The 264,594-nt window shown below is 37.0% G+C and overlaps 1 protein-coding gene across 11 annotated transcripts; it reads left to right on the top strand.

The window, feature by feature from the left end:
- The first annotated feature begins 21,011 nt into the window (after positions 1–21,011).
- KIF21A (kinesin family member 21A) lies at positions 21,012–184,147 on the top strand. Of its 11 annotated transcripts, XM_044385552.3 has the most exons (38): positions 21,012–21,491; positions 110,606–110,828; positions 110,954–111,136; positions 112,521–112,670; positions 113,380–113,514; positions 114,287–114,454; positions 116,261–116,376; positions 120,871–121,066; positions 121,465–121,654; positions 122,011–122,074; positions 127,197–127,400; positions 133,059–133,097; positions 137,099–137,189; positions 137,612–137,729; positions 138,125–138,313; positions 138,739–138,938; positions 140,004–140,111; positions 143,798–143,866; positions 143,965–144,179; positions 144,332–144,485; positions 145,082–145,276; positions 145,722–145,823; positions 146,602–146,767; positions 147,233–147,253; positions 151,566–151,626; positions 151,964–152,018; positions 154,693–154,907; positions 157,291–157,398; positions 158,777–158,905; positions 161,144–161,182; positions 161,870–161,884; positions 165,555–165,691; positions 166,441–166,621; positions 174,573–174,737; positions 176,670–176,787; positions 178,195–178,365; positions 179,188–179,387; positions 182,883–184,147. In XM_044385552.3, the coding sequence occupies exons 1-38, from the start codon at positions 21,448–21,450 to the stop codon at positions 182,974–182,976; spliced, it is 5,028 nt and encodes a 1,675-aa protein (XP_044241487.2). In that variant the 5' UTR covers positions 21,012–21,447; the 3' UTR covers positions 182,977–184,147. The 11 variants fall into 11 exon arrangements, with proteins under 11 accessions (XP_044241487.2, XP_026357886.2, XP_057174951.1 ...); XM_026502101.4 differs by lacking the exon at positions 133,059–133,097; XM_057318968.1 differs by lacking the exon at positions 147,233–147,253.
- Positions 184,148–264,594: the final 80,447 nt, after the last annotated feature.

Below are 264,594 nucleotides of genomic sequence, written 5' to 3'. Positions count from 1 at the left end.
AACACTTGTTCAGCAGGTTTCTGTAGCTCATACGTATCTAGGTAGGCAGGTGGGGAGGAAAGGGAAAAAGACTATTGCATGTAAGCCCTTCTCCTGGCAGACACCCCTATTCTCAATAAATACATTTCTTGATGCACTTCTTCTTTTTTTTTTTTTTTTAAAGATTTTATTTATTTATTTGACAGAGAGAGACAGCCAGCGAGAGAGGGAACACAGGCAGGGGGAGTGGGAGAGGAAGAAGCAGGCTCCCATTGGAGGAGCCTGATGTGGGGCTCGATTCCAGAACGCTGGGATCACGCCCTGAGCCAAAGGCAGACGCTTGATGACTGAGCCACCCAAGCGCCCCTCTTGATGCACTTCTTATTTGGCTTGCTACAAGAGACAAGTATGCACAATAATAATGCTCTTAAAAGAAATCCTCACTTTCCAATTTCTCTAGACTTCTCATATCCAGGCTGGAAATAGGAGATGGCTATGGAACTACCTAAGCATTATTTACATAGCACATCTCTTTTGAACACATATTTTTCAACTGTGATTCTCAGCTTTCAGGACTTAGTAAAAACCAGGAAAAGACCTTTTTAGAGGTAAAATATATATGAAATTACACAGTAGTATGAGTATAGATGCATAGCACATTTCTGAAAGGCCAAACAGAAAACAGATAATTGTGGCTATCTCTAGGAAATGGGAATAATGAGTTGGTAAGGAAGGGCTATTGTTTTCCATTATATCATTTTACATTGTTTAAAATTTTTCTTTTTTTTTTTTACCATGAATATCTTTGAAGTTTATTATTTAAAATGTCTAGAAAAATACTTGGTTTTGGTGGGGGGGGGCACCTGGGTGGCTCAGTTGGTTGTGTCCCGCTCTCTCTCTCTTTCTCAAATAAATAAGTAAATCTTAAAAAAAAAAAAAAAAAAAAAAAAAAAGCAACTTTATGGAAAAGGCAAAGCTATGGAGACAGTTTAAACAGATCAGTAGTTGCCAGGGGTCGGGGGGAAGAAAAGGGGATAAATAAATGAAGTAGGGATTTTTAGACCAGTTAAACTATTCTGAATGATACTGTCATGTGGATACATGTCATTATACGTTTATCAGAACCAAGAATGTACAATCCAAAAAGTGATCCCTAATGTGAACTCTGGACTTTAGTTAGTAATAATGTATCAATATTGGCTCATTGATTGTAACAAATGCACCACACTAATGCAAGATATTAACAATAAGGGAAACTGAGGAGGGTGGAGGAGGTATATGGGAACTCTATACTTTCCACTCATTTTTTCTGTAACATAAAACTGTGCAAAAAATAAAATCAATTAATTAAAAAAAATAAAAGGCAACTTCTAATTTAAGTTGCCCTTGAGGTGTTGCTTATTGCTTCACCTTTAGATACAAATGCTTCAATTTAATAACAGAAAGCATCAATGTTGCCTTTTTCTGTGTAAAACCTGATTTTTTTAACCAGAAAGACTGCCGATCTCTTTTGAAAGTGACAAAGTTTATAATAACTTTTGCATTGGTATCTAGATGTAAATGGACAACTGGAACAGTACAATTTAGTTTTCATATATTCAGCCTCAAGAGTCCTATTCTCACATTTAACTTTTGAGTGCTAGTGCAATCACCACACTCAGATTCATTTGTTCCATCATGTAAAAATTCCCATTCTAAAAGAGTATTTTGGAAGATGTCATTTCTACTTTTTCTCTCATAAAGCCTGTTTAGAACACATTTCTTCTGAAAAATCTTTTCTGACACTACACTAGTACTCACTCTTCTCTTATTTCTGACTTCTCTTTGCAGCTAGAAATAACAGCACAAAGCACTTATAGGGATACTTGCTTCATTGTGCTTCACAGATTTTTACAAATTAAAGCTTTGTGGCAATCCTGCATCAACCAAGACTAATGGAGCCATTTTCCCAACAGCATTTGCTCACTTCACATCTCTGTGTCACATTTTGGTAATTCTAACCATATTTCAAACTTTTATATTATTACACTTGTTATGGTGATCTATGATCAGTGGTCTCTGATGTTACTATTGTAATTATTTTCGGATGCCAAAAAACTGTACCCATATAATAGCAAACTTAATAAATGTGTGTGTTCTGACTGTCCCATATTCCCTGATACACAACAATTGAAATTAGGACAATTATAATGGCCTTTCCATGTTCAACTGAAAGAAAGAATCACACATCTCTCACTTTAAATAAACAGCTAGAAATGATTAAGCTCAGTGAAGAAGGCATGTGGAAAACCAAGACAGGCTAAAAGCCAGGCCTCTTGTGCTGAACAGTTAGCCAAGTTGTGAATGCAATGGAAAAGTTCTTGAAGAAAATTAAAAGTGCTCCTCCAGTGAACACTGGAATGATAAGAAGTGAAACAGTCTTATTGCTGATACGGAGAAAGTTTGAGTGATCTGGATAAAAGATCAAACCAGCCACAACATTTCCTTCAGCCAAAGCCTAATCCACAGCAAGACCTTGACTGTTCAGTTCTATGAAGGCTGAGAGAGTTAAGAAGCTGCAGAAGAGGGGCACCTGGGTGGCTCAGTTGGTTAAGTCACCGACTCTTGATTTCGGCTCAGGTAATGATCTCAGGGTCATGGGACAGTGCAGAGTCTGCTTCTCCCTCACCCTTTGCTCCTCCCCCTGCTGTTTCTCTCTTTCAAAAATGAATGAATAAATAAAATCTTTTTTGAAAAGCTGCAGAAGAAAAGTTGGAAGCTAGCAGAGGTTGGTTCATGAAGTTTAAGGAAAGAAGCCATGTCTAACATAAAAATGCAAGGTAAAGCAGCAAGTGCTGATGTAAAAGCTGCAGCAACACCTCCTCCACCAGCAAGAGGATTATGTGTGACTGACTCACTGAAAGCTCGGATGATGGTTAGCATTTTTTAGCAATAAAGTATTTTAAAATTAAGGTATGTACATTGTTTTTTGAGGCATAATGCTATTGCATGGTTAACAGAGTACAGCATAGTGTAAACACAACTTTTATATGTACTGGGAAACAAAAAACTTCATTTCATTTGCTTTATTGCAGTATTTGCTTTATTGCAGTATTTACTTTATTGCAGTGGTCAGGAGATGAATGTGCTGAAACTCCAAGGTATGCCTGTACTTTGTGCCAAATACTCTGTGTGCTAAGCATTTTACTTATATTAATTTCATCTACAAGATAACCCTTCCTGATAGATAGAATGATTTCTATTTTACTAAAACTGAAGGAAGCCAGGATTATGAATTAGGTCTCCTCTGACATCATCAGCTTTCTGCTTTTAAGGACTTTACCATAATTTTGTGTTTGGTTTGTACTGTTTCAGTGTGAACCCCCTTATATGCTGCTGCACTATTTAATACATTTAAATTCTTGCCCACATGAATGTTGTGAAGTCCAAGGAAATGGTAAACTCTGAAGGGAAAGCATTGTGAATCCTTTTTCTCTCTTAGCTGAAGCTTCATTTCTCCAGTGAATTCTTAGTTTTGTATTTTAGTCCTCAACAAACATTGATGACCAGCTCTAAAACCAATTTTTTTTAAACTGCAGGGCTTATCAAATTCAGAAAGACTACTAATTTTCCACTGAAATATTTTTATTCAATAAATGCAAAAACTCAAGCACCAGGAAGAGGTGCTTCCTTGAAGTACAGAAATTCAGTAAAATGATGAGAATATCTTATAGTGTTTTCTGTTTGCAAAGTGTTTTTAATATATATGATCTCTTAATTTTCACAACATGCCTACATAACATAGGAAAAGTTATACAGACATTTTAAAGATGAAAATTCCGGGACTCAGGGGTGCCTGGGTGGCTCAGTCATTAAGCGTCTGTGTTCAGCTCGGGTCATGATCCCAGGGACCTGGGATCAAGCCCCATGTCAGGCTCCCTACTCAGCGGGGAGCCTGCTTCTCCCTCTCCTGCTTCCTCTGTTAGTGTTCTCTCTCTCACTGTCTCTCTCTGTCAAATAAATCAATAAAATCTTAAAAAAAAAAAAAGAAAAAAGAAAATTCTGGGACTCAGATAAATGAAGAGACCTGTTTATACTTAGATGGTAGTAATTAGTGGATTCAGATTCCAGCCTAAGTGTTCTTAGATTCCAGATCCCAGACTTCTCAAGACTCGACAGTTTGTGTGTCTGTGTGCTCATTTAAAAATTTTCATTACTGCCCAAATTGCCATCCAGGGAGGTTGCTACCAATTTTTAGCTAATATAGTGTAATTTTTAAAACTGTTAACTTGGGAATCACTAACTGTGGGACCTTGGTATAAATCACCAGACTATACTGTCCCTCAGTTCAACTGTAAAATGTAAATGACAATATAGCAGCCGCCCACAGGGTTATTGTGAGGATTAAGTGAGTTAACAAGAGTGAAGGACTGAAAAGAGTACTTGGCACATTGCAAGACCTATGTAAGAGCACCAAACTGTTGTTGGCACTTGAGCTTCTAACAGAATGTCATTATTATTATTATTAACAGCCTGATGGGTATAAAATGCTGTTGACTTACTGTTCTTGAAATTATTATTCAACTTACTTCAACAAAAAAATCTAGTATTGTTTTATTTTCCATTTTCCTAATTACCAGTAAGTTTGAGCCTCTTTTTGTGTTTTTTTCGTTTTGTTTCTTTGTATTATCTGTTCTGTGAATGATCAGATTGTCTAAAATCTATTTTATGTTTTCATATTGATTTGTGTTTTATAATACATTCTGTATACTAATCCTTTGTGATACATATAGCAGTATTTTTATTTAGTTGTTACTTATCTTTTTGCTTTGTTCAAGGTGTCTTTTTGGTTGCAGTTCTAAAATTTTATGTGCTTAAGTTTGTTAAACTTTTCCTTCACGGTTTTCAATTCATGTCATATATTTTACATTTTCTTCAATGTTTATACAGTTTTGTTTTTTATATGTGGGTATTTAATACCCTAGGAATTAATTGTGAATGGGGTGAGGAGTGTTCCCCTCCCATCCCCCTAAATGGGTAGGAATCTCCACATGAATGACCTGGAATTTGATCATCTACCTAGGCTTGAGCACTTGCACTCCCCATCTCTCCAAATCTAATCTCTTGCTTTTAATTCTTTAAAAAATTAGGGTAGATAATCTCATCAACTCTTTCTTGGCTTTAGTATTCCACCTTACATATGGAAGCTGACTTTGAGAAGGGTTGTGGACATACAGTTGAGTACCGTTGAAAGGCAGCTGGAGATGGGAGTCTGGTGATTAAGTAAGCAAGCAGATCTTAAAGGTCATTGTCTTGGCTTTGCTGCCATAATGAAATACCATGGACTAGGAGATTTAAACAACAGAAGTTTATTTCTCAGGGTTCTAGAGGCTTCAAAGTCCAAGATCAAGGTGCTGGCCAATTTGAGTGCCTGATGAGAACTCTCTTTCTGACTTGTAGTTGACTGCCTTCTTGCTTCTTGCCTATGACTTCTTTATGCACACTGGGAGAGAGGGAGCAAGCTTGCTGGGGTCTTGTTCTTTTTTTTCTCTTCTCTCTCTTTTCTTTCTTTTTTAAAGTAGGCTCCACATGTAGAGCCTAAAGTGGGGTTTGAACTCATGACCCTGAGATCAAGACCCGAGTTGAGATCAAGACCCGAGCTGAGATCAAGAGTAGGATGCTTAACTGACTGAGCCACCCAGGCACCCCTGGTGTCTTTTCTTATAAGGACACTAATACCATCATGAGGGGCCCACCCTCATGACATCATCTAAGCCTAATTATTTTCCAAAGTCCCCATCTCTAAATGCTATCACACCAAGGGGGCTAGAATTTCAACATATGAATTTGGTGGTGGTGTGGGGGGGGGGGGTGGGTTATAAACTTTCACTCCATAATAGTCATTCTTTTCTTTCTTTCTTTCTTTCTTTCTTTCTTTCTTTCTTTCTTTCTTTCTTTCTTTCTAGATTTTATTTATTTATTTGACAGAGAGAGAGAGGCAGCGAGAGAGGGAACACAAGCAGGGAGAGTGGGAGAGGGAAAAGCAGGCCTCCCACTAAGCAGGGAGCCTGATGCAGGACTCGATCCCAGAATGCTGGGATCATGACCTGAGCCAAAGGCAGATGCTTAACGACTGAGCCACCCAAGCACCCCACTGAGCCCCCCAGGCTCCCCTCCATAATAGTCATTCTTACAGGGCAGTAGGTCACCTGTTGGTCATACCTATCTATCTCAGACAGACTTCAGGGCTGGGTTGATTTCAAAGAGGGGAATGAATGGCCTCTTGACACTTCAGAGCAACTTCATGCAGGCTGGAGATGCTGCTATCATCTGCACCCTGAGGTTAGCCCATAGGAAAGTAGAGCCGTGCTATTTCAGTGTGCCTACAGTAGTTGGTCCAGTGTAGAGAGCATCACCTTAGCGACTGCCTTAGTGATTTGGGACTGCCACTTGGTTCCACTTTCTAGCAGGAATGGTATAGAGCATAGTGCCCATTATGGCTGGGATATTAAGAAGCTTCATAGTCATTATTATTCAAAGTTACTAACTGGATTCCCCTCTCAATGTCAATCTCCTCTAGCATCTGATTCATGCTGAATACTGCACTCTGGTGACACAGGAGGGGCCTCATGCACAGAATCTGGGCCCTGCCATCCTGGCCTTGCCTCCACCTCAGGCATGGAGTCCCACAGGGAGGTGAGGGGCCCCAGCCTATAAAGATATTACATTTTAGGGGCGCCTGGGTGGCTCAGTCGTTAAGTGTCTGCCTTTGGCTCAGGGCGTGATCCCAGGACCCTGGGATCGAGCCCCACATCAGGCTCCCTGCTGGGAGCCTGCTTCTTCCTCTCCCACTTCCCCTGCTCTTGTTCCCTCTCTCGCTGGCTGTCTCTCTCTCTGTCAAATAAATAAATAAAATCTTAAAAAAAAAAATTACTCTACCCACCAGTAAAAACAAAACAAACTAATTTGGTATTTAGATTCATTAAGAAATTAAAATAATTAGAAAATATTATTATTGATGTATGATGTTGCCAAATGAAAGCATCACTTATGCATTAATGAGGAGTACAGGGAACTGTAAGGAGCAACAAGAAAACAGTAATGCATTATGGTTCACATGTTGGCACTCTTTTTTGCGTAAATTCATAAAATTTTATTTATGTTTAGCATTTGCCTCTAAGTCTAAACTCTCAGGTCAGAATATGATAGGTATTTGGTGTGGTGAAACTTTCTAACTCCTTTTTGTATGTTATGCTGAATTGTTTCCCAAATTTAAACATAGCAGGATCAAAATAAAACCCCTGGGCGCATCTACATATCCTGCACATGCAGTAAAAGCTAGTGCAACTTAACTGATAAAGTTATGTTCCATGAACAGCAGCTAGTGTTTCCTTAACTGAAGTTCATGTTCGATAACATCTGAAAGTACCATCCATTGATACTTTTGCTCAGTGAATATTTACTGAGCATCTACTTTGTGCCATTGCACATAATAGGCATTGGGCACAAAGTAGTGCGCAAGATACATGATCCATGACTTAGGAGGTTAGTCGAATATGTGGAATTTTCAGCCAAACAGAAAAGAAAGAACAGGATATGTCAAGAAGACATGGGTTTTTACTATATGATTTCATTCATATGTCGTATTTAAGAAACAAAACAAATGAACAAATTAAAAAAGAAGACAAACCAAAAAACAGACTCCTAACTATAGAGAATAAACTGATTGCTACCAGAGGGGAGGTGGGTGGGGGGATGGGGGAAATAGGGGTTGGGGATTAAGAGTGCGTTTATCGTGATGAGCACTGAGTAATGTAAACAATTGTTGAATCACTATACTGTACACCTGAAACTGATACAATGCTCAATTAATTAGGCTGTAATTAAAATTAAAAATTTTTGTTTTAATAAAAAATGAAGACATGGACTTGATAAAGAACAAGGATTATGAATGTGATCTAGGCGAAAGTAAATTTGTACAGAAGATTTAAACTGTTATGAGGGTAAAGAACTACTGAAAAGGACACAGAAATTTCACGTATGGAGATGGCAAATACGGTGTCTTAGAAACACAGATATCAGGGGCGCCTGGGTGGCTCAGTTGTTAAGCGTCGGCCTTTGGCTCAGGGCGTGATCCCAGGGTCTTGGGATCGAGCCCTGCCTCCAGCCCTGCATTAGGCTCTCCTGCTCTTCCTCCCACTCCCCCTGCTTGTGTTCCCTCTCTCACTGGCTGTCTCTCTCTCTGTCAAATAAATAAATAAATAAAATCTTAAAAAAAAAAAAAAAAGAAACAGATATCAAACTATTTTTTGATTTTAACTCAGAAACCACACTATTCTGTGGAATTTCTTACAGGTTAATACAAGTAGTAAAAAATAGATTGTTTTGGAAGTATTTTTTTAGAAAAATGCATGTATATATAGCTCATGACACTATTAATATTTTGATTTTATACATTCATTAAAGTTTTTTTAACCACTCAGATAAATATTTCCAAAATCTTAATGATATAAAAAGAATTAATAGATAATTTGGTAGGTGTTCTGGTGCTTAGACACTGATGCTGGGATGAATTTAAGAAAGGCAGACTGGAGTCCGAGATACCATTTGGGAAGGAAATACAACAGTTTTGATAATCGTTTGATGTTTGAGTTCATAATTTTCTTTGATTTATGTCTTATATAGTTATATTTTATATCATTATATTTTCATATTTAGTGACTAAAATATGTGGGCACTTCAAAAATTTTACTGAAGTTTTATGTTCCTTCAAAAAATCGTAACATTTTTAGGGGAACCTGGCTGGCTGAGTCAGTAGAACATGTGACTCTTGATCTTGGCATTGTGAGTTTGAGCCCCAAGTTGGGTATAAAGATTATTTAAAAAAATTTTTAAACTACAAGTTATAATTTTATTTTTTTTTTAGAGAGAGAGAACAGGGGAGTAAAAAGAGAGGGAGGGGCTAAGGGAAGGGAAGAGAGACTCATAAGTAGGCTCCACACCCAGCGCAGAGCCTAACGTGGGGCTCAACCTCAGGACTCTGAGATCATGACCTGAGCCTAAATCAAGAGTCAGATGCTTAACTACCTGAGTCACCCAGGTGCCCTGCAACTTATTTTTAATAGAATACTTCTAATATGTAATTTTCAATGGTTTATATCAGGTATTAGTAACACAGTAACTTTTGCCCTGTCAGGAATATACTGAGGAAAAACAAGCATTGTCTTTCTTCCCTCCCTTCTTTCCTCCCTTTTCTTTCTTCTTTTTCTAATGGCTTATAATCCATAGAATCCATGAGTTCATGGATATTTATTATAAACAATGGAAAAAATAAATACACGGGGGAAAGAGGACAGCTGTTCCTTCTAGTAGAATTCCAATTAATAAAAATAGAAAGAAATAGAAAATCACCCTTAGGCAAATTTCCTAGTAATTATTGTAGATAAGAATCATTGACAGATGCTAAAATTACTGGATGAAAGTATAAGAAAAAAGATGATCACGTTGTCAACACATACCCCCCCATATTTATTAATTACGAAGACAAAATAATAATTTTACAGTGAAGAAATCCTGCAGACACCACCTCAACCGCATGATCGAAGTTAACAGTCACTGGTGCTGTGGACTGAATTGTGCCCTCCACAAATTCATATGTTGAACCTAAACCACAATGTGACTATATTTGTAGACAGAATCTTTACTGAAGTAATTAAGATTAAATGAAGTTCTAAAATAGGGCCTGGTCTGATAGAATTAGTGTCCTTATAAGAAGAGACACCAGAGAACTTACTCTCTACATAGCACAAAGACAGCTATCTATGAGCCAGAAAGAGAGTCCTTACCAGAAATGAACATGTCAGACCTTGATCTGGGACTTCTAACCTCCAGAACCATACAAATAAAATAAAATAAAATAAAAAAATAAAATAAAATAAAATAAAATAAAAAGTCTGCTCTTTAAGCTACCAGGTCTATGGCACCTCCTGATAGGATGCACCGCAAAGGCCACAACATCACTTCTCTTGGTATTATTAAGGAAAAAATGCATAAAATCAATCAAATCTTGAGAAAACATCACACATACCCAAAATGAGGAACATTCTACAAAAGAAATGGCCAGCACTCTTCCATGGTGTCAAGGTCCTGAAAGACAAAGAAATAATCACAGATTGAAGAAAACTAAGAGGACATGGCAGCTAAATGCAATGTGAATCCCGGATTGGACCCCCTGAAATAGAACAAGGACCTTATGAGAACTAATGGTAATGTTCTGGTTGGATAATTTTAGTATATTTATATAGGTTGTTATATTAGGGGAGCTGAGCACATAGGAACTCTTTATTCTATTTTTGCCATGTTTTGTAAATCTAAAATTATTCCAAAATAAAAAAAAATTAGATATAAATTGTGTGTGTATGTGTGTGTGTGTGTGTGTGTGTGTGTGTGTGTGTGTCTTCAGAACTTGACCACTTCTCACTACCTTTATTGCTGAGCCTGGCCCAAGTCAGATCATCTCCTGCCTAGATTATGGCAATAGCCACCCAACCACCTCATTCCATCTCTAGCTTCCCTAAGTTTATTTCCAACCCAGTGGTCAGAAGGATCCCATTAAAATATAGTTAGCTGTCACTACTTGGCTCAATATGATCCAGTGGCATCCTATCCCACTCCCCAGTTTGATGGCTTGGAAGGTCGTCCTGTATGATAATCTGATAATCATCCGGCCTTTTCTTTGTACTACCCGCCCCTCCCTTCAACCTCTCTAACATCATCTGTCACTGTTTCCTTCCTTACTTTGCTCCAGCCATGTTGCCCACTTTTGCTGTTCCTTAAACAGGGTCGGGCATATTTGGACCTGAGGGTTTTTGCATTTGCTCTTCCCTCTGCCAGGGATGCTTTCCCTCCAGTTTTCCCATGGCTCATTCCTTCACTTCTTTCAGGTCTTTCTGGGGGATGCCTATTCATTCAGACTTTTTCTGATTGTTTTCTTTAAAATATGAAACATTCCTACCATCCAAGCATTGTGTATACTCCTTTTTTTTTTCTATAGCATTTCTATACCATCAAGCATATATTACATTTTACTTATAGTTATCTTTCTCTCTCCTGAAAAATGTAAGCTCCATGGGGGGCAAAAGTTTTTTTGTTTTCTGCTATATCTCCAATGCCCCAAACCATGTTTGCACATAGTTATTGAATAAATTGTTGCATGAATGGGTAGTAATTGCCATCTAGACTGAATTTAAGCCATGGGGGAAAGTGTAAAAAGGCAAGGAAAGAGGACCTGGCACCATGACTTAGAAGTTTCAAGATTTAGGGGTGCCTGGGTAGCTCAGTCGTTGAGTGTCTGCCTTCAGCTCAGGGTGTGATCCCGGCGTTATGGGATCGAGCCCCGCATCAGGCTCCTCTGCTGGGAGCCTGCTTCTTCCTCTCCCACTCCACCTGCTTGTGTTCCCTCTCTCTCTGGCTGTTTCTCTGTCAAATAAATAAATAAGATCTAAAAAAAAAAAAAAAAAAAAAAAAGAAGAAGTTTCAAGATTTAGAGACCAGGAAGTGAAGGCCTGTAAAGAAGTCTAAAATACAGCCATCTGAATTAGTGGCCTAGAATTAGACAGTATCTCAGGAAAAAACAAACAAACAAACAAACAAACCAGTACAGTTAACTCTTAATTGCTATTTGGAATTCAAGGGCAATGTTGCCAGAAGGGAGATTTTTGGTCATCCATAAACATTTATAGACTATCAAATGATATGCATTGTTTGGAGATGTAAAAGTAGTGAATAAGATATGGTATCTACATTTTCTTTTTTTTAAGATTTTACTTATTTATTTGAGAGAAAGGAGAGACAGACAACAGGAGCTGGGGGCAGGGGCAGAGGGAGAAGGAGAAGCAGACTCCCTGCTGAGCAGGGAGCCTGACATGGGACTCCATCCGAGGACCCCAGGATTATGACCTGAGCCGAAGGCAGATGCTTAAGTGACTGAGCCACCCAGGTGCCAGGGTATCTACTTTATAAAAGCTTACAATTTAGTGGGAAAGACATCTTTAAAACAGATAAAGTCAAAGTAAATTACTAGCCTTAATTATGCCTATGTACAATGCGAGTGTATCAAAGGGGTCCTTAGTCTAACTTAAGTGTGAGGGCATAACGAAAAGAGTCTAGGGGTGCCTGGCTGGCTCAATTGGTAGAGCATGTGACCCTTGATCTCAGGCTTGTGAGTCTGAGCCCCACGTTGGATGTAGAGATTACTTAAAAATAAAATCTTAAAAAAAAAAAAAAAAAGGGAAAAGCAAAGCGTCTAAGAACACTTCCAAGATTGGGTAGAATTTCTTTCAAATAAACAAGGGGTAGAATGGAGATAAGGTGATGAAAATAGCTTAAATATGGTGTCATTTAGGCACTAAAACATTTGTTGAACTGATGTAATGATTTACAAGTGGAAATGGGATCTAGGTTGAATTCTTTTGCATCATCATTATGAACTTCTCAAAGGAGTAAACTGTTCCTTTGCCTTCCCACCACCAATTCTTAGTTCCCTGGACACCTAGCTTTTCTTTGCCCTGTCCTACCACAACTACTCTCTGTGGATACATTAGTTGTGTTGATCTGATAGATCCATTGATTCTTCTTTTGTCTTCGTTCCCTTGGTTTCTCCAGTGCCTTGATGCTCATGTTCTACCCACCCTTTGAGAAACTCTACTTTTATTTTATTACATTGCTTCAACCCAAGTTCTCCTTCGCCTATGTCTTTCTTCTACCAAATTAACTCTCCTTTCCTTCTACCAAACTTGCCTGTTTCAGTTAATAACACTATTCTCTCAATTGCTGGATTTAGGGATATTTTTGAAAACCACTTTATAAATTTATAATCTCTGATTGGAAGGACCCTCTAAGAACACTTATTTTATTTTTTTTATTTTTAAAAAGATTTTGTTTATTTGCCAGAGAGAGAGAGAGAGAAAGACAGCAAGCCTCCAAGACCTTTAAGATCATATTGCCCCTGTGTTCTCTCCAGTTGATGCTTGAATCTTTCTCATGGTGTCCTCATCAAGTGGTTTTCTAGCTATGCCTGAACGTTTTCGATGACAGGAAGTTTAATATCTTAATCCCCTATCATTCTTCTCCCACAATGCTAACTCCTGCTAATTCTCCTAAAGAATGTCTTTTATTTGTAAGTCCTACTTCTTCATTTTCACCATGGTCTATTAAGATGCCTCGTTTAGGCCCTTACCAATGTTATAACTAAATTAGTATGACACGACTGCCCCACTGTATCTCCAGTTCATCTCACAAATCTGAACCAGACTCAATCCTTTTTTAAATGCTATTTTACTTCACGTATTTTTAAATAATGCCTTTTTCCTATTACTCTTTCACTCGCAAAGTTTAAATGGTTTCCTATATTTTATTTTTTCAATCTAATACCCTCTGCTTTCAAGATTCTACCCACCTTATTTCTCATTGGTGTTGAAACACATCTTCTTTGTGGTATATACATAAGCAAGTGTGTTTAGCTGCTGCCACTATCTTTTTGCTAATTTACTGCCCACTGACAGCTTAGTGCGTCCCTATCTCTGTTTTTATCTTTATTATCGATGTCAGAAGTAGAAAGAAGTCCTTTAAATAGTCATTTGGAGATTATTTGGACTAAAAAATGAGTTTAACAACTATTTTCCTAGCAGAAATAGTTCCTAATAACTATTTTCCTATTTCCGTTGGGCTTCTGCAAAAATTGGAGGAGTAGCTTGGGGTCATAAAACAAATACAAATGTAACCAATTCCTTTTGTCTGGGGGGGCTTTCTTGGTGGTCACTGTGAAATCACTGTTCTAGGTCAGATCAGGTAAATGAGAGCCAAGTTATATACTGATCTAAGTAAAGCATCATAAAAAAGAACCTGTATGTTTTCACTTAAAAAGCACTGATACTACCAAATGGATATCCGTATAAGGAAAATTGAGAGATCTAGATGTAAATGCTTTGTATTTTCTTTTTTAATGTGGCTATTGTGTTGTTGTTTTGAGGGGAGATAAATCTAAGCACATGTTCATTGCAGAAGTTGGTGAAATATTTATCATATAATTATAGACTATAATTAACTTTAACTTCATATTTTGCTATAGGTTTTCTAAAATAGAATAAGAATGAAAAATCTAGAGCTTCCTTAATCTTTTGGTTTCAGGGTATCCAGAGCCATGAGAATTTGAAAAATACCCATGTGGAGGTAACAAGAAAAGAAAATCATGAGAAGAGAGAATATGCAGGCAGGAAATTCAGTTTGCAGGGCACCTGGGTGGCTCAGTTGGTTAGGCATCTGTCTTCTGCTCAGGTCATGATCCCAGGACTCTGGGATCAAGCCTCAAGTTGGGCTCCCTGCTCCGTGTGGAATCTGCTTTTCCCTCTCCCTCGGCCACCTCCCCAACCCTCCCCACCCCCCCCCACCATGCTCTCTCTCTCTCTCTCAAATAAATAAAATAAAATAACATAAAATGAAATTCAGTTAATAGATATGAAAAAAAGAGTGGTCTTATTGATGAATAAATAGAAGAGGGGTAGTAAATGGTGAAATGTTCTCAATTAAAAATAACTAATAAAATTATCTTTCAGTGATTCAGTTCTATAATATTCCCAAATAAAAAAACACAAAGAATGAATAACTATCCCAAAAGGCTTATCAAGTTCAGTCCTGCACAGTTAGAAAAAAAAACACACTCTTCTTAACAAACTTGGCTCAAAACTTTGGCTCAGGACCAGCATGACTTAATAGCTGTAATTTGCATTTGAATGCAATTAACTGGGCCAGTACTTTGGGGTAATCAAGCTGTGTGCAACACGCAGAAGCTGCGAACTCAACAAAAGTTCGAAGCACTGGAGAGAAATCTTTAATCTGTGAGTTCCCCTTAAATTTGGAATCCAGGTCCAAGCCCTTAAATTCAATTTTAGATTTCAAAATTATAATTTTAAGTGTGAACACTGAAATTTAACTTTTATCTAATTGTTTATTCTTAATGAAGAGAAGTTTAGATACTTGCCATTATTTTTCCATAGAAGAATAATTTCACTGTTTTTATAAAAGCGATTGATGTTATTTTAAGAATTTCAAGCAATATGAAAAGATACAAAAGAAGAAAACAAAAAAATTCCTTAAACCCTTACTTTCCACACAGAAATGACTCGCACCAATATTCAAAATAAACACAAATGAGAAAAATGTGAAGAAAATGTGTATTTAGTTAAAAGTTTGATTTTTCTAGTAACGTTACGAGTCATTAAAAAATAAATTTACAAAATGTTAACAAACTGCTTTTATCATGAGGTAAACCACTACTATAAGTATTTAAGCTCACCTTGTGTTTGTTTGCAGTATACATTCTTCATCTGCAAATACTTTTAATGTAGGCTGAGATTTTCCAAGCCTAAAGAATAAAACGTATAGTGAAATTAATGGTGAAGAACAAAGAACACAGAACAAGGGAGTGGAGATATATAGATTTTAACTGAGCTCTGCCAACTGGGTAGTATGTGTGTGTATTGGGGCAGAGTGGGTGGGTGGGGGTGGGGAGAAAGAGAGTAGGGGCCGCAGGGAGGGAGCTGGTGGTGGTGATCAATTCTCCTCTCAGAGACTACTTACCTATCTGTAAAATGAAAGGGGTGGACTAGAATTTAAAATGTTTTCCATCTCCAAAATTATAGGAGCCTAGCTTACCTTTGCTGGTTTACAGAATCTCAGGTGCTCTGGTTTCCTTCCTGATTGTTTGAATGCCACCTTTAATAGACACTATGGTCTGGAAATAGTCTCTTTGCGAACTATAACTGGTAAGCAGCAATCTACAATGAAAACTTGTTCTGTGTTGAAATCAAAGCATAGCATGCCCTTCTCTGGGAATCACTTATTTGCTCAACAAATAAGTGCTGTCTGCACTCTTGACTTTTCTACAAATTCTGCCCTTTAGTAATTTACAGTCTGGTTGAGGAGTTAAAAAAGTGATCATTATAATAATAACAGAGACATTAATGAAATGCGATGAAGATTTGAAAGAAGAAAAAAAAATCATACATCTGGTCCAGGGGCAGAGTGAAATCAGGAATAGGTTGAAGAAAGGGTGATTTCTGAGTGAGGCCTGAAATAAAGATAAGATTTTGACAGATAGATGTTGTTGGGAAGGCTTCTGTTTCCTCATATGTTATATGGAAATAATAACTGTACCCACCTTCTAGAGATGAGAGAATTACATGAAGTAATGCATGTTAGTCACTTTGCACATTACACCGGCATGGTAGAAGAGTCCCACAAATGCTTTCCATTGTTATTAATGAGGAAAATGTATAAAACAAAAAGAATCACTGAAAGAAAATGGATATTTCTGATTGTGGTATTGAGGGTTAGTTTCCTAGAGACTTCTTCAAAAAAAGATTTCTGAGGGGATAGCTGTCTAGGCATGCTCTTCCAAAGCCAGTTGTTTGCACATAAAGTTGTAATCAGAACTTTTTCTTTTAATCTTTTGTGCTAGCAGCAAAAAGGAAGAGGAGAATAACTTTTAATAACTGATTAGAATGTGGAAACCAGAAAAACACTGGGTAGAGGGCCTCAAGGGAAAAAACTGGTGAGATAGTTGCCCTAATGCATGTTGTAGCTTTTTTTTGGCTGCCTGTTTAGAGTGTGCTAGAATCGATCTTTCTTCCAAGTATACTTTAGACAGGTGCAGCTGTAGCATCTGCTTTTTAAAACACTTTGTATTACTGAGATATTTACAATAAAATTAGCTAGTTTTATGGGGTACTTATTATGAGTTAGTGCTGGGATTAACAAATGATAAGCAAAGCCCTTTCAATTTCCAAAACAACTCTATAAGGTGAAAAATACATTACCTACATATAAGAAGCTGAGACTTAGAAAGGTCCCATCTCTTGCCCAAAGTCACTTAGTCATTTGGCTCATCTTTAATGATCTATGTTATGTGCCAGACACTGTTTTAGGAGCTACAAATACATTAGTAAATAAAACAGAAAATATCTCTGCTACCTTGAAGCTCATAGTCAAATAGAGGGAGGCAGACTATAATCAAAAAAATATTAACAAGAAAATATCACCTAGTGAAAAGGGCTATGAAGAAATAAAACAGTGGTGTGATAGTGAATAACTGGGGGTTCACGGTGCTGGCTTCATGGGCGAAGGTTAGTGCAGTCACACAGGGCCCTAGGCTTACAGGGGCTCTGCTCTTAGTTTGATGCTCTACTATCACTGTCTTGAAATGCTTAATAATTTTATCTTTGGATTTGTGTTTGGTAAGGGAGGTCTGATAAAACAATGATACATGTGGGTAAATAGAGGACATAGGGCAATATCCATGTCCTCCATTCCTTGTCACAACATTGTCATATATCTTTTGTGAGGCCCTGTGAACATAGACTTCTGGTTGACCCACAATGTGTGGGAGTTCCGTGAGATTCAAAGCCAGTGGCAGTACGAAGTAAATGTGTTATGTGTGACTAAGCAGGGATGCTGACACCTGGAGAGGCTATGCTTCCCTCAAACCAGAACTTGCTTCAAATAAAAAAAGAAAGCAATGGCATTCTAAGAAAACACTACCAAAGAACTCTATCTTACCCTTTCTTAGTCATCACTTCCCTGTAGCTAACCACTAATGATGATGTAAAAGGAAAGGCAAAGACAGGGAAAGGTAGTTCCTCTTCCTTTCAGTTCTTCCTTACTCATCTGTAAGCCAAAGGTAGAAAGTGTTAGTAGAATGTAGATGAATCAAGAAGTGAAATAAAAAAAATGTTGACTTAGTTTTGTGCAATGTTTTCAGAGTTCAATTAAGAATGAAATTCACATGCATATATGTACTACACAGTAGGAATTGTATCATTTTGATAATTCCATATGAGTTAATTGCTCTTCTATTCATACTTAAGACTGGCATTGTACAATTTAAAGATGAATGGTAAAATTAATGCTAAAAATTAAAAATTTTAATTTTTCTTTATGGAAAATAACATTAAATAGCAAATAAAAAACACCATGACAAGTCGAGTGAGAGAGTTCAGAATCTGAAAAGCTTTATATTTCAGCATCTTTAACAGGATTTTTATATGGCTTTTCTTTCTTTCTTTCTTTCTTTCTTTCTTTCTTTCTTTCTTTCTTTCTTTCTTTTCTTCTTTCTTTTATATTGCTTTTCTAACAAGACACCCTGCATTTTCATTTTGCATAGGACATGCAAATCATGTAGCTGGCCCCTTGAGGGAGTGCTACCTCAGACTGAATGATCAGGAGAGGTCTCTCTGAGGAGAGGAGAGGAATTTAAGTTGATACCTAAAAGCCCAAGAGGAGCCCACCATGGAAAAATCTAGGGAAAGAGCATTCCAGGCAGAGAAAATAGCTAGTGCAAAGTCCCTAAGGCAGGAAAGAACTTTCATGTGTTTAAGAAATAGAATGAAGGCCAGTATCACCACAAAGTAGTGGTTAAGACTTGGAGTGGCAAAAGACAAGGTTAGGAGGGCCTAGCAGCCTCAGTCAGTAGAGCATGAGACTCTTGATCTCAGGGGTTGGGAGTTCAGAGCCCCATGTTGGCCATAGAGATAACTTAAAAAACAAAACAAAACAAACAAAAAACAACCACCACTGAATTAAAAAAATAAAGAAAAAAAGTAAGGTTAGAATCTGGAGAAGCTGGAGTGTGAAGTGTCCTAAAGTCTAGAAGAATTTACTCTATTTCTGTTAGGTAGCTATTGGAAGGTTTCAGTCAGGGGAATGATATAAATGACTTAGGTTTTAAAAGATCACTTTGTGCAGTGTGGAGGCAAGAGTGGACTCAAGGAGACCATCCTGAGTGGTCTATACCTGAAGAATTCCTCACCCTTCCAGACAGAATTCATCATACTCTTGTTTCAATTTCCATTATTGCACTAATGGATTTCCAAATTTGTCATCTTGAACTATACTGTAAGCTCCTTGTAGTTAATTCTCTCCGTATCACTAGTGTCCAGCATTGCTGGCATATAGCAGTCATTTATTAATATTTATTGAGTAAATAATTGGAGTAGGATTTAAACTACTCTTATGGTAAAAAGCTCTTCCCTTGGAGTTTTCTTTAACTTAAGATAATTAGGTGAGCTGTAAGGAAAGGGGTTATAGAAACTATAAAAGAATCCAAAGTAAATACAAAATAGATAATTAATTTACAAACTTAGAGACTTGGCAGAAAATTGCTTAGTCATCAAAGAAAATCTGAATTTTTATACTACTTTCCTCTGAAACCATGTACGAAGCCACAGCTGTTATTGGTCCTAATGTTTTGGTCAGAACTTCCAACCTGATGGCTTGGAACTGAAGCTGGGTTGATAGACATTTTGATTGGTTTGCATGCTATGTAAATGTGGTGCTGAATTAGTTGTTGATGCTGTGAACTAAGGAGTTTTCACATAAAGGTCTGATTTTTCTCTATCTCTTGAGAAATAACAAACATGAAAACAAAAAGCTTGGCAGTAATGGGTCTGCATTCCAGCGAGCCAAAGCTGAGGATGGCCACTGCCTTTATAAGGGACTCTGTGTTCTCCATTTTATCTCTCCTCACTCTGCCTGCTCAGACTCACTTAAGTTCCCTGCCTGGCTGTTGTCTGGTAGCATTTGTATTTGGGAGATCTCCTACTGAGACATATATGTACTGGTGCTATTTTAAATTAGATTTTTTTTAAAAAAGGTCTTAAATTATACATATTTCTTTTTAGTTTTCTTGATAAATTTGCTTGGCTTTACTTGTCTTCCTTGCAGCTTTTATCAATCCAAGAAGGAAGGAGGCCCATCCAGAGCCACCCAGATAGAGACTGCCAGGGCTGGAGGAAGTGGTGCTGACTTGTTAATAGATAAATACTGAGGGGAGAGAGGGCAGGCTCTCTAGAGGGCAGCCAGAGGTGAGCTTTGTCACTAATTTGGTCTACAGAAGGATACCCACCATCTCTGCTCTCTTTATCTCCTAGCCACATGTCTGTTAAGACTCAGGGGCATGGGGTTCAGGGACAAAATACCTTTAAAACTAATATAATTATATATCACACCGGCCTTCATCTAAGATCGTTAAACACTTCTTGTTTGTCCCAGAGTGTGCCGCCTCCTCCACCCACGGGGCTGGATCGCTGCTGTTCAGAGTGCTTAGGTGTGCAAATTTAGGATGTCAGTACTTGGGGCTGTGCGTGTCTTTATTTGGATGGTGACATTTAATCTATTATACTGTTTTGTATGAACCCACATGTTTATTTAGAGAAATGTATGGGGCATTCCACAAAAGATACTCTGTGGCGAAGCTAATAAAGGCTGTTGCCACAGAGCTATCTAAAGGCATGTGGAAGCACAATAGTCACAAGCAGAAACCACAATGGTTCAATGTTGATAGAATCCCGGGATTGAGAGGTGCCTTTTGAAGGCCAGGAAGGAAAAAAATCCGTTTGTGAGGATTTACTACAGAGCAGGTCTTGGTGGATATTCAGTTCTGGGAACACTTGGCAGTACCAGGGTGCAGTTCATTTACCAGTGTACAGATGACTTAACAGAAACGCATTCAGGAGTCTCGGAGTAAATCGTTTCCATATTCTATGTGGGCTGGTAAACGGGCGATGGACAGCACAACAGCCCCGCTGCCCAGACAGTGGCCAAACCCGGGAGCCGGTTTAGCACGACTGACTGACTCCTGCGAGGGAGGGCGACAGGCGGGGGGCTGGGGAAGGGGGTCAAAGTCCAAGCTGGAGAGAGGACAATAAGCCCAAGAGTGGGAACAAAGCCGAACCAGAGTGGCAGCTGACTGATCCCTGGCGCTGCGCTCGTGAACCAAGCTCCGATTTTAGAAAGGACGCAGGCGGCAGGGCGAGCACCCGCTGCCTCGTTCTCACAGAAGAACCTGGAAGGGCACACGGGCTCGCCGCCCTCGGGCGTGGGCAGCCCGCGGCCGGCATCCCTCCCCCTCGCGCCTCCCTGCCCAGCAGCGCCAGGCAGTGCCCGCCGAGGGCAGGGCGGGGCGCAGGCCGGGGGAGGGCGAGCTGGGGCCGGGCTGTGCGGCCGCCGCTGACGCAGTGCGGGGCCGGCAGCCCTGAGCGCCCAGGCGGGCGTGGAGTGTTTAGCCCGGCCGCCGGCAGGCCGCGTCCCCACCGGAGGGGGCAGGGCGCACTTACCGGCCGTGAGGAAGCCGCGGGCGGCCTGCTGGCTCCGCCACCGCCGCGCTTGCCATTCAAGCGCGCCTCGTCCCCGCCCCAGATCCTGGGGGGTGAGCGGGGGAAAAGGGGCGGGCGTCCGCCAGTCGTGAATCACCTCCTCCTTCTGCCTCAGCGCCGCCGCCACCTTTCCATTCAGTCGCCCAACATGGCTGGAGCGTGGCGGAGGTGAGCCGGCCGCCCCCTGCCGCTCCAGTCTGCTGCGCCCGAGCGCCGCGCCTCCGGCGGTGCCTCAGCTCTGCGGTGCAGAGGCCCAGGGGCCCTGCCGTCGCCAGCCGCCAGCATGTGGGGTGCCCCGGACGAGAGCTCGGTGCGGGTGGCTGTCAGGTGAGGAGCGACGCGGCGGCGGGCGGGCTGCGGGCTGAGGGCGCGGAAAGGACGCGCTCGAGTCGGGAGCAGCGACTGCTGCGGTGCGGAGATCTGAGGGGGCGGGCGGGCGGGAGGCTGGCGGCTGGGTAAACTGAGGCTGCGGATCCCTGCCGGCGGGCGTGCGCGGCCGGGTGCTGCCGGGGAGAACCTGCCGCCCGCAGCCGGGTGGCGTTTGCAGGTAGCGGGCGGCTGCGCGACGCCGGGTCCCCGGGGTGTCCAGACTCCTCAGGGGTGCAAGCCGTCGGCCCCCGCCCCCGCCTGGTCTCGCACCCGAGGAACAATCGCCTCAGGTGGGGCTGCCTTGGGCGATGGCCCGGCCGGCTTGGCCCGGAGGAGCTGCCTCCGTACTGGGCTGTGGTGTTCTTTTTATTATTTAGAGAGTGTCTGTCATATGTGCATGTGCGACTCAGGCCTTCTGAGGCAGGAGACAAAGCATCAGACAGCGCTTCCAAACGCGGGGTTCTAGATGCCTGTGCAAATGGAAGTCTCGTGAAGCATCACCAGGACAATCGTAGCACAAGCGTACGGGTGTAGGAGACATATCTGGCCTGTTAGGCATTGGAATGGGAATTCTCCTCAAGAATTATATTCCCTGGTGATAGGTCTGTAGAAGGAAGACAGTCTTCAGCAAGTGGAAGGGTTAAATGGGTGACTGGGTGAAACATTCTGAGGTTAGGCAGGGTGGGTACAATATAAAATTATACATGCCTGGGTGTGAGTTTTGAAATACCAGATACATCAAAATTGTATTTTGGTCAACGCCAGGTAGACGAGTATTGAATGTAACTTAGACTGTTTTGATACATATCAAAAAGCAGAGCTCTGACAGTCGCTTACGGAAAATTGCAACATCATCACTGAAATATTAATGAAGCATTCATGATAGAATAAGTGCGTTGCTTTCACGGCTCTCTGATGGTCTACTGTGAATCCGCTTCTCTTTATACTTTAATGATCATGAAAACAGTGTCCTTGGTGAATTGAGAAATTTTTGAAAAAAAAATCCTCCACTCATGTAGCCTTTCTGGAAAGGTATTTTAAAAACCCTATTATGTCAGCATTATTATTTTAGTGGCAAATCTTGATTAGGCATAGAAATGGCAGTTTTATACACTTTGTATCTATAATCACTTTAAAGAATAACATGAATTTTAGTTTTTTTTTTTAAAGTTCATTTATTTAAGTAATGTCTACACCCAAAATTGGGCTCCAACGCAGGATCCCCCGCCCCCCAATCAAGAGTCATGCTTTTCCGACTGAGCTATCCAGGACCCCCAGAATGACATGAATTTTTTTTTTTTTTTTGTAATGGATCAGGAAATGATCACCCATGGATGTGACAGTTTTATGACTGTTTAGAATCACCTGTTACAAAGCTTTTGAAGTTTTAATTAGGTTAAATTTTTGTTTTTTGGGGGGGCTACTCATCTAGTTGTTGGATTAGTTTGTTTCTCCTAAATACTGCTACTACCTCTCTCTTGGCCTTTTATTACTCATTAATGACTGTACCATGGGACAAACACAGTTAAGAGGTAGTTTTGTTAGCAGATCCAGTCAAAGAAGGTGAAGAAGGAGCATAAAGTAGTAATGAAAACTGAAAATTAGGCTGTGAGAGAAATCATTTTTAAAGATTTAAGATTTCTATCTGTGAATTCTCTAGAATATCACAGGGCAGTTTATTTGCTATGCTGTTAAATCTGATATGCTTGCAATGAAGGTGAGCAGAGTCATGGATGACCATAAAGTGATGTTGACAGATAAATAATTTCTATTTGATTTATAAATAAAATATATTTATAAACGATTTATATTTGACTTTGTTTACACTTCTTAAGTCATGAGGGTGGGTCTGTTTGTGTGGAAAAGGTTTATAAAAATGTTAACAGAACTTGGTAAGCTGCACTGTAAAGGTCCTTTTTTCTTTTTTCCATTAAATACACTGAATAGATCCACTGTCTAAACTTATTTTACATAGGGTAATAATAGCTTATGTTTTTATAGCACTTTGGTATTTAGAAAGTGCTTGGAGACATATATTTTCATTTACAACAAATATTTATTGAACATTTGTCCTTATCTCTGATTATTCTGATTCTGAGCGGTCATTGTTGGATACAAGTCATGTGCTAGGGTCAGTGCTATTAAGATGTTTTAAATCATGTAAAATCTCATTTATCCCCCATAATGGTCTTTGATTTAGGTTCTGTTATTATGACCATTTTACAGATGAGACATTGAAAGATTAAGTAACCTGCTTAAAGTTAAACTAGTAGCTGGTGATGGAACCAGTGTTCCAACCCAGACAAATTCTTAACCATTAAACCTACATAGGTGAAAGTCAATAACATTCACAAAGCTTTATTTAGCTTAAGGTCAGTTGCCTTTTCCTGTTTCTGTACTAGTTCAGTTACAAATGAGTGGCTTTGACCAGTTTTTAAACCTTGATATTGCTAGAAAAGATAAAACTCAGAGAGGACCTGAACTTAGTTAAAATATTTCCTCAGATTCTCTTTAATCTTTACAGTGTCCTCCAATCCTACCCTAGTTTGTGACAGGCTTCAGCAGCAGGATAAGTAAATGGACACATTGAAACACATCAACAGAGGCATTTGGCCTGCTTTTCCTCTTCAGTGAATAATATAATAACAGGTATAGGGGATTGACTCTACTCTGAAATGCAGAAAGTGTCCTAAAGGTTCTTGGGTTTTGTTAGATGTGGAGACTGTTAAGGCTGATGACTCTATTTTGAGATTTCTCAAAGTAAGTCCATGGTTCATATACAACTTTGGGGAAAAGAAGTTCAAAGGCAATTTCTTGTTTAGGGAGAATATTTTTTATTCAATTTCTGAAAATGCCTTTTGGCAGGGTGTATTTTAGATATTTTGCAGGATATCTTTCATTGGGTTGGGTATGGATTCAGATAACAGCCCTACTATTCAACCCATGTGGCTATGGAGCATCTGAATTATGATTAATGCTACTGAGGAACTGAATTTGTTATTTTATTTAATTTTAATTAATTTTAAACTTAAAAACTGGTCCTTGATTTAGTTTTTGGATAACTTTTTTTTTTTTTTAAAGATTTATTCATTTATTAGAGAGAAAGAGAGAGAAAAGTGGGAAGGCAGAGGGAAAGGAAGGTGAGAGAATCCCTAGTAGACTTCCCACTGAGCGAGGAGCCCGATGAGGGGCTTGATCCCATGATGCTAAGATCATGACCCTAGCCAAAATCAAGAGTCTGATGCCTAACTGACTGAACCATCCAGGCACCCCGTTCTTGGATAACTTTTGAATATTCTTGAAACAAGTTGGTTAATGGATCTACTTTTTCAACTGTAAAGCTTATATAATCTGAATACTGATAGAAATGATAAAAACTTAGTGCCATAATTGACATGCTGTAAGTGTAATATATACATCAAATTTGAAAGATTAAGAAAAATGAATGTAAATATATCAATAATCTTTGTATTGATTACACATTAAAGTGATATTTTGATACATTGAGTTAAATAAAATACTAAAATTAATTACACCTATTTTTCCTTTTTTAAAATGTGGCTACTAGAAAATTTAAAAATAAAATATAATATTGCTCACATTACGTTTCTATTGGTTAGTACTGCTCTATAATTTAAATATAGAATAAAACTACACTATTTATCAATAGGATAAGTCAATACATAGAAACAAATCACAGCCACCCCATCATAGATGAACCACACCCTTAGATCAAGAAAATGCCAAAATACTAGGTGTCTTTTTTAGAATGGTTATACACACACACACACACACACACACACACGACTGGATTTAAAAGCATCATTTTTTCCCCCTCAAGGTACATAGGTGCAGAAAGATAGTGATTATGGACTCAATATGGTAGCTGAATTCTTAGAAAATGTGGTAAGTTAAATGGATGGCTTAGATAGATGTCATGAACAAAAATGAACAGTGAAGTATAATATATATTCTATTCTTAATATCTAAGTATACTGAATTGAACTGTTCAGTTAACTCAAAATGATAAGATCAATTAAACATTTTGAATTCTAATTTAAGACATTATGAGACGATGTGCCTTTTCCCCCTTCCCTGTCTATAAATGCTGACTTAACAAATTTGAAACATTTTTCCTTTTTAAAAAATTTATTCATTTATTTTTAAAATATTTTATTTATTTATTTGAGAGAGAGAGAGAGAATAAGCTGGGGAGAGGGGCAGAGGGGGAGGGAGAAGCAGACTCCCCACCAAGCAGGGAGACTGCTGTGGGGCTTGATCCTGGGACCCTGGGATCATGACCTGGACCAAAGGCAGACACTTAACTGACTGAGCCACCCAGGCACCCCAAAACTTTCTTCCTTTTCAAAAACTTTAGCTTGCAGAATATGTCAAGAGCTGGACAAAAATGGAGATACAGAGAGGACCACAGTGTTTTTGTGTCATTGTCTATGTGGTTGTGAGCTAAAATGTCTTTGCTTGGCTTTGACAGAAGACTAGACATATCCTTGACAATCGGTTTGGATTAATGTGTAATGTAGTCTAATTGGGTTTCAATTTGCTGTGTTTTTACCTTACTAAAGCAATTTTAAAGAGTGGCATTGCTCAGCAGGCTTATGACTGGTTAGACAGTCGAAAGCTCTGTTTTAGGTCTGTCACTGGCACTGATTTCCAGTGTGACCTTTCTGGACATTTCTTTTCCCTCATGCTGATGTGGCAGTGTAAAGGTATTATGAGTTATAAGAACTTTGCACATGCAGTCTATTAAGTATGTGATTTTGTTGTTAAACTGTTGGCTCTATATCGACAGGAAGGAAGTATTTTAACATTTCAAGCTTGACTTTCCCAACAATGTGTTTACTTTGGGTACTCTTGTTACTGAACAGGAAACATTTAGTCTTTTGTGGTCGCTTTTTCCCATTCTGGTTATAATACACATGTACAATATTTTATATAATCTACAGTAAAACCCTATGAGGTAGGCTGGACAGATATTCTTATTCCTGTTTTACAGATGAAAAAATGAGTCATAAAGGCCCTAGGTGACCTGTTCAAGGTTTCTCAGCTACTAAGTACCAGAATTGGAACTTAAACTCAGGCTTATCATACCTATTTCTGTGTATTTTGTTTTTGTTTTTTGTTCATTTGTTTTAATTGAGGTATAGTTGACATATAACATTATATTAGCTTCAGGTGTACAACATAATGATTTGATATTTGTATACATTGCAAAATGATCAGCACTATAACTCTAGTTAACATTTCTTATTTCTGTTCTTAAGCATATTTCCAAATGTTTTCAAAACATTTCATGTACTAATTTCAATGTAATAAGGATCTTTCAAATTGAAATGCTTATATACATGTGATGAATTATTTGAAACAATTTAATGTTTAGAAAATATAGAAGTAGGTAAGTGAGGTTTTTAGAAATATTTATTTTATGGAAATAGATGGTTTCCTGGTGTTTGGTCATTTGTTTATTGCTTTTTTCATGCAACAAATATCTACTAAGTGTCTACTTAGTGTTGGACACTTTTTTTCTTAAAGATTTTATTTATTTATTTATTAAAGATTTTATTTGAGATAGAGGAGCGCACAGCTGGGGGAGGGGCAGAAGAAGTGGGAGACAGAGAAGCAGACTCTCTGCTGAGCGTGGAGCTTGACGTGGGGCTCTGTCCCAGGACCCCAAGATCAGACTGATTGAGCCACCCAGGCACCACTTAAAGATTTTATTTTTAAGTGATCTCTACACCCAAAGTAGACCTTCAACTTACAACCCCGAGGGAGATCTGCTCTACAGACTAAGCCTGCCAGGCGCCTCACGCACATATGACATGACATACGTAGTCCCTGCTTTTATATCCCTAGCAGTACGAGTCTCTTTAAATGAACAAAATATGTTGGAACTAACACAAAATGTCATCAGTGGCATGAACTAGAAATGAAAGATACTTGTTGCAGTTTAGTTTTTATTTCTCCTTTATTTTTTTAATAGCATTTTTTAGTTACTACATTCATTAAGACCAGTGATTTAAAAAACAAAAGGTGTATTCTGACTCCAAAAGTATTTCATATAAAAAGTGAACTTCAAAGCTTATGCATTAGGGGGATATTATTTATATCCTGTCCTACTTGATAAAATATACATGCCCACTTTTATGTCTTTGTAGTTGGATTAGGAAGTAAGGGAAATGAAAGAAGAGCTAGTAGATCATGTGAGTTGAAAGTCAGTGAAATTATTTTATTTACCAAATATGAGTTGATATATTTTCCTCAGATATGGTTTATTGAATTTGTGAAGTGTGGTAGACCTATTTGTTGTTTGGAACGCCATGAAAGTTCAAGTTTCATGTCTAATTATTACTACCCTTTGAGCTTTTACCATCTTACCTGCTAATTGGTTAATATTTTGATGCATAATTATGGGGTAGAGAATGATGCACTAGAAATTCCAGTTTTGTGAAACCATAAAAGCAGAAATTATCTTGGCAGTTAATACCATAATCTGCCCAATCTTCCAATTCTCTCAATTTATCTTCAAAGACATGAATTTGGAATATGCATTATTATGGATGTTTTCCCCCAAGATATGTTACAACCCACTTGAGTGACTGACTTACAAATCGTTGTTCTCTGCCAATGTTAGACATGACCTTCATCTCAGCTTCAGATTAGGAAGGAAAACACAAAAATGAAAATGGATGCCAGATAATAGAAAGTATTTGTATACAGTGTATCATTAGAATAATTTTATTCAAAATAAAATAAATTTGTTTGTTATTTTCAATTCTCTCTGGGAAGCGGATTTGTGAATTCTGTCTTTCAGCTTGGTTTCCCAGTGGATTAACTATTTAATCTTCTCAGAGTGCTAAAATAGTTTTCCTGTGGCTCAGGCTTTATTTGAAGCAAATGACAGCCAAGCCAAAGGGACAATTTTCATGACACCCTACAATTATTATGAGATCTTTCTGAATTTCAGTTTTGGAATTATATATGAGGTTTCTTTGTCCTTTGTTTTTTGAAATTATCAGACATTTATATATTGAAGATGATTTTTAGTACCTCTGTAATTATTGAAAAAATAGATTTTAAAATTGAAAATACCTGAAGAAACTGGCTGGTTAAAGCCCGTTCTTTATGACAATTTAGACAATAGAGGCCCAGAGAAGTTGAGGAAATTGCTTGAGGTCTCACAGCTGGCAGCTCAAGTTTTCTGTTGATTAGTATTGTGGATTTTCTAGGTCTTCATGTTTTTCTGGCAGACATCCTAGAAATAGAATAAATTTACATTTTAAAAACTATAGTTTTAATCTTAAGTACTCCTTATAAAAGTTAACTTGACATTTAGTTGAGTTCCCCCACTCTTCAGTGCCCATTATTTTTGTTTCATGATGGCCTCAATCTAGAAACCAGGACAGTAATTCTAAAAAGGACCTCTCAGAGACACAGAGTGAAGGAACCCTGGAATAGAAATACAGGTCTATATTTTAGAGTTCCTGGTATATTCAAATGAAGAAATGCCAGAACTGGGTGATAAAAATAATATGGACTGCTTTCAACATTCACAGGTAGCACAGTAATGCTTTAATGACAACCACTAAAGTATTGTGTGTGTGTGTGTGTGTGTGTGTGTGTGTGTGTGTGTGTATAGTCTAATTTGGAAATCATGTTCAACATGGAAATGGGAGGATTTTGTGAACGCTAGGTATATAGCCTTTCCCCCCCATCCCTCCCTTTGGTTCTTAAATTTGTTTTTCTTTTTACTCCAACATACTTAAGGATTATAGCACATTCCAGTAATAATGGCAGACTCGCTGTGAGCAGACGGCTGAAGGGTGGGGTAGGGTAGAGGTAGGATGGAGTCACATGGGGGGTGAGATATACTTATTGGGACCTGGAATTGGTGATAGAAGTAGAAATCTGAGTGGTTTAAAAAGACCCTCTTTTGAGTAATACTTCACTTGATAGGTGGTTCTTAAACTTTTAAATAATATCTTAGCCCTTCCCCTCCTTATTTTAAAAGGAAATAAATACAACACATTTTGACCATAATGGAGGCCTATCATTCAACAAATGTCCTAAATCTCACCTGTACATGAAGCCTTTCTAAACTGCTGCCATGCATAGAAATTTCTGCCTTTTGGGACCATAGATCTTCCTTATATGAGTCTTCTCTCTCTCCCTCTAAAATTGCGATGAGAGAGATATATACAATGTGATTTTTCACTGTTCAGCTTGAAATGTTCCCAAAACTCAGGGAATATTTAATGCTTTTTAAAAGAAGGTGCTGAGGTGCCTGGGTGGCCTAGTCGGTTAAGCACCCGACTCCTGGTTTGGCTCCAGTCATGACTTTTAGGGCTGGAGCTGAGCGTAGAGTCGGCTTAGATTCTTTCCCCCTTCTCCTCCCTACTCCTTTCGTCCTCCTTTGCAGGTGCCCCCACACACACACACACACACACACACACACACACACACTCTCTCTCTCTCAAATAAATAAACAATACCTTTAAAGAAATAAAAGAAGGTGCTAACGTATTGATAGCATTATTATAAGAGAACATTTGAAGGACATTGTGGTTTTGGTATTTAAACAAGCAGATATCTACCTGTCTAGATTGGAGTGAAGGTCTTTCAGGATTTAGCCCCAAGGTCAGTCTACTTGGGTGACTATTCACCCCTATCAGCATCTTCAGTAAGAGCAAGGAACTAAGAAAATTGTTCAGATTTGGTTTTGCCCCATCATGAGCCCAAGCAGTGGCTAAATCAAGGACAGCTCTTTGGATCTCTTACAGTGTAGTAAAATATTAGTTTTTGAAATTGGATTTGACATTATTCTCAACTTTGGGGAGCTGTGTCTGTCACTTAGGTATGATGATATTGTGGTTCTCTGAATATGATGAAGGACATATTTTTTTCAGAGTAAATATTCTTATTCTTTGACACAGTTATATAGTCATTTTGGAGTTATTCTAAATGAAAATCTCTTCTTTCTTTCTTTCTTTCTTTCTTTCTTTCTTTCTTTCTTTTCTCTCTTTCTCTCTTTTTTTCTTTTTCAAGATTTTATCTGAGAGAGAGAGAGACAGAGAGCACAAGCAGGGCAGAGGGAGAGGGACAAGCAGACTCCTGGCAGAGCAGGGAGCCCAACTCAGGGCTCACTCCCAGGATCCTGGGATCATGACCTGAGCTGAAGGCAGACATTTAACCAACTGAGCCACCCAGGGGCCCTGAGAGAACCTTTTTCTGTCAGCAAGCAAGAACATGAAACTTTGGAGAGGGTCAAGCTGTAGTTAATTAATTATTATGTGGTGTGTTGATCACATGGTGTAATGAGACATAGGCCATCTCTACCCTCATTTGTATTCTTTCTAATCTTATTTATTTTTTAGATCAAAATTCATTCATTTATTATATAAATAAAAATATCCACTGTGTACTGGAATCACATAAATTGGAGGCAATGTGATATAATAGAATGAACATGGGATGGTTAGAAAGTTGTTTTGGTTTGGATTCTTACCACTGATAAACTTGGTTTTCAGTAAGTAGTTATCTACCATTTTGGTGGACTTGAAAAAGGATCAAAAGAGCCAGCCATGTGAAAGCATTTGGAAAATGGTTTTCACACAACACAGGCAGTAATATTATTCAACAAGAGTTTGATATAACCAGCAATGAACATGTTGGTTATATTTCAAACACTAGCAATTGGATTAGTCATTCTTTAATGTGTAACCCATAACTTGAGTTAGTAAAGTGTTCTATAGGTGTTTGTGTCTGTTCTTTTGCTTTTTGAGTGTGTCTATACTTGCACCTCTATGAATGATACAAATTTATATAAATACTTCTAAAAACCTTACCTTACCTAATCTTCTAGTTTTTATTTTGTTTTCAATATGTGTCTTGCATACTATTCTGCTCTATCTTACCAAATTCCTTCTTTTATAGTTTAGTAAAATCCACCATTTTAATTTTTTCCTTTCTCTTCCCACACAGACTTTCAGTTTGTATGGTTTTTAGTATTTTGTAAAGTTACTATCATATACTTTGTGAGATTAACAATAGTATCGAGTTACGTTTTCCACTAGTTGTTTAATGTAATATAAGAGGATGGTGACTAAATTGCTTAATAAAAATGTGAATATTTGAACTGGCTTGCACTAGATTTTTGAAGATGTTATTAATGCTTTCCTTGCTTCCTTCTGTCATTCTTGGCAACAACACACAAAACCAGGCTATGGATGAAAGAGTGTAATAAGGAGGAAACTGAGGAAAAAGACCAGAAGTACTAAGAACACAGAATTTTTAAAATTTACATTTCCTATAAAAATTTTTCTTGCACCTAGAGCTGATGGGCCAATGTGCTTGCAATATTCATTGACAGAGCTATGTCAAGACTTAGCTGAAAGCATTTTAAAGAAGACTGATAATTAGGAGCAGCAGGAAATAGATCTTGCAAGCCTAGTCTAATAATCTCAAAATCAGCTTTTCATTTCATAAGTAACTTTTCTTTGACTTATTATTGTTTTCTTCTTTCTTTTTAAAGTTTATTTATTTATTTATTTTGGTAATCTCTACATGTAATGTGGGGCTCAAATTCGCAACCAAGAGATCAAGAGTCTGATGATCCTCTGACTGAGCCAGCCAGGCGCCCAATTTTTTTTCTATGATTGAAATGATATAATCACATAAGAAAAAGTATCCAGGAAAAGATGAGAAAAACAATCAATCACAGTTCATCACCCTGATCTAGTTACTATTAGCATTTTGGTATCTTTCTTTTTATTCTGTTTCATAAACTAAAAATTATTGTAATGTGGATATACTTTTATAACCTGATGTTTACCATTTTAGAATATGGCATAAGAAGTTTTCCATGTCTTTATATCAAAGGAGGGCATTTTGAGTAACTTGCTACATATTATACATCATCTACTTTATTTCAGTATTCAATTCAATATATATTAAAGTCCATATGTCAAGCAGTAATTTAATTGACAGACTTTTATTGTCTAATAAGGATCTTAATTTCATTTTTTCTAAGAGTTTACTGTGCTTTATGATTCCTGTAATGTTTTCATTTCCACTGATAAGCAGACTCCACAAATGACCATTTCCTGGAATTGACGGGGGAGGGTAGTGCTGCCCACCCACAATATATGGTTAAATGTTATGACATTGAGGTTGCTTTTTAGAAAAAGCGATATTGATTTATAATTTTAAATTTTCAGCTCTATCTACAACAAGATATAATGTATTAGGATAATACAGATATTCGCTCAACACATTGGTCTAAGCTACTAATGGTTAACCAAACACAGGTCCATAACCATTCCATGTTCCTTGAAAATTAGTGCATTTCTAAAGTGCTTATTTTGCTTTTGTTCACCTCAGTTCAACACAAAACACTTGTTTGAACAGCCTGTTGGCCAACTAGTCTGTATCTATCTTGCCCTAAAATGGAAGTTGTCAACTGCTGATTAAACATGAGATTACATATTTCATTCCTGGTTATTTGGCCTGCCATTTAAGGTTCCTTAATCCAAATGTGACATCTGTGACATTGTCAACACTCAATTTAGGCAATACAATATGATACTTTTGAATTTTAGTTTGCCAACTTGGCCTTAGATTGGCAACAGATTCCATCTGTCCTTGATTATATTCTTATCTATTTTGTTACATAAGTGTAATTGGACCTTCTGTTACCTTTGTAGCAGATGCAATTCTTGTCTCTGAGTATAGGGTTTCTTTACTTATCTTTGGTTCTTAATTTTGTATTAATTTGATATAACCGGTCATAATTTTATTTATCTTGTGTATATGTTCTATGACTGCAGCTTTCAACATAGAGTAACTCAAAGACTTCTGATGATTTCACACTTTTAAATTTGCCCATGTTTTGACATCAATTTTGTTGTCGCATTTTATATATTTCAATAATAGGATTCTACCTCATTCTATTTAAAAATAGGCATAAAGAAATTCTGTGTTACTGAGTGCTGTGGGTATTGGTAGTCTGTAAGTTCAGTTGATTTCAGTGTGATGCTTATAAGGCCAAGATTATGAGTTTTATCCCTGGCTGGGCTTATTAGCTTTGCTGCTCTTTAATATAAGCTTTACAATTACAACAAATACAGAACAGCAAGTGGATATTAGTAAAGATGAGTTGGTACAAATCAGTTAACACTGATGAAAATGATCTCTAACCATGTTCCAGAATTTTCATCTTTTTTGGACCATTATGAATGAAAATATCTTTATATTCAATATGTATAAAAGCTCAATAAATATTGTTATATTCAAAGGGAATTAATAAGAGAAAATAACACCTGGCTTATATTTTTGTTATAAAAATTAAATAAGAAAATGTATATAGGGGTGCCTGGGTGGCACAGTCGTTAAGCGTCTGCCTTCGGCTCAGGGCGTGATCCCGGCGTTTTGGCATCAAGCCCCACATCAGGCTCCTCCACTATGAGCCTGCTTCTTCCTCTCCCACTTGTGTTCCCTCTCTCTCTGGCTGTCTCTATCTCTGTCAAATAAATAAAATAAAATCTTAAAAAAAAAGTTTAAGAAAATGTATATAAAACCCTTATACTGTTGGCACTTAGTGAATATTTTGTGAATAGTAGACAGTACTGTATTTTTTTATTATTATTTTCTCTGCTTAGGACCTCTGAGTTTCTGGGTCAGTCCTAAATAAAGCCACAAGTACATCAAAACAACACTGTTTGCTCCACCAGCTGATTAGTTTGAACTTTGTTTTTCAGCTCCAATCTTATGTGCCTGTGCTTTTAGAGTCCTATAGCTTTCCCTGTAACCTCTTATTTTATTTGTCTAGATCTCAGTTTCCTCATTTGTATCCCTTTCCCCATCTCTTGAGTCCAAATTAAGTGAAATTATTAAAAGTTTTCTTTCTGTAGAGGGGGAGACTTGTCCCCTTTTTTATTCAAGTGAGGTTTCCTTCAACTCATGTGGGGCTACTTGAATCCACTTGTGTACGTGTGCTGGCGCTGATCAAGCCTGTGTTACTTCTGGACCTCACTTCACTTTCATGTCATCTAGGACTTTGGCCAGGCTAGTTGTCCGATTTTCTCCCTTACCTCATGCCAGCTGGGTGATTTCACTTGAGATCAAGAAGCTGTGATTTTGTTATGGAATTGACATGAAACACACACAAACACACAGACACACACTTATTAAAACATAAAATCCATAAGGAGTTGATGAATCTGGCTAATATGTATAAAATACATTAATTTTATTAGACAAATTGTTATTTGTTTTTTAATATCAGTTGATGAAAGGATTGTCAACTTGTCCGTATGACATTTTGGTTAAAAAGGATGTATGAGTTTGTCAAGAAACTGAAGTTTCGAGTCCTCATCTGTGGCTTTCTTGATTGTCATTTTGAAATGGAAAATTTGGTGACTCCTGAACTATGTCTACCTATGCATTAATATGAAAATGGTTCTCTTCTGTTGGCTTCTGCTGTGGTCCTGTAATGTATGCACAATGACAGCATAGCATCTCAATTTTGATGAAGCAGTCCATAGACTGTGTGTTGGGCTAGGCCAAATCATTGGTGTACACTGTAATCACTCAGTGTGGGACTGGCACATCTATGTGAATTGGCAAGTGCTATTTCTCACAGCAGCTTCATTGACAATGAGATGGGATGGGAAGAAGAAGAATATGTGAGGGGATCAAGGTAAATCAAATAGGCATTGTGCTTCCTAGCAGCCCTGCACTCTCAGTTAAAAGAATTATGGTTCTATGGCAATAGTGCCCCATCTTATCCCGGCATCTGTCCAGGAACTTCTAAACATAGTTGATCTCTCTTTCTCTAGCTTCACATTCCTTATTAATTTTGTCTTTTATGTTTTTTTTAAGATTTTATTTATTCATTTGACAGAGAGAGAGGCAGTGAGAGAGGGAACACAAGGAGGAGAAGTGGGAGAGGGAGAAGCAGGCCTCCCGCTGAGCAGGGAGCCCGATGCTGGACTTGATCCTAGAACGCTGGGATCGTGACCTGAGCCGAAGGCAGATGCCTAACGACTGAGCCACCCAGGTGCCCCTGATTTTGTCTTTTCCCTTCCCCCCAAAGCTGCCTTAATTTTATTTTCCTTTGCAGCGTGGCTTATTGAAAAGAGCATGGACTTTAGTGTCACAAAGTTTTGAGTTCCAGATTTTAGGACAGCCACTTAAACTTTATGAACCTTGGTTTTGTCATCTGTAAAATGGAGTTAATACCCATCTTATAGGGTTGTTAAGATTATATGAATGTTGTAAATGCCTTGCCTTTAGAATTGTTTGGGAGATGTTAGATTCTTTTTTCTTTTTTAGTTTTCCCTTTCTCCTTCCCCTTCCTTTTCCTACCACCTCTTTTTTTCTGTCTCTCCATCTTTCTGTATCTCTATAAATCTCTTGTTTTTCCTCTTTTAGATAAAACTTACAGTGACTACCACAATTTCTTTTCTAATCACCTCAAGACAGGAATACTTTCATTGGTGGGCCCCTGTTTATAAAACTCTACCTTCGGGGCAGCTGGGTAGCCCAATTGGTTAAGCATCAGACTTTTGGTTTTCAGGGTCATGGGATTGAGGCCTGAGTCAAGCTGGGCACCAGGCTCCATGCTGAGCCGGGAGTCTGCTTGAGATTCTCTCTCTCCCTCTCCCGCATCCCCATCTCCTACTCTTTCTTGTGCTCTCTCTCTTTCTCTCTCATAAATAATTAAATAAATCTTTAAAAAACAAAAGCAAAAAAACCCCTCTGCCACCATCTTGATTTCTCTATGAAATAGAGATAATAAGAGTACTAATCTCATTGGATTGTTATAGGACTTAATTGGCATATTTAAAAAGGACTCAGAATAATGCTTGGCATATAGAAGGCCTCAATAAAGGTTAGTTGTATTCATTAACTTGCAAAAATTTATTTCTTGAACGGAGAGATATAGGGAGAGGTTGGTAACTTTCAGTCATAAAATGAATAAGGTCTGGGCATCTAATGTATTTCATGGTGACTATAGTTGATAATACTATTGTGTAATTAAAATTTGCAAAGGGAGTAGAACTCGAAAGTTCTCATCAAGGGAAAAAAGGGCAAATGTGTGGAGATGAATGTGTCAATTAACTTGATGGGGGAATCCTTTGGAAGTGTGCACATAGATCATCACAATGTACACTTTACATATCTTACAATTTTACTTGTCAGTTGTATCTCAGTAAAGATGAATAAACAGGAAAATAATCGTGCATTTATATTAGATGATATTGACCTTGATATTACCAGTTGAAGTTATCAACATTCTATTTATATGATAGAATGGATGTCTTAGTTTGTCTCTATGAATACAATGAGTTATGAAAGTCAAGGTTGAGATAATTATGCTTTCTTGACTAGGTTGAATAAAATTTTTTTTTAATCTTTGTCCTCTGTTGGTATGTATACTAATAGAATGACATTCCTTTGCTGTTTTTCTTTAAGAACATGAGAATACTTATTGATTTCCAGCTGCTTACCTGGCAAGGTGAGCTGACTGACTTGCTAATCCTTAAACCTCTTAAATATATTTCTTGGTCTATCATTAACCCAAACACAATTCTACCAATACTAACAGAGTATTTAGTAAGACCCCAAAAGTGATTGAACATACACACACACTCACACACATATAAGCTCTAAGAAAACATCTCACTATTTCCATGTCTAACATGAAGTAATTAATAGATTTGATTGAGGTGACAGAGTTCCTTTGCTAAATTAAAAAAAATTTTTTTGATTAATTTGTCCTTCCTTTTTGGAGTTCATATTATGAGACAAATCATTTGACATATTTTTTAGTTCAATTACCATGATTAAATAAAAAATTAATTTGTGGCTTTTTTAAGACCTTACTTAATAATTAGGTTTTTCTGATTTATACAATATTAGCTGCTGAAACCTTTGTTGTTTTGTTTGTATTGAAAAACCAGTGTCTGTGTGCTAATGGTATCAACAGAGTCTGAAACTTAAACAATCCTGAAAATAACTTCACTTTTTAAAAACAAACCTGTTTAGAAAACAAACTCGATTGAAGTGGTAAAATAAACACCTTTTTGTGTCTTTCATAAGTTGGTTTACTGTGAAATGGAACAGTGTGGTGACAGATGAACTTAGAAAATATGTGGTAGAAAGTGAGGTGGGATATTGAAGATGGCTAAGACAGCCCTAGTTACTGTCTTTGACAAGCAGAATCCTCCAAATATTAGCTATTAAAATAACAATCACAGAGGTAGAAATAGAGTAGTATAACTGAGGATGAATATCCTTCAAAAACAGATACCTATATATTTGAGTTAATTTCTGTACATTCTGATGAGAACCATGCTATTTACCTGAAAAAAAGAATGCAATAAAAGGAATTACTGTTTCCAAAAGCAGTCATCTTTGTCCTTTTTTTTTTTTTTTTGGTACTACCAAGTAGGTTTATTTGCACATTGCGTAATTTCCCTTTTATAATTGAATCTTTTAAAATGAACTTTGGTGATGAAAGTAATACTTTTGGACTTTGAGTTCAGCTCTTTTCTATTCCATTGACTCACTGTGAGGTGGCCGTGGGGTAAAAGTAACCCTGTGGAAAACTAACGTGGCACCTCTCCATGACTCAGTCCCTTTATGTGTAAAGTGAATTACGCTTCTGCTGAGTACATTACATCTTCTTTATAAAGCACCACTGAAAGTGTAAAACAAAAGCATTTCTCCCAGCTTGTTGTAAATACAGCAGAAGTTACTTATCTTTTGATATCTAAAATGGAGGCATGAAAATGAATTTGTGAAGATAGTAAGTAGCTCCTATCACTGATCATTCCAATTCATTTTGGCTCAGATCAGTTCAGTATATTTCAATTCAGTTTAGTCCCAATTATTAGTTATTGAATCCCACTAAAATCAAGGGCAGTGCAAATACTTTGCTAGGTACTAGGAAATCCAAGATGAATCAGATAATGGGTTTTGCCCTTGAGGAATTCAGTCCAATGGAGAGCCTTGCAGATCTGATGGCTCTCTGAAACATGCCAAAAATGAACACCTCTTTAGCCATTGTAATCACAATAACTCAATTTCTAAGACAGAAAAATGACTCCTTATTTCCCAAAATGGTAATATAAGCTCTTTCTAATAATTTAAGTCCCATGACATCTGAACTTTTAAATTTCCTAATCTTTAACATAGCCCTATGTTTATTTGTTTTTTCTTATCCTCTGTACTTTCTCTAATCTTTTCTAATTTTCATACTCATTCCACTAAAAAAATCCTTCCCATAGATTTCATCCTATTTTCATCAGATATTAATTGCACAGATTTATTGACATCTGCTTTTCCACACATCTAAGGACATGAGTATGCACACATGCCTACATGTACACACAAATACACATATCTTTTCCCATACAGTTAGTTAATAACTAATTCATTCAGAGAGACCAGCTTGGATCTAAGTGAGGCAGAAGGCTTCTGTGGAAAGTGCCCTAAAATATTCCATTTCTGAGAATATAGTTTGGATAAAATTTTAAATCCCTTAGTTAACTGCCTATCTTTTCCTTGTGTATCCACTGCATTGATCCTGATGTTCTGTGGGGAGTAGGCTGTGTTTTTTCTTAGGAGACTGAGGATATGTTTTATCTTTCAAGATCCAAAACCCAAGGCACTTTGAGCATTTAATGTTAGTGGAATTATAGACTTCTAGGTGTCCTTGACTTCTCCATTTGTTATTATCCAATCATACTTCTATTAGACTTACTTTTCATAGTAGCTAGCTCTTGTTATAAGGAAGTGGCAGACCCGATTTCCTCCGAGAAGGGGCTGTGACATTAAGAGACTTGATTGAAACGGACTCCTTTCCTAGTTTTTAACCTTGAGTGAATTGTTTAAGCTGACTATGCCTCAATTTCCTCATCTGTAAAGGATACTGATAATATATATCTCATAGAATTCTTCTCTCCTAAGGGTGCCTTTACTGACTAACGCTACTGTATTTATATATGTAAGTATAATTTACAGTGTATAATAGATTGCTTTGTAAATAGTGGTCTTTCTTTTTTATTTATTTATTTTTAGAAGGTTTTATTTATTTATTTGAGAGAGAGAGAGTACAAGCTGGGGAGAGAGGCAGAGGGAGAGGGAGTGGCAGACTCCCTGTTGAGCAGGGAGCCCGACGCAGGGCTCGATCCCAGGACTCTGGGATGATCTGAGCCGAAGGCAGATGTTTAACCGACTCAGCCACCCAGGCACCCCAATAGTGGTCTTTAGTGTCTTTGGTTTATGTTGGTTTTTCCTTCCTCCTCAAATGGATTTTGAATTACTTAAGAGAAAAATAGACTTTATCTCTTTTTTGTCCTCTGTGAAGTGCTTAATATATCAGTAGGCATGTCAAATGTGGTTCTCAACACCAGAAGAGAAAACATAGTATACTCTTGATTATTGTTATGGAAACTTTAGTCAGTCTGTCAAAAAAATACTTGATTGCCATTGATGTCACAGGAGGGGTGTTCTGGGAGTGGAGGATATATAGATCTTCCTCGAATTATGATGGGGTTACCTCCTGAAAAGCCCATCATAAGTTGAAAATATCATTAAGTTGAAAATGCATTTAAGACACCTAACTTACTGAGCATCATAGCTTAGCCTAGACTACCTTAAACATGTGCAGAAGACTTATATTAGCCTATAGTTGGGCAAAATCATCTAACACAAAGCCTGTTTTGTAATTAAGTGTTGAATATTGAAAGTGAAAAACAGAATGGTTTGAAGTGTGTTGGTTATTTACCTTTGTTGTGGTTAGGTGGCTGACTGGGAGTTGCAGCTCTCTCTACAGCTGCCCAGCATCATGAGAGAATATCATGCTGTTTAATACTAACCTGGGAAAAGATCAAAATTCAAAATTCAGAGTACAGTTTCTACCGAATGTGCATGGCTTTTACAGCAATGAAAAATTGAAAAACTGTGTCAAACCATGGTAAGTTGGGTACCCTTTGTAGATGTAAGCAATGCTTATGCCTGATGGGAATCATCCAGGAGAGGGGAAAATTGATGGTAAAAGAAAGAGAGGAGATATTTGTAGGAGAAGGAGACTGGAGATGAAATTGAAAAGAGAAAGTGGAAAAGAGTGGCTTTAGATAGAAGCAGGGACGCTTTTACCTTAGTTGGCCTTTAGCAAGAGAAAAACAGAATTTGTGGATATAGACACATGTAGTTTGGATCTGGGAATATGAAGATGAAGTAGTTCTCTTCTGACTTCATTTTGTTTTTCTTTTCACAAAAATGAGCATGGTTTTAAGGAGGCCAAAGAACTGTGGGATAATGGTGCTAGGTATATCACTTAAGGAATTTGAGGTTGCCAAGAATGCTGGTAGAAGTAGTGGTGAAGGGGATTCTGTAGACTGTGAGTGAGATCAGTGGATGGGGCAGTGTGACAAGGACAGCAATAAAGGACGTTGAGGGGTAGTAAGGTCTGATATGTGCTTCAAAGAAGATGGGATCTTTGGAAGAGGAATGAGGAGAGACAGGTTGGAAACTGCACTACGAAGCAAGAAGAAAACTCACCTGCAGGCAATGACTTACTTGTGTGGATGGAAAAAATAGCCTTACTTGGAGGCATTTCAGTAAAAACCATGTCCTCAGGGGATGGGCAGGTGAGGTTTTAGGTTGAGGGTGTAGGTGAGTTTTCAAGTCAAAATAGATGAACTATTAAGCATTCCCTATGTAGCAGAAGCAGATGTTCTAACCTCTAAACACATATTAACTGACATGATACAATAATCCTATAGTATAGGCACAATTATTAGTTGTTCTTTATGAATAAGGAAAACGAGATATTAAGCAATTTGCTTAGACTCACAGCTCTAAGTGACAGGGCTGGATATGAATTCCGGCAAACTTGGTTTTAGCTGGTGTTCCAGATATAAAACTTGCCTGTACTGCTGCTGCTGGACCGTGATTTCCAACATACAGTTGAGGTGTTTAGGTAGGAAGTGAGAGACATGGTGGGGCCAAATTAGAGGTGTTATACAGAGTATTGAATTAAAATTTTTATATTGAAGGATAATCTGGGAAATTTGACTTCTGATGGTTACTTTAGGGTTTGATGAGCTTTGTCTATATTTTAGAGCAAAGAGCAACTTGAAGATTTTAGATGGCTGATTTTGCTGTGGTTTGATGTTTTGCTGAGAGACAGTGGGTAAGGAAAATTTTGAGGTATCTGGTGACCCCACTGAGAGGAGATGTTGAACTATATTCTGGTAGCATTGGCCTGCCATGTTACTGTCTCGTAGAGAGCTTGTTTGACGTTTTTAAACAAACATTATATCTACCAGTTTGTTTCCAGCCCTGAAATTCAAGCATTTTTGTAGTTCTCATCATTTGATATTGTTAAGGCAACTGCTTTTGGCTACTAAATTTGGAATAATACTAGTAACACGAGAAAAATGATAGAAGTTGATTTTGATTATAATAGTAAAAAATTTCATATTTTTTTCACAAGGGTACTTGCAAAATTTTGAGCAGTATATTTTTTTCTGATGATATTCATTTTTGAATATTTATAAGAATTTCACTATCCTGAGAAATAAAAACATTTTATTTCTCTTATTCCTATTATATTTTAATATGATCTCATTCTTTATGTAATATAACAAAAAGTGAATCCTATTGCATATACGGTTTTCCATCATGTTTTTTTTCCACTTCACATTTTCCATTTCATGAATGTTTTCCTAGGTCATTAAGTCTTCCTCTCAAATCTGATCCCTAAAGACAGTGTATAACTGGTTTGTTGAGTGGATTGAATTTGGTAGTGCCCAGCTAGGAAACTTTGCTTTATGCTTCAAACTTTAATTTTTCTTTCCAACCTCTTGGGTAGGTCCCGTTACTTTAAGATTATTTTCATTTGTAGGAATGGTCTCATTTTCAGAAATTAAAGTACTTCCTAGTCTAAACCAAAAACATCCATTTCCTGTTCTCTTTCCATCTAGCTTAGTCTTGACCATAGACTTAATAACCTACAGTGGGGAAGGGGAACTCCCCTTTGCTCACCTTATTCTGCCTCAGTTTGCTCTTCCATTTCTTCTTCCGTGCTCACTCTGCCTCTTCTGAGTCTTCCAAAGAGGGAGTTGGGAGACATTTAAAAAAGAAAAGTAAAATTTCTTTTCACTTAGTGTTCTGTGTACTTCTTTGCTTGAGGCTTTCTGTAGAGCTCTCTTGGCTTTCACTAGCTGGCTATTATGTCCTCAAGTTCACTGTAGAGCCTCCTGAGGGCGGTCTTCTTGCCACATCTGTAATGGGAACTGACTCTGTGTATAACGTTTTGGGAATGCTCTAGCTCTTTCCCCTCCTTACTCTCGTATCTTGTATATCTATAGCCTGTGACAGTGAATGTCCATTTACCCTGGTGGTAGTCAACATTCCTTGGAAAAATTCCTATGATTGTCTGGCCACTCTCTTTTTTGTCTCCTTGGGCAATGAGAAATATCACGTATATGTGACTTGTCAACAGCAAAAGTGCCACTTGCTCAGTAACTGTCCTCTAACATTTTTTTTTTTTTTTACTTCCTATCATCAGACTTTATATATTTACACCTGGAAACCAGAGACATGCATGAGATTTTCCCAGAGACTCCCTCACTTCTCCTCTCTGGGTGGACACTCTGAGATGGGACTGTCCTCTATAACATAGACATTTTGAGATGGGACCGTCTGCACTCTGCAGAAATTCAATGCCACAGTCCCCTTCTTATAACTCTTATAACTCTTATAACTCTTCAGTCTCTGTAAGTAAAGAAAACCTTGGACCACCCTCTCACTTGACTTGATAGAAGAGGGGCATTTTACTTTCCTATACTTTGGAGAAGAAATGAGAAAACAGTGTTCTCTATACTTATGAATTCTTTTTAAAGTATTTCGACCATGAATCTTTAGCCTTATCATATATAGCCTAAAGATGAGTGGTAAGGACTGCTAGTTGAAGGACCAGTTTGGGCACCTTTTGGTAAATGCTTCGGGAATGTGTCTAGAAACTTTTCTTGGGGTTTTATAGCTGAAATTATGAGATAACAAGAAAAGCCACATTCCTTATCTTGTTATAATTGCTAGTATTATATCAATTAGTAGTTCAAGCAACTTCATAGTAAATATTGCTGGACAGTATGGCTCCTTCACAGAGGAGTTCCAATCAATCTCCAAGGGAGTGGCAAAAAGGAGGAACTGTTTATCCTATAGGAATGGAATTTGAAGACCTGGGGCTCAGCCCTGCTTCCATTAGTAACTAGGTGAGTTATGTCAGGCAGATCACATATTTTCTCATAGCCTTATCTTTAAAATGAGAGAGTTAGACCAAAGGGTCTCCAAGATTCCTTCTCACTCTAAAATTGATGAATCAGTTTCCAAGGCATTCATTCTTTCTTTTTAAAGATTTTCTTTATCTGAGAGAGACAGAGAGAGTGAGAGAGAGCATAAGCAGGGGGAGGGGCAGAGAAAGAGTGAGCAGGGAGACTGACATGGGTCTCCATCCCAGGACCCTGGGATCATGACCTGAGCCGAAGGCAGATGCTTAACCGACTGAGCCACCTAGGCACCCCTAAGGTGTTCTTTCTGTTAGAACTACACCATTCTAGGACTTGTTAACAGATTACCCATGGAATTGGTAACTTTTGAATAGAGCCAGCACCATATCATCCCATCCCTTCCCATCCCATCCATTTATTTTTTTCATCAGCTCATTCATTTAACAAATACTACAGTATATACATGAATCTAGTCATTGCACCAATTTCACATACAAGATAGATAATGTAAGTTTTTCATTAAGGAGGGGAAAACAATCATAGTTTGAGAAACTGTAGTTAAGTAGATAGCAAATAAAATTATGGATGTAGATTCTAAATATAGTTCCTGGTACATAGTAGTTGCTCAACAAATATTAAGGGCAATTAAACCAGTTGAACATATCCTGGGGGCTCCACTAATTGTGTCATATTATTGCTAAATTCTTGGTGATTTGTGGGTACTATTAGTGCTTTATTAATATAACTTAATTATGTAATATCATCATCATCATCCATTTAGCTACTTGCTCTTGTTGCAAAACTAGACCTTTTACTTATTAATGGATAATTCTCACTGATTCTACTATAGATGCATTTACTCATTGAAGAACATTCTGAATTAAATGACTTTGGTTCATAACTTCTGTTGCTTTTGTAGTTTTCTAGTATATCCCGAATACCCAGTGTTTGTATGTTCAGGTGACGAATCAGAGGAAAATATTGGGATCCACAGACAATGAATTCATAGAAAGCTCCAGGAAACTCTATATTGTTTTCATATATCAAATATCCAAGTTAAATGAAGAAGCATTTGTATTATTGGAGGAGACTGATCAACAATGTTTTTCGTCACTCAACATGTCGCTTCATGTATGTGGGTCATTCCTACTGAATTACTAACTAGGCAGGCCTCAAAAGTTACGAATCCTCTTTGTCCAGATACAGATTAGACCTTACAAAACTAATGTTTTATGGTTGCTATTCTGTCTACAGCTAACCTTTTGCTCATTAAAATGATAGAATTAGATGTTGCTCAGAAGAGGGGTCAAATTGGATTCCCACTGGGAGGTGGGAGAGTCCTTGCCATTTCATATTCATGTATAGATGTGTTGTTGTTGCTGTCTTTTATATCTACCCCATCTTTTCTCATTTCCTTTGCCACAACCTGAGTTCAGGTTTTTTTTTTTTTTTTTTTAAAGATTTTATTTATTTATTTGACAGAGACAGCCAGAGAGAGGGGGAACACAAGCAGGGGGAGTGGGAAAGGAAGAAGCAGGCTCATAGCAGAGGAGCCTGATGTGGGGCTCGATCCCAGAACACCAGGATCATGCCCTGAGCCGAAGGCAGACGCTTAACGACTGCACCACCCAGGCGCCCCTGAGTTCAGGTTTTAAGTTATTTAAAGCTGGAATGATTACAATTGTGTTTTAATTAATGATGTAGACCAGTATCACCTTTTCAGAGAATAAACCTTCCTTCCAAGATGTTCTTTTTTTTTTAAAGATTTTATTTATTTATTCGACAGAGACAGCCAGCGAGAGAGGGAACACAAGCAGGGGGAGTGGGAGAGGAAGAAGCAGGCTCATAGCGGAGGAGCCTGATATGGGGCTCGATCCCAGAACGCCGATCCCAGAACGCCGGGATCATGCCCTGAGCTGAAGGCAGACGCTTAACCACTGTGCCACCCAGGCGCCCCTTTCCAAGATGTTCTGACCATCAAATCTAGAGTGATTAAAGATTGTTTTTTGGCTGTGGCCTTTATGGAACTCAGCAGGTGACAAGATGTAGGAAACAATACCTTTTACTTGTCCACTACATTTGCAAGGTAATACAAAGGAGCGCCACAGCTTTTCTCCCTTACAAGTTAAAAAAATAGCTAGCTGTTACATTTTTCATTCTTTGTTTCAAAATATAAATAGAGGTAAATTTAGTAAAATCTGTAAAGCTGTGATTGTTGATATTAACAAGTATAATCATAACTGAACAAAATTATATCCACTTGAGAATTTTATGCCATCTTTACATGGTTTTGGCATTTTTTAATTGCTTTTTTTAAAATTAGTTTCAGAGGTAGAATTCAGTAATTCATTAATTGCATATAACACCCAGTGCTCATTACATCAAGTGCCCTGCTTAATGCCCATCACCCAATTATCCCTTCCCCTCACCTACCTCCCCTTCAGCAACCCTCAGTTTGTTTCCTAGAGTTTAGCATCTCTTATGGTTTGTCTTTTTCAATTTTCATCTTATTTTATTTTTCCTTCCCTTCTCCTATGTTCATCTGTTTTGTTTTTTAAATTTCCACATATGAGTTAAATCATATGGTGTTTGTCTTTCTCTGACTGACTTATTTTGCTTAACATAATACCCTCTAGTTCTATTTTTTTTTTTTTTTTTTTTTTTAAGTAGGCAGTGTGGAGCTTGAACTCACAACCCTGAGATCAAGACCTGAGCTCAGGGGTGTCTGGGTGGCTTGGTCAGTTAAGTGGCTGCCTTCGGCTCAGGTCATGATCCTAGTGTCCTGGGATCAAGCCCGGTCTTGGGCTCCCTGCTGCTACTCCCCCTGCCTGTGCTCTCTCTTGTGCATACGTGCGTCTGCTCTCTCTCTCTCTCTCTCTCTCTCTCTCTCTCTGTTAAATAAATAAATAAAATCTTAAAAAAGAAAAGTTAAAAAAAAAAAGACCTGAGCTAAGTGTCGGATGCTTAACCTACTGACCCATCGCAGGTGTCCCTATATGGTTTTAGTATTATTAAATATTCATGCTTAATTTTTTTCACAATTTAATTCTTTAGTAATTTTTCATCACTCTCCCTCTTAACAATGTATCTCCTGGTAATTAGGTTTTTAACATTCTCTCCTTTTCATTTATCCTACTCATTTGACCAAATCCTACTGTGTCTTTCTTATTAATGCCTCATATTGCACTTTTCTCCTTACCCTGCCTAGCAATTCACATTGCCTTCACTCTAGTTTTGGTCTTTACTATTTAATTTACTTTGCTTCGGTCTCTTCACTAGTGATGGTAATAAGTAAAATTTGTATGGTTCCTTGTAGATTAGAGAGTGAGTGAATCCTCAGGTTTTCTTACGTGAGCCTTCTAATCAGTTTGTTATTTCTATTTTAAAGATGACAAGACATAGACCCTGAAAGTATCAGAGAATAATAAGTAAAAGAGCAGGGACTAGAACCAGGTCTTCTGGTTTCCAGTTACATGCTCTTTTTATTATGTCCTATACCTTATCTTATATCCCTCTCCAATCTATTTCGTTGCTATCAGATTGTTCTTTCCTAAACCATTGCTTTGAACACATCCGTACAGGTCTCTTTGTCCTCTTGCCCTTGTGTATCTTTATCTTAATTGTCTTTTTGCACCTATGTATCTTTATCATTAGTTTGACTACTTAACACTTGCAGATTTATCATTTTCCCAGATGCTAGGACAGATCCTATTCTTAAATACTGGGCCATCCTGAAACTCCAGAGGCTTAGAAGTTCAGTTTGGCTTGTCTTTTTTATGTTTTCATTTCTCATACTCAGTACAGGCATAAACTTTTATTTTGCTGAATGAAGTAAACCCTTTATTACTAGAACTTCCATAGCTTGGTTCCAGGAATTAAACTTTTGGCCATGCCTTGTATCACTATTCCAATAATTTGTACTCCGTCTTGTTGCTCCATGTGCCTTGGTTACCGCCTTTGTTTACTGCTGAGTTCATCATTGAACTTTCCCTTGAACTAACATTAACAACAGAAACAACACTTGTATTCACAGATGTTTAGCACAGAACCTTGTATACAGTTAAGTGGTCTTCTTTATTTTATTCATAACCGGATTACCAGTATCTGGAACAGTGATTAATTCAGAAGAGACCTTCAACAAGTATTTGTTGATTAACTCTATTTTTTGTAATAAAATAAATCTTTGTGATTGAGTCTCTGATACCTGCCAGTATATTTTCCTTGATGCTGAGTGTATCTGTTTAGATTTCTATTTGCTGCTTGACCTCATACTGTTGTTCTCTGCCTACTGCTGGGCTACTTAATCTCACCTGCCTTTTTCACAGATTTCTTCCTATTTCATGGCGCTGCTGACACTCCCTGATTGTCAAGACCCTGTGAATCTATTTGGTCTCCAGGTCCTGTGTTGAACAGGATCAGATGTTTACCAAGCCTGTGTAAAATTCTTTAATAGATACTTAGAATTGATTTTTTAAAAATAATTTTCTATGTTTGCAGTACCTAGTTGTCAACCAAATATCAGCTATAGATCTCTTAACAATAAAGTACTAGAGATAGTGATGTAATAGCAGTTAATGGTCTCATAGTGATCATTTTCCTTCTGCTTTCTGCACAAATGTACTTTTGTAATCGAATAAACTGTGGGGGAAGAGAGAATAAAAGGACAATTTGGTGAAACATAATCTTTATATTACTGTCCCTAGCAACAGGAAGAATAATTATGTTTAAATCTTCAAAGTAGAACATTTTAACTGTATAAAATGATTTAGAATGTTTCTGTTAAGACATAAAGAAAAAGAAAATGTCAAGTCAGCTATCTATGCTTTTTTTTTAAAAGGAGATAGAGCTATGTAAACCAGGCCCTGGAAACAATGCCAAATTTTTATTTAAGATGGTACAAAATGATAACCTTATATCTTTTAGTCAATTTGTTATATATATCTGTTAGTTTTCTTTTAAGGTTCTTAAAGAGTAGAGGTTTAATTAAACCCTTTGTGAAATCAAAACATATAGTATGTTTATGCCCGTTTTGTGGGTGTTGGTGTAACACTTTTATTAGCTTCAACAAATAGGTTTATTATATTTGTTTTATGGCATTTTGTTGATCTTAACCAGGACTGTCAAATATTACATCTTCCTATGGGAAAATACTTTTATGAGTCATTTACATTTTAATATAGCTTTAATTCCATATATCACATTTAATGGTCTTGTTTATCATTATGGCAAAAAAAGGGACATGGCTTGAATATATATTTTTTAAAGATTTTATTTATTTATTTGACAGAATGACAGCCAGCGAGAGAGAGGGAACACAAGGAGGGGGAGTGGGACCGGAAGAAGCAGGCTTCCCATGGAGGAGCCTGATGCGGGGCTTGGTCCCAGAACTCTGGGATCACGCCCTGAGCCGAAGGCAGATGCTTAATGACTGAGCCACCCAGGTGCCCCAGCTTGAATATATTTTTATATCCTATGTTATGTATGTGATTTTTTTAGTTTCTATTTCATGATTAGTTTTGAAGTAATTTGAATTAGTGATTTTTTGTAGGACTTCAAAATTATTATCTGTCAGAACTGATTTTATTCTCTAAGAACAAGAAGTGAAGTATGACACTGGGCATCTGTCTGGACTGCACTTTCTTCTTGTTCCTGAGGAACCTCTTTTAGCATTCGGTGTGGTCAAAAGGACCCAAGGATTAGATGTTGATGTTTTGATTATGTGAATAGTATTGAATAGGTAGGAGCAGGAGGGAAGAATTGAGTAATTGTTTCCAAAATGGGAGTAAGAAGCTGGGCTTGCAGTTTATCTGTTTCAACTAGAAACACAATTTTTTTTTTAATTTTTAAAATTTAAAAATTTTTAAAAAAGAGTTTATTAATTTGCCAGAGAGAGAGAGAGAGTGAGCACAAGCAGGGGGAGCAGCAGGCAGAGGGAGAAGCAGGCTCCCCGCTGAGCAGGGATCCTGATGTGGGACTTGATCTGAGGACCCTGGGATAATGACCTGAGTCGAAGGCAAATGCTTAACGACTGAGCCACTCAAAACAGAGATTTTTAGATACTATATGGTCAAGATAAAATTTTGCTTATTTTTTTGATACCTTCCCAAATGCCGTATATATTTTTAAAAGAAGTTTAGATAGGTCAAGATTGATGTTTGGCCTCAAAATTGGAGAAGCATTCCTAAAAGATTTGCCATATTAATGGTCTCAAAACAAACAAAGGAATACATTTTATAAATACTTTCAAATTCAAATTTCAAAACCATTATATAGCCTCCAAAATGATGGAAGGGTGAATTCATGTTTATTTAAATGTATTAATTTTCCTCATTTTGTACATTTATGGGTATTTTTCAGCACTCTGATAAACTGTGTAACACTTATTAAAATCCACAAGTAGTTTTAAGGTAGCATTTTATTTTATTTATTTTATTAAAGATTTTATTTTTAAGTAATTTTCATGCCCAGCGTGGGGCTTGAATCCACAACCCCACTATCAAGAGTTGCATGCTCCAGCAACTGAGCCAGCCAGGCTCCCCTAAGGTAGCAGTTTTGAAGATTTATGTGTTTATTACCTGAGAGAGAGAGAGAACAAGAACACGGAGTGGGAAGAGGGGCAGAGGGATAGGGAGAATTCCAAGCAGACTCCCTGCTGAGCACAGAGCCTAATGTGGGGCTCAGTCTCACGAGACTGAGATCATGACCTGAGCCAAAATCCAGAGCCACCCACCAGCCCCTTAGGTAGCATTTTAGAGCAAAATTAAACCTCATGTCCTTGAGGGCTTTCAGTGAAACCGAGGTAGTTTAGACGTATTTGTAAAGTGGTATCTGAGTTATTGCTCTAATTATGACAGATGCGGTAGTTATAATAGGTTTATCTTCAATTAATTTTCAACGAATTTTTTTTCATCCAATTGATAGTTGAATAAGTTTTCTCTTTTCATCATGATTTTCTTTGTCATCATGGGTTATTATTCTTAGTAACTAGTCAAACATTTAAATATCCTCTGCAGAACGTGTAGACAATAGGAGAAACATAAATCTTGATTTTTATAGGCATTTTATGTTTCAGTATCCCTAGATTTTATATGTATCTACCAACATACCGTTAAGCATTTCCTCCCTGAAATATTTTTCCCCTGTCCTTAAATGTATTGTATACTTCTTAGATACTAAAAACATAACAGCCATGCATATATATTTAGATCAGTCTGAATGGTATTTATTGGATTGCTTCCATATAAAACTATTGTGGTGGATTAAAAAGAATCATTGTGGGATGCTTGGGTGGCTTGGTGGGTTAGGCGTCTGCTTTTGGCTCAGGTCATGATCCCAGGAACCTGGGATCGAGCCCCATATCAGGCTCCCTTCTCGGCAGTGAGCCTTCTTCTCCTCTCCCTCTGCTGCTCTCCCTGCTTGTACTCTCTCTCTGTCAAATAAGTAGATAAAATCTTTAAAAAAAATAAAAAGAATCACTGTAAGTCAGAGCATTTCAAACTTCAGTGTGCATTCCAGTCATTTGAGGATCATGTTAAACTATGGATTTTAATTTAGTGCATTTCAGTTGGGGTCTGAAACTCTGCACTTCCATGAGCTCCCCAGTTGATGGTCACGTTGCTGGTCTATGAGCAGCAAGTCATAAGGTATGGGTGAAATAGTTGACATTCTTATTGAAGAATTAGTATTTAACACTTGAAATATTTAAACAATACTTCAAGATAAGATGTGATTGAGAGCTAAAATAGACATGGACAATATATGGCCTAAAAGTGGAGGGGAAGTTGAGATCTTTAGGGATTCCTTCATGGCAAAGGCAAGTTTAAGCTGCTCCTTGAAAGGAGGTAGGAATTGGTGGAAAGGCAAAAGGAAAGGTTTACAGAGAAAGGGAGCAATGTCAAAGACAAAGTTGAGTATGAATGAGGGCAGTAGCATTTCAGAGCAGGGAGAAGCATTCTCTCTTTCATGCTCTGCCCCCAAATTTCTAAGGTATGAGAATTTTGTGGGGAGAGTGGAGATGTAATTTGCTTAATTTTCCAATATTTAGGAGTTTTAAGTTATTTCTGTTATCTTTTCCTAGTTTAATTCCACTGTAGTCAAAGAATATACTTAGTATGACTTCAGTTTTCTGAAATTTGTAGAGACTTGCTTTACGGCCCAGCATAAGGTCTGTTTCAGTAAATGTTCACGTGTGTGTAAAGAAAATCTAGTCTGCAATGGTTGCATTTAGTGTTTTAGAACTATCGACTAGGTCAAGATAGCTAGTTGCATTGCATAAATCTTCCATATCTCTACTGACTTTTTAAAAATATCTGTTAGTTACTAAAAGATGTGAGTTAACATTCTCTTACTCTGAGAATAAATTTCTTGATTTTGCTTTTGTTGTATCAATTTTTGCTTTTTATAGACATTAGGATTGTTATATTTTCTTGTTTTATTGATCCTTGTATTAGTTTTCCAGTACAAGGTGTTAGAGACAATACTGCATGAGGTATTGCTGTAACTAGTTGTCACGAACTTAGTAGCTTAAAACAACACAGATTTATCAACTTAACTATTCTGGAGGCCAAATGTCTGAAATGGGTTTCGCTGGGCCAAAAAACAAGGTGCTCCAGAGGCTGTAGGGGAGAATCCCTTTTCTTGCCCTTTCTAGTTTCTGCTGCTGTGGTCCTTCTATTCCTAGGTTCATGACCCTTCCTCCATCTTCATTGCCAGAGTAGCATCTTCAGTCTCTGTTTTCATCTTCACATTGTCTTTTCTCTTACAAGGATTCTTGTGATTAGCTCATAATGCAGGATACCCGATACCCGATAGTGTAGGATAATCTGCCATCTCAAGATCCTTAATTTATTCACATCTGCAAAGTCCCTTTTGCTATATAAGTCACATTTTCATGGGTTCCAGGGGTTCCAGGGATTAGGACATGGACATTTTGGGGTTGGCATTATTCTGTCTATCACAATCCTGTAATCATTATGAAATATTCCTCTCTAGCTTTAGTAATATTTCTTGCCTTAAATTCTACTCTATTTGCTTAAGATTCATTGAGTTTTAAAATCTCTAAGCTTATGTCTTTTAAAAGTTTTGGATGTTTCTTGGCCATTATGTTTTCCAGTGTTACTTCTGTCTCATTTTCTTGCCCTGCTCCTTCTGGGACTCCAATTACATGTATATATGTTGAGAATGTCCCACATCTCCCCTATGTTCTGTTCTCTTTTCATTCTTTTTTCTTTCTGTGCTGTAGATTGGATATTTTCTAATGATCTGTTTTGATCTACCCAAACATGTCTTCTTTGTATAAGCTGTTATGAAACCTACTTAATTAGTTCTTGATTTCATTTATTATATTTTTCAGTGTCAGAATATCCATCCATTTTTCTTTTAAAAAAATTTGAAGATTTTATTTATTTGAGAGAGAGAGAGAGAATGAGTGGAGGGGAAAGGCAGAGGGAGATGGGGAAGCAGGCTCCCTGCTGATCAGGGAGCCTAATGCAGGGTTCAGTCCTGGGGTCCCTGAGATCATGACCTAAGCTGAAGGCAGATGCTTAACTAACTGAGCCACCTAGGTGGCCCCATACATTTTTCTAGATTCAAATTCTCTCTTGAAATTCTTTCTTTTCATCCATTTTGTTCATCTTTTCTTCTGTTTTCTTTAATATAGTTGTAATAGTTTTTTAAAGTAATTATTAGCTAACTATAACCTCTTGATCATCTGTATATTATCTGTATTATCTGTTTTATTCTCTTCATTATTGGTCACATTCATATGTCTTGAATTTTATGCCATGTGTAATATGTAAAAGACCAGTAGAAGAAGATGTTTGTTTTTTGGAATGGAACATGGGTTAGGAAAGGTTGAGAGTCACTGTGAAAAGTGTAGTAGGGATGTAAGGACACCAACTTGTTGCTTGTAAAGGAATTGGGTGGGGAATGTTTGTTGAAATAGTTGGTAGAATAGAACTAAATTGTGGAGTTTTCTCTAGAACTTGCTGAGACATTGAGTAAGCTGTGTGACTTAGAGTAATTTACTCAAATTCTTGGTGTCTCAATTTTCTCTTTAAAATGAGATAATTATAGTATCTATCCCACAGAGTTATTGTGAGGATTAAATGAGTATGTCTGACAGCAAAGTAAGTGTTCAATATGTGTTAACTATTATTTGAGGACTGAGAATAGACTTTTGGATTTGGTTACATGGGTCATTAGTGTGTTTGTCAAGTGGTTTTTTAGGGATTGGTGATGAAAAACACTTGAGTGGAGGAGGTTCCAGAGAGAATAAGGAATTAAAAACAGCAAGAATGGGCAACTGTTTTGAGATTGCTGTAAAGGGGATTTAAAAAATCTGGTAGCCAGAGGGGGACATGAGCTTAAGTGATAGATTTAAGACATGATAATAATAATAATTATAATTCTAGTAATCTTCACAGCAACTCTATAAAGTAGGTACTATTTTTACCCCCATTGTAAAAATGAGGAATCTGAGGCATAAAGAGAGGAATGCAGTTATAAAATGTGCACCGAGAATAATCTAGTAGGGAGAGAAGAATTTAGGAGCTGAAGGGATAATTCCAGGAATAAAGTTTTTAAGTATGATAGTCCCCCCTTATCCATGGTTTTCCTTTCTACGGTTTCAGTTGCCTGTGGTCAACTGTCATCCAGAAGCAGAGATGATCTTTCTGTTGTGTTGTCAGAAGGTCAGTAGTAGCCTAATACTATGTCACAATGCGTACATCCTTCACCACACTTCATCTTATCACGTTGGCAATTTATCATCTCACATCACAAGAAGGGTGAGACAATAAGATATTTTGAGATCGACACTATATTCACATATCTTTAATTAAAGTATATTGTTTTTGTTTTAAGATTTTATTTTAAGTAATCTCCACACCCAAAGTGGGGCTTGAACTCACAACCCCAAGATTAAGAGTTTCATGCTCTGCCAACTGAGCCACCCAGGCACCTCTGAAATATATTGTTATAATCGTTCTATTTCATTATCCCTGTTAATCACTTACTGTACCTAATTGATAAATTAAACTTTATTATAGGTAGGTATGTACAGGAAAATCAGTGTACATAGGGTTCAGTACTATCCATGGTTTCAGGTACCCATTGGGCATCTTGGAACTCATCCCTTGGAGAAGGAAGTCTCCTGTAGGCGAGAAATGATGGAATACAACCTACAAGAGGAGAGATTGACTTTTGATAGGAACAGGAATGTGTATTCGTTTTAACAGTATTGAAAGGAAAGTATGAATAGATTTGGGAGTGGAAAGAGACTTAAGTTCTATTTTCAGAGCTTGTATTTTCTCACTGACGTAAGAAACAAAGGGATTCGCTGAGAGTGGGGCTGGAAAGGGAGGAGAAGCAGTGAAATTGTTGTTTTGGAGAGTGGATGAGTGAACTAATAAGGGATGTGGGTGAACATTTTGGTAGTACTTAGGGCTCATTTGAAGATTGTGATCATAAATTTAAAGTGTGGATTGTGGAGGCAAGAGAGAAAAGGGAGGTAGAGAATTCAACATGTTTGAGAAGGAATAAAAGGTGAATTAACATGGTGATGGCAGAAAGGAATAAAGCAGTCTTTTCCCTTGAAAATCTCAAAGTTTACCTACTTAGTTAAGTGATACACATCTAAAAGCGTATACAAGTAAGCAAATGATAAATGTCAGATGGATCACTTAGACAACAGGCCTTGTTCTTCAAAGGAGGGAGCGAACACTTGGGGGCAACATGGGTGGCTTTAGTGGGAGGTGAGCATGACTGGGCGTCAAAGTGTGTAGATGCCCAAAGGCTAATCATTTAGCATCTCTTTGGTTTCAGTACTGTGCTTTTTAAAAAATCCCAGAATATTTGAATTCCTTGCCTATGGGTTCTCCTTCCTGTGCACTTGAGTGGATAGAGATATGACTTTGTCCACTTTCTTCTAATGATACTACAGCTTTACAGTCATCCTTAAATGAAGTATAGTCACATTGTAATGACCTTGAATTATCTTCATTTTCATTTTATGTACCAAATATATTGCTTGGAAACTTGTTGAAACTTAGAAATATTTATTTGTAGTTTTTTTTGAGGGAGAGTTGCTGTTAGGGAGTGAAGTAATAGTTTTTTTTTTTTTTTTTTTTTTTTTTTTTAGTAGACTATTTTCTATAACCTCAAATTTCTGTTAGAATTTACAGAAGTGGGGACACCTGGGTGGCTCAGTAAGTTTGGCATCTGCCTTCGACTCGGATCATGATCCTGGGGTCCTGGAATCAAGCCCTATGTGGGGCTATTTGCTCAGCGGGGAGTCTGCTTCTCCCCTCTCCCTCTGCTCCCCTCTACCCCGCCCTCCACGCCCCCCCCCCCCCCCCCCGCTCATGTTCTCTCTGTCTCTCTAATAAATAAATAAAATCTTTTTTAAAAAGTTAAAAAAAAAAGAATTTACAGAAGGGGTTTTTGAGTATTAAGCTTTCTTTGACTTGAACTTGAAGAGTGACTAGGAAGGACCTAGGTAAAAACATGCTTTACATATGAACTGAAGGGGGGAGACTTTTTATATGCAAAATGAAATGTTAATTAGTGACATATTTGATATAATGATGGGTTTGCAACTGTCCTGTTACTATTTTGTCTACTATTGAGTGAATTTATTATTTTTCTGATTGCATATTTTTTTCTTAGGGCCTAGTTAAGAATGATCAACTCCGTGTTTTCAGTCATTTCAGTGAACAGGCGGCCTTCTGTTTCAAACAGAGAAACGTCTGTTAGTAAGAAACATGCGACAATAATGTGGGGCTTTTCTCAGTAGTTTGTTTTGGAACTTTACATACACTTTTATTAAGCAGCTGCAAGGAAAAGTGTGTGTAGGTTTTTGTTTCTTAAATGTTAATGTAAGGAATATTTAAAGAACTCTGTGCAGCTTTTCAACAGTGCTTTATTTGGCTATTACTATTTAAATGTTTTCTGCTTTTCAGTTTTATTAGATGGCAACCATTTTACATAAGATTCTCCATTTTTTTACATAAACAAATATATATATATTTTACATAGACATTATTAAAAATGTTGCAGTTATTTTGGTTAAGATATTTTTGGACAAATATATACTTTTCTAATTAATCTTTTACTTTTTAAAATAACATTTAATATTAAAGACAATTTAAAAAGTAAATTCTCAAATATAATTTTATCACAAATAGCTTTAAATGTTTTAATAGCATCCATTAAATATTTCTTTAATTAAAAAAAAGGCCTCATGAAAATTTAATTTACATTGGCAGAATTTGTTTAACAGTGCGTTTGAAATTTGTGTCTTCTCATAGGGAATATAGAATATTTGGAATAGTATAGGTACTGTTAAAATAGTATGTAGGTATTGCTAATTTTATATTTAATTTGCCAAGAAGAACTCTTAAAATTCCACTATTTTCTTTATATCAGATTTATATAAAATTCAGTTTAGGAACATGTAAGAAGTCTCATTTATTATTGAATTTATAGAAAAAATACTTGTATACTATTGACTCCATAATTTTATATTGTTATCTATATCATGAAACATGATGGTAGTATTACATCACAAGGGGTTGGTGGGATTTATGCTAAGTTGTGTTATCTCAAGAGAAAGGAGAATTTTTATGTTAATGGCCCCAAATGCTTATTGCATATTTCCCAACTGCTTTTGGATATATTTTTTAGTTATGAAAAAGAGTAACAACTCAGATTATTTTTTAGCACTACACAGGGTAATGAAACTAATACCTAGAATGTGTTATACTTTCTTAATTAAAAAATATTTTTAAAGGAGCTGGAAATGCAGTCATTATTCTATGTGATGTTTTATTTTCTAATTAAGACACTATTTTTTTCTTTACTTATTTGCTAATAAGGTCAGAACAATAAGGTGGTCTTTCACTATAGTTAAGTAGCTTTTACGTTTTAATGTAAGAATCTCGTGGGTGCTTGATAAATTTGTGGATTCCCAAACTCAGCCCCCTAGAAATTCAAATTTACAAGTCAGGATGTTTAACAGGCTCCTAGATGGTTAGGATGTATCTGGTCCTTTCAGAAACTTTGGCCAGCTGTCTATTCTTCAACATTAACTCCATTGCCATTAATGTTAACTCAACATTAATTTCTTTTTCATTAAATCTTCAACCCTGGTCTTAAAAGGGACTTTGCTATAAAGCTGAGATTGTTTTAAAAACTTATATGAAAGTATTTTAGCTATTTTAATAGGTTTGGAAGTTAAAATAATAAGTTTTCATGTTTTAGGTTATAACATTGTACATTTGTGTAGAGTTCTATAATTTAATAAGCACTCTTACATCTTTTGCCATTTTATTTTCATAACAAGCCTGTGAAGTAGGTAAAACAGGTATTATTATCTTCATTTTATGTATTGGGAAACAGGCTAATGCAAGTTAGGTGACCTGTCCTAGGTCACGTAGCTAATAAGTAGCTGAGCTTGACTAGAATGTAAGTTGACTCCTAGACCAGTGCTCTTTCCATATCACACCATATAAGCTATCTAAAATGGAAAATTAAAAAAAAAATGTGTGTGTTTACACTTATTACATATACATCATCAGACATTGTTTAAGTTCTCTAATTAGAAAAGTTAGCATACTGCTTAAATTTTAGCATATTCTTAGACAGTAAATATGTTTTATCTTACAAACTCTACACTGTGAGTTGGGTAGGGACATGGATTGTGTGTTATATATCTTTTTATTCTAATTGCCTAGCTTACTCAGTTGCCCTCAGTACCTAGGAGTCTAAGTGATGAATGAATGGATAAATGAATGACCTTTAGGCTTTTGTGTCAAGAGGGAATGTTTGAAGGTTTTTGATGTGTATTTTTGTCTTACAATGGGAAAGGTTCATAATTGGGCTCTTGATTTTTAAATGGGGGTGGCATACATTCTTGAATCATGAATACCTATGAAGTGCCAGTTCTCACAAGCAGCTGTCAAATAGTGCTTCACGAAGAAGCACAACAATCATTAGGTGGTAGTATATGTATTTTTTGTGATGTATTGTGGGATATTTTATAGTTTTTAGGTCATGTATGTACTTTTCTCCAGTAACATATGTTAGCAGGGCAGAACTAAATTTTCGGTAGAGATAAAAGGGATTCCTTTTATTTTAGAAATATGTCTCAAAACCCCTTAGAGAATATCTAAAGAAAATGTTTCCAAATCAAATGAACCTTTAAACTGCCATTATAACTTTTCCCTTGCCTTTCTTTCTAGAATAAAAGTGACCCACTTCTTCTCAAGTAGTTTTGATAGTTCAGGAAGCTTTCCAGCATTCTGGTACATGTCTAATAGAGATCTTTTTGTGTTACATAAAATGTCTTTAGTGTCTCTTCCAAAGTGTATAAAATCTCTTAAAAGATACTGTCACCTTTCTTTTTCTAGAACCAGATTATTCCTTATGCCTGTTATTCAGAATGTCCAAGTACAGTTGTGGGCTGCTAGTTTTGTTTGATTTTGCTTTTGTTTTATCTATACATCTGTAATTTTCTGTATATAGGAGTAGTAGGAAGAATGAATGAATCAAATATACTTAGTCTGTTTCTCTGCATATTGGCAAAGAAGTATATTGGAGTAGTTCAAAAGACATTTTGGGTAAACTGTAGTTTTCATGTACTTGTACAGTTCTCCTTTTTCATATTACATATAGTTGATATTTGCATTCATTACTAATCCTGAAATCCCATTTCCAAAAGGTGTCTACCAAAATACCTTTTCTTGAAAAATATGTAAGAATTTAGGACTAGAGAACAGTTTAAACACTCCTCAAGAATACATACTTTTGATTGATATTCTGGATACTGGTTTTCATTCAGCATTTGGCACTTCGCCAAGTGTTCCTCCCATGCACTCTCAAGTTCTTTGAGTTGCTTCAGTATTTGTGGAATCATGGGAACTTGTCTTTACTGTTGTTGATAACATTGGGAACACCCTTTAATCCTTGGTGTACTAAACTTTCATCTGAAGCCTTTGTTTTTCAGTGTAAGAAATGTTTGGAAATTGTCTTTATGAATAGGGTAATTGAGCAAAGAATTTATTCTGAAAATTTTGTTTGTCTACTATTTATTATTTTTGTTTCTTTTGACCCTGAAACAAGTTAATTTTCCTATATCATTCTCTAATCTTCTAGTTCTGAGAATTATAGCTTTCTGCTGTTGCAACTATTCCTTATAAATGTTGGTTTTTTCCATTCATACTATACTTTCTGACCTTTTCCTGATTTCCTTTTGACAGTGGTTCCCTTTGGGTTCCTAGAGCATGTTTTTGATTCCCTTTTGCCGTACTTATCATTTTATCTAGCATTTTAAAATAACATCTGAATTCTTTGAAATGCAGGCTCAGTGTGGGTAAACTCTGGTCTTATTCATCTTTGTTTCTCACCAGTACCAAACATAGGGCTTTTCAAAAAGTGGGTGCTGAATATTTATGCTTTTGAATTAAATTAATCTTTTAGCCTGATTTCCATGAGTATAATTCTATAAAAACCACTTGTTTCCAGGAACCTCTATAAAATCTGGACAGAAGATGGTCTTCTCTTTTGGTATCATCAACCATTTTCTGCTTTAGATTTTTTGGTCCTGATTTCTTCCCTTCCCCTTCCTTCCTTTCTTTCTTCTTCTTTTTACAAATTTTTAAATTTGAGGTAACACATGATGTTACATTAATTTCAGGTGTACAATGTAGTGTTTCAACTTCTGTACACATTATGTAATGTTTACCACAAGTGTAGCTACCATCTATCAACATACAATGCTATTTCAGTACCATTGCCTATATTTCCTACGTTGTACATTTTATTTATTTATTTATTTAGATTTTATTTATTTATCAGAGAGAGAGAGAGCAGGGGGAGCAGCAGGCAGGGGAGAAGTAGGCTGCCGGCTGAGCCAGGAGCCCGATATGGAACTCGATTCCAGGACCCTGAGGTCATGACCTGAGCCGAAGGCAGACACTCAACTGACTGAGGTACCCAGGCGTCCCATGTTGTACCTTTTATTTCTGTGACTTATTCACTCCATAACTGGAAGCCTGTATCTTCCACTGTCCTCATCCATTTTGCCTATCCCTCCACCTCTTCCTCTGTAGCAACCACCAGTTTGTTCTCTGTATTTGCAGGTCTGATTCTGCTTTTTGTTTGTTTATTCATTTGTTTTGTTTTTTAGACTCCACATACAAGTGAAATCATATGGTATTTGTCTTTCTCAGTCTGACTTATTTTACTTGGCATAATACCCTATGGGTCCACCCATGTTGTTGCAAATGTTTTTGACCCTGATTTCTGATGCACCATCAAAACTACGTATCTTTGGTACTAATTTTTTCCTCTCTTATTTTCTTTTAGGGATATGATAGCATTCAGAGCTTTATTCCAAATCACCCTTTCTCTATTTGTGTACCTAGTGATAGTATTTGACACTATTAGCAAACCACTGTGCAAGAAAGTAGCAGCAGTTGAAGACCCTCTCCTTCTAGCATTTAAAGAATGCTGGACTCTCCTTTCTCCGTCACCTCAAATAGAAGCTGAACATCCAGCCATGGGGTAAAGAAAGTTGTGAATGATGGAGAACAGTTTTAAGGTCTTGGGGGTGCAGGTTTTTACTATAACCAGGAAGAATACTTTGTTGTATCACATTAAATCTGTTTTGTTTCTGTATTACTGTTGTCACTTACTAGCAAACGAGCTTTATGTCATTACTGCACACAGGAAGCACAAATGGTAAATGCAATAAATACAGAAGTGATAAATGATGCCATTTTCATCCCTGTTCTTTGCTTTTGATTCCTTAAGATTTAGAAAAATTAATTGAGGTGGAGTCACTTGAGAATATGTTTAAATTCCTTTAACTTCCGTTAAATGCTTTTTACCTTTAGTTGTCAGAAATGAGAAATCTACCTTTCAGAAGGACCAGTTAATTTTTTATAGGTGATTTAAAGAAAAACAGTATGATTCTCTTTGCCTTTTTTATACCAGTCATCTTAACCTGTCTTACTAGTAAATTTGACTTTTTATTGCTGAAGTTATTGCAATTAGAAAAAAAGATTTTATTTATTTATTTGAGATAGAGAGAGGGAGCACAAGTAGGGGGAGTGGCAGAGGGAGAGGAAGAAGCAAGCCCCCACTGAGCAGGGAGCCTGATGATCCCAGAATCATGGGATCATGACCTGAGCCAAAGGCAGATGCCCAACTGACTGAGCCATTTGATGCCCCAGAGTTATTGCAGTTTTTATGAAGGATATTTCTACATCACAGATGAAGCTTTGCTGGTCATGTGACTTGAGATACTACTTCATCTCTCTGAGTTTCTGTATCCTTAGTAGTAAATTGGAGGCACCCAGCTCAGGCTCTTTATAGGGCCTGTCTTCTTTTCCTACCCTGGATTAATTTTCCTGTTTGTTGGCTCCAGTGATGCCTCCAAGTTTTCTATTTCTATATCGTCTCATTCCCCTCTTGTCCAGAGCAGGTGACAGGTAAGTCATCCTATGACTTCTCAGTTCCCCTAGGGCCCTCCTATGGAGCCTTTTCTCTTTATCAGACCTAGAATTAGGACAGAGTCTGGCTGCCTATGCAGTGGAAGGACTCAGCATTCCTTATTTCCCTCTCCTGCTTTGTATGTTGCCTTAGGCTGTTCTTGATCCAGGGCCCTGAATCCAAGCCTGTTTAATGGTGAATATGCATATGTAATTAGTCCCCTTGACAACCAACCACTGGAGGTGTAGGTACCTTTATTCTTAGAGACAAGGAAACTGAGGTACAGGGAGATTCAAGTGCTTGCCCAGGTGCAGTGAACTGTGGAGTGGCAGAACCAGGATTCAATTTTGATTATTTAATCTGACACCAGGGGCCATGTTCTTCACTACCTCACTGTGCTGATACTGCCTGTACAAAACTCATGTCTTCTTTTCGTGCACACATCTAGACTCTGTCTAGATTTTCTGTGGCTTTTCCTTACCTACTGAATAGATAATTTAGTGCAGGTCAACATGTAATTTTGATAGGCTGTTTCTTAAGAGAGTCTCCTAAGGTAATTAAAGACCTAATTACCCTTTTAGAGAGCAGTCTCCATGATTGTAGGGTTTCCTCCTGCCCTGTCTTTCAAGTACTTATCTTTGTTGGCCCCATGTAATTGAGGTACCTCACCTGGAGCTTATGAAGCCAAGATTCCCACCAATTTTTTGTTCTAAGGAACATAGATTATATACAGAAAATGTATAATCTAAAATGTAGAATCTTATGAAAATACAAGAAATTAAAAGGGAAGATTAGAAAGTATCCATATTCCAGCTCAGAGAATACTACTTTCTGATAAGTATTTTAGACAAACACACATATGTATGTACCGTTTACATAATTTCCATTTTCATATTTTTTACTCAGGATAATTAAGTAGATACACTGTTTTATCCTGTTGTTTTTAAAAGAAAGTTATTTCCATTTATGTAGATGGTGTGTTAAATGGATTTGGTAGTTTCTTATTTGGTAGTGTCATGACTAAGACCAAATTTTCCTATTTTAATCTTTATGAGTGTCTTTCCATTCCGTATATTCACTAGTTCCTCAGGACAATAATCTTGGATTTTCCTTTGTCACATTTCATCTCTAATCCATCAGGTAATTCTTTTGGCTCTACCTTCTAAAATATACTGTATTCAAATAATTTCTCATCACCTCCACTATTGCTACTCTGGTCCATGTCACTGCCATCTCTTGCCTAAATTATCATAGTACCTTTTTAGTTTATCTCCCTGCTTCCTACCCTTTATAGTTTTCTATACAGTGAAACTTTTTTTTTAAATGTTTTTTTTTTTTAAAGATTTTGTTTATTTATTTGATGGAGAGAGACACAGCCAGAGAGAGAGGGAAGTGGGGGAGTGGGAGAGGAAGAAGCAGGCTCCCAGCAGAGGAGCCTGATGTGGGGCTAGATCCCAGGACTCTGGGATCACGCCCTGAGCCGAAGGCAGGTGCTTAACAACTGAGCCACCCAGGCGCCCCTATACAGTGAAACTTTTAAAATAGAGTTGGGTCATGCCACTCTTCTGCTCAAAACCCTGCTAGAGCTTCCTGTCTTACTGAGGATAAAGGCCAAAATCTCTATGATAGCTTACAAGGTTCTGCATGATGTAGTCTCTACACATTTATTGAACTCCTACTCTCTCCTTTCTCTCTCTTACTCTGTCCCTGCCCCATTGGCTTCCAGACTGTTTTTCTTACCTGCCAGGAACGCTCAGCTTGAGGGCCTGTTGTTCAGGAAAGTGGTAGTCTCCAAGAGCAACACCAGGCCATCTATCACAGGAGTAATGAAACAGAAAGGCTCACAGGGCCAATTAAGATGATCAAACACATGGTTTATTAAATCCATTTTATTTATTTATTTATTTATTTTTTAGAGAGAGAGAGAAAGGGGTGGGGGAGGGGCAGAGGGAGATGGATAGAGAGAATCTTAAGCAGGCTCCATGCCCAGCGTAGAACCTGACATGGGCTTGATCTCACAACCCTGAGATCATGACCTGAGCCGAAATCAAGAGTCGGATGCTTAACTGACTGAGCCACCCAGGCACCACGCATTTATTAAATCAATTTAAAACACACTGAGAAGGGAGGGAGAAAAATGGGGTAAAGTTAATATACTTATGATAGGGCACAAGTGAGTGAAGGACCCCATTCTCTGAATCTTGTGGTGCACAGTTCTCATGTCTTTTCTCTGTCTACCTTAACAGGAGAGAGGACCAGAATTGAGATGAGTGAGAGGCCCAATCAGATAGAAGATTCTCTGGTAATGCCAGTGACACAAACTTGCTCTATCAAAGAGGCACTGGGGCAAGCATGTCTGGACTTAGCCGTAGCTGGTCACTTATCCTGCTGACCAACTGTGGGTTTTATTTGTGTTTCTTGGGGAGACAACATGTAGGATAACTGAATTAAGACCTCATATATATGTAGTGTCCCTCATATGTCTCATGTTTATTTGGTGTTCATGAATATTTAATGCATCAGGTAACATTATATTTTGAGCCTCTCGAATATTAGAGCCTGTTGCATGTTTAGTGCCTCATAAATTTAGATGTCTTGGTCCTTCCCTTCCTGTCTCTGTTTAGGGACATATGCTCTACTTACTAACTACTTCTGTCTATGTGTTTAACATGTCTTATGCTTTTTGTTTATGTCTCACAAGCCACTTACTACTATTCTATGCTTAATACATCTTAACACATTTATTTAACTTCTTTTTTTAAAGAATGATTTATTTATTTATTTAGAGAGAGTGAGCAAGTGGAGGAGGGGGAGAGAGAGAAGGAGAGAGAATCTCAAGCAGACTCCACGCCAAGCATGGAGCCTAATGTGGGGCTTGATCCCACGACCTTGAGATCACTTCCTGAGCCGAAACAGGAGTCGGATGCTTAACCGACTACACCACCCAAGCACCCCCATTTATTCAGCTTCTGTAGCAAAATAAATATTCTCAAAAGCAAATGCATATTATAGGACCTGTATGCTTGCTGTTCCCTCTTTTGTCTATAAGACTGTTCCTGCAGATACATGCATGACTTCCTCTCTTTCTTCAAGCCTTTGCTTAAATATTATCTCAAAGATCATCTTACCGATAGGCCTCTCTGACCACCCTATATAAAATAGCAGCCTGCTTGCTCCCTCAACCCTGACCTTCTGTTCCATTTTCTGCTTTAATTTTCTCTGTTGCCTTTACCACCATTACATATACTATATACTGATTTCTTCCTCACTAGAATACGAGCTACTTGAAGTGAGGCACTTCGTCTGTTATATTCAGTGCTCTTTCTCTAGTGCTTGGTAATCTAGCAGTTGTTCAGTAGGTATCTGTTTAATGAACAAATGAATGAGGAGCCAAATGAATCCTTGGGGAGTCACTTAAAATAGTGGTCTCTTTTTCTTCATTAAAAAATAGTATAGGCATAAGTAAAGATTTTATAAAGTCCATGAAGCTACTAGCCTGGTTATAAAGGAACGTTTTATAATATGAGTTAAAGAATATATATTAAATACCCTTTCTTAAAGTTTACTTGAGAGTAGAAGAATGGTTGACTGTAGTCACTATTTTGAAACTGTGGTTCCACGATAAATCAAATAATAATTTTTACAGTAGTTACTATGTATTTTGACAGGTATTTATGGAATTTGTGCTGAGTGATGTGGGGATTAAAGATTTCCTATATGGGAAAAAGATTCATTCAAGAAACCAGAAAGGGTAATGTATGATAAGAGACAATTTTGCATAAAATGGATCACAGAGTCAATAAATGCTGTAAGAGTTTAGAGAAGGAAAAGGTCAGTGTGGGCTAGAGTGCTGGGGAGATCACTGAATGGACTTGGGAGAATGGATTGGATTTGTAGAAAGGGGATTTGTATATCTGATGGAGGTAAGGAAAAAGGGTGCTGAAGTCTTGTATAACATGAATTTACGGAGTTTGACTTTTATTAATCCTATTAATGGTGAATCATTGGAGGTTTTGAAGTAAGGGAATAACATGATTTGATAAATGTTAGAGAAATTAAGTAATGGGTGTTATATGGAGAATGCATAGGGGGAGAGGTGATGGCTCCAGCAAGGATAGAATTAAGGAAAATAGAGAAGACTATTGTAGGAATTCAAGAGAGTTGATAGTTTTCTGAACTCAAGAAGAATCAAGTGGGATTTTTTTTGGTTACCCTTTGTTAATAGTGTTTATGAAATTTATTCCTTTGTTCTTTTGGCCATTAATAACCTTCATACAGGTCTCTAGTGTTGCATGTATCACACAGTATTGTAATTATTTGTTTTTGTGCCCCTATCCTCTACTAGTTTATAAAATTATCTTGTGCCCCAGGCATCTAGCTAGTGCTCAGAAAATATAGGACAAATACATGAGTTTAATGAACTTTTAAGTTGTTTGGTTAGCATAGGATGCATTTAAACTGGTTTCCTTCTTAAATTAGCTCTCAGAATGTTTTGAAGATTCCAGTCTCAAATTGGGGGATAGTCAGTGGCTATTCACATAAGTACATTAAAGTAGTTTTGGGTGATTTGGCACAAAAAAAATTTTTTTGCAGCTTGATAATATCTGTAAAGGCATATTTGCCCACATTTCAGCTCTGTCAAATATGTCTTTTTTGCTTTCTTTCTCATAGTTCATTTGTGTATGATTCCACTTTTGTCTTGGTTGTGATAATGAGATGAAAGGCTTTACAGAGAAAGTGCTAAAATAAGCAAAACATGAACCTTGATGTTTAAATACAATGGAATAAGGGTAGGCATTCTGCATAGAGGAAATAATTTTTTAGTGTTTTGTCTTGGAATCCCTATTCTGTCAAAAAATTTTCTTTGATGGTTCTTGTATCGTGGGCACACTATAACTTGAGTAGATAGGCAGACTAGTTACTGTTTGTTTCTGTTTGACAGGTGAGCACACATGGTATTGTCTCCCATCAGGAGTCTATTTTTCCTTTTTTTTTTTTTTTTTAAATATCTCTGTGCGTGATCTCTTTTAAAGAACTACTCTGTGAACTATCCATTTGATACTAAAGATGACCACTTTAAACTGAGATTCAGTGACCTTTTTTTTTATGATGGTTTTTAAAATGTAGGGTTTAAATTTCCCAGAACACTCTAAAGTACATATTTTGAATAGTGTGCACAATATTGTTGGCACCATAGATAATAAGAATCTGTCAGTTACTCTGAGTTTACAGCTAAAATTTCAGTTAGAAGAATCCTTTTTAGTTGTTAATTTGACTTGTGGTTACATAAAAGCCTTTTGGGATACAATTTAAAAGCCTGGCTAAGAGTATTGTGTTAGATTTGTGTGGGTGGCGGTGGTTGAGGCAAAATTTTATGTCATACTCCCAGACTGAGGAATTTGTTCCTCACTTCATATAACATTATGTTAAGTCTGTAAGCTCAGTACTCAGCTATTTATATCTTTGTGGACAGTCCTTGCCATTAGATTATTTTTGCCACTAGTCAAGTTGCTGTGGCCATGTGTGAAGGGCTGGGCTCCCTGTAGACCAGTAGATCCCATGTGTTAATTTGTCATTGTTTGGGAGAACTGATAAAGATACAGATTCTAGGGCCCCACTCTAAGGGTCTGTTTAGTAGATCTGCAGTGAGGTCCAGGAACATAAATTTCACTCATTTAGCAAATATTTAAGTACCTGCAGTATGTGCCAGGAACTGTTCTAGGTGATAGGGACATGTCTTTCTTTCTTTCTTTCTTTCTTTCTTTCTTTCTTTCTTTCTTTCTTTCTTTCTTTCTTTCTTTCTTTTCTTTTTTTAGATGAATTTATTTGAGAGAAAGCGAGAGAAAGAGAGAGAGCGAGTGCGCATGTGTAAACGCACATACATGTGATGGGGGAGGGGAGAAGGGAGAGAATCTTCAGGCAGACTCCCTGCTGAGCGCTGAGTGCAGAGCCTGATGTGGGGCTCAATTCCATGATCCATGAGATCACCATCTGAGCGGGAACCAAGAGTCAGGTGCTCAACCAACAAAGCCAGCCAGGTGCCCCCAGTATTTTCTTTCTTGAAACCTTCTTGCCAGTTTGTGTATGCATGTGAGTGTGGGGATTACTGATAGGAAAAAGGAAATAACATAAAAAATACGGTAATTACGTGGTATATTAGAGAGTGTTAAGTACTCTGGAAAAAAACAGAGTTGGTTAAATGGATTAGCAATGTCCAGAGTGGTATGTGTGGTTAGGGATGGGAGATGGAGGTGGGAGTGCGATTTTATTAGTTCTCAATGTTATTCTGATGTGTGTTTGACCACATTTTGCAAAACACTGTCTTAGACATTATAATTTAAAATGGTAATTTAATATGATTTTCTGTGGATTATGGTTCTTCAAATTAAAAAAATAATATTATTAAGCACAAATTGTGAATTACAAAGAACTAAAGCCTAAGTTTTTAACAGTTTTGGCCATAAAATTCACCCAACTGAGTGTATATAGTTCAATAAACTTCAGTAAATTTGTGCAGTTGTGCAACCATTATCACAATCCAGTTAGTTTTAAAACACTTCCATCACCCCAATTTGTGCCTGTTTATAATCATTTCTTCCTCCTGCCTCTACTGCTTTCTGTCTTTGTAGTTTTGCCTTTTCTAGAAAAAATTTTTAAAGATTTTATTAATTTATTTGAGAGAGAAGAGAGTGAGGAGGGGAGAAGCAGAGGGAGAGGAATAAACAAATTCTATGCCGAGTGCAGAGCCCGATGCGGGGCTTGATCTCACGACCCTGAGATCATGACCTGAGCTGAAACCAAGAGTATTTGCTTAACTAGCTGAGTCACCCAGGTGCCCCTAGAAGTTTTTTTTTATAAAGAGAATCATATTTGTCTTTTTTTAAAAAAGATTATTTATTTTGAGAGAGAGAGTGTGTGGTTATGGGAGGAGGAGCAGAGGGAGAAAGAGTCTTAAGCAGACACCATGCTGAGTGCAGAGCCCAATGCCGGGCTTGATCTCACAACCCTGAGATCATGACTTGAGCTGAAACCAAGAGTCGGATGCTTAATGGACTGTGCCACCCAGGTGCCCCAATATTTGTCTTTTGAGAATGATGTCTTCACTTAGTATTCTATTTTTAAGGTTCATTCACTTGTTGCATGTATTATTAATTCATTCCTTTTTATTGCAGAATAGTATTGCTCTGTATGGTTATACTGCATTTTAATCACCAGTTGGTAGGTATTTGGATTGTTCTTAGTTTTTGGCTATTTTGAATACTGCTGCTGTGATATTTGCATATGTTTTTATGTGGACATATGCTTTCATATCTATTGGGTAGATAACAAAGGGGTGGAATTACTGGATCTATGGTGAATATATGTTTAACTTTTTAAGATATTGTCAGTTTTCCAGAGTAGCTGTACCATTAAATGGTCTCACCAGCAGTATATGATGATTCCCGTTTCTCCACATCCTTGCCAGTACTTGGTCTTGTTAATCTTTTTAATCATAGCCCATCCTGTTGGATATGTAATTGTATCTGTTTGCAGTTTGGTTTTAATTTGTGTTTCCCTAATACCAAGGATGTCACACATCTTTTCTTGTACTTATTGACCATGTGTATTTCTTCTTTGGAGAAATATTTAATCAGATTCATTGCCCATTTTTATTTTATTCATTTATTTATTCATTCATTCATTCATTTTTAAGAAATATTTTATTCATTTATTTGAGAGAAGAGAGAATGAGTGGGGGGCGGGGGAGTAGAGGGGCAGAGGGAGAGGGAGAAGCAGACTCTGCTGAGTAGGAAGGCTGATGATGTGGGGTCTGAGATCATGACTTGAGCCTAAGGCAGAGGCTTAACTGACTGAGCCACGCAGGTGCCCTTCTTTGTCCATTTTTAAATTGGGTTGTTTATCTGTCTATTACTGAGTTGTAAGAGTTCTTTTTATATTCTGGATGTTAGATCCTTATCTAATATATGATGTACGAATATTTTCTCCTCTCCGTAGGTTCTCCTTTTTACCTTCTTGATAATGTCCTTTGATGTACAAAATTTTAAAATTTTGTTCAAGTCCGATCTATTGATTTTTTCTTTTGTTGCTTGTGCTATATCTAAGAATCCATTGCCAAATCTGAGTTCATGAAGATTTACCCCTATACACATAGGGTATATTATCTATTCATATATCTTCGCAAAGGATACATTTTTAGAAAAGGAAAAAAAAACAAACCCAGGTATGATTAGGCAATATGGACAGTAGTTCCTACTTTCAATTATGGTGACACTAAACTATGATCTCTTTCTCCTTGGCTTTGGACCCCTCCATGATCCTGAACTTGGATTGAAAATTTTTCTCAGGACTCCCCCCAAATTTATTTCTTGCAATTAACCAACTCTTAGGATAATTTCAATAGTCAAAATAGATTGGCATTAAATACTTCTTAGGCAGCATAATCTCAGTGTTTCAGCTCTAATGACTTTCTCTTTTGAAGAAGCAAGTAACTTCCTATATAGGCTGATTTATCTACATGAGGAGAGGTCTTAAAATGTTCCCTGGTTCCTCTGTGCCAGACTTTCCTGTTTATATTTGCTAGTAAAATAGAACGTTATTTCTGTCGGCCGAAACTACTTAATTTTTTTCTTTGATATTCTGTTTTCTATCATTAGAAGTTTATTTGATGTGGAGGAAAAATATCATATCATATCGTATCATATCATATTGTGTCATATTACCCCTCCCCATGGTAGGCAGAATAATATCTTCCCCAAATATCCAAGTCCTAATCCTCAGAACATGTGAATAAGTTGCATAACATGGCAAAGGATAATTAAGGCAGCAGATGGAATATTAAGATTACTAATCAGCTGATCTTAAAATGGGGAGGTGAACCTGTATTATCTGAGTGGGCCCAATGTAATCACAAGGGTCCTTAAATGGAGAAGAGGGAGGCAGAAGTGGAGGTCAGAGTGATGTGATGTGAAAACAGTTGTTGGTGACTTCGAAGATGGAGGAAGAGAGCACTGAGTCAAGAAATATGGGTGGCCTTCAGAAACTAAAAAGGGCAAGGAAACTGATTTTCCCCTAGAGCTTCCAGAAAGGAATTCAGCTCTGCCAGTGCTTAGATTTTAGCTCAGCGAGACATATTTTGGATTTCTGACCTACAAAACTATAAGACTATAAACTTGTGTTGCTTTAAGTCACAGACTTGTGGTAATTTGTTACGTCAGCAATAAGAACAAATACACCCCCTATTAATTGTCTCCAGGTTAATGACTTTGCAGCTATATGGCAAATATATATCACCTTTCCAGGAGTCTTATTTATAATTTTTAAGTTGTTTTATTTTAAGATTATTTTATGTTTTTATCATATCAACCCTTGCTTATTGTGTTTATTAATTGGAAATGAAAATGGACTTATTATCTTTCTTTCCTTTTTTTTAAATTTTAATGTTTTTTTATTATATTATGTTAGTCACCATACAGTACATCCCTGGTTTCTGATGTAAAGTTCAATAATTCATTAGTTGCGTATAACACCCAGTGCACCATGCAATACGTGCCCTCCTTACTACCCATCACCGGTCTATCCCATTCCCCCACCCCCCTCCCCTCTGAGGCCCTCAGTTTGTTTCTCATAGTCCATAGTCTCTCATGCTTCATTGCCCCTTCTGATTACCCCCCTTTCTTTATCCCTTTCTTCCCCTACCGATCTTCCTAGTTCTTATGTTCCATAGATGAGAGAAATCATATGATAATTGTCTTTCTTTGCTTGACTTATTTCACTTAGCATTATCTCCTCCAGTGCCGTCCATGTTGCAGCAAATGTTGAGAACTCGTTCTTTCTGATAGCTGAGTAATATTCCATTGTATATATGGACCACAGCTTCTTAATCCATTCATCTGTTGAAGGGCATCTCGGTTCCTTCCACGCTTTGGCTATTGTGGACAATGCTGCTATGAACATTGGGGTGCATATGGCCCTTCTCTTCACTACGTCTGTATCTTTGGGGTAAATACCCAGTAGTGCAATGGCTGGGTCATAGGGTAGCTCAATTTTTAACTTTTTAAGGGACCTCCACACTGTTTTCCAGAGTGGCTGTACCAACTTGCATTCCCACCAACAATGTAATAGGGATCCCCTTTCTCCACATCCTCTCCAACAATTGTTGTTTCTTGCCTTGTCAATTTTTGCCATTCTAACTGGCGTAAAGTGGTATCTTAGTGTGGTTTTGATTTGAATTTCCCTGATGGCTAATGATTTTGAACATTTTTTCATGTGTCTGTTAGCCATTTGTATGTCTTCATTGGAAAAGTGTCTGTTCATATCTTCTGCCCATTTTATGATTTGTTTATTTGTTTCTTGCGTATTGAGTTTGAGAAATTCTTTGTAGATCTTGGATACCAGTCTTTTATCTGTAGTGTCATTTGCAAATATATTCTCCCATTCTGTGGGCTGCCTCTTAGTTTTTTGACTGTTTCCTTGGCAGTGCAGAAGCTTTTTTTTTTTTTTTTTTTTAAGATTTTATTTATTTATTTGACAGAGAGACAGCCAGAGAGAGAGGGAACACAAGCAGGGGGAGTGGGAGAGGAAGAAGCAGGCTCATAGCGGAGGAGCCTGATGTGGGGCTCGATCCCATAACGCCAGGATCACGCCCTGAGCCAAAGGCAGACGCTTAACGACTGAGCCACCCAGGCGCCCCTACAGTGCAGAAGCTTTTTATCTTGATGAAGTCCCACAAGTTCATTTTATCTTTTGTTTCTCTTGCCTTTGGAGATGTGTCATGAAAAATGTTGCTTTGACCGATGTCGTAGAGGTTGCTGCCTATGTTCTCCTCTAGGATTTTGATTGATTCCTGTCTCACATCAAGGTCTTTCATCCATTTGGAGTTTATCTTTGTGTATGGTGTGAGAGAGTGGTCAAGTTTCATTCTTTTGCATATAGCTGTCCAATTTTCCCAGCACCATTTATTGAAGAGACTGTCTTTTTTCCACTGGATGTTTTTTTCCTGTTTTATCAAAGATTAGTTGCCCAAAGAGCCGAGGGTCCATTTCTGGGTTCTGTATTCTGTTCCATTGGTCTATGCGTCTGTTTTTGTGCCAGTACCATGCTGTCTTTATTATCACAGCTTTGTAGTACAGCTCGAAATCCGGCATTGTGATGCCCCCAGCTTTGTTTTTCCTTTTCAACAGTTCCTTGGCGATTCGGGGCCTTTTCTAGTTCCATACAAATCTAAGGGCTGTTTGTTCCAGTTCTTTTAAAAATGTCCTTGGTATTTTGATCGGGATAGCATTGAAAGTGTAGATTGCTCTGGGTAGCATGGACATTTTAACAATGTTAGTTCTTCCGATCCATGAGCATGGAATATTTTTCCATCTTTTTGTGTCTTCCTCAATGTCTTTCAAGAGTGATTTGTAGTTTCTAGAATATAGGTCCTTTACATCTCTGGTTAAGTTAATTCCAAGGTAACGTATGGTTTTTGGTGCTATTGTAAATGGGATGGATTCCCTAATTTCTCTTTCTTCAGTCTCATTATTTGTGTGTAGAAATGCAACTGATTTCTGAGCACTGATTTTTGTATCCTGCCACGTTACTGAATTGCTCTATAACTTCTAATAGTTTGGGAGTGGATTCTTTTGGGTTTTCCATATAGAGTATCACGTCATCTGCGAAGAGAGACTTTTTGACTTCTTCTTTGCCGATTTGGATAACTTTTATCCCTTTTTGTTGTCTGATTGCTGTTGCAAGGACTTCTAGTACTATGTTGAATAATAGTGGCGGCAGTGGGCATCCTTGTCGTGTTCCTGATCTTAGGGAAAGGCTTCCAGCTTTTCCCCATTGAGAATAATATTTGCTGTAGGCTTTTCATAGATGGCTTTTATGAGATTGAGAAATGTACCCTCTATTCCTACACTCTGAAGGGTTTTAATCAGGAAAGGATGCCGTATTTTGTCAAATGCTTTTTCTGCATCAATTGAGAGAATCATATGGTTCCTGAATCTTTTCTTGTTGATATGATGTATCACGCTGATCGATTTGCGAATGTTGAACCACGCTTGCATCCCAGGTATGAATCCCACTTGGTCATGATGGATAATCCTTTTTTTTTTTTTTTTAATGATTTTTTATTATATTATGTTAGTCACCGTACAGTACATCCCCGGTTTCCGATGTAAGGCTCATGATTCATTAGTTGTGTATAACACCCAGTGCACCATGCAATACGTGCCCTCTTTACTACCCATCACCGGTCTATCCCATTCCCCCGCCCCCCTCCCCTCTGAAGTCCTCAGTTTGTTTCTCATAGTCCATAGTCTCTCATGTTTCATTCCCCCTTCTGATTACCCCCCCTTTCTTTATCCCTTTCTTCCCCTACTGATCATCCTAGTTCTTATGTTCCATAGATGAGAGAAATCATATGATAGTTGTCTTTCTCTGCTTGACTTATTTCACTTAGCATTATCTCCTCCAGTGCTGTCCATGTTGTAGCAAATGTTGAGAACTCGTTCTTTCTGATAGCTGAGTAATATTCCATCGTATATATGGACCACAACTTCTTAATCCAGTCATCTGTTGAAGGGCATCTCGGCTCCTTCCACGATTTAGCTATTGTGAACATTGCTGCTATGAACATTGGGGCGCATATGGCCCTTCTCTTCACTACGTCTGTATCTTTGGGGTAAATACCCAGTAGTGCAATGGCTGGATCATAGGGTAGCTCAATTTTTAACTTTTTAAGGGACCTCCACACTGTTTTCCAGAGTGGCTGTACCAACTTGCATTCCCACCAACAATGTAGGAGGGATCCCCTTTCTCCACATCCTCTCCAACAATTGTTGTTTCTTGCCTTGTCTATTTTTGCCATTCTAACTGGCGTAAGGTGGTATCTCAGTGTGGTTTTGATTTGAATTTCCTTGATGGCTAATGATTTTGAACATTTTTTCATGTGTCTGTTAGCCATTTGTATGTCTTCATTGGAAAAGTGTCTGTTCATTTCTTCTGCCCATTTTTTGATTTGTTTATTTGTTTCTCGTGTATTGAGTTTGAGAAGTTCTTTGTAGATCTTGGATACCAGTCCTTTATCTGTAGTGTCATTTGCAAATATATTCTCCCATTCCGTGGGCTGCCTCTTAGTTTTTCTGACTGTTTCCTTGGCTGTGCAGAAACTTTTAATCTTGATGAAGTCCCATAAATTCATTTTATCTTTTGTTTCTCTTGCCTTTGGGGATGTGTCATGAAAAAGGTTGCTTTGGCCGATGTCGTAGAGGTTGTTGCCTATGTTCTCCTCTAGAATTTTGATGGATTCCTGTCTCACATCGAGGTCTTTCATCCATTTGGAGTTTATTTTTGTGTATGGTGTGAGATAGTGGTCAAGTTTCATTCTCTTGCATGTAGCTGTCCAATTTTCCCAGCACCATTTATTGAAGAGACTGTCTTTTTCCCACCGGATGTTTTTTCCTGCTTTATCAAATATTAGTTGCCCAAAGAGCCGAGGGTCCATTTCTGGGCTCTCTATTCTGTTCCATTGGTCTATGTGTCTGTTTTTGTGCCAGTACCATGCTGTCTTTGTGATCACAGCTTTGTAGTACAGCTCGAAATCCGGCATTGTGATGCCCCCAGCTTTGTTTTTCCTTTTCAACAGTTCCTTGGAGATTCAGGGCCTTTTCTGTTTCCATACAAATTTAAGGACTGTTTGTTCCAGTTCTTTGAAAAATGTCCTTGGTATTTTGATCGGGATAGCATTGAAAGTGTAGATTGCTCTGGGTAGCATGGACATTTTAACTATGTTAATTCTTCCGATCCATGAGCATGGAATATCTTTCCATCTTTTTATGTCTTCCTCAATGTCTTTCAAGAGTGATTTATAGTTTCTAGAATATAGGTCCTTTACGTCTCTGGTTAAGTTAATTCCAAGGTAACGTATGGTTTTTGGTGCTATTGTAAATGGGATGGATTCCCTAATTTCTCTTTCTTCGGTCTCGTTATTCGTGTATAGAAATGCAACTGATTTCTGAGCATTTATTTTGTATCCTGCCACGTTACTGAATTGCTCTATAACTTCTAATAGTTTGGGAGTGGCTTCTTTTGGGTTTTCCATATAGAGTATCATGTCATCTGCGAAGAGAGACATTTTGATTTCTTCTTTGCCAATTTGAATACCTTTGATCCCTTTTTGTCGTCTGATTGCTGTTGCAAGGACTTCTAGTACTATGTTGAATAATAGTGGCGAGAGTGGGCATCCTTGTCGAGTTCCTGATCTTAAGGGAAAGGCTTCCAGCTTTTCCCCATTGAGAATAATATTTGCAGTAGGCTTTTCATAGATGGCTTTTATGAGTTTGAGAAATGTACCTTCTATTCCTACACTCTGAAGGGTTTTAATCAGGAAAGGATGCTGTATTTTGTCAAATGCTTTTTCGGCATCGATTGAGAGGATCATATGGTTCCTGAGTCTTTTCTTGTTGATATGATGTATCACGCTGATTGATTTGCGAATATTGAACCACGCTTGCATCCCAGGTATGAATCCCACTTGATCGTGATGGATAATCCTTTTAATGTATTGCTGGATTCTATTAGCAAGTATCTTGTTGAGGATTTTGGCGTCCATATTCATTAGGGAGATCGGTCTGTAATTCTCCTTTTTGATGGGGTCTTTGCCTGGTTTGGGGATCAAGGTAATATTGGCCTCATAGAATGAGTTTGGTAGCTTTCCTTCTGTTTCTATTTTTTGAAATAGCTTTAGGAGAATAGGTATTATTTCTTCTTTGAATGTTTGGTAGAATTCCCCAGGAAAACCGTCTGGGCCTGGAGTTTTGTTATTTGGAAGGTTGTTTATCACTGACTCAATTTCTTCATAATTAATTGGCCTGTTTAAGGAATCAATTTCTTCCGGTTTCAATCTTGGTAGTTTATAGGTTTCCAGGAAGGATTCCATCTCTTCCAGATTGCTTAGTTTATTGGCATATAGCTGTTGATAAAAATTTCTAATAATCCTTCCAATTTCAATGGTGCTCGTCGTGACCTCTCCTTTTTCATTCATAATTTTAATAATCTGGGTCCTTTCTCTTTTCTTTTGGATAAGTCTTGCCAGTGGTCTGTCAATTTTATTGATTCTCTCAAAGAACCAGCTTCTAGTCCTGTTGATCTGCTCTACTGTACTTCTGGTTTCTGCTTGATTGATTTCAGCTCTAATTTTGGTCAACTGCTTCCTCGTGAGTGGATTAGGCCTGTCCCTCTGTTGCTGTTCCAGCTTCTTGAGGTGAGAATATAAAAACTGCATTTTAGATTTTTCTATTCTTTTGAGTGAGGCTTGGATGGCTATGTATTTCCCCCTTAGGACTGCCTTTGCAGTATCCCATAGGTTTTGGACTGTTGTATTTTCATTCTCATTGGTCTCCATAAATTGTTTAATTTGATTTTTGATTTCCTGGTTTATCGAGTCATTCCTGAGCAGGATGGTTCTTAGTCTCCAAGTGTTTGAGTTTCTTCCAAATTTTTCCTTGTGGTTGAGTTCCAATTTCAGAGCGTTGTGGTCTGAGAATATGCAGGGGATAATTTCAATCTTTTGGTATCGGTTGAGACCTGTTTTGTGTCCCAGAACATGGTCTATTCTTGAGAATGTTCCATGGGCATTAGAATAGAATGCGTATTCTTTGGTTCTGGGGTGTAGTGTTCTATATATATCTATGAGGTCCAACTCGTCGAGTATGGCATTCAAAGCCTTTGATTCTTTGCTTAGTTTTTGCCAGGGTGTTCTGTCTATTTCTGATAGTGGAGTGTTGAGGTCCCCTACTATTAATGTATTTTTATCTATGTGTCTCTTTATTCTGGTTAAGAGTTGGCTTGTGTATCTTGCTGCTCCCCTGTTGGGGGCATATATATTTATAATTGTCATATCCACTTGTTGAATACTTCCCTTAAGAATAATATAGTGCCCTTCTGCATCTCTAACTATAGTCTGTAGTTTAAAATCCAATTTATCTGATATGAGAATTGCTACCCCAGCTTTCTTTTGAGGTCCATTTGCGTGAAAGATGGTACTCCATCCCCTTACTCTCAGTCTGAATGCATCTTTGGGTTTGAAATGAGTCTCTTGTAGACAGCAAATGGATGGGTCATTTCTTTTTATCCAATCTGCAACCCTGTGGCGTTTTATGGGATGGTTCAAACCATTTACATTAAGACTGATTACTGAGAGATATGATTTTAATGTTGCCATGTTGCCAGTAAAGTCTTTGTATTGGCTGTGACTTTCTGTTCTGTATCACTCTTGGGGCCTTTTTACTTTTATAGAACCCCCCGTAATATCTCCTGTAGGGCTGGTTTCGTGGTTACAAAATTGGTTAGTGACTGGCGATTCTGAAATGTCTTTATTTCTCCATCAATTCTGAATGACAGCCTTGCTGGATAAAGGATCCTTGGCTGCATGTTTTTCTCTGAAAGAGCTTTAAATATGCTCCCCCAACCCTTTCACTCATTCCAGGTCTGTGTAGACAGGTCTGACGTAATTCTGATGCTTTTGCCTTGGTACGTGAGAAATTTCTTTGCCCTGGCCGCTTTCAATACTGTATCCTTGCATCTAATATTTGTGAATTGCACTATGACGTGACGTGGCGTAGGTTTGTCATGGTTGAGCTTGGGAGGGGTCCTCTCTGCCTCTTGGACACGAATTTTTGTTTCCCTTGCTAGATTAGGGAAGTTTTCAGCTACAATTTGTTCAAATATCTCTTCTAGACCTCTGTTTTTCTCCACCCCCTCGGGGATGCCGATGATTCTAACATTGGATCGTTTCATTGAGTCAGTAATCTCCCGTAACCTACATTCGTGGGCGTGGATTTTTTTTAAGACCATCTTCTATTTTCATTTTTTCCTCTATTAACCCATCCTCCAATTCATTAACCCGTTCCTCTGCTTCTGCGACCCTGGCCGTCAGAGCCTCTAGTTTTGCCTGCATTTGGCTCATAGAATTTTTAATTTCTGTCAGATTCGCTCTCATTTCTGTCCTTAAGGATTCTATATTCTCAGTAACCTTTTCGTTAATAGATTTTTCAATTCTACTCATCATTTTGACCATCGTTACTCTGAATTCCATTTCTGATAATTTGGTTACATCCATATCCATTATTTCTGTGGCAGAGGCCACAGACTCACTGTCTTTTCTTTGCTGGGGGGGGCTTCTCCTTCTTGTCATTCTGATGAAGAGAGGTTGCGGGGTTTCCAGAGCCCAAATTATTGACTGGGTCCCAGGCCGTGCCCCTTGTTTTATAGGGATCTTAGGGATGTGGGCTTCTTCTTTAAAGATTTTATTTATTTATTTATGTGGCAGCCAACCAGCGAGAGAGGGAACAGAAGCAGGGGAGTGGGAGAGGAAGAAGCAGGCTCCCAGCGGAGGAGCCCGATGAGGGACTCCTTTCCGGAACGCCGGGATCACGCCCTAAGCCGAAGGCAGGCGCTCAATGACTGCGCCACCCAGGCACCCGGGTTGTGGGCTTCTTGATTTTTCAGCCTGCCTTCTGTGTTCTGGGGGAGGGGCCTGCCGCGCCGATACTCAGGCAACCCTGTTTGGGTAGAGTCTCCTTGTCCCCTGCGAGGGGGGATGGGGATGGGCACTCCCTGAGCCGGTATTTCCAGGCTTTTGTTCTCTGGCGGCTTTCCCTGGCGGTTTGCTGTGCCTCTTCTGAGAGTCAGAGCAGCAGCGGCCGAATTTCAGCCTCTGTCACAGAACAGAGGGATTGCGGCCCGTTCTCTACTAATGTTCTGGCCACTTTAACTCTGTTTCTGTTGGTGCTGCTCAACCCTGCAGCGTCCCGGGATGTGCGCCCCACACCCGGCGTCCCAGCCCTCACTTCCAGGGCCGGCGTCTCTGTCCTTTGTGTTTCTAACGCCGCCAGCCGCCCCTCGCGCGTTCCCGGATCTCCCGGTCTCAGTCTGGATCCAGTGAGCGCACCGGGATTCCGGTGATCCGCGAGATGCCTGGTGGCGCGTGCACCCGGCTCACGGTCTCAGTCTGCTGTTTTGCGGGTGCCGACCTCGAGCCCGCCCGCTCCCCCGTGCAAGTGGCTGCCGCTTCCCGGCGCCCGAACGCGGCGGCTCCCTCCCCCTTCCGTTTATCTTCCGATATCTGTGCACAGTTTCATGGCTCCCCGCTTCGTACCTCAATACTCAGCGCTGGAGATGTTCATTTGTAGAGATCCAGATGCGTCTTCCTGCGTCTCAGGCTGGTTCCGTGGTTGTTTAGGCTGGTCTGGTACCGATCCAGCTCGACTCGGAGGACCGGCTGAAAACGGTGTCTCCTACTGCTCCGCCATCTTAACTCTCCTCCTCCTGAGATGGTTCTTATTTGCAGAGATAGCTTCTCTTATTGGCAAGCATTCAACAACACACAGCCACCTTCACGGTAAAGGAACAGTAAGTAAGGAGCACAAGTACCCAACTGAAGGTTAATGTTGTCACTTAGGAGATCCATGACCCACTCTGCTGCAAAAGATGGGGAAACACAGAGCTGTGCTAAGAGGAACTATAGAGGAGAATTAGGTCGAGTTGCCTTGTCAGAAACAAAAATCTACTCAGCTCCTTCAGTATTTTAAAAGGAGATTGCCATCATTTTAAAAAACATACACAAATGTACTAGTGTTACTACTGGAGGTACTCCAATACGAACAGCTTGGTAATAGCAGCATGTCAAACACTAGGCTTTGAAGTTCCTCATCTTGCTTCTTTGCTCGACATAAGACAGCCTACTTATTCCTGATGGATAATCCTTTTAATGAACTGTTGGATTCTATTAGCAAGTATCTTGTTGAGGATTTTGGCCTCCATATTCATTAGGGAAATCAGTCTGTAATTCTTTTTGATGGGGTCTTTGCCTGGATTGGGGATCAAGGTAATATGGCCTCATAGAATGAGTTTGGTAGCTTTCCTTCTGTTTCTATTTTTTGAAATAGCTTTAGGAGAATAGGTATTATTTCTTCTTTGAATGTTTGGTAGAATTCCCAGGAAAACCGTCCGGGCCTGGAGTTTTGTTATTTGGAAGGTTGCTTATCACTGATTCAATCTCTTCATAATTAATTGGCCTGTTTAAAATATCAATTTCTTCCTGTTTCAGTCTTGGTAGTTTAAAGGTTTCCAGGAAGGCCTCCATCTCTTCCAGATTGCTTAATTTATTGGCATATAGCTGTTGATAAAAGTTTCTAATAATCCTTCCAATTTCATTGGTGTTGGTCGTGACCGCTCCTTTTTCATACATAATTTTATTAATTTGGGTCCTTTCTCTATTCTTTTGGATAAGTCTTGCCAGCGGTTTGTCAATTTTATTGATTCTCTCAAAGAACCAGCCTCTAGTCCTGTTGATCTGCTCTACTGTACTTCTGGTTTCTAATTCATTGATTTCTGCTCTAATCTTGGTCAACTGCTTCCTCGTGAGTGGATTAGGCCTGTCCCTCTGTTGCTGTTCCAGCTTCTTGAGGTGAGAATATACAAACTGCATTTTAGATTTTTCTATTCTTTTGAGTGAGGCTTGGATGGCTATTTTTCCCCCTTAGGACTGCCTTTGCAGTATCCCATAGGTTTTGGACCATTGTGTTTTCATTCTCGTTGGTCTCCATAAATTGTTTAAATTGGTTTTTGATTTCCTGGTTTATCGAATCATTCCTGAGCAGGATGGTTCTTAGTCTCCAAGTGTTTGAGTTTCTTCCAAATTTTTCCTTGTAGTTGAGTTCCAATTTCAGAGCGTTGTGGTCTGAGAATATGCAGGGGATAATTTCAGTCTTTTGGTATCGTTTGAGACCTGTTTTGTGTCCCAGAACATGGTCTATTCTTGAGAATGTTCCATGGGCATTAGAATAGAATGCGTATTCTTTGGTTCTGGGGTGTAGTGTTCTATATATATCTATGAAGTCCAACTCGTCGGGTATGGCATTCAAAGCTCTTGTTTCTATGTTGGTTTTCTGCTCTAGTGCTCTGTCTATTGCTGATAGTGGAGTGTTGAGGTCCCCTACTATTAACGTATTTTTGTCTATATGTCTCTTTATTCTGGTTAAGAGTTGGCTTGTGTATCTTGCTGCTCCCCTGGTGGGGGCATATATATTTATAATTGTCATATCCACTTGTTGGATACATCCTTTAAGAATAATATATTGCCCTTCTGTGTCTCTAACTATAGTCTTTAGTTTAAAATCCAATCTGACTGATATGAGGATTGCTACCCCAGCTTTCTTTTGAGGTCCATTGGCATGAAAGATGGTATTCCATCCCTTTACTTTCAGTCTGAATGTATCTTTGGGTTCAAAATGAGTCTCTTGTAGACAGCAAATGGATGGGTCATGTCTTTTTATGCAATCTGCAACCCTGTGGCGTTTTATGGGAGCATTTAGGCCATTTACATTGAGACTGATTATTGAGAGATATGATTTTAATGATGTCATGTTGCCAGTAAAGTCTTTGTTTCTATGGATTGTGACTTTCTGTTCTGTATCACTCTTGGGGCCTTTTTACTTTTATAGAACCCTCTTAATATCTCCTGTAGGGCTGGTTTCATGGTTACGAAATTGGTCAATGACTGACGATTCTGGAAGGTCTTTATTTCTCCATCCTTTCTGAATGACAGCCTTACTGGATAGAGGATCCTTGGCTGCATGTTTTTCTCTGGAAGAGCTTTAAAAATGCCCCCCCCAACCCTTTCTCTCATTCCAGGTCTGTGTAGACAGGTCTGACATAATCCTGATACCTTTGCCTTGGTACGTGAGAAATTTCTTTGCCCTGGCTGCTGTCAATACTGTATCCTTGGATCTAATATTTGTGAAATGCACTATGACGTGACGTGGCATAGGTTTGTTGTGGTTGAGCTTGGGAGGGGTCCTCTCTGCCTCTTGGACACGAATGCTTGTCTCCTTTGCTAGATTAGGGAAGTTTTCAGCTACAATTTGTTCAAATATCTCTTCTAGACCTCTGTTTTTCTCCACCCCTCGGGGATGGCGATAACTCTGATATTGGAACGTTTCATTGAGTCAGTAATCTCCCGTAACCTACATTCCTGTGTGTGGATTTTTTTTAGTCCAGATTCTATTTTAGATTTTTCTTCTACTAACCCATCCTCCAATTCGCCGATTTGTTCTTCTGCCTCATTCACCCTGGCCGTCAGAGCCTCTAGTTTTGACTGCATTTGGCTCATAGAATTTTTAATTTCTGCCAGATTCGCTCTCATTTCCGCCCTTAGAGATTCTATATTCTCATTAACATTTTCGTTAATATTTTTTCAAGTCTACACATCATCTTGACCATTGTTACTCTGAATTCCATTTCTGATAATTTGGTTATATTCATATCCATTAGTTCTGTGGCAGAGGCCACAGACTCATTGTCTTTTCTTTGCTGGGGGGCACTTCTCCTTCTCGTCATTCTGATGAGGAGAGGTTGCGGCATTGTCCAGAGCGAGCCCACATTATTGACCGGGACCCAGGCCGTGCGCCCTTGTTTTATAGAGATCTTAGGGATGTGGGCTTCTTGATTTTTCAGACTGCCTTCTGGGGGAGGGGCCTGCTGCTCTGATACTCAGGCAACCCTGTTTGGGTAGAGTCTTCGTGTCCCCTGCAACGGGGGATGGGGATGGGCACACTGTGAGCTGGCATTTCCAGGCTTTTGTTCTCTGGCGGCTTTCCCTGGCGGTTTGCTGTGCCTCTTCTGAGAGTCAGAGCAGCAGCGGCCTAATCCCAGCTTGTCTCAGAACAGAGGGATCGCGGACCGTTCTCCACTGATGTTCTGGCCATTTTAACTCTGTTTCTGTTGGTGCTGCTCAACCCTGCAGCATCCTGGGATGTGCGCCCCACACCCGGTGTCCCAGCCCTCACTTCCAGGGCCGGTGCGTCTCTGTCCTTTGTGTTTCTAATACCGCCAGCCGCCAGCCACCCCCCCGCGCGCTTCCGGAGCTCCGGGTCTCAGTCTGTTTCCAGTGAGCACACTGGAGCTCCGTTTCAGTCTGGTGGCGTGCACTCCCCGGTCACAGTCTCAGTCTGTTCTCTCGCGGGTGCCGTCTGCCAGTCCGCCCGCTCCCCCGTGCAGGTGGCTACTGCTTTCTGGGACCTGAACGTGGCGGCTCCCTCCCCCTTCCATTTATCTTCCGATATCTGTGCGCGGTTTCACGGCTCCCCGCTTCGTACCTCAATACTCAGCGCTGGAGATGTTCATTTGTAGAGATCCAGATGTATCTTCCTGCGTCTCAGGCTGATTCCGTGGATGTTCAGGCTAGTCTGGTACCTATTCAGCTCGACTCAGGGGACCGGCTGAAAAAGGGGTCGCCTACTCCTCTGCCATCTTAACTCCCCCGAAAATGTACTTATTATCTTACTCATACTTAACTAGGAGGCCCTCAGTGACATTCTAAATGTAAAGAGAACAGATCCCCCAAACAAGGAGCAAATTACAGAAGTAACCTGTTTCAGAACTAGGATAAGTTTCCAATTTTGAGATCTTAGGCAAGTCTCTTAGACTCTCCCAGCTTGAATTTTCTTCTCTGTAAAATGAAGGAGTTAGAATAAACAATCTTTCAGGTCCTCTGAAATTCTGTGATATGATAATTTAGTGCACATGTGCATGTATGTGTATATCTATACAATTGCTCTATTCTTTTACCATTTTAATTCATGATTTGTGGGAAGTATTATCTCCCCCTTAGAGATATAAATATGTAAAGTATTGTTTAGTAAGATGTTATTGAATTGTTCATTTGTTAAATTCTGTTTTTATTGAATTTTGACTGTTGCTTTGTACTGAAGATAAAAGATGAAGACCCTTTCTGCTCTTGGGAATCTCATAGTATCATGGAGAAAAGTTACAGCTAGATAGTTAGCTCTGCTTGAAATGCTGTGGAAACACAGAGAAAGGGACCTTAAGCCTCAGGAGGTCTGGACTGACCTAGAGGAAATGATGCTGGTCAAGAAGGGAGTGGGTAGGATAGGTGCCTGAGGATGGGTATTTCAAGCAGAGGATAGAATATCTCAAAAGCGATGGAGAAAGAGCCTGAAGCTTTGGAGAGTGGAAATAAATGGGTTGGGGATGCTATTTTTTTTTAATTGAAGTATAGTTGACATATAATTTTATAGTAGTATCAGGTGTACCACATGGTAATTCAACAACTGTATACATTATGCAGTGCTCACCATAAGTGTAGTTACTGTCTGTCACTATACAAAGTTATTACAATATTATTGACTATATTGCTGTAGTTTTCATCCCCATGAATTATTTATTTTATAACTGGAAGTTTGTACCTGTTAATCCTCTTCACCTATTTTGCCCATCCCTCACACCCCTCCCTCAGTGGTGCTATTATGATATTTTAAATAGGAAAATTTAACATTTTGCACTGAGGATTTTAAGAGGTAGGCATGTGGAAGACAGTTTAAAGTGTGTAAAAGGCATAGGCCAGGGAGGTGGACAGACCCGAGGTAGTGAGAACAGTGAGAAGATTGTTGCTATCATCGTGGTGAGAAATGACATTCACCTGAACAAGACAGGTACAGTTAAAATGGAGATGATGGTTTCAAAGGCTTTATGCAGACAAAATGAACAGATGTTCATAATGGATTAGATGTGAAGTGGGTGTGAGAGAGAAGGACTCTGGGGTGACCCTGGGATTTCTTATTAACAGTGGTAGAGATTGGTGTCAGAAGAGCAAAGGTGTGATGAAGACAGTATCAATAGTATTGGTCATGTTGAGTTTGAGGTGCCTGTAGGACATCTGGGTAACTTGATGGGCCTAGAACTCAGGAAAGAAATTGAGATGGAGGTAAAGATTTAGGAGCTATAACTGCATGTAAGGTCATTGTAAGTATCAAAGGAAATGACACCCAAAAGTGCCATACAAATCAATTTACCTAATCAATTATCTGATGAATAAGTGGTAGACTAGGGTCTCCTGATTCCAATGTATGAGCTCTTCTGGTCAACAAAGTATATTCCCATGACAAAATCATGGAGGAGATTTAAGTAGTAGTTATGGGTTGAGCTTACATGTCTTTAAGGTCTTTTCAAGTCCCGAGGTTGAATGAGTTAACAAATGCAAAGCATGTAAAACAGTGCCTGGCACATAATGTGCCATGTAAGTGTTTGTGATTATTCTGTAAATCTCTAGAATCTTTGTATTTCTGTTGATTTGGATACCAGTACTTTTTGGGGTATCAATACTATTTGATTGTAAAATGCATACAGAAAAAGCACAGTTAGCAAATATGCAAACCAATATCTTATTTATGTCTAATTGTAAATAGGCTTACTATACAGGAAGACGGCTTGGATAGAATTCTTGCAATTTCTTTAAAGATCTGGTTAAAGAAAATGAAGTTTGAATTTAGTTGAACTTCAACAGGTTTTTTGCTTAAAAAAAGACAAATAGATGGTGACATTTGACATGGAGATGACATCCTTATTGCAGGCTGTGCCACATTTACAGAAAAATTGGCTTAGGAAAAGTGCTCTTTGGCTGCCCCTGCGCTTTGATTAGCATCTGAATGGTGAAATGAAAAAAGATGAAGCCAAGCATTCACAATGGGGAGGCAAGGAGGACTAACGGATTTCCTGCAGATTGGTTACATATTGTAGCTAGTCCAGTGCTAGAATACTCCGGAATGGATCTGGCTGACTACTATACTGAATCCAACCTGTGATGCTTGTACTGCTGTGCTGGGTTCAGTGTTAACACATTAAAAGCTCAGCCACTTCTGTATTTCCTTGTTTTTCATTGATAAAGTTGAATGGCATATTGGGAGGATTAAATGAGATTATATGAAATAACATGAAAACTCAGTACAGTGCCAGGCACATTGTAGATGCCCCACCTGTATTAGTTCCCTTTCTCTTTATTCCACTGCAAGCACAGTGATAGTTAAAATGCTGTATGTCTTCTCTCATTCCTTTGGGAAAAGTATCAAAAGATGCCTGGTTTGTTTAATGCTGCCGATCTTAGCCTGTGTTTCCTAGACAACACAGCCTGAGGCAAAGTCTAGGAGTTAATGCTCTACCAGGAGTACAGTCCCAGGATAGCAAATGCGAGGAGAAAAGAAAATGAAGCAAGGAGGAGAAAACGGGATAGCAAATAAAAAGTGCACATCATTCAGTTGTAAATACAATCATGTCACCAGGTTGGTTTGTTTCTGGATAAGCCATATGGAAACACTCATTTCAGAACAGTCTTTTGGAGACAGGAACAGAGAATAATTTATCTGTTTCTTCTTGTCTCTTGTCTTTCATTGGTCAGCATTTGCCCCCTGCCCTACTGGGTTTTGGTTTTTCAACCCTCTGGGCAGCTGCTGGGAAGCCAGATACATGAAAAGCGTCACATGAACTATAAAACATTAAATGCATATACGTTACTATTTTAACTATTTTTCCTCTTGGGTGTTCAGGAGACGTCAATATGCATATAAGTACTTACTGGTCAGTATTTAGTAACTAAATATTGAGTAAAATTAATATTAATCTGTATGATAGATTTTTTCATTTGAAGTTATTTTAAAAATTGAAGAAAACGAATGAAGTTTTAATTCTAACCAACTCTAAAACACATATGTAGTAATGCAAAATTTACATATTAAGAAATGCCATCTTAATGAATTAGTTTAAAAATTCCCAAATGTTACAAATTCAGTGCATTCTTAGTGTTTACAAATTTCCATTAGAGAATGCATTTCATTTCAGTGAGGTTTCAGTATGTTTAGAGTTTTCCTAATTTTTAAAAAGTAAGTGGTAATTTAGCATTGTATTTTAACTATTATTACCTTGGTTTTACAAAACACAGAATTACCATAGTGAATCACAATCAAAATTAGTCAGCAGTTTACTTGGAATAGGGTTTTAAAGCTATTCTCTGTGTCTCTACACATTAAATTGAAAAGTTCTTTGTTATGGTTTTATAAGCGTGTGTAAGTTATATGCATGTGACTGCTATAACAGAGGTTCAAAACATCAGTTGTTGAGATAAGATAGGAATTATTATGCTGGTTCAGGGTTAACAAGGACTCTGCACAGTGTTGGGGACCTTGGCTTCTTCTATCTTTTCACTTTGTTGTCTTGAGGATATTGATCTCACGCCTATGAATGGAAACCACCATGTTTATATCCCAGGAAGAAGCAGAAGAGGGAGGACATACTTCTTTCTTTTAAGGGACTGACCTGGAAGTAGCACTTCCCAGGACTTTTTTTTTTTTTGCATTTTTTAGAACTCAGTCATATCACCTTATGTAGTAGGAAAGGACACTAAGAAATGTAGGATGCCATGTACTCCAGCTAAAATTCCTATTGTTATGGGAAAAGGAAAGCGTGGATTTTTGGGAGATTAGCTAACAGTTTATGTCACATGCTCTCTCTCTCCCAACCATGAAAAATGTCCACTTCCTCTCCAAGTGTCATCCATCTCATAGTTCATTATACCTGGGTGATGTGAAGTCAGTCTTTTCTCTCAAGCTTTCATGTTATTTTTTGTGGTTGGCTCATGTGATCCGAAAACTAGTTTATCTACCATCTGCTCACTGCCCAAATGCACATCTAGCATACAATGGTAAAGTCAAGAGAGGGTAATGCATCCAAAAGATAGCAGTAGAAGAGAAGCAGGATAAGACTCTCCATTTGGAAAAGAGGAAGATTGGAAACCCAATCCCAATAGTCACTCAGCAACAGTCAAATCCTGTGTGTAGGAATCATGAAGATTTTTATCCTGGTAGTAGAAAAAGTTCTTTGTTAGCCCTCCTGGCAGGCTTGTCTCCCTGCCCTTGGGGAGGAAATCACTTATTCTCCAAGGTTTCTGGCTTTATCCTTTGACAGATTCTTTATTGTCTGTTATTCTTCGTGGCTAGATCTAAAGCGGGCATTGAAAAGTATATCCTTTACTTGGGGACGGAGAGCTTTCCAAACTGGCTTCCTGCTGGTGCAGGTAAAGGAGCCCAAAGTGTTGTCTTTGGGTTGAGCAATTATAGGCTTTTACAGTCCAGGTGTTTATGTGTGTGTAATACACACCCTCAAAAACGTATTGGATTTTCTGCCTATTTGCACTGATTAGTTCCAAGTGGAAGTAACCATAGCCAAACATTAATCAAGACATAATTGTGTACATTTGGTTTGTTTGTTTGTTTCCTAGCTAAGAATACTGGATTTTAATTGTTGGCTTTTGTGTTCTGTAAATCCTGCAGTTTCTAAATCAAAGACAGTTACCTTGAGGCTTAGTAAGAAGGTAGTATTCTTAATATCTTCTTGATTCCTATGCTGGCTCCCATTGTCTGGCTGTAAACTCTTGAGTCCTAGGTTTATATCAGCTTAGGCTGTACCTTCTAAAACTCATGTTTTACCTGACTTTGTTTGGAATATAAAAGAATTCGGCTCTTAAACCTTAGGAAGCCCCACTTTACTAGACACTCAGTCAATTTAGATTTCAAACTACAGGTGGTATGAACTTTCTTCTGGAGAGCTGAATTGCCTTCCACATATGCTTCATACTGTTGATACTGTGTTGTTTAGGCTAAGCTTACATCTCTGGAAGGATTTTGTTGAAAGCAGCGAGAAATAGTACTTATTAATGTTCTTACATTTTCTAGTCACTTCATTCAAGCTAGGGACTTGGTTAGTATTTTTTTCTTATAGATTTATTTATTTATTATTTAGAGAGAGAGAGAGAGAGTGGGAGGAGGGGCAAAGGGGAAAGAGAGAGAGAATCTCAAGCATACTCCCCACTGAATGCAGAGCCCGATGTGGGGCTGACCTTGAGATCATGACCTGAGCCAAAACCAAGAGTCAGACACTCATCCGACTGAGCCATCCAGGCACCCCTTGGTTAGTACTTTTAAGGTACTAACCTTGAAGGTGGCAGTTTGACTAAATGTTTTGCTCTGGCATAGCAAGAGTTAGCTCTTTTTTTTCTTGCTGTTTCCTTACCATCTGCTGTTTAGCCTCCAAGTCAATACTATATACCACAGGCTCTGCTAGAGTGGCCATCAAATTCTACATTAGTTAGGACATGGTTTCAGGTGCTCTAACAAAGACCCTGGATTATAAGGGGTTAATCAAAATAGAGATTACTTCTCATCCACATTACAGCCTGGGCATAAGCAGATCAAAGCTAAGTTCTGTTGTGTTGGGAATCCAGGATTCTTCTATTTTGTTCTCCACCATCCTTTGATGGTGGCCCCTGTCCACATGATCCAAGATGGTACACCACCACCATTTCTGCATTCTAGCCAGTGAGAAGGGAAGAAAAAAAGGGAAGGCCCATCTCTTCCATTTAAGACTCTATTGTTCACATTAACCAGAATTTACAGCCACATCTAGCTGCAAGGATGCTTAAAATGTGCGGAGTATCCAGATAAAAGTTTTATTAATAGTAAAACAGTTCACTAATATGGAAAAGGGGGAGAATAAATTTTGGATTGCTGTTAGTAATTTATGCCACAAACCTAGACTATACATTTGGATCTTAAAGAACAAGTAGAAGAACAAAACCCAAACCAAACAAAAGCCAAAAACTTTTATCACTGTATCAAAAATTAATAGTTGGATAGGCTAATTACAAAGTATAGTAACCTATGCATCAATACCTGACTGTATGATATATAAATTTAACTGCCTTTGTAACAATTTAGTCTGCAGTTTGCCTTCCAGAGGCTACAATGGATATGCTCATGTGCATTACATTTGAGACTCTGTGTTTAAAAATTTATTTCTTCACCTGGGAGGTTTTTTTTTTTCTTTCCCCCTCATTAATATTTGATGAGGTATGAAGCACAGAGTAGACCTAAAGGAGCATTGAGCGTCTAGCATTTCCACCAAGTTTCGCTTAACTGCTGAGAGAGAAAATCTGTCATACACTTTAAAATGGGAGATTTCTTTGAGGGAGGCCTCAAGTTTTATGTACAAAATTAATATAAATATTATATTTTATTCCATTTCAAATGCACGTTCTAGAAATACACTTGTTTTTCATATAAAAATGTATAAATAAAAAAATAAGTATAAACTTATTAGGTTTGCCGAAGATAAAGTTGACACTTCAGGAAGATTGCACAGTATTTTTTCTGTGTCTTTTATATTGATGCATACCTCTGGAGTGTGTATGAAATAGTTGAGGACTTGGGTAGTTGGATTATAAAACTCATATTAAATACTTTATTTACATTCATTAGCAACTAGTGATGAAATTTAAAAAAATAAGGCTACTGGTACCAGTCATTTTCATGGCTACCTCCTTCCTTGTGCCATCTTCCCTTCCCTGTATTCCCAGTGGTTGTGTCTCAACCCTCTGCTCTCACATAACCGATTCCTCATGCTTCAGCTCTCTAAACCAAATGTCACGTTTTCTGAGCAGGAACTTTCTTGACCATGGTAGAGAGACTCTAAGGTGATACCCAGTGATCCTTGCCTCCTGATGTTCATGTCTTTTTGTAATCCCTTCTGCTTTAGTTCAGGCAGCGCCTTTGACTTGCTTCTGAGCAGTAGAATTTGGCAAGAGCAACGGGATGTCACTCCCATGACTGCTTTATATTATATGAGACTTGGTTTTAGCAGACTGGGGTGAGAAATTCTCTTGGTGGTTTTGAAGCATTAAGCTGTCATGTTGTGAGAAGACCACTTGGCTAGGAACTAAGGGCGGAATGTAGGAGCTGAGAGCTGGTCATCTGTTAGCAAGAAAATAAGAACCTCAGTCCTCCAGTTGCAAGTAACTGAATTCTGCCAAAAACTTGAAGGAGCTTGGAAGAGGGCCCTGAATTCCAGCTGAGAACATTGCCCAGCTGATGGCTTGATTTTAGCTTGGTGAGACTTTGAGCAGAGGCCCCTGCTTGGACTTCTGACTGACAGAAACTGTGAGATAATAAATGTGTATCATCGTAGGTCCCTAAATTTATAGTAATAGCAATAGAAAATGAAATCTAGATGTTCAAAGTCCTGTGTTGCTTGAGGGAAAAAAAAATCCACATTCCATATCCTACCTCCTGTCCTGATGGGCATGACTATCAGTGTTTGGGGCAGACTTGTCAGGAATAGTGGAGTGGGGAATGCAATCCAGAATCAAATTTATAATCTTTGACTTCTGTGAGCCGAAAGCTGTCTGAGATCATCCCATGAACCACTGATTGTGGTACTGTAGTGTGAAGCTGCTTGACTTTGCAATGTCTAGAAACCTAAGTTACTAGGAATGGCACTTTAATAGAATTGTGCTATATCTCTACAGGTAATTTGAGATGCTCCCTGGAAATAGTAGATCTAATAATCATTATTAGGCTTTATTTTAAGTGAGAAACACTCTATTAGTAGAAAAGCACGTTTCTTTGGTTCATTCATTTTACATTTCTTTTTCATCAAAATCCTACCTACTCAGGACACTCCTTAAATATTGTATTCTCCCTCCCTGTCACGACTATCCTTTCTTCCCTTTTCTAATTTGGGGTGATGTCTTCTACCTATTTTACTGTAAGGCTTTGAAACTCAAGAGTCCTGCATCAGCATCACTTATAGCTTATTAGAAATACAGTCTTATCTCTCACCCACACTCTCAAAATCAAAGTCTGTATTTTTTAAATTCCCCATGTAATTCATGTATAAAAGTTTGAGAAGTTATGCTGTAAGTCTTTTATGGTATTTAATAGTATATCATGTTAAATTACATTTATTTTTGTATTTGCCTCTTTCTTGCATTTGGTGATAAAATTCTAGATGTCAGAAACCAAGTTTACTCATCTTTATTTCTCCTGCAGTGCCTAGCATGTATCTTACACATAGAGATATACAAAATAATTTACACAATAAATTATGTTAAATTGAATCAACTCTAGGAGGCTTTCTGTTTTCTGGAAATGTTTAATTCTTACAGTCAGCTTCACATGTCTGTAGTTTAGGACACCATTTTGTTGATAAAATGGGAGTCTTCCTAATCCACTTATAGATATTAGACCTTTGCAGAGAGGGGAAAGCTAATAGTTTAGAGAGCTCATTGTGGTCAAAAATCTCTAATGAGGTTTTTATTCAATTCCTAACATTCAGATTGTTCAAAAATCTCTAATGATGTTTTTATTCAATTTCTAACATTCAGATTGTTTCCTCAGAATGCACAAATGTAGTTCCCAGCTCTTTTAGTATCCATGCTAATGGATGAGATTTAGCTATTTTCTCTGACCTTCAATTCGGGAAGAGGATTAAGTGCATTCCGTGCATTCATCAAAGATACTTTGTTCTTGAATGTATCTCTATTATATTCATGGGCTAAAATGTCTGAGAGAAAATCACCTTTCCTGGATACCTGCTCTTGCCCACTTGCCAGAGATCTTTTCACTTTCCTCTGATTTCTTCTATGCTGGCTCAATTTTTTCCCATAAAAAAAAAAAGGGTAATAGATAAACTGGTGAAAATTATATGGGGAATGCTGTTTGCATGCTTCATTGCTGATACTTCTTGAAAAAATATAAAGCTCTATGAATGGTATTCAGCTGACTTTCTAAAAGACAATCTGAGAAAGTGAAGCAAATGTATAGAATTTAACTATTAGAAAGATAATTTCATTGACAGGTAATTTCATTCCACATGCTAATGTATGGTGTGTGTGTGTGTGTGTGTGTGTGTGTGTGTGTGTGTGTTTAGAAAACTATGGTTTGTTAACTGTTTATTTTGGGGGGCTGCTAACATTATTTTTTTAATTTAAATTTTAAAAATTTAAGAATTAAATCTTATAATTTTTACTTTATTTTAGAATTTTTATTTATTTTTTAAAATTAATTAATTACTTTTACTTAAAAAGTGTCTATTTATATCCCGAGTCCCAGTGAGACTCTTTCATGGTCAGTCCTGCCTCATAGGACTTAGCAAACATGGTAGTTGAAGATACTAGAGTTATTTCATAGAGTGAATCTGGTATTTTAGTTAGGTTAGGCTGCTAGAACTAGATACTGCAGACTGGGTGGCTTAAACAACAGATGTTTATTTCCCACAGTTCTGGAAGCTGGAAAGCCCAAGACCAAGGTGCTGGTGGAAGTCCCATTTCCTGGCTTTCAGATAGCCATCTTCTCTGTATCTTCACATGGTCAGTAAGGAGAAAGAAAAAGAGAGCTTTGTTCTCTCTTCCTCTTCTTATTAAGGACACTAATCCCATTGTGGGAGCTCCACCTTCATATTTCATTTAAACTTAATTACCTCCCAAGGGCCCCACTTCCAAATACCCTCACACTAGAGGGTAGGGCTTTGACATACGAATTTTGGAGAGGACACCATTCAGTCCATAGGTACAGTATCAAAATAATTTTAAAAATCCGAGGCTGCTGAATCTGGTAAAAATTTCTCTTTGGAGTGTAATCTTTTTTTCTTAAATACAAGGTGATTGGAAGTTTAGAGACATTGGTAGACTTGCCATCTCGAGTATGACTCATGTTTTTATTTTATTGGCAATCAGATTACCTGTAATTGTTCTTTGAATCATCACAATATGACGTTTTTAGAATTTTAGAGCTGGTACTTAAGGGACCTTTAGGATTATACAGTTTATCTCTCACTATATGCAGGAATTTCCTCTATAACAATGGTTTCAAACTTTTTTGAACCCCCAATTACCTCTTTCTTTATAAAATAAAATCTTATAAATAAGGAGCTGAATATGCTGTGTTTTAAAGAGGGTGATGTTAGGTTCTTTACCTTACATCCACACACCAACCTGAAGTACCCTCAGGCAGAGGAACTGAAACTGAGAAAGGCAATTTATTACAAAGTTGGATGACAAAACCAAACTTCATATATTAGAGACCAACTCCAAATACATAATTTTAAAAGACAGTTGCTTCTGAGTAGTTATAACAAACGATGACACCTTGAAACTGCTTACTTCCAATGACGTGGGGGCTTTGCTTTCATAGGCCTATTCTCAAAGGAGCCCCAGAGTTCATGGAGGAGCCTTAGTGGCTCCTGTGGATGGGGAGCCTAGAGGTGAGGAATCCCTGGGGTACCTCTAGTAGGAGTGACTTCATTTTTATATGTTTTTCATATTGGGCTTTAAGACTAAGATTGTGTTTGGGAGAAAAGTATGTGGTAGAAGGAATGGCATTATGATGTGTGTGTGTATGAGAACCCTAGGGTGAGAAGGTCTACTACCAAATAAAATATAAATATCGCTGCTCATCATTGCTCCCAAAGTTTGGTGCTAGGTTAGCATTGTGTTAGAATCACTTGGAAATTTAATTAAAAATATAGGTTCTGGGCTCCCCACCTTTGGAAATTCTGATTCAACACATCTTGGGTGGGACTTACAATATGAATGAAAAACATAACAGAATAAACACACTGAAACATACCAGGTGATTCTTCCATGTACAGGTTTGAGAACCTGTACTATCTTGTCTATTGTCAGTAGACATTGTGGGTACCTCCCTACCTCCTAAGGCAATCCATCTGTTTTTTTGATGAATTAGTGGTTAAAAAGATTTTCCTCGTTTTAAGGCAAAGTGTACACCTCTAAAATTTGACTGAATTCCCTGCTATGAGTGAACCATGACTAGGCTGATCATAAATGTCAGTTTTCCTAGTACAGTCCTAATTTATGACTGTTGTCCTAGTATGATTATTAGTAGTGCTCCTTTCACTTTCAAAAGTATCCTGGTTTGGACACTAAAATTTTATGGTCTCCTTAACTATGACTCATGTTAGGACTAGACTGTTTATATGAAGCTAAAGGCCACATACTAGTTTCATGTTGCTGCTGTAACAAACTACCACAAATTCAGTGGCTGAAAAAAACACAAATGGGGTGCCTGGCTGGCTCAGTTGGTGAAGCATGAAACTCTTGATCTCAGGGTTGTGAGTTTGAGCCCCATGTTGGGTGTAGAGATTACTTAAAAAATAAAATCTTAAAAAAACCCCACAAATATATTATCTTCTAGTTCTGGAGATCAGAAGTCCTAAAATGGTTTGGTAGGACTGCAGTCCTTCTGAGGGCTCAAGAGGAGAATCTCTGCTTTTTCTAGTGTCTACAAGTTGCTTAAATTCTTTGGCTTTTCACCCCTTACTTCTCGTTCAGCCTGCCATAGGGCATAACCTATTCTCTTTCCATGTTGTAGTTTGTGCTCATAGGCAATAATGGCCACTACTGGGAGAAAAGTATCCCAATTTTGTAGTAGAAAACATAAACAGAAAGAGAACTGTGGAAACTCAGGTTAACCATCATCTAAGAAGCATAGAGAGGGGAGGTGGGTGGGGGATGGGATAATTGGCTGATGGGCATTAAGGAGGGCACTTGATGGAATGAGTGCTGGGTGTTATATGCGACTGACAAATCACTAAATTCTACCTTTGAAGCTATTAATATAAATATGATAATTAAATAGAATTTAAAGAAAAAAGAAAAAAAAGAAGCATAGAGAGTATAAAGTCCTTATTGTAACTATTGTCTTATAATTGTTTCTGAATTGAAGGTCAGAGAATATTATACTTGGAGGGAAACCATGTTTCTATTTGGAGTTATTTTTCCTTATACTTAGCAGCACTTATTTTTATTTTAAGACTTAGAGGAAATACAGGATATTGTCAAACATTTGATTCAGAGATTCTGAAGTAAAAAAATTAAGCTTAAAGAAACACAGAGAATTGTAACTTAGAAATGGGATGAGTTCTTTTTTTTCTCCAAAAGGGCAGATATATTAATGGTATCATGAATGAGACTTCTTTGACTTATTTATAATTATCATTGTAATATGCCGGATGTCACCCATCTGACTATTCCGAACCTTAAAAATAGCATAAGCAGTAGTTTTAATGATTACAATCCTAAAGCAATAGAATTTAGTGTAGGAAAGAGTATAAGGTATCCTTCTATATTAGTGTTCTGTTGCTATCTAACAAATTATTACAGATTTAGCAACTTAAAATAACATGTTTATTATACCTCAGTTTCTATGGATCCAGATTCTAATCACAGCTTAGCTGGATTCTCTGCTCAGGTCTAATAAGGCTGTAATGAAGGTGTCAGTCAGGGGTGCAGTCCTCTTTTGGGGCTCATGTCTTCTTCTAAGCTTATTCAGGCTGGGGCAGAATTCAGTTCTTTGTGGTTGTACAATTGAGGTCCCATTTTCTTGCTAATGGTAGTCTGGTTTCTCACCTCCTAAAAGCATCACCTCCTAAAAGCGTTCTCCGTAGACAGTTGATGACATGATTATTTGTGTTCCTTCCTGTGTTCCAGCAGGAGCCTGTCTCTTTGATGTTTCACCTTCTGATTAGATTAGGCCCACCCACGATGATTTCTCTTTGATTAACTCCGTATCAGTTAGCTAGTAAATGAATTGGAAGTGATATCCCTTCATATTCATAGTTTCCATCACACTGAAGGGGCAGGAATTATATATGGATGTGGTTCATTGGGATCATATTAAAATTCTACCTACCACACTTTCCTTACAAAAATATATGTGTTCCTTGTCTTGGCTTTGACCTGTCACTTTGGATTTCTTGGGAGATGATAGAATTATGGCTTATTTTTGTGTTCGTGATAGGACTTTTTCTTGATAGTAAAAATTGGTATCAACCACTTATGTTCATTAGTTTAGAACCAGAATCTTTTTTTTAAGTAAACTATGCCCAACATGGGGCTTGAACTCATGACCCTGAGATCAAGAGTTGCATGCTCTACCAACTAAGCCAGTCAGGTGCCCCGAGAACCAGAATCTTAATTTGTACATCATTTACACTTGATAAAATATTATTTCTGTTTGTAAGAAGCAGAGCTGAAGTGACAAGTCTTTTTCCCTTCCACAGAATGATTGTAAACACAAATAATATACACCTTGGATTGAGGATGTATTGCTGTCATTATAGTCATAATACAGTTTTTCTCATGATGAAATAGTTTCATACACATACAGTTATTAAAGCATAGAAGGAGATTCTCTTTTTTTCCCCAGAAACATGTATGGTTTCATTTAGAAAGAACTTTTTAGTAAGATTCTTGAAAATTCTGTATATAATTGGGTGGAATACAATGAGAGAGATAGAAACTTAATGATCTCAGAATGAGAGTTGAAATATTATCTGGTTATCACAACCCTGATTCTGAGATTGCCTTTTCTCTTCAGTCTTACCTTTTGAGTCATCTTCCACCTTTTCTTCAAGTTTTAAAAACAAAACTGAAGTGTTAATTAAATCTTTTAAATTGTAAGATTAAATTTAAAAAACTAAGTCTGAGGATGCCTGGGTGGCTCAGTCAGTTGAGTGCCTGCCTTCAGCTCAGGTCATGATCTCGGGATCAGGGTCTTGGGATCAAGTCCTGAATCAGGCTCCTTGCTCAGCAGGGAGCCTGCTTTTCCCTCTGCCTGTTTATCTGTCTGTCTGCTGCTCCCCCTGCTTGTGCTCTCTCTCTGTCTCTCTCTGACAAATAAATAATAAATAAATTAATTAATTAATGAATAAAATCTTCAAAAAATAAAATAAAAAATAAAAAACTGATTCTGTAAGATAACGTTCAAAGGTAATTCAAAGATAATGCTTTTTAAACTTTGTGTTATTACATGTTACATATTTAAAATCCGTTACATATATCTCAACCCCCAGTTCTTCCGAGGAAAGAGATTGGGTGAGTGACTTGCTTGTGAAGGGCTGGAGAATTGTAGGGACCTTGGCAGCTCTATATTCTAGGTCAATATTTGTATCAGGACTGGGAGTGTAGGGGATGGTTTCACAGTAGTAGTACTTAAAAAGGGTTGTTGCCATTTTCAGAGACTAATCCTGATTGGTCAGGATCTTGGCAGGAAACAGATGATATCTTCAGGCAAAATGATTGGGGAAAGTATGGTAGAGGATGGACTACATTAAGGAGACTCTCAGGGATAAAGCAGTACTCTGCTATGAGTAACGGTGGGGGGAAACCTACTGATGTAGATGTCCTGATAGGAGTTGTGGCCTTTGGTAAAGGTACATGGCCCACCCATAGGACCTGGCAGGGAAGGAATCAGGAGGAAATACCTTGACCTCATTCCTACTGTACAATGTCTTACTGGCAGCTCCCCTTGCAAATCCCTACTGGAAGCCTAAGGGAAGGGAGCCCATTGTTGTAGCTCATGAAGTTCAGTCTCCTAAGGCCCAGGGTATGGTGAAAATGGGTGAAGAATCAATCTGCAGGAGAAAAATGAAAAGAATTTTGCAGAGATCCAATATGGCTTTTGTGTGGTATCTTTCATCTTGCAGAGACTACAGTGTTCATTTTAGAGAATAATGTTTTGACTGGGATGCCTGCTTACACGGTGTCATAACATTCATAATACATTCCTAAATTCTAGCAACTTTTATTATCTTAGTGCTTGTCCTTAAAGAACTGTGTTACAACCAGGAACAAATGCACTTCATTTATCTTTGCCTGAACTGACCTTTACTCTCTTCTCTGCCTGGAAGATTCTAATCACCTTTCAAAATCTAGGTCAAATATAATTTCCTGCTGAAGCTTTTCCTGTAACTATCCTATTCTCCTTGACTAATCTTTATTCCATTTCTCCTTTATACATAATATTCCATACTGAACACATACTTAATTTTCTTCTGGCTCTTCGTTTTGTTTTGTGTTTTTTTTTCTGTCTCCCATGGCTACCTTTCTCAAGGTCTTTGTTTTTAAAGTCCTTGCTTTACACATTGACATTTAGTAAGGATTTATTGACTCAGTGAGGTTTTCTGATGGTCTTGGGTTATAGACATGCCACCATGTACAGCCACCAGCAACAACAGAAATTTGATGACCACTTCAGACAGTAGGTGAATGGGTCATGTCATCACTTAACATACCCCTTTTCCTTATTCTCTCAGTTTTTTGGAGTAGAAGTTTTCCTATTTTTGGGGAGAGAGGCTAAAGAAGAAAACCCAGGGTTTCTAAAAGTATTAATTACAGTGATGTAGAGGATACCCCCTATGAAAGGTAGTAGTTTCCTCACTTAAGAGAGTATTTCTTTCAATGTACTGAATCCTTAGTTGAATTATGGGGATGAGAAAGTATGAGACATGGGAGTGGAAGTCAGAGGAAGCCGGTGTCCCATCATTCTTTTCCCCCTACTTTCCTTTCCCTAATTAGCCAGTGGGGAACTGTACTTGAGGGAAATAAATCTTTGTTTTCCTAAGTGGTGTTACAAGCCAAAGACCGAGTAGGTTAGTCTAGGAATCGCAGCACAAACATCAATGCATATCTTTTGGTGTTCCTGAGTGAGAATAAACTTGAGTCAGGTGGACCACACAGAGATGAAGGCTGTAGGATAGAAAGCTAATTATACAGATTAGGATGGGATTTCTGAGTAATTTTTAAAAGTGGTTCGTCATTAATGGATTAAAAAGTGAACTTCTCTCCATCTCTTCCCTTCATAAAAGTGTGTACTTCCTGGTCCCAGGTACGCACTGCTGCATTTTATTGTTCTTAATTTTTACATAATTAATCTCTTTAATGGAATTACCGAGGTGTGTTTCTTTCTTGAGTGTCTTGGAGAAATACCTTTCTTCCCATCAATCATCACTGTAATTAAAGATCCATTTCAGGAAGGGGAATTTCTTTTTGTAGACCTATGTTACTTATTATTTATGCCATGCCTGAGTTCTTAAGAAAACAATTCAGCAAGGCCACAAATGGTCTACGAGTTCCTATGATGTGTCAGAAACTCTCTTCTAGAACAAAAGATAGAGGGTTAAAGTAGGGTAGATCCTTCCTTAATGTGTGTCTGCTAACTGGAATGAACTAGGGGAGGATCAAAAAAGGGACCAGAAACTCTGGTGGCTCATTTGTGGTGGCAATGTGATAGCTGTCCTACTTTTTAAGAAATGGAAGGGAAGAAATTAGTAAGATAAAATTAACAGTAAGATATCAAATTGAACGCTAGTAAGTAGCATCCAATATAATGATCATCCAAAACACTGACAAATGAGAAAAAAAAAGGGCAAAGGATCTGACAAGGGAAAAGATTTATTGGTGTATAAGAAGAACAAAGGTGTTAACAAGGTGCCAAGTGGGCTAGTTACAGATAGCTGTAAGTAACAGAACTACACAAAGTGGGAATCAGGTCAGATTATTGAGTAAACTGGAGAACTACCACAATCTCGTGGGGGATGAGATCAGAATAACTCAAGCAAAAAAAAGAAGAGACCTTTTACAAAGACATTTAGGTAATGGAAAGATTTGTCACATTTTTAAAACTGTAGGTTAGGGACAACAGTGTATTCTAACAGAATAAGAGATTAACAATGGCCAAATGCAAAAAGGAAGACATTTGTTTGTTATTTCCTTTCTGTTTATGGGGAAAAATAAAAATATCTGGATCAATTAGGAAAAGAAAGGTTTCTTTCTCATGTTGCCTTGAATAAAACAGAGACAGGGATAGGAGAAGTGAGGGTGTAAGAGAAAGTCTGGAAGGTACTTAAAAACTACATGTGTTTAAAAATACGGGTTTGGATGGGACTAGAGGATATTATGCTAACCAAAATCAGTCAGTCAGAGAAAGACAAATACCATATGATTTCACTCATATGTGGAATTTAAGAAACAAAACAGATGAACATAGGAGAGGGCTGCCTGGGTGGCTCAGTCAGTTAAGCATCTGCCTTCAGCTCAGGTCATGATCCCAGGGTCCTGGGATTGTGCCCCGCATCAGGCTCCCTGCTTGGCGGGGAGCTTGCTTCTCCCTCTCCCTCTGTTGCTCCCCCTGCTTGTATACTCTCTGTCAATTAAATAAATAAAATCTTAAAAAAGAAAAAGATGAACAGAGGGAAAGAAAGGAAAAATAAAATAAGATAAAAACAGAGGAAGGCAAACCATAAGAGACTCTTAACTATAGGGAACAAACTGAGGGTTGTTGGAGGGGTGGTGGGTGGGTGGATAACTTAAATGGGTAATAAGCATTGAGGGGGGGCACTTGTTGTGATGAGTACTGGGTGTCATAGGTAAGTGATGAATCACGAAATTCTACCCCTGAAACTAATACTATACTATATGTTAACTAACTTGAATTTTTTAAAATTAACTTGAATTTAAATAAAATATTGAAAGAAAAAAATAAAAATATAGGTTTGATTCCAGCATGTTTGGACTTAGGTTAATGAGTGATGTTAGTGTTACTCTTATAATTTAGGGGGAAAAGAAAAACAACTGGTGACTGCACAAGTCCTAGGAGGGTATAAATTATAATGGCATGTGTTTATTTACTTAAATCAGCATCCCTTTAGTAACTATAAATCATTGATTAGTTATTTGTCAACATTCTTGTCACTAGCATTTAATCAAATTTAAATCAGAATAAGGACAATGTTTATCATAATGATTTATTTCCCCTTTTTAAAAGAACCTGTTACTTAGGAACTTCATTCTCTTCCTTTCTGAGTGAAATTTCTTTATTGGTTATATGGAGATAGTAAAAATGATGGTAATACTGAAAGGGATAAAACTTCCCATTTTGGTTGCTGTTGTACTCTGTTTTAGTATGAATAGAGGGATAATGAGGCTTGGTTATTTATTGCTATGAAAAGGTTAACTTTAGGGTTATGACTTGTCATTGCAAATGGAGGTGTAACATTATTCAGCTTGATGATCTTTGCATGGCAATATATATTTGTATATTTATATGTATATGTACACTTACATATCTATGTAGTGTTCATTGTTATATTATACTTCTATTCCTCATTAATAGTTCTACATTTAGTTGTTCTAAAGACTCAGGGCATCTGAAGTGTGTTTTGAAAAATGTGGCAATAGTCTGGGGAGCCTACGAATAAATCATACATACCATGTTGGGAGGCTCAAGTGGAGTTAAGATGATAAAAGTGCCTTATAAAGGAACTGACTTAGAGAATTTTCAAGTGGTGCTGTAGCAACAATAACACTTTATACCTACATAGACTTTTATTGCCACATACTATCTCCTTTGTTCAACATTCTGTGATGTGGATATTGCAGTCATAATATTACCATTTTATAGATAAGGAAACTGAGGCTAAGAGAGTGACTTGCCAAACTTCATAGTTAGTATGTTAAGACCTAGGAAAAGTCTGAGATTTTACCCACTTTACAAGTTAATAAGCTAGTCTGTTACTCTTTTCATGTATAGTGGCAGAAGCCACAAGTTTCTTGAGTTAGAGACAAAGCATTGTAAGCTTCATGATGATTTGAACTGCTTCCCAATTCCTCTCTTCCTCCAATCCATGGAGGCAATGCAGGTGGGCCAATTCTATGGGTGCTGTGCAAGTAGTAGGGCATTGAAAAACACTGAACTGGGGATTCACTGATTTTATAGTAGACAGAAGCAAGCTAGCTCTTTGTCAGGTAGAAGACATTATCCCTAAAGGTTGCTTGCAGCAAATGCAACTTTGAGAAATGATCCTTAAAAAGAGCAGTCAGGGTCTTGTGTTCTTGGCATATCCAGCAAGAATGTGCAGGGATGCTCAGGTCTCAAGGTGGATTGCCTCTTCCAACAGCATGTGGCAGAATTAAACTTTAAAAACTCATTTTTTTTTAGTTTGATGACTAAAACTCAATTATTTTGAGTTTGATGACTAAAACTCTAGCTGAACAGGTAGTAGCTATAAGCCCCCCAGTTCTACCCCCATATATTTGTCTTCTTATTTTTTGGTCCTATCCAGGACATCTTGGAACACTCTTGGCTTATTTGATATACTCATTTACTAAAACCAGTTATTGTTATTATGAAGGCAGAGAACAGAAAACAGGGCCCAACTTAAGAAAGTTACTGGTCTCAGTCTCCAAATCTCCTCTCATCTTCACTAGCTACTGCCACTGCAAGGAGCTGTGGTTATGTTTTTATAAATGAAGTTCCTTGTTCCTATGGCACAGTTACATTTGCTATAAAAATTGAAGGGAATGATAGGAACCATGAAAAAATAAGGAACAAGTCATGTAACTAATGGTGGGTATAGGAAAAAAAAAGATTGTTTATTGATAATTCTTTTAAGTAAGGAGTTTGCTTTCTTAAAGGAATAATTAAAATATAATTTGAAATTAGAAAGGATCTTAGGAATATTAAATCTTAAATCCAGGCTCCCCATCTTATAGGTTAAAAACTTGAGACACAGGATGGTCAAATAATTATTCAAAGTCAGGTTTCTAGTAACAGAGTAAAATGATGGAGCAAAGTTAGATTATTGTGATAATCACATGCCCAGTATTGGACTGTTACCCCCCTTAACTCGAGCAGTTTATAGGATTCAGTTAGTAAATGTTGAATTACTTTGTTTTATGATTGGATAAGATCTGTTCCCTGTTCTCAAAGAATTCATTTGCTAGTAGAGCAATAAGAATTCAATTTGTTAGCTACCATTCTAACACCATGTACAAATTGCATAGATTAATTCAAGCTTGGGGTAGTCAGGGAAAGCTTTATAAAGGTACAGATGTTTGGGTTAGGTCTTGAAAAATTACAAAGAGGTTTTTATGCAAGGATGGAGGCTTGGCATTCCAAGTAGAGGGAAAACCACATGCATTTGCATGGTGAATGAAACGATACAAAGTGATCAAGAAATGATCAGTGGTTTGGCGTAGCTGGATATAACTAGATTTGAAAATGGAATGACAGGTAGAATACAGATTAGGAAAATGTTAGATACCATGTTAAATAATTAGGACATTTTGGGGAGAAAACACTGACATTTTAAGGCAAGTTGGCATATGAGGTTTAAAGGAAAAGATTGGTTCAGAAATCAGAATCAATTAAAAAAAGTGATGTCACAAAAGCCAACTGCAGATAAGAATTGAGAAATATGGTGTATGAAGGGTAGCAGAATATGCCTCCCCCAAATATGCCATTTTGATATAAGGATTATTTGAGTGGAAGGCATTTTTTTTTTAAATAAAAACAGATATAAAGATCTCTGCCTCTTCCTATTTGTCTAAAAGCAGGACGTAAATTTGTAAAGGTGTTTCCCCTCCCTTCTGGACTGGGAAGTACAGAAGTTAGTCTCTAGAATGAAAATGGAGGAACCTACATAACAAACTTTACTAACTAGCACTTATCTTCCTTTAGTTTCTCCTTATGTTTACCTTCCCACTGTTTGCTGTTCTAGAAACTAAGTCCTTTTTCCTTTTGTTAATATGCTATGTAAGTCCAGGTTCTAACCAATCTTTGAGTTACTCATCACTGAGTATTCCCATGTGTATGCATGATGTACATGTGAACAAACTTCTGTTTGTTTTTCCTTTGTTAGTCTGTCTTTCATCAGTCTAATTTACAGGACCACAGCCAGGAGAACCTAAGAGGATAGAGGAAAAAGGTTTTTTCCTCCCCTACAGGTTATAAATACGGTCAAATGCTTTTGAAAAGAGGTCAGATAGGATGAAGACTAAAAAAGGTCCACTTAGTTGGAAATGAAAAGTGCTTCTTTGGTGCCTCTTTCTGAGCAGTTTCAGTAGTGTGTGAGAGCAGAAACTAACTAGCTATATGTCAAGGGAAAGATTTAGACATGAGAAAATGGAGATATTTGTTCATGTATTTTTATCTTAAAACTGAATAACGAACAGCTTCAATCATATTCTGTTTCAAGCCTTCAGTCTTTGCAAACTAGATACAACAGATTTCTTTTCTTTTCTTTTCTTTTCTTTTCTTTTCTTTTCTTTTCTTTTCTTTTCTTTTCTTTCTTCCCTTTCTCCTTCTTCTTCTTCTTCTTCTTCTTCTTCTTCTTCTTCTTCTTCTTCTTCTTCTTCTTCTTCTTTTCTTCTTGGTACGGCTCTCCATGGGTTTTCCTGTTCAGACCCACCCATTGGTCAATGGTCCACAAAGGGATAAAAAGCTGTACCTCATGCTGAGAAAAAAAGCACATTCTCTAGCACAACTGTCACTCTTTTCCATAATGGCCTCACCCAGCCTACATTCATTTTCAATGTAACATTTTTTTATTTTTATTTTTTTTTAAAGATTTTATTTATTTATTCGACAGAGATAGAGACAGCCAGCGAGAGAGGGAACACAAGCAGGGGGAGTGGGAGAGGAAGAAGCAGGCTCATAGCAGAGGAGCCTGATGTGGGGCTCGATCCCATAACGCCGGGATCACGCCCTGAGCCGAAGGCAGACGCTTAACCGCTGTGCCACCCAGGCGCCCCTCAATGTAACATTTAAAAAAAAAAAAAAACCCTAAATAGAGATAATCTGTATTAGCAAATTAGTATTATAGACAGAATCCATGTGATTGTTGGCCTTTATCATAATATTGCTAGGAAATATTGGAATATCTTATCCTAAATATTTATGACATAAGTTTTATGCATAAATGTTTTTCTTTAAGAAGCAATTTATATATCTACTTAAATGATGACACAGTTTGAAAAACCTGGAAGGTCTTATTATTTCTTAGTGTTAATGTTAACTGAAATGTTAACACTGATTCTTTCTTAGTGTTGGGATTAGATGAATATGTTTAATGTTCTTATTTTTACATAAAAATACTAAGAAAGAAGGTATTTCAAAATATTTAGAGTCATAAATGTCAGATTCTATTTTTATTTTTATTATTTTTTTGAGATTCTATTTTTAGTCTGTTATTTCCCAGTAGGACTGATATAGTTTGTCTATATATAATTTTAAATTATAGTTTTGAAATTGAGGTTTGTAGCTGGGTAAATTTCAAATTCTTCACATTATTAAAGCAGTTGAATGGCTTGGGTTAGAACTTCCATGTGAGAATTCTTGGGTATAAATTTAGGGAATTATAGAGTTTAAAATACTAATTTTTGAAGGGGAATTATAAAGGTGAATGAATATATCTCTAGCCTTTGAAATATAGTCAATCTCCAGTTATCTGCATGTACAGGAGACCATCCTCTTCTAGGTGGGAGTTTCTCTGACCTGTTGGGAAGCTACCACTGCCTGGATCCAGTTGAAATGGGTTCCGCCCATCCTGCTGGTTTTTAAAGCCTCTCTCTCTCCCCGCCCATGCAAACGGGTGGAATTGCTCATCATCATGCTTCAAACACAATCCTCCTTGCCATCAGCAAGGATAATAATCAGATGAATAGAGGTTGGGAGATTAAATTCTGAATGACATTGGCATTCTAAAATTGGCTGTCATATCTGCAATTCAAATAGCATCTACTTTTTCTTTGTTATGTTAAAATGAAATTAGAAATAATCTTAATAGCCAAATAAGTTAGCCTATGGTTATAATAATTTCCTTAAAATTAATGAGACACTGATTTCAAACAGTAGACCGGTGCTCATTTTCATTTAGACAGTTTGAGTTTATTTTTATCTGTTTAATTATATGGGATTTGTTAAGCTTCACGGTGCAGCTCTAAAGAAGGGAGAGAGCAGAATCCTGGGGGCATGAAGTAGAGAGAGAAAAGATATGATTTTATGTTGGAATGCAAAGAGTTAGCTAGAGCATTCTGAAGAAGTGAAATCTAAATAGAGACTGAAAACATGAGATGTTCAGGCTGGAAAAGGAATTAGGAATTGAGAGGGTGGGGAAGAGTGTCCAGGGAAAGAGGGCAGTATATTTGAAGGTATAGAGGCTAGAGAGAGCATAGCTAATTAGTGAAACTGTTTAAAAATAATCCATCACAACTGCCACCATGAACAACCAAAATTCTTTATTTCAAAGATGAAGGAAGCATGGCCAGAGGAGAGACTGCAGAGGGATTTAGAGATGTACTGAAGGATTTTAAGCAAGGTAGTGACCTGATCAACTTCATATTTTATGAATATCACTGATATTGCAGTGTATGGAACAGATTGGTGGGGACAAGAATTGGCACAGACAGGCTAGTGAGGAGACTTGGAATAATCCAAGTAAGAAATAATGGTGGTGTTAAAGGGGAAGGAAAGAGATTGGTGGGCTCTTGAACTATTTCAGAGATAATAATAGCTCTTGGAGATCAATTAAGTAGATGGAATAGGGAAAAGGGAGTAATTGAGGTTGACTCTCCTGTTTCTAGCTTGGCAGCAGTCGGGACGGTGACTCTCCCGAGGAGGATGGGAATTTTGTTATGGTTTCCACCCCATGATTGGATGAAGTGAGATAGGAAAAAAGGAGTTTGGAAGGAAGAGAATATTCATTTTGAGAAAGACCACTTACTCCTCAAGAAAACGTGGAGCGAGAAAGCCAAAGCTACTACTGCCATTAGCTCTTTCTATAGTCCATGGTTGTGGCTTCTTATAAGAAACCCTTTATTTTATTTGTTATATCATTTTATTTTTATAACAGTATATAAATATTATTTTCCTTTCCCCCTTTTTAAAATACAGTATCCTGCAGTCAAATAGTGTTAGATCTAAAAGGACCTTGGAAATTATGGTTTCTGTCCACAGGTGAGGAAATTGGAGCTCTGAGAGAAGACTGTATGGTACCTGTGGAGTGACAGAAGTAGTGAAACCCAGGTCTCCTAATGGCCACTTTATTGCTCTTTCCACAGTACCTAGCCAGCTCCACATTGATTATTGTGTTTCATTAAAACAAACAAGTGAAATTGAAGACTTGATAAAAGAAAAATATCATTATCACAGAGGAAAGAAAAAATTGCATAAATAAATATATTGTTTACCTAACACATTTTTTTGGTAGTATAGAATTCAATTTTAGATAACCAGGGTTGCAGAAATTCAGTCCCTTCTCAGTATTATCTTTCCTATCCTTCCATTGACCTTCCATCCTGATGAACCTGGAAGGGTTAAAAGTCAGGCAATCTGGTCTTAGGTTTGGTTTTATCTCTAATAAATTGATGAACTCATTCCACTTCTATTGACCCCATTAAAAAAAAAAGAAAAACTCAGATCTTGAAAAATAAGAATTTGGGACCAGATTCTTTTAAAATCCTTTCTTTGGTCTGTCTTTATCATTTATGTTTTCTGTCACTGGTTGTCTTACTTTCTTCCTTAGACTGCTTCTCCTTCTTCATGGCAAATAGGAATTATTTATTTATTTATTTATTTTTAAAGATTTTATTTATTTGAGAGAGAGAGAGAGAGACAGAGAGCACAAGCAAGGGGGGAGGCCAGACGGAGAGGGAGAAGTGGACTCCCCCCCTGAGCTGGAAGCCAAACATGGGGCTTGATCCCAGGACCCTGAGAGATCATGACCTGAGCCCCAGGCAGATGCTTAACCATCTGAGCCACCCAGGCGTCCCCAAAATAGGAACCTTTTAAAAAACCTAGGTACAGTAAGTCAGTGAGGTGTATGTCTAGCATAGCCCTTTTTTTTCTTAAATATTTTATTTATTTATTTGAGAGAGAGGGAGCTCACGTGTGATGCACAAGTGCAAGGGGGTGCTGCGAGGAGGGGCAGAGGGAAAGAATCCAAGCAGACTCCTTGCCAAGTGTGGAGCCCTCTGGGGCCACAGGGCTTGGTGTAAAGTGGGACTAGATGCAGGGCTTGATCTAACGACACCAAGATCATGACCTGAGCCGAAATCAAGAGTCAGATGCTTAACCGACTGAGCCAACCAGGTGCCCCAGCATAGTCTTTTTATAGATTAAATAGAATAGGACCAGATTTTGGTTCGTTCTGTTAGCAACATATCACCATATTTACTTTCCTTCTTTAAAAATAGGCCTTGATCAGGAAGAGAAGCAGAAGAGGAAAGTATGAGAATCTGGAGTAGATGGGGGTTGGATGTAGGGTGGGTATAATGCTGTGGTTTTCCAAGTAGAGAGAGGACACCCTAGGAGGTATGCATGTTGATTTACTGGGTTTTGGAGGGAAAATATTGGAACTTCTCTTTGTATATATTTTTAATTTCTTTCTTTACAAAATTCTGCTTTTGTGTATATCATAATACATGACACATCAATAGAGTATGTGCATATCATTTATAATGAATACATATACATATATATTATGAGAGTGTGCTTCAAGATGTTAAGCTGACAGAAGGATATGCTTAAACAAGTTTGGAAACCATTGGTGAGGAATTTGCAAAAAAGGCAAGTCAGGGGCATCAAGATAAATATTATGTCCTTAATTTCTCACTTTTGGTTATTGTCTTCCCTGGAAATAAAGAGAAGAAACTTAAAACAAAAATAACAACAAACAGCATTTTGATGGCAGAATTAATTTTAACTGACTCTTTAACTTGTTAGAGTTGTAGAAAAGCATTCACCCACAAAAGTATTCAAGATTAATTTTATTCTTGTTCATGATTTTTGGGATTGTCAAATTGACTCAGTATAATTTAATTTATTTAAACTTTACAACTGAAGAGGCAGTAGTAGATTACGTAGTGTTTTAAAAAGATTTGGTGAGGAATTTTTAAGTTTTGTGTTTTTCAGTTTTTTCCATTCATTTTATTTTATTTTTTCCAATTATTTCTCACAGAATAAGACCACAGCTTGCCAAAGAGAAGATTGAAGGATGCCATATTTGTACATCTGTCACACCAGGAGAACCTCAGGTCTTCCTAGGGAAAGATAAAGCTTTTACTTTTGATTATGTGTTTGACATTGAATCTCAGCAAGAGCAGATCTACACTCAATGTATAGAAAAACTGATAGAAGGTTGTTTTGAAGGATACAATGCTACGGTTTTTGCCTATGGACAAGTAAGTACCAAATTATTTTCATAGAAGCTGTAACTTTTCAGAAGTGTCAGTTCACTTGCACTTTTATTTTTGTTTCTTGAACTTATTAATATCAAGCATGCATTTTTCTTTGTTCTTTTATTCAGACTGGAGCTGGCAAAACATATACAATGGGAACAGGATTTGATGTTAACATCATTGAGGAAGAACAGGGTATTATCTCTCGTGCTGTTAAACACCTTTTCAAGAGTATTGAAGAAAAAAAACACACTGCAATTAAAAATGGGCTTCCTCCTCCAGATTTTAAAGTGAACGCCCAATTCTTAGAGGTAATAGTATAATTGTATCATTAGTTTCCTTTATATCTTATCCTTAAAACCGTAACCCTTATGATTTTATACTGCCAGTTTCTAGTATAGTATTTGGCACTTAGTGCTTAATAAGTAACATTTGAGTAAATTAATTTTAGGTAATAGGTCATGGTAACAATAGATAATAAGTAATAAATACTCTTTCTTGTTGGTATTAAAAATTATAAACACTTGACCAGAGTCCATAGAGTAAAATAATTAATGTTTATTTCAGACTCCATCTTATAATTACTGTTGTAATGTAGTCAGGCTTACAAAGATCTGGGAACTCAGCAGCTAAGGAGGGAAGATGTGCGGAATAATAGGATTGAGGCTGTAGTAGCACTAACTGGGCTGCAGAAGCTGGTATTGCTACAAGGATAGGCCTATGTTTTATGCAATGTCCAAAGGTTGGGGCAGGTTTGGATTAATTTAGGGCAGTCTGGTCTGGTGGGAGGAACATGACAGTAAGGGGACATCTGGGATTTGAGCAATATTGCAGTTAGGTGGATGGCAGCGTTATAATTCTGGGTGCTTGGTCCAAAGAGTGTTCTAGTCTAGTTCTAGCTTGGATTGCCTGAACTAATCATTTTAATCATTGATGAAATAGTTTGTTTGGCATTATATAGCACAAAATAGAAAACTTAATTCAAATTAACATCAGTTATCTTACTGCTGATTTTAAGGGACATCCCAATTTAGTAAAAACTAAGAATAATGTAGCTATGTACTTCTTACCAAAAGAAAGTTAATTAGTGGTGAAAAAAGAAAAGAAACAGTGTTCTTCTGCCTTCCCTTTCACCATCCAAACGTTGTTAGGCATTGTGACTTCAAGCTATTGATAGAAAAATAGGTGTCTGCATTCTCTTCTAAGGTGTAATCTTCTTTGCCAGTATTGATACAGAAACACTAATATCATTGCTGACCTTGGAAAAATACTAAGTATTAATTTTTAGATGCATTAAGAAAGGTTGTGGGACAATAGGAAATATTTTTTGCTGAAGTAGTAAAATTTCTTAAAATCTTCCCTAAGCTTTGGATTTGTCTGCATTTGGTATTTCTGAGTTTACTTATATTTGTAAATATTTGTTTATCTCTTATAAATGATTAACAGATCATTTTAGCTAGTTTCCAGCACATTAGTCATGATTAAGTCATTTACTGTTCTTACTCTTACAAAGAAATCTGGCATTTATTTGTATTTGTAATAATAATTGTATCATTCATTTTTATGTGTTATTTTAAAGAAATATGTTATTTTGAAGATGTTTTAAGATATGTTTGAAAGATAATATGCAATTTTTGTTAATAGCCATGAGGCAGTTTCTGCTAAAATTAAGCTTATAATAATTCTTTTTGATAGCTATATAATGAAGAGGTCCTTGACTTATTTGATACCACTCGTGATATTGATGCAAAAAATAAAAAATCAAATATAAGAATTCATGAAGATTCAGCTGGAGGAATTTATACTGTGGGAGTCACAACACGTACTGTGAATACAGAATCAGAGGTGACATTTATGTTAAAGTTAAAATAGAGCATATTTGGCTTTATTTAATAATCAGCTTTACTGATAGTTTGCTTAAGATCAAGAATGAGATTTGTATTCTCATATGTAATATGGAGTTAAAATCTTGTCTTCTTTCCCCATTTTTTTTATATCAGGATTTTATTATCTACAATGTCAGGGCTATGATAAAGTCAGTACATTTATCATAGCATGAAAAGAATCTAAGGCAATGTATGTATAGTTTTCTTTCACAGCTAGAGAAAGAGAGATCATTGAAGGTGAAGGATGAGACCCCAATCCTTTTGTTCCTTTTGCTGTCACATATGTAGGATAATACCATGGTTCCTAAAGGGAAACTATTAAGAAAACTTATAGAAAAGTATTTCAAGAGAAGATATACAGAAGGGCCCCAGCAATTCAAGTTGCTCAGTTTGTTCCCAAGTGTTCTACTGTTAACAGTTTTGGAATGGAAGCTGCAAATGTCAGCAAATGACAAACAATGGAATCTCAGTGTTTTCTCCTATTAAAAAAATAATACACTATTATACTGAGAAGTTCAGCTCAGAAAGTGCCTGTAACAAATAATATGAAAATCCACATCTTTTATATCTCCCTAATATGGTAGGTTTTGACCATTAGCTTAGATTTCTGATTGTATGGTGTCTTGTTTAAATATTGCTCAAGTAAAATCTTTCTTTTCCTTTTCCAGATGATGCAGTGTTTGAAGCTGGGTGCTTTATCCCGGACCACAGCTAGTACCCAGATGAATGTTCAGAGCTCTCGTTCACATGCCATTTTTACCATTCATTTGTGTCAAACCAGAATGTGTCCACAAATAGATGCTGTGAGTTTTTAGTTCTAATTTCTTTCTTTCCTTCCTTCCTTCCTTCCTTCCTTCCTTCCTTCCTTCCTTCCTTCCTTCTTTCTTTTCTTTTCTTTTCTTTTCTTTTCTTTTCTTTTCTTTTCCTTCTTTTCAAGATTTTATTTATTTATGTAGCTGAGCAGGGAGCCCGATGCAGGACTCTGGGATCATGACCTGAGCTGAAGCAGACACTTAGCCGATTGAGCCACCCAGTTCTAATTTCTTACACTTGTCAGCTTCATTTTCCTAAGAATCCACATAAATCCCAGGACAGTACATTTAAGCCAAATTTAGTTTGGCTAATCATTCCTTTTCCTAATGAGATGCTTCTGATTATATTTAAACTGAAGCTGGCCAACTATGTAAGATTTTGAAATTAAAAAATGGATATGTGTCTGCAGCAGCCAGAAAGCAAGCTGTGGCTTGATGGTGACGGATATAGTTACCCGAGACCCTTTGCTTTGAAGACTCTGTGCCTTACAGGTTTCTTTTCATCAACGTAAGCAAAGCCTCAGTTGATGACAGCTGGTTTCTGACTGGCAAGCTTCTTTCTACCTTTGTCTAATAAGCTTATTGCCAGTAGACTTTTTTACATTTACATTTATTTGGCTACTTGCCTATTTTTGAATATTATATGTATTAAAATATATTTATATTTAATTATTTAATATATGTATAATGAGGGCAAGTTGGGGTTTGAGGATATTTAGTGTCACATTAATAAAATATTTTTGGTTATTTCCTTCAACTGCAGGAAAATGCGATTGATAATAAGGTGATTTCTGAATCATCACAGCTGAATGAATTTGAAACCTTGACTGCAAAGTTTCATTTTGTTGATCTGGCAGGATCAGAAAGACTGAAGCGTACTGGAGCTACAGGCGAGAGGGCGAAAGAAGGCATTTCCATCAACTGTGGGCTTGTATGTCCTTTTCCCTTTTGTAATACATAATACCCAAGTGGAAATCCTTCATGTGCTGAGCTGAGAAATGAAAGTTATAGTAAACTTATAAACTTAGGAGTAATGCACATTATAGGCTTTCTTTCTTTAAAACATTGCAAATTTTTACATGTGTATAAATTTAGTTGGATTAAATTTTATGATATATGCATAAAATAATATATATAGTAGAAATGATTTTAAGAATTCTGCCCACCTTTAAAAATAAATTGTCAAAATCAGCATTTAATATTAAATATTTCATGAGACAACTTTCAAATTAGGTTATTTTGATAACATTTTATGACAATCATTTTATTTTGGGAATTACAGCCAATTTTTAAAAAAGTAATGATTGTTTTAAAATGAGAATTTTCATGTATTATATTAAGAGTTAATTTTAATACCATGCCACCTAGTGGTGTTTTTGATTGCAAAACACCTTGCGTTTGCTAGTATAATTAATGCTTTCATTATATGGAAGAGAAAGTTTTAGGGCAAGTTTTTGTATAATAAACCTTTTCCTATTGACTTCATTATAAAATTGGACATTTGTTCCTGCATAAAAGTAATGGCATCCTTAAATTTCTGTGATGCAAATAGCATCAGGGTTGTGTTTTCTGCGTTGCTTTCCACCCTCCCTTCCTAGAGCTGGGGACTCTAATCAGATGGTCCTATTTTACTATTGCCCAGTATCTGCTCCTAGATGATTGTAACTTTTTTGGTGTGGAAATTAACAACCAAGGCTGAGTAGAGAGAGCCAGACTTCCCAACTCCAACACCCATCTTGATGCTTATGCTATGGTTCAATATTGTGTTAAAGGGAGTGACCTGGATCCTAGACATTGCGTATTGATCTGAATTTCTTAGAAGATAAAATCACAGTGGAATTTCCATTTGTGCTGTCAGGAAAAAACAAAAGCCATTGATCTGTTTTCTTGTTGAAGCCACTGAAACATGTTCAGGTCCATTTGGTAAAGTTTCAGTGTGGCCAGTGATTAAAACTGAAGCTTCTCTGGAGAAGGACAACTAAGACACAATGTGATGCTGATGTCGGTCTCTGCAGGATCCGTTGGTCCTGACAAAGACATGGTTTTAGCTGTTTGCATTACTGACCAAGGTCTAGGTTAGTGCTTATGCTGTAGGTGCCAGTTCAGTGTGGTAGGAAAAACCGTAGGAGTGTCAGGAGGACTGACTAGAGACTTCTGTAATTTGACCTACTTTTTAAATACTGGATGAATAGCACATATTCATTGTATTTCTAAAGATATACTTGTGTTAGGAACACCTTGTTCAGAGAAATCATACTGGTATTTTTATTATGGTTAAAGAAGGTTTTGTTTTTCCATAAGGAAGCTATATTGCTATAAGAAAGTTTCATGACTTTGTTAAACTGCCTACAGATTTTATTTCTTCATTGAGTTGAGAAGAATTTGAAACCTCAGTTGACAATTTTCTGAGGATACAACCTGATGCTCTGATAATTCTAGGGATGGTTAGATGGTGCCTATTTTATCACATTTCTATTTTTAAAGAAAATCTCTGAATAGAAGTTTAGATACTTGTGAGTTATGGGTGTATTATGGTACTAAATTTTGAGTAGTGTCAGTTTTTAGTAGTTAAAAAGACTTTGAAGTATACTTCATATTTCAAAATACAAATGTGAAACAAAACCAAACGTTCTCAATTCTATCATGTCTCCAATTTATTCTTTATAAGCCTTTTTATTTAAGAGTATTATAATTACTAAAACTTTATTACTTCCTTCTCTTTCTCTCTCTCTATCAGTTGGCACTTGGCAATGTAATAAGTGCGTTGGGAGATAAGAGCAAGAGGGCCACCCATGTTCCCTATAGAGATTCTAAGCTGACGAGACTGCTACAGGATTCCCTTGGGGGTAATAGGTATGCATAAGTGATTATCCTCCATATTCCTGAATTTCACGTACTCATTAATTTTAAAGTAAATTTGTGAAGTGATTTATAAGAACTTTTTTATTATAAAGCAAATTAATAAATGAGGGACTAATAATTTTTAAGTACCTAAAATGTGTGAGTCCTTTTGTATGTGATTATTTCACAAAATCCTTAATACATCCCTGTTGTAGGTGGTGTTGTTTCTATTTTACAGATAAGGAAATTGAAATCCAGAGAGGTTAAGTAATGTATTCAGAGTCACTTAGCTTATAAGTGAATTTCATAGCATGTACTTTTTCTACTATATCACAATTTCTGCTGTAAGTGCTTGGCACATAGCAGATGCCTAATAAAATTTTGTTGAAAAATACATGCTGTCTTCTAAGTAATTACAGGGTAATGAAATATTGATGCTTTTTACAAAGTCTCCTAAATTTTTTTTTTAAGATTTTATTTATTTATTTGAGACAGAAAGAGAGAGAGAGCATGCATTAGCATGGCGGGGGTGGGGTGGGGGGGAGCAGACTCTCTGCTGAGCAAGGAGCGGACATGGGGCTCCATCCCAGGACCCTGAAATCACAACCTGAGCTGAAGGCAGACGTAACGGACTGAGCCACCCAGGCACCCCAAAGTCTCCTAAAATGTAACAGTTTTTTACATATGGAAAAACTTTCTTTTTAATATCAATTGAATGAAATATAGGATGTTTGCTGTTTATTAACTTTGCCAATATCACTGATATTCTTTTTTCCATACTTCAGATAATTCTGATCTATTTCATCAGCTAAACTCATTCTTTTGGTAATGCATTCCTTTTTGTAAACATCAACATGAATTCCTTTTTTGAACAACTATTCAAAGAATTTTGATAATATAAAATATATTTAGATTTAGGAGTAAAGTTTTGTTTTACAGAATTCAACTGTAACTCAATTATTTTTATATTTCTTCCTTTTATGTAAAGTTTGCATTGTCTTCACTCATTCTTTAAGCACATTCTGTGTATAGGTACAATATTGCTTGCATTGTTGCATATTTCTTCTCCTCTATATTTTCATGCTGACCTTTAGTATCAATCTGGGTCTTCCTATAATGAGACCAATTTTTGTTTTTTAAGCCAAATATAAATTTTTCAAGTTTGCTAAATTGTAGATCTTTCCTATATTTATTTCTTAACTATAAAACAAAGCAGAGATGATAAATGTCCTCCCCTTACAAGTTTTAATACTTTTGAGTACTTTAATGGTTCTGAAAGTTTGCTTGCCCTATAAGCAGTCTAAGATATTTGCACTGTGGGTCTTGAATTCCTCTGGAGTTTCAGATTGGCTATAGCTAAATTGAGATTGGCTACAGTCTCAGATGTTCCTTATTCATTTCCTTACTGAGTGGTAACTCTTCAGCAAAAAAAAAACCTCTTCTAATCCCATCCTTAGTGAGTCTCAATTCCTGCTTAAAATTTTGAAATTGAACTTCTACTTCAAAAGCATTATACTTTGTATAACCCTTAGAGAACAGAATACCTTTGTATTGTAAAGTCTGTACAAATTACTATTAAAAGAAAAATTAGGGGGTGCCTGCATGGCTCAGTCGTTGGGTGTCTGCCTTAGGCTCAGGTTGTGATCTCAGGGTCCTGGGATGGAGACCCTGCTCAGTGGGGAGTCTGCTTCTCCCTCTGCTGCTCCCCCTGCTCGTGCTCTCTCACTCTGTCAAATAAATAAATAAAATCTTAAAAAAAAAGTTAGATAAAAGATATTATCGGAAATAAACTGTATCTATTATGTGCATAACTTAGTGACTTTTATTTTCTTAACCAAACTGGCTTTCATAAATTTGTAATGTTTAATATAACATTACAACAAATTTATAGCAAAAATTCTGAAAAAGACAGAAAAATGTAAAGCACAGGTAAAAATCAATTATATTTCTGTTTCCTACAAGTAATTACTGTTAACATTGTGATGTATTTCCTCCCTAATGTATGATATAATATGATACATGATATAACATAATAAATAATATATAAGATATATACTATAATAACCTATTACGTGATATGGTTTCCTTTAAAACAGAATTGTGGTCTTATATAAACTTTAAAAGTAAACAGCTTTAATGTTTTCTTTGAAGTTTTCATAAATACAGCCATTCTTGAAATTCGTATCTTTGGGATTTTATTTAATACGTGATCTTTTCCCTATACAATAAATCTTAGCTCCTCTCATTCCTGACTTTCACCATCTCCTTAAGCACTTGATCCCAATGCTTCTCAAAATATTGTGAAGGGCAGGTTCTTCTACCCCACTCCCCAATTTGTGGTGGGTTAATACTGTGCATGACTATACTCAGCTTGACCATTTGTGACTTCCCAGGTAAGTTTGAAAACACTTGAACTGCTCTGTACTACATTCAATGAGATGAGATCATTGATTACAGCAAGTTCAAATGTTGTAAAGTGTAAAATGCTTACTCTCAATTTCTGTACTTATTGTGAACGTGTAACAAATATTAGACTCTCACCAAAATGGGGGCTACACTTTGAGTAGTCCCGTTCTTGAATCAGTGTCCGTAACCATCACTCTTAACTTGATTACTTTATTTTCTTCATCAAAAGAGAGAGCTAGAGATGCATGAATTATTTTTTTTTTAAGATTTTATTTATTTGAGAGAGAGACAGCACAAGCAGGGGACAGGGGCAGAGGCAGAAGGAGAGGGACGAGCAAATTCCCTGTTGAGCAGAGAGCCCTTTTATGCGGGGCTTGATCCCAGGATCCTGAGATCGTAACCTGAGCTGAAGTACTGACTGAGCTACCCAGGTGCCTCTTCATGAATTATTTTAACTTTCTCATCTCTAATAAGTAAATATTATGTATACGTGACACACAGCACAATTACTAATGACCTACTAGATCCCAATATTGTGTTATACAAAGTATATTAATGAATGAACCTTGATGATCCTTATCCTCTAGGAGTTCAGGGTCTAAGAGTTGGGGGTCTATACAATTTTAATATAATAATAATAATATCAACAAAGAAGAGATACATAAAGGATATGAGGAAAAGAAAGAGAGTAGGCAAATCGATGGCTGAATTCTTGGACTAGATGGTACCTGTGTTGAGTCTTGGATAATACTAAGAGTAAATACAGATGGACAAGCATTGTTAAGGGTTAAAGATGGGTGGAATGGGACCCCTTTTAAAAGGGTTACTATGAGTGCTGTGTTGAGATTTTTGGGGGAAGGTGGCACGGACTATCATGCCACCTGGAGGCTACACGTTAGGAGGCCAGGAGGCTACAGGTTAGAATTGATGGGTATGAAATTCCTACCAGGGTGGGTAAATTAGCTCTTTAATTGCAGTTCCCGTACATTTTCTAACTAGTGTGTAAGTGCTGATTATAATCTCCATGTCTGTTTCATTGACAGACAGAATAGCTGGGGCATACTAAGCATTTCACTATCCTATTCTTTGGTTGTCAAAGCAATTCATCTTGACCATAAAGTACTGTTTTCCTTTTTTTTTTTTTTTTAAAGATTTTATTTATTTGACAGAGAGAGAGACAGCCAGTGAGAAAAGGAACACAGGCAGGGGGAGCAGGAGAAGAAGAAGCAGGCTCCCAGTGGATGAGCCTGATGTGGGGCTCAATCCCAGGACTCTGGGATCACGCCCTGAGCCAAAGGCAGACGCTTAACGACTGAGCCACCCAGGCGCCCCTGTTTCCCATTTTTATCTGTGTAATCTGGCCCAAAACTCAGGAAATTTGACCACTCAGTCACAGATGAGGTTTTTATTATAAAACATGTGGATTTACTAAATAATTCTTCTTGTTCTGATAGAATTTTTTGTAAATTTCTTTGCTGACATAAAAAATCAGGATACAGGTAGGGCACCTGGGTGGCTCAGTCGGTTAAGCATCTGCCTTCGGCTCAGGTCATGATTTCAGGGTCCTGGGATTGAGCCCTACGTCAGGCTCCCTGCCTAGCTTGTGCTGTCTCTCTCGCTGTCTCGCTCTCTCTGTCAAATAAATAAAGTCTTAAAAAAATCAGGTTACAAGTAATTAAAAAGAAGAAAAATGTAAAATCCTGAAATATTAAGTAGGTAATGAAAGAAGTGATTTTTGAATAGTTGGTCATTCTTATGGATAGATTAAATTCTAGAATTATTTGTTTGCATTGCTTCAGAAATATTTTGTAAAGAGGTGAGAAATAAATATATGCACTTGTACTTTCTCTAAGTATTAGGGGTAAAAGAAGGATAATATAATTTGATTTTCCCCAATTTCACCTAAGTAAAAATCTTTTTCCTAAAGATAGTCTTAAAGCATGGGGACTTTTAAATTTGCTTTTATTTTTAAATTGGTAGTATCAGTCTTTTAGTATCTTGAAGATAAAATACTCTTCAAAAGGCAGGATATTAAAAATGCTTATTTCAGTGTTTTACTTGCTTTTTTCTGTAAACCTAATTATGCTTTTTAACTTTCAGCCAAACAATCATGATAGCATGTGTTAGCCCTTCAGACAGAGATTTTATGGAAACCTTAAATACCTTGAAATATGCCAATCGAGCTAGAAATATCAAGAACAAGGTGATGGTCAATCAGGACAGAGCTAGTCAGCAAATCAATGCACTTCGTGGTGAGATCACACGGCTTCAGATGGAGCTCATGGAGTACAAAACCGTGAGTGAATGGGTTTGACTTTGCATTTTGTGGTGCGTCTTGTGAAGACAGTGATGTCTTTGTGATGGCTTATACGTACATGTGTCCAGAGTCTCTTGTCTGTCCAAACAGCGGCTTCCTTCCTTTTGAAGATAGAATTCTCTAGTTTTCCTTGTGGGTAACCTTTAATATTGTTCAGTCTATCAACCTGACCACCTCTTGTTTCAAAAGGGCTTCCTTAGTCACTTTCTTCAGTGACACATACACCACAGAGGGATGTAGTAGAGGGAAAAAGATCTCTTTTGCTTTGAGGCTACGAAAACAGAAGGGTTTTTTGTTGTAGAGGTGTAGTATCCTTAAACAAAACTCCTGTATATTTAAGACCCTTTAGCAAACAGGGAACTATTTTCCTTTCCTAGGGTAAAAGAATAATTGACGAGGAGGGTGTGGAAAGCATCAATGACATGTTTCATGAGAATGCTATGCTGCAGACTGAAAATAATAACCTGCGTGTAAGAATTAAAGCCATGCAAGAGACAGTTGATGCACTGAGGACCAGAATCACACAGCTTGTTAGTGATCAAGCCAACCAGGTTCTTGCCAGAGCAGGTATGTGTGTAAGGTGGGATGAGTGAGGGATTAACACTTGGAGGACAGAGAACATTCTTCGTGTTCATGAATTACCTGGAATATTTGAAGTAGAAATAATCAATCTGTGTATATATACAGTCTGTGATTTTAAGTTAAGTAATTTATAAATAATACATTCTTGAAGAAACAAAATGTGGCCTTTGCATTTGTAATATTATTTTATTGTCTGCTTATATAGCTAAGGGTAGGAAATCTGCTGTATGAATTGTGTTTCAAAGCATTATTGTTTTGTTTCTATAACTTTTTTTCTCTGATTCTGTTTTGTTGAAGTTTTAATTTAAAGAAAATGCTTAATTTCATATTCTATCTTGCAGGTGAAGGGAATGAGGAGATCAGTAATATGATTCACAGTTATATCAAAGAAATTGAAGATCTCAGGTGCAGTTCATGTTCTTTCATACGTAATGCACGTGTTTTGGGTTTTGTAGTATAGTTATATTGTTATTTGTTGAGCTTGTTGTTTAGTAACTGTTCACGGTGATATTTTAGTCCTTTGGTGAGGTTAACTCTAGGGGAATAGGTACTTGCCTTTCCCATAATATCACATTCCAAACTACTTTTCTCCCTTCTCTTCCCATATTATCTTCCTATATTATCCTCCTACTCTAGTTACTATACCTCTGATTGGGAGTTTACCTAACCTGATGTACAGGGCCGGCATAACTAATATCTATGAGGTTACTTTTGGTGCCTTCCCTCCCTGTGCCTCTTTCTTCACCATTTGGGAATGGTCAACATCAATAACTCATTTCTAATTTTTTAAAAGATTTATTTGTTTATTTTGGAATGAGGAGGGCAGAGAGAGAATGGGAGGGAGAGAGAGAATCTCAAGCAGACCTTCCCACTGAGCATATAGCCTGATGAGGGGCTTGATCTCATGACCCTATTATGATGACCTGAGCCGAAACCAAGAGTTGGACACTTAACCAACTGAGCCATCCAGCCCACCCCCGCCGAGTCATTTCTAATTTTTTAAATGTCCCATTACTGCTGCTCTTTTCTACTTCTCCAGCTGTTTTTTATGTGTGACTCATTGCATCCCTACCAATTTCCTTGCCTCTCTGGTACATAGAGAGCCTCCTTCAACACTCATTTCATACAACATACTACAAATGCTTACTGTGTGCCAAACACCATGCTGTGGACTCAGCAAGTGTGACATAAACAAGGAGTTCCCAGTCTAGGTGGGGTGACTTACGTAGATAGTCACATGTAGTAAATGGAATGACAGAAAATAGTTCTAAGAACACCCACGCCTGGTGTGGGAAGGTGGAGGAGACCACTGAGCCCAGACTGGGGTAATACAGATTAGAAAGCAGTTCAGGGACAAAATTCATTTCTATATTTTCAGGTTCCATGGTCTGCTCTGATGGCTGAGCTACTTTCTCTTAAAGTAAAACTACAGTGAGCTCTGTGGGGGAGCATATAAGTAGCTCAGATCTCATTTTTGCTACCCATTTGCAGAAGATAACCAAGTGGGAGATCATCTTTCATAGACACCCTAACACTTCTCCATCTTGTATTTGTGTGCTCTTCCTCTCCCCTTTGAGCTGTTTTAGAGACAGAGATGAGTATTGTTTCCATTGTTTCTGCCTCCACAAGGCACACTGGATCCCTTAAATGTTTCAAGAAGTGAAAACATATAAGACATTTGATGTGGTTGAAGATAAAGTTACTCAAGTAACTGTTACCCTTATTTGGTATATGTATCTTTAAGCTTTACCTTTTTGATGGAGGCTTTGGGGACATTAGGTCCTGGTTCTGGTCAGCAGCCAATCTGGACTTAACAGTTTTATCCTGTGTTGGCAGTGCTCTTTCCTGCCTACTACCAAAAACTTATTCTCTGACCTCACTCTGTAGACCCTATTTACCATTTCTTGAGACATAACTGACATTTCTATCTTTGAATTCTTTTTTTTTTTTTAAAGATTTTATTTATTTATTCGACAGAGATAGAGACAGCAGGCGAGAGAGGGAACACAAGCAGGGGGAGTGGGAGAGGAAGAAGCAGGCTCATAGCAGAGGAGCCTGATGTGGGGCTCGATCCCATAACGCCGGGATCACGCCCTGAGCCGAAGGCAGACGCTTAACCGCTGTGCCACCCAGGCGCCCCTCTATCTTTGAATTCTTAAAGATCCTCTTCCTCCTCTTAGGCTGCTTCCCTTTATATCTTATTTCTTTGACACTGGTCAATTTTTTAGGCTCATTCTAAGCTCTGGTTCTTGTGCTTTATTTCTTTTCTTCTAAGGCCATATCTAAGCCTGATCTCATTATAGGACAAATGGCTTGACTAGTGTCATTATTTCCTACAAAACAGAATCATTTCTACTCCTCATGTGGCTAAACACAACATCTAATATCTCTCTTTTTCAAGTTCTTGATATAAGACTATTCTTTAAGCCATTTAGAAAACAGAGATGACTCTTAGGCCCTGCGTTCATTATTTGTGTCAGTTAATGGCTTGTTCCACTTGTCCACAACTTCTTTGATGGTTCTTTAATTAGGTGTGTCCCACTCCTGAGGGTAGTCTTCTAGAATGCCAAGCTATAATTTACAATATAAAAAATAATGTACATATGGAATAAGCATAAATGAGCTTTGAATATAAATTGGATTACCTGGATTGAAATTAAATTTTCTACTTATTAATAAGTTTGTGACCTTGGGCAAGTTCCCTAACATCTCTGAGCTTTAGTTTGTTTATGTCTAAGAATGAGGTAATATCTGCTAGTCTCAAGGAGTTATTATGGGGCTCAAATGAAAGAACAAGATATCACAGCCTAACGTGGTATTATTTAGGTCCAAGTTCTCATATCATTTTTTTCTCTACTAAATCCTACTCCAATCCATATTTCTACCAAAACTTCATCTTTGGAAGGCATTTATTCATAGCTCCTTTAACATAATCCACATTTATGTTGATTATTGCCACTTGGGAATGTTCATATTTTAAGTTTTGTTCTAATTGTTAAATAGTACTAGTTTCCTTTTAATAAATTTACATGTCCCATTAGTTGTTGTGAAATAATAATGGACACTAATTAATTAATTAGTTCTTGTTTTTTGGACAGGGGCTTAAAATTTTTGTAGAAATTTTTGAGAAGATGGGAAAGTATAAAAAAATTAAAGTCAACCATATGGCTACCATTACTAGAACTGCTGTTAACATTTTGGTATATCTTTTTAATGGTTTTTCAATGCATACTTTAGCAAAATTGACATAAGGGTATATATATTGCTTTCCTATCTTTTCTTTAAAATGTGACAAGATATTATGAGCATTTTTAAATGCTATTAAATATTTTTCTAACATAATTTTTGCTTGATTACATGTGGTACTATCTTGTGGTTGTAATTGATTTGTTTAATTAATCGCCCACTGCTTGATAATTATATCCTTTCCAACTTTCTGGTAAGATTAGTTATTATTCATTAAATACATTAGCAATCTGGTGAGTTTTAAATTCATTATATCATTGATCCTCATAACAATGATAGGGAAATGTGTATTTTCATCTCATTTTACTGAGGAAAGAGTAGAGGCTTTTAAAGACTAACAGCCCAAGATCAAGTGAGTGACGGAGCTAAGATGCAACCTGCTCCTTCCTAAGGAAGTTTGTGTCCTTCCCCTCATGACTCACTGCTTGGTCTCCTGTTAAATGAAATGCAGGTAGCAGGGTCGGTTGGTGAGTGGGAAGAGAGAGTGTTGTTATCAAAAAAGCCCAAAAAGCAACTTATGTTAATGTATCTTGAGCTTTGTGGAGTTGATCCCTAAAGGTTTCAGCCTTTATCAGCACCAGCATTGAAGAAGCATTGAATATACCCCTATGAAATGCAAACCTAAAGCTGGTAATAAAAGAATTTGTCTGGTTATTATATAAATGAACCAGTACAAAACTGATCATTATTGATAGCTAATTTATTATATTTTTGTTTATTATTTTTTGTGGGGTTTTTTGTTATTATATTTAGTTTATTATCTCATTCATTATTATGTACCCAGGCTATTGAAAATACAGAAAAATGTAAATTTTGGCTTTGAGTTTTTAGAGTTAAGCTGAGTTTTTATACTTATGTTATGCTCTTGATTAACAAAATGACAGCATTATATTCAGAAGCTTCTTTAAAGTAATTTTGAAATCATTTAACCTGGACGTTTGTACACAGCTGCTTAACCATTTCAAAATAATGTAATTGTTATTCTGCTCACATAAGACACCAGACATAATAAAACAATTTCATTAAAGAATGTATAAGACACTGACTTAAAACATATGTTCACTGACTTATGTACACTCTGTTTCTAGCTGATTCCAGCAGTGTCATGAATAATTTTGGTAGTAAAAAAACACAGAGGTGATTGTGTCTTCTAGAGCTTATAAATTGCAAATTAATCTAGCATCTTTCTCTGAAATACTTGGACGTATGGCAGAAGTGCTGTACAATATAGTTTTGAGACTGATCTAGTAAGATAGTACTTTCTCCTTATAGCCCTGTCTCAATCACCGTTCTGCCAAATTGACCTTGGAAATCTATTATATTGAAGTAGGTAATTGTGTTCTTGGTGGTTTAAATCAAGTAGAAATAAAGGACTAGCCTAGTGGACTCTGAATCCCTTTTTGTTTCAAGAGTCCCCTCTTTTAGAATCTCGTCATTCTGTGTTTTTTGCATATTACTGACAGTACATACGTTATTCTCCTGTCATTATTAGGACTGCTTGAGCAAACAAAAGAATGTTTTCAATTATCAAACTCAGGTTTCCTTGGTGATACCATCTTTTCCCACGCCATGCTTTGGAGCCAGATGTCTTTCAGCCAGTTAGGGGCAAGTTTGACTAACTATTCCTTACAAAGATTTGGAAATGCTATTATAGCATGATGAATGAAGAACTGAAAGAAAGGGTACCATGCTGCTTGTAGATTTTAAGTTTAAATGATGGGTTTACAAAGCAACATCACTAATGCCTACTGGCCAGAATGCAACTAATCTAATTACCATTGGCACTTTTGAGCACTAAAAATGTGATTTCAAATTTGTAATTATTTAATCAGGGAATTTCAAAAACTCCTAAACATTAATGTTTCTGAGCACATTTATTTAAAAAAAAAAAAAACAACCAACCAACCAACAACAACCCTACCTTGTAGCAACATTGAAATACATTTTGAATAACCTTTTAGCATACAAAACAATATATTTGAAAATGTTCCCTATTTATAGCTACAGTAGTCAGATTTGTAGAGACAGAAAGTAACATGGTGTTGCTAGGGGCTGGGAGCAGAGGGAAATGGGGAGTTAACGTTTACTGGGTGCAGAGTTTTAGTTGGAGAAAATGAACAAGTTCTGGAGGTGGATGGCGGCCGTGGTTGCACAATAGTTTGGATGCACTTTGTGCTGCTGAGCTATATGCTTAAAAATGGTTAGGGTGGTAAATTGTACGCTATGAATTGTGTACTACAATAAAAAACGTTTCCCATTTAAATATATTTTTATTCACTAGGGCGAAATTATTAGAAAGTGAAGCTGTGAATGAGAACCTTCGAAAAAACTTGACAAGAGCCACAGCAAGATCACCGTATTTCAGTGGATCATCAACTTTCTCTCCTACTATCCTGTCCTCAGACAAAGAGACCATTGAAATTATAGATCTAGCTAAGAAAGATTTAGAGAAGCTGAAAAGGAAAGAAAAGAAGAAGAAAAAAAGGTAGTGTTATAAAGTCACTGCTATATGAATCCTGTTTTTCTTTCTTTTCAGGATATCTTAATTTGCAATTACAGTGAGTATACAGAGTCTCACAGTATGTTAATAAGGGAAATGTCATTTAAATTAGCTGAAAATTATAATGATATACATTTACTGGTTTATCTCTACTTGTATGTAAGAAAAATAAGTTAATTATAATAATATGGTAGATTTTATTTAGACTTTGACAAGGTAAAATTACTATTAGAAATTATTTTATTATTTTTCAAATAGCTGCTTTTGCATTCCATTCATCTTCTCTGCAAAGCTTGCTCTACCATCACAACTCACTGTTTCCATTTCTTTCCCATTTTCTAATGCAATTTAGTAGTCTCATGGATATAATCTGATTCCTGTCTCGATTAGTTTAACTAAAGGCTAAACTAATCCATCAGACTGTCATTTAATTTCATTTGGTCTCTTCAGTATTTCTGCAGGGCTTCTAATTTGATTATGTCAAAGTTATTTATGTTGTTTTAGGCCTTTTGAAAGAACAAGGAGTTACTCAGCTTTTCACCACTGTTTTAGGCTTTCTTTTCCTTGCATCCTAATAATATCTTCCTCTGAAATCAACTGGGTGCAAAGAAGAGGAAAATAAAAATTTGACCACTTGTAATGTGTGAGTGGTTAAATATTCACAAATTCTTTACATGTCTACATACTGATTCTGTGGTGCAGTCACATTACTTACTAAATGTAGTTTGAACATGCCAGCCAAATTAATTTTAAGCATTTTTGGCTAGATATTCAAAAGGGGACACAGCTATCAAATGGTTTATCACAAGAGTCTTGCTTTGTAGAATTATTGACATTTAGTCTACCTGCTGCTTTGCTCAGTTTATTTAGAAATTTATTTAGGCAACCAGGCATTTCTTCCTTGAACAGTCCAGTTAACTAAAGTAAATGGGGGTTTAAATTTTTCAAGTTAATTCTGCTGTGTGTCCTTGAGTTAAAAAGGAATGATTAGAATAATTAAAACAAGGAGTTACACATTTATGGTTAGGAGGCATTGCAACTGAAATTGCATTCTTAAGATACTAATGTCTTAATAGGTGTTTTTCATGGATGACTGATTATGGCAGCAGTAAGATATCTAATGATTAGCTTTTATGCAGGGTAGTTAAAACTGAAACAGTGATCACAGAATTATATGTGATCTCACATACCGCTTGAATGAAAATGAGATTTTTGCACATGACTTACTATTTTCTTGTAAAATTCAGTTTGGTAGGTGGTCAAAATATCAAATAGTATGACTTGTTTTTAAAGGTCTTGGTTTTGTTCATGAATAATAAGTATGAGGAAGGGTATCTTTTTCAAGGTCATGAACTGATTCTGTTGTTTCATTTTGAGGTAAATTTAGAGATGTTACCATAATACCTGTTAGGTATGAATAAAAAACAGGGATCCCAATAGAAACCTAAGCTGTTTTGACATTTTTATAGTGAGCACAGTACCTAAAATAATACCTCTGGTGAAGGTTATTTTTGTGACAATGCAGGGAGATAAGCATTTTGACTGGTAAATAGTACTAAAGGAAAAATATATTATTATTAACATTTGTCCCTGGTGCTTTTAAGGTAAAAAAATTAAATAGCTGTTATTTCAAAGTGAAGAATTGACTATTTCAGTGATTATGGTGGCTGTAGTAATTGTTATGGTAAAAATAATAGCAGATGTTAATGCTAAAAAGACCTTACCAACAACTATGTTTAAACATAAGAACCCAACTGAAAAACGTTGTTATTTTTAACAAAAAGTGATACAAAATAAAAAAAAAAAATTGGTGAGGAAAAAACCAAACTAGATAAGGTAAATTCAGAGATATATCTTAATCATCTTGAAAAAAGTGAATGATGGCTTAAAATGAGAAATATTAATGCTTCCTAAAATTAATAATCATATATGATATTTAAAAAATGCTTTATAAGGCATTTTCACATACATGTTATAGCGTGTCTTTGTAGAACTGAAACCTATATAATGTAGTGTGAACCTAGAAAAAAATTTCTTACGTACCATAAACTGCCTGACAGCCTTTAGAACCAGTTTATGAATCTATATAATTCCATATATAAATTTGTAGAATTTAATACAATTTTTCTTACCACACTCTATTCAAACCTTCTTGTGGATTTAAACATGAAAACCAATACTGTTTTACTCAGCTTGATTAAAGCATTTCATTTATCATTGTTTCCTTTTTGCTGTAGATCCTAATAACTTTTAGGCTGCACGTAATGTAAATTCCTATTTTACAAATGTAGGTAAGCTGTCATTTTAGCTAAAGGGTTTGCTACAGGTTGAAACAAACAAATCATGAACAAAGAGTTCCAGAAGCATGTAGAGTGACTGCAGTTTGTCTAGGTTTCCATGGGAACTCTTTGGAGGCACTAGCTCCTGTTTAGGTATATTGATTCTGGTTGAGTTGTTTTATATCCCTCGTATTTATGTATTTTATTCATCAGAGAGGGCATTGTAAAATTTGGATTCTGCCTCAACCTTACATACGCAGTAAGTTCATTTAAAAATTCTTTGGAAAAAAATAGTAAAAAACATTCTTTGGAATTTGGGACTAATTTTTCTCTAGAAAATGTTATAAATACATATTGTCCAGGTTTCCCAACTGACTCACATACAGTGATTTTTTTACCCATTTTGTAGTGTGGTAAGAGCAATTCAGAAGGGAAGGGGGAAAGGAAAAAAGGTAAAAGAAACTTTCTTTCCTTTCATGGATGTAGCCAACCTTTAGGGAGAAAGTGTTAATTTCTGCCTTAGCCATCCTTTTTTTTCCATCTTCTGACCCCCTGTGTCCTTAAGCTGCCTGTCATGGTCCATTCCTCCCTTATGTGGTAGTTCTGATGTAATTCACTCTACTCTAAAGTATTCCTGATTCCAAAATCATCTACTTCCTTCTCTCCTCTCCTTAAATTCAAATTTGGGAGCAAAACCATCTATGGCTAAAGGAATCCACACTATATATATCCACGTTATGACTTATAACCAATAAGCCTCCTTCCTAAGGATGTTCGTAATTTTGAAAGAGGAAGCATTAATTCAAATACTGAGTGACAGCAGCCTCATGAAGAAAAAAAGAAATCAAGTTATGTAGGGAAGATTTTTACCTTCTTTTAGCTGAGAGTTTCCAAGATTTATCTGGGGCTTCACTTTTGGGTACAGATGTCCTAAGCTGTCCTCATTCTCATAGCTGTGTTCTTTCCTCCCCACTAAAGCCACAAATTATTTAGAAGCTCCATTTTTTTAAATTTCCTTCATTTTGTGTTTGTTAGTTTTTGGTTGTAGTGGCTACGGGGCCCCTGACAAAGTAAGTGTTGGTAGGAAGAGTAGCAAGTGGATCATTTTTATGTCAGAAACTGCTTATGTTCAACGAAGGCATCATAAGTCCTGTTTTACATGGAAGTTAAACCTTTTTCTGCATCAAAGTCTTTATCATAGTTACAAAAATTAGCTAATATGTGGAGGTTTAAGATTTATTCTTCTACCTGTCTGTGCTTATTTACTATTGAGCTGTAAAATCACCCATAGTTGTAGATAGGAAAATAAGGGAGTGTAACAAAATAAGGTGGAATAATTGAAGAGACTGTATTACCTCTTTTTCAGTAACAGAAATGTTAAAATTATTGGCAAGATTTGTCATTCTCTCTCCTCTTAATAGGAGAAGCATTCTTTCTCCATGTAATGGAACTAAATGGAATAAAAACTGAACTCCTTTATTTATTTATTTATTTTTTAAAGATTTTATTTATTTATTCGACAGAGATAGAGACAGCCAGTGAGAGAGGGAACACAAGCAGGGGGAGTGGGAGAGGAAGAAGCAGGCTCCCAGCGGAGGAGCCTGATGTGGGGCTCGATTCCATAACACCGAGATCACACCCTGAGCCGAAGGCAGACGCTTAACCGCTCTGCCACCCAGGCGCCCCCTGAACTCCTTTAAATTATGGAGAAGTATCAGATTGTTAGTTTATTTTTCTGCCCCCCCCCCACTGTCTTTTTGAACTACTTGTTGCAATGTTGTTTAAAGAAACAATAGAAAAGGCATCTAACATTTATCTACTTACTAGCTCATATCATCCATACATTTTTTTTTCATCCATACATTTTAATAGAGCTCTGTTGTGTTAGATAAACAGCATATTGGACGTAGAAAATTTGGGCTCTTTGCCAGGGAGTCATAGCCTTTGAGCTATTGTAGGTCATTTTCATTAGTATAAGTCTAGACTAGGCATTAATCCCTATGTTTTTTGGATATCTAGCTTTAAATGACTTGAAGTATAAAAAGCTTCACTAATTCATTGGACTGCGTTATACTTGTGTTTAGTGGTGTCAGGTTGAAACTCTAGAAACACATAGATTTCTTAGGTGATAGCTTTATTTTCCTTTTCTTAGCCATTATACTGGACCTTTTGATCCCTGGTGAATATCACTCTAGAATTTTTTTCCCAAAAAGATTGCTAGTCTCTTCTTGTGATAGCAATATATAAGTTGATTATGAAAAACCATCACAGGCCAACAAAGAGAAATCACATGCAAGCACATGAAAATAACTGGCTTGAAATAATTTATACTTAAGACCCAATCTCTTCATTTAAAAATATTGATGATTCTGAAAAATATTTTTGGAATTCTGGTCACAAGTGTGCTATATCAAGATTGCTATATGCTTAATCAGAGCCTAGCACATCTGTCTTTTTGTTCATATGACAAATATTGGTATTCAGTACATTCCATTGAGTAAAGATCCCCAAGTGTGTGTATTGAATATTGTTTAAATTATATTTCAAAGTCTTTAAGTACATATTTTTAGTTTTTCTTATATTTTTCTGATTGAAGAACAATCTTACTAATGGAAAGTACTGCATTTCCCATTTTATTGCCACCTTTGCCGTAGTCCTTTTAGTAGTTTCTAATTATTAGTACAGTGATATTATGAGATTTTATTTTCAATTAATAAAATTACCATTTTTCACTGATATCATAACAACCATACTCATTTGACTGTAATACCATTTCATGTATGATTCTGAGATAGAACTTTTTTTTTAGATTTAGTGATGTTCACATGTAGTATATTAAAAATAGAAAACAAGTTTCAAAAAAGTAGCATTCTAGTATGTAGTATTAATGGTATTTTCATATTATGGTATAAAGGCATTACTTTTTGAAGTTCTTTTAATGATGCCATAAAAAGGTCTTTTGGGAAGGCTTAAAAGGAAGAGGGTATCACTGAATGTGGGCTTTTTTGGGGAAGCTGAGAAAATTGAAACATTTCAGATTAAAAAAAGCAATGGCATCCAAATACTCTTACTACTGATCAAGTTATATAAACGGAGACTCTACATTTTACTGCTGAATAATTTCAACTGATAATCTATATACTCTTCTTAGATATAATGCTGCTTGTTTTTCTACTTACTTTTTATTCATACAAAATGTATTGCCTTTTTACTGTGTATTGTCCTTTGATGATATCTTTTAAAATTTATTTTAAAGTCTTCAAGCTCATGTATCATTTTTACCTTCTTATCACTTTCGCTTTTTACTGTCTGGTTTGTCCTTCATTGGCTTGGCCTTCCAATACTGTGCCTCGTGATTTTGAAGGCTACAGAAACTTGAGGAAAGCAATCGAGAAGAAAGAAGGTTGGAATATTTCCCAGGTTTTTTATTAAAATGTCATTTAAATACTTAGTTGCCATTCACAAGGAAATGTGTTATAGAATTATAGATTGTTTCAGACTAGATTAGCTTGGTGCTCCTAAAATTAATGATGATTTTATAAAATTGACAAATACATCAAGTGTATTTCCAGAAACTATTTTTTGAGAATAAAACCCTCCCTAGTTACCTGGATTAAAATTCATGTGATTTCTGAATAAACTATCATAATTACGATGGTGACTTACCTTTTTTAGGCAAAAAATGACCCCTCCAAAACCCACCATTGACTTTCAGAATGTATCTTTCAAAAACTTGTGAACAGATTGGGAATTTTTAATTGGGTGGGAATTGAGATTTTGTTGCAGCCCATGCTAAGTCACAGGTGGGTTTTTCTCCCCTCTTTCTTATTTGGTGTAATATTTGGAATATTATATCTGCAATTCAAATGTATTTGCATATACAAATATCTATAATAGTTGGAAAACAGCATTAAGTGGCAACAAAGCAACAGGAAACTGTGGCCTTATTATAGATAAGATTTACAAGGCATTTTTAAGGTTGAGTTAGAAAAATAAGTGTTGCTTTTAAAATGTATTTGAGGTGAGTGTCAGAAATAGGATATTTTCTTTTTTTCACTTAAAATATGAGCAAAATTTAAAGGCACATTTCTGAACTCTCCAAACAATAGATATTTGCATTTTAGTCATGCAGAATTATAGTTATTTAAACCAGGATCAAGTAGGATTTTACTTCTTATCAGAACTTCTCTTCATAGCTTTTTCTAAATAACCCCCCAGATTATATGATCAAAATGATTAAGAAAATAATATTTAAATATTTTAGAAGCACCACTTCAGAAATTTCAAATCTTACTTAAAATAAGCCTTTTGAGAACTTTCACTCTGCAGTAATTAGCTACCATAATATCTTATTTTAAATATGAAAGCTTAAAAATTATATTTTCTTCAAATTATTTAATAATTTACATTCCATAATTATATTCCACACATTACATAGTATTCTATAGTATCTATAATTTTATTCTATAATTCTATAACTTATTTAAAGTATCCTATAGTGAGAATGTAATTCTAATTGTCTGTAAGTTGGACTAGAACTCACCTAACTAGTATGTATTTAGGATGTTCTGTTTATCATAAGAATTAAATTATGGCATTAAAAATGTGAGATTTCCTCTATTTTAGAAGGTCAAAATAAAATACACAGTTAAAGTAGTGTATGAAAGCACCCTTCCACCTTAAAATTTTCAAGTCCTTTAAGTGTCTTTAGTGAGTAAAGTTTGCTTCTGGTTTTTATATCATCCCCTAAAGGATAGCAAAAGCAGAGCAGTTTTGTGTTCTAGGATAGGACTTTTCAAACATGAATATGCACACAAATCACCTGAGTAGTTTGATAAAATGAAGATTCTGATTCAGTAAAACTGAGGTGGAGTCTGAGATTTTGCTTATCTAACTAGCTTCTGGATGATGCTGATGTTCCATGTCTGTGAACTTGAACTTTAAGCATAAGATTCTAGAATACTGGCCTGGGAGTCAAGACACTTTGTTCTGTCTAGTCCCCTTGAGCAGGCTAACTACCCTAGGCCACAGTTTCTTTTTAGGTTGTCAACAAAAACGTTGATATTGGTTGTTAAGTGTCAAAGGGGTTAAACCACGTGATCACTAGTGTTCCTTCCGACTCCACGACTCTGTGTAACATGCAAACTTAAATATTTTTCATTGCTGCTTAGATAGTTATTTTAGATATCAGTTTGTCTCAGTTTATTGAGGAAAACTTGAATATCTGAGGTACAACAATTATAAAGTAGCAACTTACATTTGGCATGAACAGCTTATAATATATGAGTTAGCTTTTTATATATAAGTGAAAAGTAACATTTGCTGGGTACTGGTGACTTGGAGAAAGTAAGAGGATTAGAATAAAGTGGTTATCTAGCTATAAACTGGAGTAAAAGAGAATTTGGGTTGGAGCTTAAATAATGAAACAATCAACAATAACAAAAATTGTGTGTTGCAACAATTTACAGGTGAGGAAGGAAAACTGCATAGGGGAGAGATTGGGGAATGCTGATGGGAAATATCTTTCCAAACATATTCACCTGTCCTAGTGTTAACCTTAGTCCTAAACCTCAAGTATAGTCTGTTTGAGTGCCCGGTACTGTCCTTTGAGTGGGATGATGGGCGAAGGGGAGTTTCTTTCTAGAGTTTCAGTTGGAACTGCATGGTAGGAAATCAACAGCCCTAATATAATCCAAGTGATGTAAGAGAGGCATTCAGTATAATCAACTTTTTTTGTTAACAAAATGATTTAACAACACTCATGGAACCCTGTTATAATTTACTTGATTTCTTTCCAGTTAAGATTGTTTTATTGATACTGCTACTGGTTGTTCCTTCTCACTGTACAGATATGCTGTCTTCTGGGCATCTTTATGCATCTTTCAGCCTGTGCCATTAGCTTCCAACATGATTAGTGCACGAGACACATAGAGGTGTTCATGCACAGTCGTAGAGATTAATGTATTTAATAAACACTTACTGCACATTTATTATGTACATCCCCTGGGTACTGGGGACATAATGTAGAGTCAAATGGGCATGATCCCTGCCCTCACAAGGCTTACAGTTTAGTAGGGAAGACAGAAATTATAGAAATAATCACATAAATAAACATGAATTAAGAACTCTGAAAAGTGCTTACAAGGGACAAGTATTTATCTTGTTCCAAGTACAAAAGTATCTGTGAGAATTGGGACATAGGGTTAAACATTATAGTTTAATAATAACAGAGCTTAAATAAGATTAAATTTTTATCCTAGAAACTAAGAACAAGTCTAGGTTTGGGGGCAGTTTTTTAATGTAGCAGAATATCTGAAAGAAATGGTAGCTGTTATAAAGGTATTTTGATAAGGTTTTTAAGCTCTTTCTAGGGGAATTTTATTTGGAGAATATTTTTTTTTTTTTTAATTCTTGGTGATTTCAAAATGTTACAGTAGCACAAGAAGAAATCTTTCACATATAGATTTATTTGAAGTTCACTTTCCTAGTATTATTTAGTTTGATTACATGTATGAATCTAGTGAACAGATGTATAACTTCTGTGCATAATTGATCATGGTTGCTGGACCCTAAAAGAGTCATAGTGAATTAAGTGTGAAAAGCTTTGCTCACTGTAGTGTGCATTGTCTTCTTCTCAAGGCCACTGGGGCTGAGTTAGGTTAACTATAAGCATTACCTGACATCAATGTGTAGTTAGAGCTGTTAGTACCAGATGACTGAACAGGAGGCTTCTATTTGGTATGGCCAGTCTTGCAGCAGATCCTGCAATTTCCCATTCAGTCAAAGGTCAGGCTGAACCTCAGACAGTTATGGTGTGCAAAGACCCATTTGTGTGAGAACATTTTAAGAAAAGTCCTTATGGCCAAGAAATAACTCCTGTGCTAGAGAATTACTAGGAAGACCTAACCACTCTAATGATACAGCCAGTGAAGACAGACTTACTGTGAGCAGATTTATTCTGGGTCTTTAAATTTATTTTTAAATGTATTAGGACATCAATACAAATTCAGCTTCTGTATCTTCGTATTTAGATAGGAAAAGTCATATATTTAGGTGAGAAAAGAAAAATATTTGTTTTGATTTCCTTTGAATTTAAATCACCTATGTTCTAGTTAATTGGCTAGTTATTGTGACTAGTTCATAGCTGTCTCATCAGATCTCATGCCTTAGGGTATAATCTATTCCTCAGTGTTTCTAGAAAATAAACTTTCCTCCAGTGATATAATTCACTATTGTTTGGCAGTTTCTGTTTTCTTCTGAAGCATCAGACATAACTTTGCTCAGTCAAATGATAAACTCTGCTAGTTTGTTTTCACAAATGATGATTTTTAAGATCTGGGAGACAAAAGTGAACAATTTTCCTCTCTATTTTAATACTGTACCCTTTTGTTCCTTTTTTTAAAGTGTGGCTGGTAAAGAGGATAATACAGATACTGACCAAGAGAAGAAAGAGGAAAAGGGTATTACAGAAAGAGAAAGCAGTGAATTAGAAGTGGTAAGTATGAAAGAACGAACCTGGACATTTCAGTGCCTGGATTTAGCTTGTTTATGTTTGGTGATAATTATACTAACTTATATGTAGAAAAGAGAAATGGTTATCATGCATCCATTTTAAACTATTTGCTTGAGGACTTCTTTTCTTCAGAAATGTGAGCCATAAAATACTGGTAACTCTCAATCTTGTGCAACATGAAGCATTGTATGTGTGTGGGGGGGAGTAGAACACTAGGAGAGATGAAGTACTATTTTATTAAGACAAAATTATGTAATAACCCTAAAATTATGGAATGATTTTTGCACTGATGAAAGGTGAAATTTGTGTACTTCTGTATTTTATACTTCAGCAATCTCTCTTAATGAGGTAACCAGTTTGTTTTGTTGATATTATGCTATTAATAGTCATAAATCACATTTTAGGAAGAGAGTCAAGAAGTGAGTGATCATGAGGAAGAAGAGGAGGAGGAGGAGGAAGAAGAAGATGATATTGAAGGGGGTGAAAGCTCCGATGAATCAGATTCTGAATCAGATGAGAAAGGTACTTGCTATTTAGTACAAGGACAAAAATTAATTTGGGGAATTTATTTAAAATAGTGGCAGAAAGCATTCTTCATTTCATTCTTGATGAAGGCAGCTTTTATAACTGCTGACTTGTGTTTCCCCTCCCAGCCTCATGTTTCTGCCCCTCCTGGATTTAGTCATTGTGTGATTTCCATTCATACTTAGCACAAATAGTATCTGTTGTCACTGATGAATGTGAACAATCTCTCTTGTTCACCTCTTTTTTCGTTTTTGGTTTATCCAGGACATTTTCCTTACAGCTGTTAAGTGAATACCTGAATATAGATGATGGTTTTCATGCTCTTACTTGAAAGTTAGAAGTATGATATTGTGGCCTATTACAGTATGTTTATTTTCTTCTTTTGTAAATAGCCAATTATCAAGCAGACTTAGCAAACATTACTTGTGAAATTGCAATCAAGCAAAAGCTGATTGATGAACTAGAAAACAGCCAGAAAAGACTGCAGACACTGAAAAAGCAGTATGAAGAGAAGCTAATGATGCTGCAGCATAAAATTCGGGACACTCAGCTTGAGAGAGACCAGGTGCTCCAGAACTTAGGTAAGAATTACATTTAATTCTAATTAAAGTTCCAACTAAATTGCCAAAATGGGTTTTTAATCATTTCTGCCTTTAGAGAAAGAAATTGCATTAGAAGCCACATTATATGCGAGTTTGTCTTATTATGTTGAATATTGCTTATTTTTTTCATATCTAGGCTATTTAATTATTTTGTCCAAAATTGTGGCTAATTGCTTTACTGTCTTGATTTATGCTGGCAATATTTTTTTAAATTAAAAAAAAAACTTAAATAATTGTTAAACAAGCTGAGGGTAGATAATAAAAGAGAGAGTGATTCACAGATGCCCTGGGCTCCTAAGGTTTGTGTTTGGAAGGTAGTTTTCTCTGAGCTCATGAGTTGTAAATCTGCAAAATGAAAATCTTTATTTCATAGAAATAAATACAAATACCCTTTGATCGTTTAGGTTCAGTGGAATCTTACTCAGAAGAAAAAGCAAAAAAAGTCAGGTCTGAATATGAAAAGAAACTCCAAGCCATGAATAAGGAACTACAAAGACTTCAGACAGCCCAAAAAGAGCATGCAAGGTTGCTTAAAAACCAGTCTCAATATGAAAAGCAATTGAAGAAATTGCAGCAGGATGTGATGGAAATGAAAAAAACAAAGGTATTGATTATATTTTGCATTAAAGTCTGATGTTGAGGATACTTATGTCATTTGGGACAAAAAAATTATGTGGTTCTTTCCATATTCAATAAAAGGTAATCCAGTCTTAAAAATGATACACTTCCTTTTGGCAATTAGAAGTTGTTTCCTATAGTCATCCATTATCAAAGCCTTTCTTCAGAATAGCTGAAAATCATGTGGTCAAAAACAGGGCTTCTTTGACTGATGGATATAGCTCTCCTCCTGAAACACATAAAGTATTTTGAACATGCAAAAAATTGCTGATAATTACATAATGAACACTATATTCACTGTTTAGATATTAAACATTACAGTATATACAAAACCTCCTATATATTCCTTTCTGATCATATTCCCTTTTCCCCCAGAAGTAACAACTATCTTGAATTTAGTGTTTATCCTTCCCATGCATAGAAAAATATAAATTGTCTTCTCTTGACTAAAGAGGGTATGCGAATCCTGATCTGTTCTGTGTTTTTGTTGTGGGATTAATTATTCTTATTAACATTTGACATGACAATCAATATCAGATAGCAAATGTGAAAATGATTTAGGAAGTTTTAATCTATAATGTGTCTTTGATGATGACAGCAATAGCTAAAATTATTAGGTGCTTACTATATGCAAGGCATTGTTATAAGCACTCTACAGGTATTACTCAATAAATTCTCATAATAGTCCAATGCTATAGAGCTGTTATCTCTATTTTATTTTTGAGAAATGTAAACCTAGAGAGGTTAAGTAATTTGCTCAAGGTCACACAGCTAGTGGTAATAAGTACCAAAAATTCATTCAAGTTATAGAATACACTGAATATAAAATGCATAAAGCACTAAGCAATTTGATAGAAACATACTAGAAAACTATTAGAAATAGAAATGTATTAATCCCACAAAATAAGAATTGACCATCTAAAATGTGCAGCAAAGCTCCATTATTTCCATGTTAAGTATTCAGAATTCTGTTTACTTCCATACGTGTGATTAATTTAATGAATGTTGTGATAGGAAAACTCCAATAGATGTGTTTACCTAATTTTTTTAGGTTCGACTAATGAAACAAATGAAAGAAGAACAAGAAAAAGCCAGATTGACAGAGTCTCGGAGAAACAGAGAGATTGCTCAATTGAAAAAAGATCAACGTAAAAGAGATGTGAGCGGACTTTAACTTTCAGTTATATACAAATATTGTACCTTGAACAAGCTTGTTTAATAAATGGAAGAAAATTTTCTGATAACTGTAACTATTAAGTGCAGGTTAAGGACCGTAAGTAAGCATTAATTTTATAATATGGCATTTATTATAATATATGGATTATAGTAACTTAATATACAAGATTATAAAAACACTGTAATATTATTATAAGTTTTAGTAGAGGCTTATTTCCTAGATGATGAGATGAGAGAAAATGGCAAAGAATAATTGATTATCTCTAGGGAGATCACGGAACTACTTACAGTATTATGTAAGATAGTGATTTTAGGATGGTTCCAGACAGTTTCACCACTAGAGATTCTTAGCAATGTTCCTGGAATAATAACCCACTTTCATTAGAGGAGGCTTTACTAAGAGCTATAAAAGTTTTCATATTCTTTCACTTAAGAATCCTGCTTCTCCCATGAACTTAGGCTAAGAAAATAATCTAAAATCAGAAAAATTGTTATGTGTTAAAATCTTTACTTTAGGGTTATTTGTAATAGTGAAAAATGTAAAACAACCAAGATGCTTGACAATAAGGGGAATGGCTAAATTACTGTCCATCTCAGTTAATAGGTTATTATTTATCCATTGAAGATTAATATTTGAAATTGCATAGGAAGATGAGAAATGACCGTGATTTAACATTAAGTGTAGAGTAGCATTTTTAAAAAGAGTTTATTTCTTTATTTGAGACAGAGAGTCGGGGGGGGGGGGGGCAGGGGAGAAGCAGACTCCCTGCTGACTGGAAGCCTGATGCAGGGCTTGATCCTAGGACATTGAGATCATGACCTGAGCCAAAGGCAGATGCTTAACTGACTGAGTCATCCAGGTGCCCCATAAAGTAGCATTTCATGTATGCATGCTTAATTAAAATGAGGGAAAAAATTTTAAGGCTATATACCAGCATGCTAACTGTAATTGTGTTAAGATTTTAGGTTATAGTCAGTTTGTTTTTTTCTTCTTTCCAAATTTCTGGCAAAATGGTTATTTCATTTATGATTTTTTTTTCCTCGGAAGAAGAGGCCATCGTTGTCTTTTCCCCATTGTTGGTTAGGTTTCAGCCTCTGTTCTTTTTTCTTGCTCAACTTGTTCTAAATCCTCCCTGGAGAAAATGTGAGCAAACAACATATTTTAGAAAGTAGACATCTACTTTGGGAAGTAAAGAGAAAGTTTAAGGAGATAGAGGGAGTAATGAGAAAAGTAGATATTCATGAGATGACTGCTGTGTTAAGACTGTACTTCTTTCTTTCTTTCTATTTACAAAAATTGGCATATATTCACGAGCTGTAAAATTCACTCCTTTAAACTGTACAATTCAAGGATTTAGTATATTCACAGAATTGTGCAACAATCACTGTTTTATTCCAGAATATTTTTCATCACTCCAAAAAGAAACTCCGTACCCATTAGCAGTCACTCCCATTCTCCCGTCTCCCTGGCCCCTGACAGCCACTCTAGTATACTTTCTGTCTCCATGGATTTGCCCACTGTGTATGTTACATATGAATGAAATATGCAATATATAGCCTTTTTTATCTGGCTTTTTAAATTAGCATGATGTTTTCAAGGTTCATCTGTGTTATTGCATGTACTGGTAGTCCATCCCTTTTTACGACTGTATGCATAGAGCACATTTTGTTTATCCATTCCTTAATTGGTAGACATTTGGGTTATATCCACTTTTTGGCTATTTATGTATTTATTTAGAAGTTTCTATTCAAACTCCAGTTAACATACAGTGTAATATTAGTTTCAGGTGTACAATATAGTGATTCAGCACTTCCATGTAACACCTGGCGCTCATCACAACAAATGCCCTCTTTAATCCCATCCCCTATTTCACCCACCTCCCCACCCACCTCCCCTCTAGTAGCTATTTGTTCTCTATAGTTAAGAGTCTGTTTTTTGATTTGCGCCTCTCTTTTTTTCCCTTTGCTCATTTGTTTTGTTTCTTAAATTCTGCACTTTACTCAGCCATAAAAAAAATGAAATCTTGCCATTTGCAATGATCTGGATGAAGCTGGAGAGTATTATGGTAAATGAAATAAGTCAGAGAAAGACAAATACTATATTTATTTTGTTTTTAATCCAAATTTTTGGATGACAGGAATAATTTCCTTACAATATTCACTACTTATTTCTTTGTAACTAATTCATATGAGACATAGAGGTCAATACTGAACAGTTGACTCCTGGGATGGAACTTTTGAATCTTATTCCACAACATAGGATCATACATGATACAATATTCTGTTATAAAGATGTGAAGCTGGCTAATCACATACAAAGCTAAAATTCAGACTCCTTCACACTTTTACTTGTTGCCTTGTGTGCATATTGAACCCCTTTCTAAATTGTTTCTTGTCATATTCATCTTTTAACCCTTTGTATATTGTACACCATACAAAGAATAAGAATGAACTTGAGATTTGACTTAGAATAGGAGAATACTTAATGTAGTAGTAACAAGTATCAAACTATATGTTAATTTTTTTTTTTAAAGATTTTTATTTATTTATTTGATGGAAAGAGAGACGGCCAGCGAGAGAGGGAACACAGGCAGGGGGAGTGGGAGAGGAAGAAGCAGGCTCCCAGCAGAGGAGCCTGGTGTGGGGCTCGATCCCAGGACCCTGGGATCACGCCCTGAGCCGAAGGCAGACGCTTGATGACTGAGCCACCCAGGCACCCCTATATGTTAATTTTGGTACTTCATTCACTTAAAAAGATTTGTTAACTTTGCCTCTATGTCAATCATTGCTGTAGGCAATGAAGATATGGCAGTGATAAGAGTCTGGTTCTCCAAGAATTCTCATCTGATGACATAGGAATATGCATAAACATGAGATGAATGATTTGTTTGAATTAGTGATACAAAAATGAAGGGTTATTTGGTATATCACAGAATTTAAGTCCCACAAGGGATATTTGTGAGTAAGCCCAATTCCTAAGCTTTGCCCAAGGTCACAGAGTTGAATAAATGACAGAACTAGAACTAGGATCTCTGTTCTTTTTCAGCCCAAAATTCTTTCCTAAATTTTAGCTTTATAAAATGGCTTAAAGTAATTTATAATGAATTGTCTTTATCATATAGAGTACCTAGAAACAAGTTGGTAGCCAATACTGACATGTTTTATTGTTAATTTACTTTACCCAACATATTTTCAAAGTTACTATAAAGTGTTAGTATAATGAATATATTTTCCCTATATTTAAAACAGAGTTAATAATTGCTGTATATATTGTAAAGTGACTATTGAAAATATTCTAAGTTGTGTTTCTTCCTGTTCTTGCCTCAGCTAGCAAAACAAATGTCTAGCAAAAATGAAACATAACTTATAATATTTATAAAGCATTTAGAAAAGTACTTGTATATAGTAAGCATTATATAGTGTTTCTTAAATAAAAGTATATCACAGAGATAACTTCATTTTTTAGAAAAGGTGGCTGCATCAGTTGCATTTTTGTTTATTGGAATAAAATATCCTTATCTGTAGCAATGGATGCAAGGTTGTTGTTAGCTCAGATTCTGCTAAGAACTATTACAGTTCCCAATGGGACGGGGGAATATGTTAATGCAGGAGTAGGAAGCGTTGTATCTTTCAGTTCACCGTTTTAACTTATTCATTATTATTTTATAGCATCAACTTAGACTTCTAGAAGCCCAAAAAAGAAACCAAGAAGTGGTTCTTCGTCGCAAAACTGAAGAGGCAAGTTGATCAGTTGGAGGAAACATTCTGGCTTCGTCGAGGTAAATAATGTACTTCTGTAGACTAAGAGAATGAGTCAATCTCTCTTGCTCTTTCAGGTTACAGCTCTTCGCAGGCAAGTGAGGCCCATGTCAGATAGAGTGGCTGGGAAAGTCACTCGGAAGCTGAGCTCATCTGATAGCCCTGTTCAGGACGCGGGTTCCAGTGCAGCTGCCGTAGAAGCAGATGTATCAAGGGCAGGAGCCCAGCAGAAAATGAGAATTCCTGTGGCAAGAGTCCAGGCCTTACCAACGTCCACAACAAATGGAACCAGGTCAGTACAATCCTTCTATTCCTTCTGACATAATCTTTGTGGCATTATTACTAAATGTTGGACTTAAATGAAAAACAGCTCATTATTTGGCAGTGCACAATCAAATCAGCACATCAGTAATTATGTTTTTGTCTGTTTTTATATGATTATAGAAAAAAATATCAGAGGAAAGGATTGACTGGCCGAGTGTTTACTTCCAAGACGGCTCGCATGAAGTGGCAGCTTCTTGAGCGCAGGGTCACAGACATCATTATGCAGAAAATGACTATTTCCAATATGGAGGCGGATATGAATAGACTCCTCAAGGTGTGGAAAATAGAACGTAGATCTGCTTTTCCTTAGCTCGCTGTTCATTTTAGTTTTCCAAATTTGATCTCTGGGTAAATTAATACTTTACCAATTTTCCTTTCTTTTTTTTTCTTTTCTTTTCTTTTTTCTTTTCTTTTCTTTCTTTCTTTCTTTCTTTCTTTCTTTCTTTCTTTCTTTCTTTCTTTTGGTGAGTTTTGATTGCATTGTGTGTGGATAGATGAACATCATTTCTTTTTTTGTTTTGCTTTGTTTCAGTTGTGATAAGAACAGACAGCATGAGATCGACCCTCTTAACACATTTTTAAGTGTACAGCACAGTGTTGTTAACCATAGGCACAGTGTTGTGCAGCGGATCTCTAGAACTTACTCATCTTGCATAACTGAAAGTTCATACCCATTGAACAGTTACCCCCTCCCCTAGCCCCTGGCAACCACCATTTTACTTAGTGCGTCTATGAGTTTGACTAGATACCTCATATAAATGGAATCGTGCAGTATTTGTCCTTCTGTGACTCACTTATTTCACTTAGCATAATGTTCTTAAGGTCCTGGATCAATATTATTTCTTAAAATCTGATCTGTTTTCTCAATAGCAACGGGAAGAACTCACAAAAAGACGAGAAAAACTTTCAAAAAGACGGGAAAAGATAGTCAAGGAGAGTGGAGAGGGAGATAAAAATGTGGTTAACATCAATGAGGAGATGGAGTCATTAACTGCTAATATAGATTACATCAATGACAGTATCTCTGATTGTCAAGCCAACATTATGCAGATGGAAGAAGCAAAGGTTTGTAATTGTAAAAAAGTGGTTAATGGCTTAAGGAAGGTATTTTCATATTTATTATTAAAAGCACTTTGAATTTTTATATCAAGGAGTTTTTTATTTATTGATTTAATATGATTTTTAGGTTTTACATGAATATCACTCCCTGCCTGCTCTCCAGATTTCTTTGTTGATTTTGTGATATTATTTATTGTTTGTAAAATCAAAAATGTTTAAAAATGTATGTCATTTATTAATCCACCTTGAATTCTTAACTGCTCAAGTATGTTTTTTTTCTTTTCATCTAGCTCATATGTTTCTTGGGGGTAGAAATCATATTTTACATTTCTCTCAGGAGTCTTATTAACTAGCCCGATACTACCAAATAAGTGAATGAAATAATAGGCTTTGCCTCTGTTTGGATACATTCAGCTCAAAATAATGTTCATCATATGCTGGTTTGATGTAGGAAGAAGGAGAAACATTGGATGTCACTGCAGTCATTAATGCTTGCACACTTACAGAAGCCCGATACCTGCTAGATCACTTCTTGTCAATGGGTATCAATAAGGTATGATCCAACTATACCGTTATTGAAAACCTAAGTTTTGATTCATTCATTTTGTTTATCTTTCTCCAGTGACCCTTTCTTTTGTAAAGTAAGAAGTTTATTTTTTAAAATGAAAATCATTCTTTTATCTTTCTTTAGAGTTAAGAAAAGTCAGCACTATTTAGATAGATTGCATTAGCTTGTCATCCATTGTACTTGTGTATTAGAACAGATAACCAACTTAAACAAGAAATAATTCATCTTTTGCTTTAACAAAGGAAAAATAAAAATCTCTTGGGATGCAAACAAATTTGGTCTCATAACTTTGGTTTAATATTGATTCTTTACAGCTCAAAAGAAAATCAGAAAGGAAAAAAAGACAGTGGAATTTCCCTCCTCTTTGAATGTAAATGCATTAACCTGTCACCTGTAAGAAATTTATGCCTAAATGTTGAAGGTGATAATGATTTCTAAGTCACTTTTTTATTACCACTTTGGGACTGTGCTAGACCCTTTATTTTATGTTCTCCCACTTAATTTTTACAATGTGCTAGGAAATTAGGTATTATTCATATCATTTTGCATATGAGGAAACTGAATCAGGAAGATAAGGTAATTAGCTCAAGGTCAGCAGGCTAGTAAGCAGAGGAGCTTCGATGAATCAAGGTCTATCTGATGTCAAAGTCCATGTATTATATACATTTGCTATTTCATATAGATCTTTGTGTAGTAGATTCTGTTTTGTATGACCTAAGATTGTTGTTTTTGTTGTTGTTGCTATGTTTTGGTGTCATTACAGGGTCTTCAGGCTGCCCAGAAAGAGGCTCAAATTAAAGTACTTGAAGGTCGGCTTAAACAAACTGAAATAACCAGTGCTACACAAAACCAGCTCCTATTCCATATGTTGAAAGAGAAAGCAGAATTAAATCCTGAGCTAGATGCTTTACTAGGCCATGCTTTACAAGGTAATTTGGACTAAATTTCAGTTAAATGAATTGCATGGTAGCTTTGCTCTTTGAGAATGCTATACTATACCTCTTTCCCCTATGGCTTGACTGAATAGATGCTATATTTACTTATGCTTTCAATAATTATCCCTTTTTTAATTTGCATGTATAAATTTGGGGGATGTAATTATTGTCATTCCAAGAAATGATTACCAACTTAAAAAGGCTTATTTAACCTTCTTAAGCAATTAGTTTTTGTGGATCAACAGAGTTTCTGATTTGGTTATTTAAAATATTAACCAAGTTTCATTACTTTACTCTGCATATCTAACTGCCTTGAAAAATAATAAGTGTTTTCTATGGCATCTATTCTACATATCTTATAAATGGTGCATAATCTTGATTTATGTGGGAGTTCTTAACATTGGATCTGTTTTGATTGGAGTATTGCTTTTTGTTTCCTTTTTGCTGTTATTTACACAGATCTAGGTAGCGTACCTTTAGGTAAGTATGTTTAGCTTTCTGTGTACCCTACAGCTGCATGAATTACTAATTGTTCATGTACACTAATTGTGGTACATCTTATGTTTAAAAGTTTTATTGGCAGCCAACTGGTTTTTGCATGATCTTTTTTGAAATGTATCCATGACCACAAACATACTAAGTCTTTTGTCTTTCCTATACATTCCTGATTTAAAAACTATTAGATATTTAAAGAAGTAGGCTTTAGTTAATTATCTCTTTTGTTTTTTGACCTCCAGTTGTGGCTCCAGTTTTATAAGCCCTTCTTTCTCTTTCTTGGGGGAAAAATGGAGTACACATTTCTTTTTAATTTTTAAATATATCTGTTAACTTGCATCTATTGTTTTAACCTCATAATTAACTTTCCTTAGCATATATCTTTGGTATATATTTGATAGATTCTCAGCAATTCTTAATTTTTGTAAAATTCAACACATACATTTTAACATTATAAATTGAATAATACTGTCCAACGCCTTTTGTACGAACAGGTTGAAATGATATTTATAATTACAATATTTTCAGATTAGAATGGGATTTAGAGATTATCAAGTATAGAAATTTTCAACCTCTTTCTCTTTCCATTACAACATTCACATCAACTACACCCAGTCCTCTTAGTGATTATACACATGAAGGACTGGGAGTATCAGGGCAATTTTATTATTTGTGATTTTTCTGAATGATTATTCTGGAGCAGTTTTTATTTAATTAAAATTACTTCAAAATCTGATTTGAACTTTTCTTTTTCTAAGTACACAGCTGCCAAAAGTTTTTATACTTAAAAGAAAGGAACGTAACTGAAAGAGTAAATGTACTTACCTGTCTGTGTCATTAGAATAAACATAATCTATACATCTGAATTTGTTTTAAATAAGATGTTACACAAATAAAATACATGAGCTATTTGATTTTTCAGATGTTTATACTGCATGTTAATCTCCGTGTAGTATTTCCTTGAGATCAACTGCATAATTTAAGTATGGGGAAGCTACCACTTTTAATCTGCTCAAGCTATAACAAGTACGGTAGAAAAAGTAGGATTGGTTATCTCCTAACCAAGACTGCCCAACTTCCTGGATTATAACTAGAATTTTATGACATTCCATGTGTTATGAGGCTCGTTTCTTCTCTTCCTGTTCTTCCTCCTCCCTCTCCTGTGCCTTGTCTTTGTTCTTTGTGGCCCAACCTATGGTGATAAGTAAATTCTTAGTTAAGTCCATCGCCTCTATTAATTTGGAAGAAAATGCACATGTCCTTCTTGATGTCCTTTTGTGCAGAAGATATTAAACTGTAGATTTGATGGGCAGTGCTACTTTTTCACAACTTTCAAACAACTTTCATTTCTCTGTGGCTGAAAAAGGGTCAGAAGCAGAGAGTGGAAACCCATTCAGCTCATGTAACCTGTGTCTCTATGACTGAAATCTGTGCTAGAGATGGGGGCCATAATCTAGCCTAGAGGTGCTTGGAGGAAAAGCATGGAAGGAGAAAAAAATGGAAATTAGGTCCACAGAAACTAGAGAATTATAATAAACTCCAAATTTACCTCAAGCCTTGGACTGAGTGCTGGGATTCAAATAAAACATGAAATCTTGCCCTCATCGACTTGATGCCTTGCTGAGGGTAACAGACCATGAACAGAGTATGATCCATTCAGTGAGGGCAATGATTGAGATACACACAGGGAGTTATAGGAACACAGAGTGGAGGCCACCCAATAGAAAGGGAGGAGTTGATAAAAGCTTTTTGGAGGAGGTGACATTTGAGCTCAAACACAAAAGAAGAAAAAGAGTTAACTAGGCAAAAGACAAGGTGGAAGGGGGACAGAGAAGAGTCACTCCAGACAACGACTAAACTAAAATGCAGAGACTCAGCCACAGTATTGTGTGCATGGGGCCTCCAGGCAGGTTGGTGCCCTGAGCAACAAGTACATGGCATAGAATAATGGAACGTAAGGCTAGAGGGTAGGCCTTGCTAATATGTGTGTACTTTAGTAGCCTTTGAAAGCATCTTTATTATCCCCTTCTTTTTTCCCTAATTATGTTAGGGTCCCTAAGATCATCCCTGTCTTTGGAGACTTGCTATGAAGACTCGTGGGGCTCAGCATATGGTTGTATTCGTGGCAAAGATTCATGAGAGCAGTGTAGGAAGGATACACAGCTGGATCACAAGGGTAAAAAAAAAAAACTCAGATGTAGTCGGAGGGATCTATGTCCAGTTTTCCTTATGCTCTCTCCCTCCTGTGGAAGATATCACAGAATGTTCCTTTTCCTCTGGAATGAAAATGCAGCAGCATGTGCTCAATGTTTATGCCCAGGGAAGTCCATTAGACACTTATAATGTGACGTTTTCTGTGGCGACTGGTCACATACATACCATCTATGTAGTATGTACCAGGATTCAAGACTCCCAGAAGGAAAGCAGGAGTTTAGCATAGACCATAATGTTTGCACAAACATTCTAAGTACCTTCAAGTACCTTCAGTAGTTAACTAGTGACTGGGAACACTCCGAGAGTCCAACTTTGCAAGCAGGTCTTTCTGAGGATAGTGGTCTTTGGGCTGCTATGTTAACCCTTTTCTATATACTATTTTTATGACTTTTTTTTTTAAATAAAAGACTTAAAAATACTTGGTTAACCTCCACTGAAGTGAGACCGTACAACTTCAACTGATAAAGATGAACTTTAAGGCATTCGGGAGTTGTAAGTCTCTGCCTTTAGCTTTAATTCTGTGATGATGAGAAAAGAAGCTGGTAGTGGGTTGGATGTGTGTTCTCAGAGTTAAGAGTACAATAGTGAGGTGATGGTGTGTCCGGTTGCCCAGATGACTGTAGTGCTCAGATAAGCTCAGTCCTGAAGAGGAGTTTGATTTGATGACTTTCTACGTGGGGGCCTCTATCCTTTAGCCAGGTTGGTTATGTCAAACCATAATTATCTCTAATTATGCATCCATGCATCAGCAGGAGTTAAGTTTTTACTAAGCACTCACATGATGTTTAACATACTAACTGGTTTTTACAAGAAAAATACTAGCCTATCTGAGCCCGCTTTTATACATGGGAAAATAAAGACTAGTTTGTCATTTCTGTAACCTCATGTTCTATATTATCAACTAATGTAGTCACTTTGAACCTTAGTTATCCTGTCCGTGAAGCAAGTCCTTGAGCCTCCCTCTAGTGGTGGGCTTTCAGACACACATTGGCTTCAAGACTACTTTTCTTCACTTCAGAAAATAAATTCCCTTTGTATGGGTCCTAGATGGGCTTCATTTTAGTAGTACTATCTCTTATCAAGTATTACTGAATTTCTAACAAAGCATCTGCTAAACAGTGAAGAAGAAAGGGAGCATTAGAGAAAGGAATTAGTTGTCCACAATCCACATGTATAAAATTAAAAGTTAAAAGGGCATGAATCATACATAGTTTTCATTAATGTGTGTAATGTATAATATCATTACTTTTGTGGATTTTATTATAATAAAATGTGTATGTTTTAAAAACTTGCACCTATGTTAGGGGCTCACTGACATTTTAAATAGTTTACTTTCAGTGGCTGTTTGATTTATTGACTTCCTACTGGTTTCCCTGTTTGCTTTTTCTCCTCTCTTTTACTAGTCCGTTACAGTTGTTCTGAAATAGTGGTGATTTACTCGTATTCCGTTACAAAACCGTTGCATGCAAACCTATTGTTTTTGTCTTTTATGTACGTGTGAATGAACTGCATGCTGATGTGTAACTTCTGAATACCTTCACACACGCACTCACACTCTTACTCTCTACTTGAAATCAAAAATAAAAATAAAGGGAAATATCTAAGTAAGTTGGCATACTGATTAAAATATAGCAAGTATGTTTATACTTATATAGTTTTTGACGTTGGCTTAGTATATTAAAGAGAGCTCATGCAACATTTACTTTAATCATATATTTTACTTAGTGGTTTTTCATGTTTGGATGGCATGGGATAAATACATACTCTGAAAAATATATACAAATACACAGACTCTGATAAATACATGATCTCATTTCCATCCTATGAATGTCATTCTTCCATGTTTTATGATTCAAACTTGTGATTTTTCTTATTTTGAACACTTTTTCTCATTTTAGGACACATAATCAGAGGGGTTCCTTAGAAATATTTTTCTACATTTCTGTTCGGATTCAGTAACTAAAACCAAACTGCCTGTGTTGAGATGTTGGGCTGATGTTTATTATGGCATGGGGATTTCAATCATGCAGATTATGACATGTGGATAATACTTAGGTTTTGGACATTTTTTTTTTTTTTTTAGAAAATGTAGAGGATAGTACTGATGAAGATGCACCTTTAAACAGCCCAGGATCAGAAGGAAGGTAAGAGAGCTTTTAGAAACTTAATATATTTTACTTGTTTCTACAATATTTTATATACCTTTATCTTGTTGCTTCAAATTTTATGGCTAAGTGAATAGCAATAGAAACAGTATTATGGAAACCAAGCTAAGCCATACTTAACCACCACAAATTTTATAAAATAAAATTTACTGGGATTTTTAAGGAAAGAAAATGAATTATTTTTTATTTGATTTTAAATATTGTCTTTTCTTCCCCATAGATGTGTAAGATGTTTTCTGTAGTTATAAACATAGAAGACATACAATTTTCTATAAGTTCCTCTTTAATCTGTGGTTAATTATTTATTTGTGTATAGCACATTGTCTTCGGACCTTATGAAACTTTGTGGTGAAGTGAAACCTAAAAGCAAGGTAAGGAGAATTGAAAATAGCAGGTAAACATCCTTTCCCACTGTTTTTTGTTATCACTGTTAAATACATAGGTTTCGGGGGTGCTTGGGTGGCTCAGTGGGTTAAGCGCCCAACTCTTGATTTTGGCTCAGGTCGTGATCTCAGGGTCGTGAGATCAAGCCCCATGTCTGGCTCTGTGCTGGGCGTGGAGTGGAGCCTGCTTAACATTCTCTCCTTCTGGCCCTGCATCTCCCCTTCCTACTCCCCATGCTTGCACGCTCTCTTTCTCTCAAAAGTAAACAAACAAACAAACACACGTAGGCTTCAGACCCTTAATAGGTTAGCAAATTGGCATATTTTTACCAGAGCTCTCACCTGTAAGAAATTTAGTTCTATAATTACCATATTCTCCTTTGAAAAAAAATTATATTGAAACATTTCTGCTTCGTGGAACTTGTGCTTTACTGCCTTATTGCACTTTTTCTACTAGAAAAGATATGATTGTGGAGACCAGTTCTTTTTTTCTTCCAGGTTTTCCTAAAAGTTTTATTACCCACTAGGGAAGTAATGTGCTAATTTATTAAAGTCACCTAAATTTCCTAATAATATAGGAGATTGTAGACCCTGTAGGGGCATACAGCATGAATTTGCAAAATTTGTAAATTGGCAGGAAATTTTTGAAATTTTAACATTCTAGTATGTTCTTAAGTGTTTCATATTTATTTTGTTAAACTAGTATCCTGAGGTGGTTTGAATAATAAGCCAACTCTTAATCATCATGTTGTATTAAAATGTAATGAGGCTATAATGCATATTTTAAGGTTTAAAACAATATCAGTGACACATGCTGTTAAATGTGTAAGATACACATGGTACGTTTCAGATTGAGAGTTGGTAGCATTTGATAGTAGATGAATTACCTAACCATGTTAAGATGTTTAAAAACAAAGAATTCTCGTAGTGCTTAGTAAATATTTGTTAATAGAATGGAGAGAATCAGAACCTGAAAGAATAACACTGTGTAAATGAATTAGGACAGTTTGAGGGCCCATAGTGAACAGTCAGGTAATGTAAATGAGTCATTTGGCTGGCTGCAAAATAATGAGTAGGGGTCATTGTGATTACCTGAAGAGGACATGCCTCATCTGAGCAAATAACCACCACTTAACTCTTGCTCTTTTTTATCATGAGGAATATAGGCCTGAGACTACTGTTTTTTCCAAAGAAGCCTTAAATATAGATTTTTATATAGGATTTCCTGATCTTTAAAACACTGGTCAAGCCAATTAAAAAAAAAAAACAAGCAAACGTCTCCAGGCTCTACATTCGATCCTTGGCAACATGTTGTTTGTGTTTTATTATTCTAAGCGACTAAGCAGAAGTTACCCAAACTCAAAGAAAACATCCTAGTATGGTTTGGATCCCGTCTTAAGTAGAGGAGAGAGTCTCTTAACGCCCTGAATGTCTTTCAGGCCCTGTGAAAGCGTAGTTATTCATGCCCTCCTGGGATGCCAGAAGGGTGTGAAGTGGGGCCCTAAATGTCGTCAGCTGAAGGAACCGCTGTGGTTAGGGATTCCTAAGAACATGGTTCCTCTCTGCCTTGGGCTATTGGCAGTGAGGAGAACTGACCAGGTAAAAAACGCCCTGGTTGGAGGGCGTTACTTTCCCCAGAAATTTTCTGAGGTGCTACCTATGCTCCTTTAGAACTGCAAAGATACCTGAAAGGATCTCGTATCATACATTTTTCATCACTGAAAAAGTAAAGTTGACTGTATATGTTAAATAGGTATGTACCAGCACTATGCTAAGTACAGGCAATATAAAGTTGAATAAAACAGGATAAGCCTCTTCAGAGGCTTATCATCTGGCAAACACCTTGCTTATCCTTTAATTCCTTAGTGATAGTAACAATTAAACAACAACAGGGTAGTCACTTAGTTTTCAAAAGTAAGGAAAAGGAATGTGTATAGTGAGTTTGGATTCAAGGAAACTAACCTTCCCCTGCCTCACCCTGCTGCCAAGAGCTGGTGCAGGCTGGTGTTGAATTACCTAGCAGGCAGGTTAAAAACACAGCTAAGGCATCAGGAGGACAAGGTCGCAAAAACTGAGAAGCAGATTTAAAAAGCAATATTAAAATAAAACTTAAGACTCAAAGTGATGTTAAAAAAAGCATTTAAACATAGGAAAAATCAGAATTTAGTTGAGCTTCCCTGCAGTTAACTTTTGGTTTAATTTCTCCCTTCTTTCTTTTTTAAAAAAATTATATGTTGAGGGAGATGGCCGTGAGTGGCAGGGTAGCACAGTCATACTGGTGGCAAGTTGCTTGTTTTTGAATCTGGCTTTGCCACTTACTAGTTGTGTGACTTTGGGTCCATTACTTAGCTTCTCTGTGCCTTAGTTTCCTCATTTGTGAATTGGGATAATGATAGTACATGCTAATATAATAAGGTGTTTGAACAATGCCTGGCATACAAAAAGGACAGTATAAAGGTTGGCTATTATTATGGCCTCTAAAAAGGTCTTATCTGGCCATAGCTCTGGCTTGTCACCAGCTTACATGCTATGTTTGACACACTTGCTAGGAAATGACATGCTCAATGTTTTTACCTATTTCAAACTAATATTAAATCTCTGTTCCCTAATCATCTCTGCAAAAGTTTGCTCCTGATTGCTTTTCCTTCCATTCTCTGACTAGGCCCGAAGGAGAACCACCACTCAAATGGAGTTGCTGTATGCAGATAGCAGTGAACTAGCTTCAGACACTAGTACAGGAGATGCCTCCTTGCCTGGCCCTCTTACACCTGTTGCAGAAGGGCAAGAGATTGGAATGAATACAGAGACAAGTGGTCCTTCTGCTAGGGAAAAAGAGCTCCCTCCCCCATCTGGCTTCCCTTCTAAGATAGGCAGCATGTAAGTCTGGCCCAGCTACACTAACTTCCTTTCTTTTGGCTTTTCTTTTTCATTTTCTTTCTTTTTAAATTTTTTATATGCATGTTGCTAATTTCTTATTTCTATTTTTAAAAATTATGTAAATAAGATCTCTGGTTTTCACAGGAATCTCTGTTAGGTATTATCTCCTCTAATTTTTTTGACATTTGAAGTCATTTAAGATGAGATATTCTCTGTTCAATTACGTTGCTTGTTTCTAAGTTTGAAGGTCATTCTTAAGGGTAATATTTTTGCAAAGGCTGAGTTATGAATTACAGACAAAATTTATTTAGGAACACCTTAATCAGGTAGTTATATCTATAAAACCATTATCTAAAACAGAAGATTTAAAGTCTCGAATTTGCTCTAAATTAATGTATGTCCTCATTCTAAGAGTCTGGTCAGTATAGCAAACCTTTGCTAACCCTATAAAGAAAAAGGAATATCAATTGCAAGTGTAATCATTTTAAGCTTTCCTAATTTTTTGCCTTGAAGCACCTTGCATTGCATGTCTGGGATGATGTATGCACAAGATATTTTTATTGTGCACAAGATATTTATTTAAAGATTTGAAGGAGGGAATATTCTCTCTCCCATTTATGATAATATGAACAAAAGACATTCTGTCCAAAACAAAACTTATTCAGAATTTTCACTACTGTCCTGAGGACAAAGATTTCTCTACCCAAGCTAGTATGTGTGTGTACGCTATGTGTGTTTGTGTGTTTTGATAATTATATTAAAATTAGATCAGTCATTCACTGGTAAAGATTTTTAATGACATTTTTTCAAAGTAACCCTCACATATGTTATAGCAAGTGATTTAGGGAATGAATACATTACTGCGTTGGGGAATATTGCCCCCAAAATGGCACATATTACATGACTCTGCAAATAATAAAATATAACAAACTTTCCCCTTTGAGTATCTGTTTCCCATAACTTCCTTCTTTTTTTTTAAACTTTTTAAAAATTTCCTTCATTTTATGAAGATATTTCTGTTGTCTTCCATTCAGTAAGCCCATCTGCTACCTCTCGATGCAAATTTAATTTTAATGATGACAGCTTTCTTGCATGTGCTTGATGTGGCCAATGTAATTAACTAAATTAACTATTGGATTTGCTGATAGAGATTGCTAACCAGTATACCTAATGGCTTCAGTGCTTTTTTGATAAGATGACTGTTGAGGAAATGCTTTTGGTGAAGGTAGTGATATAAATAGAATAGATTTTAGAAATAGATTTGAGTAGAGACTTTTGGAATTTCAAGACTAAATCTATGGCCTGGAAACCACATTCAGGTAATACCTCTTTTTGCCCTCCCCCCTCTTTTTCATTTTTAAAGTGTATCCTTTTTAACAGTTTGTAGAATATATGTTTTGGACTCTGTCACTTCACATGATCTGTTTTCAGGTTTTCATAAATTCAGATGCTTATGTCATCCTGTAAAAATTTAAGAGTTGGACATGGTTGGTGTGGTAACTCTTAGTAATTCGTTACTGTATGATGTAAAATAATTTACTCAGGTGGCCCCTATGAGTTAACCTGATGAAGGATTTTTGAAATGTGATTTCTTTTGATTAGAAAAGTCAGGTACAGGAAGTATAAATATTTAGTTTTCACTTTCAAGTAGAAATCATATAAGCCCATTCTGTTATTATTGCTTTCTAATTCCTTAGTGTGTTTTCTTATTAATATAACTAGCCAACGATAGCAAAAATTCTCTTTTTAATCAAAATTCATTAGCACCATACACAAAAATAATAGTTTAAATTGTCAATTACATAGCCACTATTCAACATTTAAAGTTTATAATAAGAATGTTTTTATTACTAAAATTTATATAGCTGCTAATATCTAAATACTAGTTAGGTAAAATTATTGTGTTGTTTGTGTGTCTGTTTTTGACTATGTCTTCATATTAATTCATTAAATATCATTTTTTTCATATTCCGATATCCTAATATTTTTGTTCTTGTAAGACTATAAAGACAACTTTTTTTCAACTGAAACAATTCTAATCAACATAATCATTTATGTTTCAAGTAAACTATTGATTTGATAAAGGATAGTAAACTATCCTATTTCGCAGTATAGGATTGCTATTTATATTCAAAGATAATAGGTTCGCATATATTTAATAAGATTGCTAATTTACAAGTTAAGTATATAGGTGTCAGGCTTCCATCATCTAATTACTCATATAATGTATTCCTCTCCTAGTTTTTTTTGTTGTTGTTGTTCCCAAGTAATACTTTCTCAAATTCCAATTATCAATCTATTAAAAATTTTAGGTTGACTATCTGCCAAAACAGTTGTATGCATATTTAAAATTTGATGATTAAAAAGTCTTATTCTATTTTAGTTCCAGACAGTCATCTCTATCAGAAAAAAAACTACCAGAGCCTTCCCCTATAACCAGAAGGAAAGCATATGACAAAGCAGAAAAATCAAAGTCCAAGGAACAAAAACAGTAAGTTACCCATACTTTTTATCAACTAGATTGCATTAGATGTCTGTTGCACTTAAATGCTAAAGGACAATAGTGGAGTTATTTTCCGTATGTAGGCTGGCTCTACGGTTATGACTGATTTGACTAATCAAGACAATCACATCAGCTGTTGGCTTGGCTAAATGTTTCGTGGTCACATACACACCTGTAAAAATATTTGAATACTTTCCCCGAATCACGTACTCTGTTTTATTTTTCAATTATTTGTGCATATCATTGTAAAAGTTCATATACACTGGAGATGAAGGTTAGTGAATTTGTATTTCAGATAGTCTTCTAGAAAAATTTGAAATTGATTTTGACTGAGAAAACTGCCACTGACTTTACCTCTTTAAAGTAGTTGAAAAAACTAGTGTTAGTCATAGGGTGTGTTAGTTCCATTTTTGTGCTGTTCTTTTACGTTTAAATTTTTTTTCCTGAAATCTTTTAAAAACTACTTGTGTGTCTTTGTGAAGGTTATTTACTTAACAGTACATAGTATAACCTGATGATCCACTTAACTGGGCATTTGTAAATTGTAATATCGCAACGTGTGGAAAGTTGAATGAAGGGGTGAGAGCCCCTTTCAGCCCCTGTCACCTCTCTACCCTGTGGCACACCCAGTCCTCCCTCAGGTCACCTGAGGTGCTTCATGTCACAGGTAGATCTCTGACATGGCATTGAGGGAGAGTATCGGTGCCAGTCTACATTTAAATATTAGTAAAGCAAAAATTTTTTAACATAAAAATAAACATAAAAAGTGTTCATGTATTTTCTATACCCAAGGACAATCTTATACTACCCCTGCCCTGTGCCAACACACTCTACTTTGATCACGGGTTTGGCTGACTTGAATGTCATGGAAATTATCCTTCTAATCGACCTTGCTTCCTGTATTTAAAGATGTAATTTGCCTGTTTGTACTGGATCGAATGTCTCAAGGATAATTGGGAGATGGGGGATGGAGCAAATAAGTAATATAAAAATAAAAGTGAGTGAATTGTTGAAAAACCAAATCACTCTTAAGAACTCTGGCTCTTTTTTCCCATCTGTGAAGTGAGTAGCTTGGTTTTAACTCTAAAATGAATTTGGCTTGCTTTATTTGTAATGACTTTAGATTTCAGCAGACCGAACTTTTTAGTGCCATCTTGTGGACAATGTGACAAAATCCAGTGGAAAAGGGTTGTTTTTTTTTTTTAGTTAAATCGTTCAGGGTGTATTTTATCTTACAAAAAAGTTAGGAAGGATGGAAGGAATTCTCTAATGAAAAGCTTTTTTAAAAAAGCATGTTTCTTATAACATTCCTAACAAATCATAACCAATTAAAGCCACCTATTTTAATGTTCTTTTTTTCTTGTAGCTCAGATTCTGGAACCTCAGAGGCTAGTCTTTCACCTCCTTCTTCCCCACCAAGCCGGCCCCGTAATGAACTGAATGTTTTTAACCGTCTTACTGTTTCTCAGGGAAACACATCCGTTCAGCAGGATAAGTAAGTCTTTATGGAAAAGAGCCCCTCTGTTTATTACAGTATTCTGAACCTTTCAATACAGTCTGTAGAAAACATTTCGCCATCTCTTTGCGTGGGAGATGAAGTCTGACTTGTGAACTCTTGCCATATTTGATATGTTTTTCCAATGGGAAATGAACCATACAGAAAAGATGAGAGAAAATTATTTTCCTGCTGAACATTATTCCCTGTTGTAGATTGGCATTGCTATACTTTCAGCACTTGTCTTGACTTTTCTAATTAAGTTAGAATTGAATTATCTTTGAGGCCACTTGAAATTTAAATTTCTTGGGATTCTTCAGCTTCTCTGAGCCCACAAAAGCCTCTAATCCAGATAGTCTGAGTTGAAAAGAGGCAAATTATTTTACCTTCCATGCATATAACAACTTATAAAGACCATTGTCATATGTGGTACGTGTTGTTACCATTTGATTGTTCAACACAAATCCATCACAAAACTTCAGTAATAAAATAAAATAAAATAATAAAAGACAGTTCCTTTATAGGTGGAGGACGTTAGGACTGAAGGTGGGTTGTGGAGGAAGAGAAGTTGGAGGGGCGTGAGAAATACAATTTGTATTAAATTTGAAGTGAAAAAGCGTTCCCACATTGAGCCAGAATCTCTCTTGCAAGAATTTGATACTAACAATGCTGCCAAGATATTCATTAACTCTGACTTATCTGCTTTGATTTTGAATGGTAACATTGTGGATGTATGTACTTCGTATCTAGCCTGGCGCCCCTGCTATTTGTTTTCTATGCTACAATCTCCCTGTGTAGATCAATAACTTCTGAGATTTATAGGATGCTATTTAAGATCTGTCTGGAATGTTTAGATCATGCTACATGGCTCTGTAGACTTAGAGAAGCACACATTTTGAAAGAATTTTTAATCTCTTAATTTATGGATAAAGTTCTTGATTAGATTCTATTTTATTTTTTTATTTTTATTTTTTTAAGGGATGAGGAGGTTTTATTTAGTTTTTTTTAAAATTTTTGTTATGTTATGTTAGTCACCATACAGTACATCATTATTGATTAGATTTTAATATAGTTTAATCAATAGATGACATGTCCTTTAAAATGATCTCGATAGCTATGTACTGTGTGCTACCGAAAGAAACTCTAACATTGTTAAGTCATAGCTCCCATTTAATTGAGAAAAGAGTAGAAGAACATTAAGAGTGTCTTTGGGAAGTCTGTGTTCACTAGAGAAATGAAGAATTACTAAGTTTTATCTGCCTTACATTCACAGGCATAACATTTTCTGTCAGTCTTTTGATAATCTTGACAATCTAGTCATAGTTTTATATTTTCTACAGACATATTTTATAAGCTACCGATAATTTGACTCTGTTGTTATCTCTATATGCTAAAACTCAGAATAACTGATTACACTTTCAAAGACTCACCTACCTTTTGAATCATTTTCTTTCGGACTCTTTTTTGAGACTAGCATATCTCAGCTAGAAGCAGATCCCACACATTGTTTCTGGTTATATTCCATGTCAGCTTTCACTCTGTCCTCCTTCTTCACAAGCCTGCTATACAAACTGGATAGATTTTCATAATAACTTGACTTATTGCCATTCTTGGAGGTTTCAGGGTAGGACTGACAGGAGTGGCTCACCTATTTTTAAAATCCTACTAAAGTCCTGTGTTACTGAGGGATTCCCTCGTCAGGAGAACTCCATATTTTTGAGATAAGTCAGAATCAAAGGTTATTGCATTTTGAGTGATTTGCTTTGCGTGCAAACATAAAATGTATTTGTGTAACTTCCACATTAGAATCTAAGTCCAAAGTAATTATCAAGATGGATAAAATTCATTAATAGCTGTTTAAATGAGAAAAATTTTCTAGTACTAATCAAATTAAATAGGAAGAATCTTGAGGTGATATATTTTACTTGCTTGATATTGTTGCTCTTCAGGGCCTAAATTTTAGAAGTGAGGATTGATAGGTTTTCTCTGGATCAGTAATAGAAAGTTTCTGTCCTCAAAGTCTTAGTAGAAAACATAAGAATCAAATATTTTACCAGATATAGCTGTACTTTGAATTTGCAGATATCCAGTGCAAATAGAAAAGCAGGGCATTCTCTATAAAGGAAATATTTGCTATATTTCTGTTATTCATACTGTTGGTTTTCAGTTCAATCTCAGTATCTTTACCTATTGACCTCTGTGTTCTTTCTCCTCATAATTCTAACTCTTTCACTGTAGGTCTGATGAAAGTGATTCCTCTCTGTCGGAGGTACACAGGTACTTTCTTGCTATCTTTCCTACATTCTGGCATTTCACTGATGTTCTAAGATGCCTTCCTAGAAACTATAGGCATATCTCACTTCTGTATGCATAACTTGTTGTAAGCCATATAAACACACTAATATTTTTAAACATATTAATTTTAATATGTTTAATATGTCATACCTTTTAGACAAAGCAGTGGCAAACTTTTTTTTGGTATAATAGCACAGAAAGTTGTGATGTTTGTTTTCTGTCTATATTCTAAATCTTTTATTGGAAAGAAATTAAGTTCTATGAATATTGATTTCATTGTTCCTCAGTGATTAAATGTTTTCGATCCTTCAAAGTGTGGGAGGTAAATAGGTATTTTTTTGGTTGGTTTAGTGATTATAAGTAAAAAGTTTATGGAAGGTTTTGTGAAAACCTGAAAAAAAGATATGCTGGGGTGGGGGGAAGATACTATGATACCTAAAATATAAGAAGAAATCAAAAGTAAAGGAGTTTTTCTAAAATAATAAATATTTTTTGCTGATTCTGTTTTAAAAATAACAAATGTTGAATTTTTTGTGTTATGGGTTTTTTTTTTTTTTTTTGGGATCCTTAATTTCTCTCTTTCTGTCATTTCCGCTTTCCATTTATCATTTTGTCTCCTCTCTTTTTGCACTTGTTTCCCCTGTTTATGGCCATTTTGCTGACCATCAGTAGATCCTCCAGAAGGTAGGCAGAGGAAATTAATCTCATTTTAGTAATACAAGACTTTACTGATTTGCATGGAACAAAAATAAGCATTTTTTTCCTTCAGACCAGTTTGTTATACAACTTTGCAATATTTAACCTTAACTTAAACTATTTTAAAGTTGATTTCTGTATTTCAGAATGTGAATAGATTAATTTTAATATTGAAAGAAATACCGTGGATGTATGTTTTCCATTTCTGTATTTTTAAAAATTTTCTTTGGTGTAAGGTAATCTCTATAAAATATTAGTGCTAATATTGTGAATACTGGAGAGCATTTTTCAGTGTCGTAGTAAAATGCTATATTTAAGGTTGAGATGATTTTCCTTCAGAAGTCTGAATAATCAATGATATTAAAACATGTAAAAATGAAAAAGAGCAATCTCACAGTGGCAGTGCCATACATAAGTCACTGGTGGCAAATAGTCACTTTTGTAATATTTCATCGTTTGACATGATGGACTGTTATGTCTTAGACTGTTAACATGAATTTTTTTCTGTATGATCAGCTCGTTGGAATATACATGCGTATTTTCTGTTTGAGAGGTAACAGTAGCAGTTGACTGTGCATGAGATCACTCTCTTGAACATTTGAAGCTATAGTTCTAATTCTGTGGCTTCAGTTCATAGATGTGACCTCACATCAACAGGATTTCAAAATGGAGATTCAGACTTTTGGGGAGGCTTGGCTTCCATTTCCGTTTTAATTTGGTTAACTTCTTAGATTACAAACAAGTTACTGAGCATGAATTTCAAGAATCTCACATTGACACATGTATGCAAATAATACTTTGGGCTTTGTACTTATATATCCAGTGATAATAATTCCTGGTGTCATTTCTAATGATGATGAACAACTTTCACTTTTTGAAATCATTATAACTAGACCCTAAAAATAATGTTTGTTTGTTTTTTTAGTCCTGAGCTTAAATTTACATTTCTATTCATCGGCCCTCTTGAGCTCTGCCAGAATTAATTCTTCTGGAATTAATTAATTGAATTAATCCCCACACTTCTTTCTGTGTGTATGACAGCTCTTTTAATATTCAGCCCTTAACCTGCTCTTGTATCTTCTGTCCAATGAATATATTCTTATCAGTTCAGTAGGTCTAGTTTCATCATCTGCTCCTTACATGACATAGTCTATAGATCCTTCGTTCTGCTTCCTCTGCTTTGGGAAGTCTCCAATTTCTCAATGTTCCTGAAATCTGGCATCTAGAACTCAACTTCCTTTCAGATGTGGCCTTAGCAGAATATAGTAGCTCTATTACATTCTTTCTCCTGAAATATTTACTTCTTTTGAGCAAGTTATTGAAAGTGTTGATAGAGGAACCATAAATTGTTGATTCATTGATCTTGTATTCAATTAAAAAATCTCTTTAGCTATGTATGTATTTATTTATTTCAATTTATTTAAACTAAAATAAACCCAGAAAACAATACAGTCATTTCTCCTATCCCCTACCCCCCACATCTGGCAATTAGCCAGTTTGTTCTATCTATAAGTTTTTTTTTTTTAATACATATTTTTTAGATTGCATGTATAAGGGAGATCATATGGCATTTATCTTTCTCTGTCTTATTTCACTTAACATAATGACCTCGTTAGCTTTTTAAATCTAGCCTACAATTTTTTTTAAAAGATTTTATTTGTTTACTTGAGAGAGAGAGAGAGAGTGAGAGCACATAAGTAGTGGGGAGCAGCTGAGGGAGAGGGACAAGCAGACTCTGGGCTGAGCACAGAGCCTAATGTAGGGCTTGATCCAAAGACCTTGGGATCATGACCTGAGCCGAAGGTAGAGGTTTAACCAACTGAGCCACCCAAGCACCCCTAAATCTAAGCTACTATTAAGTCTTTTCTATCTTCTACTTTAATTTTATCTTTAAATTGTATCCAGTGATTATTTTAGTGTTAAGTAGGTACTTAAAGTAAATAAATTTTTTTGTCATTTTCCTAGACAATACAATACAGTATCCAGCTCTTTAATATATCAGTTTAATAAATATGCCATCTCTGTCTTCAGTGCTAAGGAAACATTGACTAGATATTGAAGATGTCCTTCCAAATTGATAGGAACATTGAGTCCTTAGGTGTGCCTCTTTGGCCACTGATGGAACTACCCTACTACAACAGTTCTGTACTTACCTACCATATCCACAAGGATATCATTTGAAAGGCTTATTGTATGGACCTTTTTGGAGTCAACATGTATTGTGAATATGACATTCCCCTAACTTGCTATTAAGCCTACAGAGAACTTCCCCCATGAGATTAGTGTTATCTCTTACTGATGAGCATGTATTTTTAAGTGTTTATAATGATTTGTTTAATATTTTCTTTTGTGAGACTCAACAAGAAGTTTTACCCATCTGTAATTTCTGAAATCCACTATTTCCCCTCTGCTTTTTGGAAATTTGAGTCTACGTGTTTTGTCCCCTTTATCAGTACCAACTATGATTTTTGCCTCCATAATGGTGTATCCTTTTAAAATGGATATAATGACTTAAAAAACAGAAATACTTGAATTCATTGGATAACTCTATTGTCAGTTCTAACTTATCTTGGGCTTATATTTCTTCTTAATCATTTCTGCCCATTGCATCTTGAAAATTGTTCTTTTTTGTTAAGAAGATAGAAGGGCCCATGGGTTAGTCGGTTAAGTGTCCAACTCTTGATTTCGGCTCAGGTCATGATCTCAGGGTTGTGAGATTGAGCCCTGCATTGGGCTCTGCACTGGGCATGGAGCCTGGTTACGATTCTCCCTCTCCCTCTGCCCCCCCCCCCCCCATCAAAAGAAGATGTAAACATCTTTTATTTTATCTTTATTATTTGTTTTGATATTATTGCCAGCTGTCTTATATAATGAACGTATTTCAACATAATAACTTTTCTTCCTTCTGTGAGCAAAGACACATTGACTTAGTCTTCTCAACACAACTATTTCAGTTCAGGTCCTGTCTTAAACTCCTTTATATTTCCATAGTATGTAGTCTACTGGCATAAAGCAGAATCTCTAGAAATATTAAACTTATGAGAAAGCTCCCTAAGGAGCCTCACTGTACTTTTAAAGTCTCATTCTTTTTTTTAAATCGTCTTTGAGACTGTTAAGAGTTTTTTCTTTAATTTTTTGATAGTTTGGGGCTATTCTCCCTTTAGAATTCCTGTGTATGCAATCATTCCTATCTTTTTTCAAATTCATTTGAAATCTATTTTTTCAGTATTTTAAGTGATATGTGTTATACTTTCCCCAGAATGTTCTTTTTGACCTAGAATCAAAAAGCATGACAGAGAATCACACCTTCCAGTTGTCCATCATTTTTCCTTTCTTATTTGTCAGAATTCACTACAATCAAACAGCTCCCAATATTGCTTCATTTAACTTTGAAGAGAAGAACTTATTAGTAAGAAGGTCCAATGTACTGTAGGCTTTGCTCTTTGTAGAATGCACCTGCTGGCTAATGCCTAATTAGTTGATGCATCCATTACTATTTCACATTTTGTCTCTGTGTCCTTTTCCTTTAAAAAGAGATAAGGGAGCAGTCTGAATTTTATTATTAATTACTTAGAGAGACTTCATAAAGTCAGGGGGAAATAAAATTAGTCCCATGATGTAGCTACTGAAGTAAATCTTGTTTTTTCCCCCATCTCAGGGGCATAATCAACCCATTCCCTGCTTCAAAAGGAATCAGGACTTCTCCACTGCAGTGCATTCACATAGCTGAAGGGCACACAAAAGCTGTGCTCTGTGTGGATTCTACTGATGATCTCCTCTTCACTGGATCAAAAGGTGCTGGTAGTTGTTTCATGTGGATAGTTAACAGAGTTTTTAAAAAAATGATTACATTTTTAACAGGCTTTAAAAAAACAGTTGAACTGCTTAAGACCCATAAGAATCTGAGAGATAATCTGGTTCAACTCCTGAATTATACAAAATCATTGCACAGTTGGGAAGAAAGTCAGACCTCTGTTGATATTATATGAATAGAATGTTGAGAGGGTATTTCCCCCTTCAGTAACTGAGCACTTAATGCATACAAGGCCCTGCACTTAGCAATGCAGGTTATATAAAAATTGACCAAAGGTCATTACGATGTACATTGTGGTAAAGAGAATAAGACATAGCAACCACCATTACTTGTGCACTTAACTATATGTCAGAGACTATGCTAAACACTATCCAAATTACATCTCATTTAATTCTCATGGTAACCCCAGTGAGATACATGTTGCATCCTAATTTTACAGATGAAGAAACTAAGAATTTAAGAAATGAAATAATTTTCCCAGATAAACTTAGTAGTAAGTGGAAGAACCACGGTTGGAAACCCATGTCTACTCATCTCCAAACTGCACTCTTAACCCCTTTGGTATAATTGCAGGCAACTAGAAATCAACTATAAATGCTTTGAAGAGTTAAGGACTAAGAGTTTTGGGGTTTCAGAGAAGGGAGAGGTTATGCCAACCTGTGATTTTTATTGTTAAGTGAACCTAATGTAGTTCATATTAACAGTATTTTCCTTTTCTTGTTTGTTATAGATCGTACTTGTAAAGTATGGAATCTGGTGACTGGGCAGGAGATAATGTCATTGGGGAGTCATCCCAACAATGTCGTATCTGTAAAATACTGTAATTACACAAGTTTGGTCTTCACTGTGTCCACATCTTATATTAAGGTGTGGGATATCAGAGATTCAGCAAAGTGCATTCGAACACTGACGTAAGTAATTTAAAGACAAATAGCATAAGGGGCAAATAGTTCTTATTGTACAACATATATGAAATTTTTATTTATTTTTACCTGTCTGCTTCTGAAAGGATGTTAAAGTAAGAATGTAGATAATATAAGGGGGAAAACTACTGAGAAAATGTAATTCAAGAGCCTAGTAGAAATGTGAGGAGGAAAGATGGTGGAAGTGCAGGGAACCTCATTTCATCTGGTCCCTTGAATTCAGCTAGATATCTATCAAATCATTCTGAATACGTATGAGTTCAACCTGAGATCTAAGAAAAGAATTACTGGACTTCTACAAATAGAAAAGAGACCACTTTTTGCAAGGTAGGAGGTGTGGAGAAGTAAATCTGAGGGGATATATCAGAAGATAAAACCACAGTGGGAGAGAGCCTCCATAAGCTGGCTACAGAGCACACAAAGTTGGAATGTTTAGAAGTCTGCTCCCGTGAGGGTTCTCAGGTGGTGAACTGGGGCAGAATCCTAGGTAGGACAGTGTGGTCTCAGGATCCCTGGGGTCACAGAAAGAGTGGGGGTGCCCAAGTCGGCAGAGTTCCCAAGCATTAGAGCAGAGAAGCTGGCAAGGTGCGCGAGCCTGGGAAGTGGGATCTCTGCTCAGTTTGCCATAAACTGCAAACCACTGCACAACTGGGTGACTGCTCTCCTAGCTGGGGCCCTGCAAGTGGCAGAACCTGGGTGACCCTCCTTTTTCCCCGGGAGGATCTGAGAGGGTGTGCACGGCAGAAGTCTGCAGAGCTTGATGCACACAAAAGTGATTGACTGCTTTTCCCTGAGGGTTCACTGAAGAGTGGGGGTCGTGATCTTTCAGCTCCAGGGCTGGAGATCAGGGTGCTGCCATTTTTATTTTCTTCCTCTAAAGCTGTGTGGAAAGCTTTCAGGGAACAAAGGCCACATAGAGCAGCCCAGAGCAGCTTACACTGAGCCTGGAGCTCTGGCCAGGGTGTTACAACTCCTCCCAGGCAAAGACACCTGAGAATCAGTGCAGCACGCCCCTCCCTCAGAAGACCAGCAGGAACAACAGGCTGAAAACAAGTTTATGGATCACACAGAACTGAAAAACTCCAGCATGGGGGGGAAAGTAGTATATAGAATTAGAGGTCTTTTTTCATGATTCTTTAGTCTCTCAGTCTAAAAATTTCTTTTTGTCTTTTTTTTTCCTTTTCAACTAGTTTCTTATTTTATCAACTTTTTTTAAGTCTTTTAATTTTCATCTTTACATTTACATTTTATAAATATATTCTTCATTTTTGGCTTCCTTTCACTGTATTCAATTTTATCTTTGTATATATATGTTTTTCTTTCTTTACAAGTTTGGGATCAAGTGTCTTCTAACAAACAGACCAAAATACCCCCAGGCCAAGTGTGTCACCCTGTTCTGTGTACCTGTTTGATTATATTCTTTTTTCCCTTTATTTTTCTTTTTTTGCTGTCTGATCTCTTCTGATTTGTCTAGTGTATATTTCACTGGGGTTGTGGTTGATATTTTTATTTTTTGTCTCTTTTTTGTTTTCTCATTTATCTATTCTTCTCTGGACAAAATGACCAGAAGGAAAAATTCCCAGAAAAAAGAACAAGAGACAGTACTTAATGCTAGAGACTTAATAAGTATGGATATTAATGAAATCTCAGAGCTAGAAATCAGAACAACAATTTTAAGGATACTAGCTGGGCTTGAAAAAAACATATAAGACACTAGAGAATCCCTTTCTGAAGAAATAAAAGAACTAAGATCTAACCAGGTTGAAATCAAAAAGGGTATTGCTGAGACGCAATCAACAATGCAGGCTCTTACTTCTAGGATAAATGAGGCAAAAGAGAGAATAAGTGTTATAGAAGATAAAATTATGGAGAATAAGGAAACTGAGCAAAAGAGAGATAAACAATTACTGGACCATGAAGGGAGGATTCGAGAGATCAGCGATACCATGAAGCAAAACAGGATTATTAGAGTCCCAGAGGAAGAGGAAGGGGGGGGTCAGAAGCTATATTTGAGCAAATTATGGCTGAGAACTTCCCTAATCTGGGTAAGAAAACAGGCATTCAAGTCCAGGAGGCACAGAGAACCCCCCTCAAAATCGATAAAAATAGATCAACACCCCAACATATAATAGTGAAGCTTGCAAATTTCAGGGACAAAGAGAAAATCCTGAAAGCAGCTTGAGACAAGAAGTCTTTAACCTACAAGAGTAGGAACATTAGACCTACAAGAGTAGAAGACCTATTCACAGACACCTGGCAGGACAGAAAGGGCTGGCATGATATATTCAGGGTACTAAATGAGAAAAACATGAAGCCAAGAATACTATATCCAGCAAGGCTGTCATTCAGAATGGAAGGAGAGATAAAGAGCTTCCAGGACATACAGAAACTAAAAGAATTTGTGGTCACTAAACCAGCTCTGCAGGAAATATTAAAGGGGATCCTGTAGATAAAGAGAGATCCCAAAAGTAACACAGACCTGAAAAGAACAGAGACAACACACAGAAACAGTGATTTTATAGGTAATACAATGGCACTAAATTCATATCTTTCTGTAGTTACTCTGAATGTAAATGGACTAAAGGCTCCAATCAAAAGACACAGGGTCTCAGACTGAATAAAAAAGCAAGACCTAGCAATATGCTGTCTACAAGAGACACATTTTAGACCCAAAGACACTTCCAGACTGAAAGTGAGGGGGTGGAGAACCATCTATCATGTTAATGGACATCAAAAGAAAGCTGGGGTAGCAATCCTTATATCAGACAAATTAGATTTTAAACCAAAGACTAGTTAAGAGATGAAGAGGACATTATATCATACTTAAAGGGTCTGTCCAATAAGAAAATCTAACAATTATAAATATTTATGCTCCTAACTTGGGAGCAGACAATTATATAAACCAATTAATAACAAAATTAAAGAAACACATGAGTAATAATAGAATAATAGTAGGGGACTTTAACAGCTCACTCACAACAATAGACAGATATCTAAATAGGAGATCAACAAGGAAACAAGGCTTTGAATGACACGCTAGACCAGATGGACTTCACAGATATATTTAGAGCATTCCATCCTAAAGCAACAGAATGCACATTCTTTTCGAGTGCACATGGAACATTCTCCAGAATAGATCACATACTGGGTCACAGATCATGTCTCCACAGGTACCAAAAGATTGGGATCATTCCCTGCATATTTTCAGACCACAATACTTTGAAACTTGAACTTAATCACAAGAGGAAGTTTGGAAGGAACTTAAATACTTGGAGGTTAAAGAACATCCTACTAAGAAATGAATGGGTCAACCAGGAAATTAAAGAAGAATTTTTAAAAATCATGGAAACAAATGAAAATGAAAACACAACTGTTCAAAACCTTTGGGATGCAGCAAAAGCAGTCCTAAGAGGGAAGTGTACAGCAATTCAAGCCTTTCTCAAGAAACTAGAAAAGTCTCAAATACACAACCTAACCTTACACCTAAAGGAACTGGAGAAAGAACAGCAAATAGAGCCTAAACCAAGCAGGAGATAAGAAATAATAAAGATTAGAGCAGAAATCAATGAAATAGAAACCAAGAACAGTAGAACAGATCAGTAAAACTAGGAGATGGTTCTTTGAAAGAATTAATAAGATCAATAAACACCTAGCCAGACTTATCAAAAAGAAAAGAGAAAGGACCCAAAATAATAAAATCATTAATGAAAAGGGAAAGATAATGACCAACACCAATGAAATACAAACAATTTTAAGAACATATTATGAGCAACTATATGCCAACAAATTAGGCAATCTGGAAGAAATGGATGCATTCCTAGAAACTTATACTACCAAAACTGTGGCAGGAAGAAGTAAAAAACCTGAACAGACCCATAATCAGCAAAGAAATTGAAACAGTAATCAAAAATCTCCCAAGAAGCAAAATAAGAACTAATACCTATTCTTCCGAAGCTGTTTCAAAAAAATAGGAATGGAAGAAAAACTTCCAAACTCGTTCTATGAGGCCAGCATTTCTTTAATCCCAAAACCAAAGACCCCATTAAAAGGAGAATTACAGACCAATATCCCTGATGAGTATAGATGCCAAAATACTCTCACCAGGATACTAGCCAATAGGATCCAAAAATACATTAAAAGGATTATTCACCACGACCAAGTGGGATTTATACCTGGGATGCGAGTGTGGTTCAGCATTTGCAAATCCATCAATGTGATAGATCACATTAATAAGAGAAAGACAAGAACCATATGATCCTCTCAACTGATGCAGAAAAAGCATTTGACAAAATACAGCATCCTTTCTTGATTAAAACTCTTTAAGTATAGGGATAAAGAGACATACCTCAATATCATAAAAACCAGCTCTGAAAAGCCCACAGCGGATATCATTTTCAATGGGGAAAAACAGAGCTTTTCCTCTATGGTCAGAAACATGACAGGGATGCCCACTCGCACCTCTGTTGTTCAACATAGTACCAGAAGTCCAAGCTTCAGCAGTCAGACAACAAAAAGAAATAAAAGGCATCAGAATCAGCAAAGAAGAAGTCAAACCCTCACTCTTCACAGATGACATGATACTTTATGTGGAAAGCCCAAAAGACTCCACCCCAAAATTGCTAGAACTCATGCAGGAATTCAGCAAAGTGGCAGGATATAAAATCAATGCACAGAAATCAGTTGCATTTCTATATACCAACAATGAGGCAGAAGAAAGAGAAATTAAGGAATTGATCCCATTTACAGTTGCACCCCAAACCATAAGATACCTAGGAATAAACCTAACCAAAGAGGAAAAGGATTTGTACTCTAGAAACTATAGAACACTTGGGAAAGAAATTGAGGAAGACACAAAGAAATGGAAAAAACATTCCATGCTCATGGATTGGATGAATAAATATTGTTAAAATTTCTATGCTACCCAGAGCAATCTACACATTCAGTGTAATCCCTATCAAAATACCATTGACATTTTTCACAGAGCTGAAACAAATAATCCTAAAATTTGTATGGAACCAGAAAAGACCTTGAATAGCCAGAGGAATGTTGAAAAAGAAAACTAAAGCTGGTGGCATCATGATGCCCAACTTCAAGCTATGTTACAAGGCTGTGATCATCAAGACAGTACGGTATTCACACAAAAACAGACACATAGATCAGTGGAACAGAATAGTGAACCCAGAAATGGACCCTCAACTCAGTGTCAACTAATTTTTGACAAAGCAGGAAAGAATATCCGATGGAAAAAGGACAGTCTCTTCCACAAATGGTATTGGGAAAATTAAACAGCCACATGTAGAAGAATAAAACCAGACCATTTTCTTATATCATACACAAACTCAAAATGGATGAAAGACCTTAATGTGAGAAGGAATCCATTAAAATCCTAGAGGAGAACCTAGGCAGCAACCTCTGTGACCTTGGCTGCAGCAACTTCTTTTCTTGCTAGATTTGTCTCCAAAGGCAAGGGAAACAAAAGCAAAATGAACTATTGGGACTTTGTCGAGATAAAAAGCTTTTGCACAGCAAAGGAAACCATCAACAAAACTAAAAGGCAACCTTAGATGAAAGAAGATATTTGCAAATGACATAGCATATAAAGGCTAGTATCCAAGATCTATAAAGAATTTATCAAACTCAACACTCCCAAAACCAATAATCCAGTCAAGAAATGGGCAGAAGACATGAACAAACATTTCTGCAAAGAAGACATACAAATGGCCAACAAACACAGGAAAAAATGCTCAATATCACTTGGCATCAGGGAAATACAAATCAAAACTACGATAAGATACCACCTCACATCAGTCCGAATGGCTAAAATTAACAAGTCCAGAAACAACAAATGTTGGAGAGGATGCAGAGAAAGGGGTAACCTCTTATACTGTTGGTGGGAATGCAAGCTGGTGCAGCCACTCTGGAAAACAGTATGGAGCTTCCTCAAACGTTAAAAACAGAGCTACCCTACAACCCACCAATTGCACTACTAGGTATTTACCCCAAAGATACAAATGTAGTGATCCGACGGGGCACCTGCACCCCAATGTTTATAGGAGCAATGTCTACAATAGCCAACCTGTGGAAAGAGCCCATATGTCCATTGATGGATGAATGGATAAAGAAGATGTAGTATATATATGTTGTGTATATATCTAGATATATACATATATCTATATCTATATCCACAATGGAATATTGTTCAGCCATCAGAAAGGATGAATACTTACCATATACATCGACATGGGTGGAGCTGGATAGTATTATGCTGAGTGAAATAAGTCAGTCAGAGAAAGACAATTATCATATGGCTTCACTCATAGGTAGAATGTAAGAAACAGTGCAGAGGATCGTAGGGGAAGGGAGGGAAAATTAAATGCAAAGTAATAGAGAGGGAGAAAACCATGAGAGACTTAACTACAGGAAACAAACTGAGGGTTGCTGGAGGGGAGGTGGTTGGAGGGATGGGGTAATTGGGTGATGGGCATTAAGGAGGGCACGTGATGTGATGAGCACTGTGTGTTATATGCAACTGATGAATTATTGACCTCTATATCTGAAACTAATGATGTACCATATGTTGGCTAATTGAATTTAAATTAAAAAAAGAGCCTGGTATTAAACAGGAAGGAATGAGTCATATTTGATCTGTGACTAAGTATACATTTCATATTTCCTCCCTCCCTCCCAAATATCAAGGTATTGCACGTTCATAGTATTTATTCCTTGATGGAGTTAAATGATTTACATTACTTGCTTCAAATGAATACTGCTCCTTGGAAAAATGGCTAAATTACCATAGTAAGCAGTTAAGAAGTAGTTGTAACCTTTAATTAGCAGGTATTGAATAACTGGGAGGTTTTTTGTTTGTTTGTTTTAGGACCTAGACTGCTTTTGTGTGAACACCAATTTCATAACTGTGGGTTAGGCTGGACTATTAGAGGATGAGTTTATTTTCTGTGTCATCATCTGTGTCTTTAAAATGTAGAGCAAATAATGATTCTTTTTGCTATAAGATTGATGAACTGTTTTACACAATTAAAATAGGGGTGAACTCTTGGTTTAAATAAGCAAAGGAACATAGAAAATGTAATTTGTAGAGTAGGGGTTATTAACATAAGTCCTAATTTGTATTTTGAGGACTACTCATTATTTACTGTACTGAATACAAGTCTCTTGAGGGAAATTTTATAGGAAAAGGAACACCGTATCTTAGAAATCTGCCAGTCTAGCTGACACACTAAAGTCAAATTTAAAAAGATTAATTATAACTTGATATTTTAGATGTTAACTAAGAAAATGTTGCAGAATTTAAGAATATATTTATCACTTAGAATTTATCTGAGGAAATAGAAATGTTTAAGTCGTTAGCACATGGTAGACTCCATGTATGATTGAGTTAGAGTAAACTAAAACTGAGAATGGTTTGAAAAATCCTTCATGTCTTTAATTCAGAAGGCAATTCTTACGGGCAAAAGGAGTACTGGAAGGCCTGGCCCCTTGGGGGTGGGGTGGGGGCTTCTGGAAGCTGCAGGAAAACTAGTTACCTGTGTAGCATGGTATCATTTGTTGTGGTTTTTGGTTTTTTTTATTTATTTTATTTATTTATTTTTTAAATCTTTGACCTCTAATCTTTTTTGAATGATGTTCTGGTCATTCCTAACTCAGGGCTTGGAATTCCTAGCATTATACGAGACTTACAAACTAAGAATTTTAAGCCATATCATCTTGTTTTAGTCATTCATTTATCCCCTTCCTCATCAAATGTGTTTATAAGTGCCAGGTATGTGTGTGTGAGGTTCTGTGCTTGGAACAGTTGACATGGTGACCAGAAGACACAGACCTTGTTTGCCTACAGCCAGTTTCCTAGGAATTCAAGGAACCCTAAGCTGAACTCTTGCCCAGAAATGTGACTTTGTTCCTTTGTTGTGTCTCTGTTAAGATCTTCAGGTCAAGTTACTCTTGGAGATGCCTGTTCTGCAAGTACCAGCCGGACAGTAGCTATTCCTTCTGGAGAAAACCAGATAAATCAAATTGCTCTAAACCCAACGGGCACTTTCCTCTATGCAGCATCTGGAAATGCTGTCAGAATGTGGGATCTTAAAAGGTAGAATTTTTAAGAAAATGTATTTCTTCTATATGGCAAATAGAGTTTTCAGATATTAATAATGTATTGGTGCATATGAAATCTAATTTTTATAACCCCAGAAGTTAATATAAAGTCATACGCTTTTCTATTTGGCCCAATACCCCTAAATGTCTCTTCTGTCCTTATTAGCAAACTCACAATTTTCCTTTCTTTTAATCTCTACTGATAGAAAAAAAGTATATGAAGGAAAATAACCTCTCTTAATAATCATCTACAGTTTGTGTTCTTTACTAGGAAGAGATCAAGATTCTCATTCTAGTTTCACTAGGACCTTTGAAAGAGTTATTTTTGGGGCAGCATCACTTAAAGATCTTATATTTCAAAATTTTCAGTTTATAAACTTAATTAACAAATTTGGGCATAAATCCTTATAGGATTTTTGTGAATATAAAATATATAGAAAAGATAAAGTGTTAAGATCAAAATGGGTAAAAAATGATAAGTTGAAATCTAAAGCATTACATCTCTGATTTGTTTTTTATTTACTGTGAAATATGAGCTTTTATCCTTCAGTTGAGTGTTTATGTTAGCTTCTTTTCTAGTTCTTAAAATTTTGGTGGCAAGGGAATATTCATTTGTTAGTTAAGTATTTTTTCAACATCGATTCTAGCAGGCACTGCACCAAGACTATGGTAGGTTCTGGAAATAAAGACTGTGCAAGACAAATGTGGTATCTACCTTCTTAGGGCTCCTGTTGTAATGGAGGTTAATGGCCCCTAAACAGGCAATTACAGGATACTGAGTGATGGGTAGTTTGGAAACTGCAAATTACTAGTTATAACTTGTAATGTTTTAACACATGACTGAGAAAGTTTAATAAACATAATTTATAGGTAAATAGATGAGAGAGAAAGAGAGAAGAAACACAGTCTTGTGTTTTAGAAATAGAATGTAGAAAATTGAACATAGTGCTTGTTTAAGAAAATGAGAAAAGAGATGAGTACTTAGTTTATTCTTGAAGATATTAAAACTTGACTCATAGAGCACCATGGAAGAAGACACTCAAAGTCATGACATGAGGCAGAAAAGATACCAGCTTTTGAAAATCTTTACACTTTCTATTTTTGCTGAGAAGTTAGGTTCTTTGAAATCTGCTTGATTTCAGCAACATGACTAAATGGAGATTTATTGTAACAAAGTAAGAGAATAGTTTTCTAGAACTAATATTCTATAAGTTAAATATATCTCTGTATTCCAGCAGCTTGATTGAGGTAGGACTGTGAGACAAAGGTTCATTGTTAACCCCTGACAATTGATATCATACATTTTTCTGCCTTACCTATATATCCTGGTCATTTCCAATCTTTATAATAACTGATGAAATAGACCGCCTACTTTCTGACACACATATACACATGTTTTTGTGCATAGGTGTATATATGTCTGTGTATGTGTGTATATGATGGGTGTACATACATGTGTGTGTGTGTGTGTATGTGAGAATATATGTATTTGCTATAAAGTAGTCTTTTTCTATATTATTGATTGTGTAGTTATATGTGATAACAGTTGTCTTAATCAAATTCTAAATTGGACCTTGGTCATATATTTATAACATATTTGGACATTTAACAGATTAAGGATTTACCTTAATAGGTTGGATTTAAAGTTAGTCTTTAGCAAGTTTTGCTGCCTTTTTGTTTACCGTCTGAATGACATTAGTACTTTGGAATAACTTATTTAGGACTACTCACACTTCAATCATAGAATAGGTTAGTTTGGCCATTTTTTGACTTTGAATTTAAAGAGAGTTGCAGAGAGGCAGAGCTAAAATAAAAAAGAAAATTAGTGAACAGTTTCATCAAAGAATATAGATTATTTATGTTGAGGCTTAGCCTCAGCACATTAAGAAATATTTTCAAACAAAATTATTTTTCTTTCTTTTTAAAGGTTTCAGTCTACAGGAAAGTTAACAGGACACCTAGGCCCTGTTATGTGCCTTACCGTAGATCAGATTTCTAATGGACAAGATCTAATCATCACTGGCTCCAAGGATCATTACATCAAAGTGTGTATTATAGAGTTGAATTATATTCTTCTATTAAATGATAGATTTGAAGTATTCAGATGCACCTAGAACCCTTTTCTCTTAATCAGTTTTCTTTTTTCCCATTTCTATCCTTTACTTTTTCTTCATGATCTTTTCCTCACTCATAGTTTCTGATTTTATTGTCTTATTATTCAATCATGTATTCTCATTTTTCATAGAAGATAATTTGGGAGGGATTTTAAAGATCTTTGGCTCAGTCATCCAACTAATGCATAAGTCTCACTGTCACCATCTTTTATACTGAATTTATTATGGTCTTTAGATCTTATGAAATAAGCAGATAAGGGAAGAGGCACAGTTTGGTTCTAGAAATGTTAAATTTGAGATACTAAGTAATAGAAGTCATCCTCATGTAGGTGAGTAGGCCATTTGAAAGGCAAGTCTAGAGCTCAGTGTAAGTTAAGACATGCAGGTTTGGGAGCCATTCGAATAGAAGCAGGTGTTTGAGGGGTTAGAGTAGCTGGCATGGCCAAAGGAGAGAAAGGTTGCTAGGACTCAGCCTTGGGAATTCCTTAAGAACCAATTAGGAATAAAAAGAGGATACAGTAATAGAGAGATAGGAAAAGAATAAATATTGTTTTCATAATCTGAGATTAAGAGATGAGAAATGAGTTGGTGACATGAAAATAGAATGGTTAAAGGAAGAGGGTTTTGTATTTGGTAGACTTGAGTATGCCTGTCTGCTTAGGAAGCAGGCCCCAGTGGAGAGGGAAAGTGTGAAGAGGGAAGTGGTGGTAATTGATGAAGGTGGTAGGAACAGTTAGAACCACATCAGTGATGTGAACCTTGGGAAGCAGTAAGCACACTTTGGCATCTGAAAAGAAGGGAAGGGTAAGAGAATGTTCAAAGATAAAAGGAAACTTTTGGGATAGAGGGAAGAGCCCAAAAAGTTTATTTTTGATCATGCTAGCCTTTTCAGGAAATCAACAGCTAAGAGAGATGAGGGCAACTGAGGGGGGTGGGAGGTTTTGAATAGCAACTTTGGGAAATTTGAGATGACCACCGGGATTGCAGAGCTATCTAATAGTGTTTAAATAACAGCCATATCATTTCTCTGACTTTCAAGTGGATTGATATGTAGTATTTGTATTCTTGAACATATCATTTATATACTCAGACATGAAAAAATTGGTTGCCTTTCTTAAAAGCCTACAGACACATAAGCATGTGAGATTAAGAAAAAATAATGTGAAAATAGGGCCCGGGTTCCTCCTGAGTCATTCATACCAGGTTAATTTAGTAAAATATTGGAACAAAACAAGTCACATCTGGTTAATATACATGTGTATGTGTTTCTGTGTATGAACACATATAGGTGTTTATTTGTAAGTTAAATAGGATGTCTGCTTTCTCTCTCTTTTTTAGATGTTCGATGTAACTGAAGGGGCTCTGGGAACTGTGAGTCCCACCCACAATTTTGAGCCCCCTCATTATGATGGCATTGAAGCGCTAACCATACAAGGGGATAACCTGTTTAGTGGGTCCAGAGATAATGGAATCAAGAAATGGGACTTAGCTCAAAAAGACCTTCTGCAGGTAATGCAAAAACCTTTCATGGGCTGGAGTGGGTACTCAGAGCTACCAGTAGTCTGTGTAAGAACTCGAAGTGCCTCTTAAAGAGTGTTTCTTCTTCAGCCACTAGAGTTACTAATTATGAGAAGGGCAACGTTCAATATTTAATAATACCTTCTAGATAAGAATAGGTGAAAACAAAATGAACAAGTAGCATGCATGTCAGTGGAACAGACTTGGCAATAGATGCATTTATTGCATTAAAGATCTTTTATAGATATACATGCATGGTTGTGACTTTTTTATTATTCATATAAATATATTTACACTCAAAGATAGTCATATAGTTTGAGCTTTTAATTACTGTTTATTCATTATGAAATATATGTTAACTCTAGTCTTCTCCAAAAAGCCTCAAGCCTCCATGTTTTCTACCAAAGGTTGAAGGCAATGATTTTATGAGGCATTCTTTATAGTGCACATACCAGGCTGTAGTTTTCAAACCTGTTGAATTAAATTCATTTTAGAGAAAGGTGAGATACTTAACTCCCATGAAGAGAATGTGATGTGAAAAATTCTGTGTACTTTCTGTGTCTGTAAGATTTTTAACATTATAGGTCTGTAATATTGATAACACTGATAATAACGGAGACAATTTGGAAGCAAATTGCAAATTTATTTCTTTAAGTCACTAAGAATGATTGGATAGAAAATGATTTTTATAGTTTCCAGGCCATTCAGTGTTCCAAATATTGTTTTGTCAACAAAAATGTTTGTAACTTTGGTGTGAAAATGTCATTTTGGAAGGTTCCTCTTAAACTGCTGATTTCTCTTTTTTTCTCTCAGCAAGTTCCAAATGCCCATAAGGATTGGGTCTGTGCCCTAGGAGTGGTGCCAGGGCACCCGGTTCTGCTCAGTGGCTGCAGAGGAGGCATTCTGAAGCTTTGGAACATGGATACTTTTGTGCCAGTCGGAGAGATGAAGGGTCATGATAGTCCTATCAATGCCATATGTGTCAATTCCACCCACATTTTTACTGCAGCCGAGTAAGTTTTTCCTGTGTGATTTTTCTCTGTATTGGTTGTTTGTGTTCAGATTTAATAAATATTGTAAGTTGTAAATGTCTGGAAACAAAACATGTAAAAACCCTTCTTTTATTACAATCATTCTATTTCAGCTCTCTTATTTATATTTTCTGATGTGCACTTTGGACACTGAGTTTAATCCCCAGAAAACATGAGAATAGTGTTACTTCTGTGTCAGGACTCTGCTTATCCTAGGAACTCTGCTGCCAGATCTTCCCCTGGTGATTCTAATTTTAAAAAAATCATTTATAGGTGACTAATTTTTAAAGATTTTTTTCCAGAAAGACCATACTTGCCATTCTTCACATTTAGAATAAATCATTTAAAAAATCTCTTTGTTCCTCTTCTACCTCTCTGTAAAGTACAGTTGACCCTTGGACCATGCAGGCTTAGGGGGCACTAACCCCTGAATAGTTGAAAATCCAGGTATAACTTTGACTCCCCCAAAACTAAACTGCTAATAACTTACTGTTGACTGGAAGCCTTACCAATAGTACAATTAGTCAGTTAACACATATTTTGTATGTTATCTGTATTATATACTATATTCTTACAGTAAAGGAAGGTAGAGGAAAGAAAATGTTATTAAGAAAATCATAAGGAAGAGAAAATACACTTACAGTGCTATGCTGTGTTCATCGAAAATATCCATGTGAAAGTGGACCCTCGCAGTTCAAACCCGTGTTGTTCAAGGATCAGCTGTATAAGTACTTAATAATAATATCTGCTTCCTCCCTCTTAGGGAGGCTGGGTTGATGGGGTTCATTTGCTTATTTTTCCATTCATGATGAGTCTCCCAATATGTCAGGCACTGTTCCAGACTCTTGGGAAGAGCTGTGAACAAAACAGACCCCCAGTTTCATTCGAAGTAGAAGAAAAGAAAATAAATAACTAAAATACGTTACATAGTGATAAGTACTATGGAGAAAAATAAAGCAGGGAACGAGGAAGAGAGTATCATGGGGAGGAGGTCACACAATAGGGTGGTTTGTGAAGGCCTCACTGAAGAAGTGACGTTTAAGATGCTTGAAGGAAGTGGAGAAGATGTTATGACCATAAAAATGTCATAATATGTATGTAAGTACTTTGGCAAGGAAAGCATATATACTCTAATGTGAGCTGTTGGTCTCATTCAAATAAAATATAATGTCCTATGAATATCTACCTTGAAAATCTCCTTTTGCCATTTTTACGCTTAATTTAATCAGAGCACTTTCTTGATTCATCTATCCTAAATGCACGATTACCCTGACTTTATTTTGAAACCTCTGCTATATTTCTATGGCATCTCTTATTATTGGTGCTATTTTCATTGAATCCCTCTTTTCACTTGGATTTACTTTCTCGTAGCTCTAAAGTACTTCAAAGCTGATTTATTTTGTGTTTTTCTAAGGTACTTACCTTTGGTGCTTTATTGATGTTATTTCAAAATGTATTACTTTCTTAAGACTCACCACTTTTGTTTATTCTCTTGGAAACTTGCAGTGTCTTTGATAATTTACTGGAAATAACAATACCCCTTAAAGCTGTGGGACACTCAGTGTAAGACTCTGAAAGTATTGTATGTCACTGAGATCTGGTGGGTGAAGTGTGATGTTACTGTAACACCTCTCTTCCACAGTATAGTCTTACTTTTGAAGAACTGAACTTTTTCTCAGTTTGCCCGTGGTACACCAGATGCAAATATGTTTACTGTGTAATTTAATAATAAGGAAAGTGGGGCACCTGGGTGGCTCAGTCGTTGGGCATCTGCCTTTGGCTCAAGTCATGATCCCAACGTTCTGGGACTGAGCCCCGCATCGGGCTCCCTGTTCAGTGGGAGGCCTGCTTCTCCCTCTCCCACTCCCCCTGCTTGTGTTCCCTCTCTCGCTGCCTCTCTCTCTGTCAAATAAATAAATAAAATCTTTAAAAAAAAATTAGGAAAACGGCCAATAAAATCAGAAAGGCTATTTTCAGATTAGTTCTACTTATTTATTTGTCAATTAGCACACACTTGTATAGTGCTTAGTATTTGCCAGGCATTGTTCTAAGTGCTTCGCAGGCACTGTCTCCTCTTGTTAGAATGTATAATCTACAGTGGAAGAAGGTTTTGTTATTTGTTTGTTTGCTTGTTTGATTTTAAATTGTCTCAAGCACCTGAATAGTGCCTGGAACACAGCAAGTTATCAACATTTGTTGAACGGATGGTTGAATAAATGAATGGGTGGATGAATGAACATATCCCCTTGCTGTTATCAGTGTACATATACTGTGAGGGTTGGTGAGAAGATTACTATTTTTCCCCAGTTTTATTGAGATATAATTGGCATATAACGTTGTATGAGTTTAAGGTACACAGCATAATGATTTGACTTATGTATATTGTGAAATGATTACCACAATAAATTTAGTTAACATCTGTCATCTCGAATACATGCAAAAAAAAAAAAAAAGGTTTCTTGTTTGCTTGTGATAAGAACTCTTAGGGAGAACAGAGATTACTGATTAGATACTAGAAAGCCTGGATCCTAGGCTCACCTCTGCCCTTTACTATGTTACATTGGACACGTAACTAAACTCTGTTTATCCTTGAAATGGACTGCGTCATCTCTGAAGTGCCTTTTAACTATGAAATTCTATGGAAACTCTTTCTTTTGGCTGCGAGTTTATTAGATAATTGGAGAAAAGTAACACTCCCTTAAAGCTAGGAGAGACACAGTAAGAAATATGATGGTTTAATGACCACTCCCCAGTACCCACATGCTGGGTGAACAAAAACAGGTTTTCTCAGAAACACTCTGAGTCTTCTGTGTTCCATGATAGTGGAGTATCAGTCCACTTCTCAGTAGACTCCTGCTTTTCCTGTGGGCTTACGCTGATTTCACCTGAGGGTAACTCTTCCTAACTGTTGCCATATTTACCAGCTCCCCGGAAACCCTGGCCTAACTCTTCCCTTCCCAGAAGCCTGATTGTAACCTAACTGTGGGCTCTTGTGCCTGAAGATCTGTGACCAGTGTTGTATCATGTGTTGTTTTTTGAAACAATGCGTGCAGATCCGTTGTAGTGATTAGGAGGTGGGGCCCTAGAACCAGACTGACTAGGTTGAAATCTTGGTTCTATCACATGCTTTGTGATATCGAGCAAATTACTTAACCTCTCTGGATCTCAATTTGCTCATCAATACAAAGGGGATAATAGCATTATCTATCTCTGTGGTAGTTAAAGAGAATTGAATATATTTATATTTAAAGGGGACATAGTAACCATGCCTGCCATATAGTAAGTCCTTGACAATATGAACTGTTTTTAATATCATTATTATGGGTTATCTGTTTGATATACGTATGGGACAATGTGTATTTTTACTTACATCTATTGAAGTCCTCTTCAAAAATGTTTTCACAGTAAATAATTCTAAGAGCTATTTCTTTGTCTTTCTGCCTCTTTTCACATGTTTATTTTTAATTTGTTTTGTAGTGATCGAACTGTGAGAATTTGGAAGGCTCGCAATTTGCAAGATGGCCAGATCTCTGACACAGGAGATCTGGGGGAAGATATTGCCAGTAATTAAACATGAATGAAGATAGTCATAAACTGAATACTGTGATCATACTCTGTACGTTCATTATGAAATGTTGCCCTGTATTTATTAGGCAAAAACTTATGAATGGGATTAACTGGAAAATATATCTGAATCCAGCTGCTGATTATAAATGGTATTGTAATAAAATTGCGTACTAGCCTGTGTGCTTAATTTTAATATCCGCCAATACATATATATCCTTTAATTGGTATACTGCTTGATTCACACTTTTATTGTGGCTGGATTTTTGTCCCTAGCTATAAAAAACACCTTAAAATTATTTGAATTATAAGATGTCTGCTTTTGTGACAGTCAGGAAACACCTGGAATACAATGTAACTCATTAGTAACTCATTGTATAGTCTGTTCAGATGATTTATATATTTAAACATATCGGGAATGTTAATCAGATTGTGGTCCATTTGTCTGGTATTTATATCAGTCTATAGAAGGTTCCCAAATTTCAAAGCTCTTTTAATATAATGGGGAAAAAAATAAGATAGGAGAATATTATTGATGATTTTTCCTAAGGTGGAATTGACCTTCTTCTACTAACAAAGAATGTTAAACAGTTTGTGTTCAATGTTGATGTTTACTTGTATTGACCAAAGTTTTACAGCTGTGCTATATTCAGCGCTCAGGACTAAAATGCTGTTAAATTGTTTTATTAGTGCTGTGCATACATTCTGTGATGACATTTTCCATGTCCTAACAGAAATATATTTTGATCTATTTTCCTATGGAGTTGTTTCTATTATCACCTTTTAATTTCATTTTTATTTAATAGTAATATTTCCTTTCCCCTTTATCTAATTTTTTTATATGCTGCTAAATATATTTTAAATACACTGTGTTTGCAAACCTTGGTAGTTATGATGAGAACTCTATCATCGGCAGTGGGAAAAGCTATGTAAATACGTAGATTGTAAAGAGAGAATGTCTTACATTGTAACTGTATGAATTTTTAAATGCTGTAGATTGGATTTTGCAAAAGGATGTATAATTTGTCTGCTCAGAATATTAATTTGTAAATTCTGCAAGTTTAATTTTTATGTAGATGGTATAACATTTGAAAATATTGTCTTGTGATTTTTTCCCCGAGTATATTTGCTTGTAAATGAAAGCTTAGCAAGGGCTTCAATAAACGTGTTGCTCTGAATTGTTTTCATTCTTTTGTTCTTTTTCTAATTGTATGAAAATGGTTAGTGTTTGTAAAACTTTGTTTTTTCTGTGTGTGATATAAGGAAAGACATTTTTTTTGTTATCCAGCACTTCATATGCATTCCTGTTTTTGCTCACTAGGCATGAAATATTCTTGAAAACTTTGAATCATAACCTAATCTTGATGAACCAAGGAAACTCACTATTTAGGGAATTAAATCAAACCTTATAATTTAGGCATTTGGTTATTGAAGAAGAAATAAAGGGTGGTGACTGGCAGATATTGGCAGGAGGTGAGTTGAGAGTGTAGAGGGGGTGTGGCCATGCGTCTGGGGTCCTAGAAATGTTCTAGTTCTCCACCTGGGTCCTATGTTAAACTGTTCGTATATTTCTCTTTATGTGTGCTATATTTCACAATGAAATATGCATTTCTTTACTTTTCAAGAAGGGATTTTCCTGTAAAGAGGAATTCAGCTGTTTTGTAATTTTGTCTCCTTTTCTGGAGGAAAATACTATGACAAGACCTGAGAGACATTTTTAGGACCATTTTGAATTTCAGTATTCCTGGAGTGTTTCTTTTCACAGGACTATTGCTCAACCACTCATTTGATAGTTAATTTATTCAATAAATGTTTATTGAGCATGCCTGAGACTGGGTACTAGGGACAAAAAAGTAACAAGACTGAGTTTACGCTTGCCCTCTGAGTGGAGAGAGAATAAATCCAGCACTTACATCACAGATTGGTCAGTGCTCTGACAGGGAAGGTTTGGGAGTCTTCAGCTCTACCGGAGGCACCTGACCCTGACTGCGAGTCCAATCAGAGGTCTGTTACACGATCCTGAGCTCTGTGTTTGCACAGAACACAAAGCCTAGTGTCTCTTTTACCTTTTAAAAGGCTGGAGGCTCAGCTACAGTTGATCTGATACAAATAATTCAAATGAATATGTAAAAGAGGCAGTCCTCTTTAAAGACTACCTTCTGAAAGATGTTGGGGGAAGTCACTGAGAGGCCGTGACCTCCAGTTGACCCGGGAGCTAGATCCGGGCAATCAGAGGCTGCTCACCCGCTCCCCAGTCCTTGGAATGTATGTTCTGCCCACGTTCCCACTGTTTCTCTGTTTCAAGGACATAGCCTTGAGGGAGTAATGTGTTGTTGAGACTATCTACATGGTATTGAAGACCGAACCCAGGTAAGGCCTCTGTGTAAACTTTTAAGGTTCTGGCAGGCAGGTGTGGAGATCTACTTATCTTGCGGCCGTGGGACACAAGCCTCGTAAATAAATCCCCTTGCTTGTTGACCCTGCCACCTACCAGTCTGGAGCGGCCTGCCTCTCCTGTCTCTGTCTGTCCTTGGCTTCCTTGTATGGGGGCTAGTTTGCCAGCCAGCAGAAAATCCTGTTCATTGTCAGGTTTGGCCAGCAAACCCTGAGATGGCGAAGGAAAAGGTGACTCCAGAAAACTTAGGAGGAGAAAGGAGAGGCCTGGGGACCAGATGCTCTAGTGGCGAAAGGCTTCGAGCCAAGCTTTGTCTCCACTTTTATTGGGGTCGTACCAGTTCACCCGGTGCAAGTGCAAAGCAAGGAAGAAAGTGTAACCTTAGTGGTTAGGACAATAATATATGGGGCAGCGTGCGATAAGGGCGAGGAGCCAAGGAGTTTGTGAAGTACATGACCACCACAGGTGCCTGTTTTTCCTTAAAATGTAAACATTTACTCCCTAGGTGAGAACCTTGAGCCGTAATTAGAATCTGGCTGCTTTCAGCCAAGGAACTTCAAAAGAGGCCCGGTGTTCCAGGAGCAACTCCTTTGCTTTTCAATTAGTCCCGTCCAGGGAGGCATATACAAGTCGGGTTTTGTCTATCCAGGCACTGTGAATTCCCACAGTTCATCTTGAAAGATCCCACCCAGAAAGGTTTACAGTAACTTTTTTTTTTTTTTAAGTAGGCTCCACACCCAGTGGAGCCCAACGCAGAGCTTGAACTCACAACCCTGAGATCAAGACCTGAGCTGAGATCGAGTCGGTTGCTTAACTGGCTGAACCTCCCAGGTGCCCCAAGAATAACTCTTAAAGCAGTTAAAATAGTGCTTCTAAAATTTAAAAATGGATTACTCCTCACTACGTATTAAATATACGCCATATCCCCTGAGAATGATGTCTTCTTTTTAGGAAAGATGACATTTCTGTCTTCTTTCAAATCCATCTTCGTACTTTAGCTAAAGAGTAATGACAATGTTTTGCATATTCACTATGTCCACATTTGTTTATTTCCCAGCCGATACGGAATCTTTTATAAAATTTACTGAAGTCATCAACGTGTAACACGTCGTTCTGTGGTGCTGTTTGTAATTTTTCCTAAGGAATGCCTATGCCTTCTTCAAAATCAGTTCAAATTCTCTTTAGCCTCAGAATAGGTTGTATTATTGCTGTGTTGTTGGGGATTTGATTGGCCAGTCATTGTGCAGGTACTGATGCCTGGGAGTCGGTGTTTGCAAATCACAGATATAAAATGTATGGATTGCTCTGCATGAACCTCATGGTACAAAAATAAGAGTTATTTATCCTATTTTCTAACCATAATGAGATGCCGAACGAACTGTAAAATGTCACAGCTGCCATTAATCTCGCCTCTTTTTAATGAGGTTAACGATTGTAACAGCCAACACCTGCTGAGCATTTACTTTCCCCTTTGGATGTCTCTGAAATGGGGGGAACCTAAGAAGCCAGTGAGTGTCCGAAACATCTGATTTCAGAGATATTTAATTGTGAAGAAAAGTGCGCATCCTAGAATTTGTGAAGTACAGTATCGTGGGGCATTTTTGCCAGACAAAAATAGTGACAAATGTGCGCTACAGCATATATGGCCGATAATATGACTCCAAACCCCTTTTAATATGTTTTCATGTGTGTTGGATTTGGGAAAAGCAAAGACCACATCTCTCAGACTTTCTTTCAGCTCGGGTTCCACATTTACCCGGACCCCACCGAGCATATGAACTCAGGCATGAGGTGGAGGGAGGAGAACTCGGTGCTTCTACGGCAAAGTCCTAGAAACCCTTGTTTTTCCAGTGGCAGCTGTGATGGGGCCCCAGCCTCTGGCACTAGCTGTGGGTGTTGCGAGAAAGGCCAGGCACAGGGCACTGTCTTTGTTGGGTCCAGGCAAAGGTGGTTCCTGGAGTCTGCAATCAGGGCAGTGAACCCCTCGTTCGGTTCCTGATCTTCCTGATTGTGGCAGAGGCCAACTGGGGTGTGCTAGTTCTGGGGGTGGGGGGTGGGAATCTAGCACCGCTTCACGATTTTGTAAGCAGCCACTCCCCTCTGAAATCCCTTTCTGCTTAAACCAGTTACAGTGGTTTCTGTATTTGCTACTGAATTCTAAAAGATACACTTTTTCTTTGTGATAGGTGTTTTAAGAGATTTCTTCCATTTATTTTTTTCTGGACACTAATTCAATTCTCAAACAAGACCATACCCTTTTCTCATTAAGCCGTGTAATCGTTTTTACTTTGCAAACAATACTTTCTGGTTGCCTAGAGGCTTTCTGTTTTAATGGAATCTTCAAGTGCTCTTGTCTGAGCTGTCCCAGGTCTGCGAGAGCTGGAAGGTTTAGCATGCCTCCCTGGGCTGCAGGCCTTCACAGGGGTTGCTCTTCCTCGGGGGAATCCACAGTTTTCCTAATGTCTCTGAAAACCCCATTTCAGACCTGCCTGGTGTTTTACTTGAGAACAGAAGCAGAGGGTATCAGGGAGACTGTTTTGTGCGTCCTCGCCTATTGTAAACATGTAACACCATCACTGAAAAATACCTAACCAAGAAACACAGGATGATGGGAAGCCTGATTTCAGTAAGACCTGGATTCGTCTGCACGAATCAGGATACTGCCTAGTGTTTATTATCCTCAGATTAGACTATGAGACAGTTTTGGTGTTTAGTAGAATCTGCTGGAGGCCGGCAACTACGAGTGTCTTCACCAGCCTTGGGGAAGACAGTAGGGGCTGAAGACAATATAATTTTCAGCTACTTTGGCCGTTAACGGAAGGATCCTGAAATACCTACCTTCTTTTCTGATGAGTGCCTTATCCCATCCTGTTCCTGAGGCCTTCCTCTCCCTCGCCTTTGCCTACGTGTGTGTGCGTGTGTGTGTGTGTGTGTGTGTGAGAGAGAGAGAGAGAGAGAGAGAGAGAGAGAGGTAGATGTGTTGATTGTCACAGGAATCCCCACCGTGGAAAATCGCTCCATGGGAATTATCCTGATATGGGTGTGGGCAAGGTGGGAGATCTTAACCTTTTAAAATAGCTCCGCATCAACCAAGGAAATCAGGAGGACTCTGTGCAGTATATGTGGCACGGATTTCCAGTTTCTCCTAGTACCAGTCACTCGCCTCTTACTCTTCCTAATAAAAACCTGAGGATTTCAGCTGAGCACATGGCTGCCCAGCCAGGGATTACATTTCCCACCTGATCTTGCAGTTAGCTATGACAAGAGGCTATGGTTCTGTCATGTGATCTAAAGGGAAGTGATGTACTGGCCTCGGATTTTTAAAAAATAGAAGTGCTTGGCCTTCACTTTGCCTTTCCCCTTTCCACTGACTAGGATGTGGAAGTGGTGATGATGAGCCAACCTGGACCGAACAGATGAAGACAACGTCCTGGGTGAGTGATGGTAGAACAATATGAGAGAATGAACCTGTGTCCTTGATGGTCTTGTGGCACAGAGTTTTGCCTCTGTCTTAGACCACTGATCAGCCTTTATGCCAGGGGTTGGCAAAACTTTTTTAGTAAAGAAATAAGAATATTTCAGGCTTTTCAGGCCACATATTGTCTCTGTCACACATTCTTTCTCTTTTTAAACAATGATTTAAATTCGTAAGAACCTTTCCTAACTTGAGGACCAAGGCTGGGCACTGAATTTGGCCCAAAGACTTATAATTTGCTAAACCCTGCTTGAGATTGTTATACAGGAGAAAGATAGCTTTTTTTTTTTTTTTTTTTTTGAGCCACTGAATTTTAAGATCTTTTGTTAAAGCAGCCTCTCTGTATGGCATATATATCCATGTACTTAATGACTTAACAAACTATGCTCTAGAAAAGATTTTCTGCAGAGAGGGGTTGCTACCAGGGCTGTCATGCATGGTTGTGCATGTTGTGTACTGCACAACCCAAAAAGATAACATTCACTTTTAGACGTTATAAACTTAACAAACTATGCTCTAGAAAAGATTTTCTGCAGAGAGGGGTTGCTACCAGGACTGTCATGCATGGTTGTGCATGTTGTGTACTGCACAACCCAAAAAGATAACATTCACTTTTAGACGTTATAAATTTATGTATTTGTTAAAACAAATGTAGGGTAGAGGGCAGTAAATCATTTTGTTCTTAAGTATATAAGAATACGATGGTAATTTTCAGCATATGGACGTAAAAAATGTATTTAGGAAAACAGTTTTTCTAATTTGAGCAAGGGTGTCTGTGGCCTAGTAATAGCCAGCCCTGGTGGTTAACTATTTGATCTCCATTGCCCAAGGTTAACACATTTCTTATTAAGTAAGGTCAATTTAAAAGTCATGAATTTCTGGGACACCTGTATAGCTCAGTCAGGTAAGTGTCTGACTCTTGATTTCAGCTCAGGTCATTATTTCAGTGTCATGAGACCAAGCCCTGCCATGCTGAGTGTGGAACGTGTTTAAGATTCTCTCTTTCCCTCTTCTTCTGTCCCTAACCCTGCTTGTTCTCTCTCTCTCTAAAAAAGAAAAAAAAGTGAATTTCTTCCCTTAAAAATATTGATTGCTCAGGAAACTCTGGCTTCATGTAATTTTTCATTAAAAATTCCGAATTTTAAGTGCCATATGTTTTCTGTCATATATGCCTTTTTAAAAATAAATGTGATTAAAAAAAGTCAACTTATTTAAATGGAAGGATTTGGGCAAGATGATATTGTAACATTTTCTCTAGGACTAATAACCCATTATTTTATGAATAATTGAGAACTCTGTTAAGAATTTTGGTATTACAGAGATTTTCTTATGTTGTCCTGGGTCAGTGAGGTAGCCTGGCAGCATTGGGCACAGCCCTGTGCTTGCTTTCTATCATTTCCATCCACTAAGATGTTAAGTCTACAAGTGTGGACGGTGTGTAATTGCTGTACTTATTTGTCTGCTCCACCCGTAACTGATGGCAAAAGGTAAAAGGAGAGCAGAGTGTAAACATAGAAAGCATCCTAAGTCTGGATCTAGTGGCTATTTGCCATTCTTGTGGATTTCTTGGCACCTTTGAACAATTCTCTGTGTTAGGGTATTCTCACCTTATGAATTCCTTCTCCCTTTAGATACAAGTGACTCTTTCTTCTTACCTCCCTTTGTGGTCAGGGGGGCATGTGACTTAGCCTTGGCCCTTTAGAGTCGCTGGCAACGGACTTTGAATTGGAAGCGACCCAAAGGAGTTGACACCTCACTGAATCCCTGTGAGGGAGGTAGTGGGGGCTGATGCCATTTTGCATGGAAGCGGTGGAAGAAGTTTGGGTGTCAGCACCGATGATACAAGCCATGGGGTTTGTGCCCGCTAGAGAAAGAAGCAATCAGTTGTGACGTATGACTCTGGACATTGTTCCTGGTTGCATAGCCTCCAAACCTTCTGTGACTCCCCTGGAAATTGTACACAGCACCTAATAACCTCCAGTATGGTCTTTTTCTGTTGAACCAGCAGAGCTGTTTGCGATGATCTGCAGCTAAGAACCCCTACTTATAAAGGAGATCATAGTCCAAAACAAATGATGATCTCTTGGAAACTGAGTTTCTGCTCTCTGGAATTGACACAGATATCATTAACAGAGAACAAATAACTATAGACCATTTTCCTTTTCCTGACAAATTCACTTTAAGCATCTCTCCGATGAAAGTAACCTTATCTATTTCATATTCCAATGAGAGACTCACAGAAAAATCTCCAGAAAGGGTCTGGAGGTCCTTCAATAATAGGTCCTTCAATAATTTATGTTTTTATACCTCATGGATAATTAATATGTTTTGTCTATTTTCTTTAAGCAAAGCACGTCCAGATCACTGTGTCCTTTCCTAGATGACTAGCTGCTCAGATTGAGAATAGATGCATTTACGATCTCTTGCCTAAGTGCCTTTATTTAGTATTGTTGCTTGTTTGCAGTAGTTGATATTCAGTTTTCCATAAAGAGGTCAGGAAAATCTTGTCCGTTTGTATTCCAAGTAAGCCAAAAGTTGTAACTGGATTTCTTCTTGAGCATGTCACTTCTGCCTTAACGGAAGAGTTTCGTAAGCCGAGACTCTCTGTTTACTGAAACAAGTTCTGGGCCATGTAGGGGCTGGCTATGGAGTAGGGTGAGAAACTGCCCCCAGCCCCATGTGAGCAGTAACAGCGTGACAGCTCCTTTGAATAATTCAAGATTCCTACCTTCAGATAGGAAAAAAGTGTAATATCTAGAAATTGTTGTGCATTGCATTTGATAAGGAACCATGGGCACTTGAAAACTACTTGGCTAGTCTCTCTTAGTGTCCTGAAAAGTTTGTTTTATTAAGTTAAAAAAATTTTAAGTACAACCTAACTTGGAGAGGAGAGGTCATCTCAACCTGGGCAGACCCTAAGACCCACACATGTTTTTCTCAAACTCTCACTCAGGAGTTCATTTTACCCTGCGGCGAACATGTGATTCAGGGAAACCTTGTAAGTTGTTCTGATTAGTCTGAGCCGATGTTACTTCGTTAGCGTGCACCAATCAGAATCAGCTGGAGGCCTTGTTAAGGCACAGATTGCCTGGTCCCACCCTCCGAGTTCCTGATGCAAAAGAATTTGCATTTCTAACAAGGTCACAGAAGATACTGATGCTGCTGGTGAGGGGCCCACACTTTGAGAAGCATTGGTCTAAGTGGATGCTCTTTTTTGTAGTGGTTCAGGAACCTGGGTTAGACGAGCAAAGCCTGGCATTCCCCTGGCAATGGTTATGGATCTAGGTAAGGACTGCTGACCTAGTTCCTGGTCTGTTGAGGAGAAGGATTAACACGCCGTGGCTACAGAAGCTTACCACATGTTCCTGCTGTAACTTCACCTGTGCTGGAAGCCATCTCTGAGCCTGGGGGAGTCCCGCTTCGGAATGACTACAGTGTTATGGATGTCAGAGCTGGCTGACCTCAGGCCCATCAAAACCTGGGACTCCCCATTGGGCAAGATGATAAATACCCTTATTGATAAACGTGTCTGAGCAGGGGTTTCTATTCCAGTCCTTAAAAACACCCTAACCGAAGAGTGTTATCCAGGAGAGAGGCCTCCATGCATGCAAGTAAGAGATAGTGTGAGGAATTTGCAGAGTGGGTCATGTAGAAACGTCTCCCTTGTGTGTCACATCTGCCCTTGCCCCCCAGTCCCTCACACCTCAGCGTTCCTTCATCTCCACTGCTGCTACCCACCATCATCTGTCTGACCCAGGTTTCTGCCATATCCCGCTCTTTGGTTTCTTCTCCACTCTGACCACCCCTCCAAATTGCTCTCCAGAGTGATGTTTTCCAAATAAGATTTTACTTTAGTCAAATTCTGCTTAGAATAGTTAGGAGGATTTCCATGATTCTCTGGGCAAAAACCAAGGGATTTGGGGTTCTCTATGACTAGGTCTCCATACATGTTGGCCTTTGTTCGACCATGCACCAAACCTTTGCACATGGGGTGTCCTCCATTTGCTCAATGAATTCCAGTCCAACCACCACATTTTATTTCATGCTTGAATTCATTAGGAAGTCGTGATTCCTGAATGCAGAACAAATTTCTTTACAACAAAGAGCTGTACCCCTTTCTTCATGTAACTTATGTGAGTTTGTAATTACCTATTGTGTTTATTTGACTGGTGTGCCTTCCCTCCTTGATATCCAACTTTTTTGAGAGAAAGATCTATCTGGTCTTGTTCACCGTGGATCTTCCAGATTTAACCCAGTGCCTGCTGCATAATTGGAGCTCAAAAAATACTTGTTGGATAAAAGAATGAACTCATTTTGGGAGCAAGAGTATGAGTTTTCTTTTGGATATTAGAGACAGAGATACCTGCAGGAAACCCAAAGTCGTGTCTAGCAGATAGTTTCACAAGAGGGCAGATTTGAAATGTCAAAAAATGAGGAAAAAAAGTTGATCATGTTCAGTGGAGTATTTGAAATTAGGCTTCATAGCTTTGTTCACAAATGACCAGTTAGCTGTTAGCCTAATCGGCCAATAAGATTTTTTTTTTATTGAAGTAAGGAAAACATCAAGATTAATTGAATATTTTACAAAGAAACATGCTGATAAAGTTTGTCAGATATTTCATACTTCTTAAATGTAAAGGGGAGGCTTAAACACTGTGTTTCTGTCATTGAAATGTTTAAAAATATAAGGAAAAAGTCGTATTTCCAAAGAATTGCATAAATGATTTCAAAATATGATAAGCCAAACAGTAAAGAAGAAAAAAATAACCTTATCCTCTATACTAGAAGTTATTAGTGCAATGATGGGAAGAACTTTAAATGAATTATTTTCCTCTATTCCATTAAGTTTAGTTTGGTTTTGAGAAGCATCAAGGAGATGAAAGGGGTTAAATATCAAGAGAATGATTACCACAGGATGAAAGGATCATGAAAAGGATGTTTTCCTGTTTGCTCATGTAATATTCATAAGAAATTAAAAAGCCAGAGAGGAAATGTTATTGTAACATTACGGACAATGGATATAAAAGGGTTGTCAACATTTGAAATCTTTAAAAGTTATTTTATGAAAAAAATGTTTTCTTTGTCAAACTCATGGCTTGCACAATACAAGGAGCACTAGGTAAGGTTGGCAATGGGATTGTCAACAGTTAATCATCAAGGATTTTCGTGAAATTTCCACAAATCAGAGAATATCATTTTAGCAGTGCTATTAATGCACTTTGCAGTGACAGTGAAGAAGAAATAATATTCTCACAGATGACTTGTGTACTGTTGATTAGTGCCAAAATAGTTTCCTATGTTGTAAAATGGAATGGCTGATGATACAGTACAGAAAACATATCCACTATATGGAAGTCCCATCACATGATGAAGTATATATTCAGTCTGAAATACTTAAGCTATTTTGGAGATTGGGGCGTGTGGTGGCTCAGTCAGTTAAGCGGCTGCCTTCGGCTCAGGTCATGATCCCAGGGTTCTGGGATTGAGTCCCGCATCTGGCTCCTTGCTCAAAGGGGAGCCTGCTTCTCCTTCTGGCCCTCCCCACCCTGCTTGTGTTCTCTCCCTCTCTCAAATAAATAAATAAATAAAATTAAAAACCATTTTGGAGATCATATTCTTTGCTGAACAATGCGGGATAGAAAATGGATTGGGAAAAAAAAAAGGTGATATGGAGAGGTTATATGGTAGATCTGTAAGGACTGAAAGATTAAAAATAAGTAAGATTTTTAAAAAATCAATATATGATTTTAACAACATAAATTCATGTAATCTGCCTAAAAATGCATATACTTACAAGATGTCAATTTTATAAAATATTTTTTATTGGAGTATAGTTGACATAAAATATATTAGTTTCAGGTGTACAACATAGTGATTTATATCCATTTATATACATTATGAAATGTTCAAGTCTAGTTACCATCTATCACCATATATAGTTATTACAATATTATTGACTATATTCCCTGTGCTGTAGGTTATGCCCTCATGACTTATTTATAACTGGATATTTGTACCTTTTGATCCCCTTCACCTATTTTACCCATCCCTCTGCCTCCCTTCCCTGTGGTGACCACCAATTTGTTTGTTTTGTTTTTTTAGATTCCACATATAAGTGAAATCATATGGTATTTGTCTTCCTTACCTGACTTATTTCACTTAGCATAATACCCTTTATGTCCATCCATGTTGTCACAAATGGCAAGATTTCATTATTTTTAATAGCTGAGTAATATTCTACTGTGTGTGTGTGAGTGTGTGTGTATCCCACATCTTCTCTCTCCATTTGTCTCTCAGTGGATACTTAGGTTGCTTCCATATCTTGGGTATTGTAAATAATACTGCAGTAAACAGAGAGGTGCATCTGTCTTTTCGGATTAGTGCTTTTGTTCTGTTTGCTTCACCCCCAGAACTGGAATTGTTGGGTTGTATGGTAGTACCATTTTGAATACTTTGAGGAACTTCCTTACTACTTTCCATAGTGGCTGCACCATTTTACATCCTTACCAATGGGTACATAGCATTCCCTTTTCTCCGCATCCTTGCCAACACTTGTGATTTTTGTTTCTGTTTTTGTTTTCTAGTGGCCATATGCATTTTTTGACGTTCTACGAAATTGCACAATGAAAACAATAGGACTTGAGGGTGGGATAGACTACCTTAAACCTTAGAGGGCTTTGTAACCAAAACAATAACTAAAACAATTATAATCCTAATAACCAACAGAAGCCCAAGACCTCTTTTTTTTTTTTTTCTTTTAGCATTGCCCCCAGCATTCCCCTTAATCAAATGCTCTTGACTCCTCTTTTGAGAGGGGTGCACTTTAGGGCTTTTGCAACTTCATCAAAACTATAAAAAACTGATTCGCAATGTATTGTTCTCATAAAGTTTTAAAAATAGCATGGAGAATATAACATATTTTATGCCTCCAGCTTCATCAGGTAGCCAGTGAGAAGGGTCTGATTCTTGAAGCCAGAAAGTCAGCCACTATTTACACCGAAGGAAGGCCCTATTGAAGAGTGTGCAGTTTTTACCTTAAGTCTTCATATATTGGTAAAGTCTGTCTTTCATTGTGGGAAATTGATTGTAAAATATACGTGTGGACCAACACCAATTCCTTGTTACGCTCTCACCATTCTGCACAGCCCACCTGATAGGACATAATCCACATTTAAGGAATACAAGCTGTGGCGGAACAGGTTGCAATTGGTATTTGCAATTGACTTTATTACTTTTCTCATAACTGCACAACTTTACTGAAAGCCTTTGCACCTACAGTACGTAGTTATTAATGCTGTAAAAAGTAGTTGGACTTCCTTCCAAACAAGTGGTTACACAGTCTAATTTGGATGGAAAATCTTATATAATGATAATCATATTGTGCTTTGGCCTCGAGATTATTAAACCTTCCTGCAAATATTGGCCAGTAGTTTGAATATTGGTTTCAAATGAGTTTATTTATTATGCTATTGGGTTTTTTAAATTTTTACTAAGTTTTTTATTTGAATTCCAGTATAGTTAACATATAGTGCTATATTAGATTCAGGTGTAAATACAGTGATTCGATAATTCTATACATTACCAGTGCTCCTCAGGGACGTGTACTCTCAATCCCCATCACCTATATTTCACCCATCCCCCCCACCCAGCTCCCCTCTGGTAACCATCTGTTTGTTCTCTATAGTTAAGAGTCTGTTGCTTGCTTTGTCTCGCTGTCAATTTTTCCTTTGTTCATTTGCTTTGTTTCTTAAATTTCACATATGAGTGAAATCATATGGTATTTTTCTTTCTCTGACTTATTTCACTTATATGCTATTGGACTTTCAAAGTTCATATAGATCTTGGGGCGCCTGGGTGACTCAGTTGGGTAAGCGTCTGTTTTGGGCCAGTTCATGATATCCAGGTCCTGGGATCGAGTCCCCTGGCGGGCTCCCTGCTCAGCAGGGAGTCTGCTTTTCCCTCTGCTCCTCCCCTGCTTGTGCACTTTCTCTCTCTCTCTCTCAAATAAATAAATAAATAAAATCTTTAAAAAAAATAAAGTTCATATAGATCTTCAAATCTAATCATCTTATTTAATATGATCCAAATGGGAGTGATAGATTTCTAAAGCAGTGTCTTTAAACTAATGTTTAGCTAAATACTATAGAAGAACACTAAAAATCCTTAGTGAACACTTTTAATAAAAATTATATAGATTTGTGGTGTTTTCTTCCCAACCTTTAATATGATTAATTTCATTTTTTTGCAGTTTAAGCAAGAACTCATTTAAAATTTGAAATATATCTGAAAAATACACATCCTTTCACAAGATTATAATGTAAATTATCATATTTAATTGATTGAAAAGATTAATAATAGTATCAAATAGTGAACAAGGTATTTTTAAACAGTATTCTTTGGAGAGCCGTCTTACTCCTATGTTCAAAAGTTCTCTTGCTATTGGGGTAGTCCAGCAGAAGCTAGAGCTGAGGTTTTCAAATAGTAGATTCTAACACTTAGTGGGTTCTGAAGTCATTTCAGTGGCTTGAAAACAGTTTATATTTTAAAAAGAAACTGGATAACATATAGGGAAAACATCAGAGAGCATCTTTCTTAGTAAAGGTAATTTTTTTTAAATTAAGTATTACGTATGTGTGTGTGTCTGAGTAGAGGTGATATGTGAAAGGTATTTCTTACAGGGGGTCAGGATCAGAAATTTTGTTGAATTCTGGGCTAGAGGATACTGTGGATAGAACCAAGGATAGAAATCTGATTAGCTGGGAGAAGCGGGAGACCAAATCAGAGAACTTATTGATGATAGATCGGGGGAAATGAGGATTCTCAGCTGTCTGGCTTAGAGACTTAGCCACCCGAGGGCCAGATCACGACCTTCAGATCTGTGGGAGGTGAGCTGAGACGACCTGCTTTTACAAGATTTCCCACTATAATTTGCACCGATGAGGATATTAATGCAGAGTCATGTGATATCTACGCCACTGGACAATAACGAAAATACTCTCACTTTAAAAATGGTTTTGTTAATTCACAGTCTCATCTTATTTAACAAGGAACCTATTCAGTATCTAAAGCAATGAAACCTTGATTTATGAAGTCATCAAAATACCAAAATGTCAATTATGCAAGGAAATGACGAGTGACATAATTCTATTAACATTATCCAGAAAATGTACTTGACATTCACCTGTGAAATTCGATATCCTGGAGAGTCATCTACCACGGAAATATATATTCCTATCAATTTTCTTTTTGGCAAAATCAAATAGTCCCTTGGGAAAATCTCCAATTAAATCTGTTTTGTAGTTTTTCTGGTTTTAAAGATAGTAAAGAGGGGCGCCTGGATGGCTCAGTCAGTTCAGCATCTGCTTTCGGCTCAGGTCATGATCCCAGGGTCCTGGGAGGGAGCTCTGAGTCCCTCAGCCTCCCTGCTTAGTGAGGAGTCTCCTTGTCCCTCTCCCTTTGGCCTCCCCTCTACTCATGTGCACTCTGTCCCTCTCTCTCTCAAAAATAAATAAATAAAATCTTTAAAAAAATAAAGACAGTAAAGAATGCTGTTTTTTTTTTTTTTTTGCTGAATAAAATTATGACACAAGATGACAAGAGTGATAAAATGGCATCTCTGTATATAGGACAGACTTTATTAATTTTGGGTTTGTATATGTCTTATTTATATTAACATTTGAGAGGTGAGCCACAACTGTAACATAAAATTTTCTAGTAGCCACATTAAAAAGTAAAAAGAAATAGATAAAATTAAGTTTAGTAATGTATTTTATTTAGCACAATGTATCCAAATATTTTTTTAGTGTGTAATCATTATGAAAATTAATGAGATATATTGTATACCTTTTATATGATGTTTTAAAAATCTGGTAAATATTTATACCAATAGCACATCACAGTTCAGGTTTTAAATTGTCACTGGAAATATTTTATCTGCATTTAGATTTCATAAAACTTACAGTTGAAAAAGTAAATTCACATATCCAAGTTGTTCCAAACATACTTAAAAGTTTTCTATTGAATTCAGTATCAGTTTTTCAGTTTAAATTAACTAAAATAAAAAATTCAGTTCCTCAGTTGCACTTGCCATATTTCAAGTGCTCAACACACCCACCTAGTGGCTAAGGGATCAAGACCCCACAGTTATAAGTAGTGGTGACCTTGAACTAACTCCTCCGGGAGTAGATTCCTTGCTTATGAGCCCAGAAATGGGATTTGCATTTTATGAATTTTTTTCACAAACTAACCTAAAAAGATGAAAGATGAAGCTTCTTACTCCTTTTGACATGAAGAAGGCAGTGGAATTAGAGGGAATTCAGTCTGACTTGGGCCACTGGGGCGATTAGTCAATGGATCTGTACCACTATAAGGAGAGTATCAGGCCCCTCCCTCACAGGTGCTCGTGCAGATTGGCAGGGATGTGCTCAATACACAATTTTGTTTTGTTTTTTAATTAAATGCATGGTTTTGTACTTCGAAGTCAATTAACTGGGCATATAAATGTTCTTCCTTCTCCCCTAATTCCATTTTTTCTTCTTTGTGACTGAAATCTAGATCTAGTTGTATCATAGAAAGTGGAAATTATATGATTTATAGCAAAAGTTATTTTAGGGATAGAGAGAGCAGAGAAATACTCCAGTTGTGGATGAAGAAAAACGACTGCATTTTCTGCCTGCCTATATTGATCTTTTTTTTTTCCCAAGGGAGTGAGGGCTATTAAACTTTTCTTGATCCACTTTTCAATTATTGCAATGTACCTCACTACACTATCAAAGACTGATTACCTAAAGGATGAAAAACTGAATTTATCTATTTAATAACGAGCGCACATGTATGCAATTGTGTATCAATATAAATGCATTATGTTCCGATGTATTTAGGAAACTGAGAGGGCAAAGTTTATTATTATTAGTAGTAGTAAAAGTATAATTAGTTGATATCGAATGCTCAAAAATATTTATTTTGATTAACAGTTCCTTTTTAGAGTAGTACAGATTTATAAATAAAATTAATTTACCCATCAGAGGGTCATGTGACATTTATAATTAAACAGCAAAATATAAGTATAATTGTGATACAATTAAATACGTTGATGATTTATTAACTAATGATTAATTTACTCAGAGCTTGAACTGAATCAAGCTCGTACAGAACCTGAGGGCTTTTGCGTGTCATGCAGGGAAACAAGACTTTGATCATGCCTAGGAAAGAGCCAACAGAAGGTCGTATGCCGGGAGTAAAAGGCTCTAACTGGTGTCTAGAAATAGCACTCGGAAACTAGAGGAGAAGAAGGATGGGACGTATGTCTGTGCCCATAATGCACCATGCCCACTGCAACGGCCCAGGCACCGGGGGGATGGAGGTGTAGGAATGACAGTGGTGACAACTAGGGAAGAGAAAAGGGAGTTAATTCTTAACGGCGTCAGTTAGGTAAGAAATACAAAAGAAATCTGTTCTAAAAAAATGTAAAGTTTACTTAGTGACTTCACTCACTCGTGAAAAGTTTGATTTTCCATTCTCTGAAACCCCGATTCAGGAAGCAGGGGTGGTGCCCGGCCATCTTTATCAGGTAACAACAGATTCTCCAGATGATTCTGATGAACGGCCAGGACTGGCATCCAGAGCCCCCCCTCCCCCCCCAAAAAATTCTTGAAGTTAAAGAAGGAGTCACGTCAGAGTCGTTGGAGGAGGCTTCTTCTGTGGAAGTGGTTCTTCTACTCTTTTCACGACGTCCACCTGGCAGAAGGGAATAAAGGCCCCGAGGCTCTCAGGAAGGAACGAAGAGGTGATGTGCAAGCAGGCTGTATTTGTGCAGAAGACAGCTTTTTGCAGATTCGTGAATGAGAGCTCCCGTAGAATTTTACTAGTGTGCTAATTTTGCTTTATGAATACAAACTTTTGCTTTGTCCTCAAGTGATCACTGGTGTTTTGTCTAAGCCCATATCGACTGAGAAATTTCAGTCTCCTAGGGTTACTATCCTGAAGACCATCTGAGGAGGAATTCTAGGTGCCTGAGGCTGTTTGAGCCAGGGCCTGAGAGATTAGGGAGGGGGAAATGAAGTCGGATCATAACACAGTCACCAGACCCCACGACCTTTTAACTTGCAGGTTTCTAGGGAATTGGCTTTTTGCTTGATAAGCTTGCAGAATGTTCTTGTTCTGTGAAGATTTTGATCTTTACAGCATCATTCTCAGGACTAGTTTTTAGTATTTCCACCAGGGGGCAGTGACGTCCTCTATAATGTTGGTGACCGTGGCTAAGAAAAATGGATCATTCTTTTTTTGGACTTGAAGTGGGTGTGAGTAGGAAGAACTGATGAATTCTGACTGCCCATGGTCATTAGGGTGGATTTGATGCCGAATTCCAGCAGAAGACAGAGCAGGGAGGTTAAATATCATCCACAGAACTACAGAGTCTTTTAAACCAGAGTGACTGCTTGATTAAATCAGTTGCCACCCTTGGTTAAATTGAGTAGCTATCTTAAGACTCTGAAAATTCATAATTCTTGAAGCTCCTGTCAAGAAGCCTTAGGACTCAGCTTTGGCAAGAATTACACGTCCCATGAAACCACAAGGAGCAAATGTTTAACAACCGAGGACAGGGGACCATTGCTTCTGAAGAACTCATACCCTTAATGAATTCAGGCTCTGTCTGTCACTCTTCCCCCTTCGCTTGTAGGAGAGATGCAGCTGCTGGAAGAATGAAACTGTGTTTTCACTGGGGTAAGGCTCATGGGCATGGCCTTTAGCAAAACTGAGGAGTGATCACAGTGTTATGGTAGAAAGAACAATGGACTCAGAATCAGGGGTAGATATTGAATCCTGGTGAGGCCCTCTTAATGTTAGAGGACCATCACTTACTAAAACAGGTGTGGATTAGGATCCTAAAATCTGTGTGGTTTTTCTTTTTTCTTTTTCTTTTTTTTCCCCCCTGGCTCTGCCACTAACTGTAATCTTGACTAAGTCACTTGGCCCCTCTGGTCCTCACAGTCCCTAGCTATAAAATGAATCACTTGGTTCAAGTAAGCTTTTCGAATCATCACAACTATAAAATTTTAAATTCTATGAAAAGACAAATCCATTCCCACTGTAGGATTTAGCTACCATCTGGGCAGCTCAGAGTTGCTCTGTGAAAAAGATTTTTCGGTATGAATGTGAAGGGGGGACTCTACCAACTTTATGGGGCAGCACAGATGTTAAATTTTAGTCATAAAAGAAGGCAGCTCTTTGCTGTATTTCAATGGGCAAAGAGCTGGGAGAAAGGAATGGTACAGAGGTTCGTCTAGAAGGCATTAGTAGTACATTTATTTCCAACGCATTACTTTACAAATGAAGAGGAGCCGCGCCAAGAGTCTTCAAGATTTATTCATGCAGACACTGTTCTGGGTGGAGATACAGAAGCAAACAAAGCAGACAGAGCTCCTGCTCTCCGAAGCTTCTATTTGAGCTGGAGAAGAGCTCAGCGGACAGTGCTGTGGGTAGTGCGAGGTCGGAGGGCAAAGTAGAAGGGCAAGGGGGAGTGCAAGGGTTCCATTTCCTCTAGGTTTTCCGGGAAGGCCTCTCAGTCCGAAGGCATCTGAACAGAACCCTCAGGAAGACACCGGGAAAGACTGTTTTACGTACAGAGAACAGCGAGTGCAAAGACTTGGAGGCAACTCAGGAATGATGGGCAGAGCCGGGATTTGCTCATTCACGGACGGACGCATTCATTCACTGGTTCAACAGCTACTCAGTGCGGGCTCTGCTCTGCACTGTTTCCACTCCAGGAGTAGGATCGTGAATTAGAATTCTAAAGCCTTGGTGTTCAAGCACTCCCAGCACTGCCTCCCTGGCTCTGGCGTACTTTCGTTTAGCACCCACTCTTCTCCAGGCACCTCGGAGGCATCTTGCTGACATTAATCTTCAGAACAATTCCTTGAGACTGTTTTATAAAGAATAAAAATAGATAAGCTAAGAAATGAAGAAAAATGACGTCTAATGTCATTTATTTCAGTACTTCCTAAATGAGGTGGAAAGACGCGGTCCTCTGTCTTGTGAGTAACTGTTAGAAGTTATCAGAGTGACTCCACTGCTATTACTCAGCTAATTCATGTGAAAAAGCTTCTACCTTTGCCCGGTGTGGTGTTAGAGAGATGAATAAAGTATAAAGTCACACCAAGAATTGCAGTAGAGTTGACAAATCTTCTTAATGTCGGGGTGAACTAAGAATGAGCACAGTGGCAGGGGGACCTGAACAAAGATCGGAGTCTTCCAGAGGAGGGCAGGAAAGGCTTTATAAATCAAAGAAGGCTTGGGCAGGAAATGGAAGGTATTGTGCCAAGGACTCACGGACACACACCTGTAGCACTGCATGAAGCAGGTATCTTAAAGGCTTAATTGCAGGAAAACTTACAAGCAGAGAATTCAGAAAGCACACATGATCTCCTGCTCTCTCACTGACCCCCATTTAGTCCAATGTTAGGCTGCATATGTGATGGCCAGTGTTCCAGTTGAAAGAGGTTCTAGCCCCGTAACTCTACATATTTGTAGGGTTAGAGGAACAGGGGACATGCCTGTGACTATGTAACAATGGGCAAGAAAATGATACTGTTAGAAAGGGGGGAGCCTCCCAAACCTAGCAGCTGGTATCATCCAAATTTTTTGTATGTTCACTCAGCCCTGCTGAGCCAGCTTTCTGTTAATCTATCCGAAGGGGAGGAAGTGAGCCTGCAGGCCCGCCAAGATCTGTTTCTGGATGGGTGAGTAGGAGTGTAAAGGGGCTCAGGGGCATTCCTGATAGAGGGAACAGTGTACATAACTGGGGGGAAACCCAGAGATCATAGTGTGTTTAGAGAACTGCAGCTATATTGTCACAATTATATAGTGTGAGGCGGATGGGAGATGGGCCTCAGAAGGTGAGGGGCATCTGAAAGTGGGGATTCCAGAAAGGTCGCCCATGGGAGCATATCCAGATGACTTTCTATGTCACGTTAAGGAATTTGATGTTTACCCTTTAGGCCAGCAGATAGTCACAGAGCTGATGTGAGTGATCTGAGTGGTGGTGGACCGTGGTGGCCCGCAGTCCAGGACACCCCCACTCCACAGGAGGTAGGTGGCATTCAGCTCCATGTAGTTGCCAAATGGGGAAATTTGTATGCAGTGTTACCAGAGCTTTGGATTTTTCAAGCTGAGCTATAACATTAAATTTGTATACAAAATATTCCCATTTTAATCTTGGAACCAAATTCAAATTTACTCAACAAATAAGTGGACCAATCATCTGGATTGGTCTCTGGTTTCTGACACCTGTGGGGAATGGAAGGGGACGCAGGAAATCTTAATAGAGTTGCTCATCAGTATTGCTTTTTAAAAGGATTATTCTGGAAACAATAAGCAGAATAAATTGAAGGAAGATAGGATAGAGTCAAGAAGAGTAATCATGAGGCTTTTGAAATAAAAACTGAGGAGCTGAAGTAAAGCAAAGGTAGCAGGAATGAAGCTGAGGGACATTTAGAGGAATCGGCAAGATTTGGTGAAAGGAGTTTAGGATGACTTCCAGATTGTTGATTTGGATGGCTAAGTAAATGATTTTTCCATTCATTGGAATGAGGGGCTGACGCTGGTTTACAAAGCAATTATCAGGAATTCTTCCTGCATATGTTGAATTTGAGGTGGCTGTGGGACATCTAAAGGAAAACCTTATGGCCAGTTAGGTGAATTCTGAAGCTTAGGAAAGAAATCAGATTGGGATTACGTATCAGGGAGTCATCAGCGAATGGCTCATAGGCATTCTTTCAACAAATATAAATATTTTCCTTCAACATGTCTAGTCTTGTCCTAGGTGCTGGATTAACAACACACTGGTCTGTGTCCTCCTGATAGGTTCAGTATAGTGAAGCAAGCAGATTGCATGTATGCCTTTAAACAAAAAGGCATACAAATACAATTTATGTAAGTGCTATAGAGGAAATGTGGCTCGTATGAAGATCAAAGATGGTATGGGAAAGAAATAAAAAGTCACATTGGTCACCCAAGCCTGTAGCTGGGAGGAAGTCAAGGTGAAAGGAGAAACAGATGCTCCTTTGTTCAAAGGAATTCAATCCTTGGTGCTGGAAGAGAAGAGAGTGAGGACAATCTGGGCATCACCCTTGCATACTAGATTGGTAAAAGAAGAAGAACTTTAAGCATTAGAGTGACCCAGAACTCAGTCTTGGGTGTTTCTCTTCTCTACTTACTTGGTGATCATCTGGTTTCATAGCTTGAAATACCATGTATGTCTTATGAACCCCAAATTTGTGTCTCTTGCTCAGACATCCTCCTTGAATTTCAGACTCATGATACTGCCCTACTGCCCATCGCCCAACTGCCATGCACACGTGGATGCCTGACAGGCATCTCGTGTTGAACATGATCAAAAGCAAGCTTCTGACATTCTATGATCCTCTCTCACTTAACCCTACCTCGCCTGAGTCCTTCCCACCCCAGCAATTGACAACTCCATTCTTCCAGTTGCTGCGGCCAAAAATCAGTTAGGTCTTGCCAGATCCACCTAAAAAACACATCCAGAATCTAGTTACTTCTTATCACCTCACTGCTACCGTCTCAATCAAGACCACTAACATTTACATCTGGAGTATTGCAGTGGCCTCCTAACTCCTAACTGGCCTTCTTTCCTTAATCCATGAACTCCGTTCTATTTCAGTAGAGAAGCCAGAGTTGCCCTGTTAAAATATAGGCCTTGTCATGTCACTTCTTTGCCAAAACACCTCAGTGGTTCTCACCTCAGTTGGGGTAAAAAAGCCAAGCTCCTTCCAGTGGCATACAAGTTCCTCCGTGATCTGTCCCCAGTTACTTCTCTTGAGTCAGTTCCTACTTCTCTCCCCCATGAAGATTGGCGCCAATCACCCTGGGCTTCTTGAAGGTCTTGTAATACCCCCTGCAGATTCCTGCTTCAGGGCCTGTGAAATTACTATCCCCTCTTCTTGGGTTGATACTCCCCCAGAAACCCACATGTTTTACTCCCTTAGGTTCCTTTAGGTTCTTAATCAATAGCCAATATCAACTTTTCTGGCTACTTTCTCTAAAATTATAACCCAAACTGCTCTAATTCCTTATCTCACCTTCCCCGTTTTCTTTTTCTTTTTCTTAGCAGTCGTTTTCCAATATTGTAAATATGTTACTTATTTTTCTTTGTCCCTATTATGTAAATTCCATGAGATTAAGGATCCACTGTTTCATTTACTGTTGTATCCACAGAGCCTCTAGGAGTGCCCGGCACGTAATAGACCTTCAATAGCGATCTTCCAAAGGAATGAACAGAGAGTTAGGGGACCAGCATGAGAAACCATTTCAAGGAAAATTCATTTTCAAGGAAAGAATGGTTGATAATCTTAAGTGAACAGACATATCAACTAAGATAAGGACTGAAATGTAGATTTTAGTGTTTGTCCAGCAAGAGACCCCTAGGAAACTGAATGAGAGTGGAGAGGGTGAAGGTTGAGTATCACAATGAACTGACCAAGACAGAGCATGAGGAAGTAGAGGCGAGGCATGAGACCTTGCCTGCGAATCAGGCTGGGCAGTTAGGGCAATGGCTGGAAGCTGTTGACTAGAACAAGACGAGAGACACTTGAGGTCTTAACGTTTCCTGAACATGTGGGATGTGGTTTCTTAGCTCTGAGTGTGCTGGAATTTTTTTTTTTTTAAGATTTTATATATTTATTTGAGAGAGAGCAAGAGAGCGCCTGAGCACGAGTTGGAGAGAGCCAGAGGGACAAACAGACTTCCCGTTGAGCACAGACCCCTGTGAAGGGCTTGATCCCAGCACCCTGAGATCAGGACCTGAGCCTAAGTCGGGTGCTTAACCAACGGAGCCATCCAGGTGCTCTGAGTGTTTTTATCATTGCCCAAATTCTCCAGCGTTTTACCTGTGGTAAGATGAGGTGGGCTAGAATCCCTGAGTGCTTCCCGGGCCCATCTTGCTCCTATTTCTTGTCGAGTATTTCAGAAACACATTCGTGTGTCCCAGGCATCTTGAGGCTTGCGTTCATTTTAGTATTTTAGTCTTTGAGTGTCCTTCAGTTTTGTCAGCATGTAAGTATCATCTTCTCAATAACGTCGTTAGCTCCTCAAATTCCTTCTCATGCTCCTTGGGTGTTTCCCTTGGTCAGGGCTCAAGTGAAGTGCCTCTAGAAATCTTTGTTAAACTGAAGGATTTGACTTGGACTGATTAAAAACCTAATTAAAAAAAATATATATATAAAATCCATTACCTTTCGACAGTTGGTTTTCCATATCTTGTGCCAGAATATACTGCCCCCCCCCATATTGGTCATTAAAGGCCATTTTCTAAACCTTGATGCATCAAGAGGCATACTAAAATATGATCAGACTGTGCTTGTGGTCTACATTATTTTCACTGCAGAGTTTAATTGACTTTTACCTTTTTCACTTATTCTTTTATTTTTTGGGTGTTTCTAATACCCCATCTGTGTGTACCGTGCCGTAGCTTCACAACGTGCTCTCGATAATAGAAATCCATTACACGCCTCAGGGAAATTAAAAAAGCTGTTCTCCAAGGGGTAGAGGGAAACCCAAGTAGGAATTCAATCTCTGACTAAAAATCAGCATGTACTTTTTTTTTCCAAAGAAAGAAAGAAGGAAATAAATGAAGGTAGAAAACTGGACCTCAGAACTGTAGTTTTGTGCTGCTGCATGAGATGAAACCCATATGGGAGAAGAAAAGCTGTCAATAATCCTACGGAGCAGATGGATTTCGTTCGTTCAAGTGAAAAAAAGAACCTGCATTTTTATTCCCAAAATATCTTGAAGTTGAAGTAAGCAAAGTTTATTTTCATCATCATCATTTTTCATTTCAGACTGATCTTTCTAACAATCACTAGAAATCAGCAGGTAACTCTTAAAGAAATTAGCATTAAATGCAAAAACTGTGTAATCCACTCCATAGGAAACACAGATATATTTAAAAAGTACATTTACCTTTGGTTTGCTCATTTATTTCCTCAATTTATTCCCATTTTCTTTCCTCCTTTTGACTGATTTAAAAATTCTTTAGTAGTGAAAAGCAATAAACTCTTGTTTGCCCCTGCCTGTTCTCTAAACATACACCGTAGAGGCACACTCTTTTGGACAATTTCTGTTTTTATCTTCTGGTGATTACCTCAACAAACCAGAAAATATGATTACATCTCTATTTTTATTTTATCAATAGATATTTATCAATTTAGATAAAAGTGTAAATTGATAACAATGATTGGGTCTCGTGGGGCGCCTGGGTGGCTCAGTAGGTCAAGCGTCTGCCTTCAGCTCAGGTCTCAGCTCTCTCAGTGTCTTGTCATCTTGGGACTTTCCCTCTCTAGACTTCCTATTTGTTTCCAATTTTCTTGCATCCTGTATCTTTTCATTTATTGCTTTCCTATCTTTGTTGGCTTGAGTAAATCCTCAAGTAACTTTTTAAGAAAAGGTGGATAGAAAGTAAATTTTCTGAGTTTGTTCTAACCATAGCTATCAAGTGCCATGACACTTGATTATTGAATGAACTTGGTATAGAAGTTTTAGTTGAAAATTTTTTTTCACAGAATTTTGAAAGTATTCTCTTACTTCCTATTTTATTGCTGACAAGAAATATAATGTCTGTTTAGTTTCTGTCTCTGGAGACAACTTGTATTTTCTTTGAATGTTCACTTTATCCTCGATACTCTGAAATGTCTTTAAAATGTTTTTATACTCTTCCATTTCTAATCAGAGTCTATTTTAAAGTGTTTGTTTTTTTTTTTTTTTTTTTGGCTCTGGAACATTCCTGTTCTTTCTTTCTTTTTTTCTTTTTAAGATCTTTTTATTTATTTGAGAGAGCAAGAGAGAGAGAGAGGGAGTGCACGAGCAGGGGGAGGGAGAGGATCTCAAGCAGGCTCTCCATTGAGTGCAGAGACTATTGTAGGGCTCAATCCCACAACCCTGAGATCATGACCTGAGCTGAAATCCAGAGCCTGGCACTTAACCAACTGAGACACCCAGGTGCCCCTATTTCTGTTATTTCTTTGAAAACTCTCTCCCCTTCATTTTGCTGTTCTCTGTTTTGGGACTTCCCTTAGTCAATGTTGGAACTTCTTGCCAAATCCTATATCTGTTTTCTTCTATTACCTGTCACTTTGTCTTATTGCTATGTGTCTTGGAAAATTTCTTGGACTCTATTAGCCAGTCTTTGTTTTTATTTTTTTACTTGTTACTTTGTGCCACTATAGCATCCAGGAATCATAATCAGATGGATGTCAAGGAGGATACTAAAATTAGAGACCACATTCTCATCCCTCTCCCTTCACAAACTGCACTGTTTAGGGACATTCCTTCTTGTACTCAGACTATGAAATATTAGGGTTCCTGGTTCTATGAGAGGGAGGACTTTTGTAGGTAGTGGAGGAGGAATCTAAATTTATCCATTAATAAATATAGCATCTCTCTAGAAGCATTCATACTGTATACCATGTCTTCTCCCCCATTGAAAAATGACTTTCCTAAAGCCCAACAAACAAAGTGTGCATCATTTATCCATTTATTTTTTTAAGCATGCTATGTTTTTCTGATTATGACTTGTATTTGCTAAGTATTAAACTTTCTTTTACAGAAGGGAGGGGGTGGGGGGATGGAGTAACAGAGTGATGGGCATTAAGGAGGGCATGTGGGGTGATGAGCACTGGGTGTTACATGCAACTAATGAATCGTTGAACATTACATCAAAACTAATGATGTACTGTATGTTGGCTAATTGAACATAATAAAAAAAGAACAATGTAAAAAAATAAAGACATTAAAATAAATATAAAAAGATTTTTCTATTTACTGACATGGTTATCATTTCCAGTTCCCTTTATTCATTTATGGAGATCCAGATTTCCATCTGTTATCATTTTCCTTCTGCTTGAAGAACTTCCTTCAATGTGCTGTAGTGCATGTCTGTTGACAACACATAACCTTAGTTTTTGTTTTCTGAAAAAGAGTTCATTTCACCTTTATTTTTGAAAGGTTCTTTTGCTGAGTAAAATATTTTATGTCAGGGTGTTCTCCCCTCCCCGCCCTTCATTACTTCAAAGATGGTTTCTCCAGTGTGCTCTGGGTTGCATGGTTTCTGACCAGACGTGTGCTATCATTCTTGTCTTTATTCTTATTCCTTTGTGGTCTCTAGCAGTTACTGAGGTTTCTTTTTATCACTGCTTTCAACAACTTATTATGATGTGATATGGCTTTTTTCGATATGTTTTGCTTGGGTTTCCTTGAGTTTTTGTACTGTGGGCTTACATCAAATTTGGAAAAATTCCAGCATATTTTCTTCAATTATTTTCCTGTCCCTCCACTCCTGGGACTCCAGTTACACATATGTTAGACTGCTGTATTGCCTGATAGTTCATTGAGCCTCTCCCTGCTCCCCAGGGTTTTCTCTCTGTGCTTTATTTTGATAGTTTCTATTGACATGACTTAAAATTCACTGGTCTTTTTACCTCCACTGCCTAATATGCTGTTAATTCCATCCAGTGCATTTTTCACTTCAGATACTTTCCCCTCATTATATAGAAGTGACCTTTGGGTCTGTTTTATAACTTTCATTTCTCTTCTTATCATGCTTGTGTTTTCCTTTACTTTTTTTGAAAACAAGATCATATAATAGCTCTTTTAATATCCTTCTCTGCTAATTTCATACTCACAATAATTTCTGGACACATTCCTATCGATCAGATCCCCCCATTTATGAGCCATACTTTCTTACCTTATAATCATTCTAAATTGAATGGTAGACATTGTGGGTTTTAAAGTATTAATTGCTGTATTTTGTTGTATTTTATCAAATATAGTGTTAGGTTCTTTTATGTTTCCCCCCCCCTCCAGGGAGCAATTTAAGTTAATTAGAATCAGTGATATCCTCTCAAGACTTTTAAGTTTTGTTAAGTCCAGGAAAGTCTCGTGTAGGGCCAGTTTATCACTATTACTAAAGCTGTAAGTTTTTAAGATTATACCCGTGTCTGGTCCTGTACAGGCTCCTAGAAATGCTCTGCCTACTCCTTTTTAGAGGTTCTTTTCCTGGCTTCAGGTAGTTTCTTCTTATGCATACACAGGTCAGATGAAGACTTGGGGAGGCCCCTCTTCAGGACCCTAGGTCTTTTTTGCTGAGGTTCCCTCCTCTCTGTTTTATTGTCCACAAATTCTAACTGCCCTGAGCTCTCTGAACTCTGATCTCTGTCTCTTCAATTCAGCAAGATTTACTGGGCTCTGTTTGAGTTTCTTCCTTTTGTTCTGTTGCTTGTAAACTGACTCTAGGAGTCCACTGATGCAGTTGTAGGGCTCAACTTGCAGCTTTCCCTTCTCATATAGTCTCTGTGTTTCCTGATTGTTTTAGGTGGAAACATATGTTTGATCTCTGTCCTTTCACCATGACCAGAGCAGAGAATTTTTATTCCCCCTTCTTAAAGTTAATATGGACAATAGAGATTGTGTTTTACCCCCAATTTTTATTTTTATTTCAAGCCACACCTGCTAACCACCCAGTTAGAAACTGATGCTGCTCTTTACCTAAACTTCCAGAAAGTTCTCAATACTTTGATACAATTGATGGATAGAGCAGTTGTCTCCAAGCAAACTAAGTGTTACCCTGAACCAGAAGCATTCAAAGCTACCTGGAAATACTGCTGTGTGACAATCACATGTTCCATTTGTGTTTTGCTCTCAATTCAAAGAAGAGGTGTGGATATCAGTATATTTTCCTCACAGAAGTGGACTGATTAGCATCCTTATCCAGGAGCCTGTCAAGAAACATGTGCGGTAATTTACTGGGTTGTAAATGCTGGCCAGTGGGTCCAGGGCTTCTTCCCAGCAGACGGTCAGAAAGACGGCCTGGAAGGGGCAGCCCCGCAAGACTGCAAAGGAGTTGCTCCTAGAATGTATAGAAACGATTTTGTCCTTGTAACATTTTTGGTGTCAGCCTGTGTTGTATTCATATAATTTTGTTTTACTTTGTATTTTTATTTCTGTTGTGGCCACTCAAAGCAAAAAGAAAAAAAAGTGTTTTTTTCCTCTACTCATTCATTTCTATATCTTAATCACTTGATCAAAATTCAACAGTTGAAGAGAAGGTTACAACTAACTCTATCAGTTGTAAGGTCCCCTGCCTGACATACAGATACACTTATCATTTAGTACAATGAGGTGTTTCATTGCAAACCAGAAATAAATACAAATCCTCTTGGAAAAAAAGTCTAGGTTCCAAAAATAGACAGACACATAAAATTAATATAAACAATAAGTTTTGTCTGATTAATGACTCTGGAGTTCATTTAAGGAATCTTCTGGAAGAATAATTCTTTTTCCTATGTGATGCATAGACATATGATTCACATTAGATTCATTCTTGGGGCTCTGATTCACCTCCAGGGGCCTGGCAAAGGCTCCAAACCGTATCCCTACCTGTCACTGGCATTTTAAGCACCATTTCCTCTGCCAGATCATGTGGGCCAAGTGGCAAGGCATCTTGCATGCTAGCCTGGACTTGTTGCAGAGCCTTTTCTTGTTCAAGCCCCATTCAAAACTAACAGCTTCAGGGGTCACTCAATAACCAAATCTTGTTTGGAAATAACCAATCTGTAATTGCAGTGCAAAAAAAATAGTTCAAGGACAGATTCTGATGTAAAAGTGTGTATAATCAATAGTCTTGGTAATTTTCATAAACATAATACTTATTAATGGCAAGCTTTAATTGTCATAGTACTCATTGACTAAACACCTCTTAATTTCTTGTTCTAAAGTTAATATAATTCTCATTTCACTGAACATCAGATTGAGAGTCTTGTCATATCAATGAATTAAAAATATACCTTTCTGATTTTAGAGTCGTATTCTAATGATCAATGATTTGAAATTCCATTTAAAATTTCCTTCAATTGCAGCCGCTGACCCCAAATAGGAGGTGGTTTTTTCCCCAATTCTTTTTGTTAATTGAAATATTATTGGCATACAATATTGTATTAGTTTCAGGTATACGACATAGTGATTTAATATTTATATACATTACAGAATGGTCACTGCAATAAATCTAGTTACCATCTGTCAGGGTGCAAAGCTGTCACAATATTATTGACTATATTCTGTATGCTGCACATTACATCCCTGTGTCTTATTTATTTTATAATTGGAAGATTGTACCTCTTAATTCTCTTCACCTATTTCATATATCCTGCCACCCCTTCCCGTCTAGGAATCATCAATCTGTTCTCCGTATCTGTGAGTCTGTTTCTGGTTTGTTTTGTTTGTTTTGTTTTTTATATTTCACATGTAAGTGAAGTCATACAGTATTTATCTTTCTCTGTGTGACTTATTTTATTTATCATAATACCCTCTAGGTTCACCCATGTTGTCACAAATGGCAAGATTCCATTCTTTATTATGGCTGAGTAATATTCCACTGTGTGTGTGTATGTGTGTGGTGTGTGTGTGTGTGTTATGTGTGTGTGTGTTTTGTGTATGTGTGTATCCAGATCCTCTGCTTGTTTTATAACCAGATTATTTGTTTTTTTGAATTGACTTATATGAGTTCCTTATATATTTTTGATGTTAACCCCTTATTAGATGTATCATTTATCATTTTCTGTTATCTGCTCTCATTCAGTAGGTTGCCTTTTTGTTTTATTGTTGGTTTCCTTTACTGTGCAAAAGCTTTTTAGTTTGATGTAGTCCCATTTGCTTATTTTTGCCATTGTTGTCCTTGCCTGATGAGACGGACCCCAAAAATTTTTGCTAAGAAAAATGTCAAAGACCTTACTGCCTATGTTTTTTTCTAGGAGTTTATAGTTTCAGGTCTTATATTTAAGTGTTTAACCCATTTTGAGTTTATTTTTGTACATGGTGTAAGAAAGTGGTCCGGTTACTTTCTTTTGCATGTGGTTGTCTAATTTTCCCAATACCATTTGTCGAAGAGACTTTTTCCCATCATACCTTCTTGCCTCCTTTGTCATAGATTAATTGACCATATAAATGTGGGTTTATTTCTGGACTCTCTATTCTGTTCCATTGATCTATGTGTTTTTGTGCCAGACAATGAGTTTTTAAATGGCTTATTTCATCAACTGAGAATTGGAAGTAATAACTGAAGAATAATGTTGTGCATTTAAATTATTCTTTCTTTCTTTAAAATATCTACATTATTATGTTCTTGATTTGGCCATTGGCCGTATCATATGTCTGGAGAAACATATTGTCAGAATAACAGAGCCATTAAAATATGCATTTTATTTTTCAATTAGGTTAAATTAGTAGAACATTTTAAATTAGCTCTATATATGCAGATGGTTTGGGTTGTGGCAATTTTTCTTTCTGAAATCTTAGTTAAAATGGGTGTGTTAATATTTTCATTGATATTTGAGGAACTTAAGTGGATATTCTACCCCATATTACTAAATATACTAACATCCAAAAATTATCAGAATAATAATATCATTAATATAAAAATGGCTAGATTGTTCATTCTGTAGTGCCATTTGTAATGTATTATCTATTCATTTGTTCATTCTTTTTGATCCATCTATGCCTCGTTTATTGCCTGCTTACTTTGTTATTAACCTGGGCTAAGGAAAATCTGTTATTTAAGAGAACTGACATCATTTCCCAAATTTCAGTTGCTCCCAGGCTGGTCAGATAAGATACAAGATATCTAGTTAAATTTGAATTTCAGACAAACAACAAATAATTTTTTAGTATAAATATTTCCCAAATATTACATAGGATATAGTTATTCTAAAAATTATTTGTTTATCTGAAATTCAAATTTAACTCAATATTCTGTATTTTTATTTGTTAATTCTGGCAACCCTAGTTGGTATAATTATTTAGGTCATCAGCCGCTTTTAAGGTGTGATAGCATCTGGGAGGCAGGACAGCTCAGTGATTGGAGTTTGGATCACGCTAGATTCAGATTCCAGTAATGTCTTGGAGTTTTGAGTTATGGTAACTTGAGGGAAATTATTTTTTTCATACATATCAAAAATGAAAATAAAGATGATTTCATAGGGTTGTCGTGATGATAAAATGATATAATTTAATATAAGGAGCTCATCATAATGAATTCAGTAACTGACGATTCTGTTATGGTTGTTTTAGGCTCATGATTTGAATCTATTGAAACACATACATACATATATAAAAAAAGTAAATCTAAGCAATCTTTAATAATTGCATCTTTGTTTTCCTTCTGTTTCATTCTCTGGTTTTTCTCTTGGCAATCTCCTTGCTTCCATTCTCATTCCTCTATAGATTACCCCCAAACTGTATCTTAAGCTCCAGCTTAACAATTTCAGTCCAATATTTCCAGCTCCTTATTAGATATCTTTCAGGATTTTTTAAAAAAGGATTTTAGACACATCAGATCTGAACTCTAGTAACCCTAATCCACCCCCCAAGAACCTATCCCTTATGAAATTTATAGCCTGTAACTTCTACTTACATATCTTATACACCAATAAAACAAATCAATCTACAGTACATGTCCTATCCTTCTAGAATAGTTTCATCTTTATAAACCACTTAAACTCCAACTTTTTCCCCATCTGCTTGGTTGGAAGTTCTCTCTCCCCACATTGAACTCCCATGTACTTTGTATATGTCTTCATTATGGCTCATCATTTTGTATTACATTTAGTGAACTGTTTGTACTCCTCTCAGTCTATAAGCTCTCTATGGGACAGAATCTATGTTTATTTAATCTTTTTACCCACAAAGAAGCTAACAGAATGTCTTGTATATTAGATATTTAATGGTTAAACATGTAGCTATTATCAGATAGTCATTTAAGAGATGGTTAAGAACAACAGACATATCACTGAGATGCAAGATGAAATCCACTTCAAGGTTAGAAAATAACAATTATAGGACATGAGTACTGCCACACCTTCTCTTCCTTCCATCCCTTTGGACTGAGATAGGAGAGCTGGCAATATCTTTAATTCAGGCCATTTGTTGTATTGAGATATCTGGAGGGGAGAGAAAATTTGGAACTTTATTTCTCCTTGGGCTTAACAGAGACTGAGGAACTAATAATGGGGGGGGGTGTCAGGAGAAAACCCGAATTGCATGGCATCTACAATGTAGTAAGTGTCACCACACTGTTTTTTCAATTGAATTTCCACCTTCTTAATTCTTTCAAATTCCTCAGGACCAATTATTCCTATAGATGAGGTCAGTACAGTAGCAGAAGACACCCCCCTGCTTTCTCCAGTGATGCAGGCTTCCTTCTGTAATAGCTGCCTTCTTACTTTGCTTGGCTATTCTAGATAGCTGGAAAGGCAGACCTAAACTCCACACTCTGAAACTCACAGGAGGGACATGTTTGCGTCATCAGCTTTATGAACCTTGCTTTCCCCACTGCTGCACTTAGAAAATCACTCTTTATAGAGAAAAGAGAAATATCCTTCTCAACAGGAATTACCAGTTGTTGACTTAGATTTTACTCGATATTTGTGTCCTTTGGTCTCCATGGCAGCCAGCACTTTGATGTAGAACCTTTAGTTAACAAAAAAAAACCCTTCATTTATAGCAGAAACATTTTTTTATTGGGAAAACTAGGATTTTTCAAGAGCAATTCAATATTTCATTAGAAGTGTGGGTTTATAATAGAGCTATAAAACTATTCCACTATAATGCAGCTATAAATCATAAGCTATATATTATTATTGATTAAATTTCTTTCTCCATCATTCTAAAGTTCAAGATGATTCCCTTTATAGAACAATCTAGAATTAGACAATGAGGTAAAAACACCCTTGCCTACCGTTTGATAACTTGGTGTTTGAATTGGGTTTCTAGTACACACTGGAGTTAGAAGCCTCTGTGTTGCTCAACTGTATGTGTTAGAGCCTTAGAATCATAGAGAATTAGCATTGGCGAGCTCCCTTTAGAGGTCATCTCATTCAGCCATCTTGGGTTACAGATACAAACACCAGGCCCCAGAAACACTAAGAGACCTGGTTCAATTAGTGAACTGTTGAAACAAGTCTAGGATTGCAGCTGCCTATCTTCCAGTATCGAAAGAACTTCCATATGACCTCAGCTGCTGTATGACCTTTGGAGAACATCCTAGGTGAGCGCATGTGTGTTATTTTAACCACCAGGTGCTGCCAACTTCTTTGGTAAATGGGATCTGAGCCATGTTTGTATTGAGGTTGAGTGTTCATGTGCTGTCACGGTGTTCAAGAGCAAATGCCATTGATATTGTCTTCAATATCATCCCCTTCCAAATTATAAGATTTGGAGGCTTTCTCCCACGTGTTTGTGATTACCCTCTCTCCACAATGCTAGACGGAAGGCCTGGGCTTCTGATACACTGCAGATAGCTCTGTCCTCATGGAGGTACCTCATCAATACTGGTGGCATCTTATGATTCCATCAGCTGTGTAAAGAAAGATTAGATTCAGGAGCACGTACTGAGTGCTTGCTGTGAAGAATAAGGTTCAAAGCCTACATATGGTTCCTGCTCTCATAAAGCTAATTCTAACATGGGATAGAATTAAGAAAGCTTCAGGTAGAGGATGTATAATGTGCTTTGATAACATGGAGGAAGGAAAAAAAGATTAACCTTGAAGAGAGGATCAAGAGAACATTCACGTTGGTGGATGCATTAGATCTGGGAAGCCCTCAAGTTTGAAAATGATTTCAGAGGGGCGCCTGGGTGGCACAGCGGTTAAGCGTCTGCCTTCGGCTCAGGGTGTGATCCCGGCGTTCTGGGATCGAGCCCCACATCAGGCTCTTCCGCTATGAGCCTGCTTCTTCCTCTCCCACTCCCCCTGCTTGTGTTCCCTCTCTCGCTGGCTGTCTCTATCTCTGTCAAATAAATAAATAAAATCTTTAAAAAAAAAAAAAGAAAATGATTTCAGAGGGTTAATGGAGCTCACTTCAGTTTGGGGAAATATTCCATTAAGCAGAAAGTTGCATTTTTTTGAGAAAAGGGCAAGAAGGCCAGTGTGGCAAGTTGGGAGAGGAATTACAAAAATAATTTTATAACACACACACACACACACACACACACACACACACACACACCCCATACATTCCCTATATCAGCTCACAGATATGAGAGAGGCTATGGTATGGTTGAGCTTCTGTATTGGCTCATAAGAAGCGATTGCTCAATTTTCAGGAGTTTTCTCAGCCAGTTGTGAAACATAGCCATTATTAAAAAGCACGTAAACTTATAATTAAGTGATTTATATTAGGAACACAGGCAGTATATACTCAAGATGTATCAATTCTTACTGATTTTACTGCATCTTGCAAGTACCATACTTCTGAAGTCATTTGTCTGTTGGGTCTATCCGGTGGAAACACTGTGTGATGGTATGTTACAGTGCACCTCTTCCCAATTCCATTCTCTGTGATCGCATGTTGGTAACTTAAAATCCACCATGGAAACAGGCAAAGCTAAAACTGGGGCTTGATTTATTGGTCTGTTGATCTAGCCTTAAGAATGTGACAGATAAAATGTTACTCATGCAGATTAAATGTAAAAGTGTGTTGTGTCTGTATCTACTATTGTGTTGCGAATAGCACAACAATTGAGGAAACATTGTCCCGGTTTTTGAAAACTATAGTTCAATTCAGCAAAGAAGAAATTATAGTCTAGCTATAGAATGTAGGTTTTAGCAGAAGTCAACAAAAACATTCTCTGAGAATCAAATGGCCATATAGAATTTATAAACAAATTGTATGACTTATTATTTGCCAATTGTGTATTATCTCCCTTTATTTCAGTAGAATTTAAAATAAACTATGTATGTAGATTTATATATGCATTTTTGTTTTGGAGAGCTAGTTAAACATTTACCAGTACACTCCTGGCAAAAAGAGTGATTTGGAAGAGTTATGCACTTTTTATTTAAAATGCAACCTTTCAGCCTTTATATGGGTCCATCAAACATACCAAATACTTGCAGAAATTTCTCTCAAGATATAGTTTTAAGTCATTCACTAATTGGTACACAATATTTGGCCTGACTTATTAAAGACTGAGAAAATTTTCATTTATTTTATGAAATAAAATATGAGATCAGATTGTTTTAATAAGATTCTTGCTAGTGTTTAGAAACGGATTTTTCTTTGTGAGGTGTAGATAACTCTTCAGTAAAGGAAATGGAGTCTTGCAAATGACAACATACTATTCTCAGCATTTTGTAGTCACACGTGCACATTTTGGGAAGAGATTTTTGGAGGCACCTGCTGGTTTTGGTAAGAAAGTATAATTTCTTACACATTGTCTTATCTTTCATGAAATTACCAGTAGAACTGATCAGGCAGGAAAGATCATTGAACACTGATTTTTTAGAGAAAAAATATTTTTAAGGAAAAATGTAATATATACAAAGCAAGGAGAATAGCACAATGATTCTACTACCTTCTCGTCATCCAGCCTCAACCGTTATAAAACCCATAGATAATATTGTCTCTTCTCTACCCTGCCCTCTATATTAGAACGGAAGTGTAGAAAACCATGGATCTCTCCTAGCATCTTATGAGAGCTAATGAAGCATTGCTCAAAGTCAGTAATGTTTGGTACACATAAAAGGGATCTTAAAATGCTTTCTGATAGGGGCGCCTGGGTGGCGCAGTCGTTAAGCGTCTGCCTTCGGCTCAGGGCGTGATCCCGGCGTTCTGGGATCGAGCCCCACATCAGGTTCCTCCACTGGGAGCCTGCTTCTTCCTCTCCCACTCCCCCTGCTTGTGTTCCCTCTCTCGCTGGCTGTCTCTCTCTCTGTCGGATAAATAAATAAAATCTTTAAAAAAAAAATGTTTTCTGATATATCTCCAATTTTTTAAACCAGCCAATGTAAAATTATATAGCTTAGCAAATTGTTTTAGACAGATCTTTGGATTTCAGAATCAAGCCTAGCATTTAAGAGAAATAAAGGATAAAACACTCTAATTTTGTATTGCTCCATCCATACTTAAGAGTCAAAATAGTGCCCATTTTCTCCTCCCTAAATATTTTCTCATCACATTTTAGGCAAAAATTTAATACTGGCATATCTCATTTCATTGAGCTTTGCTTTATTGTGATTCACAGGTATTGTGACTTTTACAAATTCAAAGTCTGTGGCATCCCTGGTTAAGCAAGTCTACGGGCATCATTTTTTTTCTAAGAGCATTTACTTACTTCATGTCTCTGTGTCTCATTTTAGTAATTGTAGCAATATTTCAAACTTTCTCATTCTTGCTCTATTTGTTATGGTGATCTATGATCGGTGATCTTTGATGTTACTATTATAACATCATAATTGTTTTGGGGTGCCATGAACCACACCCATACACGGCGGCAGTTTCAGTTAGGCCCATTAATGACCCTACAATGGCCTCTAAGTGTTCAAGTGAAAGGAAGAGTTGCACATCTTTCTTTTTAAATCAAAAGCTAGAAATGATTAAGCTTAGCCGGGAAGGCATGTTGAAAGCTGAGACAGGGCAAAGGCCAGGCCTCTTGCACCAGTTAGCCAAGATGTGAGTGCAAAGGAAAAGGTCTTGAAGGAAACTAAAAGTGCTACTCCAGTGAATGTATGAATGATAAGCGAACCAAACAGCCTTATTGCTGATATGGAGAAAGTTTCAGTTGTCTGGATGGAAGACCAAACCAGCCACCACATTCCCTTAAGCCAAAGCCTAATCCACAGCAAGGCCCTGACTCTCTTCAATGACATGAAGGCTGAGAGAGGTGAGCAAGCTGACAAAAGTGTGAAGCTGACAGATGGTGGTTCATGAAGTTTCAGGAAAGAAGCCATCTCTATAGCATAGAATTGCAAGGTGAAGCTGGACATTATCTAGTAGATCTGGTTAAGATAACTAATGAAGGTGACTGCACTAAACAACACATTGTTAAGGTAGACACATCGGCCTTCTATTGGAGGAAGATGCCATGTAGGACTTTCATAGGTTGAGAAAAGTCCAGCTTGACGTTGAAGCTTCAAAGGACAGGCTGACTCTTTTATTAGGAGTTTAATGCATCTCCTGACTCGAAGTTGAAGGTAACGCTCATGGACTGTTCCAAAAATCCTAGAACCCCTTGGGGCTCCTGGGTGGCTCAGTCCCTTAAGCATCCAACTCTTGATTTCAGCTCAGGTCATGATCTCAGGGTCATGAGATTCAGCCCCATGTCAGGTTCCACACTGGGCATGAAGCCTGCTTAAGATTCTCTTCTCCCTCACCCTCTGCCTCTCCCACCACTTGCATGATCTCTCTCTCTCTCTATAAATAAATAAATAAAATCTTTTTAAAAAAATCCTAGGACCCCTAAAAATTATGTTAAATCTACTCTGCCTGTGCTCTATCCATGGAAAGACCTAGATAACAGATACATGGTTTACTGAATATATTAAACCCATCATTGAGACCTACTCAGAGAAAAATATTTCTTTCAAAATATTACTGTTCATTGATAATGCACCTGGTTACCCAAGAGCTCTGATGAAGGGGTACAATGAGATTAATGTGGTTTTCATGCCCGCTAACATAGCACCCATTCTGCAGCTCATGGATCAGAGTAATTTTGACTTTCAAGAATTATTATTTAAAAATGTCTTTCATAAGGTGATAGCTGCCATAGATAGTGATTCCTCAGCTGGATCTGGGCAAACAACATTGAAAATCTTCCGGAAAGGATTTGCCATTGTCAATGACATTAAGAACATTCATGATTCACGGAAAGAGGTCAAAATATCAATGGGAGTTTGGAAGAAGTGGATTTTGGAAGAAGTGGATTCCAAACCTCATGGATGAGGAAGGAAATGGAGGAGGTAACTGCAGGAAAAAAAGAGAGCTGGAGAGCCAGAGCTAGAAGAGGAGCCTAGAGTTGCGACCTACTTGCTGCAATCTCGTGATAAAACTTTAATGGACAAGGAGTAGCTGCTTATGGCGGAGCAAAGAAAGTGGTTTCTTGAGACAGAATCTATTCTTGGTGAAGATGCTGTGAAGATGGTGAAAAGAACAACAAAGGATTTAGAATATTACGCCAACTTAGTTGATAAAACAGTGGCAGGGTTTGAGAGGATTGGCTCCAATTTTGAAAGAGGTTCTATTGTGGGTAAAATGCTATCAAACAGCATCACATCCTGTGGAGAAATTGTTCGTGAAAGGAAGAGTTCAAAGTCGTGAAGCCCTCAGCCCTCAGCCACTACCACCCTGATTGGTCAGCAGCCACGAACACTGAGCCAGGCTCCCGCACAAGCAAGAGATTACGACTCACTGAAAGTTCAGAGGATACTAGCAGTTTTTAGATATAAAGTATTTTTAAATTAAAGTATGCACATTGTTTTTTAAGACTTAATTCTATTACACGCTTAACAGACCATGGCCAATGTAAACATAAGTCTTCTATGTACTGGGAAACTGAAAAATTAATTTGACCCATTTTATTATTATATTAACGTGGTGGTGGTGATGCGGAACTGAACCCACAATACCTCTGAGATTTGCCTGTATTGACATTGAGCTAAATTAGTAATGGGATCCTGTAATCACTTATGCTCTATCTTTGTGTTATGATTCATAGTAGGCTAGTGGCTATATGGAATGTTTCAAGTAACTGTCAAGGAGTGGTAAGTGCAGGTTTTGAAAATCTGAGAGAGGAGTTATAAGAAACCCTTTCAATAATCGGAGGGAAAAAATTAAAGTCCTCACATCTGTTTACATTTTTAAAAAGTTGTTAAAAATCCAAGGGGGAAATAATAATACATTTTTTGATTCGTTTGAGGGGCAAATGTCAATACAGGAAGCAAGTAGAATGTTATATATTCAAACACAATGAGAATATACCAGTTTGAGGAAGGTTTCTCTGACCCCACATCCTTGGGGCTAGGCTGGAATTCATCCTTTGTCTGTGTATTCCCAAGACACCTCTCTCTGTTTGCATTTAAACAAGACTGTGATCTCTGAAAGTGAAGGCACTTTTCTTATTCAGCTAGGTATGTGCCAAAAATGTTCGAAGATGGAAGGATGAGTGAGTAATGTTGGTAGATTTACTCACTGTGCTAAGAAATGATTATCAGTCATTTTCCCCATATAATCTAACTCACTCATTATTGTTCTGTTCTATTTTCCTGGGTGCAATACTACTTCTTAGCAGCAAATACCTCCTTGAAATGGATGAAATTCTCCTGTATACACACAAGAACCGTGGCTTCTCTTGAGTGAGAGGACTGGCTGGGAGAAGCAATAAAGGCTACGGAAGTTGTCACTCGGTACTTGCGTCCCGCAGGCACACATCCCCAACCCCATCACTTTGGATTTCCCTTTTCTCTTAAGCGATCCTGTAGATTACGGGTTCTCAAAGTGTGGTCCCTCGACCAGTAGCATTATTATCACCTGAGAGCTTGTTGGAAATGCAAATTCTCAGGACCCTTCCCAGACCCACCAAATCAGAAGCTCTGGGAATGGGACCTAGCAATCAGTCTTTTAATAAGCCAAGTGATTCTGATGCATGCTACGGCTGAGAGCCACTACTTCTAAGTGTTCTAAAATGACTACCATGTCCAAATAGGTTTGAGTAGTGCTACAAATTTTATCCCATTGAGAAACTACAGAGTTCATTAGCAAGTGAAAGGCAAAACATTCTGTAGTAGGAAGGCTGATAAACCTATAGCTTTTCTGTTTCTTAACATTATTTGGCCACAGAAACCACAAAGGAGTGGTGTTACCTAGCCATCCTGGAGTGAGGTATGACCATGTGACTGAGTTCATCCAGTGAAATGTTGGTGGAAGTGGTATGTACCACTCACAGGCCTGCTGCCCCAATACCTTTTACAGAAGATCTTCCCTGCTTTTTTTCCCTTTGGGCAGTGCCCTGAGCAGTTTTGGAAGCCACATGTTGAAGATCAAATTATCTCTGCAAGCCTGGGTCTTCAAATGACTCTGGAGATCTCATACTTTCACCCCAATGGAATTGCCTTGGATTGTTTGAGTGAGAAATGCACTTCTATTATGTTTGAGCTGTAAGTGGGAAAATTTCTGTCTATAATAGTACTTGCCTAGGAGATGTAAAACGAACTGCTGTGTTTCATTGCCACTTGTTCTAACTTGATAAAAGATGATGAACTCTTAGATAGAGGGAGGGAAGACTCTTACTGGGCCCGAGGACTCTTTCCTGATCCATAAGTAATGGATCTCATTTTAACCAACTACATACAGACTTAAAGATTTATTCTCTCCTATCTAGAGTGCTGGCTTTCATGCTTAATTACTCTAGCTATCATGAATGCCCCTTTCTAGAACTCAAAACTTCCTCATGTTTCTCCCTGAATGAACTATTCAGCAAATTTCTTCACTGGCATGTAATTACTTGCTTGATAAGTCAGCAGACTCAATTTTGGGTATATTTATTTTTTAAGTCGGCTTGTTTATTCATAGTTCTGATGATCTTTGTTTTATTCTTTGATGAGGCCATCATACAATTTTGGGTTGATTTGTTACAAACTCTAATACAGAGACCTGTTCTCATCTCATCAAGACTTAGGAAACAAACACTGCTCTAGCTATTGCAACCTATGTGATTGGGGTAGGTTGGCAGATAGAAAACTAGGTTTGAGTTCTTGCTTCATTTTTATTAATGACCTTGAATAAATTACTTAATGTTTCTGAACCTTGGTTCTTTTTTACAAAAAGAGATACTACTAGTTCATTGAATTATGATGAAGATTAAAAGAGTACCACATGTTAAGAGCCAAACACAGGGGCGCCTGGGTGGCTCAGTTGGTTAAACATCTGCCTTGAGCTCAGAACATGATCTCAGGGTCCTGGGGTTGAGCCCCACAAGCCCCGAGTCTGGCTCCCTGTTCAGCAGGGAGTCTGCTTCTCCCTCTCCCTTTGCTTGTGCTCTCTCATTTGCTCACTGTCTCAAATAAATAAATAAAATCTTAAAAAAAAAAAAAAAGCCAAACACAGTAGCTGGAAGGCGCTCAAAATACTAGTTCTCTCTTCTCATCTCTCTGATTATCTGTTCAAAAAGGATTTTTTGAACCAAGGCTGGTGCTTTCAAACTTGGCTAATCTAGGTGTTTACTTTAGGACTGGTGTGTCTCAAGATTCATTTTTGAGATTCACACGATCAGGTTCTGTCTTGGCACTTGGTTCATTTGTTGGATGATTTTTTTTCATGAATTTGATGAACATAAGTGTTTATTATTTAAGGAAGCGATGGATTTTATTAGATGTAGAATTTTTCAGCAATTAATCACCAATTGTTATGTGTTTGGTAGAGAACTTTGTACTGCAACTCTACTTTTCAAATTTCACTTTTAACAAGTGCACATATGGCCCCCATTGCTGTTTATTCATCCAGCAGCATTACTGTTTTCTTCCTTGTGAAGAGAACTCCATTTGGTTTGAGTGGTAGTATTGCCAATCTCATGCCTCTTTCCCAGGGACTAGGAAGGGTGGGCACATGACCATGTCTAGCCCATAATCTGTCAGTGGAAGCTTACGAAGTTATTTCTGAGAAAGGTTTTTTTTTTTTTTTTTTTACTTACTGAATTTATAAGCTGTGCAAGGAGAAGCCCCTTTGCCCTTTCCTTGTCCTTCCTGCCTGGGATGCTGTGATTTGAGGACGTTTTATCTTCACCTTCAGCGAACATTTTGCCATTATAATACAACAGCCAACAACATAAAAGTGGCAGGATAAAAAAATAGAAGGAACCAATGTTTCCTCAAGCCATGGAATCACCTTCGGAACCAATAACCTCCAGATTTCTCAAACAATAAACGTGCTTGTAATTCCAGACATCTTTGATCAATGTTCTCTCTCGATGCAAAAGCAAAACAAGCTAACTGCTACAGCATGAATGATAGAAATGTGTTCATAAAAGGTACCAGGAGTTTAATGCCAGGAGGCATTTTGCTTAAGTGTATTTGAATTTAATCAGCCATGGTAAAAATTTTGGAAAGTCCACTAATGTTTTCCACTGGTCCTTTAGTCAGGTCACATAATCATTCTCTTCATGTACTACTAAGAGCTGGTACTCAGATAGATGCTTTCGGTTTTTGGAATTGACAGTGAATCTTATTTGGATGGACATTTAAATGATAATAAACCCTCAAGTAATATCTTGTATAGGTGTTGCAGACATTTGATAGCTCTTCCATTTTATATGCACATGAGAGAGATTTTAATATGCGTGTGTTCTTCTCTTGAACAGCAATACTGAGTGATATAATTGCCTTGTAAAAATGTAAAAAGAAAGCAAATTTATATGTTAATTTTAGCTTTTCCCCATCTATAGTTTTTATTAATTAGAACACAGAAATTGGAAATAATGTATAAGTTGGATTTCATCTTGAAAAGGAGACTTTTTCAGTAAAACATCTGAATGAAGGTAGCTACATATTGAAAATGTTATAATTTTCTTCCCTTTAAAAATAACCTATAAGACTTTTAGCTAAAATAACCAAGGGAAAAAGAGAGAAGACACAAACTTTAATATCATAAATGAAAGAGACCCATTATTACTGATCCCATTGCCATTAAAAGGATGATAAAGGAATATTATGAACAACTCTAGGCCCACAGGCTTGATAGCTTAGATGAAATGGACCAATTCCTTAAAAATAACCAAAGACTAGGGAAAACAGCAGCCACAAGAATATGCCTATCTCTTCATAAGCAAACAGTAATTCAGTATTTGTCCCTACTTGAATATTTGGTGCCTAACCAGCAAGGTTGCCATGGTCACACATTTGTGTTAACATAGCATTTGAATCTGTGAAGTGAATAGAACAGGCCTCCTGTAATTTGTTTCCTTTGTAGGTTTTCTGACCTGTCCTTGACAGAGCTTTGCGTGCTTACGCATGTGGCATTGTGTAAACATATAAGATGGATCTCATTACATATGCCATTTATAAGTGACTCACTGAAATCCTTTGGGAGAAAAGCTTTAACATCACTGTACAGTCAAAGGTCAGTAGCTTCCTGGACACCAGAGATGTTGGGATTGCTGTTCATTGTTAGTAGATCAATCACTTGGTTAATATGTGAATAACAGAGAACTTAAAATACTGTGAGTTAGTGTTACTGATTAATTGTACTTGTATTTAGATTACTTTTTACTGTCACCACTATCTGTCCATGCCTTCCTTTGACCTTTGTGACCCTTGAAGAAGTCCTTGTCTTTTACATGTTTTGTGGTGTCACATCTGAAAGCATTGTCCAGCAATGCACAGATGTAAATATATCTATGTAATTTGAGTTTAAATTGTCTTCATGCTGCTAAAATGTCTCATTATATTAAAATATAGAGTAAGGAGGAACACTTTGCAAATTCATGAACTGTGCCCTAGCCCTTGAGTCTCAAGTTAATCTTTCCTCTACCTAGTTTGTTGAGCTATAGTTGACACATAGCACTGTGCGAGTTTGAGGTGTATATGACCAGGCAGTACATGTATATATTGCAAAATTATTACCACAAAAAGATCAGTTGACACCTCCATCACCTCACATAGTTACCAGTGTGTGCTTGTGTGTGTGTGTGTGTGTGTGTGTGCATAGTGAGAACTTTTAAGATCTACTCTCTTAGCAACTTTCAAGTATACAACGCAGTATGGTTAACTGTAATCATCGTGGTGTACATCAGATCCCTGAACTTACTCATCTTGTAACTGGAAGTTTGTACCACCTTTACCCATTTGCCAATCCCTTGCCCCTGGCAACCATCAATTTACTATCTCTTTCTATGAGTTCAATTTTTTAGATTCCATATACAAGTGAGAGTGTATAGTATTTGTTTTTCTCTGACTTATTTCGCTTAGTGTAATGCACTCAAGACTCACTGATGGTGTCACAAATAGTAGGATTTCCTCCTTTTTATGGCTGAATAATATTCCATTGTATAATATATACCACATTTCCTTTTCTATTCGTCCCCTGATGAACACATAGGTTGTTTCTATGTCTTGGCTATTGTAAATAAGGCTGCAGTGAACATGGAGGTGGAGATCTCTCCTTGAGATCCTGATTTCATTTCCTTTCCTCTCTCTCTCTAAAATAAATAAATAAATCTTTTTAAAAAAGGAAGAATTTGGGGGAAGAAAATGAATTTAATTTTGAATATGCTTTGTTAGAACAGTGATTCTTAGAGTGTAGTCTCTGGACAAGCAGCATCAGCATTACCTAGGAACGTTTTAGAAACAGATTCTTGGTCCTATAATCGACCTACTGAATCATAAACTCTGGGGATGAGCTCAGCAATCGCAGTTTTAGCAAGCCGTCCAGGTGATTCTGAGATACTGTCAGATTGAGAACCGCCATATTGGAATAATCTATAGCTCATCTATATATACATTTTTGGTAGTTTGTTGAAAATAAAAGTTTAGAGCACTGGAGCAAGCCTTATGTGGGAGATTTTGGAGTGACCAGCATGTGGGTGGTAGCTGAAGCCATGAGGTCAGTGAGATTGTCTGGAGATAGTATGTAGGATGAGAAGATCGGAGTATCAAGAGCAGCTATTAAGAGCGGTCCTAGTACAAAAACAGTTAAGGCAGGATGAAGGTGAAGTTATTTCTACCCCAAAACTGGACAGCAATGCCGGCATATCTATCTAGTCTTTGGGGTCTAGCCTCCTTAGTTTTTTATTTATTTATTTTTTAGATTTTTTTCTTAGTTAACATACAGTGCAATATTGGTTTCTGGAGTAGAATTCAGTGATTCATCACTTACATACAACACTCACGGCTCATCACAACAAGTGCCCTTTTTAATACCCATCACTCATCCAGCTCATCCCCCAAACACCTCCCTCCATCAACCCTCAGTTTGTTCTCTATTGTTAAGATCTCCAATGGTTTGTTTCCCCCTCCCTTTTTTCCTCCCTTCCCATATGTTCATCTGTTTTCCTTCTTAAATTCCACATATGAATGAAATCATATAGTATTTCTCTTTGTCTGATGGACTTATTTCACCTAGCATAATACACTCTAGCTCCATCCCTGTCATTGCAAATGGCCGAGTAGTATTCAATTACACACACACACACACACACACACACACCACATCTTCTTTATCCATTCATCAGTTGATGGACATTTGGGTTCTTTCCGTAGTTTGGTTATCGTTAATAATGCTGCTGTAAACATTGTGGTATGTATGCCTTCAAAACTGTATTTTTGTATCCTTTGGTTAAATACTTAGTAGTGCCGTTGCTGGATCATGAGGTAGTTCTGTTTTTAACTTTTGAGCAAACTCCATACTCTTCTCCAATGTGGCTGCACCAGTTTGCATTCCCACTAATAGTGTAGGAGGGTTCCCCTTTCTCTGCATCCTCGCCAGAGCCTGTTGTTTCTTGTGTTATTAATTTTAGCCACTCTGACATGTGTGAGGTGCTATCTCATCGTGGTTTTGATTTGTGTTTCCCTGATGACGAGTGATGTTGAGCATCTTTTCATGTGTCTGTTGGCCATCTGTACATCTTCTTTTCTCCTCCCTAGTCTTACTGCAGCTTTAGCTCTTAGACCTTAGAACCTAGGACACTACAAATAAAGTAATAATGAAATGAACATATTTATATGGAAAGTTTTTTCCATCCTGGAAAATTAAATATGAGAAATATGTTATGGTTGGTACAGGAAGAAAGAAAGCTAGAGTTTAATTTCCTTGGTTTTACCCACATGATGAAGCTTTTATTATTTTGGATATAATTTTAAAACCTAGTTTTGTTGGTTTGTTTTGTTTCTATGGTAATGTTTTGAAGCCTCCTGAAGCCGAACTGTTCTTCATTACTTTTCTAAAACTGTCAAGCCAATAAATAGACTAAGTAGAAGGCAACTGTGAAGAAATGTAATTATACCCTAATCATTCTCCACTCACTTTTCTTGTGTTCACTCCCTAGCCGTTTAATACACTCATTATACTTGAGTTTCTCATATATTGAGACCATATTTTAGTCATGTTATAGTGAAAAACATTTGCTTTAAAAATAAATTTATGTTTTTATAAATGTGTATACAATGTAAATATTCTGGATTATTTCAGGTGAGTTCACTGAGCGTGTTCTATTGCTATTTATGCCTGGCTTTTTCAAAATTTAACTTTTAGAGGAATCAAATAGAGATCGTATTAAAATGCAGACTCTTCATTTCTAACAAACTCCTAGGTGATCTGGATGTTGAGTCCATGGCCACACTTTGAATGGCAAGGCTTCAGATAAAAGATGAATTTGAGGTACATCAATTCAATTGAATATTTTGCATCCATTAAAAGAATGAGGTCAGAAATGGGGAAATCTTTCAAGATATGCTGTCTAAATAAAAAAAGCAAAGTGAAGAACTGTGTATAATATGACTCCATTTGCATGTATAAATATATTTATACAAAGAAAGCTGCTGAAAGAATGTATAAGGAACTTAATTAGAGATTGTGTCTGAGGAGGGGCAGTGAGGATCTGAGGTAGGAGGGATGCTTTCTTTTATGGTATATAACAACATTTGTTTTTGTTATAATCAAGAAATATTTAAAATATAGAGAACTGAGTAGAGCATATTATAAAGAAAATGAACCTCTTATATATAAGAAGGGTGTTTTGGGGGACATATTTGCTTCATATTTTTTTCCTTAGCATGCATCATGTTGATGAAACAACTGAATCCCCTTTGAAGCCCCTTTTCAATCCCAATCCTGAGGTACAGGTCTCCTGAGACTGGTATGAATTTTTTCCCATCCATATTTTTATAGGTTCATTGCACAGGGAACCTTAAAATATATGTTAGTTTTGTTTTACAATTTTACATAAATGGGGTCACATATTTATTTTTAATTGTTTCTCATGTGAATGATAACCCTTTTAATAAAAACTATAGTAAAAGGAACAAAATCAACAAAATAGAACTCTCAGAATCATGTAATATAGCTATACTGAAGGATGTGCGCTGGATCAGAAATCAGAGTTACAACCTTAAGATAAATCACCACTAAGCACCTTGTGACACTCGGTGAATTACTAGACCTTTCAGGGCCACAGTTTTCTAATAATGTAATCTAGGTGCTTCCAGGTCCCTCTAACATTGAACAGCCCAGTTACGGAATATTCTAATACATACTTTCTCTGCTCTCATGTTACAATTGACCAAGATCTCAATCTGTCCTTCAGATTCCGGGGAGCCAGTTGAGGCCTGATTTGGCTTCAAGGATTGTAGATTTTGGCTGAAGATCTGACCTCTAAGTTGGTCCTAGTCAGGTGACAATCGGAGGCTAGCAAGCAGAGGATACAAGTGCAAGTGACAAATCCAGTTGACAACAGTGTTGGGAGGTGTTTTCTTCCAGTCCATACTCTTTTGTTTAATACTCAACATATGGAGTGTTTTATTTCGGATTTCAGCCGTGGCAGTGAGTACTTCGGTTATCACTGGTTTTATCGCTATCACTGTCACCTGTGTAAATGTTTTCTTGGATTAAATATGTTGAGGGTGTGAGACATAGGGATGCATTCACCCACTCGGGGGGCCTCCTGCCTGTCTTGGCTGGAGAGGTGAGAAGAGCGATTAGAGGGTCTGCAGTGGCTTCTCCCCTGTTGTCAGCATTCATTTGGAAGCTGTGAAAACCGAGAAATGTTCAAATCCAAGATTGTGAGATCAATAAAGGAGTTAAGTGAGTGTTCTGGAGGGCGCTTTGAGATTCTGAAAAGGATTGATGGCATTTATTACTTTCTGGAATGCAGATCTTAAAGTTTGTTTAAAATATTAGCTACGGAAGAAAAAGTATTTTATAATGTCTTAGCCAGAAAGAACCAGAAAGACTTAGACTCCCATTCAAAATGGAAAAGTGAGACTGACAAGATGGAGAATATATTTTCTTGAGTAAAAGATTTAGTAGTAACACTGGTTTTATGGATACAGTATATCTATAAAATGTGACTGACTTCTTTGAAACATAAATGTCAATTTAATCATGTCAGATACTTTCCCTTGCTGTTTTGATACAAAGGGAATAAAAGCAATTGTTTAGTTTATTTATTACTGTGATACAAATTGTCCCTCAATCTAGCTTCTTAAAAAGGGAAACAACAACAACAACAAACAAACATTTGTTATCTCATGCAGTTTCTGAGAATCAGGAATCTGGGAGAAGCTTACCCGGGTGGTCTGATTCCGCATTTCTCATGAGGTTACACTCAGACATTGGCCAGGACTGAGATCATCTCAGGATTGATGGAGCTGGCAGGTTTACTTCCAAGATGGCTCATTCATGCCTATTGAGCAGAAGACATGAGTTTCTTGATAGTTATTGGGAAAACTCCAGTTCCTTATCACATGGATCTCTCTATCATACTATTAGAAAGTTCTCATGGCATGGCAGCGGGCTTCCGAGAGCAGGTGCTCCAGAGGAGAAAGAGAGAGCAAGGAGGGCATTTCAGTGCCTTTTACAGTTTAGTCTTGCAAGTCATAGACTGTCACTTCTGCCATCCTCTATTCATGGACGCCGGTCATTAACTAAAGAGGAGGTGAATTTAGCTCCACCTTTTGAAGAGAGGAATTTCAAGGAAATCGTGGACATATTTTTTTTTTTTAAATTAGGGACGCCTGATTGGTTCAGTCAGTGGAGCATGTTTATTTTATTTTTTTTTAATGATTTTTTATTATATTATGTTAGTCACCATACAGTACATCCCCGGTTTCCGATGTAAGGCTCGATGATTCATTAGTTGTGTATAACACCCAGTGCACCATGCAATACGTGCCCTCCTTACTACCCATCACCGGCCTATCCCATTCCCCCACCCCCCTCCCCTCTGAAGTCCTCAGTTTGTTTCTCATAGTCCATAGTCTCTCATGTTTCATTCCCCCTTCTGATTACCCCCCCCTTTCTTTATCCCTTTCTTCCCCTACCGATCATCCTAGTTCTTATGTTCCATAGATGAGAGAAATCATATGATAGTTGTCTTTCTCTGCTTGACTTATTTCACTTAGCATTATCTCCTCCAGTGCTGTCCATGTTGTAGCAAATGTTGAGAACTCGTTCTTTCTGATAGCTGAGTAATATTCCATCGTATATATGGACCACAACTTCTTAATCCAGTCATCTGTTGAAGGGCATCTCGGCTCCTTCCACAATTTAGCTATTGTGGACATTGCTGCTATGAACATTGGGGTGCATATGGCCCTTCTCTTCACTACGCGTGGACATATTTTTAAAGTACCACAATGGCATATTACTCAGCCCTAAGAAAGAATTTGCAACAACATGAATGGAGCTAGAAAGTATTGTGCTAAATGAAATAAGTCGGTCAGAGAAAGGCAAATACCATATGATTTAACTCATATGTGGAGCTTAAGAAACCAAACAAATGAGCAAAGTTGAAGAAAAGAGAGAGGCAAACCAAGAAATGGACTGTTAAATAGGGAGAACAAACGGCTGGCTACCAGAGGGGAGGTGGATGGGGGGAATGGGTGAAATAGGTGATAGGGAGTACGGAAGGCACTTGTTGTGATGAGCAGGGGTTGTTGTATAGAAGTGTTGAATCTCTATTGTATATCTGAAACCAATATTACACTGTATGTTAACTGGAATTTAAACAAAAACTTTAATAAAAACTTTAAAAAAATAAAGTACCATAATAGTCAAATTAATTGAAGAGGTCTCAGTATTATAAAATCAATTATAAGATTGTAAGGAAGCATAACTTTGTTAAGCTGTCCTTTAATTTATATTACTTTCCATAGAAAATCACTGATAATAACTCATATTGGTTTAGGACTCTGTGTACCCTAGGTACCGTGCTTGGCCTTTCATATCATCTATTTTATCCTTACCACAATCTGGAAGGTAGAGCCTCCATGAACAAATTTCAAAATTAAAATGCTGCAAATCATAACCTGCATCCTTATTTTATGTATCATTAAGAAACAAAAATGTCGATTAAACCACATTACAGTGCCTCATTGTTTTGAATTTATACTTTGTACTTATGGGAAGTACCGATGCGAGGCTTGTTTAGACTGCCCCCTCTTCCCTTTTGTCATATAACACCCTTGGGCACACATAAAAATTGGAAAACATAAGTGAAATAAGTTGATGTTCCTAAAATGTTTTCACAGAGTCCAGTTCTTCTGAAACATTGACATTGTTGCTTCCTACCAGAGGACCCAGCCTTGCATTGTTTCTGGGTCCCATGCATGCAGGTGGCTGGTGTAATTCAGCCTTCAAGTTATAGCCACCGTATCAACCAACCAAGTGTAGGATCTTAAATTCTATTTCCCAGGTTCTGTTCAGATACATATTTAGTGTTCTCAGGCTCTGAACCCCAATATTTTATCTTTTGTGTTTAGATCCTATGAATTAACCTATACATTGTGCCTTATTGGATAAAAACTAAGTTTTTATTTAATCTATTCTGATTTATTCTATGAGTCATCATCAAATTGTTCCCTAAAATTATATTAATAAACGTATAGGAAATTTTCATTTTCATACTATACGTTTGTTGTTTTTCTAACCTGGGGCTTTTCCCTCCTTGCCAAATACATTTTCTTTGCTCCAGACACCGACATTAGGTAGCTTCACCTTCTGCTTTTGCTACTTTTGCTTTAAGAAAGAAAAATTCCAGATGCTTTATTTGTATTTAATTTGGTCTCTTTATGATGGGCATTCCCCAGTACATCTCTTTCAGCTAAGGAATTGTTTTATTTTTAAAGACTAGAGCAGGGAATTAACACTTCCTGACAGTACATTAGGGATGACTCTTAGCTGACTAACTTTGATCAACTAGTAGGCCTGCTCAGCTTCTTATTCCTCCAAATTTTGCTATTTTTACAACTAATCAAATTCAAAGACAGTTACTGCAAGATGTAAAAAGTCGTGGTCATCAAATAGGGAAATAAAAATTTTCATGCAAACAAAGAGAGGTTTCTCCTTGTAAAATTGTTTTCGCCATTTAGTTTGAGTAATTATAGCTCTTTACATTTCCCAAGCAATTACAGCCATTTGCATGTGCAATGATTCAGTTCCCACTGAATCATGATGAAATGGAAAGCAAAAATGAAAAGAACAAAAGTAAAATTCTAAAAATGGTAAGCCGCCATGTTTCTCTCAGGCTTTTGGAGGCCCAAGGATGCTCATGTCTTCTCATCAGATGCTACGGGGCAACAGGAAATAGGAGATGAAACCACACTGTGCCTTCCCAAAGCAAATCAGGATGGAGAGTACAGAGCATTGGAAATGAGGGCCGGTACAGATGGAAAGTCAGCTTCGCTCTCTAAAGCTATGTGCTTACAGCCCTTGGGGGTGAATGGAGATTTACCAGGTACCTACGGCACCCTTATAAGAAGAAGCTTCCAGTAGGAGGGTGGAGAGCGTCATAAAGGAAAAAGCACAGGCTTTGGAGACAAGACATACGTGGGTTAAGTTTTTGCCTCAGTCATTTCCCAGGTGTTTGAGGTAGAACAGGCTTCTCAAAATTTAAAGTGTACATACATCACCTGGGGACTTGGAAATGCAGATTCTGACTCAGTCTGTTGGTGGGGCTCAACAGTTCACTTTCCTAAGAAGCTCCGGAAAAGTGGTCAACCACTTCTTGACAAAAAGGGGCTAGGGCAAGCTGCTTTATTTCCGAGTTTCAGGTACCTGATGACACCCTTGTGGCTTAGATCATAAACAGCATGTGTAAAGGATAGAGCACAGAGCTTGGCACATCATAGGGGTTCAATAAATGGTACTGATATGCCCGATTTCATCAACTTCAAATGTTTTGCCAACTTAAGCCAATAAGCAGTTATACCAGGGACATTTCTATTAGGTGATAATAAGATTTAGCTAAGGAAGCTTGCATTTTCATATACATCATTGGATCCATCTAAAACTGAGTGATTGTTTAGCTATCTGAAGATTTTTGCCTGGCTCGCTTGCTTGCTCTTTCTTTCTTTCTTTCTTTCTTTCTTTCTTTCTTTCTTCCTCTTTTCATTCTTTTTTTTTCTTGTCTAAGAGTACAACATAGAGTCAGAGAAAAAAGTACGAATCAAACAAAAGAGAGCATTTTAACCATTAATAACACCTTGGGCAATTTTAAGAGGAAAAAATAAAAGTGGCTAGGATTTTAGATCTGTTCTTCAAATGACTCAATGCACAATGCATTAGAGAAACTTATTTGCAGTCAGACAGTGGTGGTGACATCCTGAGAAACAGACACAAAGAAGCAACAGAAGAGTTTCCAGATTCTCAGCGCTGTTTTTCCCTGTTAATAAAAATTCTTTGTATCTCTTTTGCTTTTCAGCAGTCTAAGGTTTTATCACTTTGTGGAATTTCTTTGGTAACTGTTTCTGATTTTATAAAGTTAGGCTTTTGACATAATTAGGAGTTCTATTCTGGTTAAAGTACAGGAGTCCTGCAATTACCCATTGCATTCCATGGTAATTATCTGCACTTGTGCCTTTTTCCGCTGTGCAGAGAGCCGGCCGGCCTTATTACAATATAGTAAGTGCTTAAAATGTTTTCTCAGGAGGAAGTGGCTATGATGAGGCTGCTCCTGTTCCCTGCAGGGGGTAGAAGATTAATACACGATGTCCAGATTACTCTGTCATTTTTTGCCCTTTTTGCGCACATCCTGCAAGGGGCTTTAACTTGAGTTGAAGATTTTGTGAGCAGGAGAAAATTTTAGTAAAAAAAGACACACGTGGTAAAGTGATAAGGCAATATTTCACACATAAAAAATAAGCGTTATATTTCCTTGAGTGGGTAGTTTTGAAAACTACATAGGTTAAACTTTGATTTTTCAGAAACAACTTCTCTTAAAAATCTACCTAGTTAGAGCAAGCCATTTTCTTTGCAGATAATCTTGAAATGGTTTCAATAAACTTTGCAATTAATATGACATGGCACTCCTTTCCTAAGTAGTTCAAAGCAGTTTGTATAAATGGGGTGACTAACTTCAAAACTTGTTTGGGACACAGCTAGAGAAATTCCGTTATTATCTCAAATTTGAATGTGTAGAAGTAGAAAAAATTTACTCTGGCACCAGATTCAGACTCAATGTAGATGCATTTGTGCCCTGGATCCTTCTGGTTATCTTACTTTTTTTGTCAATGAAGGGTGTTGGTACAACTAAAGGTGAAGTTTTTTTAGAAGGCATTAACTCTCTTGATCCTATAAGATTGTCAAGACGTTGGGGCGCCTGGGAGCCTCAGAAGGTTAGACATCGGCCTTCAGCTCAGGTCATGATCCCAGGGTCCTGGGATTGAGCCGTTTGTCGGGCTCCCTGCTCAGTGGGGAGTCTGCTTCTCCTTCTCTCTCTGTCTCTCTCCCCTGCTTATGCTCTTTCTCTCTGTCTTAAGTAAATAAATAAATAAATAAATAAATAAATAATCTTAAAAAAAAAAGATTGTCAAGAAGTTAAATAAATTAACCAAAAAATATTAAATAAGCATCTTCTATGTCTCAGGCATTGCACTGGTGTTGGGGTTAAGCAGAGAAGCAAGAAACCAGCCAGTCCTCATCCTCATGGACCTCATGATCTGGTAGAGCAAGAGATGCCAAATTATCATGGATTGGGAGCCTTTTCAGTTTTGGAGCTAATACAAATAGTAATTGAAGCTCTGGGTGTGAATGAGATTGGCTGGAGCAAAGGTCCTCAACCCTTAGTTGCACATGAGAATAATTTAGGGAGCTTTAAAAAATTCTGAAGTTTGGCCCTATCCTCAGGCCATCTCCTGGGGGTGGGTGTTGATGTTGGTATTTTAAAAAGATCCCCCGATGATGTGAAGGTGCAGCCAGAATTTAGAACCCTTAATTTAGAGACAAGTTTTAAAAAAGCATATAAAAAAGAAGTTATGGGAAAGCATAAATCCCAGTTATTAATGCAATTTTCAAAAACAATTTTGAAGGAACTGACACATCAAGTCTTAAGTGTTGACAAAAATGATTTGATCTGCAGAATAAAGGAAGGGTTCCGTGCCGTCTTGTCTGACACCTTGCATTATATGTGTACTTTAGAATTTTTTTTAATGGTTTGTTTATTTATTTGAGACAGCGTGTGTGAACATGGCGGGGGAGGGGCAGAGGGAGAGGGAGGGAGAGAATCTCAAGCAGACTCCCTGCTGAGGGGAGCCTGACATGAGGCTCGATCCCATGACCCTGAGTTCATGACCTGAGCCAAAATCAAGAGGTGGATGCTTAACCGACTGAGTCACCCAAGCACCCCTATAACTTAGGATTTGGACACTTCCTCCAGCATCAGAATGACAAATCAGTCTCACAGTTCCCAGAATCAGCACTGTTTAGATGGCTGTGGAGTTGGTACCGGGAACTGTTGAATTTTGATCAATGTAAGGGTCAAAACAGCCATGGAAGCATCACAAGAAAAAAATCTGTAATCTTGTACAGTGACAGATGTTAACTAGACTTATCATGGTGGCCATCTTATAATATATACAAATATCAAATCATTATGTGGTATACCTGAACTAATATAGGTGTCAATCACACCTCAGTAAGAAGTATAGCCCTGGAAAGACATGTCTGTGCTTGACTGTTCCTGTTCTTCTACTGCAAGAAGATATTTGGATTTGTACTTGTCTGATTTTAACACATTCTTTTCCCTGGTGTGTTCTCCCCGACTTCACATTTCAGATTTTATACCCATCCACAAAGGACTCTGATAGTATTTTATTTCTGTATTAATAGGTATTATTAGCCATGAAGTAAATCCACAGTGGGACATAATTCACGTCTGAATTTAAAGAACTCCATGTTCAACTGGATAAGTATCTTTTTATTCTGAGTGTTTACTACTGTAATAAGTTCAAGAAGTGGAGAGGGAAGGGGGAAGGGAGGGAATATTCTGACTCCCCCTCTCAAGTACTGATTAAATAGCAAATATGGACTGCATGTTAGAGCAAATAGTGTTAAAGAGTTGTAATGTCTGTGAAGAAGGCGTTTTCCCCTGTGCTGTGGAAGCAACTCAATTCAGAAGGGCAGAGATGAGTGTCAGCCTTTCACTTTAAGCACAACTAAGGGCTTAACACTCCGTTTTATCTCCCCAAGTCGTCTGCTGCTTTTCCTCCTGTGTGCCCATTTTGCTTTATCCAATAATGATGGACTCTGCCTATCACTGTCTAGGGTCCCATCATTTTGATAAAGCATCTCTTCAATTTATTCGTTCCAAGGCAGAATGAGTATCTTACTTGGGATTCTACCTCAGAGACGTCCCAGAACATCATGTAAACTCAGTTGAGTGTTTATTTGTTCTTCTAAGTTGCTTTCCTCTCCACAACAGGTCTTGCCCCTTTCCTGGCTCAATGTGATTAGCAGCTTTGCTTGGAGATGTGACTAGCCAGGCTCCGGGTGGTCAGGTGAACCGGAAGATAGAGTCAGAGCCCTGAAGGTGGCTAGGCCTGGCATTTGTAGTGCAAGCTGGACAGAGGAGTCCAGGAAAAGAAGTTCACCTCCATTTTTTTATTCACCGTAGCAGGCATCATGCTAAATACTTTATATACATTGTACCATCAAATTCTCTCCTCATTTACGAGAAAGATTCTCTCATCAACTCCACCTTGATCATGAGCAATATAAAGATCGTGAAGCCTAAGGTCCGATAGCGTCTCCAGGGCAGAGCCAGGATTCAAATCTAAGTCTGACTCCAGGGTACGTCATACATCCTGCAGTCAGAGGACGTGCCAGGTCAGTATCTAGAAACTAGGCTGGGTGAAGGAAGCAGGGCGTATGTCTGGGGCTCATGTCGCAACCTCCAGTGGACTTTATACAATTAAAGCATATTTTTCTTCTATTTAGCACAAACATTTATTTTCCCCTTACAAATTAAGAGCTTCTTTTAAATATCACCCTTTCACTAAAATATTTCAGGAAAAAGCAGGACAGACACCATACATCCTAATCGCATAGCACTCGGTGCATTTGGATTAGCAAGTATAATGCGAGGCACAGGAAGAATACAATATTTAAAAAATACTGAGATTTATCTATGAATTTAAGTAATGATAAAAAGAATTGTCCTAAATAATTATTTTTGTAGTTACTTTGAGGAGCCAATTTATAGGAAGATTGCCTTTGTGATAATCAGCGTGTTACTACTCTTTAAAGCTTGAGCATTTCTGTGACTATTTTAGCTTATTAAGTTTACTTCAAACACTAAACCAAATATGGGTGTCTTCTCTGGTGATGACTAGAGTATACTGTCATCAGTAAATACAGCCTAGTTAAGTTGCAAAATGTTGGGACCTATTCATTAGTAGGTCTGATGGAGACAGAAATGATTTTGGTCACATTAGCCTTCATAGTCATGTCTGAGTGAGTGGGGGGGGTGCATTGAATTCCATGACAATGTCCTTTAGAATATACTGCATGCTTCTGTGACAGTCTCTGCTGTGAAGGCTTAGTACAGGGAAATGAATGAAATAAAAGTCATTGATTATTTTACTCTGGTTTTGGTCCAGTTGTATATGCCCATAATAACTCAGCAATTCTAGACCATTGCAAACCATGTTCTCTAACACTCAAGGACTCCCTGGAGGTTTTCCCCCCGCCATCCTATGGCAGAACCTGTATATTGCTCTTATCTGTTTTGTAAACTGGAATTTCATAGTAAGATTTTACTTAAGAAAAAAGAAAGCTATAGTAGAAAAACAGAAACCCACTAATATAGATCATACTTCCCCAGATCATTATAGCATTTGCCATAGACAGATGACAGTCGTCATTTCCCATTTACGTAGAAGTTTCATTTTGTCATAAAAAAGAGATTGTTATTGTTCCAATAATTAATACTATGGATTCATATGAAAGAAGTAAAAGAGTTTCTGTTCTTTAGGAGGATACATACCAAGAGGGACAAACTGAATAATAATTTTTGCTGTAATGTATGCTTTTAAAACAGAAGTCAGCATTTTTTTAAAGATTTAGTTTTTGAGAGAGAGAGAGAGAAAGGGAAGGAGCAGAAGGAGAGGAAAGAGCTGGCTCTGCTGAGTCCAGAGCCGAAAGCCAGGCTCGATCCCATGACCCTGAGGTCAGGACCTGAGCTGAAATCAAGAGTTGGAGGCCAACTGGAGCCATCCAGGTGCCCCAGGAGTCTGCATTTTTTTTAATGTAAAGGACCAGATAGTAAATATTTTGGTCTTTGTGGTTCATACGGTCTTTGTCACAATCACTTCTGCTGTAGTTGTACGAGAAAAAAGTATTTTTTAGACAATAATAAGCAAATGGGAATGGCCAGAATTGGTCTACAGGCTGTAGGTTGCCAATCTCAGTTCAAAAGTCAGTGTTAATGGAATATATATGGGGTAGAATAGAAACAAGTGGCCATATTTAGTGATGGCATCTTTTTTAAAAAAATGCTAGAAGATCAATTTTAGTGATTACACTGAAAATTTTAGAAAATAGTTGACAGTTAATGTTTGGTTACCTCGTGATTTTAGGTTATATACTTTCAAGATTTCAAAGATATTTTTCATGTCCTTATAATACGTTGCATACTAATTTACACACTTGAAAATTTTTAAAATGGGTATTCACTTTCATTTTGTCCTTAGCTATCACTGATAAATATTTGTCTGCACTGACATTATGTCCAGGGTTTGCTTGGAAGGTTAAGAAACTTTATTTTTCTAGTCACAGACATAACTCTTTTCTAGAATGTAGTCCTTATAATTTAGCTTTGATATATTTTTATTATTTTAGTTTCTTTATTTATGATGGTGGACAGAGAAGTGGTAGTTTATTGCTTTTAGATAGATGTCAAATTTTCTTATTTTTTTCTAGGTTAAATTTATAAGGTCCAAGGAAAATTATTTTCCTCTCCAATATTTTACTTTATTTACTACATTCTACATATTGCCTGTGACTTTAAGTATTTTCAACAACTAGCTACAACATTTCAAAAACATATTAACATGACCTTAGCAGAGGATTTAAAAGCTTATCTATGATTATAGAAGCTAAGATCTTGCTTTTTAGTAAATGTCAGAATTACTGGGAGAAAGTATACCAAGGAGCAAAATTATCGGTGACCTCTTCAGTTATTAAAAGGTGTTCAGTAGTGCTTGAAATATTAAAGAATATTTGTGCCTTAAAAATTTAAAAATTACTCTATGTCCCTCTCTGTAACACCATTAGCTTCAAATAGAGCTATTTTTACACATCAATAGATAAGAGGATATGTTATAACCCTTCCTGTGCACGGTAACAGGAACGACCTGGGCACGGTGTTTTTCCTAAGTGCCATACAGAGCGAGATTGTGGATACGATCTCTGCTCGAGGTCATGTATCCTCAGATACTGCTAACTAGGGAGCTGGGGACTACACACAGCTGAAGATGGGCTTTGTTTGGCTTGCATAATGTTTTGTGAATTTGTTATGACTTCTAGTCAGATGATGTGGAAATCAGGTGATCTAAAAACTAGGTTAATCTGGTACAGATAGCTTATATTTCTGCATGGTTGCAACGTGCTGTAGCTAAGTTTCTGTTCCTTTCAGGTGGTGTCTGTTTCCATAGGCTCTGCCATTTACACAAAACTTGCCATCACTCCAAAACCCCTCCCTCTAAATCCAGCAAGCCTCCCACATGACCCTGTGGCATATACGTTGTCAGCCTCTTATCCAGGTCCAAAGTAGACGACCTGGTTCGATCAGCATCAGGGGCTATGTTACCCATCCCAGCAAGGTGCAGGGATCTATGTGTTGTGTCTCTCTCTTTGGATGGTTACTGTGTGCCACCACCATGTAAGAATCCTTACACCAACCCATCAGATGAGAATGTCATTGCCCCCATTTATAGAGGCACATTGAGGTACCTGGAGGTAAAACAACTGGCCCAGGGTCACTGGGAAGTATGTGGGACAGCCAGTCTGGGTCTGAGGCCACAGTTGTAATAGTCTTAGAAGTGGTGGAAAATAGTTTGCATTTTTCAATCATTTCTTTCCAGAGACCTACCTACTCAAGTTCTAACTACCTCAAACGATGCAATTTTACTTTCTGTTAGCACCGATGCCATATGAAATGTTGTTTATAGAATTGATTTTTATACTAATCAAGTTAATATATACACATAGCCTAAAAATAAAATTTCCAGTCTTACTAATGAATGGAAGTTTTCTAGGATATTTACATTTCTGAATCATTGGCTTCCTTTCTGGTAATTGAGGATTTAACCTCTTATTGGATCTCGCCCTCATTTCTTTCTTCCCAGTTTCTCAAAATAATTATATATATATATTTTTAATTATAATGTTTACCTTTTTATGACGCTAAACACTGCTCATTGATAGCTTAGCACTGTACTGTAATCACACTTTTGTGCTCTTACAGTATCTTTTCCCCTCCCCCTGAGGTAATTGTGCCTATTATTCATTCGATTAGTTTTCTATACACTTGGGTTTTTTTTTTTTAATGTTCCACCAAACCTTTACAAAATTATGAACTTTTTTTCAAATGTTCAAACACACCAAATAACCTATCATCCCTAGCCCTGCAACCATAGGCCTCTTTTCTGGAGCCCGGCGTCTGCTCTGATCTAGATACGTTGCTCTGCCGTGTGGTGGGGAATTCTCAAACTGAGTCCTGCTCTGCACAACCTTCTGTTTGGCGTCTTCGACCTGGATTCCATGTCCTCCCCTTTCTTGGTTCATTTCCTCATCTTGCCAAAGCACATCTCTTCATAGCTTCCTAGAAAAGTATGCACGGGAATACATTTTTTTGAGTTCCTGATTGTTTGAAAATACCATTATTGTATCCTCACACTTTCTAGTCTGGATAGAGTTGTAAATTGGAAAGTGTTCTCTTAGAATTTTGCAATTATTGTCTTTACTGTCTGCTGTTGTTCAGTGTTGGTGTTAGACATCTGCTGCCATTATAATTCCTATTTCTTTGTATATGAATCTCCTCTCCCCGCCTGCTTTGTGGACCTTTTCTTTAACCTTGTTCTGAAATTTCAGAGTGTTTATGTGGGTCTTTGTTTTGTCAGAGAGGTGGGCATTCAGTGGGCTTTTCAATATGAGGACTTATATCTTTCAGCCCTGGAAAATTACTCTTGTTTCTTATTTTTGATAAATTTTCCCCTTTTATTCCTAATCTGGAATTCTTATTTAGATGTTGCCCTTCTTGTATAGTTTTCTAATTTTCCTTACCTTTCTCAGAAGTCAGTGATTTTCTTGATCTTACATTTTAATCTTTCTATTGAAATATTTGTTTTGTTTATCATATTTTATGAAAACATTGCTCTTTCCTGTCTGTTTCTTTTTCATTCATCCCTGTTTTGGTTTTATGGGAATGATACCTTCTCTTATTTCTCCAAAGCTATTATTATAGGCTTTTCTCTTCTTGAAATGTCCTTCTCCTGTATTCATTGTTATCATTTCCTTCAGGTCCCTTTTTTTTTCTCTTTCTTTTGGCCCTTCTCCCTTAAGTTGAAGTCTTTCCCCAAGTCTGTTTGGTGGTTCCTTGGTTATCCATTCATATTTAAGAATGAAGTCCTAGAAAGGACTGCAGAAGATCTGTGAATGGAGGTGTGGTGTGTTGACTGGCAGCCCTTCATTGCAGGGTGGTCAAGAAGCTTGCCAACCTTGCGAGACTAGCTCCTTTCTAAGGTTCAGTTTCTCCAAAAAATAAAACAAGACAAAATCAGACAAGAGACTCCTAAATACAGAGAACAAACTGAGGGCTGCTGGAGGGGAGGAGGGGGATGGGGTAACAGGGTGATGGACATTAAGGAGGGCATGTGATGTAATGAGCACTGGGTGTTATATAAGACTGATGAATCACTGACTCTACCTTTGAAACTCATAATACTCTGTGTGTTAGTTAATTGAATTTAAATAAAAACAACAGAACACAAAACAGAACAGAACTATCCAGTCTCCTGTACACAGTTACAGTTGTCCTGGGAGCAGATCTGAGGAAGGAGGCTGAAATACTCATTGTTCATTATGGAAATATTCTCTCAATTCCCTTGTTTTTAGCTTGCCACTTCATCCCTGTTCTAAATGTTTGCTGGAGTCTCTGCGCATCGAGATAAACTTCTGATCTCACGTGAGGGCGGTAGGGATCAGATGCGGATGGAGGAGGCTTTCCCTAGCCAGGTACATTAACATAGGTGAATAAATGTGGTGGATAGAGTTAGATGTTTTCATTGGCATACAGAGGGAACCATGCATACTCGATGTGGTGCCATGTTAGTAAGTTACAGTAAATAAGATGGAACTGATTTGGGGCATACCAGTTAGAATCCATTGTTATACAACCATGACTTTTGTGTAGAACCATTTATTCAGAGTTATATGTCTGGAGAACTTCAAAAACTCACTTTTTGAAAATCATCACAAAAGAGAAATAGAGCATGAAACATGATCATGGAAACTGACTGCCCTACATATCATGAACTTTTTTAACAGTTTTATATTTTACAAAAATGGTGGAAATGCAGTAATTACTGCCCTTCTCATTCACTATGGAGTGTGTTGAGTAAATGGTGTGGTTCCACATCTGGTTAAGCCTGGTTACAAAGCTTGTATCTAAATCAGACGGTACACACAACTTACTGTTTTGACTGACAGATTCAATCCAAATACGTTTTTACCTTTTGAGAAAAAAGGTTAAGGAAGAGAAGAGACTGAGGATTAGTAGCTCCACTGGTAACCTGGTGTTGTGGGCTGAATGAGCTCTGCCAGCTCCGATATTCATATTCTGAAAACCTAACCGCCAGTACTTCAGAACGTAAACTTATTTGGAGATAGAGTAAAGAGGCAATTAAATTAAAATGAAATCTTAGGTGAGTCCTAATCCAATATGCTTGGTGTGATCATAAGAGGAAGACACTGGCACATATAGAAAGAAGACAATGTGACGATACAGGGAGAAGATGGCCATCTGCAAGCCAAGGAGAAAGGCCTCAGAAGAAAGCACCTCTGTGGACACAGTAATCTCAGACTTGCAGTCTACAGAACAGTGAGAAAATAAATTTTTGTCCTTAAGCCACCCAGTCTGTGGGACTTTGTGAGGGCAGCCTTAGCAAGTGAATATATGTGGCAAAAACTTTTTTGCTTTTTGAAGATGGATCCAATTTTTATGTCTTCTGATAAGCAATTTTCATAGTTTTAATTTCATTAAGTTCAGATTTTGAAAGTAGTGTTATTCTTACCCCTAAGTTATGAAAAGACTTGGAATTATACTTCTTCATATTGAAAAAAAAGTCTATATCTAAAAAAAACTTTTTATTCTTATTTAAGGACTCCAACTGGCAACATAATTCAGATGCAATTAGCAAGTTCTTGGAGAGCATAGATGTGGGTGGTGGTGTCTAAAGGCAGGCTTTTCAATGCTGAGTTGGAACTAAAATAGAATTCTTGTACTTTTATTGCAAAACAGGAGACAGCCTATTAATAGAGTAATATTGAAATAATTTCGGGAGTTATAGCTTTTTTGTGTTTTATGTGAATAGCATAAAAGTTTTAATTTATTTCCAAGTGGCAAATCTTTCTAATAAATAAATTCATTTTCATTCCAAAAACTACAGTTGACAAATCTATTTCTAGAGGCATATATTTTTTGTTTTGGCTATCCAGAATATTATTTAGTAAGTTTATAATCATTCTGTCTGCAGAATCATGATTTTTGTGTATGTATTTATTATCTGTCTGAATACTCACGGCAATCCCGTGGTGAACATTTCACAGGTGAATGGACCAGAAATCAGAGATACTAAATAATTTCCCCAAATTTCCACCAGTATTAAATGGCAAAGCTTGTTGAATTTGAATCTCTATCTGATTCCACAGACCAATTCTTTCCATTATTTTATACTGCTAGATTTGACCATTCTCTGTATGGACAAACTTTAATCACATGAATCAACTTGGCACTGACTCTGATTTTTACAAAAGCAAAATGTAAAGGAAAAAGTTTAACAAACCAGTGAAAATGTTGCATATTTGCCTTCATAAATAAGGGTACACTACAGAGCAGTATTCAGGGGTTGAAATCTTTAATGATACTGTGAGCATTATGACACTAATCATAACTCATAAGAGGAAGTAATTAAGAAATGTAATTAAAATGCTTAAACTTGGCTTTAAAGAACTTTTTCAAAAACTTGTGCAATAATATGTATTCTCAAGTCCTTACCACATAGCTTATAGTTATTTTTTTAAAGGCATTATTTCTTTCAATGGTTTTAAGTTTAAAGGAAAAAAATAAGTGGGAAATGCAGATAGTTCCATATCTCAGTTCCCCCACATCCAGTTTCCCCAAGTAGTAACATCATTTTTTTTAATACTTTGATGGGGGAATTTTCATTTTTTTAAAAAGATTTTATTTATTTATTCGACAGAGATAGAGACAGCCAGCGAGAGAGGGAACACAAGCAGGGGGAGTGGGAGAGGAAGAAGCAGGCTCATAGCGGAGGAGCCTGATGTGGGGCTCGATCCCATAACGCTGGGATCACGCCCTGAGCCGAAGGCAGACGCTTAACCGCTGTGCCACCCAGGTGCCCCGGAATTTTCATTTTTTAAAAGAGATTTTATCAAGTTTTTAATTTTAATTCCAGTATAGTTAACATAGTGTTATATTAGTTTCAGATGTACAATACAGTGATTCAGCAGTTCTATACACTACTCAGTGCTCATCATGATACGTGTTCTCCTAATCCTCATCACCTATTTCACCCATCCCCCACCCACCTACCCTCTGGTAACCATCAGTTTGTTCTGTATAGTTAGGAGTCTGTTTCTTGGCTTCTCTTTCTCTTTTTTCCTTTGCTTATTTGTTTTGTTTCTTAAATTCCACATATGAGTGAAATCATATGGTATTTGTTTTTCTCTCGCTGGCTTATTTCCCCTAGCATTTCACCCTCTGGCTTCATCCATATTGTTGCAAATGGCAATATTTCATTCTTTTTTTATGGCTGAATAATAATTTTATTGTGTATACATACTACCTCTTCTTTTTCCCTTCATCAATCAATGGACCTTTGGGTTGCTTCCTTAATTTTTGCTATTGTAAATGACGCTGCTATAAACACAGGAATGCATGTAACCCCTGTGAATTAGTGTTTTTGTGTTTTGGGGGTAAATATCCAGTACTATGATTACTACATAGTAGAGTAGTTCCATTTTTAACTTTTCAAGGAAACTCTATCCTGTTTTCCCCAGTGGCTACACCAGTTTGTACTCCCACGAACATTGCACAGTGGTTTCTGTTTTGCCACATCCTAACACTTGTTGTTTCCTGTATTTTTGATTTTAGCCATTCAGATAGGTGTGAGGTGATAACTCATTGTAGTTTTGATTTGCATTTCCTTGATGATGAGTGATGTTGGGCCTTTTTTCATGTGTCTGTTGGCCATCTGGATGTCTTCTTTGGAGAAACATCCGTTCATGTCTTCTGTACAATTTTTAATTGGATTATTTGTTTTTTGGGTGTTGAGTTGTACAAGTTCTTTATGTATTTTGTATACTAACCCTTTATCACATATGTCATTTGCAAAAATCTTCCCCCGTTCGGTAGGGTGACTTTTCATTTTGTTGATTATTTCCTTTGCTGTGCAGGAGCTTTTTATTTTGATATAATCCCAATAGTTTATTTTTGCTTTTGTTTCCCTTGCCTGTATAGTTATTTTTGTACCACTCTCCCTCATGACATTATTGTGTAGTAGTGATAAGTTTCTGATTTGTTATGTTATTTTGAAACACGTGATCAAAGGAAGACTTGTTTATCCTGAGAATACTAAGTTTTCTGTAAAGTTTTACGGAAAAATATGGCATCTTTACCACAAAAGTACTGAAGGATTCATTCTTCCCCATGCCCTGGTGCTTCTGTGAGTGCTATATAAGAGACCTAGTATTTATCTTGAGTGGTAGTACAACAATTAGGAGAAAGAAATAGCTACTTATTAGCTTTGTGTTAGCTTCACTATGGAGGAAATGCATGTGTCCAACACCGGACTTCCATATGTCATCTTTCTTACACATTTCATAACCATCTATATAAGTTTTAGGTATCAATTTTTTTTTTTTATTTCTGGGAAGATAAATTGCACTATGTGTTTTTTTTTTTTTAACGTACACTAGAAAAATCTGGCATTCTCCATTATATGTGTGGAAATAAATTTATGAAATTCTAGCAATTTCATTATGAAACAGCAATTTTCTTATGATTTCTTTAGAAATGTCCTTAGCCTGTGGAGGTCACAGGAGTACTGTGATTATCTTGAAATGCATTGATTTTTTAAAAAGTGAAGTGAAACAATTGGTCATGATAAATTAGGACATGAGATGGGGAAAACATGGAACAGATTATTTCCTCTGTCAACAGCAAGTCACAATCATAAAACTTTCTCAGAATTAGGGTGTTGAAAAGAAAGGAATTTTAGATGAAGAAGGTAAAATCCACAACAGAGACTTAGTTATCTGTTTTAAAGTATGGGGGTAAAATTTAAACTACCAAAGGTAAAAGAGCTCTGTTCTTTTTTGCTGAAGTCATGTGATTAAAGGCAAAAAATAAGCAAACAAACAATAAAACCCTATAACATTTATTTATAAAAGATACGGTGATAGGTTAATAATTTAGGAAGTACTGCTGATAAACTGCATTTTGGTATTTTACCAAAGATATAATGATAAAACTAATTTGTGCTAGCAACAGCAACTGTGACATGCTACTAGCATTAAAGTTAAATACATGTAAGAATTATAAAAAGAAATATGAATATGTTCCTCATATGAACTTAACAGCATAATTGTGAAAATTAAGTTGTTTCAGTAATAATGGGGTTTTCATTATATACTACATTAGAGGAAGACATCTATATTTACACTAATAAAAGTGAAATTGTTATGTGATACAGCTTGATATTTACAGAAACAAATATAAACATTTGAGCTGATATTTAGGAGTTATACAGAAAGCTTGCTTAGGGATATTGCACTGGATTCAGCCCATGGCATTTCATACTTATTTCAGGGATCAAAATGTGAAATAGTGCAAGTCAAGTAAAAAAATCCCTTTGAAATTATAAAACATTATCTTCATATTTTCTCAATGAGAGAATAATTACACACACACACACTGTACTTACATAGAAATATAAAGAGTTGAAATCTAATGTATTTTTAAATTCAACTGGAAAAAAATATGTTTAGTTTTCTGTTATTATCAGAAGCTGCAGAAAATGACAAAAATAATAAACAAAATTATTAAAGAAGGATGTTTCCTAAGTTTGTGTGTGGATACAAATTTTATGTAACTCCTAAAAGGGAAATTAATCTGTAAACCCATTTTTGTCAAAGTATATGGCAGCAGCAAACAAACCATATTATATTTAATAATTCTAAATAGGCGTTTACCCACCCTACCAAATGTTGAATTTGTGTACTGGTAGTTTATAGTATGGACCAGTAAGAGGTTATGTTTCTTCTTGGCTGGAGCAGAGCTAGTCGTGATATCACTGACCAGCTCGCCCAGACTTTGTGGTCTAACCCTATCAAGGAAGGAAAAACAGGCTATGGAAATTGTCAGCCTTCTTGAAATAATCTGAAATATTTCTGGGTTTCCTTGGCATATGGGTTGTCCATTGTGATTCAACAACTTTATGGACCTTATTTAAATGAGAGTAATTTCTAGTCTTGTAGTGATGCAAAAGAATCATTAGTAATACCATTGTTGCCATCTAATATTTTTTGCAACGATCCACTATTGTGTCAATAATTAAAATTTAGAGAGAAAACTATTCAACAATTGTATGCTTCAGAAAAAAAATTAAGGAAAAAAATGACATGATATATTTCACTTCAGCCAGTGATGTCTCCAATTTAAATATTTCAAAAAGTCCTTCCTTTCAAAAGGAACAAGAGAGATTGCTATTATTGCTCATTCAATCCTAGATATTAGATACTCTTTGATACTTTATTCTGCCACTTTTATGGCCCTAGAAATACAAGAGCTTATTCATGTCTGAGTAAGTATCCTATTGATTTCATTCTAGCCCATTTGGCTTTCTATAAAATAGATCTGGATGGCCTCGATTAATCTATGCAGCCATTCGGAGATGGTACACAGGCCAATTAGAAGACATTTATTTGTGAAAGTGACTAAATATACTTCACAATGAATGAGCACTTACTGAGTAATTATACTATGAAAAAAATATGGTAAGTAGTGTATAGGATAAAATAGAAGTATAAGATAGTCTAAAATCAACAAAATGGAGAAATTAAAATAACATGAAGAATTGGCAATGAATATAGAACAGTATAGCTAAATTATAAATCACTAATATTGACAGCAAATAGTGTAGAAATTCACAGAAAGGAGAGATCACTGGGGGCTGAAATGGGGAATGTTTAGAAGGAAAGCAGACAAGAACGGGATCTGAAGGCTGTTTAGAATTCAGTTTGGTAGAGAAAAAAAATAGTCAATTTAATTATCCAACACTGCTTTGACCAGATGTAAAAATGCAAATTTATATATCGTCAGGGAGTCCATATCTGTAACAATTTTTGTCATGTAGTAAATTACTTATTTTTATGTTCAGATATACATTTTTGGCAACATCGTCATTCATAAAATGCTTGTATTATATTCAAATCTTTGTAAAGTTTCTCAGTATAGGCACTGCTTCAATTATTTCATTTGAGAAAATGAACTGTCAAAAATAATATGGTATTATGAAATAATCTCAACTGATGCTCGTTCGCAGACATTATCTGGTAAAATCAGCAAAAATAGAAGCCAAAATATTGGCATAGAAACAGTAATTATTCCTGCCTATAGTGTCACATGTATATTCCTGAGTGTATGTTTCATGTCACTGAACATAGTAACCTTGTGGAAATTATGAATACAAACTTACAGAACCAATTTCTTTAATTGGTTAATTAAAGTCTTGATGTTACACAAAAGATAATCTTAGCTTGAGATAGAATTTCCAGTGATGGCAACACATACCAATTCTAAAATGATTTTCTTTCTAACAACTTACAAAGAAATGAAAATATATATTCTGGGCAACTGTGTTGGTGTCTCAAAAAGTTAATTTGGTTATCATTAAGGTGTGATATCAAAAATGCATGTTTAAGTAAAATGGTTTGATAAAATGTCGAGGTGAATAAAATGATACCAGTTAATATTGTGTTAAATATTCTGTATAAATTAATACATGTTTTAAGTAGACATTTCTTCATTTAATTCCAATGGGACAACTTCACTTTTTTTTTTTTTCCGTTAAGTGGTTCTTCTGGTTGGAAACATGTGGACAATCTTATATTCAGTATTGTATTCCATTAGGGTTTACGTGGCATTTTGTAGGCGACCCCAGTAAATGTCACGAGATCACTTCCAGGGTGAAACCAAGGCCTATGGAACAAGGAGTTCTCATTTTTAATGCCAGTTTGTTTAGTTAATGACTACTCATTACGACCAAAACATCTATTGCACCTAATGTAATTTCCCCTGGGCGTTCACTTGGCTTCAATTCTTGCCGAACAGCATGACTATGCCTAAGAAGAGTGAGTTAAGGTTATGTCCACGACCTGTCTTACTAAAGTTCGTGATTTCTCACATTCAAAACTAGATTTGCTTAAGATCCTCAGAGTTACAGAACAGATAAAACATGCCTTTGGGGAAGAGCAATAAGCATCAAAGAAGAGGCAAATTCTTATGCGGCAATGATACGGCTTTATCTTTTAGAGCAGTTTACATTTATTTTCGTTTTATGTTTAAAATGAATCCAGAGATATCATGGCTACATTTACTTTTTATCCTTTTGGTATTCACTTTTGAAGAGGTCGTATTTCTATAATTATAATTTATTTCTTCTTGGATCAACATATCCAAATAGACTAAAAATGTATTTAGGTTCTGAAATAGCCACAAGATAAGTTTAAAGAAGTAACATGTTGTATTACGGAATAAATAACTACAGGCCATTTGGACTATTGTATATCTTAAAGCAACAAGAAAGCCACCTCTGCAAATGGTTCAGCTGCTACGTCTGCTCTTTTCTATGCAAACCTTGAGCAACCTGGGCTCAAAGCTGCTTGGTTCTCCTGCTCCATGTAACCATCTTACCGGCTTCTAAACAGAATTTAGGGGCAATGTAAATGCAAGCTGGGTGGGGGGATTAATGATACAAAGGGTGTGTGCAAATGGATACACACCTTTTGTACTATTAATGCCCTCCCCCACCCACTGCTGCCCCAGAATAGAGAGGAAAGTTTTACAAGTCTGAACTGCTGACAAATGTATGAAGATTTTGGTAAGCGTTAGAACTCCCTGAAGCTCTAAAAAATATTTTCATGGCTGAATTGCCACAGACTCCTTTTGCAATCCATTTTGTTTTGAAAGAGCTTATCAGTACCGACATCCTGGAACTGAGATCAGGCCTTTGGTGGGGGCAGAGTACAACCAGTTTCATGTATCTGAGGTTAATGCTGACTCCTGTCTTCATGAGCGAAGGTGATTTGAACTGTTGGTTGTTTGCATTAATCACGCTATGAAAGACAGGACCTGCACCCCAAAGGGTAAACTGTTTTTAAAGGAACCGATTGGTAAATGCTTAACTGTGGGCAATGCTGATTTAATACTCTCATCAAATTAGTAAAAATAATCAAACGTATTTTCATGGTGTTTTTGCATTTACAGAGCTCTTACCATGTACTTTATGCTATCAAATCCATATGTTTTCCCTGAGAAAAGTATTGGTACTTCTAGGGATTATATTCAAAATATTTCACCAGCAGTACAGCAAGAGTAGAAGGCTGCATGCCAGGCAGATGAAAAGAGGAGGAGGAATGAAATGGTGGGTGTGTCTCCAAATGTGAAGCAGTGGGAGATGAACTTGTCTGGAAGGGCCGGATGTGGAGGGGCTGTCCCGCCATGTCCCATGACTTGGATTTTAACCTGGCAGCAATGAAATCTTTAGAGAATTTAAGTGCATGATTAGGCTTGTCCTAGAAAAATTATTTAGGCATCAGTATTAAGAATGATTTTAAAAGTCCAATAAGGGAAGTGACTTCTGTTATCCAGGTCAGAAATGAAGGCCTTAGTCTAGTTATCAAGGAGGATAGAGTCCTCTGTATTTACACAAGGATGACTTGAGAGATATTAAGGAGATAGAGTTAACACATTTTGGTAATGGCTTTTGGATAAGTGGGGTAAAGGAAAAGGAAGAGTCAAAGCTAGCTTCCAGGTTTCTGGGCCACTGGATGGATGGTGGTGTAACTCATGTAGCTATGGAATTGGGATGAGACACCAGGTTAGATGGGGAAACAAGTTCAGTGGTCTACATATTGAATTTATAGGCATATAAATATGGGACAAAAGAGCATTGTCCATCAAACAAGTCTTAATGAAGATCTGTTTCATAGGAGAGAGACAGACTGGAGGTTTAGCTTTGATAGTTTCAGAGGAGAATAGGTAATTGAAACCACAAGAATGAATAGAATAACGAAAGAACATATGGAATAAGAAACAAAAAAGTCCAGTGAAGAAGGCCTGGTGAGCACTACTATTTAACAGTCTCTTAATATACTTACAAATATGTTAATTATTACTGGTTAGAAATGTCTGTTTTAATTTTTTAATGCCTTGAATATTAATTATTTTTCTCACAAGCTCATTGACATCCTAAGAGTAATTTCTTGATTTGCCCTGTGTGGAAAAGCTTGATGAACTTTCTGAAAATGAATTACTAATTATTTAATTTCATAATGACAAGTTGCTATTAAAAATAGAATTGAAATACATTTAGTAAATGTTAAGGTATCAATTAATTACTCAATCCAAGCAGTTTAGAAAACCTGCTCTGTCCTTTTTCCAACACTCTCTGATCTGCTGTCTGCCTTCCACACTCTCTTGAAGTGCCTCTTGTCAGGGTCACCGGTGGCTTTCGTGTCGCCAAAGCTCATGAGAACATTGCCATCATCAACCTGCTCTTTCTCAGCAGCACTGGCACTTTTACTATTCTCTTCTTGAACCCCTTTCATGTACATGTCGGTAAATTCAGGGATTACCTCCTGAGAAGAGTGCTCAAGAAACTGGTACAATGGTTGATTCTGGAGAGGGACATGGGAGGCAGGGGAATTACTTTTCACTGTGAAGTCTTGTATACCTTCTGCATCTTGACCATCCATGTGGATCACCTATTTCAGAAAACAATATGATTTTATGAAAACAGCAAAGTCTAAGAAGACGTAATTGCCTAAATTTCTATACAAATTTAATTTCTATATAATATGTACTTTAGTCACTCTACGGCAGAAATAAATATGGCAGAGTGATTTTAAATATCACTTTAAACGATTCTGCTGTTGTTATGGGTATAATAATGTAGGTCTTTTGATTCTAAGTGACATTTTCTGTTTAGAGTGTCTTATCCTTCTCTAAGTATTAGAACCCATCTCACAAAACAGGAAGTCCTAAGATGGGTAGTCCAGGGTGGATTTGGTGGCTAAACAATAGTATCAGAGACCCAAACTCTCTTCATGTTTTTATGCCAATATTCTTGCTGCAAAATGTTCTGTTATTATGTTTATTTCCTTACAAACACAAGATGGCTGCCTGGGAGAGAGAAAAGCAAATAGAAAAACATACTGATGAGTTGATGTCTTTAAAAAAGTTTTCCTGCAAGCACCACTGAGTAACTTCCATTTATAGCTCTTTGCTGTAACAGTGTCACTTGGTTTTGTTATGACTTTGTTAATTAACATTTGGTAAGTGGAGCACAGGGTGCCAGATGGCGAGCCACGGTTCAATAACGCATCGGAAGAGAAATTGAAATAGAGAGGTTTGTTACTCACAGAGCCTGGAAGAAGTACCTGGAATACCTCAAGGGGCTACATAGCAGGTCACAGCAGAGTATAGACAGGAGAGAGAGGGGCAAGACCTGAGTCACTGCCTTTATTAGAGTCTGGCGTTGGAGTGCTTTTGGGTTTCCAGGCCAAGGCCACATTGGCCAGTTCAGACCAGAAGAGTGTGGTTTTGATGAGACCCATCGGAGGTCTTATCCAAGGGGAGCAGGAGGCAGACAGGCACTGGAAGGTGGGGGAGACTATGATCACAAGGCCATTGGGAAGTCATATCAGGAGCTTGCATTTGCCCATGACTCTCCCCGCTATCTGGGGCATGCACTTGCAGAAGGGGCTAGTGTCAATGTAAGGTCTCCACAGCCTGCTTAGCCAAACAAAATGGATGCCAAGGCACCGGTACCATGAAGTAGTTTAGCTAAACTCTCAACAGGCGTTTACTTGATACAAAGATGACTGGGGAACAGAGTGTTTCTATTGGGCAAATTTCTGTTCCCAGATTCTCCCTTCCAAATGAGGACCCAGATATCAAGGAAGAAGGATGTTAGGTAGGCAATAGCCACAAAATGGAGTTGGCTCATTATTAATTAATTCACTATTCATCAAATACATATTAAGAGTCTATCACGTAACAAGAATTTTTTGGGATCCTGGAAATAGGACGGAAAACAAAATAAGACAAAGCTTTGTTCTCAGGAGGTATAATTGACATAACATATTAGTTTCAGGTGTACAATGTAAAGAGTTGATATTTGTATCTATTGCAAAATGATCACTGTATATCTCATTATTGAAGTAATGATATGTTGTTATCAGGAATCTGTATCATTTGTTTTATATATTAGAATTCCATGTATCATTTTTGTGTAATGAGTATTCAAGAAGGTGAAAACCTAGAAAAGTGAACATAGTTATAAAGCTGTCTTTTACCTTGGAGCATTTTCTGAAACTGAGTGAAATGGAGTTTAACTTCACCTAGGCTGGTGGTCATGAAGGAAATGAAACAAAGGTGTAAGTCCACCCACTACGGAGTATCAATATTTAAGACTCCCTTGCACAAATACAGGACTTCAAGTGGCTACATGCCTAGTATAAAAGTGAACTAGAAATAAGTGTGCTAACCCCAAAGTCCAGGTAACTGAAAGCAAAAGGATCTGTCTTGAAACTTGACACTAAGATAAATGGGGGAAAATTATTTCTGCGAATGCATAATTATAACTCGTTCTCAGTTGGGTTTGCTGCCCACAATTCACACTATTTGGGTGGTTAAAAAAACATTAAGAATGCCTTAAAACTTGGGGTGTCCGGGTGGCTCAGTCAGTTAACTGTCGAACTCTTGATTTCGGCTCAGGTCATGATCTCAGGATTGTGAGATCAAGCCCTGCAACTGGTTCGGCTCAGGGCTGGAGTCTGTTTGGGATTCTCTCCCTCTGCCCCTCTCCCCACTTGGGCATACCCTCTCCTGCAATCAAATAAATAAACAAAATCTCAAAAAGAAAAAAAAAAGAATACTTTAAAACTAGAGTTTGCAGCTGGTAGAGCCTGCAGTCACCTGGCAGAAGCAAATATATATCTTCTCTGAAGAAATTCCAATTTTCCTTTTTTTGAGGCAGGAGGGGCAGGGGCAGAGGGAGAAGGAAATGGAGAATCTTAAGCAGGCTCCATGCCCAGCGCGGAGCCCAACGTGGAGCTCAATCTCACAACTCAGAGCCGAAATCAAGAGTCCGAGGCTTAACCGACATAGCCACCCATGCACCCCTGAAGAAATTCCAACTTTAAATCAGGCCTCAACAAATTCTCAGAGACAATGAAGAGTTTCAAGAAATACAAGGTTACAGAAAAAAAAAATCACACTGCATGTAAGGAAACTAGACACTATGAGTGAGAAAAGGAAAAAAGACGGAAGAATCAAAGTGACCAAGAGTTCAGATACTGGAATCATATTTGATATATTTGAAGAAATAAAAGAAGGGAATCAAAATATGAATGAAAAGCAAAAGGCAATTTCAAATCTTTGAAGATTTGAAAGAAAATGAACTTCTAGAAAAGAAGACATATTAAATTATGAAGACATATTAAATCAAATTAAGATATATTGCCTTGCTTACTCCAAGCAAGGCAAATATAAGAAAATACACAAAATCCCCACTTATATACATTATGATGAAATTGGAGAATGTCAAAAACTAAGAAAAGTTTAAAGGCAACCAGAGAGAAAAATCCAGATTACCTTCAAAGTACTGTAACTAAGATTAGACTGAGAGCTGACTTTCCATTGGCAACAAGAGGAACAAGAACACGGTGAAGTCGTTATTACGATGAGCTGAGAGGAAACAACCAACATCTAGAATTCTATTCCCAATGAAAATACATTTCAAAAGTCAGGTAACCAAAAAACAAACACAAAATGCAGAGTTTGCCTCAGTAAGAGTTACTTTAGGCAGAAGGAAAATGATCCCAGATAAAAGTTCTGAGTAGCAAGAAGGAATGATAATAAAAGAAAATATCAATAATTCTAAATAATCATTGTGTAAGATAATAACAATCATGTTTTATAAGTTAAAACAAGTTAAAAACCAAAATACTTAACAAAATAGCATATACGCAGAGAGGGAGTTATTTCATCTTACAATCAGAATTATTTCATCTTACAATCAGAATTAAAGATCTTTGTTCAGAGGTCAGTGAAAACTCTGCATAAATTTGGATTTTGATAAATTATATTTGCATGTTTAAATTTTTAGAGTAAGCATGCAAAGAAATGGAGTTATAACCTGACTAGTTTCTAACTAGATTGACCATTCCACTACCCTAGGCTACAGCATTCTATTTTAAGACTTGTTATGTTAAAATTTACATATCCTAACACAGAATCCAATGGACAAGAAACAACTGCCATGGTCACATTTTGACTGCCATTTATCAGAGAAAGTTGGAGTGAGTGAACGTCTCATCTATCACTACCTCTCTGGGAGCCTGATTATCCCAGGGCTTTGTTCCTGCACACCTGGCAGGCGAGGACAGGAATTGCATAGCCTCCAGGAATACGCACTGGTTTTCCGTTGTGTTTTTGTGTGATGGAAAGTTGATGCTTTAATATTATAATGAAGATCACCTAAGATTTACAAGTGCTGAACTTTTCATAATAGATTTCTCAAATGCCTCTTTTAATGCTCAGCAAAGACCTCTGGGTAATTATTTCTTCCTACTTTATATTCTCTTTTAAATGGTCTGTTCTTCACCTGATGGGAAAAAAGCATATATTAGCTGAGTAAGCTCTTAGAAATCATAACAACACTTATACTGTTTACATGACATTTTATTATTTTCAAAGCACTTAGGCAAACATTGTTTCATCCTGAGAAGAATTTTGGGAGATAGAGAAAAGCAGATGTTAAACTTATTTTCAGAAGTTGGAACTGCAGGTTAGAAAGGTTAAGTAACAGAGGTAAATTCCCTGGACTGGTGATGGACAGGAGTGAAGAGCCCTGATTTCTAGCCTGGTGCTTTTCTTACTACTCAAGACTCTTCTAAACAAAGTATTTGTCATGTTAAGGACACAGAAACTGGTTTTTGAAAAATGTGCATTGAGAAGTTTGTATTTGCATGTGTAGCTGATTCTGAATAAGAAAAAAGAGAGATCTTGATATACCACTATAGGAAACCAAAATCTCTTTTTAGTTAAAACATTAAAAAACTACATTTAATGGGAAAATTTCAATTTTCCAATCCTTTATATTATAGTTACAGTGTTAGATTGTATGTATCATATAACACATATGGATAAGGTTTTTCTACTTAATATTATTTTATGGCAGTACTCTAAGTTAAATATAATGGTTTTGTTTGGCATCAAACTTCATGCAAAGCCATATTCCTACATGGGGATTTACTTTCTCTTTTTCCTTTCTAATCTGTCACAGAAATATTTTGGACCTGTGCTCCCATTTCTCGGAAGCCGAACATTTCTCATGAAAAAAGTTGTTAAAAAAAAAAAAACAGTAAGGAAACAACTTCACAGTTGTGGGCTACAATTTGTATATATTTAAGTATTCATCTCAATTTTGTTCATGTTTTGGGTATTGCTCAAATTCTCCGGCATTGTTATTTTTTAAGGCTTTAGTGGGAGGAGGTTGGCCCAAAGCCCTGCTCTTTGAAGGGGCTGATGCCTTTGAAAGGGCTGTGAAGATGAGTATTATTATGCCTTTTTGCTTTGTAAAGTCAGTCTAAGAAGTGTATTCCCTATAGCACTTAAGAGTAAATTAAATTCTAGCCAATGAGAAGCCTTTTGAAACCAATCAATGAAGAGTCAATCTCTGATAAAAATATAACTTAAAAACTTACCTTTACCTCAGAAGTTTTTTTTTTTTAAGTTGGAAATACGTCCATGATTTTCATTCCATGTTCTCTGAAATTTAAAAAATAAAGACATACATACATATTTGAAAATCAAATAATTCAGAATCCTTATGGAAATAAATTAGTTTCCTGGCCATTCCTCGTCTCCATTCCCATCCCTACAGTCAACATTAAAAAGCAAAACAAAACAACAAAAACCCAAACCCAAAACCCTCTATTCTTTTAAGTTTCTAGTGATTTCTTCCTTAACTAAAAATACTTCTATTTTTTGAACTTTCTATTGATTCTTCCACAGTACAGAAATAAAACCGTAGATCACTTATATTACATCTTCACTCTTCCTCTTTTCTGCTCAGTGTTTCAGGGTTAGCTTATTTTTAGCTCTTATATTGGTTAGTTTTGTTAACTTTAAATCACATCCTTCTCTGTATTGTTCCATCTGTCATGGCCTGTATCTTGACTCTCTTGCTCTGTGGAAGGATATAAATGCAGTGTACCTACCCTTGCTCCTGTTCCCCTCCCTTCTCTCCTTCCACCTGCCTCTTTCTAACAGCTACAATGTCAGTATTTCATCTTACAAATTGTTAACATTTACATTGTATTCTCCTACTCTAGGAGAGATCTTCATGCTTTGTCCATTTGGTGAACTTGAAAAGTTGACAGTTTGTAAATGGCATTTTCACTATTAATGACTATGTAAATATTGTTATCTAGCCTAAGCAGTGCATTAGTGTTATATACCTTTCACTACTGGCCTAGTCCTGGCAAGGTCAAATAGATTCTCTTTTCTTGTACTTTACCACATGCTTAAAAGTCCAATATCGTTTGCCTTGTGTCTGAACCACAACTCTCATGATGGTTCAGCACACTCTCATTGGAGGAATTTCAAATTTCTAATCTTTCTTTCTTTCTTTCTTTCTTTCTTTCTTTCTTTCTTTCTTTCTTTCTTAATATCTTAATAGATATTACCTATATTTTATTTTTATTTATTTTAAAATATTTATTTATTTATTTATTTATTTCCCCCCCAAGATTTTATTTAAGTTCAAGTTAGTTAACATATAGTGTAGTATTGCTTTCAGGAGTAGAATTTAGTGATTCACCACTTACATAATAACACCCAGTGCTCATCACAACACGTGCCCTCCTTTTGCCCATCACCCATTTAGCCCATCTCCCACCCCTTCCCCTTTAGCAACCCTGAGTTTGTACTCTCTATAGTTAAAAGACTCTCATGGTTTGCCTCCCTCTCTGTTTTGATCTTATTTTATTTTTCTTAATTCCCTTCCTTCTAACTAAAAAACATTTCATGTCTTCAATTATTTCTATGCTGTCAATTATGCTATTTGCTTCACTTTATTTCTTCCCTGATAACATCCTTCCTGAGTAATTTGCCATCCCACACCAATCTGAATCAGTGGCTTAGCTATGCCTGCTGCCTACCTGTCTTCTTAAGACTTAGGACTGTTTTCCTGAATTAGATCCTAGCTTTCTTTAAAAGGATCACTGTTAAAGATGGCTCTTTGTTGTTGTTGTTAAGAATTGAGTTTTGATTTTTTTTTAATTGAGAATTTATCTTAATTTGAGTTTTAGGATAGATACTTTAAGAAAACAAAGTACTGAACGTTGGCTGAGGTAGGATTTATTTGTAGATTTTACAGAAATGTCTATGGCAGCCTTTGCCAGTCAATGTTGTTTGGGAGTGAGGCAAATTCATTTACTTTTCTTTCATTAGAAAATTTGTTACTTACTTCACTTAACTACAGTTACAAAATGGAACATCAATAAATAATTAATGACTTTTCAATAGCTATCATGAAGTGCACTTTTCCTGTTTGCTTGGGTTCATTATTTAGCTTAAAAAAATTAAATATATTTTCTCCTTTCCATGATCCTGCAAGGTAAGTATCATTTCTGTCATACATATGGGGAAACAAGCTAGAAGATTGTTATATAACATATCCAAAAACAACTGTCTCGTTAGTGGCAAAGCTATGATTAAATTCATGCCTGGCATATTCTTTTTTATAGGCAAAACTTCTTCTTGTGGAGTAGTTTTTTCTGGGGATGAGTAATAAAGATGGAAGACTATTCCTTGGCCTTTTACAATGTACAGAAATATTGAAGCATGTTGAGAAATTTCCAACTGCTTTAATTATTCCCCTAGAATTATCTAAATTTTTCATAGCAGTATAGATAACTGCAAATAATTAGAGACAGGTAGATGTTAAACTTTGAAAGAACACAGGTCTGAGTTGAGAGATTTTAACCTGGTTAAGAATCACAAAAGGACATTTAGATAAATTTCCAAATGAAATTCTCATGTCTCAATTTTCAAACTTAGAATGATATTCACATTCAGATCTCCACATTAAGAAAAAAAAAAAACAAAGTATATTCTATTTCTTAGGTAATAAAGAGACACATTGGAAAGTTACTCTGGGTTCAGTGCCGTGTGCTACATGTAGGAAAATCGTTTCAGTTGAGTTTTTTGCTATAAATGAAAAATATGGGTTTTCTCTAGGCCAGTAACTATAAATATGAAACATAAACATATGGCTCCAAATTTGAAAGAAAACAAAACTGAACAAACAAAAAGGATCACTGAGAGTGTAGAAAGGTAGTTTATATTATTCACATTCCAGCCTTGGAAATATTGTTCTTTAAGACAAAGCTATAGGTAATAATGGAGTGAAGGAAACGAATCTGTGCTCAGATATATTCTGTTTCAGCTTGAAAAGATTAATCCCCCAAAAACTTACCATATGGAGTTTCTGGAAAATTAGCACAGTGTCCAGATTTTTGACGTTGTCTTCCCAGCAGGCATCACTACAGTTATTATTAAATTATCTCTTTAAGTCATCACCAGTTCAGTTTCCTATTCATTATGACCTTCTCCAAAGTTGAAATGATAACAGCATGGTACTTGTAACAAAGTGGCTGGTTGAGACTAAGCCTATAAGCAATATGGAGCACTTGTAGAAATATCATTATCTATTGAATTTAAGAGCTTCTAGCTGTTTACACAATTGTAATAAACTTAGTGAAATCCAGATTGCTCCCAGGATTGAATTATTTGAGCCAAGGATATATGTATCCTATTAACATGGCATAGGGAAAGCTTAGTAGTTAATTTTTTGTAACTTAGAACCTAGTACTTTTACCTTGCAGGTAATGGTATATTTTCATTGTGGCAAATAAAAGAGAAAAGAGAAAAACGCTTTAAACTTCTCAAAGAAGATGATTAGGATTTCCAAAGAGAAATCAATCATTTCTAAGGTTTCTGCCCACAACTCATTTTATAATAGAAATTATAAGCCTCTCTCATTCCATCTCTGTATGTCCATCTCTTAGTTTGAGTAGCATGGAGGATAATTCTTAGAGTCACTATTAATGAATTACTACCATGTTTGTTTACTGAGATAGTATTTGAAGTATTCCTAATATATGAAGATGGGATGGTAATCAAGTTGTTATATTTTCTGGGATCTTTTTGGTTCAGTTCTTTATTTCCCCCAGTTTGTGAAATAAAACAGAGAAAAATAGGGGAGAAATAAGGGTTTGTAGTGAAGACCAAGACTTTTATTTTAATTTCTCAAACCAAGATCCTGATTCTGAGGGAATTTTTCAAGTTCTCTATTGGTGAAACCATTCATTTCTAGGATAAGGCCATACAATTATTCCTTGCAACTTTACAAAACCACTTGGTACTGGAGAAGGTTTAGAACTGACATTAAGGAAAATGTACATGTGAAATGTGTTCTAAGTTCCTGGGAAATAGGAGGAAAAAAACCATACCTTCATAGTGGTGATCTTATAAATAGCACAAACTTGTTCTAACAACATTGTTTAATTAAATCCTTTTTACTATAATGACCATTTAAATTTGTGTCCATAAGAAATGCAGCATTTGACAAAATTTCCAAGATAGAATCCCTCATAAATTACTCCTTATGTAAGAATTGTAAATGGTGTCTTCAGCATGTTTGTTTTTCAACTTTAAAGTACCTAAGGACAATCACTTCATTTTCCTCTCTTCAAAAATCAATGGTACTCAGGAGTTACACCAACATCATGGCAGCATGAGTCTTTCCTTTCCTCTTGCCCCTCCAGTTTGCAGCCAGTGGGGCATCCATAACCCGTCAAGGGTTCCTTGCCAGGGTAAGCTAGGACACCAGAGGGATCCACACACCTGTGCATCTGAGGGTGGATGGGTTGGACCTCGTGGAGGTGGTGAACTGAGACAGCAGTGGTGGAACTGGGGTAACAGTGGCAGTGGCTACACCTGTGACCCCTGTGGCAGAGCAGGTAGAAGTTGGAGAATATGCACTCCCAAATATAGATATCAGACAGTTCCGATAAGAGAAGTAAAACATTTGTGCTATGTCACGACCTGCTGGAAAATAAAAGGCCGTAATTCCCAACCTGTTGAACTGTTAAAATCAAGCAAAACGTTACCCAAATAAGGAAGGTATTTATTACTTTGAATGCACTATCAGAGGCACATTTCATGAAACACTATGAAAAATCATAATATGGTATCACAAAAAGGAAATGACTATTCTCCAGCAACCAAGTTCAAATCATAGAAGATTGGAATCTAACTGAGAGAGAATTCAAAATAT

Source organism: Ursus arctos, unplaced genomic scaffold (assembly GCF_023065955.2).
Source record: "Ursus arctos isolate Adak ecotype North America unplaced genomic scaffold, UrsArc2.0 scaffold_26, whole genome shotgun sequence".
NCBI lineage: Eukaryota > Metazoa > Chordata > Mammalia > Carnivora > Ursidae > Ursus > Ursus arctos.
The sequence above is the reverse complement of the archived record's forward strand: the minus strand, read 5'-3'. Positions and strand labels throughout refer to the sequence as shown.

What these genes read in the sequence shown, in the direction of transcription:
- KIF21A (XM_044385552.3), top strand. Translation starts at nt 21,448, where the DNA reads ATGTGGGGTGCCCCGGACGAGAGCTCGGTGCGGGTGGCTGTCAG. An exon ending in AGCTCATGGAGTACAAAACC is followed by an intron (nt 121,067 to 121,464) that starts GTGAGTGAATGG and finishes TTCCTTTCCTAG; the next exon opens with GGTAAAAGAATAATTGACGA. An exon ending in TTCTGAATCAGATGAGAAAG is followed by an intron (nt 137,730 to 138,124) that starts GTACTTGCTATT and finishes TTTTGTAAATAG; the next exon opens with CCAATTATCAAGCAGACTTA.